This window comes from Uloborus diversus, chromosome 5, assembly GCF_026930045.1.
Source record: "Uloborus diversus isolate 005 chromosome 5, Udiv.v.3.1, whole genome shotgun sequence".
NCBI classification, from domain to species: domain Eukaryota; kingdom Metazoa; phylum Arthropoda; class Arachnida; order Araneae; family Uloboridae; genus Uloborus; species Uloborus diversus.
The window spans coordinates 114219729-114508086 of record NC_072735.1 but is presented as its reverse complement, the minus strand read 5'-3'; the positions used below and the strand labels follow the sequence as shown (position 1 = coordinate 114508086).

At 33.4% G+C, this 288358-nt stretch overlaps 3 protein-coding genes across 6 annotated transcripts in view; 1 reads left to right on the top strand and 2 right to left on the bottom strand.

Annotated features, from left to right (window-relative positions):
* LOC129221994 (eukaryotic translation initiation factor 3 subunit F-1-like) overlaps nucleotides 1-23499 on the bottom strand; it is a 49955-nt gene extending 26456 nt beyond the window's left edge. The window contains exons 1-8 of one of the 2 annotated variants that reach the window (XM_054856405.1): nucleotides 23268-23499; nucleotides 17728-17798; nucleotides 17566-17645; nucleotides 9689-9826; nucleotides 6356-6447; nucleotides 6107-6243; nucleotides 4606-4719; nucleotides 1336-1448 (exon numbers count right to left, since the gene is read on the bottom strand). In XM_054856405.1, the coding sequence (XP_054712380.1) occupies nucleotides 1371-1448; nucleotides 4606-4719; nucleotides 6107-6243; nucleotides 6356-6447; nucleotides 9689-9826; nucleotides 17566-17645; nucleotides 17728-17798; nucleotides 23268-23388 (831 nt within the window). In that variant the 5' untranslated portion in view covers nucleotides 23389-23499 and the 3' untranslated portion in view covers nucleotides 1336-1370. Of the gene's footprint in view, nucleotides 1-1335; nucleotides 1449-4605; nucleotides 4720-6106; nucleotides 6244-6355; nucleotides 6448-9688; nucleotides 9827-17565; nucleotides 17646-17727; nucleotides 17799-23267 lie in introns of those variants that run through there. The other variant, XM_054856406.1, reaches the window with a different exon arrangement.
* A 256-nt stretch (nucleotides 23500-23755) lies between these two features.
* LOC129222166 (3'-5' ssDNA/RNA exonuclease TatD-like) lies at nucleotides 23756-59092 on the top strand. Of its 2 annotated transcripts, none has more exons than XM_054856624.1 (6): nucleotides 23756-23921; nucleotides 33904-34115; nucleotides 35598-35696; nucleotides 37666-37826; nucleotides 47234-47417; nucleotides 58748-59092. In XM_054856624.1, the coding sequence occupies exons 2-6, from the start codon at nucleotides 33923-33925 to the stop codon at nucleotides 59068-59070; spliced, it is 960 nt and encodes a 319-aa protein (XP_054712599.1). In that variant the 5' UTR covers nucleotides 23756-23921; nucleotides 33904-33922; the 3' UTR covers nucleotides 59071-59092. The 2 variants fall into 2 exon arrangements, with proteins under 2 accessions (XP_054712599.1, XP_054712600.1); XM_054856625.1 differs by lacking the exon at nucleotides 58748-59092 and adding an exon at nucleotides 52618-52733.
* A 10951-nt stretch (nucleotides 59093-70043) lies between these two features.
* On the bottom strand, nucleotides 70044-250733 carry LOC129222730 (roundabout homolog 2-like). 2 transcript variants are annotated; one of them, XM_054857260.1, is made up of 9 exons: nucleotides 250558-250733; nucleotides 180369-180528; nucleotides 130607-130743; nucleotides 85766-85900; nucleotides 84873-85019; nucleotides 81469-81656; nucleotides 80352-80448; nucleotides 73894-74073; nucleotides 70044-73358 (listed from the first exon to the last, which is right to left on the bottom strand). In XM_054857260.1, exons 1-9 carry the CDS (start codon nucleotides 250613-250615, stop codon nucleotides 73147-73149), a joined length of 1314 nt encoding a protein of 437 aa, XP_054713235.1. In that variant the 5' UTR covers nucleotides 250616-250733; the 3' UTR covers nucleotides 70044-73146. The 2 variants fall into 2 exon arrangements, with proteins under 2 accessions (XP_054713235.1, XP_054713236.1); XM_054857261.1 differs by lacking the exon at nucleotides 250558-250733 and adding an exon at nucleotides 229525-229676.
* Nucleotides 250734-288358: the final 37625 nt, after the last annotated feature.

Here is a 288358-nt window from a genome sequence, read left to right as displayed (position 1 = left end):
GTAGTATATTCCAGTGAAGAAAAAATTACCTCTGAAAATAAAGGAATATAATACGAGCAATTTTCAAAAAATAACACTCATATTGTATTATTTTGATGTTAGTAATTTTTATTATTATTAAATGATAAAGTTCTTGTTAATAATATTTTAAATATTAATTGAGACCTACTAATAATCCGTGCAGTAAATATCATATTTTTCACTTTGCCCATGAAAATAAGTGAAAAAATTCCACCTTTTTTTAGAGGTACAAATTTAGTGCCAAAAATAAAAATAATGTTTCAATGCAAGTTTTATTGTTAAATATAGTGTTCTGTACCGTAATATTCAGGCCAAATTTCTAATTTGTTCATTTTGAAAAAAGTAAGTTATCTTAAAAAATTTCACTTTGCCCTACATTCCCCTACTGCTCTTTGCTACAAGCTAAAAATTAAACTGCTTGCCGGAAATTACCAACCTCTATCAATAATTTGATTTCTAAGGGAAAATGGTAATTTACATGACAAGGGTAGAAAGCGTGCCCCACTGGATTTCCTTTTGTGGCTTTCCAATTCTCATGTAAAGACCAAAACCGTTAACAGCTTGCATTTAAGAAAGTGACCATTCTGTTACCTTGATATTGACCTACTTGAACTTAATGGGAGTTTTAGTTAGCTTTTTAAATAAAATAAATGTTTCTCCTTTAAGATCTATGCTGTTCTTGCCTTGGATTTAGAATTTCTGTTTAGCAATTTCAGAGGAGAGACATTGATATATCTGCAGGGCCGGATTTAGGGGAGGGCAGGCGGGGCTACTGCCCCTGGGCCTCCACAACAAAGGGGCCCCCAAAGTAAAATTTTTACAAAATATCCTAACTTTCACAGGTCAAAAAAAAATCGAAAATATCGGATATATATATATATAAAAATATTCGGATATATATATCAAAGTATCGGATATTTTTGAAAATATGATAATCTTTTTGAACCCTGATTAGGGGCCTCCACTCCTTCGTTGCCCCGGGCCCTCCACACTTCCAAATCCGGCCCTGTGTACCTGATATTTTAAATTATTTAAAAAAAAAAAAAAGACTGAAAAATTTATGTAAGATTAAAATGAAAGTGTAGTTCAGTCCAGGTAATTCAAATCTTGATAATCCGAGGTAGCTTAAATCCTGGAAGCAAGGGCTTCTCTTGAATATGTATAATATATTTTCTGAAAAATTGTCAAGTCCAAGATTTAACAGAGGTCACAAAGTTGATAGTTTTTTAGTTTTAAAAATATAAAATTGTTGCATTTTACATATTCAACATGCAAAGAAATTCTCAGTGAAAAATATCTTTAAAAACTTACACAAACATTGATAAAATTATTTATTCAAATTAATAAAGTTACAAAAAACTTATTTTTTCATGTAGAGCAAGCTGACTTTTAGTAAGCTGAGCTAAATAAATAACCATAAGTAGATCCTGAAAAATAAATATTTAAGTTTAAAAATTGTAAACAAGCATATGTGAAAACAGATCATGAATTTCAAGCAATCCACATTTAGCAACAATAAAAATTCAAAATCATAGTTACTCAACAAGTGTTTGTAAAGCAGTTATTGTTCAAACTATCTGCTGTGAAGCATTTTTTAAAATTTGTTTTCAAAAGAACCTTGAATTTGTTGTGAAAGATCATGAAAAAAAATTTGAAAACTCACTTATGAAAGAGTATAGAAAATATTGTTTTAAACTTTTTACTAACAGTTGTCAAATTGCCAGCATTTAAGTAAAAGACATTAAGACCCAATTAATGGACTATTGCAGTGAATTAGAATTTTTTAACTAGTTATATTACATAATACTCCAATCATATTAATTAAAAATTACATCAGTAAACCTGCTGTTGAAGTTAAATGTCTTAGTCCTATTTATTCCCCTTTCCCTGCTGTAGAAAATAGAACGTAAGAAAAGAGTTAATAATTAGATCACAATACCGCCCCCACCTGAAGACAAAAAAAAAAACTTGATCGAAATATGCACAACTGAGGTTTGAAAAAAAAAAGAGATTATTGAGAAAAATTAGGAAAAAAAAAGACTAGACCGACTGGTTGGTCCATATTCCCTAAGGAGTTGTTTGCTTTTCGCAAACATCCGAGCAAGTTAGTTTCATTCAAAGGATGGTCAGAAGGTTTTAGTGTTTTATGGTCAACCCTTCCACATCATTTTCTAACAACAAAACAGTTTAGATCAGAAAGGAATTTCAAAGCAAGCTTTTATGCTTATATGCCGGAACATGTCTTCAGAAGAAAAAAAAGGAAATCTTGCTCAAAATCGAGTCGGGTTTTTTTATCTTTTTTTTAAACATACTTGGATAAATTTTTTTTAGTTTCATAGGATTATTTACTAATTATGGCAATTTGATTATTGAAAAGAAACCAAATATTTTATTTTTATTTTTAAAACCTCATAAACGAAGGTGCAATTAAAACATTGGAGTGAATAAAAAACGGTACAGTAAAAATGTTTTGTATTTTTACCAAACAGAACTTAACATCAATAAAGAACAAGTGTATGTACAATGAATAACACGAAATAATAAATAAGCAAATAAATAAATGAAACAAAACAACCAAGTTTAAATTTACAATTTTTTGACCAAAAAAAAAAACAGCCTGTTTCCTTTTTGCTAAGAAAATACATGTTCCTGATGGTTAAATGACTGGCAGATAATCAGGAGTTTACTGTATACAGTACGAAAATACATGTTCCTGATTGTTAAATGACTCGCGGATAATCAGGAGTTTACTGTATACAGTCAAACCTGCTTATAGAATATTGGTTGAAAGAATATCCCGCTTAATGTAATACATTTTCCAAGTACCAAACATTGTAATGTGTCATTTTGACCCCAGATATTGGAACATCCCGCCCCCCAAAGCAGAATATTACTAAAATTGCGACGTACGTCGCAGAACAGATGCCTGAGCTGCAGAACAATTCCGTTCAAATGTGAGAGTAAAACTCCAATTTTCTGCAGAAAATGCAGGTTTCTTTAAATTAGAAAAATAAACGATAATTTGGCGGAAAGCTCGTGAAAAATGTTGAATTCGATAAGTCATATGCAATGCAAGAACTGTAGATATACTTTGAACTGAAAGAAATATGTAGAATTTGTGCAAAGTTCTATCTTGAGCTGGAAGATATTTGTCGAAAACTCCTTCATGCCATGTAAAATTAACCAAAAAAAAATGTGGTTTGAAACCTAGGTTTGGATTTTTATAAAAATTTTGTATCTTTGCTCTTTCTATGCATTTTAAAAAGCATCTAAAAATTTTTTTGGAAAATCTCAATCAGTTTAGGTTACACAGAAATGCATAGTAACATAGTAACAGTGAAGTTTAAAAAAAACCTCCTGTATGAAACGATTTTGATTTAGGGATCCCGATTTGTGGAAAAGGTCATGTTGGTTGCTTGTATATACAATGCTTGAAGAACCACTTGCAGAACAATTTTAGTCAAATGATTTTGCATTGCAGAACATGGTCAAATATTCTGCTTTGGGGATCCTGCCTATTAGAATAATTTTTTGTGGAAAATTAGTTAAATTCTATTAAGCATGCTTGACTCTGTACAGAGATAAAATATTCAAAATGAAAAAAACTTCACAAGGTTTTTTTTATAATGCGGGCAAACACAATTTTTAAGTTGCTAGGAACCATAGTAAAATAACTGATTATGGGCCTGTCTTGATGCAAACTGCTTAATGTTTTGAAAATGCCGTTTTCGGTATCATTAAAAAAATTCATTCATATTACCTCATATTTAATACATGTTGGAATTTTCATTTTTGATAAAATACTTTTTTTGAGCAATCACGATTGCTGATTATTTCGACTTGACCAGCCTTGATGTTTGGTTCCTTTTTCAATGCCACCGTCCTTTGCAGGCGTGACTCCTTCGGTCCTGAGCAATCCGCTTCTCCTGGTCGGTGGCGTCCTTGTCCTACACACATGCACACTCATACACTCACACATACATACTCACACACATACACACACGCTAATGTGCATACACACAGGTCTGCGCACACACACAAGCCTACACATACGTAACCGCCCAAGAGGAGGGGCACGCTTGTAGGAGGGACAGGAGCTATTTCTAGAAACAATAACTCCAATGAGTAGGATCCTGTCGCAACTCGTGATTGCAAAAAACATAATTTGAATTCAAAATTTCAGAATTCAAATTAATTTTTTGTAACAATGGGTTTTATGTTTACATTTAACCCAGCTTTCTTTACTGCTGCTTGTGGTTTTAAGTTGTTTAATGTTGGGTGCATGCTTATGGAAGATGCGGCGCTTATTCCCGAAAATATGGTATATATAGATACATAAGTATGCATATTATCATGAACTATTTTGTTACATTTGCAATAATTTTCAGACAAAAACAGACAGTACAAATAAAATAAATTTTGCACATAAATAAAATCACATTGCAGGAATATAGCAAACATCACATACATCACTTTTGAATTTTTACCAATCAATAAAATTGCAGCAAAATAATGATGAAGTGAATTCAACTTATTCAATGACACTTTTTACTTAAAATAAAAACAGAATCAAAGAAAATTTACCTTCATATTTGAATTTAACATATCTTGAAATTCTTCAGGTGTCATCTGAGGTACACTCTGGACAATGTCCATCAATGTGCGCCCAACTGTATTATCAGCAGGTTTTCTATTTGCCTAATAAAGTATTGAAAAAAAAAATCATTAAATTCATCTTAGTCATAAAGAGAAGATGATCACATGAGGCTTAGTTTCGCAATTTTCATATTTAAAGAAAATTTTCAAGAATTAACAATTTTAGATTAAAAACAACAAATAAAACATAATTGCAGGGCTATGAGTGTTTTGAACTTTTAGGGGGGGGGAACAAAATATCCCAGCCATCATGACAATAAATATACATATATAAATTCAACTTTACAAAATTATATAATTCAACTTTATGTTTCAAATACAAATGCTATGTTAAAATATTATGAGCTCAATTGTTCAAATTTAATATTTTTCCAAAAAAAAAAAAAAAACATTATCAACCAAAATAAGCTAATAAAAGTAAAAATTAATACAAAACTAAATAAGTTTTCAAACAAAATAAAAATTATGAGGAGATAACATTTCCGGGCTTATTGGCCGTGATCTAATTGGAGTAGAAATTCCAAACGTTTCGGCTTGCTTTGCTGCAGCCATCATTAGTGGTTTGAGTTTGGTGAGACTGATTCCTGGCTTTGGTGGCTCCGTGGCTATTACCACGGCCAATAAGCCCGGAAATGTTATCTCCTCATATTGACTCCGACCGTGAAAGCCTTAAACAGTATTTAAAATAAAAAATTTTATTTTTCAAATTATTAAATAAAAAATGAAACAAGCTAATCTGATGTAGCTCTTCCAATTGTCAAAATAACTTTCAATTGCAAAAAATATAAAAATATTCCAAGATGCAAAACGATTGAAAACTGAAAGAAGGGAAGCAAATCTTCATGAATCAAGTTCAATGTTGGGATGCTTTCCAAAACATAAATACAGTATAACCCTGATTTAACGGTTGCCAAGGGACTGGAAAAAGTAATCATTAAATCAAGGACATTGTTAAATGGAGAAGCACAGATATTCGATGCAGTCGAGTCCCAACCAGTAAAATGTATCATTAAATTGAGGAAATTGTTAAATTGGGTATTGTTAAATTGAAGCCATACTGTATATTTATATTTTACTAAATTAAACATAAAAATGCTAAGGTGGCATATGTAAAAATACCCCCCCCCCCTATCCGATAAAAATATTTGAATATTTATGAGATGCAAAAAGACTGAAATTTCAAACACAAGAATTTTCTGTGAAATTCTATTACTTTCATTGTTGATATGGTTCCAAAAAAAATTTTTTTTAATCCTTTATTATTTATCGAATTTAAACACAAAATAAGCTTATCTAAGATAGTATACGTCAAAATATGGTTGGAGCTTTTTATCCCTGGTCTAAAGGAAAATATAAAATTGGGGTTCCACAGTACTTTATTGAAGTATACAAGAGGATATTTTAAAGATGCAAACACACTGATACTCACTAAAACATCATCAACATAAGCAATCACTACGTCAGACATTTCTAACATTTCATGAACAGCATTGCTGATGAGATCCAAATCTGGTAATATTTCCACACTTCTTTGCTTGTTGTGCTTAGTTTGTTGTGCAATTTTCACTGTAAAAATTTTGGTAAAAAGGTTTTTTTAACAATTGAAAAAAAAAGCTGTACAAAGCTTGGATATAAATCAGATTGAATATATATTATTTTTAAACACAATAAAACATACTTCCAACGAGTTCAGGCTCATAGCCTACAACCTCTACTTTGCAAGGAGTAAACATAGTACCACTATTTTTTCCTGGGACTCCAAAATTAATACTGAAAATAACATTCAAATAGTGTTACAATATAGGCATTATTATACATATACATTAATTTTAAACAAGAGTAAGTACTGAACATAAAATGATTTAGAGCATATTTTAATTTATTATAAGCAAACGATGACAAATTAGCATCTGTTTCAAAAACTCAATGAATGTAATGTCATTCTTTGACTACTGAGATGGAGTTGATCTGAGATGGATCTGAGTAGAAAAATATCAACAGAATACAATGTCAAGCTTTTGCTATTTAAAAAATGAGAGCATTTCAAACTCAGAAGTTTAAACATTTTTGTCAATGTTATTTGAGGCAGTTAAAAGCAAAGGGATGTAAGTTGACTTTTTAAAGTTTAGAGTAAAACACAATTCAAGTTAAAATCCTAGGTAGGCTATTGAATTTTTTTTTCAAAATCATGCTGTATATCAGCAGTCACTAGAGCTACTAGTACCATTTTTGCCAAAAAATAGAAGAGAGATTCTCCTACAAATTTGTATTGATTATCTCTCAATGTTCAATGTTGGTACTTACATCTCTTTGCTTCTCACTGCCTCATTTGTGGTAATAAGCAGCGTTGGAATTAAAATTTAAACTTATGACATCTTGATGACCTATGGTTATAGACAGGGTTCGTACTCCATTTGGATAAAAAATTCCATGACTTTTCCAAGACTTTTTCATGACTTCAATAAAAATTTTCATGATCTCGTTACACACTATTTAATCTCAAACTTGCTAATTTTTGGAAATGAGTATTAGCAAAACTTCTGCATAATGCCACAGACTCATTGAAGCACTTACTCGTAATGGACAAAATGTAAATGTACACTTAAAAAACTAAAGTATTCTTATTTGTCTTCATCATATAAATTTAAGTAAAGTAAAAATGCAGTGAAACGAATATGATGATGCTTAAGTGTCTGATATTTGTTTTATAAACAGGCAGAATGATATTGAATGGGACAAAGGTTGAACGCGAGTCATCACAACGTTTCAATAAATTTGCTTCAAAAGTTGCCTTTTAGTGTCAACAGTGCATTTAATCATCCACGTAACTTGACAGTATTTTGGTTCTTTAAAGTAAAGCCACATAGTTTAGTTTTTTATGTTTCTAAACCAGATCTTTTTTGATAGAACCATTCAGTAATGAATCAATCTTCCAATTCAAAAGTATACTTGTTTACTTATTTGCACATTTTCAAATGCATATAAATTGATAGGTTCAGAAATTCCAAAATGTTTGATTCTTGACATGGAACGTATAGCAGTGGGTTGCATGACTTAGTTGTGCGGGTCGTATGTTGGGCTCTAATGTTTTACAGTATAAGAATTCCTCTTTTTCTGTATTCTTTCATCTGACTAAAGATCTTTATTTTCTAAAACCTTCAACAAATTAAGATAAACTCTGATACATTTAATAATCAAGTTCTTACGAGTGATGGAATCAAACTCGGATGCAATTGAGCTGCTTTTTAAGTGATGTCCAAGCAATAAAATCACCTCGCAAAAAAAGGCAAGTGGCTGCGAAAAAAGTGGATGCAATGAGATTTAACAATTCAGATTTAATTTTGGGATCCTTCAATTTTCCACTTTTAATGGCTTTCATGTGCTATCAAAATCACTCAAGATTTCTAAGGCTCCTTTAGCTACTGTTCCTTTCTCTTTGTCCAGGACATTTTTCCATGACTTGAAATAAATTTCCATGACTTTCAATGAAAATTTCAATTTTCCATGACTTTTCCAGGTCTGAAATTCGCTTATTTTTTTCCATGACTTTCCAGGATTTCCATGACCTGTACGAACCCTGTATAGATAAGTTTATAGACTTTCCAATAAAAACTCCAAGTGTCAATTTCAATAAATAAATAAAATATATGAAAGGCAATAAAATAATTACATTAAATATAAATAGTAGACATCTGAATTGCAGCAGCATCTTATTCAACCTAGATTACCATAGAAATTCTAGTAAATCTGGGTTCTTTAACAAAAAATGGGGTCCCAAAAATTTACAAAATTGAATGAAATGCTTTGAATGTGATAAAAAGATGTATCACACTTAAGTATATGATAAAATCCTTTTTCAAATTAATTAAATATAAAATGTTCACATCTCGTTAATTTACTACTTCTGTTGCTGTTGTCATACTAAGCAAGCAATTTGTGATGCACTGCTTCACTTTTCCAACTACTTATAGAATCTTATTAAAAAGATAAAGTGTGTTAATATTTCAACAGATATTTTTGAATAATAAAAGTACTTTGGAATATAAAAAAAAAACACTACTTTAAAAGCACTTCGCTGAAATTCCACCTTTGCCATCACGTGAGTTTTCATCTTTGGCTTCACAACAAAGCTCACAAGTTATGTCTTCAATTTTACATGTAAAAGACTTAAAATTTGCTCCACTATTTGTCACCAAAGGATTTTTTTTTCTAATGCCACATCAAGATCAGAAAAAGGATAAATAGCAGTTTTAGAAACATTAGCTATTTCACATCTCATCTCCAATACCACTGAGCTAAGCACAAAGTAGCATCTGCACTTTTTATCAAAATTGAGTTGTGGTCACCAAGTGGCTCATTGCCACATATTTCACCTGAATACATTGTTTTATGGTCATTTGTTAAAAGGAAATATTTTTAAAAAAATTCTGAAAAAGCTGCATCTGAATCAAATACATGGAGGCGTGCAAAACTTGAACGAAAATTTCTCATTTTAAACTCGGCTGCAGATACGACTTCTGCACTTAGCATAGCAGAATATAACCTTGGTTGTATTATGATCAGAGCTGAACTCCTACAAAAAAAAGAAAAAAAAAAGCAGGATCCCTATGGACTTCAATACTTATCTTTGCAAGTAAATAGCCAAACTTCTATGCAATATGAAAATTTTCATAAGTGCAAGAGCTGTGTGAACTCTTGTGTGAATTAAGTCTTGATTGTGAAGACTAATCAGTCACCTCCTTTACACTTCATTCTCTAGCCCTTTTGAAATGTTGTTATTCATAATTTAAAATATTGCTCGTGAGTAAAAAAGCAATGACCAATTGATGCAGAGTCTAATTAGAATTAGAAAAGAGCACAGTTTCATTCCTAAAATTCAACCCTCTGAAATTTTAAATATCTTTTTCTTTGAAAAACTTTTATAATAACTGTTTTGACACAAGCCATTCAAAATAATTAATTTTCAAGAATTTCTTCCAAAAGATATACAATAAGTGTCCACTAATCTTACCTCATAAATGCTTTCCATGTAACACTACCCTCAGATAAAGATGTGTCTACTGTAAGATGAACTGGATTAGTAGTCTCTCGACTGTAATAGTCATGAATAAGAACAGAATGTCCAGTAACATCTGCTCCAGTAGCATACCTAAACCATAATAATTTAGAATTAAATCTTTTCATTGTGCTTTTTGGGTATGAAAGTCAAAAGATGAGTTGCATTAATACAAAAAGTGCAAAAATGGGTCAAAATTTAAATTTTTAAAATTAAGTTTTTTCATGCTAATTGATAATACTTTCACTTTACTACAAAGCAATGACACAGTCATTTGTTAGGTGTATGATAGACCCAAGATTAGTATTATGCCCACTTTTTTGTAAAAAGTTCAGGACCAGGGTTTGCCGATATACCAGTTGATATATATCATGATATATATCCAATATTAATTTTGGAAATATCATGATATTTCGATATTTTTGATATTTATTTTTTCAACAATGGTATTTTCAATAAAAATTATATTAATCATAGAAATATTGTTCATTTATTATTAAAAATAACCAAAAAGTTATGTAACTACATTTTTATGATATATTAATGCATTATTAATATAACAAAGTGATATAATATTCCTTTTTATTTAATTCCATAACATTATTAGCAATATTCCTTTTTCCATAACATTATTAGCAATGTAAGAATTTTAATTCGTATTGAAAGTGCCTCATTAAACATCAAAAAGGAAAAGGGCCAGAAAAGAAAGTGTCTTATGACCATGCATCAATTGATGCATATTTTTTATTTCTGAATTATATAACCGTGTAAAAGTAGCTAACAGAAGAATAATGAGTATAAAAACTAATTCTAAATTAACTCCATTAAAACTGATAAAAATGTGAAATGAAATATTAGCAGATCTGGCTCTTGGGGTAGGTAACCAATGCAGCCGCCCAGGGCGGCAGATTTCGAAATTGAAATTTTTTTAAGAGTATGAATATCTGTATCAGCGCCAGAGGATTCACAGCTTCAATGCTAGAAAAAAAATATTAATGATAATAATAATTAAGACAGTGTACCGCTGCTTGTATATGCAAAACATAGTTCAAAATTAAACTAGAAATTCAATTTACTTTTAGAGGTGGCAAATTGTGCAATTTAAGAATCATTTAAAATACAGTAGACCCTCGTTTTACGCGGTTTCCGATTATACGCAGTTCAAGATTTGACACCTTTATTTTATTTTACGCGGATGCAGCAATACAAACAGACAAAATTTTCCCCTCTAAAGATAGACGATTACTTAATAAACTGCATTTTGGCGTGCTAATGATCAAGCTTGGGGCACTGGAGACATTTTATGCAGTTGGTTCCAAAGTTCTTTCCAGAAGTAAGTTATTTAACTCACAGTTCAGAACTCAATGGAAGAAGAGCTTTTAGAAGTGACAAAGGAGTGCAAAACCAACGAGGAAACAGACATCAGTGACACACAACCAAAAATATTCACATTGAAAATTTTGAGCCATTCCTGGACAATAGAAATGATCTTTCTGATCTGTTAGTGAAGGAAGATTCTATCATGGAAATGACGCAAGTGATCATGGATACGTTAATGCTCTGCAAAGAATTACAGAGAAAAATTCTTAAAGACTGACAAAAGACTATCACTGCCAGCTCCTCTTTATAGCCCCCCCCCCCCCCCCGAACACGAAATTAGTTTATGTTTTCTTTATACATGTTGGGCATAAAAATCAATATAAGTACACATTAAACTTATTATACAATTAGTCATCATTAAAATGAAGCAGCTTTTATCTACGGAACCTAACCCCTATATTAATACTACAATTAGGTCTCAATTTATGAAGTTTCAACTTAAGCGGCACTTCCGTGGAATGTAACTCCCGCGTAAAACAAGGGTCGGAACAAATCTGATATACCCCCCTCTTGGCGACTTTTTCCTGTTGGCGCCAAAAAAGCGTCGCCAAGAAAACTATGTATGACGTCATATGTCATACATCATTCTTAGCGATGCTTTTTTAGCGCCAACAGGAAAAATTCAAATTATGTCATTAATTATTTAATGAAATTAATGCATTAATTTTTTTCCGTTGTTTCTCCGGGATACGAGCCCTCGGTCTCATAGTACTTTCGTAATGAGACCTCGGCTCGCCGGCCCTGCCTCGGTCTCATTACGAAAGTACTATGAGACCTCGGGCTCGCCAGGACCTCGCTGCCGCTCGGTCCGTTATCCCTCCGACTTTTAATATACATCACAGTCGGATATAAGTCACAGATCTCCTCCGTTCAGTATACAATAAAGTCACAGATTTTATGTGAAATTAACACCATTTTTGTGCTACAAAAATGCCAACCAGACCAAAATACAAACTACCAGAAACACACTAAAAACACAATAATTCAAAATATGTTCACTTACCTTTTTTACTTTTCTTTTACTTCCTCACGTGAGGCAGTGCACATATGTTCCACTCTTAGGGAAATTATCCCATTTTTTATTATCATTACTTTACAAAAATATTTAAATTATGTTTGTTTTGACAAAAAAAATTCCAAAAAAACAACCTTATTTTACTTGTATTTTGTACTCCACCCAATTAATTTCGTGAAATATTTCCAAAAACTTTACAAACATATCCTCATTTTTGTATTCACAATTTTTCATTCAAAAATTTCAATTGATACATTTGGACAACATCACAAACCGAACTCATAATTAAAATAGAAAATTCAACTAAATTAACATTAAAAAACAACAAGAAAAAGAATACTCTAAAATAAAGTTTGAATTGAAACTTTATTTTAGAGTATTCAACTTAAAATCTCCCTAAGAGCGGAACATATGAGCACCTACCTCCTACCACAGAGACACGTGCAAAAAGAGACTTCGAGAAACTACTTTCCAGCGTTCAAGTTGCAAAACCAGGGTTGCCAAGTTATCGCCTTATTGGCGATTTTCGTATCGAGCGAAAAATTAAAATCTCGCCAAGAGGGGGGCATATCAGAGGAGAGCCCAAGGGTCTATAGTACCTATTTCTACACCATAAGATGCACTATTTTAAAGATGCACTTGCAACTGTTTTGTTAATAAAAATATAATTTAAAGTTTGTACCAGTGCTTGGATGTGCAAAACCCAGTTTGGAATGTAACTAGAAACTCCCTTTAATTGTAAACGCTTTACTATTATTTCTATTTTATTAAAATATTCTTTTATATTATTCAATTGGGGAGAGCACTTGTTAATATCGCCTAGGGAGGCCGAACTACTAGAGCTGGCACTGAATATTCGATATATAAATAATGAAAGAAAATCTAATTTTAAGTCTACATATTGTAATAATATAAGAAAATGAAGAGTGATTTGAGAATGCATTTACTATTTCAAAGACTTTAGTTTGTGCTGATTGAAAATATCGAACATACATCTAAAATATCATGATATTTTCGAACCCTGTGCTGGACAAAGTTGGACAAAAGGAACGAAACTGGACAAAATGAAAACCCAGATATTCTTTATGCTTTACACATGACAATGGTTTTATAATGCAATAGAAATATAATTGAATGATTACATGGTTCAATTAAATTAGAATTTTATTGTAATATTTATCATTAGTAAAATATTTTTTAATTATTCATATAGTTAAATTAAAATGGTTGTTTCAATCATAATCTAATAAATATACCAAGAAAATGTTAATAACAAATTTTCTACTGTAGAAGTAATCAAATTGGAACAAAATGAAGGAGCTGAACAAAGTTGCATTACAATATTATTGCATATTTCTAGAAAAAGAAAGGATTTATTTCTTGTGGTATAAATATTTGAGAATAAATAACATTCATAAATTTATTGATTAAAAACAAAGTCTCAGTTTTTACGAATCATAATGCAATTTAATGTAAAAATAGTGAATGTCTGTATCATTGCATTTTTTTGTTAAAACATTTGTCCGATTTAAAAAAACATAGATTTATTATTTTGCTTTAAATCTTTATTTACGTTGAAATAGCCTTGGATACCACAAGAAAGTTCACTTAGGTACTAAACCAAAAGTGAAAGTATATATATATATATATATATATATATATATATATATATATATATATATATATATATATATATATATATATATATATATATATATAAATTAAAACTTGAACCAAAACAAAAGAGCTCAGCTTAAAATTTTCATAAATGTCATAACAAGTTCAGGTTTCATCTCAATGTATAATGTTACTCTCATAAGCTGAAGCTTGACTTTGATAATGTTCATTCTTTTTTGGATTAATAGGGAAAGGTGATTCACACCAAGTTCATTTAGGTTGTTTTTGTAGAAGTTTTGCAAAAGTATTCCAACTCCAATCCGCGCAGTAACAACACGTTTCTCTTTCACTGAACTATCCAAAAATACGTAATCAATGTCAAGGTCAAGCTTCAACTTATCAGAGTCACACTATAACATTTTCTTTCTCAACACTAACTTTTTAATTCATTTTATGACTTTTGATAAAAAACTCAAAAACTTTATGCTTTTTTTAGGGGCATTCCAAGGTATTTTTGACATTTATGTAGAGTCCGTAACGTGACCTTTTTTGCCATAACTTTTTAATTTACTGTGTGATTAGCATATTATTTTCTTTTGATCTTTTCCTACCAACACACCAGCTCAAAATAAAATAATTTGCAAATCAAACGGTAAATTAAAAAGTTATGGCAAAAAAGGGTCACGTTACGGACTCTACATAACGTCAAAAATACCGTGGAATGCCCCTTTAATAAATACATTAATTAGAAATGGAACTGCTATATGAGCGACAGATTGAAGATGATAATATTTACAGCAAATGCATGTGTTTTATAAATAGTTTTTAATGCATTTTAACTTAATATTGAAAATTCATTTAAAAAAAAGAAAGATCTTAGCATAAAAAAAGCTCCTTTTTGTTTCTCTCATCAGGGGTCGATCCAGGTTTTATTTTTTGGGTCCCCATTTTGTGAAAAGGCAAAATATTTTTGTGAAATTTCGTTATTTTTGTGAAAAAGCAAATTATTTTTGTGAATTTTCTTTGTTTTTGTAAAAAAGACCTTCTCGTGATTTTTTTCTTGGAAAAGATTATATTAAAGCATTTTTAGCTGTCGTATCCTTATAGAAAAGCCCTAGACAGGTTTCAGGGGTGATTGCAAGTTCTTGAAGAATACATGAAAGCAGTCAAGAGAAAATGCGCTGGGGGAGGGGGGAAGTAAGACCCTTAACATTTTATTCGTAATTTGACACATACATTACATTTATTGCTTTTTACAAATATACATATGCAAGGCACACTTTCTTAAGGTGAAAGTCTCACAACAGATTTCCTGTTTGCCCCTCTCAAATACTTTAAGAGCAATGAAAATTGCACATGCTGCTGAACGTAATGATAACTCCTAATAAATACAATATGAACAGACTCAAAGATATCACATATTTCTTAACACAGAAGTGAAATACTCATTAAAGATTCCATGTATGTGTTTGAAAAACTTAAAAGTAATTAAAACCCAAAATAATACTGCACCAGCATTCAGCGTTTAATTTTTTGACTTTTGACGTTCTTACAGAGTAGGTATTTCGTTTAAAACTTTGCAATTTAATGATGTTAATAAATATATAAGAAATTTTATTTGTTTGCCTCTTAACAAGGTACAGTAAACATCAAAAATGCGAAAAATTCGTTTACCATGGCCGATGTAAGGAAATTAAGATCTTCAAAACAAATAAAAATATAAAAACAGCATGTAAAATAATTTTATTTTAAGCAAAGTTATTTTAGAATTGGATTTTGAAACTCAACACAAATTAATACTAAATATATATTGCGTAATCAAAGTAAAATTTCCTGAAAACAAGCTACCAATCACAAGTGTCCCTCTCCCGTCCCCCCTCTGACGCTCTCAAGCAAAAACACCTCACGCAGCAAGCAAAAAGATAAGATGGGGGAAGGTGGAAGAGGCTCCCGCGTAGATGCGTGCACATTTGCGGTTAAAAAATATTGTGAAAAGGTTGCCTTTTTATAAATTTTTGTGAAGGGGCTGCTTTTACGACGCGGAATATTGTGAATGGGGCCGCTTTTGCGATGGGGAATTTTGTGAATGGGGCCGCTTCTGCGGCGCGGAATTTTGTGAATGGGGCCGCTTTTGCCATGCGGAATTTTGTGAAGGGGCCGCAAAGCGGCCCCAATTTGGCGCTGGATCGACCCCTGCTCATTTTTCTTAAAGTTTCACATATAATTGTGCATACACTAACCAGGGCAGGGTTTAAGGAAGGGCAGGCGGTGCTACTGCCCCGGGGCCTCCACAACGAAGGGACCCCCACAGTAAAATTTTTACAAAATATCCTAACTTTCACACAGGTCAGCAAATTTTACGTTTTTTCACCCAGACTTTTTTTTGTGTGTGTGTGTGTATTTTTACAAAGAATGCTTGCACAAAAGTAATACTGTTACCGATATATCAGAAGGGGGGTGGGCCTCCACTCCTTCGTTGCCCCGGGGCCTCCACACTTCCAAATCCAGCCCTGACACTAACATATGTGTGCTATTTAGATTCCAAAAATGCTCCGGAAATGAAAAAAATCAACATATTTATTTAGCATTGTTAAGTTCAGCATTTTTAAGTTAAAAATTTAAATATACCTACTGAAAAAAAAGATAATTTTGTCCAGTGTAAATTATTCACAGTGGAAAAAACCAGACAGCCCTGGATAGACCATCTCAGACTTATAACTACACATGCAATCTCTTATGAAACAAAATTCTGGGTAATATTTGCAGTGATGTTTTTTTTTTGAGATCTGAATTGTTGGTTGTTAATTTAGTTTATCATTAAGAAAAGATCTAGTGTACAGAAACGACAACTTTATAACAATATTTTGCCACTTATTACTCAATTTATTAAATACAATGAATTTTTAAACATAAAAAAAAGGTGATATAATTTATAACTGCAAAAAAAAAAAAAAAGAAAGAAGAAATTCTTAACAAATTAACGTTTTATGCTTCATATTTATCTTTAATGTTTGCTTTGACTGTACAATGCACATGAGAATTTTCGCAATACCATTAAACTTATCAATGTTTTATAAATTCTTCTCACACGCATTGGCTGTTTTTTTTTTTTTTAATTCATTTACTTTTTATTTATTTATTTTTTTTAATTAAAACTTGAAGATACATTATAAGGATTTTAGTTTGAAATCTATGTCCGGTCTCCGAAAAAATGAAAGATCCGGCACTGCCACTAGGTGTACCCGACTGCGTATTTAATGTCTTTAAGAGCACTTCAAAACTTAAGAAAAGGACAATTGTAATTAGCCACTTTCTATGGCTTGCACCTGCTAATTCGAGCAATTGTGGATACCTTGATAATCTTCAAAAACTTATGCCAAAACTAATGTTCATGGTCCTATGTAATGTTTTTTTCTTGCGCACCAGATCTAACATACTTTTCTCTGACATTTTTCTCCAAAATAACTGGTCACAGAGATGCAGTTTGCTGATTTTTTTTTTATTGTACTCTCAAATGAGGAATCTAGTATACCCGGATTTAATCCTTTCTTGATAAGATAATCCTGAAAATATAGATGCCAAAACAAAAGGGTGCAATCATTAGCAAAGTTTAGAAAAAGGTGTCAAATATCACACTAAACGATATTCCCCCCCCCCCTTTTTTGTGAGTCAGAATCTAAAATTTGGAAGGTTCCAAAACAGGGAACAGACACAGTCTGGTTCCTATAAGGGGCCAGTTCCCAGTCCCCATATGTTCCGGATATGGGGTTTCATACTGTATCTGAAAATAAAAACATTTTTAAATAAATAAATATCTCACCATCCAACTATAACTTCACTAGGATTAACCTTTTTATGAAGTTCATACATAGCTTTTGCAAATTCCATATCAACAGCAACCTGCAACAAAAACTCAATTGATTTCCTCAAATAACGGAGAAAAAAAATCAAAAAGATTGGAAACATTTAATGAAATACTTACCTCATCTTCAGATTCATTGTGAGGAATGCATAAGCAATTAGTAATTTCAACAGCACCTTTTTCATGCACACCTGCCAAAATACACATAATTTATAAAATAATACATATATATGTATATTAAACATACTGCACAAGAAATAACACTCCAAAACCTACTATTTACATATACAACTAGTAAAAATTTAGACACTAATAAAATCTTCAATATTAGATACAAGATTCATTTTGCAACAGGGCAGTCCTGATCTTCAATTTCTTCCAAAGTAGGGTAAGATTTAAAACTGAAACCCTTGCCCATCTTACTTCAATTTTTTATATTGTTTTATTCTTTAAAAAAATAATAAATAATTAAAACACACACACGCACACATACAAATAAGGCAAATTTATGAAATGTAAGATAAGTGCAATTTACTGTTCTGAAGGAAAGTCGCATCCTAAAATCTTAATTTTAGGCTGTCTTTTGTATTTTGTGACATCAAAGGAAGGAGACATAATAGGGATCTGTGGTGATATTAAGGAAAAAAGGAAAGGTTAGGAGCTCTCTCTCTCTAAAAAAATTGACTTCTTAAAAACCCGGCTTCAGGCTTTATTAGATAAAGATAGGGGAAAGAAGTGACAGCACGTTTGGGATTCAAACTAAAGTGCTTCCCCCCTCCCCCGATATTGGCAAGAGGGTGCTGTCATATACTGAATGAAATTTTACGGATTAGGAGTAAAATGTACACATTTTAGCTGTTTTTTTGCATGTCAGATCTGATTTTTCACGCATATCAAAATCTGATTGCATCTGCTTATATAAAACTTGCCAGTTTTTGTTCACTGTGAGGTGTGTAGTTCTGTTACTTGGATACTAATAACACCATAGGTAGCTTGTATGGGATGGGGGGGGGGGGACAACTGCCCTTTCACATTCAAAAATAAAGGGTCCTTGATTCCTTACTTTTCAGAGTTGGAAATTAATAATCGATTGAAACATTATTTTTACAAGGTGGATTGATTTTTTCCACCAAGTTACCAACTAAAAATCCAAATAAATGAACTTTTCTCATCTTATTTCATAAAAATGGAACTTTGAATTGGAAGGGGAAAGTCTGCGGTTAGCATTGGTCCTGATTTTTCAGGCCATATTCCATTTTCTGATGGTCATAGAATCATCTACGTTAAAAGCCTTCAACACAATCCATTTCTAGAGGGGGGAAAAAGCCTCAGGGACCACGCCCCCTAACCCCACTTACTTTTTTTATGCCTACCAGCCGCCTATCAATAATACCCTTCTTATCGTGCAATTGAAAGGTAGTAAGTATACTTCATCATTTTGCCGCCCTTCACTCATAAATTTACTCTATTTGAATCCGAATCGAAAGAAGCCAGTATTGAAAATTGAAAAGTGATAGCTTTGTGCAAGGTAAATTAGATAAAAATGGAACAACGTTAAAAGCACAAAAAAGATAAAAAGTTTAAAAACGCAGACAGTTTCGGAGGCAATAGCCTCCTTCCTCAATGCGAAATGAACAAATGGATGAATCAAGGTCAGGTGAGAGTTTAAATGAGTAACCGGAAAAACATTGACCAATCAGATTTCAGCGAGTGCCGAGGCAAGATATGACGTATTCGAACATGTAAAATTGAAAAAGATTAGAGAAAAATGCAGAACAGCAAAAGACTCATTGCAAAGATTATTTAAGTCTTTATGAATGTAAAAGGATTCCAGAAAATCTAATTCACCTACTGTTGTAGGTCTGCAAATGATCTTGGCCTCCGAAAAGATGAAATTGTGCCCTGTGTCCCACCAATGTTTTGCAATTGAAGATTTGTTCAGTTCCTGCTTTTTAACGTTGTTTTTATGTTCTTTCAAACGAAATTTAAGTAAACGCTTTGTCTGTCCCATGTAACCAATATTACATTGACAAGGAATGTGATATATGCCCCACTGATCAAGGGATTGGATCGGGTCCTTCAGTTTGGAAAAAGAAAGTTTATTTATGGGTCTGTAAATTACATGAAAGTCAAATTTACTGAGAATTCTAGAAATACGAAAAGAAAGTGTGGATAATCACCGTTTTATATTGGTTACGTGGGTCAGACAAGGCGTTCAATCTTACATGTTCGAATACGTCATATCTTGCCTCAGCACTCGCTGATATCCGATTGGTCAATGTTTTTCCGGTTACGCAGTTAAACTCTCCCCTGACCTTGATTCATCCATTTGTTCATTTCGCACTGAGGAAGGAGGCTATTGCCTCCGAAACATGTCTGCGTTTTTAAACTTTTTATCTTTTTTGTGCTTTTAAGGTTGTTCCATTTTTATCTATTAGAAGCCAGTATTACTTCAAAATTATTATTATGTTTTACCGGTGCTAATCTTACATTTATATAAATTTTTGGAAACAAACTTATTCTAAAAAGGAAGTTAAGGACATTTAGGATGGCGATAAGATATGAAAATCATCGATTTTACTTATTTTTTTAAGTCAAGAAGCGTTGTGAATAGGAAAATTTGAGATTTTCTTCAGCCTTTATGTAGCTTTTCCTAAAATTTTGATGATCATATCCAGGGGCGCACACAGGGAGGGGGAAGGAGAAGAAACACTTGTTGGCCCGAGCCTGAAGGGGACCCGAAAATTTTAAAATAAGGGGTGAAATATATGTAAGGAAGAGCCTCGTAAAAGTCATTTGTGATAGGCCCCAAAATTGCTGCGGAGGCCCGTGATCATATCAAGTAAGAATAACTAACCTTAGAAATGATATCACAATAAAACAACAAAAGGCAACTTTTCAAATGACTGTTGTTTGAGATTTCAATCTTTTTACATCTTGCTAATATTTCAATCATTTGATGCAATTATTTTGATATATACAGGCTTAGGATGCCTAATTTTGTTATTTATTCTGAAAATATATTCATTTCCTTAATTTATTTACTGTTAATTTAATTTTAGCAAGATAAATTTATTGGTAGTTGCATATTTTTTTTTTTTTTTTTGCAAAACTGCTTGCTTTTAGTTTATTAAACACTTAATTCTTTTTTGTTTTTTTTTAACACAAAAATGTCTTTGTTAAAAAAGTGCTTTTACATAAAATTAGACAACTAAAAATCTTTTTTGAAAAAAAAATTTCACGAAAAAAAAAGGGATGAAAATTTTTTTTTCACAAAATGGGGACCAAAAAAATAAAACCAGGATTGACTCCTGACAGGTGTATCTAAAGCAAACATACACAGTAGTGTAATCAAAGGATGTCTCCCTAATTTTGGATGGATGGTACACCAAAAAAAGGAGGGGGCCAAAAGAAGTGTAGAGAATTGGAGGAGGGGCCTAAAGCTAATTTTTTTTTCGAAAACTGAGCTATATCTGGCTTTTAGTATTACTGATTGAATCTATATATGTAAAGCAGACGGTGCTTCTTTCTTTCTTTGTACCCGATGGCCAGAAGCCACCACAGCACTTACAGCTCTGAAACTTGGCACAAAATTCAAACATACTCCGGGAATCTGCACCTCAAAGCCGAAATTCTAAATTTCTAATTAGATTTTTCTTAATTAAATGTCTTATGTGGTTTTTAGCCCTTTTTTGTGTTTATTTCGTCACAGACCCCAACCAATCACGCCAGGAAAATATTTTTGAACTATTTAATAGTACTATAGTCTGTAGTGTAGGGAATTTAATTTCAAACATGACTGAAAAAGTTTTGAAAATTGACCTATTTTTGAATTTTTAAAAAAACTTTTATTTTGCGTTTTTTTCTGGGTTTAGCTTTTTTCTAAACCCATCTCACCAAAAGTATGAGAGATTTCTTTCTGAAAATTTAGTATGTAGTTGTCAAAACATTTCTCCATCTCCAGAAAAGAAAAAAAAGTTTTCAAAAGTATGCAAGAGCTCTTTTTTTTTTTAAATTTTGGAAAAAAAAAACATCATTTTTCGCTTTTTCATGGGTTTAATTCTTTCTAAACCCATCCTACAAAAAGTATGAGGGATTTCTTTCAGAAAATTTAATATGTAGTAGTCAAAATATTTCACCTCCTTCAGATTTTTTTTTTTTTTTCAAAAATACACACCGTATTTCTTGCATTGGCCCACAGGGGAAAAGATTTCTTTGTTATCAAGCTGTGACATTATGCCTGGATTTCAACTTGCTTCTTTTTTTTTTGCCATTGCTAACGGTAGCACTTGCTTTTTTCCTAACTTTTATTTTAAAGGAATTCTCTCTTTTTTTTATCCCTACCGCCCCGCTGGATCTTTTGCTGTATATCTATTTTACATTACATATTTGCGTGCTTAATTTAAATAAAATAGCGAGTCTTTTTTTTTTCTTCAAATGGTACTTTTTACACACTACAGGGAACAGGGAGAGAGCTTATTTTGGGCTATTTAATTAAATGAATAAAGCAAGTTTTTTTAATGATCTTTAACTTAGGGAATGGGCGGAGAAGTTAAAATAAATCGAGATGGATTTTAAAAAATTAGAGATTGATTGTATAGAAAGGTAGTTGCCAATTTTAGAGTAAAAAGGTGAATGACACAAAATGCAACTGGAAATAGGTATGGAAAATCTGAAAAAGACAGATACAGATTGATCCCATTGCCAAATTAATTTAAACAGCCAGCGTAGACGGCATAAAACCAGGGGGATAGGGAGCATTTTTTTTTATTCAATGGACTTCCCTTAAATTCTTAGCATGGGCATCGCCGTGCGGATAATGCTAATAACTTCTAAAAGCATGGAATATAGCTTCAAAAATCGGGTTGAATGATCACAGTAGATTCTCCTCTTTTATTTTAAAGTTCAATTTTTATGAAAAAATGAGAGAAAAGTTCATTTATTTGGAACTTTAGTTTTTGCTTTCATATAATAAAATAATCCACCCAATAAAAAATCATTTTTCAATCAATTACGAATTATTAACTCTGAAAAGTGAGGGAGCAAGATCCCTTTACTTTCGGAAATGAGGGGCCTGTTGCCCCCTCCTCCCTCCCTCTGTACAAGTCGCCTATGCCACTAAAAAATACAAAATTTTCTTATCGGAACATGAAAAGGACTACACCTCCCCCCCCCTCAAAAAAAAACGGACCATATCCCCTCCAGAATTTGATTTTATCCCTCCACGAAATTCTTTCTGATTACACCATCGAACATACACCACTGAATGAATAGATGCAGAACTTTTTAAATGCCAGGCATGGTGGAAGACTTGAGTAATCGAGTCCCCTTGAATCTCTAAATGACAGGCCTGGTTCCATGAATAACATTCATGTAAGTTTTCATTTGACTCATAAGATATTGAAATTAATAGAAACATATGATACAAATAGCACACAAATAATCTAAGCGGATTTATAGTGGGCCTTGTAGGCAGTCCGGCAGTATTCCTCCCCCCCCCCCTCCCTCCCCAGGTCATATTGTACTGACTTGATAATAATGGAAATTAAAATGTTTAAAAAGTTTTGAAATGCCTTCAAAGGCCTGTCTTGAATTCACCCATTCACTTTTTTAAAAAATCAAGGCAGCATGAACAGCAAAAAGTAAAAACTGCAATATACCTAGTAAAGTCCCAATAACTCGATGCTGGGAATCATTTCGCCTTTCATATGAATCGCAAATCGCAAATAATACAACAGGATGAATTTTTACAGTTAAATTTGTAGACATTCCGGAATTCATTATAATTTCGGTAAAGACTTTTACAACAAACAGAAATGACTTTAAAGATTTCAAAAAATTAAAATATGCTTTCAGCTAGCACTTGTCACGAAAATGTGATGAACTTGTGTACTTATTTACACAGTTAAAGTTACAACGATCAAAAGTTGTACACTTGTATTAAAACATTGCATAAAGGTATTAATGCAATATATTTATCACTCATATCATTTTTTGAAATATTTAAAGCGTACAAGATTACCGTATTAAGTAATTTTTAGGACAGTGGCAAAAAAAAAAGAAACGAAACAGTTAATGGCGCATAGCTGCTATAACCGTGGAATTTTATTTACATTTTTAATAAAATTGCATACCACTTAAAATTTTTGCTCTCCGAAAGATTTCGGTATTTGGTTTTTAGATTTTATTGCGAGTGCGATCGAATTGAAGCACATCACACAAACAACTTCGGTGAACTTCAAATAATTGTGTGCCTATATATTTGAATTATAATTCGAGCGAAAGTGGTTACGTAGTTTTATCATCATACATAAGTGAGTTAGAATATTCTACTTTCGTTCAATTTTTATGGTGGCTTTTGTCTGTTTTCATTCTCAGAGCTTTCTAGTGATCATTCAAATTATTTAATCAGATACTTAAAAAGTATATGAAAACTCGGTAGGTTTCGGGAATGTAGATGCGACGTTACTTACGAGTTAGTTTTTATTAACTACTATCTTCTTTGTTTGTTGATTTATTCTATTTATTCAATTCAATTTATTCAAGACTTAAATTTTAAACCAAATAAATCAGTTGCATTTTTTCCACAAAACTGGCGCGTGGTGGCCTGGAAATGATATATTGGACCTAAAAGTAAAATTTTATAATTAAAAATAATTCACGGCAAGATGGGTCTGAAAGCCAAATAGAGGAAGACTTTTATAAGTAACTAAATGGGGAACCTATAATCTTATTAGCACAAGGGAAATGCAAACAGAAGAATATATTGTATTACATTCAGTATACAATACAGACAGCCCTGTCATCACAGACAGCCCGGTATTTAGCAGTAAGTTACCGGTAACTTACTGCAGTTTTGTCCTTGTTTGATGTCATCAGTTTGAAATAAGGAATAACGAAGCTTTTGGCAGATGTCATTAGGACTCGACCGATGCATCGGCGCTGATGGTTCAACAATTTAGCCATCGGCATTGCCGGCCGATGTTAATTCGAAGGAAACATCGGCCCATTGGCCTTAAAAAACATCGAAAAGCCGATGGAATTGGCCGATGTTTTCGAAAAAAAAAGACCTTTGCTGTTTTACTTTTTAATACGAAGTAAAGTGAGTAATTGTTTTCATATAAAATTATTTACTTAAATTTCTCAGTATGAATTTCTATTTTAGTCACCCCTGAAAGAGATTTTAATACTACATTCAGGTACCAAACAAGTTAATATTGCCTTGTTTCTTGCAGTTGAATGTACGTATGTATCTCTCATAAGTCATAACTCAAAAATAGTAAGATGTAGAAGGTTAAATTATTCCATTTGAGGTGTGCGTACGTTCCAGTTGTGCACTTCCCTTTTTGTTTTAGATCGGATTTTTTCTAAAAAGTCCCCCAAAAGGCAATGAAATGGGCCCCAAACCTGTAAATCAACAATGCATTCCACTACAGAGCTTCAGGGGGCTTCCAGATTATTGTGAGCCTATGGCCTCAATTTCAGTTAGTCGGGCCTTGCTCCTCCTCACAAAGGATGGGAAAATCAAACGATGGTGCAGCTAGTAACCTTTAAATTCAAACACAATTGATTGGAATTTTCTAATAGATTGATCATTCGGAGAAAATATCGAACTGAGAATGGAAGCAGAAATTGTACTCATCTTATTCACTAGTTTAACTGGAGTTCAAACTAAAGAACGAGAGATAGTATTCTGCAAGAGGCAGGTGGGCCATTCCGTGTCAGATCATCACACGGTTTAGGACGGACCGTCACAGAACTGGATGAAACTTGGTACATGAAGAGATTTAGCCCAGTTATGAATGAAAATGCTAAAAAAAAAAAATTCTTTCACCTCCTTCAAAAGTTATTAAATATTAATTATTCAAATTTTCATCAAAAAATGCTACACTTTGAGACGGTTAAATCTCATTTTCTCAGAAACTATAACAGATACAAGCTTGAAATTGGTCTTGTTTTGAAGCTCTTTTAATGTGCTTTGATTTGATGTGCAACTTGATAAAATTAAAAAATAATAATTTTAAAATTAAATTAAATTAAATTTTAAGATTTTAATTTCTTAAAAATGGACAATTTTAAAATTCTGAAAAAATTCACAAAATTACTTTGTGTTATCCTCTAACATATTACCAAGTTTCATAATGGGATCTTAATGGGATCAGATGATACAGGGAGGACAAGTTTTACATATATCAAAGTTTCTGCATTTTGGACAAAATACCTTTCTGATGGATTACTCAAATGTTATTCTAAGTTATTAAATTAGCACAGGAAACTATAAATGAACTGCTAATAGTAATGTAAAACCTTCTAATGTCTTACACCTACTTTAAAATTGAATGAAATTAAAATAATGGAAAAAAATAAATAAAACTCACACTAACTCTTTAAAAAAAAAAAAAGAGAACGTCAGCATTGTCCTACATTTGTCGGAGTTTTTTACTCTCTAAGCTGCAAAATATTTACAATATTGTTCTTTTCTTCAGCTGGTAGAGTATATGTCCTCCCTGTTGGCGTGATGGACTCTCTTTCTCACTATCGGAATCAGCATTTGGAAGGAGTTTTCTTTTCACTGCAGAGCTAATTTTTTTTTTGCTTTTATATGAGAATATTTCTTATATCTTCTTTTTTTCTTGTTGACCGGGGATTCACCTAACTGAACAATAGAGTCATTTAATGATCTGAATGAGTCTTTAAGTAATGATCTGTCCGAGTAATTGTCACTCTCACTTTCCCTATCTAAGTTCTCACCTGGTGATTAGTGGAGGCACAATTATCTACAGTTGACTCAGCGGTTTTCTTCAACCGCAAAAGCTCCTTTCTGCATCTGTCACATATTTTAGACTTTTCAGGCATTTCTGGTACAAATGAATACATCCATGGCATTGCAGATCTCAATTCTTTTCTTATGTGTGAGTGAGAATACTTTTTGAACGGATTGAAACAATTTAAATGATTCATTATAAAATTAAATACTTAGCAAATAATATAAATACGCTGAGTGTCAAAATTAGTTTAAAAATAGACTGTTTCAGTTCTGATATAAACCAACTGAAACAAAATAACTGAAAGTTAAAGAAATGAAGTTTGCACAGCAGAAGACAAGGCTTGAATGCTGACTGAAGATAGTTTCAACAGGAATTGTGTATTACAGAACAAGAAGGTATTATAAACACCAGAAAGAATCCCTCTATCCCCCCCCCCCCTTTTTTGTGGAAGGATGATTTTGCAATCCCAAATGTACCCTCCCCCGCCCCTCTCCTAAAAATTTTCAGATCATCTTCATCCCTTCACCCCCCCCCCAAATAAATAAATAAAAATGAACATTTTATGCTCTATTTGGCAAGCATTTCTAGAGGTTTAATTTCCCTCTTCATGTGCTGGTTTTCTTTTCTTAAAAAAGACAACAAGAAGAAAAGAAAACACTATGACTTAAACAAAAAAAAAAAAAAAAGGATCTTGCAAAAAAAAAAGTTTCAGTTTTATTCCTTCCAAAAGTCTAGACGCCTTTTGATGCAAGGGCACTTTTCTTTTTGTTCAGTTCATATGTGTTACAAAAGAAGTTCATGTGAGTGTACTGCTTTTGATTATTTTTGGAAGGGGTTTTGGTAACTTGAGGTGCAAAATCCTTTCTTTCAAAAAAATATTGTCGCTCCCATGCCATAAAATTATGACAGGCTTTTATCAATTCATTTCTCGCTTTTCTTTAATATTAATAGTAACTATTATTTACTTATTTATTTTGTGTACTCTAAAATTAATATTGCTACAAACAATTATTTTGGCAAATTTTAGAAAAACAAAATTTGATTATAACCTCCCCCCCCCCTTTTTTTTGGAATTAGTAAGTTATCTTTTAAAACTAGGGGGGGGGGGTGCTTTTGAGATTTTATGGTACTGCTGACTGAACTCCACAAGCAAAAACATGAAACATGTTGAAAAATTGGTCAATCCCAAACCAGTGACAGGTGGAGAAAAAAGCAGTGAGGCAGAACGAACCATTGGATCTCATTCTCAATAGCCACCCCCAGTCTGTTTCATTTTGTTAGCAAAGGGGGTGAAAAGGGTAGCTTACTGTTCCAGATCTAAATTTGTAGTGGATTATTTTAAGTTCACATCCCCAGAGAAAATATTTTCTTTTTTTTCCTTTCTTCCTTTCCTTTTTTAAAATTTTATTTCTTTTTAATTTATTTTTCTCAATAAAATGAGATTTAGACGATTAATATTTTTATTAATGAGTTATTTTTCAGGAACAAATCGTACTAAGAAAAACTTCATTTCTAGTTGACAGTTCTGCATAAAAAAGTGAACATGTATGAAGCATATTTATTTATTTATTTATTTATTTACTTTTTTGCACATAAAATAATAACTATTCAGCACAATAACCCATATTTTGGCAGATATGTGAAACTTGTCCTCCCTGTATCAACTGATCCCATTAAGATCCCAATGTGAAACTTGGTGAGATGTGAGAGGATAACACAAAGTAATTTTGTGATTTTTTTCAAAATTTTAAAATTGTCCACTTTTGAAAAATTTAAATTTTAAAATTTATTTAAATTTAATTTTAAATTAAAAAATTTTGAATTTCATTAAATTGCACATCAAATTGAAGCAGATTAAAAGAGCTTTAAAACAAGACCAATATCAGGCTTGTATCTTTTATAGTTTCTGAGAAAACAAGGATTAACAGTCTCAAAGTGTAGCATTTTTTAACAAAAATTTGAATAATCAATAATTAATAACTGCTAAATGAGGAGAAAGAAAAATTTTTTTTTTAGCGTTTTCATTCATAACTAGGTTAAATCTCTTGATGTACCAAGTTTCATCCAGATCTGTGACGGTGCGTCCTAAAATTGCTCCGAATTGTGTTGATTTGACGTGGAATGACTCAGGGTATAATTAGGATAATTTGTTATTATTATAGCCGAAACTCATTGCAATTGCTTCAAACTTGAAAGAAATGTTGATGAGCCAAGTAAAATTTATCAATGCCCATGTTTACAGTCAGTTTGAATCTTACTCAGTCGCAATTTTTTACGTTACGTGTTTTTGTAGTCACTGTTACGAAAGGGTAGCTTTTTTGCAAGTAAACCGTTTGATTTGACGCCTAGATTTCCAACCCTAGGAGCCAAATTTTAGCCTAAAATGTCATTTCAAATTGAAACACTTCTTCCTCGACTCATGCGCTTAAGACCTATAATGGATCCTTAGTACAAATTTGTACAAATAATTTTAAAATGCAATCATTTCTTTTGAACTTCAAGAAATCTTTTTCGCGCTTTGCAGATCCTTTTAAGTATGCTATCAACGGTATATTTCTATTGAGTTTTTTTTTTTTTTTTTTTCGGATATGTATGTGTGAGTGTGTAATTCATTAAAAACGACATTTATGTTGTTTGTTTTAATGCCTAGAAACTTATGATAGGCGCCATTATGACGCCTAGATTTAAATTCTTATTTCTAACCCTGTCTGTAGTTAGTTTTCATATAAAAACCATTCTGCAATCTATACTCGATAGAGATAAATCAAACCCCAGACATCTCTACATAGTATAAAATGAAGTCTCTAAAAACCGTCTGTGTGTTTAAACTCGCAAAGCTCAAGAATTAAACGGCCAATTTCGCTGAAATTTTCAGTTTGTTAATTTAAATCCTGAAAAGGTTTGCAGACCGGTTCAAAAAAATCGGTTCTTGTGTCATTTTGTTAGATAAATATACAATGAAATCTTAGTTACATGTTCAATTAAAAAAAATAATAAATCAATTGGTTATTAAACAGTGTCTTTGTTTTTCTTCCTTTTTTCTTTCTTTCTTTTTTTTTTTTTTTGGCTGTTGTTCTTTATCATCATACAACAGTCAAAAAAAGAGAAGCATATTTACACCCTATACAGATTGTACGTAGTGATCCAAAGGTTCGGGGACAAGCTCTATAAAACCTTACCCAGAATAGTTTGCATTACAGAGCACATCCACTTTCAAAGGATCACCTTGAGGGACTATGTACTTCTGCCAGTGTTCATATAACTTTTGAAAACACTCCTGGAAACCATTTTTCGCAACCTTCTATGATGCAGCTTTATCTTCTCCTGACGGAAGAAAGCGACATCCATGCAAATGTTTTTTTTTTTTGCTGGGAGCAGGTAAAAGTCCCACGAAGCTAAATCCGACGAAACGTTATGTTATTTGTATATATCAGAGCATTGACCAATCGAACCGTGCATCCTCAATATGAAAGTCACCTTCTTCCCCACGATTAAGTTAAAGCAGCAGCGTAAGAGACCCTTCAGGAGGTTGCGAAAAATGGCTGCCAGGAGTGTTTCAAAAACTATACGAACGTTGGCAGAAGTAAGTGCATAGTCGTTCAAGGTAGTAACTATTTTGTAGATAGATGTTCTTCGGTAATGTGAACTATTCAGGGTAAGGTTTTATACAACTATTTTTTTCAACTTACTATTTCATAACGTTTTTGAGTGATGCAAGTTCACGCGCATGAAGACATCTCAAGAGAACTTGCGATAATTAACTGAGGAGGTGTTCAAAATGGATATTTCGGTCATTGATATGTTCTTAGGTACATATGCATGTACAGATGTGCCGAAAAAACTTGTGAAGTTTAAATTGGGTGATTGTAAAATAGAAATTTAGGTCTAAATCTTATTATTATTATTATTATTTGTGATTTCAATTCCTTATTCGTAGAAAGGAAGTAAAGTGAAATGAATAAATGATCCTTTAAGTTCCTGACAATCTTATCAATTTATTTCCGTTAGTTTTTTTTTTTTTTTTTTTTTTTTTTTTTTTTTTTTGCCAACCGCATCGGCAATCGGCCATTTGGAGAAAAACAATCAGCCATCGGCCATCTTTGAACAATCGGCCCATCGGCCAAAAAATGCCATCGGTCGAGCCCTAGATGTCATATTATTGAAGCTGAGAGTGCCAACAAATTGATACACAAAGTAAATTTATCTCCCTATTCTCGACTTGAAAAGTTCAAACTAGGGCCGAACTGCTGGTTCTGGTTGAGATAACCAGGCTGTTGGTATGTTGCACGTGATTCTGCCTTAGCTATGGCTTATGGACGGCAACTTACTGCTTAATACCCAATCTTTGCCTTCAATTCACAATCTGAACTGCACTATGCTGCAAACACTAGCTGTAGCTGGTGAGGTAAATTTACTTTACCTACCAGTTTGTTGGCACTCTCAGCTTCAATGGGTGGACATCTGCCTCCAGCTCGGTTATCCACCAATTCTAGACTGATGAGTTCTAATAAGGATGAAACTGCAGTCTCTAAATGTGATGACCAGGCTGTCTGCAATATTGCGTGTAGTTCTGCCTTAGCCCTGTCTTAAAGGCGCTAAATTACACGTTCTTAGTTCTTTTTTGCATCTGCCCATGTTCATCACACACTTTTCCTGCCATAAGCTGGTATTGAAGCACATTCTGCGTGTTCACATACAATTAAGAAAATATGAAGCAAAATGGAGAGCCCACACCTTGTTTTTTATAATATGGCCTGCAAATCTTAATCAGCATTAAATTCAAGAATAAGTTCTCTAATATACTATACGTATGTCACAATGCATTTTTATCATATTGATGAGTTTTCATTTTTTATCAATCGAGAACAGTTTGACTACTCCTCATATGGGGCCCTTTACTTTCGCTGGAGTGGCATTCTTCTGCCACCAAACCCGTTAATGGGGTGCTTGATTCTCCTAAGCTGCATTATAAACAAAACTGCAACATGTTCCATTTTATTATTTTATTCATTTTATTATTTTATTCATGTTTGATCAAAGTTACATAAAATCTACTTGTTTGACGGTACTATGTGTTGTTTTGTCCTTTTTATGAACTTTTAAACAAGATAAGCTGTTTAAAGACTAAAAGTTCCATTAGAATGTTAAACAGACAGAGTTATCGTAACATGGTCATATGGCGAGTTTTCAAAACTATATCTGCCAAATAAATATACTAAGGCTATGTCACTAGATAGAATCAGCTGCATAAATAGGATGTATATTTACTTAAATGTTCACATTGAATAAATATTCAATACAAAACATTACTTTCACACATTTTATTCTGCTTTTGATATTTTCTGTCAAAATACATTTTCTTTAAAAAAAGTCGTTTTGGACAGGATGGTAAAAACCAGTGTTTACCATGGTTTTTTACCGTAGCCTGATAAACTTTGCCAACCCTGCTTATAACGTCTTAAGATTTACAAGTGCATCTTTGCATTACTTCTCTATTTCATGGTGTTTTTTTTTGTAGCCTCCTATACATTTTCATCCTGCGATTAAATTCCCAGGTCTAATACTGGGTCTACTCGAGGGGGGGGGGGACATTATTCTTGTGGTCTTCTAATTTGAAACACTCTCCCGCTTTTTCAGTTTAAACAACTCATTCCACACCTGTGAGCATCTTCCAACCTTTTTATCCAGGATTCCACCACTGGTGAAGATTTTTAGTTCTAATGAAAGGATTAGTCAAGATTGTAGGAGTATTAAACTTATCAGAATAAGAAACTGGGTGTGAGAGAGCAAGAACACTGAATGCTAGGTGAAAAAATGCTGAAATTAATTTAGGGGAGAGGGGGGGGCACCTTTGAACACTGTAAATATTATCTTTAAAAAAAATGTTATGTTTTTGATGTGTATGGCAGCACATTACTATTGTTTCACTGCAGCAAAGTAAGCCAAGTTTGATCATTTTGCATGCATACTATTGTCTGAGCAAGGTATGTGTTTTTTTCTCTCTGAAATCTAAAGTTTTCAAAATAAAGTTGTAAGGTTTTTGTTAAAAAACCTGTAATTCTATAATTCTAAACGATTTTACAATATTTAAAGATAAGTTTTAGCTTTAACTTTTAGGTTTTGTTTTGTTATTATTCTTAAGCCTACTTGAGTAAATTGTTCTAATTCCTAATTCCATATGATGGGGTACCTTTGAACAGAAAAGTTGGGGCACCTTTGAACAAATGAAACTTAGAAGAAAAGAGTTATAAATGCATTTAAATATTACTATTTTATTTTGGATTTAAAAGAAAATTATGAAAATGAAGACATACAAATTACTGAATAGTCTGTTTTTTTAATATTAAAGTTCTACTGATATATAAACACTACTTTTAATTACTACTCTTGTTTTTTATTTTGCATATTGTCATTATTCCTATTAGAGAAAAATGTCTTTTATAAAAAAAATCCAATTTTGAAGATATTATTTTGGATACAGATGAAGAGGAAAAAGCTCTTGTTCTAGAAGATTTACATGTCAACGATTTCATTATAGTTCAATTCCAAACTAAACAAACCGTTCTTCATTATGTTGGTCAAATTGAACAGCAATTGCAAGACGAAACTGAATTTAATGTCAGGTTTCATAGCAAAAAAGAAAGCAATAAATTTTACTTTCCCGAAGCATCAGACACCAGCATAGTAGATTTCCAAGATATAATAAAAAAAACTGCCACAACCACAGATTTCTGGAGGGACCTTACGTGCTGTTACAACATTTTGCTTTGATGTCAATTTTGATTCATATAAAATTAATTAAATAGTCATAAATTTTTAATTTCAGTTAAATAAAATGCTCTAATTTTATTCTTATTATTTTGTAATTCTTAAAGGTATGTGATTTTTGATAAAATCACTCTATTATTACAATTTGATTCTGTTTGTTCAAAGGTGCCCCATGCTTGTTCAAAGGTGCCCCTACATGGGGAACGTTTGAACAGAAATACTTACAAATTTTAAAGCTTTGTATCATATTTAATTTATCAGTAAAAATTTTGATATTGATTTATATGATAAAGAAATGCATTCTTTTTTATCATAAAATATTTAAACATTAATAATAATCTGATTAAGAAATATGTTAATTTTTCAAAAAATTGTTCAAAGGTGCCCCCCCCTCTCCCCTATCTGAGATTTAAAAAAATAAAATTGAAATTCTGTGCAGAAAACCAGAGGTTGTAAATGTAGATCTATGCAAATTTCTGTATTTTTGCATAATATATGGGGCCCTAGCAATTTAGTATCGGGTAACGAATTTGTTATCAGTATCTTTAAAAAGATATTTTTTATCTAACTTTTGAACTTGAGAAAAGAAAGGTCTTAGAAAGCCAGAAGCATCTTAATTGTACTTGACGACAAATTAAAAAAAATTTCTTTAAGAAGCCATCTAATTTTAAATCATTTGGCTGATTGAAATTTGTTGTTATTTTTTTTTTTTTTTCCATTTTTTGTAAAGCCTTGAATGTTTTTTTTTTTTTTTAAGCAGAATTAAGTTGAAGGTGGTTATGAACAATTTGTGTAATCAAACTTTGAAGGATGATGTGAAAAGAAGTGCATATGACACCTCAGCAGATTTTTCTGGTGCTATTTTAGAAAGTTTGGATGGTCAGTACTTCATTACTGATGTGTGTGCAAATTTAACGAATAAAAAATTTGCCCGAGATGTTGACTGTGTTATTCAAAGAGCCCAAAATGCTGGTAAGATTTTTATTATTTATTTTGTTTACTTTTCTCTTGGAAGAGTAAAATGTATTTTTAGCAATCTATTGAATTTTATTGTTTAAGAAACAAACTTTTCATTAATTTTCCATGTATGTATTTTTTTATTGCTATTATTTTGCCTTATATCCAGTAAAACAACCCGAACCATATTCCACACCCGAAATATACACAATTCACAGCCAAATTTTGAATTACAAAAAAATTGTAACGTTCATTTTTCAAGTGTGCTTGCATCTGATTCTATTCTGAACAATGACTTTTAATTTTCACTATCACGGATGTTTCCATTTCCTGTAAATCTTTAAGCCTAACAGAAGAAAGATTTTTTTTCCATAAAGAAAACTTCAAAAAAATAATAACACTCCACCCTGTTATTATTGATAGCCATTTGGCTTCTAATAATTCTATAATTTTAGATTTAAGTTCCAGTTTATCTGCCCACTGTTTAGCAGTTGGTGCATTTGCCCAATGCAATTCTGAAAGGATCTTACTCAGAACTTAAACATATTTCATTTACATGCAATATATCGACAACCCATTTATCCCATACAGAGGTTGCAGTTTTGTCCTTGTTTGCAGTCATCAGCCTGAAATAGGAAACAACAACCCAGATTTGGCAGATGTGATCTCATTGAAGCTGAGAGTGCCAACAAACTGATTCCAGACTTGAAAAGTTCAAGTAAAGCAAAAATGCAGGTTCTGGATGTGATAACCAGGCTGTTGGTATATTGCACATAGTTCTGCCTTAGCACTGGCTTATGGACAGCAACTTACTGCTTAATACCCAAGCTCTGCTTCACTTTATGATTTGAACCGTATCATGTCTGCAGACTCTCGCTGGTGAAATAAATTCATTTTATCTCCCAATTTGTTGGCACTCTCTGCTTCAACGAGACGACATCTGCCTCCGGCCCTGTTATTCACTATTCCTGACTGAACAGTTCTGCTAAGAGCGAAACTGCGGTCCTCGGGATGTGATAACTGAGCAGTCTGGTAAATTGTATGTAGTTCTACCTTAGCCCTGGCTTGGTAAATTGCATGTAGTTCTGCCTTAGCCCTGGCTTAGAGGCCGTAACTCACTGCTAAATACCCAAGCTTTGATTTCAATTCCCAAGTCGAACCGCACCATGCTGCGGACACTCGCTGGTGAGTATAAATTTACTTTATCTACCATTTTGTTGGCTTCAATGAGATGACATCTGATCCAGCTGGGTTATTCCCTATTCTAGACTGATAAGTCCAAACAACCGGCTGTCTGTAGTGCATGTAGTTCTGCCTTAGCACTGGCTTATGGGCGGTAACTTGCTGCTTAACATTTCGTTTAGTCTGTAGTTTTAGCTTTTAGATTTTTTCAACCTTAGAATGGAGGTTCCACTGAGTGTGTGTGTGTATATATACATGTGTATATGTATAATGTAGATTTGAAGTGCAACTTTTTTTCTATTCATTATGTTTTAGGTGTCAAGAAAATCATTGTGTCAGGAACTAATATACAAACTAGCAAAGAAGCTCTTCGCTTGACCAGGTTGTTCCCAGATTATATTTATTGTGCAGCAGGTAAATCTTTCTGAAAATTTGAAGCTCAACAAAACTTACTTGACATAACTATACTGCAATTTAATAAGCTACAAGTAGCGACAATATTATAGTAGCTACATTTTTTAGTAGTTTGTAGTGTAGTGCACTACTTTTAAAGAAAAAGTAGAGTAGTGAGTAGCAGGGTTTGCCGATATTTATCAGTCAATGTCATTAGTCAATGTCATCATGATATATATCACAATATATGTCCCATATTTATTTTTAAAGTTTTATGATATTTTGATATTTGCTACTCCTGACCACTGCTCTGTGTAATATAAAGTGATTAAATGGTTAGCAAGTTAGTAGCTAAATGTTTTCTAGCCATCTAGTCGAAAGTCGACCCATGAAACATTGTGCTGCTACCTCACTTTTCTTTCCTTGCCGCCAATTATAATGATTGTGTCCGGATTTGGCTGATGCAAAATATGGCAACTTAAAGGATAGTGAATCTTAAATTCTCAATTTTATTGTCTTCATATAAAAATTAAGATTGTCTACAAAAGAGCAGTGCGTAATAAGATTTTTTTTGAGCAATCACGATTACGTATTGTTCTCATTTGACCGTCTTTGATATCCGTGCCTTTTTCAACCCCCACTGTCACCTGCAGGTTCGACTCCGTCCCCTGGTAGCTGCTCCTAGTCGGTGGCGTCCATGTCCTACTCACATGCACGCTCATACACATACACACACACCAACGTGCATATGCACAGGTCTATGCACAGACAAAAGCCTACACATCTGCATACGCAACTAATACACACATCTCCCTTCAAGAGGAGAGGTAAGGTTGAAGGGACAGGAGCCATGTCTAGAAACAAGTGAGTAGGGTAGTAACCAATGAGTAGGGTCCTGTCGCAACTTGTGATTGCAAAAAACCTAATTTGAATTCAAAATTTGGGAATTCAATTTTTTTATTTTTATCTTAGTTCATTTCACACTTTAAAAATAGCAGTTCTGAAGCTCACATAAAAGGTGCAACAATTTAAAAAAATGGCTTCTTTCTTGAACTACGTTTTCAATATTTATTTTTCAAACTGCGATGCAAGTTACATAAAAATGTATTAAATGAATGTTATTCATTTATTATTAAAAATACCCAAAAAAGGAATGTGCTATATTTATATTATATATTGATACTCTATCAATATGCTATCATAATATGATACTTTTTTAAATTTTATATTCACAAAATTGTTAGTAACATTGCAATGTTAGTAACATAATTAATTTAAATTTAAAATGTCTAGTTGAAAATTAAAAGTTGGTCTGAAAAAAGGGAAATGTCTTGTAGCTATGCACAGATTCTTGAGAATTTTTATTTCTTGATTATATACGTTTGTAAAATAAGCTAACAAAAATTTAATAATGCTAACAAAAAATGAAAGGGACTAATGCTTAAGTAACTCAATAACAATTTTAAGTTAAAATAATAATTCTAAAATACATATAAATGTTAAATTATGCATTTTACAATAAACAGTTAGACTGATATAATATATGGTTTTAAGTTTGTTTTTATTTATTTAATTTTACATAATACTTTATATTTATGTATATGATGCAGTGATGTTTTGTGACACTATGTAATGCAAAGGACAAATAAAATTGATTGAAGAAGATAGACTTAATGACTGAGTCTGAGCAAAAACTGAATCTTTCATTTAAAATCAAATACCATCAAAAATTCATGACTTAATTAGGTGTGCCACACCTCCCAACTAATAAATCAGGTGAAAAAATACCAAAAAAATGTGGTTAGATTGCATAAGTTATAATTATTTTTACACTTCATACTTCAAAATTTTAAAATTAGTGCCTATAATAAAAATGAGGTTTTAAAAAAGTGTCATGTTGTATGTATAATATCGTATTTAAGTTTGATCATTGACTTTATTATTTATCACCAATTGTGAGACTTTTGTTTGTGTTTTTCAAATTCCCTAGGAGTTCATCCAAATGATGCAAAAACGTGGGATGATGATGTTGAAGTTGCTTTACGAGAAATTATTTCAAATCCAGAATGCAAAGCTATTGGTCAATGCGGATTAGACTTTGCAAAAAGTATATCAGAGCCACATGAACAAAAAGATGTACTAAAGAAACAGGTATTTTTTTAATTTGAATAACAAGATTATAGAAAGTATTCAAATCCAAGCTTCTTCAAAATCAATGATAATTAAATTTATTTCAAAAAAAAAGCATTCAAGTGGCAAAAATACTTTTATTTCGTGTATTTTCTCAAATTGCATTTTATTGCAAATTATTCCAGCAATAATAAATTTGTTACTTTTGAATTAGTTTACTTCATAGGCTTCTGTTGTAAATTATTTTTTATATTGAGTAACTAGAGGACCCGACAGACTTTGTTCTGTTCAAACTTTGTCAATTGAAAAGTTGAAAAATTTCAGTAAACTATCAAGTGTTCCAACCATTTTGTTGAAAAAAAATAAGTAAATAGAAAATGTTTTAAGCTGCTTGGTGTCAGAAGACGTATATTTATTACAATTTGATTTATCTAGTGCCCACAGAGCAGTTGTTTTATCAACTTTTTTCTGGCGCACTTCAAAGATCTTCAGAGATTGTATGGTTTGTTCTTTTAGGCATACTCAAAGGATAAAAATCATCCTCAGATATTAAGTATAAAAAAATAACTTTCCCATCTAGTAAAAACGGGAAATCGCGCTGCAACATCCCCCATATGAAAATGAATAAAACAATCGAATGGATATTGTTTAAAAAATGATAAATGTAAAAACAGTTCCCTGAATAAGCGAAAATCACTCCTCTCCCCCTACCGATATAAAATAAATCCTTTCTTCAATTAAATAGACTAAACACTCTTTAAAAACCAAAAACAATTCTTTGCAATTTAAAATATTTTACCAAATAAACAAAAGATGCTATAAATTACATTAACAGTAGTAAACAAATAATCATGCAACTGTATTGTTATGGCCAAGGTCGCCAAGCCACCAAGTTCCTGTAATCCAGCCGATCAGTGAGCGAAGAGAACTCCGACTGATTATATAGCGGTCCCATCTTTTGAACGAAAACTTCATATATTAGTCTAAATTGTTCTTTCCACCAAAGGTTAAAAATCTTCTAATGCACTGATCTTGTGTGTACAGAACTATCCTGTTGCAATTTATCTCGGCGAAAATAAAATATATTTCGTCTTCAAATTCCGCCCTCTTTTTCTTTAGTAATGTACTGATTAGTTTGATAATCCTTAAAGTATTTTTGCCATTGGTGCCAAAACTCAGATGGATTTGAACCGAGAAACAAATGTTTCTATCTACGGTACTATCCGATCATTTGGTTTTGAGCACCGCATAAAGCACCGACCCGGTCACATAATTTAACTACGACGAAAAATACGCGTTTTGGGTGAACCTAGTGAAAGAAATCCGATTTCTTCCAGTATTTTACTTTTACCGTATTTTCGGGATTAAGCGCCGCGGCGCATACAAGAAAAAAAGTTTCAAAAATGTGGATGCGGCGCATATAATGGGAGCGGCGGGTATAGTGTTTTTTTTTTTTTTTTCCCCGATCAAGTTTTAAAAAAAATCCGAGTTTGCAAAAAAGTTGAACATTTTACCAATAGATGGCGCCACACTTTTCCCTTTCGTTTTGCGAAATGAGCGACAAGCAAAGCAAAGAGGGGTAGCCATGAGGGGAGGTGAGTCAGCGATTGCTGGTGTTGCACCATAGAGAGAAACGCTAAACCACGTGAGCGCTGAATGACGTGAGCGGCGAGGAAGCCTCATCGAAGCGAAGGGGGACGGAGGGTCAAGGAAAGGAGCTTGTTAGCAAGACTAGCAGGGGAGGGGGGTGGAACTTCCAGTTTTCTAAAGGGGAATCACCCCTTTCAACAAAGTGGGTTGCTCGGGGTGGTCAAGTGACCTACTAATTGAAAACTTGTTTCTCCGTCTCCCATCCCCAATTTTATTCACTCACATCGTCGCTTTTGCTGTCGTTCGTGCGTTCTTTTCTTTCTTAAAGTTTTTACATCGAGTTTCATCTGAAATGGCTCCTACTAAACGACTTAAGAGTTACACTGCAGCTTTCAAGTTGGAAGTTATCGCTAAGGCTGAAGCGATCGGAAATCGTCCTGCTGCCCGGGAATTCGGAATTGATGAAAGATGTGTTCGGCGTTGGAGGTCCGAAAAATCAACGATCGAAGCGATGCCGAAGACAAAACGTGCCCGACGAGGAAGATCAGCTCACTGGCCGGATTTAGAACGGGACCTGAAGAAGTGGGTAGTGGAGCAGAGAGCTAAAGGAATTTCCGTTTCGACTGTCCGGATTCGAATAGAAGCCAGGTGCATCGCTGCTAATTTGAATATTTCCAACTTCAAAGGCAACGCGAATTGGTGCTTCAGATTCATGAAGCGGAATCATTTGTCCGTCAGGCAGCGAACAACTGTGGGGCAGAGTCTTCCAGCTGATTGGATGGAGCAGAAAAAAAAGTTTTTAGACTACGTCGAGAAGCTGAAGAAAGAAAACAACTTTCAGCCTCATCAGCTTATCAACATGGACGAAGTCCCTTTGACTTTCGACTGCCCTCCCAACAGGACTGTCACATCTACCGGTGAGAAGAGCGTCGCCATTACAACCACGGGGCATGAAAAAACATCATTCACGTGTGTTTTGGCTTGCACGGCTAGCGGAGAGAAGCTGAAGCCTATGCTGATTTTTAAGCGGAAAACGGTCCCGAAGGAGTCTTTCCCGTCCACCGTTGTCATCCGCTGCAACGAGAAGGGGTGGATGAATGAGGCCCTGATGTCAGACTGGTTTAACGAAGTTTGGAGAAAAAGGAAAGGCGCTTTTTTCCAACCAAGTGGAATGTTGATTATGGACTCCATGGCGGCGCACAAGACCGACCCTGTGAAGGAAGCGGCGCGGCAATGTTTGGCGTCCCTGGCCATCATACCAGGTGGGCTTACAAAAAAGTTGCAGCCCTTGGATTTGGCCCCCAATCACAGTTTTAAGAGCCACATGCGTCAACAATGGGAGTCCTGGATGGTGAACGGACTGCACGAATACACGAAAGGCGGCAACCTGAAGAAAGCGTCGTTCGCGGAAGTGGCGAAGTGGGTAGCTGCAGCTTGGAATGCGGTAAAGCCGAGCACCATAATTTCCGGCTTCACCGAGGCGGAGATCATTCCCCGAGTCCCGGATGTTGCTGCGGAGGACGATGGCTCCGATGACGAGGAAAACAGCCCGGAGCTCGATGCAGACTTTCTAGGACTATTTGCGTCCGACAGCGAGGACAGCGATTTCGAAGGATTTTGAATCGCCGATCCATAGTGGATGCGACCCACTGAAAAAAGCGTGCTTATAGTGGCGCCGACCACTTAAAAAAACGTGGAGCGCCATGAGGAGAGGGGTCCGCGTCCCGCGCTCTGGATAACCAACCAATGTCTCCTCCCAAAGTACGAAAATTTTAATTATAGTAATAATAATATAGTTATGTTAATTATATTCTTTTAAATTTTATTTTCATTTTATTGCAAGTTTCTGAACGTCTAAATTGCGCTTTTAAGTTGCGTTAAGTTGGATGCGGCGCTTATAGCGGGCGCGGCGCTTATAATGGGTGCGGCGCGTACATTAATTTTTTTTTCCGGCGACGATAATTTTCGATGCGGCGCTTATACTGGGTGCGGCGCTTAATCCCGAAAATACGGTAAATAGATCACTGGACCTAAAATCGTTGTTTTCAAGAAATGAAAAGACTTCACTCTCTCTCTCTCTCTACATTTTATCCATTTTCAATTGACGTGTCACAGTAGGAAATTTCATTACGAAAAGCAGAGCTGGCTCAGGGTGGCGACAGATCAGGGAAAAGTCAGGGAACTTTATTAATCAGGGAAATATCAGGGAATTTTGAAAAAATAACAAAAAATCAAGGAAAATTGATTTTATGAAGATTTTTTTTTTTTTTTTGCTTTACGAAATTAAGTACTGTAAATTCCCTACGTATTTTCCGGCAATTAATTGCTCAAAAAAAAGTAAAATTAATGAGGTGCGATTATATACACTGCCGCATATTTGTGCATCTTTTTTCCTCAACGTCAAAGTATTGAATCTTACTTATTAACCACAGGATGAACTTCCTAAGATTGCTTCTGTGTCTGTTAGGTTGTTTATTTTACCTAGCTTCAAATTTCCTTTTACACTTTCAATGCTACGTAAAACAAACAACCATACAGGCACAGAGGAAGCCTTCATTAATGCCTTAGCTCCTTTGCCTTTATTCCATTGTCTCGAAGTAATTAAGTACTATAATCACGATTTCAAGAAGAAATCTTTGGTTTTTGAATTAATACTATAAAAGATTAAAAGTTATTACTTCTTCGCGTTTTTAATTTAATTGCTAAAATTGAACTTTCAATTAAAAAAAACTTATGTTTTTTTTCCGTTATACTATTTGTTGTTACCGCAGATTATAAAGGTTTTCTTTTCTTCAGACTTAAGTGATTCTTTAATTTTATAACCAAGTTGTTCTTCTTTTATATATTTTGGAATTAACTAATTGCTTTTTTTTTCTTTTTTTTTCTTGTATTTCAAAGTTTTTTGTTACAAAAGCAATCTAAGATTTTTTTTTCGTTACATACTGAAACCATTTGAAATAGAGTTAACTTGTGTACTTAAGTAAAAATCTTTATTTTTTTATTGTTAAAATGCTGTATTCATTCATTAAAACCTATGTTCTTGATTAGAGAAAAGCTCCCTATGAATGGACGTCAAATGGTTTCATCTGTTTTGCATAAATATGTCAATTAGTTATATAATAATAACTACATTACTTCTATTTTTTCACTATTACTTGTTATTCTTGCAACACTTATTATACTGTTTGAAAACTTAGTTCAAAATAATTTCAATTACTTTTTAGTTCTATCATAAATACACGTGTGTTTTTAAGAGTAATTTTAATAGTTTCTTAAAATTCCTGTGCTAAGTGGTTTCTGGAAGTAAAATACTTTATTTTTTAAATTTTTTATAATCTTTCCATAGTATAAAAATTTAATATACTGTTTTGTAGGTCCCCTCCCCCCCCCCCCAAAAAAAATTGTCTCTTTTTTTTTTGCCATTTTATTAAAAAAGTAGCATTTTTTCAAAATATATCTTTAGTTCAACAACTTTACACAACTTAAAACGTTCAAAATACTGCATTTTATACAAACATACAATGAATTTCAAGTAGAGCAAAGAAAGAAAACCATTATCATTGGTAACGTAAATCAGGGAAATTTGGTGAACTTAATCAGGGAAATCAGGGAAAAGTCAGGGAACTTTTTTTCACAGTTCCTGTCGCCACCCTGTGGCTTTCTTATTGTCTTTTGGTAATGGGTTAAATATTTATTTCAATTCTCGCTCAACAATAGGTTAAAATGAATATTAATCATTTGGGAGATATAACCATATATGTTTAAATTAATTAATTAACAAAAACGTTTCCGATTCGATCCATTGTGCTTTGAAACCATGCTTGCCACAACTTAATTATACACAAAAAATTCAATCAAAATCGGTTCAGCCGTTTAAAAGCCTTATGGTGACAAACGTCCGCACAGAAGATTTTTATATATTATGATGTTATGGATTATGGCCTTCAATTTTATGAAATAAAACTTTAAATCAAAGCACCCCAGTTCACAACTTAAAAACTAATTAGTCTAAAATCCAGATGAAATTCTAATGAAAAAGGTAGATACAATTTTAAACTTTAGTAGCACTAAATAATGTAGTGGTTTATTGTAACAGAGTACTAAAATGTAATAAATCAATAAATTGAGTAGCTGATGTGGGTTGATAATTTAAACAAATACGACCTTACATAAATGTTCATGTAAAATTCAACTTTTTCTTTTTAAATGTTTATTGAAAATATAATATACTAAAAATGTAATGCATGTATAACATTCATATCTAATTCTTTTCTACAAAAAATGTACTTCATTCTACACCTAAAAATATTTTTGTTTAAGTATAGTCTGTTGTGCAAATTATCTTCACACTCAGTAAATAAATCTAGAAAATAAAATATTGTCAAATACAACTGATCATATAAAAATTCAAATTTTTCATGTATTATCTGCTATCAAAAGTAAATTTCATGCTAGGTTAAGGATCAATAGAAGACTAACATTATTATATGGTTTACACAATGCTAAATATCAGAAATTTAGAAGATAGTGAAACTTCTATTAGCGACCACCTCTAAATAACAACCACCTCCATTAACGACCACTTTTCTGAGGCACCGAATTTCCCCCCATATATGACTAATGTTAAAATACCTCTGAGCAAGGCCATTGAAACCTCTCACAACGACCGGCAAATCGTAAACCTCAGCATTAAAAAAATATAGGAATTTTTGTTAGAGAAAACTCAAAAAGAGAGAACAAAAGAAAAGCACTAGAACATAGAGTTTGTACACAGAATAGCTTTCTCATGTTAACGAAGGTGGAAAGAAATCAAAATAAAGGATTAAAGTCTATTCTCCTGTGGGTCCAAATGTGTTCCTTTCTTGCCCTCTCTGGTTTGGACCTCAAAAATGTCACAAAAAGTAGGGCATTGTTTTTCCAATATTTGGGAAGCTAAGGTGGCACATGCAAATCTCAAGGCAAGTCAAGTGTGCGCCTTTCATTGAGGGAGGTTGATAAGAATTGAACTTCGTTAAAAGGTTGTTTCCTGGAATTTCTTGGTTTCTTACAGGAGAGGGGGTTAGTATGGAGCATTCCTAGTTCATCAGAGTGGCCAAAATCTATTTTCAGTGCCTTTGAATAGCTCAAGAATTGGTTTCAGTAAAGTTGCATTCTGCATTTCATCACCATACCATACATCTCAGTCAAAATTTCGAAAAAGCTAGTTATCTCATGCTCGAGAAACATGTAGAAGTAATGAACTTGAATGAGAAAGGAAATGAAAGGAAATTTGCGGTTTAAAAAAAATGTTTTTGCCTTTCAGGCACTCAGATTTCGACGAGGAAAATGAAGGTAATGAAAATGCTGAGTTGGGGGATACTGTATGACCAAAGCTGTTTGCACAACAAACTCTTACAGAAATAGATAATCTTACCTTGCACTAATAATAAGAACATATTAGTAATTTATTTTTGCAGCTGAAAACTAAACTAGAAACTAAAGTTGTTTTAAGAAAAACAAAGAATCTAAAGCAGGCAAATCCCTTCATATATTTTAAAGCTATTAGTTTTTAAGTAGAAAAATCTTGTAAAAAGTATATTTTACATTGAAAATTTTAAAAAATATTTCTTTATTTAAATACATTCTTATGATAATGTTCTTGATTAATACACTGCAGGAAGAAGGTAAATAACAACTATGGTGCTGTATTTGCATGTTCGAAAATGACCTCTAAGAACGACCAACCTCCATTAACGACCACTTTTTTCAGGAGCGGAGAGTGGTCGCTCCAGAGAAGTTTCACTGTAGTATTTTTTAGAAGGCAGATTCTTTTAGATTTGTATTAAGAAAATAAAGCATTTAGTTAAAATATGTAAACATTGCAAAATAAGAATGCAACTATATTGCTTACTAAAGCTTTTTTGTTCATAGGCGATAATTGAAATTTAAATCCACAAAATATTTTGAATTTCTTAACTATTAGATTGCGTTTATTTTTTAATCACTAACTGAAATGAGTAAGAAATTGCTTAACTAAAATCGAGTGGACTCCAGCCTGCAAATTGGTCGTTTCACTATAGTGTGTAATTCTTCCAGAACTCCATAAAATGAAAAACAATAAGCAACTTGTGACATATTTGCAATTAATATTAAATTTACAACAGTAACTGTTGAAATTTAGGTGCTCAGTTCAAAAAAATCATTTAATGACGTACATATTCATCATGGTATTTCATTCACAATAGCAACAAACAAAAATTTGATCTTAATAATATCAAAGTAAACTTGCCTATGAAATGTTATAATCTTGGATTTTTTTTTTATGTATGTTAGTACAGTTGAAGGCTGCACTAGACGCCATCAAGTCGAAATACCTTCAAATTTTTATAAAATAAAATGACGAATTCAGTATCTTTCAACATTACCCGCAAAATTTCTTCGTACATATAAAATGGCGGCAAGGTTATGGTGATAGCTTCAAAAAATTCTCCCTGGGTTCCTATACTTTTATTCCTACATCCATGCATAAAATTTAGAAAGTTTTAGCATTATCAGTACAGCCTAGTTGTTCCCAAAGTGGTCCACAGGCGTCCTTCGTATCCTGCAAGGGGTCCATGCAAACGAAAGAGAAAGTTGGGGGTCCATTAGATGCAGATAGGGGTCTATGAACTTGAATTCTCTACAAGCAAATTTGCACTGAAATTTGGACATTTTATAACTCTAAAAATGCCATAGTGCACTAAACAGATTTTACTCCTTCGTACTTACATCAGGGATGCCCCCCCCCCCCACTCAAGATCAAGGGCGCATCCCACTAACGATCGTAAAGACCCCCTCCCAAAAAAAGAGCCTCCCCCCAAAATCAGAAAAATACCCCTCAAAACAACCTCCCTAAAATTTTCAATGCCGCAGTCTCCGCCATGATCCCCCCCCCCCAGGTGGGCACTCCTGCTTATATATTACTAATTTATATGAATTAATAATAATGCAAGATTGTCCAAGATAGAAAAACTATCTACGCCAGGGTACGATTGACACCACCATGTTGATTTCTTATTTTATAGATTTTCTCACTAATTTGCGTTTCGTGCCATCATTATTATAAAAAGTATGAATGAAAATGCAAAGCTTTTCTCTTCAGCTGCTCTACTTTATTTGAAATTTTAATTTTCTTGTCTGCACAATAAACCTGTCAAATTGAGCCGTTTATGATTGTTTAAAAATTCAGCATTAAAAGAGCCCTCTCACTGTTAGGCAAATTTCTTCATCATCTGGTTGTGGTAGAACGCCTTGGGTAAAATGTAACCATCTGATTCACTGTTCTGGCATGCTGGAATTTTATTGTCACAGTGCCTGAATAGTTTTGGAACACTCCCTAGAAAGGGAGTCCATGAGATATTGGCGAATTTGCCAAGGAGTTTACAGAAAGAACAAAACAGTTAGAGAATCCCTGTTATAGCCTGCAAAAAATGACATCAGAAGGGGAGAAAGTGTGAAACAGACTGTGTAAAATTGGGGTTCCACTGTATATAACTCCTGCAAGGCAATATTTTTTTGAATAAGTTATTAATAATTAGTAATGAGTTTCAAAGTATTTTGATACTGAGAAGTACATAATGACATAGGGATGAAAAAATGGTGTCACATCTTTAACACTTATAATGAAAATATAGTTCATTCAAAAGTAACCTTGTATATTTTATTCATTTGTTCATGCTGTGATTTTTTTTTTTTTTTTTTTAGATTTTTATTGAAGAAATAAATTGTTTAAATTGTCACCTTACAGTAATTATTTGATCTTTACACAATCTGTTCTTGAATTTAAAAATGAAAAAAAAAAATTTTTTTTTTTTCAATAGGTGCAATTGGCAGTTGAATTAAAGAAGCCAATCCTCATTTGTGAAAAAGATGCCCACAGTGATTTAGTTGAACTCCTGAAAAGTAATGTGCCTTGCCTGCCAGAAATTGTGATACATTCATTTAGCGGAAAAATTGAAGAGTTGCAAACATATCTTTCCTTAGGTTGTTACATAGGATTAAATGGTAAGAAAGAGTAATATTTTTTGTTGCTGAATGTACTGCAATTTCTGTTGCTGATTATACTTTGTTGCAGTGCCTCCGTATTGCTGTTGTTATTATTATTTAAAAGAAATAATAAGAACGTAAGAAAATATAATTTAAAAATTTGAGGAAACAGTCTGGTTTTCCAGATTTTTTAAATATAGTACTTTTTTTCCATTTTTAATGGTGCTTTACATTTTCACAACACTTAGCACTTTTTTTACACTTGTTGGGTATGAACATTAAGTCGAGAGATATTTATTCCGCATCAGCAATAAAAAATAAGATTGAATTAAATTTCTATATAAATATTCAATAAGTTTCGTGGAAGAAATGTATTCAACTGAGATTTTAGAGAGCAAAAGTGAAAACTATTTGGGTTGACATAACTCATTCTTATTACTACAGTAAAACCTCTCCTAAACGGACGCCCCTGAAATACGGACACCCCTCTTATGCTGACAATTTTTAATTTCCAGATTCCAAGGCAAACAACATTATTATTTCCCTGTCCTGCGGACACCTCTCCATTACGTACAAAAAAAAAAAAATTGTCCCATTAGTGCCCGTATTAGAGAGGTTTTACTGTATTATATGCTTTTGTGCAAGATAGTTTCCAACAATGTTTAGCAATAGATATGAGTAACATTTCAATTTTTTCAGATGCCTGAAAAATTTGGGAAATATTTAATTTCTAAAAATAGTCTGGACCCTTCTTCTAAGCTATACTGCCGTGTGCTGGTAAAAGACAGTAACTGCAATTGCACATTATCTTTATTGTACAAGCTCTCTTATTTGGTTTCCGCTGGAGGAAAGGAGCGAAAAAAACATCTAATTCCAACATTTTCGTATTGTTGGTATTGAATCCACCACACATTTCTTCAAATATCTCAAAAATTCATTTCTGCAGATACTGCCTTTTACCTGCACAAGGCAGTATATATATGATTAGTTTTTCGTTCACAAAAGTTAAATTACTAACTTTGGAAGCTTTTTATTAATAGCTTTCCTAAAGAAAACAAAGAAGTTCATTCTATTGGTTCAGAGTTGCACAACGGCTTCCTAACAGAAGAATTTTTTAGAATTGTTATTTCATCTGACATGGAATTCATTTTACCTAAATCCGACTCTTTTGTGGAATTTAAACGTGCCACTTTTTCTTTCTGGATCTCCTATTTAAATGTTATTCAGCTGTTACTTTTGTTTATTCATGCAACCAGAGATGTTCGCGACTGGATAAATCATTTATCTTGTGTGAGAAAAAGGTTGGCATTTTTCTTTGCATATGACAGAATGAATTATGCAAGATATTTCTCTTTGTATTTGCATGAAATGAACCGTTTGCCTATAACCCATCCTGATATACATGAAGAATTCATGAGAGGACAATTTGCACCCCAACAAACCTATTTTCACAAACACGAATTTGACCAAGTAATTGAGCAAACTTTCAACAGAGATACTAAAGCAAAGGGTGGATTAGTTTGGTTCACCTTATATAAAGGGCCAGTCAAAAGATGGGTTCTTGCACATCACTTTAAGGTAGCAATACACCATGAGCATAAGGAAACTGCAGCAACTCTGCAAAAAGGACGAATAAAAGAATTAGATTTGAATAAAATTCAAACTGATAGACCAATAGTTGAAACTGTCAAGGAAACCATAACAACAATATGCAATCCATTTGCTTTATCTTATAGTAGTTTAATACGTTTGAAAAATGGTAGAATTACAAATAATGAAGTAAAAGAAAATTTGTCAAATGCTGAAAATATTGGTGAAGAAGCACATAAAGATTTTTTAAAGAATCGTTTAGAATAAAAAAAAAAGGAAGTGTATTTAGCAAAATTAAAAAATTAAAGGTAGACTTTCTCTTCACAACCAATACAGTCACTGGCCAACATCAAAATAAAGAGGGGGGGATGTTAATATAGTGTCAAAATTGTCATTAATGAGTCGAGCTGAAGATTTAGATTTGAGACAAGTTTTCATACATTTATCACCCATACCACCTGCACTAGGAAACAGTGGTGGCAGTATGAATAGCTGTGTTTTTATATAATTGATGGCTTTTTCTCATTCGCCAAATTTAAAATGTTCAGAAACATTCAAAGAGTTGGCCATAGAAATTTTAAAAATAGTTTTATGCTTCGCAAATAAATTTAATTCATCAAGAGTTTATTTTGTCATAGACTGGTACTCAGATACAAGCGTTTTGAAAGAAAAAAAAAAGATCTAACTTTTCGGAATTTAAGAATTTCAAAATTATGAAAGAAAAACAGAAAAAACTTACTGAGTTTAATAAATTTCTCTCGAGTGGGAACAACAAAAATGAATTAGTGAATTTATTGTTCATGTTTTGGTCAAATTCTTCTGAAACTGCTCTCTTACTTGGCCAAAAACATCTGTATGTAATAAGATGTTTTTGGAACAATTAAGAATGCCATGTTATATCAGGCTCTGACACAAATATTCCAAAAATAGTTTCTGTTCCAGAATTTATACAGATCAGGCTTTTGTGTACTCAGCTGATACACAAAAGCTTTTGCATGCTAAACATGCTGCAGACTTCACTGATGTTCTAATTTATAGCTCTGATACAGATATACTTGTTCTGGCAGTTTCAAAGTTTTTACCCTTAAACAGAAATACAACTTTATACAGAGTGGAAGCTTCAATAATAGTATAATTAATATTGATACCTTTTCAACCATTATAACTAAAGCTAATTATAACTATAAAAAACACAACAATCGTTATAGCTATAAAAAAAATACATTTGACGCTTTGACAGGCTGTGATTCTGTGAGCTCTTTCAAAGAAAAGGGCAAAATCAAAGCATACAAAATACTTCAGTCAAGTTCTCAATATCTTGAAACATTTTAAGAATTAGGGAAGTATATGGCATGTTCAAAAATGAGACATGGTCCTTTTAGAAAATTTCATTTGTTATCTGTATGGTACCCAAATTGCTCCTCCATCAACGAAGTAAGATATGTTGCATTTACATTCAAGTTGGATTCCTGTATTCCACCAAACACAAATTCCTTGGAGCTGCATTTTAAAAGAGTCAACTATCCGGCTGCCATTTGGAAATGCTGTTTGGATCCTATTATATCTGCACCAAAACCTGATTAATATGGCTGGGAGACTAAGAATGGGAGTTTCAACATTAATTGTTCATCTCTTTCCCAGAAAACTTTTTGAACCCACTCATGCAGAAAACCCCAGTGCTCTTCAAATATTTGCTCATGTGAAAAATTACGAGTGCAGTGCAATAACATGTGCAACTGCTCTGTAAACTCAAAATTCATCTGCATCAATGTGATGTTGAAGAGCATTTGCAGCACTTCAGTGAAGACACGTTTGAAGATTTTTTTTCTGTCTATGAGACTTGCATTAGATGTAGCCGTGAGTCTTGATGACGGTCTGTGCAATGTTCTACCGATGAAGGCAATACTCCCATTCTCCTTTGGTTAGCACGAGGGTTGGCAAAAACCCGGGTTTTTTTTTAAAAAGCCCATGGACCCAGGGTTTTTTGGGTTTTTTAAATAAAACCCAAAAAACCCAAGCTGGATTTTTTAAAAGAAATGTGGGTTTTTTGTCTTTTTTTAGGAAAAATGTGGGGTACTTGTAGCATATTGCAGCGTAAGTATATGGACAAAGCACAAAAATTGTCTTGGGGTAAAAAAAGTTGGGAAATTCAGTGTTTTCTAAAGAAAAGTACATAAGACGACAAAACCCAAGAATGGGGAAGTTTCAGATTTTTTAGTTTCCATGATTGCCAACAGTTAAGGCAAAGTTACTTCTCGAGTGATAAAATCTATTGTTCGTTTTTAATTACTACATTTTTTTTTTTTTTTTTTTTTTGCATTTTACTTTATTGTATTTCGTTTTCTTATGCAAAACTACTGTAGAACCTCAAGTAGTTTAAATCCCTTTTTACTGAATTCCAGCTTAATCAAGACATTTCTTTGATTTTTATGTTGCCTGTTTTTCTATTTCTGTGTACGGAGTAATATTAAATTTTTTCGTAAGATAATGAAAATACTGTACATCCTATTCTGGTTTTTGTCCGACCGTTTGTAAAACCTGCTAATTTCTGAAAAATATATCTGGTTTATTCGAGATTTGTGACGTGTTGGTTGGCACAAAATAATTCACATGAAAGTCTTTTAGCTAGAGTAGTTTCCTCTGTACAATCTACAAATCAGGGGTGATTGTGTTCCGGTATTTTACCAAATTTCCGGTATTTTCGGACGTATTTCCGGTATTTTTATGTCCGAAAATACCGGAATTATGTTTTTTTTTTAATGCTTTTATCTCCCTACCTCCGCAATTTTTTCAAATTATATAATACTCATCAAATATACCTGTAAGAGTCTTAAGATGGACACCTAACCCTTAAGATGGACAAATAAATGTCAAGATAATTTGTATAACACCAGCTCAGAAGTAACTTTGTAACCCATTAAATATTTAATCACATGTACACACAATATTTTGACTCAGAACTATTTAATGCTATGGCAAAGGTGCACTTAAGTAATAAGGGTCAAAGATTACCCCCCCCCCCCCCCCCGGTCTCGCTTTGAAACTTTCAGGTATTTTTTGATGAACTCACAATCACCCCTGACAAATATCGAGAAAATCAGATGTAACAGAACTTAAACAAGATAATTTGAGTTATTTATTGACCAGTTTAAAAAAAAAGTAAAATATATTTATTTAAAATCTTTGAAGTATTTTTTTAATGCCGTTAAGAGTTAAGAAATACTATTAAAGTTCAAAATTCATTTTTTATGTCCATTGTTTGTTGTGAAGAACAAATAAAAAAGTTTAAATTGTGAAAGTATTTAAATTAATTAATTTCTTTATAAACTTCTCGGAAAATTAAAAAAAAAAAACCGAAAGTGGGCTAAATAATGGGTTTTTTTTAAATGGGTTTTTTCAAAAAAACCCATTGGGTCCAATCCGGCCAACCCTGGTTAGCACTTATAGCTGACAGGCTCAGTGTCAGCTGCATAAATTCGGTAGACTCTCCCTTCTTTCCTGTTGATCTTCACGTCTCTGTGATGTTTGATTCTTAACCTCACTAACAATGGTTTCTGTGATGATTCCTTTTGCATTTTTATTTTACAAAGCTGGTGTTTCGATGGAATTATTTTTTCTCTTTATTTAGATTTGGTTATTGCATTAGCATCTGCAAGAGTAATGGTGTAGTTCTCAAAATTTAGAATTCTGGTTTCTTTGGCTAATTTATCTGCATTTTATTGCCTGCAATATTAACATGTGTGCAGGGGTAGAAGTGACCAACTTGTCACATAAAGAACATTTTCCACAAAAAATATAGGACAAATATAGGACATATTATATGAATAATTTTGCTATGAAAAAAGAAATAATACATATCATATATTATTTAGTTATTCTTATCAATGATTTTGTTTTAATAAAAACTTCAAACAAAATTATAACTTACATCTGAAATGAATTTCCAGTAGTTGAAAGAATAATTTTTGAAAAAACAGTGTACTTTACTGACTAAATAACTAAACAAAATTTGAACAAAGATATTTTTTATTTTTTCTTCCTCACTCACGACCCAAGTACTAATTCCACTCTTCTTTGATTTTATATCTAAACTGAACCCTTTACCACTTGTATTAAGAACAAACAGAGCTTGAGAAGGATCCTTCTAACGTTTTTCAGAGTTTTCTTTATGCTTGAATGTTTTAGCATGCAGATTCAATTGCGAAAATCCACTATTGCTTATGAGCACTGAACAGTTGCAAAAATGGCAAAAAGCGGAAAGGTCTTTTCCTTTAGTGCACCATGCACCACAATTTGTACAATTAATGTCCTCCTGGTTCAACCACTCTACACGAAATTTTGTTAAGCAATGCAATTTCGCCATTATAATTCCACTTATTTTAACAAACTACATTTAAACATCATAAGGAACTAACATTCCACGATCAGAAAATGCACTGAACACAAAATATACAAAATATACCAATGAGAACCATGATGGAAAACAAAACGAACAGCTGTTGCCCCCCCCCCTCTGAAACACAAAATTCTAAAACCAACTACAGATTTAGTTCTTGAAACTCCACCCACTACAGAATGACGTCACATTGCTGTAGCCAATGAGAGAAAATGCCTGTCATAGGATTTAGTCAGTTGAGTTTTTTAATTTGAAATTCGTTTGTGCATGTACTTTCAGCGAAAAATCAGATGTCAGAGTTTATTTACTATTCCTTTTCAAAGATACATTGGTTAAAAGACAGGAATATAGGAAATATAGGACGTTTTCGAAAAATATAGGAAATATAGGACGATTTTGATGCTTTTTTTTTGAAAATATAGGAAATATAGGATATATAGGATTACTGTATATAGACTATAGGTATTCACCGAAGAGTACAGGTTTTGTTCATCATGAAGATTTCAGTAGATTACTTGGGTGATTGAAGAGTCTCCATTTAATAATTCTTGGAACATTTGAAAACTACAGGACTACTAAAATTTACTTTCTGACACAGAAAAGTTATTTTTTTCATTTAAATGCATTATGAAAAGTGGTTAGTATTTTTTAAAAATTCTGTTATTGTTTTATCTTATATTAACATTATGACTTATGTGTGAATATAGGAAATCAAAGCTGTTTATACTCTGAGAATGACTAAGATTTATAAATATTTTACAGCAGACCCTCGTTTTAAGCAGGGGTTATGTTCCACGGAAAGGCGGCATAAATCAAAACTGCGCTAATTAAGACTTAATAGTAATTTTAAAATAGGGGCTAGGTTCCATAGACAAAAAAAACTTCATTCTACTGATGACTAATTTTATTATATATATACAAAATTAAGCAAACAGAATTTCAAATATTAAACAAATTATAAATAATTAATGATGATAAAAAAGCAAACAGCTATTAAGTAGGAAAAGGTAAGAGAGGAAAAGATAAAGTGTGAATCCAGAGCTCATCAGTCTTGGAGGATTCATTAAATATGGTCAAAAGACCAAAATTTTAACTATGAGCTAAAAAAGAATGTTTAAGCTCCAGTACATGCAATATACAGTAACAATGGGCAAAAGCACCACTTGCTAAACTAAAAACAATAAACTAGAGCTCAAACCTAAAACTAAAAGCAGGGGGTTTCGCCTCGACTAATTAGGAAAACAAGTTCAGATAATTAGCCATCCACGGGACATCACCTGCCTATGACAAAATTGTCTTACCTTGAAATCCACGTAAACACAGCCAAGTCCATTATTCAACCTGATAAAGTTCATTCCAGTTGTCAACGAAACAATAAAATAAAGATAAAAACATATCCAGAAAAACAATCCATAGACATACCGAGTCTCCTGTTTCCCACGTGTAAAAATTCATCCACCCCGGTGATTCATAAAAAATGTTTTGTCACTATTGTATCATACATTTACACAGTTAAACAGTTTCAAAAGAAGAGCGAAATGCTTATCGAAGGCTATACTTAAGCAAATATTTTCAACTAGATTTTTAGGTTAAGTTATTTTTAAAAAGTAAGTTTTTTAGTACTGAAATTTCTTGCTTAAATGCAGAAATGGTATTGCAAATTCTTTTTATTCTGATAGCTTGCAAAACAATAATGCCAATAAAAACCTTTTTACTTAAGCAGGAGGAAAAATCTTGTAAGCTCTTAACTGTGAAATTGAATTCGCGTCTTTTATCATAGATGGTAGTTGAACAATTTGAGTCAATTTGTATGTTGATATCCTGGAAATTAAAGCTATTTTGATTAGAACTAGTCTTTTTGAGGGTTAATGAACTATGATAAATAGTTTTGCTAAGTTCAGAAAAATTAGGAAAATTTATACACAAAAGGTCATTGATGTATCTGCAACAAAGAGGTGTAGAGGAAGGATTGTCAATTAAATATTTTCTCTCATAATATAAAAGAAAAAGGTTGGCTAATGTAAAGCTAAAATTAGCTCCCATTGCAATGCCATTAATTTGTAGAAAACATGAATTACCATTTTTGAAAAAATTATTGAAAATACAAAATTTAAAAAGACCAAGAAAAAACAATTCATTAAAATCAAGGGAATCCTTGACCGAATTAAAAAGTTCTGACACAGAGGAAAAAAGTTCAATGAGTGGGATATTGGTGAAGAGGTTTTCAAAATCAAAAGTTTCTAAGCTATTTATATCAAGCATATTAAATAAATTGATCACTTCAACACTATTATTAACAATCCAAAACCAATTCATTTGTTGAAGTTTAAGTTGTTCTAGAATTTTTTTGTGAAACTGTTCGAGCTTTACACTCAGATTTTTTCCAATGGTGTTGGTGGCAGAGCATATAAAACGAAATCCAACAGGTGTTTTATGAAATTTTGGAATTGCATATAAGTAAGGTAAGTTAACAGAATCAGGACGTGGCAATTTAAAAAGTTTGTAAGCAGCAGCAAATTTTTTTGATAATGGAGGATTCATTAAGTTTGGAGGAAACATAAGTGGTGGTTTTTTCTAGTTCATTTTTCAAAATATTGGCATATAATTTTTTGAAGCAGATAGAGTAATTAGAACTGGCTTTATCAACAACTGTAAAGACAAAGGCCTTTTTAAACTCATTAATGGCATTATTTTCATCAGCAGAGAGATGGAAGTATGAAGATTCTGTGTTGACAATATCACGTAAACGTGATTTCAATTCAATTAAAAAGTGGTGTCTATATTCAAGAAATGCATTAAGTGGAACATTAAAACTATAGGAGATTTTTCTTAAAAAATATTCAAGTTCAAATGTAAGCTTATTATAAGCTTTCAGGAAATGAATACAAAAATTAGGCCGATATTTAGTACCCAAACTAAAAAGTTTAATGAGTTTTTTGTTTTGTAAAAAATTTAAATCACCGGTCAGAATATGACCATGATCAGAGTTGAAGAAGATGGAATTAGAGAAATTAGCACAATTGCAATCAAAGTTTAGCAAGTGGTGCTTTTGCCCATTGTTACTCTATATTGCATGTACTGGAGTGAAGCCGCCTGGCTTCAGGGGGAAAAACTAATTTTCCAGCAGTGGACTGTATATTGAGAATGTTGACTGCATTGATGAGTCGTGGTTAAAACAACAAACAATTAAATTTATTTACAATTAGAGTATGAGCATAATATTAAAGTAAGACTAGGATACGCATGTATCCTTGCAAGGGATTGGTAGCGAGAGCCCTATGGCTGCATCCGCTACAACGTTGGACGTGCATCTCCGAGGGGTGGTTTCCCACGCTCCTCTCACAATGGGGGCTTTAGGGTTGCTTGGCGATGAAAAGAGCCAAGACCCCAAGCGTTGCTCCTTATCGCTCGGGGGCCCGCGCAGAGGCGGTAACATGGAGCTTAAACATTCTCTTTTAGTTCATAGTTAAAATTTTGGTCTTTTGACCATATTTAATGAATCCTCCACGGCTGATGAGCTCTGGATTCACACTTTATCTTTTGCTCTCTTATCTTTTCCTGCTTAATAGCTGTTTGCTTTTTTATCATCATTAATTATTTATAATTTGTTTAATATTTGAAATTCTGTTTGCTTAATTTTATATTTACTTGGCTTTTTAGTTTTGCTGCGTTGTGCATCTATGGGCTCTTGGTGTGGTCTTTTCAATATTTTTCACTTTTATTATTATTATAATTATTATATATATATATATATATATATATATGAACAACATGCATTAAAAAACATAAATTAATTTAGCGTTTATAAAAAGAAGCTGGGCATGATAGTCTTTTGGCAGGCATTAAGAATTTTTCTCAGTAGTTCTTTGCAGGGCATTAACGCATCCATGAGCACTTGCGTTATTTCTATGACAGGATCTCCCTTCATTAACAAATCAGAAAGATCATTTGCTATTGTCAAGAAATGGCTCAAAATTTTCTATGTGAACGTTTTGGGATGTGTGTCATCGATGTCGGTATCCTCGTTGGTTTCGTCCTCCTCTGTCACTACTAAATGCTCTTCTTCCAGTGAGTTCTGAACTGTGTGAGTTTCATAACTTTACTTCTGGAAAGAGCTCTGGAACCAATCACATAAAATATCTCCAGTTGCCCAAGCTTGATTATTAGCATGCCAAAATCCCAGTTCATTACGTGTATTCTGCAATCTTTAGGAGTTCGGATTTCGAAAGAGGGGAAAATTTTATTTGTTTGCATTACCGTATCCGAGTAAAACCAAAACTCATCCGCGTAATTTGTGCTTTTTTTAAACGTGTTTTTCTTACTTTACTGTTCAGCACAAAGGTATTTATTTATCTAGTGTCTACTGTATTAACTAAATAGTAGTAACTATGTTTGCGCTTATAAAGTTTTTGTACAATATTGAACTGCACTGCCAAATTGCAAAATGCTCCTCAAAACCACCCTAAAGGGTTCTCAATTAGTTTGCATTCCTGCAGTCGATTTAAATTTTGCCTTTTTGCACATGGTATTCATTTATGCTATAGTCCTATATTTTAAATTTAATAATATTAAAATTTATATTTTTGTTTATCCCAATACTAATTTGTTGCTGAGATCTCCAGGAACCAGATATAAATCCTATAATGCATAAAATATCAAAATCTTATGATTTACAACAAACCCAAAGAAGATGCTGTAGTTGGAGAAAAAATAAGGTGCTTTAAAGTTAAGTGCTTCTTTTTGATTTTCGTTTGGAGTGAGATCTCACGAATGCTGTGTTTTTCTTATTATTAGTATTTCCCCTCACACCAAAAAGGGGGGAGGGTGCTTTCCGGTAAAAGGGCACTTTAATTCTACTAAAAAGGTACTATATGCAAACAAAATCCAATAGTTTCCAAATAGTTTTTTTTTTTTTTTTAGTTACTATTGTATTTTTCAAAAATATACCTTAATGGAATAGAACCTTTAATGTTTAGTTTAAAAGATTATGTTAAAAACACAGAAAATTCAAATTTCTATTAAAATCAAATTATAAGAAACATAAGGAAAATACATTTCAAGGCCAAAAAAAAAAAACTTGCCTTTGTGATGATGCTTTGTCAAAACTTCAGAGAAGCAAGAAGAGAGCATTGAGAAACGCAAAAAGAGGGCAACTTGCATGGAACATTAACATAGAAAGGGTTGGGCACAGCGCCCTCCTGAAAAGGCCTAAGGGAAACACTAATAATTATTGTTCTTTATCTGCCCATGATTTCAACATGTGACTTTTCTTAAAATGCTGCAAAAATATTGATTAGTTGAAAGCTATTACTTTATTATATTTAATAAAATAAGCATAGTAACCAAATAACATTCTTCATAGGTTCAATTTGGAAAGATAAATCAGAAGATGGGTTGAAAAAGATTTTAGAAGATCGGTTAATTCCCCTGGATCATTTACTTGTTGAAAGTGATGCTCCATTTATGTATCCAAATACAAGAGCAAGCCAAATACCTACTAATATCAAAGAAAAACTGACAGAAAAATCTCTCAGTTTTTTGCAAAGATACTGTACGTTTCAGAGAAACGAGCCTTGTTCTTTGCCAGTCTGCATCGAAATGATTGCAGAATATTACAAAATGAAACCAGAAGAGTTAGCCTTACAGACAACTTATAGTGCTTTAAAACTTTTTGGCTTGGATTAAATACTTGTCCTTTAAAAATCAAAAATTTCTGCCAAATGTTTTTGAGATCTATATTTTTAGATTATAGTACATATGAATTATTAATGAGATATTTAATATTTTATAATATTTATTACTTGTTGCTAGAATGTTTGTTACGTTTAGTATTTTAGTGCCTTATGATGAGCATTTTTTTAGTGCTGTCATTGTTATGCAACTACATTTTTACTGAGATAAATGCGACCTTATCCATGATTTACCTAATATTCAAAGTAGAGTAAAACCTCATTTATCTGGCCCCTGTTTATTCACATCAAATTTGTAGAGTTTTAACCCGGATCTAGTCGCATCTCTTTATATTACGTCAGTGCTTGCGTTTTGGTCTTTTCCACACCCTAGCGATCCATGAGAAGGAAAAGAATTTTGAATGATTTCTTTTCGTGCTTGCTTCAGTTAATAGAAAAGATACCATATAAAGGGTGTCCCAAAATTAACGCAAGATTTGAATTTGCCACAATTTTTGCTGTGAATTGTTGGCAGCCACGGAAAAAGAACAATTTGACAGCTGGGAGTTTAGGGTTAGTAAAAATGAAGTGTTATGCTATTATACAGCCAGCGAAACAATTCAATCACTGCATGAGGAATTTCCTGTTCGTGTACTCTCTCATTTCGGTGATATGAATTGTACCCTAGATCATGTGATTTTACATCATTAGACTTCTCCATATGGGGTTATTTGAAGTCAAACGTCTATGTCAGCAATCCCACAACCACCTGCGCATTACCTAATTGCGATATCGAGCGCCAATAACAGTAAATTGCTTGACCCGCCGAAACTTTCATTATTTTTCAAATAATTGTTCGATAATGAAAACGCATTATAGAATCGAAAACGCTCCATTTGTAATAACCCTAGACCCTTAGATGCCAAATTGTTCTTTTTTCAAGATTGCCCACAATTTATTGCAAAAATGGGGGCAAATTCAAATTTTGCGTTAATTTTGGGACACCCTTTACAATACAAAAGTATGCAACAAACAACAATGCTTACAGCATATGCTAAAAGTAACTGTCAGGGACCTGACTAGGTTATCTCACTACCGGTTTAAATGACCGACATACATTTCCGAAAGCTGTGCAACCTTGAAATACCAAAAGAAACTCTCAGAATTCTGTGTGAAGGTTGAGGAGTTACTGAAGGTCAGCTACACTGATGTGCCTCACTATCAATACTAGGTTGAGTCAAAAGTTTTTTCCTATTTTTGCGTACAAAAGTACTTCTCGACATCACCTATTTACGTGCCCCAGTTGGTGGAGATGTCGATGGATGGTACTTTGAGAAGGACCAAGTTCTGCTGATAATGCTCGGGTGCTAGAACTCGGCTGATGTTGGATTGCTTCCAGCAAAACTTCGCTATGGACAACAGATGGCCATCCAGATCTTGGTTTCTCTTCAAGGGTCGTATCACCTTCCTTAAAATGTTTAAACCAATTTTGAGCCGTGCACTCATTCACAGAACCTGGACCTTCAACATCACTCATTTCTTTTGCCGCCGCCCTTGCATTAAGACCTTTTTTTCAGAGGAAACGTAAGATAACATGAATTGCTAGCTTATCATCCACCATTTCAAGAGACTGCAACGTCTACACAAGTACGAGAAATTACAGCAACTGATAAGAATTATCAAGGTCAAACTCGGCTCTACCATTTTAGATCAACTGCTCAGGAACTGTAATTTGCATATGTTACATTCAGGCTGTCCAATACAGGACAGGGGAAAATAGGAAAAACTTTTTACTCAACCTGGTATAAGAGGTGGTGGGATAGAGCAAAATATATGACAATGGGCGGAGAATAGACGCAACTACCTAACAGGTTTTGAAAAATAATAATTTTGAATTATGATAGCAAGAACAGAACTATAAGTTCCCAAAATTCACTTTTTATTTTGATTAAATGTGCAACTCCTGCATAGATTGTTCTATAAAATAATAGTAATCTAACAAACAGCATGCCATACTTGTAGCCTCAATCTAACACCACTGCAGCTGAACTATAAATGATACTAAATTTGCAATGTACGTGGCAGAACAGATGCCTGAGCTGCAGAACAATGCCGTTCAAATGTGAGAGGAAAATTCAGACAAATTTTCTGAGGAAAATTCTACAGATTTCTTTGAAGCTTCTGCAGAAACTGCAGATTTTCTGCAAACATCTTGCAACTCAAGATAGAATTATGCACAAATTCTGCAAATTTCTTTAAATTAGAAAAAAATCTAAAATTCTCGGAAACGATACGTACCAACGGCGGAAAGTTTGCGAGAAATGTTGAATTCGATAAGTCATCTGCAGGAACATTAGATTTACTTTGAACTTAAAGAAATCTGCAGCAGAATTTGCAAAATTCTATCTTCTTCACCACTGCAATTTCCTCCATAAACGTATGTTTTGGAAACATGCCAACATTGAAACATGCCCTTCGCAGAAAATTGCGTGTCGCTTGAAATTTCAATCCTTTTGCATCCTGAAAATCTTTTATTGTTTAGAAAGTTTTGAAACGTTTTTTTTTGCATGCAACCCTAGCTCGATTCATTTTATTTATTTTAGCAATTTATTTATTTGGTTAACCTTTCTTTATTTGCTCCTTCGTGCCATGTAAAATTAACCGAAAAAAACGTAATGTGACACTTAGGTTCGGATTTTCATAAAATTTTGTATTTTTGCTCTTTCTATGCATTTTAGAAAGCACATAAAATATTTTTGGAGAATCTCAATCAGTTTAAGTTTCACAGAAATGCATATCAACAGTGAAGCTTTAAAAACTGGGGAAAAAAAAAACTACTGTATGAAACAATTTTGATTTAGGGTTCCTGATTTGTGGAAAAGGTCACGTTGGTTGCTTGTGTATGCAATGCTTGAAAAACTAGCAGAACAATTTTGGTCAAATGATTTTACGTTGCAGAACATCGTCAAGTATTCTGCTTTGGGGCTCATTACTCATATTACCCGGACTTTCCTTTTTCCGGATTGCCTTTGATCCCAGTTGATCCAGATAAACGAGGTTGTACTGTTTTGTATGAATGAGAATGTTGCATTTTTGTAATAACTTACTCCCGGTAAATGAAGTTATTTAAAATGTATATTTTTACTATCATGTTAGAGATTACAGTCAAAGGCAAAAATATTTACAATGAATATCATTCAGATTAACATTTATAAAATTATGTATGGGTATTTATTTTTAATGTAATGTTTTGTTCTTATTAAAGCTATTACTTTTGATTAAATATAAGCACCTATAACTTTTTAAAAGGTTTGTTTTAATGCATGTAAAAAATGTTTTATCTATTTTTTATCTGTGATAGTAATTGCAAAATTTAGCAGCTGATATATTAACATACTCCTTTAGCATAAAAAGATCTTTGTTTTGTATTGATTCTTTAATCAATCTCTGGTGGGAAAAATTCAATTTAATACATGCATTTATTTATTATGTTTAGAAAAAATGTTGGCACTCCGTATTTTTGTTATTACCAACTAGTTATTACACCATTATTTAAACCTTCTTCTTTTTTAATGACTTTTTCTCTCTAATAACAGTTTCAAAAATATATATCTTTCACAACTTATATTGTTTCATATAACTGGTGCTGTATGTCATGGGTGGGTTTTTAGGGTTCAAACCTTCTCCAAAGTTTTTCAATACTGTTTTAAAAAATGCTTTTCTTTAAAAAATTTTTATTACTGTAACTGTTTTTTCAATTGCCTTTGAAAAATGAAATTATTATTATAAAAAATTGTACCAACTCGGTGCTCTCTGTATCTAGTATTAATTATTGTTGTAGTTATTGCAAACATTTTTTTCCTCTCTAATGGGGCTGTGGTAGAGGCAGTGCCTTTTGCAGACCTAGTTTGATCCCCCAGCATAGCAATCCCCTACTAGATGGAGGCACCTGGGCTCGATTTGATGCGAAAAGAAACGGCACTAGGAATTCGATTCTGCCAAGAGATACTCCATGCCAAACAAGTGCACGAGCGATCTTTTACATGCCTCATAATCATACGACATGGACACTGTCAATTTTCTGCATCTTTAAAATCCACAGACACAAGCCAGGACCGAATCTGCGCTTTTGGGCGTAAGAGACCAGCATCTAACCACTACACCACTCTGTCGGCTTATTGAAAACATCATTCATTTCTTACAAAACAATAAGGATTCAAATTTTGAAAACCTGTCTATGACATTATCGAAACTTATAAGTATTTTATTTCTATAAATGCTCATTAAATCTAGACCATCCAGACAATAGCTTCCTATTGAATTCTTTAAGTATGTTAAATTTTTTAACAGTTAACAGTTGAAGTGCAATGGGGAAGGACAATCAAAGTCAATTTTTCTAAAAAAAACTCTGGTTAACCAATGGAAACACGTAGATTATTACAGACAGCATTTAAGAGAAATATTATTCAGGCAAGAATCATCACAGTGAGAGTGTTTTAACTGGGAAGAACTAAGCTAACTCAGAAAAGATTCGAGGTTTTAAGCTTAAAAATGCACTGAGGAAAATATGTGTATGGTGAATTACGATCATTCTTCCCCATGACCCTTCAGTTCATTTTCACCTTTCTTTCTAGTGTTGTAAATTATTGTTACACTGCTCTTATTAATGATATTACAACATTTGTTCATAGTACATGGTGAAACAGTTAATTTTTTATAATTGCTGCATTTTTTGTATAACATTATGGAACCTAGTTTTGGAACAAGCATGATTTTGTTCCTAATTTGAAAAATGATAATTTCGGTATTCCAGTCTGAAGAAAAAAAGTACTGAGAAACATAGTTGTATTTTTGGCCTAGTATTGTAATCACTAATAATCATATTAAAGATGCATCTGACATGAATGTTCATTTTAACAATGTTCAGTTAAACCAAATTTAAATTATTCTCATGAGAGCAATACTGCCACGCTAAGCACAAAATTCATGTCTAAACTTTTTACCAAAATCGAGCTACTGTCAGGAGGTGGTTCTTTATGACATGTTTTATGGTTATTTGTCAGTGATTTTTTTTTTTTTAAAGAATGAAAAAATGGAATCTGAATCAAATATATGAAGGAGTAAAACTTTAGAGAGCAATTTCTCATTTTGAGCTCAGCTGCAGATACGACTTTTGTGCTTAGCATGACAAAATAGAGGTCAGACCATATAATGCTATTTTGTGACAATATTTTTTTGTATTCATATTAAACGTATGTAAATTGTTCTGATGCCTGTATGTTTCAAAGACGGGAATTATATTTTCAAAAATAATTGAAGAAAATTTGTCTAACTGTCATAATTTGCATTTTGCTAACATAGATTAAATAATCTCAGTTTTAAAATGTATAATACATTTTTTTAAGCAAAAGAAAATAAAGTAATCTTTTTTAGAAACATCTTTTCTGTTTTTTAATGCATATTTTACTGCTTTTAAATGAAAAAGAAGCAGAGTAGAAATTCTTAGACCCAAAACGATTGCATCAAAATCTGTCAAGCACACTCTATCTCTCATTAATTTCAATACATCCCTTTAAAAAAAAAAAATTAATAAAATTCATCAAAAACATAAGTCTCAAGAAGTAGTCTGAAGTTAATGCAAAACTATAACTTTTAGAACATGGAGTAATCAATTAAATTAAATATTTCGAAACGGAAAAAAAGAATGAATAATAATAAATGGTTCAAAACAATGATCCTTGATTAGGAAAAAAATTGAATTTGTTTCTCGGCAATCAAAGCTATCTTTTGCTCCCCTCAGTTTTAATGGAAAAGTATTTTTTGTAAATACTAAAATGATAATGTAAACATTTAGTGCAATTGCTAGGTTTATTCTGAAATGTTGTTCAGAAAAGTGATTCTTTTTTTTTTTTTAATTTGAGCTTGATTTTTTTTATTTATTTATTCAACCATGCTTTTTCAGCCCCAAAGTAAGTACATATAATTTTGTGCACATAAGAATATTTTGAAAACTTCTTTTAAAATGAAAACGCACAGCACTAATAGTGCGACATCGATGGCAAAACATCAATGTTAGAAATTAAAACATCGATGGTATTGATATATCGACCAAAAAACATTGATCTTTTTATTAATATATAACATACATTTTTGAGTATACTACACTAATTTAAGCAATACAAAAGAATATGTACCCGACGAATATATTGAAAATACTGAATCTCAAACCATGAATATAATTTAATAAGAATCAATTCGCAACATCTTGGTATTATAGGACAAAAACTGATAATATAAGACAAGTGCTGATTAATACAAACTAGTTATAGTAATAGGGAAATATTTTCAAACTAAATGAAACTAAAAGTAAATTTACATCAAAAAAGAATCTAAGAAAAAATGTATCATAGCACTTACCGTCAGTTGAATGATGTGAAAACGTTATGTTAATTACAGTCGACTCTCGATATCTCGACTTCGCTGAACTCGAATTTCCGCTTATGTCGAAGTTTTTGGATGGTCCCAAACTTCTGCTAATGTTCTTAATGGGGTTTTTTTTCGTTAACTCGAAGTTCACTCCGCTTATCTCGAAGTTTGAGACAGACATCTCTTAACATTTATTGTCCTGATTATCAGTAGCGAAACCAACTTGACCGTAAAATGACGGAGAAAATTCTGCTATTTTCACCACCTGCTCCCTTTTGTTAGGGCTTTGAAGACGGGGGCGTAATTGACAGGTCGCCACCTCTTTTGACGAGAGAAAGAGCTAAAATGCACTCGTTCACGCGTTGCTTGTTCACGCTTCGATAAGTTCTTTTCAGTGGCTCTGTTAGAACGAGTACAAAAGGGAGATAGACCAGACGTTGATAAGGGATTAGCAAGAAAGAGAGCACGTGTAATACCCCCTGAGTGAGGGCTAAACCAGTTAGTGACCCACCAATTGAACTTGGAACTGCTCACTTGAAGCTTCGCTGATCTCAGCTTTTTAGCACTCATAGCATTTAGTAAATGATTGCATGCTCAGCGTTTTGAAAAATGAGTAAGAGAAAGCTAAAAATTTTAACTATTGAAGAAAAGGTCGATTTAATTAAAGATGTAGAGAATAATCCTACCGTTAAGAAAAAGGACTTGGCCCTGAAATATGGCATACCGCCGAATACATTATCGACAATAATGTCGAACAAAGAAAAAATATTAGAACATTACGAAACAAAGGGCGGTTCTGCAAATCTTAATCGTAAAAAAATCAAGGAGTGCACATACACCGACATTGAAACGGCACTCTTGAAATGGTTTAAGAATTATGAGCATAAGCGGACTGAAATCCCTGTGAGTGGAATTCTCCTTCGTGAAAAAGCACTTGATTTTGGCAAACTCCTTGGACACATGTAGCAAGCAGTGGATGGCTCGAGAGGTTTAAAGCTCGTGATAATATAGTTTTTCGGAATTTACATGGAGAAGCTAAAGACGTCCCGGAAAGTCTTTGTGAAGAATGGAGAATAAGACTTCCCACCCTACTGTTTGGTTACAAAGCATCAGACGTCTTTAATATTGATGAAACCGGATTATTCTACAAATGTGTTCCCCAAAAAACTTTAATGTTCAAAGGAGAGTCCTGCGCTGGAGGAAAAATGAGCAAAGATCGCTTAACTGTTCTTGTTGGTGCCAATGCTGATGGATCAGAAAAATTACCCCTCTTAGTTATTGGTAAATCGAAAAACCCACGTTGCTTTAAAAACGTCAAATCTTTGCCGGTAAATTACAAAAGCAATAAGAAATCCTGGATGACCAGCGAGCTGTTTGAAGAATACGTGAGAAAACTTGATTTGAGTTTTCATAAAAAATCTCGAGAAGTTTTGCTGTTTGTGGACAATTGTCCAGCACATCCAAAGTTAAAAAATTTAAAGTCAATTAAGCTTGAATTCTTCCCACCAAATACAACGGCAAAACTTCAGCCAGCTGATCAGGGAGTAATTCGTAATTTAAAAGTTCATTATAGGAAACGAGTAATTAGAAAGCTCATCAACGATATTGAAAATAATAAAGAGCATACAAGTTCCATATCGGTATTAGATGCTCTTCGAATGGTTTTTAGTGCCTGGCAAAATGATGTTTTTCAAGACACAATTGCTCATTGTTTTCAGAAATGCGGATTCTTTCCTTCAAGTGCTCCCAATATTGTTGATGAGGTTAACGAATGTTTGGACAACGAGTTCAGAGATGTGTTTCAAGAACAATCATTGGAACTTTCTGACTTCGTAAACGTTGACTCCGAGCTCATTACCTGCGGTGAACTTTGCGATGAAGATATTATTGCAGAAGTAACAGCTAAAGAAGATGGTACGGACAATGAAGAGAAAATTGAAATTTCTGAACATAATGATTTGCCAACAAATGCAGATGTTAGTAATGCACTATCGATTATTCATCGTTCTATTGAAAGTCGGGAAAATGTTCCACAGGATATATTCAATGCCATGAGTAAAATTAATGATTTCATACATAGCAGAAATATTAATTCAAAAAAACAAGCAAGTATAAAGCAATATTTATTAAATGGGAAGTAAGAAATACATTTTTTTATTAGTAATATTATTTTTGCTTATGTTCTTCAAGTTTTACACACTTTTGTTTTGTTTTTTTTTTTGGGGGGGGGGGAAACTAATACAAGTTTTCTCTCCTATCTGAGCATTTATGTGTGGTTTTGTTTAATTACTTTTACAATTGTTTCAAAAGGGAAATAATAGTTAGTTTTCGGTATCTCGAACTTCGGCTATGTCGAATCTTTTTCTTGGTCCCTCGTACTTCGAGATATCGAGAGTCGACTGTATTTTAAAAATATAAAATTAATTCTAACCAGGCCCGGCTCTTGGGGGTTGGCGACCTATTCCTCCACCTAGGGCGGTAGAGTTTAGGAGTGGCCAATTTCATAATGGCAAAATGTAAAGAGGCAAAAAAATAAGGGGAAAATGAAAAACTCAAATTAGTTCCTTTTTTTCTGTAGCTCAAAATCAGCAATATGTGAGAGTATGCTTGATGATTTAAGATAAAAAATACATATAGGCCAGGGGCGGTTCCTGTCAACATCGCCTTGGGCAGCGAATCGACTAGAGCCGGCCGTGATTCTAACAATTATTTTTAAGAGCAAGAAATACTGTTCAGCTCCGACAAGTTGAGCATTGGCCTTGAACAAGTCCATTTCTTTCAAGGGAGAGCAATCGGTATGAAGAGGCATTGTTAGGCGTGGTTGGGCAACCATTGCGACCCTTTTATTGGCGAGAAAATCCTGTACTGCTTGCTAATAGTTGGATATAGTAATATTGTTCGCCAAATGGGCAATACACTGCCAACTAAATCCACAAATTTATAAGCCGTTTTTTCTCACACCTATTTCAAGTAATGGAATCAATGAATCGGTTGGGCAGCTAAGCTTAACTTGCCAGAGGTAGACAGTATGTGTTGTACTGTTAGTTAATAATTAAACACAAATTGTCAGTAATAGAGGGACGACTTGTTGGAGGAAGTCGATAAGTAACCCCGAATATTGGTGCTGACGGTTTGGAGAAAAAAAAGTTTGTTTACTTTGTCCCCCCGAAGCGCATTTCTCTTTTTGCAGACTATCCCACCAATCAGAGAAACATCTCTTTCCAATGGAACAGAAGTTGCCATCACTATCAAATGCTTTAAAGCAACTTTTACCAGCTTTGAATTTTTAAAGGTACAATTTTCACCATAGTAACATATAGGATTTTCCTTTAGTTTAGGAACTGGAGCCTTGAAATAGACTGCAAGCTTTGGCACCAGACTACCAGTGTCAGGTTCTTTCAATAGCTTTGACCTCTACCTCTAGTTCATCTTCTACTATCTTGTAGTGATCTTCCCAAAAACCATCCTCTACACAGAAAAATTAATCTTATAAAGTGGGTGCAAAAAAAAAATTTTTTTTTTTGGCAACTCCATGAGTAAACCAGGGTTCGTACTCAATTTCAGAAATAAAGTGAAGGAGTAAAATGAGATTTTGAAGGAGTACTAATGGGTTGTCATTAAATGATGTCGTACTTTTTTTCAACATATTTGACCAACTTCCCCTTTGCTACAAAGTGTCACACACCAACCTACTCCGCTTGTCACATGTCATATTTTTATAAGCATATCGTTACAATAACTGTGATGTCACTTTTTGTCACAACTTTGTCCCCCTTGTCACAATTTGGTGAACCCGTGTCCCCCTCAAGACATGACATCACTTAATACAGTACATCTACTTAAGTATTTTTAAATATTTAAATAATAATTAGACAACCTGACTTTTGCTGCTGAGAGTGTGGTGGAGGGAAAAACAATAATCATAAAACTTGAAAAAATGACCAAGCACCATTTAAGCATCTTTTACTTCACTTATGAAATGTCTTAGTGTCATCTAATAATATCTTCACCTTCAACTTTTATGAATTCTATGATTAATTTGGAAATCACATCTTTATGAAAAGAATAAATATGAAATTACTACCCCTTAATACAATCTCCCTTGCGACAAAGTTGTCAACCAAAGTATTTAAAGTTACTGTCATAGAGGAAGATTATGTAGTCTTAAATTAAAAAAAGGAGTTTTGAAGGAGTTAAAACCAAAATGAAGGAGTTTGAAGGGCCCTTCAAAAAAATTTCCTAAATGAAGGAGTATTGGAGAAGTTTTGAAGGAGCGTACAAACCCTGTAAACTTAATTACCTAGCGAGAAAATTGGAGCAAATTTTATGATAATTTTCAATTAAAATGCAAAAACATCAACATCGAAACCAAAACATTGATGGTCCAAAAACATCGATGTTTCCAAAACATCGATGTCACACCCCTACTCAGCACTAACATACCAGTCCCACGATTTGATGCCACTGTAAGTGTATACAGTTAGAAAAGGCAGAGAAATTTATTCTAAAAGAGGTCAGGCTCATGTTAGTGTTACCATCGCTGAAAATAATAATTCAAACCAATAGAGATATTTAATTTTATTCATGGAAAATAAAGAAATAATTGTATCATTACATTTTTATGTACACCAAAAGCAATATTACAATAAATATTGTAGAACACGAAAAACAGACAAGTCAAAAGTTTGCAACATCAAAGAATGTTAAGTTTACATATATATATATAATGGATTGAAAAAAAAAATCTGTATTCACCTTCACTTAATATAGCATGACTAGATGCCATCAGTGCTTAATGTCTGCTAACTATTGAAACCAATGTTACAATTAAATGGATTGTAAAAACATCTACTGATATTTATTACATTGTTAACATACGATGACAATCGTTTTCCTATTCTACTATAAAAATATTCATACATGTGAATAGATTTATTTCATAGTCTGGAAACTATATAGCATGATATCAAAGTTTTATATGCAATTGGAAACTAGAGATAGGCATTTCATGAAATAAAATTTAGATTTGTATAACAACCCTATATTTTTAGGACAATATACAAAACTGCAAGACAGAATAACTGAATTGCTTTTTATGCAATGTTCCTGTTCTGTAGACGTATCTTTGATAAAAAAAAAAAAAGGAAGTGATGTTCAAATTGCTTGAAAGAAAGTTAAAAAACGAACTACTCACATAACATTTATAACAAAATAATTTTTTATCAATGCATGTATGTTTTTGAATTATTTAAAATAAATTACCAATACAACTTTCACGCTATAACATTTATGTGGAGATAGTAATTTGAATAAAGTAATACTATTTATAAAAAATGCTGCCATTTAAAACTATCATTTTATCTCTCCTATATATTTATGAAACAGGTTACCCCTTCAAAACACATTAAAGTCAAACAAACTAAACTACATAGAAATATTTATTACAATATTTTTGAGCCAAGTATACACAAAGGAGAAAAAAATGATTTCAGAACTATTAGATAGTCTGCAGAGAGATGTCAGGCATGAAGTTTCATCTTCACAAAAATTCAATCTGCACACAGTCTGAATAATTGGGATGAATAAGCTAGGAGTCGGTATCTTTGATAGTACAGCTGTCTCAATAAATAATCAGTCAAAAAAACCTATAGGATTTTCGACATTGGAGAACATCACAGATATAATAACATGTTATGGAGGAAAAAGCTGCCATGTTGTAGCAAATAGCATAATTTTATGCACTTCAAATTTAAAGCACTAATTTTGCACAAATTTCTGTACACTTTAATGTAAACATTTATTTACATTGAACAAAATCAAACGTTGAATTTTATTCATATTAGAATTTAATTACAATATAACCTTCATGCACTAACAGCTTTTTTCCTTGCTATACATATATTTCAAAATATTTTATTTTATTCAAAGATGCCTAAATTTGTATTGAAATTGTAATGCACTGCATTATGCAGAACCACTATTATATTACATAGTAGTCAATAAGTGCACAGATAATGCACACCTATTTTTTAAAAAATCTTAAACTTGCACTTCTCTGTTTCAACCAAATGATATAGATGCAGAAACACGATACAAATTTCAGCCAGTAACAATATGAGACTTGAACTAGCATACAAAGATAGACAAAATATATAAAAGAATTTATATTTTGTTCAGTCTTAAGAGCTGTTTAGCTAAATTAAAAAGAAGTGCTGTTGTTAAAATCCTCTCGAACCATTTCAAAAAAAATATAACAATTTACTTAAAGTAACATAAATGTAAGATCTCAAAGTTTATATAAAACAATATACATAAACAAATATTTAATATGCAAATGAATGAAATACAAAAGATATGAAAATATATTTACATACAGACAATCATACAAATAGCTAATTTTGAGGAAAATGTACAACACAACATCTATAGAACAAAAATATGAATATGAATTTGTAATACTGACAATGAAAGTATGTTACCAGCAAATAAAAGTTTTAGCAGCAAATAAAAACACTTGTACTACATTTTTGTGCAAAACATCAGTTAAAAAAGAAACACTTAAAAGAGGAAATTGAAATAAATGTTTCATACATTAAAATGTAACAAACTGCATAAAAATACAAAAATTCCTTTGTTGCACTATCTAACTCTTTTTAAACAAATGATTTTATTATTGAATGTTCAAAAATTATTTCAAAAAACTCGTTACAGACTTTTTTTTTAATTAGTTGAATATATATATTACACATGCTCAAAAATTCAGTTAAATTTGGGAACATAACAATATTAAAGTTAATAACTTGAATTCTTTTAGTTTATATAAAGTTTAAAAAATAGTGTTGTTTGGTCATTTATATTTCTATGCTGGCAGTGCTAAATGTTGCTTAATGCATTAGTTAAAAATGGCAAAAAAAAAAAAAACTGACAAACTTTTGAGCAATAAAATTAAACATTTACTAAGCATGAAACACACCCTGCAATACACAGAGCAGCAAAGACAACTTCAAAACATTTTTGTTCACTCTTTCAAAAAGGGAAAGTTTAGAAATTAATTTAGCAGTTACTATTTGCTTTATGTGATGATATTTTGCAATTTACAATGTAATGAAAAACGTAATGGCTTAAGAATGATAAGATCATATAGTAAAGTTTTGAACTTCAGCAGGTTGAAGATGAAGTTAACCCAAGTACCTCAAAAATAAAACACATGTGATTCAAAATATAAGATATGTAACTTGTAGTTTAAAAATGCTTTGTAATGTATAAAAAATCTGTCTTTAATTTTGCTACATATTTATATTTGAAGGCAATAGGCTTATAACTTTTTTTTCAGATTTGTACAATAAATATATTTCATTAGAAATAAAATATTTTGTTGTAAATAGGGCTTGATAAAAAGTACTTTGTAAAAATGGCATATCAGCTGATATGATCTTGAATTTTTATTATAACAACTTTTTTGCGATAGCAATTTTTGTTTCAATTTTACCGATGCAGTTTTCCATGCTTCAAAAAGTGTAATGATGCCACAAGACAAACTAAAATTTACATGCCAATGTATCAATCTATTACAAATGTTATGCATGATGAAAAAGTTCCACATTAGAGAAGTTCTTTCTTCAGAGTGAGAATGATTTTTCCTCCAATATTTATTTTTATTCCCAGGTTAAAATAAGCGTAAGAATGCTATTGAGAAAGCGAGTACTATTGATGAAGCAATCATACTAGAAGCACTAGCGATCACTGATGCAACCTCAAGTGAATGTGTCTTGTATTTTACTGTGTCTGAAAAATGGCCGTATCCAGCAAGATTTTTTACTGAAGCTCGAAGGAGGTATTCAGTATTAAAACTCAAGTTTTTCAGCATAAGTGGTTCATCTGAAAGGGAATTAAAACCATCTGTAAGTATATGAAAAATCCAAACATATTAAAAAGCACATTTTTATTAACTTTATTGTGCACTAGCGATACCCGGACGGCTTTGCCCGTGATGGGGTTCAGATTTAAAATTTTTTAATGAGCACTAAAATATTCTGCCATTTCTCTTCATTTGCCTTGAGGTATGCAATCATATATAGTTCTAAAAGATTCAAACTCATATAGTTCTAAAAGGTTTAAACTCAATTTTTCATGCATAAACTTTTTGTCCGGCTCTAGGCGGGGGGGGGGGGGGGACAAATGAATGACTCACCCTTCAAAGGGTTACAAAAGCAAATTATCATAAGCAAAACTATACAGGAACCTGGGGCTAAGATAAATAAGTAAAAAACTCTTCTCACAAACCACTTTTAATAGCCTTTTTAATTAATTATCAAACTTTTTATTCAATCAATTCACAAAGTATATAATAATTTGATTTAAAGAGTTTTATCAAATAATTTTTGATTTATACTATAAAATCCATCATACATACCAAGGTCAAAGTCTTGCATCATTGGATTTTCCCATGCGTCTGTTGCTAATATATATTCTACTCTATATCCATTAATGGGGAATTCAGGGTTTTTTGTGTCTTTCTCAGCAGGAACAATTTTTAATTTCACAACTCCTTGATCCTCACCAATCACAGAAAGCTCTGGAGGTAAAGGTGATTCTAAAGAAATAAAAACCAAATTTTCAATACTAAGCCCATTTAAAACATTTTTTAATAAGCTAAAAGCATGTTACTCACACATTTAAGGCTATGATAAGAATTGAAAGGTAAAAGTTCTGAATTCATTTAAAGCATGTTTCATACACAAAATTAGAAAAAAAGTTTCCAGGATAAAATTAGCTTTAAAAAGCGCTAGTTAGACTATTTGAAAAAGCGCTAACTTTTCTATAATAACAACACAATAAGTGTTGATTTGGTCCCAGTTGAAATAAAAGTTTCAGCATTCGACAAACAATTAAAGCTTGAAGTGTTATCACTCAATCTTTAATAGTACGGAATCAGGGGCGCCGACTTGCAAAAATTATTGGGGGGAGGGGGGCAAACATCACCGAGGTTTAGGGGGTTATGTAACACTACGGAGCTCCCCACCCCCCAAAAATAAATAAGGGTAAGATTTTATACATTTAAAAATGCCAATTTACATATTTTCTGGTGTGTATAATTTAAACAAACAAACGGTACGTGAAATCGCATTTTCAAAGTAAAAAAATCTAAAAATTATATACAAATTTTCTGGTTCAACTAAATCATGTCTCTTGTCTTAGTAAGAGACATTTTTTTTTGTTCTATGAGGAGCCATGCAGTGCCGTAGCTAGGCATTGGTATAAGGTAGGGCACTTGACTTGCATGGAAAGGCCCTCCCAGAGACGCCAACTTAAAAAAAAAATTGGGGGGATGGGGGGGTCTTGCCGTCGGGGGGAATCTTCTAAATTTGAGATGAATAGTGAGTTTTAATTTTTTTAAAGCATTTTAAAGTCATATAACCAACATTAGAACCCCGAAAACTCGACAAGCCTGACACATATTTTTTGGCTTTGAAAAAAGGAAAAAGTAAATACAAACACACACAGTGTTTTTGTAAAAAGGTAATTTAATTTACGCATGTTTTTTAAGACCTGTTGTTTTTGCATTAGTGATATCGGCTAACATATTCAAATGTAAACGCAGTCTCTCAATGTCTAGGTCTAGGAAAAATTCAGTTGATTTTTCAAAATTTGTTTCACGTCTGCTTAATAAAAGCAATCACTTTTGTTTAACTGCAATGACTTGTGTGACCAGTTGATGTAAATCGCCCAATGATGCAAGATTGCACCATTTCACAAACCTCAACGTATTGCCTTGTAGTACTCCTTTGGGATTTTGAAAGTGCGTGATGAGCTTGCTTCGTTATTTTCATACTTTTTTGGTATACATCCATTCCGAGGAAGCGAAGGATCATCATTTTGTGAAGGTTTTTCTTTTAAACACAATTCCCAAAAGTATTCAAAACTATCACGCCTCCCATTTAATATACAAATCGAAGGGGTTGGCTTTCTACCAGCAGAAACTGGCAAAAATTAAAAACATCTTTATTAGTTCAAGTAATTACAAAATATTTAAGTAAACTAAAAAATGTAATTCCATTTCATCATTGTAAAAAATAAAACTCATTGCCCTTGATTTAGTTTGATCAGAAAGAGAACTGTTTACCTGCAGATGCTCGTAACCATGGGTGCAAGACCTTCCGTCTCAGGACGGATTTCCGTCTTGGACAAAATTTCCGAGACGGAGGTCGGGACGGAAAGAAATTCGATGACTGTCCTTCAGTTTTTACTTTAAAAAAAAAATGAGTGTTTGAAAGATATGCTTTAATATAACTAGACCTTTCCATAACCACGAATTTACATCAACATTCTATCGATTTTCTGCCATGGGCTTGTTTTGTTTTCAACGAGCTTTTGGAGGAGTGACTTTTAGACTCGCGTCGGAGTTGCTCGCTATTCTCGCTAATTTTTCAAATTGATTGCCTTTTGTTTCTATTTTTCACTTGCTATTTTCGATCATCCTTTCGTTTTTTTTCTCATTTGCGTTTTTTTTTTTTTTTTTTTGCAAACTCGCATGAATGAAATTTATGTACGCTCTTAAATTGTCTTAGAGTTGAATCTGAATCACCGATTGAGAGTGATTGCTAACAGGATGAAATGTTTACGCCACATCGAAGGGGTGTCCACATACCAGATAAAAAAGGGAACTGTCAAGGATTTTGAAGATTTCAATGAGCATGCAAATTCTGGAAAGAATTGGAGGTAAATATCAAGCTGGTTTGAAACACCGATAGGCAACTGTTCCTGTATTTTTTGACATGTTTTAAAAGGAGTCTTAAAAGCGCAACTTTAGACAATCTTTAATGAACATAGAGGCAGAGGAAGGGGTTCGGGGTCCCCCTCCCCCTTCAAAGCTGAAGTATTCAGAACTCTGTTTTAGGTAATCTTTGGAAGACTTAAAAAGGAGGAATTCGAAGGCTTTCTCTCAATAAATGTTAGGAATTAAATTCTTCAAACTTCAGTGATGAAAAGGGGAGAAACCGTTAAATATAAGTCAAATTTAGTGAACTTAGGCGAAAGAGTTCGGGGAGAAGGGAGTCTCTCTCCTTCGAAAATTTCTCCGTGCTGAAGCATTGAAATACTATTTTGGCTATTTTTGAGTGCGTTAAGAGTTGGGGAGCTCGGGGGTCTTTCTCGAAACATTTTCGAAATTGAAGTCTTAAAATTTTGGGTTGTCTTTGGGGATGTGGGAAGGGGAGTTGCTCTTTCAATAGAAAAATAAATCTTAAACAAACTTATACTGCCTTTGGTGCACCTGCTTCACATAAGGATAAGGGGCTATTCCGCTGCTCAGCCCGAAAAAAATTTTCTTTCTGAAGTTTTAAGTCTGTTTTAGGCTATCATTGGATGACTTAAATGGGAAGGGAGTTTAAAGATTCTGTCAAGTTCCCGAAATTAAAGTATTAAAACTTTTAGGCGGTCATACGTCACGTATGTAGGTAAAGGGGAGTACTGTTCCTTGAAAAAAAAAATTTAGAAACTGAAGCTTTAAAAACTCAAATTAAGGCGTTTGTGGTGATCTTAGAGGAATGGGTTCGGGAGTTCTCTTCCGAAATTTTTTTGATGCTGAAATATTTAAAACGCTTCTTTAGGCTGTATTTGACTGCCTTTTGAGGGACATGATTCGGGGGGCCCTCCCTGGGGTGAGGATTCAGTTCCCCTATTGTTTTTTTTAATTCAATGAATATTGAATAGTGTTCCTCGTTTAAAAAAATTATCTACTTCACTGGGTGCCTCGGTAGCGCAGTAGGCAGCGCGGTCAGTCTCATCTACTTCACTGGAGCTGTTTTTTTTATTGCTAACTTTACCATCTGCTATCTTATAAAAGAATTCTTTTACAAATGAAGACTGTGTGGGGGAGTGGTGCCAGTTACCATAATCGCCCATACCTTCCCCCATCTTTCCTTCTTTTCTGGTTTGTTCGTGCTATCTTGGGTACACTTTCTGATCAGAACTGATTTTGTGGTAAAAGTGAAAATCTTATGTCCCAAGCTTGCTGCAATAAAAATGTTTACGATCGGCAAAAAAGTAATGACGGTGAGCCCCCAAGCGCTTTTTACCCTTAGCATCATCCAACATCGTCTAAAATTGCGTTTTTGGAACTTCAATTTTGAAATATTACCGAAGTAGAGTTCTTGGACTCCATCCCTTCAAATGTATTTAAAAAGCATGTATATGTTATGAAAGATGGAGTAAAATTTCGTTTTTAATGCTTCAATTTCAAAATCTTCAACGCTACAATTTCGGAACAGCCAGCTCCCCCCCCCCCACCACTCTTTCTCTAATATTTTTAAAGATCGCCCAATATTGTAATTTTGAGACTATCAGTTTGAAAAATTTCATGTAAGAGAGTCTCTGACCCCTTCCTTTCCCTGAACGTTACTAAAATGGCCTACCATTTGCTTTTTTTGGACTTCAATTTAAAAAAAAAATCTGGGGGAGAGCCCACAGACCCCCTCCCCTCATTATAGGCGGTTTTTACATTTTTTGGAACGACGATGTCAAAATGCTTAAATATTACAACTTAACTGGGTCCATGTTGTTAGAAAAGATAAGCTTAAAATTCATATTAAACAGATTCTAAAACTGCCAAGGTTAAAATCTACAACATTTATACTAATAAATTTTTCCTTAAGCACGCATGTGTGGGGGGGGGGGGAGTCACAAGATTTTCTGTCTTGAACACATCACCTAACTTGCACCCATGCTCGTAACATTTGTATTAATCTAAAGGATGATAATCTTAAGGGCACTTAAGAAAAAGAAGTGACACACAGATTTAAACAGGCAGTTACTGATTGTCATTTGCTAGCTTATATGCGTCATCTAAAATGCTTGGGAATAAAATTATCATGTGCTGAAGCAGAAAATGCCAGAATTTTACTTGCCGATAGTAACCTCGATTTTATACCTAATATGACAGCTTTACAAAACAAATTGACTCTATTTCCCAAAACTTATTTTTCCAGTCAAATTTTAAAACCACCCCAGTTACTACATAGTGGACCAGTTTAAAAAATATATACAATTGATGAAAGTTTCATGAATCTTTGCTGGATCTTTGATGGCATTGCCATCTAGTTCTTCTGTTGCGAGAGTATTCTGTTACTTCTCCTCTATTCATATTAAATTAAGAAATCATTTATATTTTCAATCCACCTTTTCTTAGAGACAGCTGCAGAGTGCAAAAAATATGATGTTTGATTTTTAATGATATTGTGCTTTGGCTAACATTTCATTATTTTCCCGTGCTAAATTCCTAGTGGGTATCAAAGATTTCTTTTATGTCATTTTTTGAGTTTTTGCCAGTTTCTGCCACAAATGTGGCAGAGAGGGGTTTTTGAAATGCCGGTTTTAACTGGTTTCTACCAGTGGTTTTAACCACCTTGGCAGAAACTTGCCAACCTTGAATCAAATCCTCTATGTTTCTTCCAGGTTAGCAACACTTCAGATGAGTGAGCCGCAGCGCTGCCCACTGTAAGTTCGCCCACTAGGACAAATTCTAAGCATGCTTGCAGCACCGTAATACTATCATTGTTCACATCACTCATTCTCAGTTGACCTGCTTACTACCGTAATAATTATTTCTTTTAACTCATTACTGAATGTATTTTACAAGGTAAACTATCTTCAAACAAGGACAATAAAAGATAAATTTATGAGTTTAGAAAGCTAACTAATGATTTTCTTCATTTATTGGGGGGGGGGGGAGGCAGGCTCTTGAGGAGGGGCTCATATTTCTGAGGGGGCGCGGTCCCCCTCAGGCCCTATGGAGTCGCCGCCACTGTGTGGCCTTAAGGATCAGAAACAACAAAAAGTAATATTTAAAAATTAAAATATAGTACAATCAGTGATTGAGAGACTTGCAAAAATAATTTCAAAATTTTGCTATAAATTGCCATGCAAATAAAATCGGAAAAACTCGAAGAAAACGGCAGCAAAAAAAATGACAGTTTTTTTTTAATGTATCATTTTAAAAATAATTCAAGAACAAAAGACACATTATAACGTTTTTCAAGCACTTGCAAATAAAACTTTTTATTTCAAACAGTTTTCAAGATTTTTTTAAGTGTATGAACTAACTCAAATATAGCAGTTTTTCCTATCTATTTTTATTACAGCACGTTCAAAATGAATCTTAGTTGTGGGGGAAGTCATTCAAAAATTGCTTTTAACTTTGTTCATATTCAGATATTTAAGATAGAGAAAAATTACTGCATTTATATTCTGATTTTTTAAAAGTTTCTATTGTCAGAAAACTTGCAAAATGCTACTTAGATTTTACTCAACCACTTCAAGTAAATTCAAACATAAAGGAAAAACTTCATACACTGAGCAGTTTGCTACCCGATACAATAGACACCACAGTAAAACAGTGGTATTTTATGTGCCAGTTTTCCATTCTTTTTTTAGAATTATGGATCCTTGGAAAAAATCGAAACACTTTTTTATTTTGCTGGCTCAAGTTTTAAAAACATTTTTTATAACAAGCATCACATTTCTTTTATGAATGCAATTTTAAAAAGTTTAATGTTATTATTCCACAAAATAAATACATAACACAAGTTGCTGCTGATATAAGTGATCTTATTTAATGATACATCATTAAATAAGAAAAACAAACTCTTTTCAACATTGAAAATAAGAAAAAAAACTAAAAAAGATTATTGATGCACTCTTGAAAAAACACTACAATCAATCTCTAGAAATAAACAGAAGCAAAGTTCAGGCCAATGTATGGACACACGATGGTACAAGACAGGACATGAAAAACCTAGACTTTAGTGTAAGAAATTTGAAAGAAATATATCAATGTTCTTAGTTTCAAAAATTCTATATTTTACTAATACATACCTCCTTCTCTGATTTCAAAAATCACTTCTTTGCTTCCAAGAGCATTACTTGCTCTGCAAATGTATTCACCAAGATCATCATCTGTTTTAACTGGTACCTTAAAAAGCAGTTTTAATGTTACTTTTCAAGATATTTTAAATTATATTCAAATGTAACTTCCATGTAACAAAAATATTAATTTTTTCAAATCAGGCTAAGATTAAGTTATTTTCACAAGTATTAAATGTTCTAAACAATCAGTGGTGTAGTCAAAGGAATGCCAGGGACGGCACAATTCAAAGTTTAAAAGGTTTAAGTTTTCAATAATGTAAACTGAGTGTTTGAATATATATCTTGATGTATATGAATATTATCAGCTCATAAATATCATGTTGATGTATGTCACAATACTTATTATGTTATACATCCATCAGTATAAACGTACACTAGCACAGCCAGAAAAACCTTCCAGAGGGGGTTTTTTGATCAACTAGTGGTACCCGCACGGCTTTGCCCGTAGTAGAAAATCAAGAGATCTTTTGGTTTGCTTGTATATTTACAAATAATGTATGGTGAATTTCTCGCCAATTGGCTTGCCCATGTTAAGGTTCCACGTTATGATAACTTGGTAATTTACTGGTCCATCTTATGATAGTTTTGCTCAGGAAAATATTCTTAAAATTGGAATAGAAAAAGAACAAAATCGAATTTTCAAAAAATCGCTTCAAGGTGCACACCCCCATGCTACAAACTAACTTTGTGCCTAAGTTCATAAAAATCAGCCGCAGGGTCTAGGCGCTGAGACATCCAGACAGAGAGACTTTCAGCTTTATCATTAGTAAAAGAAAATACCTTCTGAAGGAGATTTCTGGATCCAAACAGTCCTTTCATATGTTTAAACTACTGCATTAAAATGTGCATTTATGTTAAAACCAATGCCTCAGGAAGGAGGGGGGTCACCCCCAAAACACCCTTTTGCTGCACCACTGCAAGTATACTTCAAAAAGATACAATAATGCTTTACTGAGATTACAAATAAAAGAACGATAATGATACTTCCACCAATACAACTGTACTTCAAAAAGACACAATAATGCTTTACTGAAATTACAAATAAAAGATCGATAATGACACTTACTAAGAAAGTACTGTGATTTCCAGACCCATATATTAAAAAGCCATTGCTTCCATTATTAATGATCATGTCATCACGTAGCCATTGGAACAGGGGAAGAGGCTCAGATATTACTGAACATTGAAGATATTTGGTAGAACCCAATTCAGTATAAGTGACAACCCTTTGATCTCCAATCACTTCAGGGCTATCTATAATCAGAGTACAAAAAAATTCATTTTTAGTGATGTAAAAAGAAATCAATTTTTAAGAAAGATTTTTAACCATAGAGAAATTTTTCTAAAGTAAGAAATACAAGTGCACTGGTGGTGATATCAAGGGTGTAACCAGCTCAAAATGGAAGGAGGAGGAGGGGAAGGGGCACGCCTGTCATTTGAGCAATTAGATGAGTCAATATCCCCTCCCTGGATTTCGCCTAAAATAATAAAATTTGCAGGAGCTTGGCTCCTGTGCAAATTAAGCCCTGCCCCTGGAGGACATAAAATGGAACCTACAATACATGAGGGTCTTGGTACTTAAGGAAGGGGAGGCAGAGGAACAAAATTGGGCATTTATGTTTTGAAGCAAACTTCTTAAAACATTTTGCAATAAACCTTCCAAGCTATTAAGCCCAGCCATGGCGAAAGTAAATAGAATTTAATACAAAAAAAAAGAGAACTATATTTTCTTCATATTTTAGTTGTATTATACAAATACATATGTAACAATCAGCAACAGGCTCTGGGTGAGCTACGCTTGTCCCTAGTTGATTTATTAACCCCCAATGAAGATCCCCCAATGAACTGCCATCTTGAAGCTATCTTGCTCATTACAGCCTCTTCCAGTAAGCTCTTCCAAGAGCCCAGGACACCACTAAACCAGTAATTTTTCCTGATTTCCAGATTAAACTCAGATTTGAATAACTTAAAACAATAACCCCTTGTCCAGCTTTCCATGCAAAAATTAACCCACTAACATCCATTTTGATAAATTTAAACAACTGAATCATACATAAAATACACCGCCAGCTCAGTCAATTCCAGCCGAGGACTGCAGTTTCGCGCTTCTTAGCACTCATCAGCCCGGCATAGGAGTGACTGAGCTGGAGGTGGAAAACCTCTTAAGGAAGCCTAGAAAGCCAAACAATCAGGTAGCTAATACAGAATTAGCACTGACCAGATGTGAGTGACCGAAACAATGCAATATTCGATTTGAACCAAACCATTGTTTCGGTCACTCGTCTGGTCAGTGCAAATTCTGTATTAGCTACCAGATTGTGTGGCACTCTAGGCTTCCTTAAGAGGTTTTCTACCTCCAGCTCAGTCACTCCTATGCCAGGCTGATGAGTGCTAACAAGCACGAAATTGCAGTCCTCAGCTGGAATTGACTGAGCTGGCGGTGTATTTCATGTATTTCTGCTTTAGTCCTGGCTTTAGGGCAGTAACTTACTGAATATACTTGCCTTGCCTGCAATATTCGAGTTGAATCGAACCATTATTTGGGTCACTCGTCTGGTCAGTGCTAATTCTGTATTAGCTACCAGATTGTGTGGCACTCTAGGCTTCCTTAAGAGGTTTTCTACCTCCAGCTCAGTCACTCCTATGCCGGGCTGATGAGTGCTAACAAGCACGAAACTGCAGTCCTCAGCTGGAATTGACTGAGCTGGCGGTGTATTTCATGTATTTCTGCTTTAGTCCTGGCTTTAGGGCAGTAACTTACTGAATATACCTGCCTTGCCTGCAATATTCGAGTTGAATCGAACCATTATTTCGGTCACTCGTCTGGTCAGTGCTAATTCTGTATTAGCTACCAGATTGTGTGGCACTCTAGGCTTCCTTAAGAGGTTTTCTACCTCCAGCTCAGTCACTCCTATGCCGGGCTGATGAGTGCTAACAAGCACGAAACTGCAGTCCTCGGCTGGAATTGAATGAGCTGGCAATGTATTTCATGTGCTTCTGCTTTAGCCCTGGCTTTAGGGCGGTAACTAACTGAACTGAACATGTCCCCTCCGACCCCTCCTATGCTCCAGGCGATACATATTAATTTAAAAATCAAGTAGCCCTTCTTTGAACCCTTTCTAACAACGAAATACCTTTTTTTGAAATAAGACCAAAACTGAACAGCATACTCCAAATGAGATCTTACGAAACTTTAATGTTTTCTCCCCACTCTCCCTCACCCATTTCAGTCCATATTCATAAATTAAATAGTAATATTTTTGCGAGAAAATCAAGACAATTTTGAAATATGATAAATTTGCTATTTCATATTCAATACTTCCTCCCCACTCTCGCTCTCCTATCCTAGTCTATATTCATAGTTCCAAAATTTTACCCGACTCAAAAGGAAAATTAAGATGATTTCAAATCGAAGTTTAAAAAAGAAAAACACATAGGAAACATTCATAAAATATAAAAGAAATGATAAATAAAATAACTTTTATGAGAATAACTTTATTATTTCGGTTTTATTTCAACTTGATCAACTACTTAGGAAAATAGCAACTATGGGAAAAAACATAGTAACTTGTGAAATAAAATTCACTACAAAATGTTATATATTTAAAAAGTAAATCAACCCCTTAAAAAAAATTTTTTTTTAATAATGTATCCCCAATCCGCAGCGCTCTGGAAGCAACCTTTCTGCATTTGGCAATTTTTCGGATTATAGATCCTTACTTAAAAAACAGCTACAATTATCGGGTACTGTGGCTATATGATATTAAAAACCTTTTTTTCCTAATTCTGACTATGTTCAAGACAAATTTCTTTTTTTTCTCTCTCTCTCTGTTCTTCATCAATCTCAATGAAAGCATACTTTGGTATGACAAAAACAAAGAAGGAAAAAAAGTCAGATAATTTGCCTGATCCGCAAATTATGTTTTTTTATTATTATGCATTATTGGATATGACGATCAATACAAAAAATAAATCATATTTATACTAAAAATGACTTTGTATTTTTGCTCAATATGCTTTGTATTGTATACCAATGGGAAAATAAAAAGCAATATCGTGAACCTAAAGCGGATGATAAAAGATTGCTGCACAATTACAGCAAGACGCTAACATTACGAATGATACGTTGCATCGATGAAACGAAAAAAAAAGGCTTTAAATATTATTTTCAACAAGTAATAGCCGATTGTTAACAAGTTTAAACTTTAAAAAAGAAAAAAAAAGAAAGTTTTTTGTTTTGGAGATAATTAAATGGATAAATAAATAAGAAATAAGTTACGAATTTTCTGGATTTCGAAATTGAGGTCTTTATTCCGTACTTTATTCATTTTAGTAAACTGAAAAAATAATTGATGAGAAAAAAATCAGTGGTGAAAGTATCGGAGAGAAACGAAGTTCATAGATAGAGATAGGAATAAGTGTACACAAACTTAATTTAGCATTTCTGCAATAAATTTATCTTAAACTTACATTGTACTTTCAAAGTAATGTCCAAATCTTTGACTTGTGTCGCTAAAGGTGTTATAACAAATGCTTTACACTTGTAATCACCAGCATCACTTCGAGTGAGGTTGTGGATTAACAGGCTGTGATTCTCTTGACGTTTAAACTTAGGACCTAAAACATTTAACACTCATTACATGAATTACAAATACAATGCAGAAAAAAAGCGAACTTAATATGATTTTTAGATGTTACAACAAATTTTTAGCAGTTACAAAATACATAAATTCAGAATATATTTATACCACACTACCACACATACAAGAACGTTATTTCCACGGCTGTAGCGTAAAGTGGGGCAAGTCTTCAAAATTGTTAGATAAAAAGATTGTATCATATGATGCAAATCATATGTATTTTTAGATACTTAAACCCAAATTAATCCATGGCAGTAAAAGTTTATTGTTGCGAATACATTTTACATTAATCATCATAACGTGTGTAAAAATAATTAAGATTTAAAAAAAAAAAAAAGAAATGCTGATGCTGGCAACAAATTACACTTTTTAATTCGTTTTAATGTAATCTTATAGGCAATATTTTGTTCGTTGCTGCAAGTTTTATCTATATATTCGATAATCTCCGTTCCCCCCCCCCCTCCCCCCAAAACGGACTTGCCCCAGTTTCAAGTGTAATGACTCATATGTTTTTGATTCCTTTTAAAGTAATAGTAGATGTGAAAATAAAACATGCTGATATTTTCCTGGTCAGTTTACACATTATTTAGGAAATTAATTTATAGTTATAAACTTAAGTTTAGTTCTATTCATGTGCTCCTCTGAGTTGAAGAAGTATGAGATTAAATAGTAAACATAATGCAGATCGGAAAGCATGTTAAAGCAGAATATCTTTTAACTTACCATTGTCAATTTTGCTACCTCTAAAATACCAATTCACTACTGGTTTTGGGTCAGCTCTTACGTTGCAAACAAGCATTGCTGTGTCACCTTCTGGTGCGTGTTGTTCTTTAGGAGTATCACTAAAACTAATGGAACCTATAAGATTAAAAAAGAGAGAATAAATAAGTTTAAAAAAAGCAGATGTCTTTAAGTTAAAAAACAGCTCATTTAACATAAAATTCTGGTTTATTACATGAAATTCATTTTTGTATTTAGTTTTAATTCAATAGCATAATTTTTCATCATTTTTCGCAGGTTATGGCAAGTGCTTTGGCAGTGCATAACTGATTTACAAATTTGGAGTAAAAAAGTATCTATTGATGCTAAACAACAGTTGAAAAGAAATTTTGAATGTTTCATTGAACACATCTAACTACAGTTTTAATTGAACAAAAGTCATTCTAACATTGGGTCATAAACTAAACGTTTCAACAATTTCCTTCACCCCCCCCCCCTCCTCTTACTTCCTTTTATAAAAAAGGAATTATTGTATTCGCGAAAAAATTGTCACTCAAAAATCAGCCTTAACTTCCATTTTGCTCACCCGCAAAAGAATGTTAAGTTTTTTTTTTCAACTTTACCTCACGTGGATAAGTGCCGCCTAAGAACGTATAGACAAAGAATATAGTATAGACACCTAAAATATCCATTTTGACGATCCCCGAGTTAATTACAATGAGTTTTCTCGTGACATCCATATGTACATATGTATGTATGTGCGTATGTATGTTGCATAACTGAAGAACGGTATGTCCTAGAAAGTTGAAATGGGGTCTTTTACAACTTTTTGGGGGGAAATCATTGCTAATTTCAATGCAAACTCAAGTGGTGTTATAATTTGGCAAACACTTGGAGATATATCGCCAAAATTTTGGTCGCCAAGTTCTGTCGCCAATTTGGCCTTGAACTTAAACTGATGATACAACATTGTTGTTTTTATTGAAGCATCGATATTTTTAACATCGATGTTAATAACTGAACCAAAAGGTTGTTCAACACCCATCAAAGAAGCAAATATCCTTTCCGACGTGTAAATAGGGAAGTTTTCAATTTTTCAATTTTATTTTTATATGATAGAGTAACATGTATGAACATCATAGGCGAAAAAATTTTTGCAATATGATAAGTAGTTTCTTTTTAAATTAATTTTTAAAGTTCAAGCGCTTGTGACGTCAAATGGCATAGGAAGTGACGTCATGCGCTCTTCTGATGCGGGAGAAGCCGAAGGACGTGCATTTGACTTCGAAGACGAAACGTAAAAGGCTTATCTCCTCGCATTTAACTCCTCGCGTTTCTGGAACATTAAACCTCTCATCATCTCGGAAATATTCGAATATCATCATTGATGTTACTTGAGGAAAATTTTTTAGATTGTGCTTTATCGAATCCGGCCTCCATAGTGTGTTCAAAAGGATTATTGAATTTCTAAAAAATAAAAATATCAGCGCGCTCAAAATGTCCCTAACGAAAACAAGGGATCTTCGGCGGAAGGCTGCCCATTAGTGCCCTGTGACGTAAGCTCGTGACGTTTCAGAAAAGCGCACTTTTGCGCGTGGATTTTTAAAAATCCATCAAAAATCAATCACGGTGTTTTAAAATTCGGCGATGGTGAATTTTTTAGTTTTGAGGGTCAATTAACAATATCCAATAGTCAAAATATGAAACTTTAATAGGTTGCAATTTCCCTATTGTAATATAATAATAATAATAATTAAAAAAAACTGAGCAATTGCTAATTGAACATTTTAATTCATAATGTGTTAGAAATACAAGAGCAAGAATGACAGAAATTTTAGGGTACAACTAAATATGCTTCCGAATATTTCAGAAACATTTTAAGGGAAAAAAACCACGCCTTGTTCCAGATTTGCCCCTCCTCCCCCCCCCCCCTGATTTTTATTTGTTGCTTTTTTTACTCGAATAAGAAAACAGCAATTTATCATTCACTAAAATGTAGGAATTTTAAAATGAATACCAATACTGTGGTATATTACATCGCGGCAATATTATTTTGTTGAAAGATTGTAAAGTCAAAATATTTTACAATTTAGTCAAAATTAGATATGCAACAAAATAATGCAATTTTCCTTTTCATTGTCTTCACATGAAAAAAAACGAGCTGATGTGTGCATCACATGACTTCCTTTTACTCCAATTTAATGTCATTTCCCCATTACTGGTAATTTTAATGTGATTCAATAGTCTACTCTCTAAATATCACCAACAGTGGCCAAATCAAAACAGATTTAAAATTAAAAAAAAAAAAAAAATCGCCAAATTTGTCACCAAGTTGTCGCCATCGCCGTCAAAACTTGGCGATGAAAAGACTTGCGATATATCGCCAAGTGTCCGCCAAATTATAACACCACTTGAGTTTACATCAAAATTAACAATGATTTCCCCCCAAAAAGGAGCAAAAGACCCCTTTAGAAACACCCAAATGCAACCAAAAGGGGAGGTGCACAACTAGAACCCACTAGGAGTCTACGTACCAAATTTCAACTTCTTGAGTTATGCGATATACATACGCATATCCGCACATACATACATACGTACATACATACAGACGTCACGAGAAAATTTGTTCTAATTAACTCGGGAATCGTCATTATGGATATTCGCGTGTCTATACGTTCTTAGTGGTCGGGTCGAAAAAAAACTCAATATTCATTCGGGGGTGAGTAACATGGAAATTAAGGACGAATTTTGAGTGAAAATTTTTTCGCGAATATAATACTTCCTTTTTTGTAAAAGGAAGTAAAAAAGATGCGATTTAAAATAAAAAAGGGGAGGAGAAAGAAAACGAGAGAGAAGGGGGAAGGTATTAAAAACATTCTCTTTTGCAGACATCCTTCCATTACGAATATTTCCATCCCTTGAGTGTTCATTAACGACGTTTTACTGCATTTTGAGATCTGAAAAATAAATACATAAAAGGAGTACTTTTTTTCCGTACTTTTTTGAAATAATGAATCATGGAGAGCGCCAGTAAGACTGGAAAGCAACAGAGTGACTCTTGTGCGTGTGGTATTGATTATTTCCCTCGTAGGAAAATTTTCGGCACCGTTTGTTCCCATAGAAACGAAAACTGGGACCCTGTACACCCCGAAAATTGAAAAGATAGATTCAATTATTTTTCAAGCCGGAAAAATTAGCACAATAAAATATGTGTTGTGCTATACTACCGAGTGAGAATTTTCTCCAGAGGTCGGAAGGAGTTGATTCATAAAAAGATTCAGAGCAGTACCTGCAAAATTTTCAGTTTTTTTTTTTTTTTTTTAATTTTTTTTTAATTTTTTTTTTATCATCTATTGTATGAAAGTTTTATTGAACAAACTTCTTACATGTTTTTCGCTGAAAAAAAAAATAAAGTCAAAATTCCAGCATTTCCTATTGGATCCCAAAACTCGTTTCTTCAAATATCTCGCCAACTCATTTCTGCAGATACTGCCTTTAACCTGCCCACGGCAGTATATATATAACGTCAAATGAGTACTACAGCTACAGTTGGGGCAAATCTCAACCTGGCATGGCAGCATTGTGAAGATTAAGTAGATCCTAATCACAGCAATACGACGACGCTGCAAGGTTAAGTTGGCTCCGACAATCTACTCTTCACATTCCTCAAAGATCGTGAAAATAATTCATTTATACAGTTTTCCTCGAAACAGTAGTAGTCCAGTCAATAGATACATTTTACCTTGCAAAAAATGGGGTCAAAGATTTTATTTTTTTAATTTGTGCATATTGGTGCCGACATGGAAAAACCAAGTTATCCAACACGAAAGACCCCGAGAAAACTTTTGGGGGCCGAAAAACCACAAAAATTTATGACTTTTTTTTGTTTTTTCCAAAATATCTCCGAAATGGTTCAACTTAGAAAAAAGTTTTAAATGTAAAGTTTAAAGAACATAAAATTTCCTACAACTTTTGTATTTACAACTTTTTTGTAGCAGAAATAACAAGCTTGCTATAGCTCTTTGAAAATAAGCAGTTTTCCTCCACTCCGAAAAAAAAAAAGCTTTCATACTGAAAGCAAGGCGTCATAATTATTAGAACTTGAATAGAAACTGTAGTTTCAGAGAGTTTATCGACAACCTGAGTAGTTTGAGTTTCTTGCTCCCCCCCCCCCCCCACTGGACACAGTAGCAGTTCTGGCTGACAGATTAGTTCCCCCTAGACTCCAAAAACAAACGATGTATTATGAAACTGAAATACATATATACGCATTCATTTAAAGCACATACGACGATGCGATAATAATTTTTTAAAAAAACCTTCCCCACTGCTCACGAACTAACTTTTCTGATCTGACAGAGGTAGTCTTCATCAGACTCCAATAATAGATGATATATTGTTGTTTGTAACTGGATTACACAATATATACATTCATTTGAGGGATATAATTCGTACATTCTAGTCTAATTATTGCAAACAAAGATGCGATTTTTAAATATTAATGTGAAGGAATGAATATTAGGCAGCTAATAAGCAAACAATCAACACAGTCATGCAACCTATGCTCTGATACGAATAATAATAATAAACCCTCCCCCCACCGCTCACGAACTAATATTTCTAGTCTGACAGAGGTAATCTTCAGTCATACTCCAATAACATATGATTTATATTGCAGTTTGTAATTGAATTACATATACTTCTCATTCATTTAAAGCACATAATTCGTACCATCTATTCTATTACAAGCGAAAATGCATTCGAATATAAATATGAATGAATAAATATTAGGGTGATAATAAGCAAACAATAGACATAATAATGAATAAATAAAGGTACAATAGTACCTTATAGTTTAGAAACTGACTTTTTGAGGCATGAAAAACCCAAAAGAATTACCTTACAAAATGAAAATCCAACTGTAGAAGATTAATACATACATCTAAATTACAGAGAGATTCATTCGACCTTAAAGCAAATAGAGAAATGACAAAAAAATGCGCTGTTTATCTTCTTCGAAGCCGTTTTGAAGGTCCAGGTTCTTCCGGTTCAGAATCTGTAGGGGGTAGAAAGAAGCTATGGTCCTTTAATTGTTCATCTCCTTGTTGCGGTAATTCCAAAAGCTCCTGGAACAAATCATCTTCTTCGGCAGTCTCATCCAAAGATGAAATTTCTGCAACATTTTCACAATTTGTGCCACTGCAGTGTTTGCACGTGCTGGAGCATTTTAAACCTGCCTTGTGACAAGAACAGGCTCCAGTACAATTTTTCTTGCAGGTACAAGGTACAATCTTCAAAAGATTCTGAGTAACTGAATCTCTTTTCGTGTCAACATGCATTAGACCTTGCGTCTTGCGTTCCCAACTCCATTTCTCTGGATCAATTATGTTGCCCAACCAACTTTAAATTTGGTGGTAGAACCGATATGAGTGATAACGTCCAGCAGGTAGCCCTGCAAGATTTATCTTAGCCCTGTATACTAGTTTTATAAAAAGATTAAATTGCAAAGTATCCAAAGATAGGTTCAAATACTTTACGTCACCTGTGTATAATATTTGCAAAATGTTTTCTCCAGCTGCAGTTAATTAAGGCATCATGATGACAGATTGGGTCCATAAATACTTCAACAGCTTCCTTAATTTCATGATTTTTTTTTTTTTTTTTTTTTGACTATTTTGTACCACTTAATTTTGCCTTGGCCAAAGATTGCCGAAGTCGTATCACACCCACTAAACGCATGGATGAAAAGAATATTGCTGGGGTCAAACTTAAAAGATTTAGTGGGGAAAAAAACAAATTACAAGCATTCCCTCTTCCAGGTTTTAAAAAGAACAAGTTGCTGGAAGGCTGTCCTAAAGCTGTCATCAATCCTCTCGCCTACTATAACAACCTTTTCAGTTTCTTTTGCCTTTGAAAGAGCAGAAAGTAAGTCGACATCATCTTGAGTCTGCCTGACTTCAATGCCACACTCTTCGAAATATGTTTCAAGAAGTAGAATAAGACAATTATTTTTGTTACAATTTGCCAGAAACCTTTCTTGTGGAATTTAGTTAACATGTTAGGTTCAACCATTACTTCAAGGGAAGAGATTGATTGCTCATTGATATAGCATTTGTGACAGGCAGTGTGAGTTGTCACTTCTTTTAAGAACTTCAAAAAACGCTGATGTTTTTCATTTTTCCGTTTTGCGCTGCATCTTTGAAGATTTTCTGTTCCCTTCTCCTTCACAATCTTTATTTCGCATTCATGAAAACTGATTTTGCAAATAATAATGATAATAATAAAAAACACCTTGGTCAGGCGTAATCATTTCTAGGAAAAAAAATTATAATTCAGAACATACAAATTGATAAAACACTCTCGCTCAAACCCTGAAGTGATCAACATGAGTAGCTATTGAGTCGATTCATCTCATTTGAAGAAAAAAAAAGGGGGGGGGATGGAATGGGGGTGTTTTGTTTAACTTAAAGGGAACGGAGGCATTTACCCTCAGCTGTGAAAGACAAATGATTTCCAAGGTCAGACTGCCGGCTTTTCTCCTTTTTTCCTCCGTTATCCGATGCGCTTTCACGCACTTCGCTGAAGGGGTTCAGAAAAAGTGTGACTTTCAAGAGGCTGTAACTCGCTTGCTTTTCATGCTACAAAAATGTTGTAATGACAAAAGTTGAAGGAAATTTAATCCTCTTTATCATTTGCACTGGAATTTTTTTTGTAATTGTAACCATTTTTGAGATATTTTGAAAATACCACAAAAAGTCACAAATTTTTGGGGGTTTTCGGCCCCCAAAAGTTCTCCCGAGGTCTTTCGTGTTGGATAACTTGGTTTTTTCATATTGGCACTAGTGTACACAAATTTAAAAAATAAAATCTTTGACCCCATTTTTTGTAAGGCAAGCCCGTTTTTTTCTACCTATTGACTGGACTATAGGGGAAAAAAACAATTGCAGTAACTTAGCATTCACCACACCATTTTCGAAAATATCCGATATTTTGATATAAATGGGATATTTTGGTGCCTATCCCATATTTTCAATCAGCACAAACTTAAGTCTTCAAAATAGAAAATGAATCCTCAAATCACTCTTAATTTTCTAGCATTGTTATTACAATATGTAGACTTAAAATTAACACTTTCTTTATTCATATCCAATATTTCTTTTTAAATTTTTATCAATTTTAATGGAGTTAATTTAGTATTAGCTGTTGTACTCATTTTTCTTCTGTCAGCTGCTTTTGCACAGTTATGACTCGAAAATAAAAAATATGCATTAGTCAGTGAACAGTCAAAAGATATTTTCTTTTTTTCTGACCAACATTTAATAATTAATGAGGCACTTACAATATTAATTAAAATTGTTACATAACTAATAATTTTATGAATATAAAATAAAAAAGGAATATTATATTACTTTGTTACATCAATGATGTATAAATACATCGTAAAAATATAGTACATAACTTTTTGGTTGTTTTTAATAATAAATGAACAATATTACAATGATTAATATATTTTTTGTATTGAAAATACCGTAATTGAAAGAATAAACTCGAAAATATCAAAATATCATGATATTTTCAAAATAAATATCGGATATATATCGCGATATATATCGTGATATATATAATGATTTATATCGACCGATATATATCGGCGAACCCTGCTGAGAGGTATATTTTGTTCAGAGCCGGTTATAGTAGTTCTGCCGCCCTAGGCGATATTGACAAGTGCCGCCCCCCCCCCTCCATTGAATAATAATAATACTAATACAAAATAATGATATTTTTAACAAAATAAAAATAAAAGAAAAGTGTTTACGATTAAACCGAGTTTCTAGTTAAATTCCAAACTGGGTTTTGCATATTCAAGCACTGGCACACAGTTTAAATTATATTTTTAATTAACATCAAAGTAGTGCATCTTATGGCGCTGAAACAGATATTAACATTTTCAAATGATTTTTAAATCGCTCAATTTGCCGCTTCCAAAAGTAAATTGAATTTCTAGTTTAATTCCAAACTGGGTTATGAATATCCAAGCACTGGTACACACTCTAAATCAGCGGTTCCCAAGCTTTTCCCCCTTGCGAACCCCTTCCAAACCCCGAAAGAAGTTGGCGAACCCCTTGGGTACTAAGTAATAAGCAACAAGCAAAAAAAAAAAAAAAAAAAAATTGCGCGGGCACACAACTACACATAGACAATAAAATTTGTGAGATTTAGTTTGATGCTGCTGCATAGTTTATAACAAGAACGAAAACATAATTGTAAAATATTGAATTGCAAATATTACTACGAACTAAAATGATCGCTAAAAAATGAATGAACAACAAATTCAACAAAAAAATAAACACAGTGATTATTTTATGTTGAGCTTCAATCAACTTCAAAATTATGAAAATAGGATATTTGGAACAAAGAGGCTCTAAAAGTTTGGCTGAAATTTTTCTGACCCTAGGGTACATTTATCTCTATTATCACTAAATCAGAAGTGAATTAAATATTCATCTTTAAAATACCTTTCAGAGAACTCTCAGATTAACTAAATGAAATTTTTTTCTTACTGTAAAATGAGAAAGATCTCTCTAAGTCTTCTTGAAAAAGACTACGAGCCTAGCTGTTTGATAAAGATTTACTGCTTACATCAATTGTTTGATTGCCGAAAAATTTTCTTGTAATTATGCTATAAATGCGGTGTAAACTGCGTATATTGAAAAATAATAGAAGCGTATATTTTCAATATACGCATTTACACTAATTTTTACTCAAAAGGTAATTTTAACAAAACAAATATTGTTAAGCTCACTCACTACAAGAAAAAATTTCTGCACAAATCTCATAAATTCCTTATTTACATACAGCGCAAACTAAGTTGCATGGTTAAATTCCGTTGATTTTTTTTTTACTGCGTAAACCTAACACTGCCAAACTTTCACCCTCGAAAATTTTCTATAGTAATGAATTTTTCATACTTCCTGTGGTATTTTTGGTTGCTAACCGTTCTTTCCCTTTTCCAACAATAAAGCTCGAAGTAAATTATAGTGTATGTAGGGTGAAAATTATAACAACAAGCAAGCGCGTGATCACACTTCTATGCATTTTTGACTCAATACAAGAAAAGAGCGATAGACCTTCGTCAGACTCAAATGGTAAAGAAACTAAGCATGAAAATATTTTAGACGCTCGTATCTTATACATATAAAATCTGAGTATCTATCTATCTATCTATCTATCTATGTCCAAGCTTCTTCTCCCGAACGACAGTGAACTGACCATCGAACCAGGTATCGATGGATTCGTAATCCTCCCGTCTTCATGTTTAGCTATTTAACATAATCCTCCGATAATAATTAGCGGAGATATCAATTAAAAACTATTAATTATGACTCTTAGATTTCAAAATCAAATCCCTATTTTTCGAAGGCTTTCCTCTATTTAAATTATTATTCAGTGCTTCATCTCAACTTTCCGCAACAATGCTTTTATTAAAATGTATGTGAGCGTGAAGAAAATAGCATATTGACCGATCCCAAGCGGTAATTCTGAAATCCACGCTATGGCTTGGTTTCTTCCATGCTCGATAGATGGCGCCACTACTTTTTCATGTTTTTTTTTTGCTTTCTTTTTAAAAATGTCTTGTGTCTTTTGAAGTTTTAACCATGGATAGCTTACCATCCGGCTTTACTTATTCAAATATTAATATTACAAACGATCAAAACGAAAATTTAACTTACAGAGTAAAAGAAATCACTGATAAAAATGCTGCAAATGTAAGTTTTAAAATTTTTTTTCTTAATTTAATTGCGGATAATCCCGAAAAAAAAATGTTATTAAAGGGACAGAACAGCCGATTTAAATTATTGGAAATTAAAAAAAAATGTGAAAATTCATGTGCCTAAAGGTTTAACGTTGTAATTAATTATTTAATCAACGGTCTAATTGATACAACTATATCAATTAGATAACTTTATATGCAGTATTCGGGGGGGGGGGAGTACATATATATAGTGTGAAATGTAAGTCAGAACAGCTATTTTACAAAAGTACTCCAATAGGCTTTCTAGTTTTTTTATTTATTTATTTATTTTTTTTTTGAAAAACACAAAGACACATATATATATATATATATATATATGGCAATGTTTTTTTTTTTTTTGGTGGTGGGGGTGTGATCGCTTCCTTTTTTTTGGGGGGGGGGGACACATTCACCCTTAGCTTTATTTACCCATGTTTTGTAGCATTTTTTAAAATTAATTTTCTGTTTAGTTTGCTCTTTAACTTTTGTTGTTTTTTCCACCAGTACTTACATGTTCTTTACTTAATTGCTATGTTGGGCCTTTTTTGGTTAAAGATTTTTTAGATTGTATTTGTGTTTCAATAAAAATTGAATTAACTTCTCTTTTGATTCGCTTATACAGATTTAACTTAAATATGCTTGTTAATTTTATACACAGAACTGGTTACAGCAACACAGTGAAGATACAAAAAGTACTTGGCGTGTTGCAACAACATATCCGAAATCAGGGAGATTTAATAAATACAAAATCAGCTATCGCTGTGTGCATAAGACAGACAGAAGAGTTTCTGGGGATGGTCCTTCAAAGCATACAGGACGCACTGCTAAATTGACAATTACAATACAAAGGCAAGTTACTTTCAATTAAATGCATATATAACAGGGTTTGAAATAGGGTTCAATTTCTAGGGGGAATTGTCCCCTGTTACTTCAGATTCCAGGGGGGATTTTTTGAATTTCGGGGAGAATTTTTATAAGTTCTGAAAATTTGTTTACAATTTTTTTTATAATTCATTTTTATTTCATTTTTCTATTTATTCATTTTTAAATTATAATTTTTTTTGGTGCAATATCAGTCCCATTTTCAAATAATTATTCCTTAGTTTTGCAATTTTACTTTATTATTTCATTTTCAATAAAATATTTTAGAACTAAGTAACATCTTATACACTCATTTATTTTTTTAAATAGAAAATTTTCTGGTTCTAATTATCCGAATGGGGTTCGGTCCCGATTGTTTAGAAAAATATTTCTACTGAACGAAGACTTTTTTTTTTTCTGGCGATCAAAAAGTTAAAGTAAAAAATTGCCTATAATTTTCCAAAACGGACTGTCGTTTCCAGCAGTTTTCGGATCGCATTTCGACCGGCGGATCGGAATTAGTTGATATTGGCGAATCGGAATCGGTTGATGTAACCAGTTCTGTGTATAAAATTAACAAGCATATTTAAGTTAAATCTGTATAAGCCATTCAAAAGAGAAATTAATTCAATTTTTATTGAAACACAAATACAATTTAAAAAATCTTTAACCAAAAAAGGCCCAACATAGCAATTAAGTAAAGAACATGTAAGTACTGGTGGAAAAGTTAAAGAACAAACTAAACAGAAAATTAATTTCAAAAAATGCTACAAAACATGGGTAAATAAAACTAAGGGTGAATGTGTCCCCCCCCAAAAGGAAGCGATCACCCCCCCCCACCACCAAAAAAAAAATCATTGGCATATATATATATATATATATATATATATATATATATATATATATATATATATATATATATATATATATATATATATATATATATATATATATATATATATATATATATATATATATATATATATATATATATATATATATATATATGTGTGTGTGTGTGTGTGTGTGTGTGTGTGTGTGTGTTTGTGTGTGTGTCTTTGTGTTTTTCAAAAAAAAAAAATAATAATAATAATAAATAAAAAACTAGAAAGCCTATTGGAGTACTTTTGTAAAAGAGCTGTTCTGACTTACATTTCACACTATATATATGTACTCCCCCCCCCCCCCCGAATACTGCATATAAAGTTATCTAATTGATATAGTTGTATCAATTAGACCGTTGATTAAATAATTAATTACAACGTTAAACCTTTAGGCACATGAATTTTCACATTTTTTTTTTAAATTCCAATAATTTAAATCGGCTGTTCTGTCCCTTTAATAACATCTTTTTTTTTTCGGGATTATCCGCAATTAAATTAAGAAAAAAAATTTTAAAACTTAGATTTGCAGCATTTTCATCAGTGATTTCTTTTACTCTGTAAGTTAAATTTTCGTTTTGATGGTTTGTAATATTAATATTTGAATAAGTAAAGCCGGATGGTAAGCTATCCATGGTTAAAACTTCAAAAGACACAAGACATTTTTAAAAAGAAAGCAAAAAAAAATCATGAAAAAGTAGTGGCGCCATCTATCGAGCATAGAAGAAACCAAGCCATAGCGTGGATTACAGAATTACCGCTTGGGATCGGTCGATATGCGTGAGCGTGAAGAAAATCATTGAGATGAAAGATCTGTTGCCATTTTTTTTCTCGAATATGCTCAGGTAAAATTCTTGTTTTTGTTTTGAGGCTCTTCCTGTAATCAGGGGATTTAAAATGTTTACTTTATGGGGGTTTTCCGCAATCTGCCACAAAATTTCACTGACCTTTTTTTTTTTTTTTGGTTCAAGCCTGAGTGTTGAACTCGCGTCACTTGACATAACTTTTATTTTCGAGGTGGACCGTGCACGTCGTAAAGTAAATGAGTGATTTACAAGTTATTTGAGTTCTTTGAGGGTTTGTACCTGGAAAACGGATTGATGTAATTCTTGTACGACCATGTGGATATAATCCATCCAAATATTTATCTGAGTGGTATGTTGCATTAATAAACACCCGGGCAACGCCGGTTAGTAGACTATTTTATGTAAAAAGCGGATTGTTATTGTGCATAAATATTTCCGATATAGTCTATCAGATGTAATTCAGTTTAACGTGAGTAAAGATTATAGTTGATAATGCATATATTTTCCCCTTTTGTGCTGACTGAAAATGTACTCATAACTTGTATCATTGATAACGATTATTAACGTTGATGAGGTGTTTTGGCAAAAATATGTTTTACTGGTGTTTTGCAAACCTTGCTTTACGCGCATTTATTTATTCCTTAACGCGTTAGAAACTAGTGTCAGTGTACTACAAAAGCATCAACTGGACTGCTCTTACATTTTTTAGGTAGCCCGTGCAACGCCGGGCACGCAGCTAGTATGCTCCATACTCCATGTAATGTTTCCATCAAGTTTAATCAATCCTTCCGATCAAAAGCTTCTGAGGAAACGAACGCTTCCAAATTCTTTCATCTGAAGACATTGCATTCATAAGTAAAGGACGTTAAATATGCTCGTAGTCCCAAAGTCCTCAGGGTGAAACGATACCACTGGGGTGCGGAACCAGGGATTGCTCAGTTTCTGGTCTGGTTCAAAAAATCAGAGCTGTCTTTAGGGTCCCATCCAAATGGTTAAGCCACAAAAAGTGGTAGGTACGGGGGATTCTGGAGTGAAGAGTAGAGCTTTTTTAGCATGTCTTCAGGGCTACCACCTATAATTGTCAATCGAAGCACTAAAACCGGCACTTCGCAATGACGGACTAAATCATTTAAATGTAAAATATGTCAGGAAGTAGCCAAATATTTTCAAGCTGAGAGTATCAAATGTGCGTGAGACAAATGAATAGAAAAGGAGCAAAATTTGGTTGAAACCGCTTGAGCATTAAACTTCATCAGAAACAGGCATGTTAAAACTCCGCCATTACAATATTTTTTTGTGAACCCACTGAAAACCTCTCGCGAACCACCGGTTGGGAAACGCTGCTCTAAATCATTATTATTATTATTTTAATATTGAAGCAGTGAATCTTATGAGATTGAAACAAATATTCATACTTTAAAAAAAAATTTCAATTTCGAAATTGGCCGCCCCTAAAATCTGCCGCCTTAGACGGTCGCCTAGGTCGCCTGCTTCAATAGCTGGGCCGGTTTTGTTTTAGGGCTTCTCAAAATGTGTTATAAGTTTCTAAAAAGAATACCTGATTCTTAATTTAAGGCTTAATTTCTAACAAAAGAAATGCGAGATCCCCATAATCTACAAAAATTTTTTTCATACATCAAAAAAGAAGAAGAAAAGCTCTCGGAAAGTGAACTATCTTCCAGTTATAGGTTTCTAGTAACGAACGATACAGCTCCTTCTCAATTAACACAGTCGATGTTACTTAAGAAGAATCTGTATCGGTACTAGAAAAGTTTATGGAATCCCAAATTTTAAAAGTTTTTATTGTAACACTGTAGTGTCCCCCCCCCCCCCAAAGTTGCGCATTTATAACTTGGTTCAAGAAACTTTTACTTAATATTGTTTTGAAAGGTCAACATAAAAACTGCTAGAAGAATGAAAACTGTCAATTGCTAAGTAATAAAAGTTCTTAAAACAATAATAATAATAATAATAATTGAGCTTTTTTCGAGCTGAGCGTAATTTTGCTAACTTCAATATAAATATAACACAATATTTTTTTGCAGCTCGGTAAAATAGTGTATCGCTAGTTAGGAAGAAAGACACATAAAAGTTAAATTGATAGATAGTCCCCTATCCACAACGTTGAAACCACACCGGCAGAATGATACGCACATTCACCGATTCAGGATATGAATCTTTGGCAGCAAAGAGTTAAAGTTTGCAGAGAGGAAACGATGAATTGATACAGATTGATGAGGAAGCAGCTCTGATTTAAAGGATAACTTTTTCTGGTAGACAAAAAATTTCGATTTAAAATAAATTATAACGCTGAGTGAGTGGTTGTTTCAAATATTAAAAAATAAAATAAAAAATAAAATAAATAAATAAATAAAAAAACGCTACTATAGTCTCAAGAACAGTCTAATTCAATTCAACAAGGATTAATTCTCTGAAACTGATGTTTCTAAAAAACAGATTTAAGGATTTTTTATTTTTTTTTTAAACAAAGTAAGAAAAATGTATTGGATTGATGATTTTATTTTTTCTTCCAACCTGCCTCTTGTAAGTTTAAAAATTAATGTTCAGTTTTACGATTGTATTTCCAAAAATGGAATCTTTACGGGCTTATGAAAAATCATATCCATGTGAAACACTATTCAGCAATAAGCAGTGGCACAGCCATGTGATGCAATTCAATACTTAAAATAGCAAATAATACAGCTGTTTTCGTTAAAAGCAAGGGTGTCCAACCTTTTTTCATCCGAGGGCCGCATCTCCTATGAAGATGGATCTCGCGGGCAAAAGCACATAAAAAAATTATATGTACTTCAACTTTTTTTATAGATAACATGGGAAAACACGGAAAAAGAGAGGAAAATATAAACCAAGAAGTGATGTTATCATTCATACTAGTACATGTGTATTTTATTGATAAGAAGTTTCTATTTGTTTTTTAGAAACAGAAAACCATCCATTTAGAAACCCATTTAAGGCCAACTATTAGGCCCCAAATTTGCAACAACCGTTTCTAGTACCAAATTATCTGATGTCTTGGAAAGTTTCAGATTTTTGATTCATAACACTATACATAACAACGGGCAACATGGATCGACTTCGCAGGCTATATCTGGCTCGCGGGCCGTAAGCAGGGTTGCCAACCTTGGAAAAACAATTTGAGGAGCATCTGTGGTGATTTTGAGGAGCAATTTGAAATTTTGCTGAGCAGTTAGGGATTTTGTATAAAAATCACTAAATCCTATAACTAAAACCACTTATCTAAAACTGTTTTAGAGCTTTTATAATCATTTTAAGCACTGGTACAAAAATAATTATTTTTAAAATGATAAAACAGCTTTAAACACTATTCCAATCTTTGAGTATAAACATCTTTAATTTCCCATATTTCATGTTTGTTATGATTTAAAAAAAAAAAAAAAAAAAAGCGCTTGAAAACGTTCGGCCGGGAAATGCGGAGCAAAAGAACTTTTTGCGGAGCAACTCTGCAAAATGCTGAGCAGTTGGCAACCCTGCGAAAGTTTCGCACCACTGACTTAAGAGTAGGCTTGCCAGACGTCCCGGTTTGACTGGGACAGTCCCGGATTTCAGGCAAAATCCCGGTGTCCCGGCCGGTTTACTTCACGTCCCGGAAAAAGATAAATTTGATTACAAATAACCAAAAAGGTCTAAAAATAACTAACTGTGAAGAATTATTAGGGTAATTACTTTATCATTTTCAACATTGACTTGTAAAATTAATACCAGATTAGTTTTAGGATTTGTACAATAAAATTAAAACTAAAATAAACTTGAAAAAAAAATCCTCTATGAAAAATATATCTTAATAGTGTTCAATTCGTTTTATTCCTCAAAGTGTTTTTTCTAACTAAAATAAATTGCAAATATTTATATCTAAGAAGTGAAAAGTTAAATTCATGCTTATGTCATTTTTTATCACCCCTGTTTTAGGTATATAGTTAATAGTCTACACTTCAAAAATCAGCCACTGGTGTGTACCCTTTTGAATACTAGCGACGCTGGGGGAGGAGGGGGCATTCTAGTGTCCCGGTTGAACATTTCAGAAATCTGGCAAGCCTACTTAAGAGTATTATAAATCGATAGTAGCTTTTAGGAAGAAAGCATCATAATAACGCAATTAATAATTTTCGAACATGCGTTCTAGAATTCTAGGCGATCTAAAAGCAACTTATCAGAGGAAAGGGGAGAGGGAGACTTCGCGGGCTATATCTGGCTCGCGGGCCGTAGGTTTGGCACCACTGACTTCAGAGTACAGTAGACCCTTGTTTTGCGCGGGGGTTACGTTCCACGGAAATGCCGCGTAAATCAAAACCGCGTAAATTAAGGCTTAATACTAGTGTCAAAATAGGGGTTATGTTCCATAGATTAAAAAAAATACTTCATTCTAGTGGCACTAATTTTATAAGTTTAATATGTACTTATATCGATATACATGCTGCTATCCAAAAGTAATGAGCCTCACGTTATACTGACGCATGCACACCCTGCAGCTTGCTCTGTTTGACGGCAGAGGCGGTGGGGGGTTGTTGGCTTTACAGGGCAACGCAGGTCAGTTGCCTCCCAGCTTTCGGAGCGGTACCATCAGCTTTAACAGTAATCCCTATACGGCGGTGCGTGACACGGCGATATGGAAAGTTCGTCAGAGCAAAGCAAAGAGATCAAATTTTGCTTCCGATTTCCTTCCTAAACGTTCGCAATAATTCAACAGGTGTTTGAAACAGAGTGTCCGTCCTATTCGCAAGTAGAAAAGTTGCACGAAGCCTTTCGTAAGGCAGGGGAATGTTGACTGACGAACCCTAGTCTGGACGCGAGCCCTCGGCCCGTACTGACAAAAATGTGCAACGAGTATGTGAATTTTTGAACACGGACCGGTGTGTGAGTCTCTACCAAGTAGCAAAAGCCCTAGATTTATCGGAAACAACGGTCAATGCATTGTTACGGAGCGGAGAAGGCCCGAGTCAACGCTCCTCTGGTGCTCTAGCCTCCCTACAGTCTGGGCTTGTGGCCTCCTAACTGCGTTTTGTTTTCACTGTTAAAATCAGGGCTGAAAAAGAAACGTTCCGACTCCATCGAGGACATCTAAGCCAATGTAGGCAGCTCTTTCAGATATCTCGAAGGAGGACTTTAGGGATGCCTTTGAATCATGGAAATGCTGCTTACAGAAGTACATTGTTGCAGCAGGTGCCTATTTTTAAGACTATTAGGCAGTTGTACCGATTAGCTCAATAAACCTGTTTTTTTTTTTTTTTTTTTTTTTTTTTTTTTTTTTTTTTAAATGAAGGCTCTTACTTTTGGATCGTACCATGTATATTGTATATGCCCAAAATGCATAAAGAAAACTTAAATTAATTTAGTGTTCCTAAAAAGGAGCTCGCTATGATAGTCTTTTGGCAGTCATTAAGAATTTTTCTCAATAGCTCTTTGCAGACTATTAACGCATCCATGATCACTTGCGTCATTTCCATGATAGAATCTTCAATCTCTAACCAATCAGAAAGATCATTTTTCTATTGTCAAGGAATGGCTTAAGATTTTCAATGTGAACAATTTTTCCTCGTTGGTTTTGTCCTCCTTTGTCACTCCTAAAAGCTCGTCTTTCAGTGAGTTCTGAACTGTGTGAGTTTAATAACTTTGCATCTGGAAAGAGCTCTGGAACCAATCATATAAAATGTCTCCAAGCTCGACTATTAGCACGCCAAAATGCAGTTTATTTCGTGTAATCTGCAATCTCAGGAGTTAGGATTTTGAAAGAGGAGAAAATTTTATTTGTTTGCATTGCCGCATCCGCGTAAAACCAAAACTCATCTGCTTAAAATAAAATAAAGGTCTCAAATCTTAAACCGTGTAAAATCAAAAGCGAGTAAAATAAACCCGCGTAAAAAGAAGGTCTACTGTATTCTAAATCGACAGGTAGTTTTTAGAAAGAAAGCAACACAATAAAGTAACTAGTAATTTTTGCACATGCGTTCGGGAAATCTAGACAATTCAAAAGCAACTTATCAGAGGAATGGGGGGGGGGTCAGAAAATTACTTAAGAAAGTCACGCCATGCGTTTAAACATCGTAAGCAAATTTACCACATAACTGCTCGGAAGGGAAAAGGGAAAAAACTCATTATTTTTTCTTCGCACAATCTATTCCAAAACGGAAATAAGATTTCGTACTTGAACCCTCGCTTGTAATATTTGTAAACGATTTTCGTGGAGTTGTAATAGATTTCCTAGTAAGATTTCGGATTGAATTTCATATAAATGTATTGGTTTTCCATACATTAATTCAGTCAAAGTACAGTCGCGTAAATTGTTTACAGTGAAATTTCTACTAGTTTGAAGATGTAGACAATGAACTGAATTTGAAATATTAAAAGAGCGAAATAAAGAAAATGACTAAGTACTATATTAAGGGGGGGGGGAATCTTCAATTTCTTCAAGGCGTAATGTGGGAGCACGGGTTGGTGGGTGGCATGGACTGTGGATAATACTAACTTCTGTTAAGTATATGTACTGTCATGTCGTTCAAAACTCAAACTTCTCATAGTGTCTGCAAAAACAAACCGAGACTTTGGATAGGAAACTTTAGTCGTGATTAAATCATAAGCGTTTTTTCTTTTTTTCCTTTTCCATTTTGGTAGCACATTTTTTCTTTCTCTTAATGATGCCCGTTTGAGTTCAAAATGTTTGGACTCATCAGAAATCAATTAATCACAATGTTATTTCGGCTTCTTTCCAGCACTTTTCTTCTTTTGATACCTTTGAAATTTCTCGTAAATGTGGTTTTTTCCGTTTTCTGAAAACTCTTGTTAGTGTTGTCGAATCCATAAAGGAAAATAGCACTATCCATGGAAAAAGAGGGTGTCGTTGCCAAGAAAGTTCAATTTGATCATAAGTGGCTTACCCACCGATAGCAAGCGCCACTAGTCATTTCCATTTCCACGATTAAGACAGGGACTGAAGGGAGAAGGAAATATTCTCAACTCTTCCGCACTCAATCGTAGTATATGCTTAACGTAGACTTTTTACATAGTTAGGCTTTCCTTTAATTTAATGTTTGATATCTTTTTCTACTCTGATTCTTAAAGATTCCTTCGTTGCTTTGTTCTGCTCCATGTGATTACGAAAGAACAGATTAAGTGCCATGAAAGTTGAAAGAGTAATTTACTACCAGCCAGATCAGAAATGTTGGAAGTAGAATGTCGAACTCAATGTTTTTGATTTTCCTTTATCGCGTCACAGCTGTATTCTATTTAATAGCATCTTACTATTAATTTTAAATGTTTTTAATTTAAACTTACTGAAAAAATAACAACTCAATCGAAGCATTTTTTTCCCTCTTGTTTCAGTTTAGAAAGCATAACTAAATGCAAAAACAATGCAGATATGGTTAGGAGTTCAATTGACAAAATTATTGTAAAAAAAAAGAGAGAGAGAAAGATTTTTTTTTCTTCTTTTAGGCAATTAATTACAATAACAACATTTGCACTCAGTTTGCTTCGTCGAAGCCCCCATGCTCATTAAGAGCTCACTCCCTTGCCCAACAACGCATAACATTTCTTATAAATATTCTAGCATCAACAGGTAGAAAACATAATCAAACGTCACTTTTTCTTTACGTTACGGTCAATAAATCCATTCTTACTTTAATTAACGCTAAAGAAGACTGAACGAATGTTCCGAGTAATTTAAATTAAATTATGAAACTGTATAGGGAGGACGGAAAGCATGAGAGAGAAAAAAAGTCCTTCTCTTGTCTTTAATCAATTTGATTCCCCGAAGGGAAGAGGCGACCTTTTGAGAAGAGATACTGGATGAGAGGAGAGATGCACATATTCTAAAAACGAAGATAAGATCTCTAGAGGCTACGCTTTCAAGACTCTTGTTTCCCCCCAGTGATAACTACTTAGGAAAAAGTAGCTCACGGGGTCCCCCCCCCCCCCCTAGTTTTTATTTTGAGCAACTCTTTTCTTTTCTTTTTTAGCTTTCATTTTATTCAATTCAAAAAGAAAAAAAGAACTATTCTGGGACCGAATAAAAATTTCGTTTATGCATAACTTGAAACGCAGCTCCAATCGTTAATCTCCTCTCTTTTACTCTTTTTCAGTAAAATGAAGTGAAGAATGAAAAAAAAGGGGGGGGGGGAGAAACGAAAAAAACTTCCACTGTTTTGAAAAATTATACATTAAATGTTCTATATTTTAATTAGTTTGAGCCATTTGTAATTTTTCGAAACAATTTCAGGGATGAATGGAGAGAAAGTAGAGAGATTGGTATTGGATAGTAGATGAGATTTTGGTCAAATTCTCTCCTGTGAACTCCATAAAAATATTCAGGGTTAAAGAAGACTACTTGAAGTAGTTAAAAAAACTTCTTCAAGTAGCTTCATAAGTACCGAGAAGGAAATCTTCAGGTATTTTTTCGTATAGTTACTTATTCTTATTACGGGTTCTCAAACTCATTCAGACATTAACACTGGCCACTTGTACAGATGAAAAAAGATATCTCTTGATGCCTTGAATCTTGATCTTGTTGTTTTCATTTCAAAAATATTTATTTAATTTACTTTGTCTTATTTTACTTTTCTTTATCGTGAAAAAAAAAGTTTAAGTTTGAATTTGAGTTCATAAACATTGGCTTTATATGTCCTTTAACAGGTGAAGAAAGATCCCTCTTGATGCCTTGAATCTTTCTCTTGTTGTTTTCAGTTTTCATTCCAGAAATATTAATGAATTTGACTTTTTATCCTTTTTTTTCCCTTTCTTTTTCGTAAAAAAAAAAAGCTTAAGTTTGAATTTTTCAAAAAAAAAAACGCATGACTGCATTTTACTATACCTAAAATAATGGAAAGATAATTCAGTTAAAAAAGAAAGTACGGATATCATTCAATAAAAAATAAAAATTTTCAGAAAGAAAATTTAAAACATCCAATTATTCAAAATGCCATTCCACATTGAATCCGATATTTATTCTAGTGAACAGAAGACATATGGCGATGGCAAATTAAATACCCATTAATAACATATTGAGAGAAAAAAAAAATTTAATTCACAAAAACGAGATATTTCAGGCGTACTAATCGTCTACATTAACCGCCCCATAAATCAAAAAACTTCGCAACTTCCCCATGCATTTAGCAATCGATTCAATGCCTTGCTGACGACAGACGAGTGAGCGCTGGGCAACTATCGATCGCTGCGACCGTGTCCTACATTAAAACGTGATGATGACAGAGAGACAAAAGAAGATGACGAACTACATGCGGCACTTTCTCGCTGCTTTAAATCTCTTTGATGTTGGTATAAATAATTCAAAGCCGCTGGGATCAAATATATTCGCATCATGAGACGAGACCAACGGGATGATCCCGGCCTCGCTAATTAAATGACGGAACTTCATCAACCAACGCCTGTGATAGACGGATGCAAATATATTGCGATGAAATGCTATCCTGTTAATGGTCGCGAAGAGGTAATTGAGCTCGGCCCCAAAGTGAAATTGCAATCGGTAAACAAGGTGGAAAGGGCATTTCACTGAAAAATTGGACGCTGCTGCAGGATAGAAAAATAACAATCTTAAAATTTAAGAAAGCCTCAATCACTACGAAATAAGGGGGAGGGGGCTTGAATTTGGGGTCCGACACTTCGAATTTTTCCAGAGGAGCAAAAGATGTATACTGAATGCAAATTTTACCAAAAAGCAACAAAAACCACGCCCATATGAAGCAGTGAGAAGCAAAGGGATGTGAATGGACGTTTGCAAGTTTTGAGTAAGACACATTTTCCTAGGTGGGCTTTCGTTGGTTTTTTTTATGTTGTAAAACAGCACCTACCAGGGCTACTAGTACCATCTCTCACCCCCAGACAAAGGAGAGGTTCATCTACCATGTGTACTGGTTATTTCCAAATATTTAATTTTGCCACTTACATCCCTTTGCTTCTCACTGCCTCATATGTAAAAACATTAATTTTCAAACATGGGGGTGGGTTCAATTGAGAATGTGTACACATAATGTTAAATCACTTCAACTATTGTACTTGAATTATAAGTGACCTTGCTTGCTTTAGCTCTAAAGACAACTACTGGTTGTTGAAAAAACGAGGATTATGGGATTCAGGGAACTAAATTACCATAAGTCAATTCTAAAGCGCTGCATCATATGGGTTGTCCTTACACGGCAAACTTTTCTACTTCTTGGAAAGATTTCTATCAGAAATTTCATCTGCTGAAAATCTGACATTGGCTGCTTTCGCACCAAGGTACAGACGGTGGCGGATTTAAATTTAAGCAAACCGGGACTCTTAACTTCTGGGTGGGGGGGGGCAGTACAGTCACCCTATTTCTGCGGGGGGAGGGGGTTGTTGAAACTCTGAAAAAACACTTGAAGGAAGTTGGGTAAGAGTGGCAACTTCAAGATTTACCGCGGCTCAGAAAATTCGAAGATCCAGAACAGAAATATAATCATAATAGTTTTACAACGCATATATTTCTGCAACATTGAAAGTCCCCTTTCATTCGTTTACTATAAATGAAATCGAGAGACCAACTCAAAACTGGGAACGTGCCAAATTAGAAAAAATAGTTTATCGGGTAACCGCCACTTCACAATTCTTTCACATTATTAGTTCTAACACATGATTCTGTGACAAGGAAGCCCAATTTAACGCATTCATGAAATAAACACTGTAAGAACAAAAGTGACCTTCCACGCCATTTAGACAGCACTTCCACGTTCACAAAACAATTACGCTCCATGAAAAAAGGAAAAAACGAGGCGATCCGTGCTTCCGCAAAAGAAGGGATGATGATTAGCTAATCCATAACAAAAACGCAAGAAAGACCAAGATTTGTGGGGAATGAATGATTTGATGTGTGTGGAAGACGATGACTGTTATGCTGATGCATAACATAAAACTTGAGTAATGATCTTTTGTGTACAATATAGATTGGTTTTGCAGTCCATTTGTGTGGATACAATCCTTTAACTAAAACACAATGTTTTGGGTATCATACAGGGCTTGGATTTTTCTAGAAGATCTAGGGTCCTAGGGATTCTTTTCAAAATTCTTGGGATTTGAGTTTATTTATGAAAAAGATAACTTTTTGAAACATTGTAACGATGAAACTAAGTATTTTCACTGAAATATAGTTTTCCAGCTAAGTTATTTGAAATGCACATTTTTTTTTATTATTATTATTTTTTTAAGTTGGTAGTCATACAAAAAAAAATATATATATCCGCTCTTGCCCTGTATGTTATTTCTCTTATTGTGTCGTATAATTTCCCTGCCGATCTTGTACCATCTGTATTCTGTACAGTTGCATCAAATCAAGTCAAGAAATTAACTTTTTTTTCCGCACTTTTTTAAGGAATTGTTTCGAAGATATAATCACTAAGAGGTAAATTTTAGTGTTCATTCTCAAAAAAAAATCCTTTTACCATTTTTAAGCTTAATAGTCGGCCAACTACAACAGAGGCAACTACAAAAAAAAGTGAATAGGAATTGTTATTTACATGATCTTGGGTTTTCTTACTCGATCTTGGGAATTTTAAGAGCTCAATATTGGGTTTTTTTGAAAAATCCCAATTTCATACATGGTAACAAATAACTGGAAAGGTCAAGGACTTTTAAGAGTGCAATGTTATTTTCGTAGGACTATATAGTAAGTCTTGATTTTTGTTAAATCCAAATACAAACAGGATACGCAATCGCGTACATTTAGCAAAAGATTTCTTTCTTTCTTTTCCTTTGCAGAGGAATTTTAAATGTAAATAAGTCGGTAAAGAATGCAGTTAGGTTCATTTCCGAGAAACAAAATTGTGTTTTAGGTATTTCTTTCATTGTTAAGTAATGAAACGTAAACAGAATATACTTTTTCTTCTAGCAAACCAAAAAGAGTTCTTCGACTAAACACTCGAAATAGTAAACATAAATAAACTTCAACCAGATAATAAAATAGGAACGTGTACCGATACAATATTTATCAGAATTAAAATTGTTTCCTGCTCCCCCCCCTCTCCTTCCGACTAATGCAGTTTTAATAAACTAATAAAGAAGCAGAACTATGTGCAGTAAATATGCTTTTCCTACTAAACTGCGAATTAATCCTATGAGTGATGACAGTTGTGGTAAATAAATGATGAAAAATACCAAACTCGTTGTTTAAAAGAAGCTATAAAGCAGTAATATCAATTATGATTGCAATAAGTTTTGAATTAAACTTCGGTAAAACTGCGGCTTTCTTAAACAGAACTTTAAAAAAACAAGAAATTATTTCATTTTGTATTAACTGTGCGTATGGATTTGTTTCTTTTATCTCCAGATGATCAATTTAGCCTATTTTATTTTTTACGTTTTTTTAATTGCTTGGATAGAATCAGTGAAGGTTTCATGTCATACCGCCTGCTCGTACTATACTTGCTTCATTGTTTCATTTTTTAACTAATAAACTTTTTAAAAATATTAAATTTAAATTAAAAAATATTGCTTTAAAAAATAATCGATTTTAAAACAGAGGAAGGGGTTCAATATACCATTCATATGTTCGTGAACTGCACTAAAAAATTTAAAAAAAAAATAGATTCCTTCTCTGCTACAAACAATAACGATGCCACTTTAAACATGCTTGATATCGGCATAAAAGTTGCGCATAAAACCATTGTTTGCACCTTCAGTTATGTAATATTCACCTACACTGTTGACAACAAGTGGTGTGTCGACAGAAAAACATTTCGGGGAGGCTATGGTTAAACTTAGCTCTTTTCTATGGGCGAGAAAATGAAAATTTTTGAGTTTTACCGGTCACCCATCCCTGGAGCTACGCCGCTGCTGACAAAATATTAATGGAACCGTAATTTTTGAGGATCGACAACTTTTATCATGTTTAGAAGAAGTTATTAATGTTGTTCAGAGAATTCATCTATTACGTTTTATCTCAATTTACAGTTACTATATGAAGAGTATTTTTTCATCAATTATGTTGACACTTATGACTTATTGTTATCATTATTATTAAGCCCTTCAGACCTGGCCTCCCGTATGCCGGCCAGAAACTTTAAACAGCAGTTATTAGTTTAATAATTGATATTGATTGGCTCACTTTTCCAATCATAGATTCCAGCCGCATAGGAGAGGTTTTCTTTCCGATTTTTGTTTATATATGAATAATCTTTTATTGATCATTAAAAATGCTTACGTTATGTTTTATTATTATTTGGAGAACATTTTACAGTGAAGTATTTCACGTATGTTTAATTTTTCATCGATTTTTTTTAATCTTAAATATGTATTTCAAAAATGTATGTCCAGATTGTGGGACATGACATTGCTCTTTAAATTTTTCACCTAGAAACTTGAAATTTTGTCTTTTAAATACTGTTTACCGCAGTACACTGTCTACCAAAATAAAAACATTTTTGGTTAAGCATTTCATATTCCGACTGAACGGGTTTATTCATTTACTAGAAAGTCACCCGTCAAAGTATGACGGGTGAAAATTGCTGCTACATTTGAACGAAGCCATTGCCTGTTTGAGGATATTTTCATAGTTGAAATTTTAAACCTAACTCCAGCGGATTAACCCTAAACTCCAGTAGGTAGCGTTCATTGTTGACCATTTTTTCGTTTCTTCATTCCCCTGAAATGCAGTCTTACCAGTGAAGCAGTTAAGTTACCTGGGTCGAGTTTAGCCTTGTCACAATCAAGTCTTTCCCTGCACGTTAAACATTACCAAAACATGTTATAAAATTATCATGCCGTGGAGCGAGTTTAATTGTTGAAACACGCAGGTTAGCAGGTTACTCGAGCATCGGCTATTATATATATGAGGATTGCATTTATTTGTTTATCTTTTAATAGACTTGCTTCAATCTTCGCGCCCAAAAAGTGCTAAGCATTTTGCATTGTAAGCTTTGTACTAAAGAGCTGAATACTCTACTGGAGTGCAAATTTCAGATGACATTTCTGACGTTTAGCTCGAAATAATGATCACAGACGAGAAATTTAGCGACAATTTTCCTGCACTTCCTCCTGTGCACAAGAAACTGGAACGAAGGAGAATATCGATTTTCTCCCTTAGAACGATAACAGGCGTTCGTGGTGTATTTTGCCGGCATTTTTCCTGCCCAAGTGTTCCAGGAATGTGTCGGAAAATCCGGTGCCAGCTGCAGCAAATGATCCGTCAGCTCGTCTCCGTCTATTTATTCCCGATGAAAAATATCCACGGATCTTTCATCGGCCGAGCTTCTTCCGGCCACGAAGGGGAGAGAATCGGCTGCAAATATAACTGGATACAAATGCCTGACGGAAACTCATATTTTGAACTGTGCTGATCATAAGAAACCGAAATGACTGGCCTTAAAATTAACGATTTGGGCTCAACGCTAATGCTCAGCAGTAAAAGTAAAACCGAATTGCTCGATTAACTGCGTATGAAAGGAACGGTTAGTATCGCTTCTCTTCCTCTGATGATGGGCAACACAGCGGCATCCGAGTAAAATTATCTAATATGGAGCGAAATCATCTTTTTAAAACTGGATGGGGTTCCGGTTGGATTGTGTGAAAGTGGGAGGAACAGATGAGACGGAAGAAAATTTCACTGCCGTGAGGAATTTAGGATAGAGAAAACTATGAAGCAATTATACAGTAAAGCGTGAAGATTATATTGCTACTCGTCTTTGAAGAGTATCAAATCCGAACTACGCATCCAAAATATACTCATGCAAAGGTGATACTCAAGTATTTCTAATGCTTTTCAATTCTTTTGCATTAAAAAAAGTAATAGAATCAGAGGGTACCCATAAGGGGCAGGGTGAAGGTCTTGACGCAGACTGCGCCATTGAAGTTTTTGTGGGGTAATTTTTGCGGGATCTCATTTAAATGGTATCTCCCCAGTTTCGACGACACGAAATTTCCTTCCCCCTGTTTTTTTAGTTTCAATCATACCTTTTGAACATTAAAGGGGAAAGTAAATTTTGAATGCCGATAAAATTGAGGATAAACCATTGGAATAAGTCTCATACTTAGAGGGATAGGCGCCCCTGATATAAGAGTTAGTTTAAAACACACACCATCCTCTGATATAAGAGTTAATTTAAAACACACATCACTTACGTTGACGTCAAACGACTATTGCTAAAGCTAAACGATTTGCTAAAGTGGGGTGGGGTATATAGCTAGGGGGAATTGTTAGCTAACAACTTTTTCCTTCAATTACAGGAAAAGTGACCCGTATTAATGCTAATATTTAAGCTAATATTTAAGCTATATTAAGCTAAAATTTAAGCTATATTCAAATCGCGGAGAAGAGGGGAGAAAAAATATTTTGTCAAAAAACTTTCCCATTAATAGAAAATGAAAATAGATCGCTTTGTTGGACGAAAAAGAGGTAATTGTGGTTACAATTTTCAATGACCGCATCAGCGAGTCCATGAACGCAATGGAATGAAACTACAAAGGATGCAACGATTAAGCGCAGAAATCGGTAAGCGGCCAAATTTTACAGATTAATCGGCGGCGAAAATATTTTCGAAATACTACTTCTTTAAGAGTTACTTGAATGAGAAACAAAGATGAATAAATTTATTAGCAACAAATACATGTAATTTTCTGCAATATAAGTATAACATATAGCATGAAAGTAGAAAGTGTACTTCCTAAAATAAAACAAACAATAGAAAAACTGCACAAAACTGAATGAAATATTGATATTAATCCTCAAAGCTGACGTACACATAACATTATTATGAGGAATTAAATCCGAGTATTTTTTAATTATAATGCAAAAACATCATGAATATCTCAGCACGATCAGGACATAACCAATTTCTTGCAAGTTCATGTATTTCAACCTACACTAAATAATCCTTTCCTTTATTTTATTTTTTTACTTATCTTTTGGGTTTTAAAAATTTCATGCACATGCTTCATTTTTTTTTCTTCTTTTAATACAAAAATTGATGGGTGAAGTAATATTTTTTTTCCCAATTCAATTTTTCTGTTCTGAATAAATATGCACATTTTCAATATTACAACATACTTCATGTGCCAATACTTTTCTCTACGCTCTGTCTTTAGCATGATACTTCATTTTCATTATGAATAAAAGTCTAGGATTAAGTGGCTACTAATAGTAAAAAAATAGTTCCTAAATTTAAAAAGTCTGTTGAACACACACTCCTACTAAATATTTTAATTTTCATGTCTAATTAACGTAATGAAACTGTATTAATAACAACATAAAAAAATTTCTCACAGAAATGAATAAAAATTTTGGAACATTATTTGAGGGGGGGGGGGGAGGACGTAATGGAGAAATTGCGGTATTAAAATTCTTCATGATCATTATTCTACCCCGACGATTAATCGGTAATCGGCCAATTTTCTTACCGATGCATACTTGGAAACAAAAGTTATTTAGAAACTCTGTAAAACACACTTAAATAAAGATGTTCAAGCAACTTGTATGTTGCAAACTTTACCTTTACGATTTGAATTACATTTTCAAAAAACTTTTATGCAATAACACTATTAACAGAAATTGAAAATTAAAGTTACTCAAAATGTCAGTAGTTATTTCATGATATAAATCCTTATATTGGGCATTTTATAAGTTACATCAGAAACTTTAAGAGTTAGTAAAGCTCTAGACTAGGAATTTTAAATAGTAGCCTCTGGCTAGCACAGTCTAAAAAAATGGTAACCACTTTTGACTTTTATAACCATTCTTTTTAAATATATTTAACACAAAAAAAGAAATAATAATAATAATAATAATAATAATAATAACCTTTAGGGGGAGTTAAGTTGCCAAGGTGGAATCGACTGATGCTCTGAACGTTTCAGGATTGGAAGCGTGTTGTCGTAGAAAAACGATATAAGATATGATTTAAAAACAAATAAAGAAACATATATACGGTCGCCAATTTTGGCGACTAAGACATGATTTTTTCGTAGCCAATAAAGTGGTCACCCGTTGACGACTGGCGACTGCTAATCTAGAGCTTTAAGAGTTAGGCTCCTGAGAGATAATTGAGCCGCTCAGAAGCCAATGCGGTTAAGTCCATTTTTTGATATTTTCTGATTTTTGGAAATTTTGATGAAATAAATAATAATCTTCTTAGTTATTAAAGGATTTACTCGTTGGTTACTTTTTTCTAGGTCAGACAGCCCGTTTTTTTAATAGCTTCTGAATATATTGTAGATTAATTTCAGAAGCCACTGTAAATAAGTCCGCCTTTTCTCAACATTTTTTTACATAAACTTTGAAATAAAAATTAAATTCTTCTTCTTCTTTCGATATTTGTTAGCAACACTGAAAAACAAGAAATTCTTAGTAACTGTAACCGTTACCTTCTAATTAGAACTGTTTGAGTTTTATGCATGTGCGTCAGAACACAAAAATATTACGTTGAAGTGTTTGCGAAAATTTTCTTTAATAACTGTAAAAACTCTGACTTTTTAAAATAAAAAATATTTATTGTAAGGGTATGAAAACTAAAAATGTCAATGGAAATAGAACATAGCGAAAGTGATACGATATTTCATTCTAATTCAAGGAGAGTTAATTGTATGGATTCTAAAACATCGTCAGATAACGAAGATATAGAAAATAATCAAAGCAACGGAAATGTTGGTAGAAAAGGCAGCAGGAATCCTGGGAAATGGTCAAGAAATGTTGAGAAACAAAACAGGATACAAGTTAAACAATATCAAAATTTTGATGAGGATGATACTTTTCATGTAATTAATATTAAAAAAAAGGTAGGCCAGTAAATTTTAAAAATATAACTCAACCTATATTATATCATAATGGCAGCACAATTTCAAGAGAAACAAAAAAAGACATCATGTGTTTATTAAAGTATGTACCTCCAATTAAACAGGACTTTTACAGAACATTAAGAACAACACGTGGAGATCAAGGTTTACATTTAAATAACTCGGAAGAAGATGATGTTTTGTTATGATGAATAAGCATAAAACTTATGACAATAAATGTTATTTTATTATTTTAACATAAATTTCTTATTTTTTTCAGCTGCCAAAAGGTATAAGTCCTGAAATTTTTAAGATGCTGTCATTATTTCAATAAATACTTACGTTTTTATTAATACATCCTGTATAGATCTTGCTTTTTTGCAGAGCTTATACCTTGAAAAAAAGACTTTATACACTTTTTTAATTAAATTAATAAACTAAGAATTTTAAAAACTAATGCATCAAAAAACATTAATTTTCTTAATTTTTGTGTTTTGGACTTAAGGCTGCTCTTCAGTGAGGGAAAACTTTGAAGTTAGGGTGTAAATGACTTTCTTCCTTGAACGATGGGCGTGAACCTGAATCAAGTGATTGACACTTCAACAGCCAATGGAGTGGACGGTAATCGATGTAAGGCAGGAACACGTGACCTGTCACAGCTGTCATTGTTCTGGAGGGAAAGAAACCCCTAAATGACCCCCGTCGTGAAGAGCAATCAAGGAAATTAGCTGGCGGCCGAAACCCCACTTGAACAGTACCGATGCGAAGGTTGAACAGAACAGAAAATAAAGTCAGTACCAAAGGGTCTGCCGTAATTTTTGAAACAAAGTTTTTTTTTTTTTTGGATATGCGTTCCCAGATTTTATATTCATGAAAAATTTATGAATGAAAAGAAAATTTATCATAAATTGAACAGGAAAAACGATTGTCTTATTTTTTTTTTTTTTTTAAACGATGTTTTCAATTGCCACGTCCGAATCTTATTTCGTTCATAAAGCTAATTAGTTTCTTGTCTGATGTTTAATTAAAGAATGCAATTTTTTGCGTTAGGATATGATTATATATATATATATATATATATATATATATATATATATATATATAACAAGAGGTATAAGCTTAGTGTAAACCTGTGGTGTAGTCCCGGAAAAAAAGGGTGAGGGGTGAGGAGGGAAGATTACATATCGGTTATCGGATATTTACAGTCAAGAGGTGGAACGATGCTGATTTTATTTTTAATTATTGTGAGAACGGCAGAAATGTCGTAATCAGAAAACAATTTCATATTAGGATATGGTTACATTTCAAAGAGGGGGGGGGGGATCCCGCTATTTTTAGTATATATGTATATATATATATGGTCGAAAAAGGAATACTTCTGCAATTCGATGGAGGATATGCAACGCTGAACTGACATTTTTGTTAATTAATCAATTACTGTTTTAGATATTTATTTATATTTTTCTGGTGATTCATCATGCGCAGGGCTGCATTTGTTTACTATCAGTAAACAAATCATCCCGCAAAAACATAGATAATCAGCATGGTGACTAGAGCAGCATACACAAGACTAAATGATTAATATACTTCTTAAAATTGAAATTCTTTTTCAAAAATAATAATAATAATAATAATAATAATAATATTTTACGCATTAGACGAAAAGTGCAACAGGCTATAATAATAAGTAGTTGGTAAGTCTTTTATTGAAGTGTATTTTCGAAGCAGCAGTTATATGATGTTTGAGAACATTTGAAAATACATTTCGTGGGTGGAATTACACGAGCAACAGGGAATTACTTGCAATAATGTACTTAAATTAAAAATACAAGCTGCAGTTTACTTGCAGTACACTTGGAACAATGTACTTCGACTTATTCAAATGCAAAATGTTAGGAGGAATAGAATAACTTTTTAAAACTTTTGATTTTTTTTTTCTTCTCAGGTCTTTTTTTTTTCCTAACGGTTTTCAATTTTTGGTTACATTAGTTATGCATTGCTTTCTGCGATTCAAAATAGTAATAATAACAATAAACATAATCAGAAATGCTTTCCTTTCTGCGGATACTATGGTGAGAAAAGCAACGGCTAAAAGCATAATTTTCAGAAAATTCATTCATGCTCGCATTTCGAAATTAAATGAAACCTCTTTATTACCACACAATGTTGACAGCTTCGTGCAAACGAAGTCCTAAACTTGATAGCTGCACTCAATCAAGCTTTCATTGATGCAAACTATTGCAATCAATCAAACAATCGTAACAATTACGTGGAATATTCCCTATTTACGTCAATTGTTTGCTTGTAAGAATGTGAACAATGTCTTACATACGTAATTTATATTCAGAAAAAAATATCAGAATTGAAAATATAATTCCACATTTGCAAATCACACACATTAGTATACTATCCTTTAAATTTTAAAAATATTTCAATTTAATTTTTCTCTTTTTGTATAAAAGTATTCATGAAGCATAATTTATAAATTGTTGAGTGTACTAACATTTATTGCTCTAATTTTTCTAATTTTTCTTTTTTTTTCTTTTTTTTTTTTTGATCTCTTCTCGACTTCCCGGAGAAATTTTAAACTGTTAGCAAAATTAGGGTAACTCAAATAACTCCAGAACGTGGAAGAGAAATCTGTCAGGCCCAATAAAAACTTTTTGAATGATGTAAAAGGCAGAAACACATGTATCTATCTCTATTGATAAAGATGTTCTTAATAACCCCGAAACAAGTGTAATTTAATTTGCACGTTTTTACATTAAAATAGTGTAATTTCTATGTCAATAAATGTTAACATTTAAAATCAACAAAAGTTGAGAGATGTGCGCAAAGTTGCGTGAGACTAATACCAATCATTCGCCCTCGAATACCTTATTGCTTGACCAAGACCAAATATATTCTTTTTTTGAGCGACCACAGTTGGTTATTGTTTTCACTTGTCCGTAGTTGATGTTCTTTCGACTTTAATTTTCTATTCTTTTAATGCAAACTCGTCTGTTCCACGTGTCTTCGCGAGCATGTCCCTCCTCCTGGGCGGTGAAGTTCATGTCCCCGCCATCAATTTTACTTATTCCCGACCCTCTCGATTTTACACAATACTTTTCAGACAAAAACAGCATTCAGTCAACAACGTCCAGCATCCAGCCCCTGGAATTCATTTGAATGTAGACGTCTTGTATTCAAATCATGACTTTTACAAATATAATTCTGATAGGAACCATTTGTAGAAATAAGAAACCCAACGAGTAGGGTTCTACCACAATTCGTGATTGTGAAAAACATAATTTAAATTCAAGACATCAAAATTCAAATGAAAGCTATGAGCTGGATGCTAAATGTTTCTTTCTTTTCTGTTTGGTATTAATTTTTTTTTTTTTGAATTTTTTCCCCCCATTTATGAATAATATTAAATAATGATAATGTTTCAATGAAGCTTTAACACCATTTTAAATCGGGTGTTCCAAAATAGCTTCAATTTTTAAATGTGTAAATTGTAAATAAAATATGCACTTCAAAAAGCATGAGCTTTGTGCAAGAAATAGATAAAAGTCAAAAACAACGTCTTAAAAGCACAAGTAAAAGATGTAAATTATAAGTGTAGAAAATGCATTGCTTGATTGAAAACTTGTGGCTATGTATTTGTTTTTTTATCCAGGATATTAAAAAACTTTGACTTTTGACACTTTGAATTAAAATTCAACTAGAAATTTGGTTTTTCGTACTAATATTCAAGCCGTATATATCGTATTTATGGTTCAGTTCCCTTCTTGTTGTTTACCTTTTTATAGCGAAATTGAGGCTATATACGAAATTGTTATTCGGTTCCTTAGACTTCACTATGAACAGACGCGACTGCACAGTGCATACACACAAATATATATTGATAAAGATCGGCTAAAATTGAAAAACCTTAGGTTTCGGGGAAATGTTTTAGACGTCAGACAAATTATTTGTCTGAGCTTATGAAAATTTCAGTGTAACACGACTACCGAAAGATTCTTAGAACATGGTGTATTCATCCAGTTAAAAACAAAATGGTCAGTGTTCTCCCCCTTCCCCCATCAGTTCTCTAATTATCTGTAAATTTAAACCAGTGGTTCCCAATCTTTTGCACGTTGCGACCCTTTTTTGACTAAGTAAAGGACCTGTGATCACGTAGCCTACATGTCAGTAAAGTATCGCAAGGTGTGGACCTAACCTGGCAACATTGTGAAAGCTACGTTAGATCCTACATTACAAAACTGCTATGTTAGATTCGATCCACCCCCAACTATACTGTGGTAGGAATAATGTTTCGACCGAAGAAGAAACGCTACACGACCCCATTTGGGGTCACGACCCTGGGAACCCAACCCTGCTTTAAAACAATTTTTTTATACTCATTCATGCTTTAAAGAAATGCAGGTATGTATCATTTTTCTCCTTAGAAAGTCTTCAAAAGAAAAATTCAGTGAAATCCTGTTACAACGTATATCAGTATAACGAAGTACCCGTTTCAACCAAATAAGTTTTCAGTCCCGATTTTGAAGTTCATTGTTACTGGATTTCACTGTATTATGAATTACATGATCAATGTGTACATACCTTGTAAAGAATTTTTTACGAGTTTGTCTCGAGAAATTATTTTCAAAAATGTTTGTTGAGCTGTGGAAAGCATTTTATGCGTTTACATTTGTAGTAACATAGTATAATATAGACAAAAATAGAATCCAAATATCTAGTAAGTATCTAGAATACGGTTTTGGACTCGGTTTTTTTTTTTTTAAGAAATGGTCGCTTTATTTCGAACAAAGTCTCAAAAGAGTGCTGGAAATATTTTGCCAGATTTTTTATGGAGCAAAATATCAAACAGTACCTACCACCTCTTTCAACGAAATTCATTTTTTCTCGAATTTTAAACAATCAAAGAATGGATATTTCAAAAAAGGAAAAAGTACACGACACAGATAGAGGCTTGAAAAATACTCGGAAAAAAATTTACATGAAAACTTCAAAGGAATTTGTAAAATCTTCATCCAACTTTCCCCGCAGGTTAACATTGGATCCGTAGGCTTTCAGACTCTCAGTGAAAAGCATCCTTAAATTTGCTTATAAAATAGCATTAATATACATATTTATCTTTCTTTGGATGCACCAGCTCCATTGTTTATGCCTTCTTGATGTTGTGAAAAGTAATGGGGGTAGTGCATCCCCAGAAATAGAAATATTCATTAATGCTATATTATAAGCATACTTAAGATAATTTTAATCTTAATTATATCCGTGAATGAATTTGAATAACACGAAAAGGTTCTTCACTGAAGGTCTGCGATGCAACTTTACGCAAAATGCGATACTTCCTTTTTTTTAAATTTACAACGTGAAATTTTTTTTTTTCGGATATAGGGTTTATAGGTGTGAGTCCTATACTCTGGTTTCATGCCAAAAAATAAGGGAAAAAATTGTAAAACAAACCCCTAGAAAAAAGGATGGATTTTGATGATTTTAAAAATATAATAAGTGGTAATACCCCCCATGAGTTAACCAATTTCCTTCATATGTTCTTGCGTACAAACGTAGCACCTCTCTAGCCCCTCAGAAAAGTATTAATGTATAATATAACGATAACTTCCCCTCCAAATAAAAATAATGGCTATGAAACTCAAAAACTGAAAAAAATTGCGGGCGACATTTCCAAAAAAGCGGGACGTGTGAATGGGAAAAGGTGGTCATATTTGGATTCAGGAGGTCATTTAGCACAAGAATTCACAAGAATTATCTCAGAAGCACTCTTTAAAAACTATATCCTTTCTAAACACAAATCAAATCGTGAAGATGTTTCCAAGCATGTGGATTCACTTTCAAAAGCACTCATTCATTCCTTCATTGAAAAATGCCTCCGGAAAAGAGGGGAGTAGTAAATGGAAACGGTCGTTTGCGCTAATGATCGTAAATCTTATACACCTCACCCGGTTTTTCCCCTCAAGAAAGGAGGGACCAGTGAAGGGCGTGGCTTAGTAGAGAAATTGAGCTTTTTCGAAAATATTTCAGATGGTTGGAACTCCGATATTTTTTTAGAAATGGTCGCATCATTTCAAACTTAGTCTCAAAAGAGAGCTGGAAATATTTTGCGTGTTGGGGCGTTCTTAAAATTTCGATAGCACGATTTGCAGCTTTTTTACAGAGCGAAAGGTCCAACAGTACCTCGTTTTCGAAGAAATTCATTTTTTCTCGAATTTTAAAAAATCGAAGAATGGACGTATCAAAAAAGTAAAAACTAATATACACAGACATAGGCTTGAAAAATACTCAGAAAAAAAATTGACCCGAAAACTTCAAAGGAATATTGTAAAATAACCTTTAACTTTCCCCGTAGGTTAGCATTGGATCCGAAGCTTTCAGACTCTCAGTGAAGAGCACCCTTAACCGCATTGGCTTCTGAGCGGCTCAATTGTTACTATTTTCATAACGATTCAGAAGTTTGAAGTGACGAATTAACTTTTGTTTGAAAGTTGAGGATATGTGCAGTTCTGGGAAATTTAAGAAGCAATTTTTTTTCTTCTTCAAAACATGTTAACTTTCAAAAGATTGTCCAAATATTAGTAGTTTTTTTTTTTTTTTTTTTTTTGGCAACTCCCTCGAGAAAAATGAGGGTGTAAAAAATGCATAAAAACAAACCTTGTTCGATTTCCATACTTAAAAATTCCCCTTCTGCTTCCGGTTATAAAAACAAAATTGAAAATGTATGAATAACCAAACAAAGCGGAAATCCTGAAACATGTAAAGCAATTAATTGAGCTCATCTTTGAGAGCGATTCATCCATTAAATATGCTAATGGTAAACATTAGCAAGGTAAATATTCTGAGAAAAAGTTACAAGGAAAAGGTCACAAATATTTTAATTCATCTAAAATTGATCGCATCCTGGATAAAATTCTACTCATTACATTGAACACAAATGAATAAATGTAAAATGTGTGCCGAAAGTATGGTAAATTCGCAGTGTTAAAAACAGCCGTGGAATTTGGTTCCTGCAGGCTGAGAGAAAGTTTAATGCGGCCATTAATATTAATGAATCGGGAAGGAAAAGTTGAATAAATTTATGAGAAGATGAGTCAGGTTAAAATTTAGATGGATCAATACTAAGATATTTATGAACAGAGTCAAGTTTTTCGATGCATCTTGTTGGTGAAAAAAATTTTAATGTTGCACCTTGTGGCCAGGAGAGTTTCTGCGTGAAAATGGATATTACAGATTTATCAACGCTGGTTCGAAAAATGTTACATTCGCTTTCTTGAAATGTTGGTTTTTCTCTGAAAACAAAATTTTGAGAATTTTATTGTGCTAATTTATTTACCCCTAATTCGTCAGTTTTATCATTCATTAATGGTTTTCAAGGTTATTGTACGTATTTACATTTACTGTATGTTTTTAACTAGAAGTTAATTTAAATTAGACGTTAATTTGCATGAAAAATATGTGTTAGTGCAAAAAAGTAAATATCTGGTTCACTAAAATAACCAAAGTATGCCAAGAGAGGGTCTAAAAATTCAAAACAAGTATTTAGGATTATAAAATGATCAATAAATGAGGGTATTTATGCAAGTTCATAGTTTTGAGAATGTCGAAAAAAAAGTGATAGATTCTTTTCTATTCATCCATTTCGTCACTTTTCTAATATTCCTTTTCTTTCTTTTTTTTCTCTACGTGAGTGCCTTTGGTCATACATTAACACACTACATATAGCAGTTAGGCTTAATGAGAATATCATTCTATTTCGTCACAATTTGGAGCGATTTCCGCCAATCAGCGCTAACTTCCATCGGGTCCCATTTAAAAAATGTCGCATACAAATGTACTGCGCTCACACAAAACATGACCAGGCCCTTTTCCTCTGAAATATATCAGCATGAATATGATATGCATCATATTTATCATAACATTAAGTCCGCCAACGCCGTCTTATAAGAGCAAAAACAGAAGAACTTGCACTCAATACCAATACAGTCGACTCCCGCTACAACGCGATTCGATTTACGCGAAATGGCTATAACGCGAATTTTTTTCCCCCAAGTTACAAATTTTAGAGCTAACGCGACTTTTTCGTCCACAACACGAATTTTTTAGAAGGAAGTATCGGTTTCGTTATTGGCTACTAAATATTCATTTCGTGAATGTTATTACATTCCTTCAAGCATCACTGAGAGCGAAAATTCACACATCAAATTAGTCTACACATCGAGTTGTTAGTTCATCAAATAACCCCTCAGCATCTTTCATTTATTTATTTTTTTTCATTCTAAATATTAAAGTTGATGAAATATATTGGTTTCTTAGTGGCACTTTTATCTAAACTTTGTGAAGATGGGAAGAAAAAGAAAGTTTCTGATTAAAAAAAAAGAAAGAAAAGGCTAAGATTCTCGAAGTGCTCGAACAACTACAAAATGCCGATGGTAGCGTAACATTAAATATGAGTGAATCTTCCATGCGTACAATTAAAAGTCAAAACAAAACGATATCCGTAAAAGTTCAGAACTTAGTTTTAATATTTAAGCTTGCAGATCAGTCTAGCAAAGTAAATAAAATAAAAATGGAAGCTACTCTTGTATTGTGGATTAAAGAGATCAGGAAGCTGTTGTCACAAATTGAGCCACAAATGATCATAGAGCATAAATTATCATTACCTTCCTTTTTAACTCATAAATGTGTTACTGTTTTATTTTATGTCTTTCCCTCCCACTGATCATTTATTTTTTGCATCTTAAAGTATTTCATGTTGAATAAAAACCTTTTTATTTTTTAAATACAGTAAAAGTTCTGTTCTTTATGTAAGAAGCTGTAATGTATAGTTGAGAAATGCTTTAAAGCAGTTTGAGGGGTGTTTATAAGTGTCTAAAGGAATTCGGTACGGTTCGAAAAAATTTATGTACATATATTTTTTTCACAACGCGAAATTTCGAATTACGCGAGGAGTCTTGGAACGCATCCCTCGCTTAAGTCAGGACCCGACTGTACGGTTGATATACGTGGATTTTCTCAACTATAATTAAAAATAAATTGCTGAGCACGTTTAGCGTTTCTCACTAGAAAAAAAAAAGTATTGCAAATTATTCAATGCAAACCTTGTGATAAAAAGCTTTTTGAAGAGACTTTTAGAATGGGAAATATTTAAAAAAAAAAAGATATTGAGCAACAAAAATAGAACAAGTCAGTTCTTTTAGAACAGAGTTACGTCGAAATCCAATTTCCATGCATGATACCAGTTACATTTTCCCCTTTCCTCTCCAAAGGATTCTTTTATGAGGTTTGGGAAAGAATAGAGAATGGGAGCAAAAAGGACAGATCATCTCATAGGCAACGAGTGAAAGAAACCTTCAAACGAAGAGCAAAACAACCCGTGACAAGCAGCAAATGAAACATATAAAAGCGCCTTTGGTGGCGGAAAGGAGGACCAAGAGACCACAATATAGTATCGCTCACAACATCGTGAGCGGATTCCGCAAATGTCCATTACATTTGTATCTACTGGGAATCATAATGGTTAGCCAGAGGGGGCAAGATTCGGGGTGATCGATTTGAAGAACTGGCCGGAGAATACATAAACTATTGGAGTTCCAAGAAAAGGGCTGCAGATATTATTGAGCTTCAAAATGTTTATGAAAGAAAAATATGGGAGGGAATAAGTGAGAAACAGAAGACAGAAGATAGTATGGATGAACCGATAAGTAAATTGACTGATCACTGCGTAATCGACAGCTGATTATTTATAATGATTAAGATTTTAAAAACAGTGAAATCCCGTTACAAAGAACTTCAGGTGTTCGTTGTAGCGGGAGTTTCGTTGTAATGGAATTTAAGCAATGTAATAGAAATTAAATCGGGACTGGAAAATTATTTCGTTGAAACGGATATTTCGTTGTGTCGGTATTTGTTGTAACGGGATTTCACTGTACAACAATTTCTTCAGCCATACTTTTCCTATATAGTATTAAATTTTCAATCGAAAATAAAATACCTTTTATTCATCCACTCAAGTTCAAATATATATATTTTTTTCGGTTGGTGTGTATGAAACTTGATGTTAATAGTTTTATCAAATATTAATTCATTAATTTAATTAAATTAATTTATTTTTGCTTTATAAGGAAAAAAAAGTTCTCTTACACAAGATATTTAACACGATATAAATTTAGGAATAAATACCGTCAGAGGCGACTTTCTATTTTTCCATTAGATATTATGATTCTACCATATGTATATAAATATTAATGTTAATTGTAATTATTAAAAAGTAACTATAATTTTTTAAAAATGCTGACCTGAGTAGGAATTTACTTCTTTTTTTTTTTTTTTTTTTTTTTTTTTTTTTTTTTTTTTTTACGTGTTTTGAATTGCAATTTCGACTTTTTTTCAGAATTAGTTGATTGTTTATTTCTGTGAGTGATAATTTACTTTTCTCCATTTTCATTTTAATTTTTCTTTGAAAAAATGTTTCAAAATTTTTATTCTAATTCCGCAAACCGGATTCCGTAAGCGTTTATTACATTCCTCAGAATCATAATGGTTAGCCAGAAGGGGTAGGATTCAGGGTGATCGATGAGAAAAACTAGCCGCAGAATACACAAACTATTGAGACAGGAGCTGCAGATATTCCTGAGCTTCAAAATGTTTATGAAAGCAAAAGATGGAAGGGAAAAAGTTAGAAAATTAAGTAGATAGATGTATTGATAATTGAAGATTGAATATAACAAAATGATGTCCGAATAGATGACAAATAATGTACAAGAAAATGAGGCGATAAAATTCATAAAAATAGACCAGTCAGGATAAAAATTTAAATCTTTTTAGAAAAATAGAAAGTAAATCAAGATTCAAAAAAATATATAAATAAACGCGAGACGTTGCTGGGAACACTGACGCAAGAGGGGTGTCAAGGTTAAGAATAGCAATCTCTGATACTTGCAAATGTAAATAGCCAAATATAAATAGTTTGATTTTTAACTACATGACAGTTTGACAGTCATATGTAAAATTGATTAGATGATGAAAAAAATATTTTAAAAGAGCACAATAATAGCAAACGCTGTCCCCATATCCAATTAACGCCTGAACATTTTTTTTTTTTTTCAAATATCAAGCCATCCTAGCTACATGTATTAGACTTGGCTCGCTACCAGAGGGCATTCTAGAGTTTTTAAACACCAGAAGTCGCAAAATCTATCCTCCAAATTTTTGGAAATATTCAGACCTTATTGCAGTTCCATAGACAAGACCACCACAACAACAACAAACTTTCCCTGTGAGAATCTATTTTCAACATTGAGGGGTGGGGGTCTGGAACCGGGGACCACTCTCTTATCTACGCCACTGGTTAAGAATATCAATCACCTTCAATGATTCGTTTGCCTATCAGATAATGTTAAATTTTCTTATTTTTGTCGCACTCAACTCAAATTTTGATTCCCATCCCCCCTCACCACCCTTTTTTCATTTCAACAGTTTTTTTTTTTTTTTATTTGTTTATGTATTTATTGAATCACCTATACCTTTTTCTTATCGCAATCTTGTTATCTTGTTTAACGCTCAAAACATAGTATTCTTCAAAAAAAAAAAAATTGTTTATTTTTAATTTTGGTTAAGACAATAAGACACTATCCTTTCGATTTTCAGACACAACAGCTTAATTTTTTACTACCTACTTAGCCAAGCACATGCTCCAGAAGCATGCTCGAGAAGAGCATCTTTTGGCATGAACCAATGAGCAACGTCTTGGAGAGCGAAATTCAATCATACAAACGTTTTTAAGAATATTATCTTGCTATTTTTACTTTCCCATCTATAGGAATCAATCATACATCAGGCAAAAATCTCTTTGCATAAAAATATATATGTTCACGTTTCGAGTAAAACACCATGAAATCTCTTTCCAGCAAATAATAACTCTGATTTTCAATATTGGTATTTCAACAGGATTGACTACTTTAAATTTCTCGCAAAATGATTCCCACTACAAGGCCATGAACAAACAAAAACATTCCATTTCGAACTCTGCTGATGTTCAACCTCTGAAATTAAAAACGCTGCTTCTCCACGATATCATTACGATATTACGAATATGCAAATCCAAAACATGAACAGCTTTAAAACAAATTAAAAGAAAACAACTTCAAAAGCAATAACTGAGCTAGAAAAGCACCAGCTAATCCCAGGGCACAAGAGGAGAGTGGTAATTACAGTGATCCATCAGCAAACACACGAACTTCCGGTACCAAGTTTAGCCTCCTCCCCTCCCGTCAGCGACATAAACAATTATTCCACTGGCCATTTATTAGAAGCCTTGCGTCACTTTGTTAAGTTACCTAGAATAACATTAGCACATTTTCCTGAATGGAAATAAAAGAAAGCACAGAATGGAACAATGTCTCGTTAAACCTGAGGAAGCATTTATTAGGCTTATCTACAATTTATAAAGTTGCATTTTAATTAAGCTTAGCTGCTTCATTATGCATTCACACTGAGCAATGAAACATAAACAATAGAATTACTTTGCAAGCACTGTAGCCATGACGAAATTAAAACTCACAGGCTCCTGCGCGCAATATTAAATTGTAGTCAAAAAAGGAATGTGGTGAGAAGATTGCTAAAGTTTTAAAATTAAAACTGAATTCATATTTCACAGCATATATTAAGCAGAAATACTGGAGGTGAGACAATGGGAAAACTTTAAAAACGACGGTGCAATAACTGCATAACTAATGAAGTTATTTTTACTGATTGGTTTGAGAATATCACTATCGAAAATGTTTTGTGTTGACAAAAACGTAATTTTACTAGATAGGCATGTCCTTCATGATGGCAAACCAGATTTACTAGCTGGTCAGCCGAAAAAGTACGGTAAGTTTCGATTCAAAGCTCATTAGTAAAACACACAAACATACACAAAATAGGCCAAAGAAGAAAGAGAAAGAACAGGTTTCGGAGTGGTGATTTCAAAAATTTTAGAACACAATTTTGATAAAATTTTCGGACATTTTTAGGACAACAAATATCAAGTTTCGATAACGTAAATGTAATTTGTAAGCTTGATTTTTGTAGTGGGTGATCAAACGTTTCAAATTCAATCTTGAAAACTGCAATAGAATGCATTCAATCTTTTATTCTTTAACACAGTGACACATTATGAAGTGGAAATATTTTATCTTACGATTTGAATCTGAGTTAATCTAAACAGGCAATTTAAAGGAAAATCTTCTAATGAATTTGACTTTATAATAAGTATTCAAATAAGCATTTTATTACAGAAATATACTTTTTTTTCTTCCACTACTTTAGATTTCATGAACTTTAAAAATATACTTTTAATAAGTTTGTTCAATTTTAGGTACAAAAACTGAACTAAGCTTTCTTTCTGTAATAGTAGATATTTTTTATGTAGGTCAAAGGGAAATGAGACGAAATGTAAGTGTACAAGTGAAAATGGTTTTTCTAATGAACTTGCAGTTTTGTTATATCTATCTACATTGCAACTTTCATACTGAATAGATATATATTTTAAGAAATAATGTTCAATAACTAAATTCTGCTCAATCAGTTTATCACATACAGGCCCAAGAGTTAAAAGTTGTTGAACAAAAGTTTTTCAACTCCCTTGTGCATAGCATTATGCACAATATGCAAACAATAAGTTTCTATGTTAACCAGATTCGAGAGCGACATCTCAGCTAACATGGTTTACATATTTTTCATTTAATTTAAAGGGGGAAAATCTGCTGCGAAGCTGTTTTTAATTTCCTTATTATTTTATTTTTATATATTTTTTTCAGTAGAGGAATAACTGCAAGAGTCATAAAGGATAGATAAAACGAATAGCTTCATTTTGAGTATATGTTATGATTAAATGCATTACCCCCCCCCCCTTCTACAGAAAAAAAGGCAGCAGCAGCATGGGTTTCTCTTTCTTTTTTGGAGAACATTTCGTAGGGTCTAGCAATAGCAAGGTCATTTTATCCTAAAATATAGGCATATCATCATAAAAAGTTCACTTTTTAGGTTGAATTTTCTTTTCTGCGCAAATATGAAGTAAAATAATAAAAATTTTAGGACAAAATTCGAAATTTTAGGAATATTAGGATAACTCCTACCCCTGAGAGAACATCTACTGAAATTAAAGACTGGAAAATGAACGATATTTTACTTCAATAAGGATTTTAAATCGTGATTCCGTTCGAGAACTTAAAAAAATCATTAAATCAAAAAAAAAAAAAAAAGTCTCAACTTGAATAAAAAGAATGTCCGACAACAAGAAACTCCCAAACGTTCACATCTTTACTAATATTAAGACTAGTTTTAACAAAATTAATTGTACCTAATGAAATTAATAGCAACCCATAAATTGTTAAAGAAAAACGAAGTTGGTTTAAAGTTAAACCATTCATTTTATTTCCTCATTCCAGTAAAAAATCTTGGGGTATCATTTATTTATATTCTTCCGGGTTTCTACTAAATAATTTTGTTACAAAATATGGCTTTTTGTCGTAATGAGCGGTTAATCTACTTATTTTAGGATTTGTATTGCTTATTACCCGTTCAACACGGATTATCCGGATTTTCTACTACCCAGATTGTCTTTAGTCCCAGTTAGCCCGGATAAATGAGGTCTTCCAGTTGCAAAATCAAATCCTCGATTGCTGGGAAAAAACATTTACAAAAAGAAAACTGGAAAAAGCGAATGAATGTTTTTAAAGATACTTACGGTACACGATGAGTTCAAAACTGATACTAGACTCAACGTCACTACAAGTATACTGGCCCGCATCATTCTTTTCAACGTTCGTAAATACAAGTCTTAATCCCTTTTGAGAACCACCATCAGACTCTTGAATGTGAACTCTATATGAAAGAAGAAAAAATATTGTTTAGTTTTTAATTAACTAGATAAATTTATTAATTAAATCAGTGAAATAAAAGGGCAGTTCAGGTCCGGAGAGTTGTGAATCTTAAAACAACAAACTCTCCACTTCCAATTTTAATTTAGAAGAGGCTTAGATACACAATGCCAGTTTATTTATGTATAGTACGTGTTCATATGGGCGTGATTCGCAGCTTACCTTATTGTAGTAGTTCCCAACCTGGGGGTAATTATTCCTATAAGGGATAAAGTGGGATTTTCCAAGGGGTAAAAGCAGCGCTCGGCCGCAAAACAAAATTATCAAAAATCATGTATATCAAATCTACCTAATCGAAAATCATTAGTGATTGATAAAAAAAGATAATAAACTTGGAGAGCCTGACTTATGATGTGCACTGGCCGAAACAACTATTATTAAACAAATTGTTATAACTTAACAATTTTATAACATCAACCGTCTCATTGACTATTACTTGATTTTATAACAAATTGCTAAGAAACAGGAGCTTTTATATGTTCCAAGAAACACAGAGCTATTAAGAAACCCTATTTTTATTCATAAAAAAATCAATTTTTCATTTTTTTCCAATTTTCCCCGAAAAAAACCGGTAAAAAAAACGTTTTTCTTTGCACCACTTAAAAATTTACGGTAATTTTACATCTCTAATTACGATATATATCCTATATTTATTTTGAAAATATCATGATACAGGGTGGCGACAGGAACTGTGAAAAAAAGTCAGTTGCCTAATTGCTACGGATAATTTAGTAATTGTTAATGACTTAAAATTGTACATTTTTGCAAATAAATTTCCTGTGTCTTCATAAGAACAGTGTCATCATTTAAAGAATTTCTAGAAGTGTGCTGGACTCGTAACAATATGTATGAAATAGTGTACCCGAGAGATACGTGCGACAGGGTGGCGACAGGAACTGTGAAAAAAAGGTTCCCTGACTTTTCCCTGATTTCCCTGATTAAGTTCACCAAATTTCCCTGATTTACGTTACCAATGATAATGGTTTTCTTTCTTTGCTCTACTTGAAATCCATTGTATGTTTGTATAAAATGAAGTATTTTAAACGTTAATTAAAAAATGCACAAATATGTGGCAGTGCAGAATCGCACCTCATTAATTTTATTTTTTTTTTTTGAACAGATAATTGGCGAGAAATGCGTAGCGAATTAGAGTACTTCATTTTGTAAAGCAAAAGAAATTTTTTTTCTTCATAAAATCAATTTTCCCTAATTTTTTGTTATTTTTTCAAAATTCCCTGATATTTCCCGGACTTTTCCCTGATTAATAAAGTTCCCTGACTTTTCCCTGATCTCCCTGATCTGTCGCCACCCTGTGATATTTTGGATATTTATTTTTTCAACTAGGGTATTTTCAATACCAAAATTTATTAATCATAGTAAAATTGTTCATTTGTTATTAAACGTAACCAGAAAGTTATGTACTAAACTTCTCTGATGTATTAATACATCATTAATATAACAACATAATATAATATTCCTTTTTTACTTGTATTTTATATTCATAATATTATTAGTAATGTAATAATTTTAATTCATATTAAAAGTGCCTAATTGAATGTATTAAACGTTGGTCACTGGCCAGAAAGTTATGGTTATGACTGTACACCGACTAATGCCTTTTTTTATTTCTGAATCATATAATTATGTAAAAGTAGCTAACATGAGAAAAACAGCTAATGCTAAATTAACTCAATTAAATTTGATAAAAAATGTAAAATGAAATATTAGATATAAATAAGGAAAGAAACATTAAATTTAAATCTACATATTGTAAGATATAAGAATGTAAACAGTGATTTGAGGATACATTTACTATTTTGAAGACTTTAGCTTGTGAGGATTGAAAATATTGGATATATATCAAAATATCCGATATATATATCAAAATATCGGATATAAAATATCATGATGTTTTCTAACCCTGGATGCAAGTGCCTAAACTAAAAATTTCGAGATAGCCTGTACAAACGGTAGGAGAACCTCTTCTCTGTTTCGGGGCAAAAAATAGAACTAGCATCCCAGGTAGGTACTGCTGTATAGCAGGATATAGAGAAGAAACTAAATGAAACTCTACATGAAACCTAAACTTCAAATGCGTTTTTCGCGAGATAAAAAGTTCACTTAGATCCAATTGCTTCTCACTGCCTCAATTGTTATTTTTTTATTGAATAGTACCAGGGGAAGAAATTTAAAAAGAGCTCCCCTCCTTCAGTGATTTTCCCATTCAACTCCATCAAGCAATGAAAAAACTTCTTTTTCTTACGTAAAATTTTCACAAAGTCAAATCTTTTCACTAGCAGGTTCATCCGAATGGTTCTCAATCATAAATATGTACGCGAATGCAAATTCCACAAACGTCAAGTGTTGAAGATGGGTGTTAGTTTCCGCTAAGAGGGTACCAAAGTAAATTTAACCACAGACCATGCATCAAAACGAGTGAGAAAATGTTGGCAGTAATCGTCTCAATAAGCACTAATTCATCTTCCCCAATGTGGTAAATTTATCTTCACCCTCATATTTTTAGCGCATCAAACCTTCATAAATTCCAAGCATCAACAGTGTTAGTTACAAAATCAATAAGGCTTAGGAGCAAAATCACCCACTTACGGGGAGACAGCGTAGGCTTAAAGAAGCAAGATGTGTGTGTGTGTGTGCGCGCGTGTACTTCAGATATGTATTACGGAGAAATATTGATTCTGAGGGAAGTTCTTGCGAAGATTTATGCAACAAGATTGTCTCCACCCTTCTTGAGAACCGCGAAAGTCAGCTCGTTGGCAGTACTAAAGATTAGAATTTGTGGGCAGAAGTAATTGTTGAACAATTCAGTTTACTCCAGCAGTAATTAATAGAAAAATCTGAATTAACAAAATTCACCAGGAAACTAAAATCGCATTTTTAAAAATAGATGACTAATGTCCTCAAAATAGAATTGACTTAGACGTTCATTGGTTTAGGTACGAGAAAATAATGGGAGAATTCCTTTTTCCTTTGCCGGTTGCTGCGACTTTTCTTAACGTAAATAAATGAAAGATGGATATAGGCTTGTGAGACGTCTCGGTTTTTGGACAAAATCTCTGTGTCCCGGCTGGTTTACTTCACGTCCCGAAAAAAGATCAATTTGATTACAGATGACTAAAAAAGTCTAACAATAATTAACTATGAAGGATTATTAGGGATAATTAATTTGTCATTTGTAACATTGAGTTGCAAAATTTAAATCGGATTAGCGCGTGGGAATTTTTACAACATGGGTAAGACCAAAAAGACTTTCTAAAAAACTTAATAGCCAAAGAAATGTACTTGTAAATATTGTTCATGTTTTTATTATTCCTTTATTACCATAAAGGAAATAAAAGGTTTAGATTTATCTGCTTGTGTCATTTTTTATTACTCCTGGTTTAAGGTTCGTAATAAGTAACCATTATTCATCGCATTGTGAATAAACTACTCTCTATAAAACACTCTAAAGGCCAACCAGGGTTGTGTAACCTTATGAATACGCGGGGGGAGGGGGGATTCCGGTGTCCCGATTGAACATTTCAAAAATCTGGCAAGCCTAATAAATAAAACAGATTTTGGTTTTGGATTGGGTCACCATCGGAAGGGGATCATTAATGTCATAATTCTGTCACAAATTGAGTTGAAGAGAGGAAAAAAGATTATTAACCCCATGACCCACCCAATGGATCCGCGCTCGCTCTTTCGCCCCATAACCTAATAAAATCAGCATTTTTTCGTGTAGTCAAACCTTGATATCTCGAAACATTTGATGTCTAGAAACAAAAATTTTCCTCAGCATTTTCTATAGAAACCCCTATGTATTTTCCATAGTTATCTCGAAATTTATTTTTCGAAGCCCTTGATATGTCGAAATTTTTGCACAGAAGCAAGTTTCAATCGTCCTTTTGCTTTGGCAATTTTTGTAGCAAAACCAGTTTTAAGGACAATTGCTTAACGTTTATCATCTCTTTTCTTGGAAATTTTGTGAATAGGGGAGTGTTGGTATGAAGGGGGGTGTTGTGTTTTCCCCAGAGTTTAGAATTTTTGTGCATTTCTCTCGGACATGTTGCCCACTTTGAGGAAAGGGGGGTTCGATTTTTCGTCTGACAGTTTTCAAGCGAAAACGGAAAATGGATTCCTTATTTTTATCATTCAGCTTTTTTAACTCCTACAAAATGACTGCTGAGAACTTTTTGAATGTGAGGTTACTGGTTAAAGATAAAACAAGAATTTTTAAATTTTTAGGTGAAAAAACCAAGTTGAAATTGTTGTTCATTTCAAAATCTTATCCTGTGCACTTTCGACAATTAGAAAATTTCAAATCTAGTGAAATATTGAAGATTACTTTATCGATCGTAATTCTAAATGGTCCCATAGTACATATATAAATGCATATAGCGTACGTGTGTGTAAATGTGAGAGTTACTAGTGTAATTTTTTAAAAACCTTGATAACTCAAAAACTCGATATCTCGAAAAAATTTCCCGTCCCAAAAGATTTGAGATATCGAAATCGTACTATATCAATTACTAAAACACGGAAAACAAACAGAACACCCAGCAAACTCCTTCACCTAAAAAACACAGCACGAAATTAAAAAACGAAGAAAACCGAGCAAAAAAAAAAACTGGAGATTAATCACACAGATGATTAGCTCATCTGCCTCAGTGTAGTAAAACAACACACAAACAATAAATAATTCACTAGACAGACAACGAAATTAGCCACCAGTCGCGAGTTCATCGCGCGTGATGCATCGGCTGTTCAGAAGGAATCATCACCTGCTGGTTATCACAAACAATCGTACTCCAGAGCCAACGGCCAGGGTTGACGACTCACAGCAGGGAGCCTTTTGTTCAACCGTGGGTGACAAAACAGCGGAGTCGCGACGATCTATTGATCACGGCTATATGAATCATCGACGCAGGAAGCGAACCTCTGGGTTCTCAATACCAGAGGATTCTATATAAAAAGAATCGAACGAATAATATGGGAGCAAAAACAAAACGGACGGCGGTGTGACCCCTGCCGAAACGTGTGTGTGTGTGTGATGGTTGAAATGACATGAAGAATAGCAGAGAGTCAACGATGCCTGAATTGCAAGAAAATACGCATCACATGCTTTTGCCTTGCAATGTGGGGTAAGTAAACTTGGCAACACAGGATATCAAAGAAAGAAAATCGTTATCCACCTTACCTTTTAACTAGCGTTATTTCCGTTCGGACACGCCCAAGGAAATGTGCAAAGAATGAACATGAAGGTACGCAAACACACATAAATGGATGGATAGAGTGCGACATGTAGCAGTTGCTAACTATGTAAGTGAATGTATGTTGAAAATGAATAAAATAGGTGCATTAGGGCCATTCCACGGAAAACGGTCATTTTGTCCCGCCCGTGACGCCTCATACATTTCATTAAAAGTAATACTTTAAAATATTAACTTTTTTTTTTGGTGTGATTTCTTAAGCAAAAAATTTCGTCGTTATCCTTTAAAATTATTAATTTTTAATGAAATATATGAACCTTCACTTGGAAACAAAGGGTTGACTTTTTCTTCAAATGGCCCATTAAATAAAATGATTTTAAACCAAATGTCAATCAAATGATTTTTCCCATTATTAGCTATTATGTTTGTAAAAGAACGACGTTCAATGAACTAACTAGACAGAAATCATTATTCAACTAATTTTTGGAATACAACTAGCCTGTGATATTTACTTCAAATTCAAAGCAGCTTAGAATTTCATTCTGATTGCTGAAATCGATTTGGACAACGAGTAAGAAGAGCACGAAAAACCAGTAGAAAGAATAACTTAAGAAAAATTTATTACATTTTACTTTTGGAAATACATACTGTCAGAACAGGGGTGCCTTGCTTCGGCGAATTAGGAGTCTATTTCTCTTTTAATGCCATATGTTTCTTCTCATTAAGTTCATAAGTCTTCATGCTCATATTTTATCAGTCTTCGGTAAATCGGAGTTTTATACGGTAAATTAAGCAATTCCCTTGCCCAAAAAAATTGTGTTCCGGGAGCCTCTGGGTCAAAAATAATTCATGCGCTTGTTCCTACAGATTTTGACTCCATATATTTACTGTTTTAAACTTTTAATTTCCACATAATCTTGCGCTTTGTAGCCTTCCGTTGACTTTTCTTTTTGTAGCTATGCGTCTGTCAACGCATTGCTAGAACTATAGTGCAGCTACAACTATATGTGTCAACCTGTAAACATTTTTCACGTATGTCCTTGATGTGTGATTTTCGCGACATTTTTTGGTGGTTCGACGACGGTTGTGATTGCTGACGTGGGTCCTAAACACAATGGTATTTTTGTAAAATAAACGAACTATTTCATCTTTCTTTTAAGATCCCTGCGAATTTTTTTAAACTAGAATTTTTTAGTAATTTACTGCATCAACATACATTTAAGTTGTTTTGTATCTCTTTTATTTGTCTTTAAAAAACACATTAACAGTAAAATTAGGAACTGATTACATCCGAACAGAAAAGGAAGGAAGGACTAAGTAATGTCCCTTTGGCTTGGCTTTAAAAAAAAAAAATGCCAAGTAGCGTACATAAACTTAATGATTACATATGTAAACTGCATATGAATCTTTTATGAAAATGATATATCTCAGCAGACGGAAAGAAAAAAAAAAAACATTACAAGTCTAAGGAGAGAAAAAAAGAAACGGCGTGAAGATAAAAATAAAAGAATGTGTTTGGTAACAGAGACATCAATAAATAATTCACTTGTAGAAAAAGAAGGAGTAAGAACAATGAAGCCACGTGATGAGGAAAGAAATATGGGATTAATGCACTATACACGCTAACTTTTCATTCACAACGCTTTACCTGCATCGAAATTGATAAATTAATGCATAATTAAGCGTAAATTATTCTTTTTAGGTCGTTCAACGAACTATTAATCGCTAACTTTTTTTTTCTTGAACAATGCGTTTTCATGTTTTATTGTCTCAAAACAAACAAATAATTAAATGAAGTTTCATAACTTGGCACAGTTTTTACTTGTCATTACCGATTTCGATGGAATTCGTAAATTGAATAGAAAAATTGCAAAAGGCAAGCAAAGAATAAAATTTTGAATTCTGACTGTTTATCTGATATTCTTCAAAATCTATTTATTTTTAAGAATGCGAAATATCTTCTGAAGAAAGAACTGAATTTTGGGATATTTGACTTTTTAACTTTATTTTTGATACTGAAAAAAAAAATTTAGTACTTTCTCTACTCTCTTCTCTACTCTCAACTAATAATAAAGCTGAAAGTCTATCGTCTGGATTTCTGTCCGCATCTCTGTGACGAGCATAGCGCCTAGCGACTGTGACGAGCATAGCGCCTAGACCGTTTGGCCGATTTTCATGAAACTTGGCACAAAATTAGTTTGTAGCATGAGGATGTGCACGACGAAGCGATTTTTTGAAAATTCGATTTTGTTCTTTTTCTACTCCAATTTTAAGAACATTTTCCCGAGCAAAATTAACATAAGATGGACGAGTAAATTACCAAGTTATCATAACGCGGAACCGTAACATGTGCAAGCCAATTGGCGAGAAGTTCATCATACATTATTTGTAAATATACAGGTGAACCAGGGTTGGCCAAACTGACCCAATTGGGTTGGACCCAATGGGTTTTTTTGAAAAAACCCATTTAAAAAAACCCATTATTTAGTCCATTTTTGGGTTTTTTAAAATTTTCTGAGAAGTTTTAAAAAAATTAATTAATTTAAATACCTTCACATTTTAAACTTCTTTTTTATTTGTTCTTCACCACAGACTAATAATATATAAAAAAAAATTAATTTTGAACTTTAATAGTATTTTTTAACTCTCAACGGCATTAAAAAAATACGTCAAAGATTTTAAATAAATGTATTTAAATTTTTTCTTTAACTGGTCAATAAATAACTCAAATTATCTTGACCAAGTTCTGTCACATCTGATTTTCTCAATATTTGTAGATTGTACAGAGGAAACTAATCTAGTTAAAAGGCTTTCATGTGAATTATTTTCTGCTAACCAACACGTCACAAATCTCAAATAAACACAAGGTATATTTTTTTAGAAATAAACAGAATTTTCAAACGGTCGACAGAAAACAGAACAGGTGCAGTATTTTCATTATCTTACGAAAAAGTTTAATATTTCTTACTCTGTACACAGAAATAAAAAAACAGGCAAAATAAAATTCAAAGAAATGTCTTGATTAAGCTAGAATTCAGTAAAAAGGGATTTAAACTACTTGAGGTTCTACAGTAGTTTTGCATAACGAAATGAAATACAATAAAGCAAAATGCAAAAAAGAAAAAAAAATGTAGTAATTAAAAACGAACAATAGATTTTATCACTCGAGAAGTACCTTGCCTTAACTGTTGGTAATAATGAAAGTTAAACAATCTGAAATTTCACCGTTCTTGGGTTTTTTCGTCTTTTATACTTTTCTTCAGAAAACGCTAATTTTAACTAGTTTTCCAGCTTTTTTTACCCGAAGACAATTTTTGCACTTTGTCCATATACTTACGCTACAATATGCTACAAGTACCCCACATTTTCCCTTAAAAAAGACAAAAAAAAAAATCCACATTTATTTTAAAAAACCCAACTTTAGTAGGGTTTTTTTGGGTTTTATTCAAAAAACTCAAAAAACCCTGGATCCATGGGCTTTTTTTAAAAAAACCCGGGTTTTTGCCAACCCTGAGGCGAATCAAAAGACCTTTTAATTTTCTACTATGGGCAAGCAGGGGTGATTGTGAGTTCATCAAAAAATACCTGAAAGTTTCAAAGCGAGAACGGGAGGGGGGGGGGTAATCTTTGGCTCCTATCACTTAAGTGCACCTATGTCATAGCATTAAATAGTTCAATAGTCAGAGTCAAAATAGTGTGTGTACATTTGATTCAAATTTTAATGGGTTACAAAGTTACTTTTGAGCTGGTGTTATACAAAATTATCTTGACATTTGTCCCTCTTAAGGGATAGGTGTCCATCTTAAGGCTCTTGCAGGTATATTTGATAAGTATTATATAATTTTTAAAAAGTTGCGGAGGTAGGGAGATAAAAGCATAACAAAAAAAACCATAATTCCGGTATTTCCGGAAATAAAAATACCGGAAATTCGGTAAAATAACGGAACACAATCACCCCTGGCAAAGCCGTGCGGGTGCCACTAGTTACTAATAATAATGCTGGAAGTCTGGATATCTGGATGTCTGTAACGCGCATAGCGCCAAGGTCGTTCGGCCGAATTTTATAAAATTTGGCACAAAATTAGTTGGTAGCATAGGGATGTGCGCCTCGAAACGATTTTTCGAAAATTCGCTTTTGTTCTTTTTCTATTCCAATTTAAAGCCCACTTTTCACATAAATTTGATAATATAGAGGAGAAATATTTCATTCACATTTTTAAGTTTTAGGTCATTCGAAAGCTTGGAATTTTCTGCGTAATTCTGTTCGAAGTTTCTACGAGTATTAGGAGAGCTGTAAGAATCGTTCAAAGGAAACCAAAGTCCAAGGCTTACTTTCTGCAAGCCAAACGATTCAGAATGATTAAGCTCGAGAATATATTCAAAAATTAAAGATAAATGGAAATTATTTTCGAAAGGGAAATAAAATTTGTATGTTAAACGTTTTTTACTCCCTTAGATTGTTTCGTTGCTTTTCTTTTTTTTTAACATTTTTAAAAACGTGCTTACTTTAATGATCAATCCTTTTCTTTTTAACCCCCGACACACAAAGAAAGGGGGTTATAAGTTTGACGTGTCTGTGTATCTGCGTGTTTGTGCATCTGTCTGTGGCACTCTAGCGCCTAAACGGATGGACCGATTTTGAAAAAAAAATTGTTCGAAAGGAGAGTTGATCGAGTGTTCTTAGCTAGGTTGCGTCTTTGGATGACAGTAATTAACGAAGACATTAATTAAAAACCTCTAAAAGGTTTTTCGTGATTTTTGCAGTGAAAACATGTTTAAAAAATTTTAAATTTACTACCAAAATAAAGAGAATTTTTTTCCGCGTCTGATAGAATGTGTTTGGAACTTCCATGTTACATAGAATTCGGCTTACAAAGTTTTTCAAAGCAGATTTTAATAACGGCTGAGCTTTCATTCACGCGATTGATCATCGAATTCATTGTTGGCCGACAAGGAAATTAAACACAATGATTTTAAAAAAATTTATCTGTGCCAGTTTCTATTTGTTAGCAAATAAAACAATTGAAATTGTTTTTTAATAGTATAAGGCTTTTAAAAGGATTTTCAATTTTCCCTCTTGATTCTACAGTTGCGACTCAGTCGGGGAGGGGGGGGGGGTAAATTAAAATATTTGAACTGTTGAGAAGAAGTCGTCCGATTTTACTTTCTTAGTTTTTATGGAATTATGTTCAACAAATTGTTAAAATATTGCTATTACAACGTTTTTTCTATAGTGTTAATTTTGGATAAATGTGTTATTTTGCGTTTTAAGCAAGGAAGGGAAACTTCTTTCTTTTTTTAAAATGTCTTCTGCTGGTTTCTGTTAAGCTTCATGCTAAGTTTTTAAATTTCAAACCAGCCAAAAATATGAGGAGATAATGAAAAAAAAAAAAAAAAGAACGAAAGAAAGAAATTAGGAAAGAAAATAGACGATAACTGCAAGTATACAGGCGAACCAAATGACCTTTTAATATTCTACTACGGACAAAGTCGTGCAGGTACTAGTTATATAAATAAAATTAATCATGATTATCAGCTTTTAGAACAGCAACGCATAAATGTACTTCGCCACAATTTTGGTTATTATGGATTCTAATGTCGCAGTGGTTTGCTAATATTGTCAACCAATTAATCCTCCAATGAAAGGCTTTTCGCGGTTAATTGTTAAACTTTCATGACACATTAATCCGAATTGTCTCGTCTTTAAGTAAAATTTTTTTTAAAAAAAAAGGTTCCTCGCACGCGAATATACCGAATATATTTTACCAACAAGACTATTATAAAACGTCCACAATGAAAGAAATAACAGTAGTAATCAAAATTTGAAATAGTAAAACCTCGTTTTACGAGCATAATTCATTCCAGTCTTAGGCGTAGACCTTGAACTTGGCGCCTTCATTTACGTATAATAAACCATCCGAAAAAAAAAGGTGTTTCAAGAATTCACATAACCATAAGTTATTAGCCCAAAAATATCAATTTTCCCACTATTGTTATTTGTGATCTTTCAGATCAAAATGCTAAGAGTATTACACGTTTCCTTTGCACAGTGAAATCCTAAATTCAGTTTCTAAACGTACAATAGAATATTTCTAAAAGTACTAGAATATTTCTTAATGGAAAATGTTAGAAGTTCATTCAACGCTGAAAAACAGCTTCAATGGCAGTCAGTTGCCTAATTGCTACGGATAATTTAGTAATTGTTAATGACTTAAAATTGTACATTTTTGCAAATAAATTTCCTGTGTCTTCATAAGAACAGTGTCATTATTTAGAGAATTTCTAGAAGTGTGCTGGACTCGTAACAATATGTATGAAATAGTGTACCCGAGAGATACGTGCGACAGGGTGGCGACAGGAACTGTGAAAAAAAGTTCCCTGACTTTTCCCTGATTTCCCTGATTAAGTTCACCAAATTTCCCTGATTTACGTTACCAATGATAATGGTTTTCTTTCTTTGCTCTACTTGAAATCCATTGTATGTTTGTATAAAATGCAGTATTTTGAACGTTTTAAGTTGTGTAAAGTTGTTGAACTAAAGATATATTTTAAAAAGATGCTACTTTTTTAATAAAATGGTTAAAATAAAAAGCGTATCAAGTCAACTTTTTATTGGGAAAAAAACTTACAAAACAGTATATTAATTTTTTCTACAATGGAAAGATTATAGAAAATTAAAAAAAAACTTGACTTCCAGAAACACCACTTAGCATAAGAATTTTAAGAAATTATTAAAATTACTCTTAAAAACATATGTGTATTTATGATAGAATTAAAAAGTAATAGAAATTATTTTGAACTAAATTTTCAAACAGTATAATAATTGTTGCAAGAATAACAAGTAATAGTGAAAGAAGAGAAGCAATGTAGTTATTCTTATATAACCAACTTTGCATAAATATTGACATATTTATGCAAAACAGATGAAACCATTTGACATCCATTCATGGGGAGCTTTTCTCTAATCAAGAACATAGAGTTTAATGAATGAACACAGCATTTTAACAATGAAAAAATCAAGATATTTGCTTAAGTACACAAGTTAACTCTATTTCAAATGATTTCAGTATGTAACGAAAAAAAATCTTAGATTGCTTTTGTAACAAAAAACTTTGAAATGCAAGGAAAAGAAAAAAAGCAATTAGTTAATTTCAAAATATATAAAAGAAGAATACAACTTGGTTATAAAATTAAAGAATCAATTAAGTCTGAAGAAAAGAAAACTTTTATAATCTGCGGAGACAACAAATAGTATAATGGCAACAAAGGTTTTTTTTATTGAAAGTTCAATTTTAGCAATTTAATTAAAAACGCGAAGAAGTAATAACTTTTAAGCTTTTATAGTATTAATTCAAAAGCCAAAGACTTCTTCTTGAAATCGTGATTAGAGTACGCTAATTACTTCGAGACAATGGAATAAAGGCAAAGGAGCTAAGGCATTAATGAAGGCTTCCTCTTTGCCTGTATGGTTGCTTATTTTACATAGCACTGAAAGCGTAGAAGGAAATTTCAAGCTAGGTAAAATAAACAACCTAACAGACACAGAAGCAATCTTAGGAAGTTCATCCTGTGGTTAATAAGTAAGATTCAATACTTTGACGTTGAGGAAAAAAGATGCACAAATATGCGGCAGTGTATAATCGCACCTCATTAATTTTACTTTTTTTTCTGAACAGATAGTTGGCGGAAAATGCGTAGGGAATTAAGGTACTTAATTTTGTAAAGCAAAAAAAAAAAAAAAAATTTTCTTCATAAAATCAATTTTCCCTGATTTTTTGTTATTTTTTCAAAATTCCCTGATATTTCCCTGATTAATAAAGTTCCCTGACTTTTCCCTGATCTCCCTGATTTCCCTGATCTGTCGCCACCCTGTGCGACTTTTCATGTTGGTATAGATAGGCTGCGACCGAGGAAGGTTAAAAAAAGAATGTCAAACATTATGTGTTAAAAATAAAAATAATATGCTTCTCTTTCCCTGCCATCTTCCATTTCATCCTTAAAAAGTTAGTTAAGCGAGGGTTTACAGCACTTAAAATACACTGTTAAAAATTCAGGAAGATTTTCTGGTAATTGTTACTGTAAAATTGCATCGCCGACGCATCGCTGATTTTTACGGTAATTTATACCGGAGAAATAAGCGATCCCAGCGCCAACTGGTTGCTGTGGCCTACCGAGGAAACCGTAAAATTTTACAGTAACATTTGATTTTTACGGTAATAGTTACTGGCAACATGGATGCCAGTATATGATGTTTAATATATATATATATATATATATATATATATATATATATATATATATATATATATATATATATATTAAACATCAAAACACATCCAAATTATAAACTTACAGAGCAATGTAAGGGGTCTGATGAAACGTAAACAAGAAAAATCAGCGCAGTTCCTTCCACAAAAGTCACTAAACGTTGAAAATAATGAAGCTGTATTATCAAAATAAATAAACAAGTAAAGCTGGCTTACATAATGGTTAAAAAAGCAATCCCCTTACCAAACGAAAACTTTTTCAGAACACTCAAAATAAACGAGGCTCAAATAGTAACTTCGGTCTTTTCAGACACACATTTCAGCATTTTTGGAAAGCCATTAGAAAAGAAAAACTACAACCAACCTGCTCGGCGAAAATACTTAAAAGTGCCACTTAAAATGAACGAGGAAGCGAAATTTAATAGAAATAAAAGGCCATTTCTTTTCTGTAACGATCCCAGATATGCAAAATAAGGAATTATGGGAAAAAGACAGACCAGCTGTAACTAGTATTCGGAATACATATTCCAACGTAATCAGTTTTAATCAAAAGTTCTTAACATGTTTTTGAGTTTCGTTTGATATTTGTTCTAACACGGAGGCGTTTAATAAAAGGCTTATTTCATTGTGGAAGTCTTAAGAGAAGAAAACGTGGAAAAAACATTTAATGAAACAACAGCACGCCGCTGCTTAATTAAAAACATTTTTTTGTAATTTTTTGGTGAAAGTATAATTTATATGTGGGTTAAAATTTTTGTTTCTTTTTAGATAAAAAGTGAAAAATAAAAATAAAACGGACTGTCAACAGTTTTTATTTTATGGAGAGAGAGAACTAACTACCCGTGTTCCCCTGAAAAGAAGACCAGGTCTAATATTAATTTTCACTGCAAAAGATACGCTAGGGCTTAGTTTCGGGGGATGTTTTTTTTTATCCTCCATTTTAGATTTTTGCTCTTTGCTTAAAGGAGTTGAATATAAGAATTGTACATAGAAATTGTACATACATGTTTGAACTAATTCATATCTAATAGAGACGTACCGAGTACTTGGTAACTACTCGGTACTCGGCCAATTTGCCGAGTACTCGGTACTCGGCCAAATTCTGATCAGATACTCGGCCAATACCGAGTAGTTGCAAAAAATTGAATATTGTCCAAGACAGATACTAAAATTTATATAAAAAAAAAGAGCAAGCATTATATTCTGCAACCATCTACAATTAAAATTTATAAGTCAAATTTAAATTTTTGGGAAAAATGAAGTTTGTAATGCTTCAATGAAATAAATATTTTGATGTCCTCAAAGTTAATAAAGCTTATTTATTAACTAGTATGTTGTGGCCATCACGAAACTTTCTTCTATATTTGTCTTTTTTTTTTTTTTTTTTTTTTTCTGATCCCTCCCCACGCTTGACGAGGAAGCAATTCGCTACTCCAGCGCTCGAATACGCTACCTTGCGGTGATTTACAAAACTGCCGGAAAAACTAAAACATTGCCACATTGCGTTCCACGTAAGTCTGTTGACTTAAACATAGGCAGTTTGTTCAGAGTATTTATTAACGCAATCGATGTATCTTGGATTGCTTTCAGCAACAGGAAAGTGTTCGAGCTCCTCAAAATAATGTTAGTTTTCATTATTTCCCTCTAAAAAGTGATTTGATTGAGAAATGGTGAAAGCACGTTAACACCGGGAAACTCTGAATTAACAAACTTGGATAACGTTATACCAGGTAAAAATTTTATTGTTTTGTGTGAATTTGTAAGAATATGGGTTTTTTTTAATCTTAAATTAATTTAACAAACCATATTTTACAGCAGCATTTAGTTGGAATAGACAGTATGCAAAAAATTTTCGTGAATATATTATCGTAGAACGAAATGAAAAATGTTTAACCGAGAAAGAATTTATTTTGTTGCTTTTATTCTCAGCTGAAAGATTTCGCCAAATTTGTTTAGGGTTATAGTTTTAGTATTGTGCGAGCTAAGTATCCTTGGCGAGATTTCGAGTTTTTAGTTAAACCATTGCCTTGTATAACGTTATCCAAGTTTGTTAATCCAGAATTTTCGCTTTCACCTATTATTAAGGAAATAATGAAAACTAACATTATTTTGAGGAGCTCGAGAATACTACTAAGGGACGAATTAATTTCTGAAGCTGAAAGCAAACTAAGACACATCGATTGCGTTAATAAATACTCAGAACAAACTGCTTGTGTTTACGTCAACAGACACACATGGAACGCAACGTGGCAAAGTTTTAGTTGCATTCGCAGTTTTATAAATCACCGCAAGGTAGCGTATTCGAGCGCTGGAGTTCCGAATTAAAATCACGAGAAATAAGCAGACGATAATCTATTACGATTTATCTTTCTTATTGTTACATTAATAAAGCTATTTTTATTCGCTAAAAAATAATGATAATAAAAATAAATCAGCACCTCTTGGCGCGATTGGCGCCAAAATTGAACCAAAGCCTGTTTACATATGGATTCACATATATTCCAAATTTCAACCAGAACGTAGCATTACTTCTTGAGATAGGGTACTCAACAATGGAAAAAAAGAACGGGCGATTGCGCTACCCCCTTTTTAGCTGTTGACACCAAAATAAAATCAGCTTTTATACCCACTAAGGGCCACTTGCCGATAAATTTTTCTTTCATTCCGTTCATTATTTCTTGAGATACAGCAGTCACAATTGACGACAAAAAACGTTCTATAGCTCAACCCAGTTGAGTTCAGTTTGAGTTATTGACACTAAAATTGAGTCAGCACCTGTTCCTGTTACTGGCAACATATGGACCAAATTTTGTTTGATTCCGCAAGTTACTTCCTGAGGAATAGCAATCACGCGTAACTCAAAAAACGTCTTATTGCTCCACCCCCCTTGGAGGAATTCGCGCCAAAAACCAATGGGCACAAGTTCACATAGGGGCACATATGTGTACCAAATTTCGTTCGATTTCATGCGGTAGTTTTTGCTGTAGAGCGGCCACAAAAAACTGGTCACACACAGACATGACACACACACACAGACAGACATTTTCCAAAAATAGTCGAAATGGATTCAGCACACCTCAAAACGTTCGAATCCGTCAAAATTCGAAATTCGAAAATTTGCACGAATCCAATACTTTCTTCTATATATATTAGATATAGAAGAAAGTAAAAATTATGCAAAAAAAGGTAAGTATAGAAAATATGGAATTTTTATATTAAAAATGGACTTTTGCTACAAACAAAAATTAGTTATAAAAAATATAAAAATACCTTTGCTTAAAAAATAAAAGGAAATAAAACAAAGTTAAAAGCACAGTGCAGGAACACTGCAGACACGTGTTTTGGCGTTACAAGGAATTTCTTTTTCAATGCACAAAATGTTAGCTCGTGGATTTAAAGGCATCCGACAAAAGTCGGATTTTTTTTGTCGTATGTCTTTACATTCTTTAGCTCACATGTTATGCACTGAAAAAGACGTTCCTTGTAACGGGGGGTCAGAAACACGTGTCTGCAGTGTTCCTGCACATTTGCTTGACTGCTTTTAAAAATTATTTATGTTTGGCGGACTAGAACTATAATTGATTGGCATGCAGCGAAACCCCTACTAACGGACACCCCTCTTATGCGGACAATTTTTAATTCCCCAGTTCCAATGCAAATAACATTATTAAACCCCTGTCTTGCAAACACCTCTCTATTGCGGACAAAAAAAAATTGTCCTGTTAGTGTCCGCATTAGAGGGATTTCACTGTAATTTGTTTTAATTCCAACTTGATTAATCATACCTTTTATTTATTTATTTTTAATTTTAAAAATAATTTTTTTGTAAAATTTTTGACACAAGCAAAATTGTTTATATAATGCGTAATTAAATTTCAGCAGGAATTTAGTTTTTAAAACTATTATATGGACAAGGAGGTCTATACTACTATTCCAATAAGTTAAAATTCATCACATGTGTATCGGTGGTTCTTCTTAAAACATAATTGGTACTTGGTAACTCGGCCGAGTAGTGAAAGGCCGAGTACTCGGTACTCGGCTACTCGGCCAAAGTGCTACTCGGTACGTCTCTAATATCTAATCAAGAGTTCCATTTTCAGAAAGGGAGGGATAGAGTGTAAAAAATAGCAGGTCTCTCCGTGGTGCACAATGGTAATGCTAAATCTGTTAGGCGTAAATTTGCGATTTTTACTTTCTTCTATATCTAATATGTAGAAGAAAGTATTGGATTCGTGCAAATTTTCGAATTTCGAATTTTGACGGATTCGAACGTTTTGAGGTGTGCTGAGTCCATTTGGACTATTTTTGGAAAATGTCTGTCTGTCTCTGTGTGTGTATGTGTGTGTGTGTGTGTCACGTCTGTGTGTGACCAGTTTTTTGTGGCCGCTCTACAGCAAAAACTACCGCATGAAATCGAACGAAATTTGGTACACATATGTGCCCCTATGTGAACTTGTGCCCATTGGTTTTTGGCGCGAATTCCTCCAAGGGGGGTGGAGCAATGGGACGTTTTTTGAGTTACGCGTGCTTGCTATTCCTCAGGAAGTAACTGGCGGAATCAAACAAAATTTGGTCCATATGTTGCCCCTAACAGGAGCTGGTGCTGATTCAATTTTGGTGTCAATAGCTCAAACGGGGATTGAGTTATAGAACATTTTTTGTCTTCAATTGTGACTGCTGTATCTAAAGAAATAACAAACGGAATCAAAACAAAAATTTTTCGACAAGTAGCCTTTAGAGGGTATAAGTGCTGACTCTATTTTGGTGTCAATAGCTGAAAAGGGGGTGGCGCAATCGAACGTTTTTTTTTTTTTTTTGATTGTGAGTTCCGTATCTCAAGAAGCAATGCTACCTTCTGGATGAAATTTGGAATAAATGACAATCCATATGTAAAAACTAGTATGTTGTGGCCATCACGAAACTTTCTTCTATATTTTTCTTTTTTTTTTCTGATCCCTCCCCATGCTTGACGAGGAAGCAATATTCCCAACAAAAACAAAATTACATGCAAAAACTTGACGACCATCCCAATGTCTGAATTATTGCAAAAGCAAAGCAAAGAGCGAAAATTGAAAGTTATTTTAAAAGCCTTGCTTGAATTAATTACAAATATTTTATTTGTTAACAAACATAAGATGGCAACAGTTAAAAATTTTAAATCATTGAGATAATATTTCCTATCATTTCCATACAATTAAAATCACGAGAAATACGCAGACGACAATCTATTACGATTTATCTTTCTTATTGTTGCATTAATAAAAATGTTTTTATTCGCAAAAAAAAAAAAAAAATCAACACCTCTTGGAGTGATCGGCGTCAAAATTGAACCAAAGCCTGTTTACAAATGGATTCACATATATTCCAAATTTCAACCAGAACGTAGCATTACTTCTTGAGATAGGGCACTCAAAATGGAAAAAAAGAACGGGTGATTGCGCTACCCCCTTTTTAGCTGTTGACACAAAAATAAAATCAGTTCTTATACCCACTAAGGGCTACTTGCCGATAAATTTTTCTTTCATTCCGTTCATTATTTCTTGAGATACAGCAGTCACAATTGACGACAAAAAACGTTCTATAGCTCAACCCCCGTTTGAGTTATTGACACCAAAATTGAATCAGCACCTGTTCCTGTTAATACCAACATATGGACCAAATTTTGTTTGATTCCGCCAGTTACTTCCTGAGGAATAGTAAGCACGCGTAACTCGAAAAACGTCCCATTGCTCCACCCCCTTGGAGGGATTCGCGCCAAAAACCAATGGGCACAAGTTCACATTGCGGCACATATGTGTACCGAATTTCGTTCGATTTCATGCGGTAGTTTTTGCTGTAGAGTGGCCACAAAAAACTGGTCACACACAGACGTGACACACACACATACACACATACATACACACACACATACACACACACAGACAGACAGACATTTTCCAAAAATAGTCGAAATGGACTCAGCACACCTCAAAACGTTCGAATTCGTCAAAATTCGAAATTCGAAAATTTGCACGAATCCAATACTTTCTTCTATATATTAGAAATAGAAGAAAGTAAAAAGGTGTTGGTTCAATTTTACCGCCAATTGCTCCATGGGGGGCTTTTTTTTGTGTATGAATAAAAATAGCTTTATAAATGCAGCAATTCGCAACTCCAACGAACTATAGGGGGCACTGAAGTCACTGTCTAATGGCGGAATTGAAAACTAAAACAAACGCACATGGTAACGAAGAAAATGCTAAAAGTGTTGTGATTTTTGTTCGTACGTATGATTTTTTCGCTTTATTCTTTTTAAATTAATTTTCAAAGTCTTGTGGATATTCTGGCCCACGTAGAAAGAAATGAGAATTCAAGAAGCATTACTAAACGTCAAACATTAATGCAAAGTACGTAGTTCATAGTTCTAAGCAGCCATTTTCACGATGTTGAATTCGATATTTATCAATTCTTGATAAAACTAAATAATAATTGTGGCCTGACAAGAATAGCAATTAATGCTAGAAAATTTAATATGACATTACAAATTATTACCAAAAGAAGATGATACTTCTTTGCTTTGCTTTGGCTAGCACTTGTTTTCCATTTGTAGCTGAGTTATTTCTCTTGAATTCCCGAATCGGTTAATTTAAAAATTTTCTGTTTCGATTTTTCTAATTTCTGAGTTACGATTTAATTGCGTCATGTTATGCAAATCATCAACAAAATTCTCACGGATATATGGTGGTAGTTTTCTTTTCAGTTGATTGACAATTATTTCTTTTTACTTATCGAATTCTGTAATCTTACTACCATTTTATTCCACTCATGATAAAAATTAAAAATGGTTTAACTAAAAACGCGAAATCTCGCCAAGGCTACTTTGCTCGCACAATACCAAAACTATATAACCCTAAACAAATTTGGCGATACCTTTCAGCTGAGAATAAAAGGAATAAAGTAAATTCTTTCTCGGTTATTCATTTTGTTCTACGATAATATATTCAAGAAAATATTTTGCATACTGTCCATTCCAACTAAATGCTGCTGTAAAATATGGTAAGTTTAATTAATTTAAGATTTAAAAAAAAAACCCATATTCTTACGAATTCATACAAAACAATAAAATTTTTTACCTTGTATAACGTTATCCAAGTTTGTTAATCCAGTATTTTCGCTTTTACCAATTATTAAGGAAATAATGAAAACTAACATTATTTTGAGAAGCTCGAGAATACTACTAAGTGACGAATTAATTTCTGTAGCTGAAAGCAAACTAAGACACATCGATTGCGTTAATAAATACTCAGAACAAACTGCCTGTGTTTACGTCAACAGACACACGTGGAACGCTTCATTTGCAGTTTTGTAAATCACCGCAAGGTAGCGTATTCGAGCACTGGAGTTCCAAATAAGAAAGATAAATTGTAATAGACTGTCGTCTGCGTATTTCGCGTGATTTTAACTGTTGGAAAATAACCAGAAAATCGCGATGATTTAAAATTTTTAACTGTTGCCATCTTGTGTTTGTTAACAAATAAAATATTTGTAATTATTGGTCACTACCGCACCTGAAACTTTTGAATTTTCGCATTTTTAGTTTAAAAAAAAACAGTATTTATTAAACATTGCTTATACACATGTACAGTTGAGTTCCGACTTACGCGAGGGATGCGTTCCAAGACCCCTCGCGTAAGTCGGAATTTCGCGTTGTGGAGAAAGATATGCGTAAAAACTTTTATAAATATACCCAATTATTTAACACACTTGTAAACACCACCTTAACCCTCGTGGGTCCCTGGGGTCATATATGACCCCAATGCAATTTCTGTTCGCTATATCTTGTTAATCAACCATTTCTTTTTAATGGCATTTTGTGACTTTTATTCTTTTAGTGTTTTATACAAAATAATGCTATTGTTTTGTTTTTATTTTATTTTATTTTTCCCGATTTTGCATTTTTTACACACAAGACCCTTGGGGTCACTGGCGACCCCACACCAAAAATTTGGTTTGGTTACCTATTCCTCTGTTCTTACCAAGCCCTTGTTTTCAACAATTGGTCAGTGGACACACTAAATATCAAATATCATTTCTATTTCATATTTTCACTACTGGGGGGCAGTACATTGTCTACTTTTGCTCTGAAGTGCAGCCTTATTTTGTTTGCGCCATTTCACTTTGGGTTAGACCATTCTGTTGTTGCTTGTGATATAATTTTGATAAACGTTTGTTTTCATATAATTTTTTGTTCTTTATTGTTAATGCATATTGATTATGAGGAGAACAGTGTGGAAAAAACACCCCCTAAGTGAAAAAGAACAGCTCGCTCTATTAGAAGATTCTGATAGTGATGAAGTCACTTCTGAGGGAAGTGATGCTGATTTTTTTCCATCGGACTCATCATTGAATAGTGAATCATCATCAGACTCTGATTCAAGTGATGGCAATAACCAGTTATTTACATCGAACAGTGGTTCGCCTAAATATATGCTTTCAAAAAATAAAAAAAATTGAGTGGCGTGATACTCCATACGCAGGACATGGACGAACTTCGTCGGCAAATATAATAAAACTAAAACCGGGACCAACATCATATGCAACATCAAGAGCAACAGATGTAAAATCTTCTTTTCTGTTGTACTTTTCACCTACCATTGAAAAAAATTATTATAAATATGACGAATGTTGAAGGTGCTAAGATATTCGGTGATAAGTGGCAAAAAATCGATTATAATGAGTTGCATTGCTATTTGGGACTTCTAATCCTAGCTGGGGTTTTCAAATCACATGGCGAAGTTCTGACAAGTTTGTGGAGTGAAGAGTTTGGACGACCTATTTTTCGAGCTGCAATGTCTCTAAAGAGGTTCTAAGTGATATCTAGAGTCCTTCGTTTTGACAACAAAGATACTAGAGCAGAAAGGCGACTGAGTGATAAAATGGCTGCTATTCGAGAATTGTGGGACACTTGGGTTGAAATTTTACCTAAATTATACAATTACGGAAATCATGCCACAATCGACGAAGAAATTGTAGGTTTTAGAGGCCGCTGTCTGTTCCGGCAGTACATGCTAAAAAAAAACCGTCTAAGTATGGGATAAAAATATGGATTGCTTGTAACTCTAAAAGTGCATATGCATGGAATATGCTAGTATACACTGGAAAGCCAAAGGATGGTCCACCAGAGAAAAACCAAGCTTCACGTGTTGTTTTGGATATGACCTATGGTCTCAGCGGGCATAATGTTACTTTCGATAACTGGTTTTCCTCTTATAAACTTGGCCAATTACTACTAAAAAGAAAGATAACTATGTTAGGGACAATAAGAAAAAAAAAGCCGGAACTTCCCATCGAATTTAGTCATTCGAAGGGAAAGGAGGTGCATACCACAATATTTGGATTTACAACTGACACTACATTAGTAGCATATACACCGAAGAAAAATAAATGTGTCACTCTAATTAGTACCATGCATAACAAAGGCGATATAAGTAATAGATCTGATAAAAAAAAAACCAACAATGATATTGGATTATAATTCGACAAAAGGGGCTGTTGATACTTTAGATCAAATAGTAGCAACTGACACTTGCAAAAGAGGAACTGCTCGGTGGCCAGTAGTTCTTTTTTACAACATAATTGATGTATCTGCTTATAATGCATTTGTGGTTTGGCGTGAAATTAATCCTTCATACCATGAAAACAAAAATAATAGAAGAAGGTATTTTCTAGAAGAATTAGGTTATGAACTAATAAAACCTTCACTACATAATAGAAAATTTCTCCCAAGAACTGAAGCAGCCGCAGCAATTGTTAAGAAATCACAAAAAGATCCTACGGAAGATTCAAATATGAGTAGATGCAAGACTAATGCAAAAATAAAAGAGGACGTTACAACTTTTGTCCAAGAGAATTGGATAGAAAATACAGTGATAAATGTCATAAGTGTTTGAAATTCACTTGAAAAAATCATTTGTATCAGGTCTGTAACAGCTGTAAATAAATCTACAGCTATTGTAAGTTTTGCTCTGAAATTATTATTTTTAAATCAAAATTTAAATTTTACTTTGATTGCATTCTTTATATATATATTTTTTTATCATTAAAAAGTGTGTAAACTTAAAAGTTGCATGTTACATTCAATAATCATAATAAATTTATTAAAGGAAACATTGGGGTCGTATATGACCCCAAGGGTCTTGAGTGTAACCGAAATGGGAGGGACCCACGAGGGTTAAACTGTTTTAAACGATTCCTTAACTATTCATTACCATTTCTTACATCAAGAACGGAACTTTTATTTGTATTTTTTTTAAAGCTGTTTTATTCGACATAAAATACTGTTACGATGCAAAATCAATGATCAATGGGAAAGAGGAACATAAAATAAACTAGTATGGCACGTACTAATAAAATAATGCACTATATTGTACTGTACAGTAGATCCAGTAATGATATTTGTAACTTAAAAAAATGAAGATGATGATGATTTAGGCTGCGTGATCAAACCGTTATTATTCGAATATATATCTTTTAAATACAGATGCATCGCTAATTCTTTTATAACGTGTCCATCTATGGAAACACCTTTCTTCCAGATTTCTTTAATTTAGAATACAAGAGCAGCTTCTGTTTTCATCATTTTCGCGTTTTTCTTAGACACTACTTGACGAACTTTTACGGATTTCATTTTCTTGACTTTTAATTGTGTGTATGAAAGAGACACTCATACCCAATTACCTTACTTTAGATAAAATAGAGGTCTTAGGTGTACATTTTATCAACTTTCGCATTTAGAATGAAAAAAATAAATGGAAAATGAGGAGTAGCTATTTGTATGCACTAACAAAGCAATGTTTAGACTAGTCAATGATGCTAAAGGAATGAAGGTTCATTTGCGAAAAAAATATTTTTAGTACCCAATAACAAAGTCGATACTTAACTTACGCACCACGATTCCCTTCCGAAAATTTTCCTGTTGCTAGCGAGAAATTAGCGTTAGGTCAAAAAAAATTTTTATTGGGGAAAAAATCGTGTTATAGCCATTTCGCGTAAGTCGAATCGCGTTGTAGCGGTAATCGACTGTATTAAGATTTTAAAATACTCTTTCAATTAATATAAATGAAAAACAAAATCACAGCATATTGCCTTTAAAGACAATAAGGTGGGTTTTTTTAGAGGACGGATATTCGCTTCTGAACTGCTTCACTAACGGCAACAAGTACCATTTTGTTCTTCATCTTTTGTAAGAAGTTTATTCTATTCTTCCATTAGTGCAACTCCGCATCCCGATACATTATATATATTTACAAATTAATGAACTAACAATTTTTTTACTTTGCTTTTAGAATTCGTCTTTCCATTCTATCACATCTTTTTGTTGAAATTCTGATTAAAAAAACCTCATTGTTTTGCATGATGCAAATTCATTCAAACCCTTTTTAAGCACTGCATCTGGATCTATTCGGGCTCTCTTTAAGGGTTTATCATCTCCTTTTCTTTTTAAAGCGTTCACCATCATCCATTTCATTTTTTGTGGAACAACCGTCAAAAAACACAACAGTGATGAGCTCCTCTGATAGACATCACAAATGGCGAACAAACCTATTCATTACTCATTTTGAAGTCTCTTAATTCTTCCATACTTTTTTAGGTTTTTTAAGAGTTGCAAATTATTTTTTGGGGCAAAACAAGCTGTTGCTGCTTGAAACCAGCTCTTTACATAGAACTTTACTACAAACGAGCATATGTAGCAAATGCCAGCTTTTTCTTGTTCAGAAAGCTCAAATAGATGTCTAAATAAATAAATTTTAACAGCGTAAATTGCCTTTTGCCATCCATCGAGCACGATGTAACCCCTCTGGAGCTCTTAAGCTTATTCCCCTTTTGAAAGTTCCTCCGATAAATATGATGGTCAAATCTAAAAGTTCTTTGTAGTCATCTCGTGGTCGGAACTGGTCAAGTTGATTCTTGGCAAACTCGACGATATCTGGTGCATATAGGATTAATTTCTCGTGGATAAAAACATCAGATATGGAAGTTTGAAAACTAATGTGATCGATATTGCTCCAAAAATGTTCAAATCGTTTGAATATCAGTATTTTAGGCCCTGTTAATGATCCAATAGATTTAACCATAACAGCCTCAAGCATAATTTCAAGATTATGACAGCGACAAGCCATCCAGCGTAATTCTCTGTTCATTTTTTTCTCAGTGAGGAAACGTGCTCCTTTTTGTGGTCCTGTGTTTGTCGAAGTAGTATCAAAACACAGGCATTTGACTTGGTCCCTGATTTCCCAGGATTCTTGTGTCTCGCAAACAACCGAAGTAATTGCTTCTGTTCTCGATTGGAGTTTCGGTACCGAAAGTAATTGCTCAATAGCTTTTTCTGAAACAATGATTGGTATGTGGTCAACAGTTTCACTTCCTGCAATGTCTTCTAAAAGTTTTCTATCAATGTGGATTAAAGGAACATCAAGTGAGAATTTGCTTTTCATATATTGGGCAGCGTTCCTTCTGCTTTTCATTCTAAAACGCCGAATAAGGGATTTGTTTAAGTTGTATTCCGATGGATTACAACCTACGCTTTTAAGCATTGTTGTCAAGACAACAGCTGCTTTTGTCACTCAACTTTGCTGCAGCAAGACTCACAGCAATATCCTCAATTAGAATGTTCTTCCTACCTCTTTTTCTTTTGCAAGGGGTTAAGTTGCACGATAAACTTCGGTTTGCATTTAAAGAACAGCTGTAGCTTTCAAACAAATCACATTTACCTTCATTTTCCTCTAAAGGAGTTGGTACCCATTCAAACAGCAGTCTCGTATTTTCTTCCTCACGTTTCTTCATTTCTTCGAAACTAATCCAATTTTAATGAGCATTGCTTCTTTCTTCATCTATTGTGCGTCTACTTTACCCATTTTACCAAAAAAGCGGCGCCATTATTAGTATTATTCCCCCGATGAAAGAAAAGAAAATTCACCACTCTTACTCTCTGAACATATGGTTGTAAAATCTCATTTCAAGCATTTAAAAAAAAAAAAAATCATGCCAGGGCTTTTTTTTTTTTTTTTTGCTTAGGTCGTATTTTTGGGGAAACACAGTATTTGCAAGCGTGTTTAAACTTTAATTTCCTTCAGAAATTAAGAGTGAAAAAGAAAAAAAAATCGGAGCTTGTACTGTCTGCAGCTTTTATTTTTCTTCTCATACAATTGACTCACTTAATTACCCCTTGATGAGAACCTGTACTTTTTTCCGTTTTTGGAAAATATTGTTTACAAAAATGGCCGAAACAATAGGATACTACAGGGGGAGGAGAGCCCCTCCCCGACCCTCCTTGGGCAAACAGGTTTTCTCTCTCTCTCATTCGCTCATAACCATGGTAAATATGGCGCCAAACTTGATCATTATGAGTGAAAACACTTATTTTCAAAATAAGATGGCAAGACATTTGAATCAGAGCAATTACTAGCGAATCTTCGCGATGCAAATGAATGGACTCAAAAGAAAAGAGTTGACTTCCATAGAATACATATAGTTAATGAGCTATAATACCATGCAATCAACGTAAATAATCGTAGAAGCAGAAATAAGAATAAAACCATTCTAAAAAGGAACGAAAAAGAAAAGGAAAAAAGAGTTAGAACTACCAAGTAAAAATTCTTCAGCAAAAAAGCATTTATGAGCAAAACAAAAAAGGCTATAAAAACAGCAGAAGTTGAAAATTTAAACTAGAAAAGCTATTTTTTGAGATTTAAAAATAACAAGCGAGGAAAAAACTCAATTTTTAATGAGAAGAAATGTCTTTCTTTAATGAACAAATAATTAACGCTGAAAAAACTAATCCGGCAGCAGCAAATAAAGCCAACTTAGATAGCAAACGGATAATGTAAGAAAAGTATTTCCTTTTTAAGAACAAAGACAGTTTGTTCTCGTTAATCTCGGGGATGGGGGAGGGGAATGATCAAATTACATTTGTAGCCATTGTGTATCGGGATGCTTATGAAAAAAGCAGAACATTTGCAACCAAAGATAATGTGGATGCCTGGATAATGAATTACAATGGCGACTGCGTTAGCTACTGAATTTAGCCGTTCAGTACAAGTAAGGATAGTATGAACCTAAACCTTCCCTCCTCGCGTTCTTCCAAAGGAAGAAACCTCGAAAAATTTAATAATTTGTAAAATTAGAAAAGTTTCAAACTTTGCATAATTCACAATTATATTTGAAAGTACTTTTTTTAACAATTAATTTTTTGAAATGAAATATTGATTTTTGCTTTTGGAAGCATTATAAAATTAGCCCCCCCCCCCCTCCGATTAAGACAGACTAAGTTCCAAAAAGACAGTTTAAAAAAGAATTTTGGGCTACTCCAAAAAATAAATAAATGGATGACGTAAGAGTAACAAATTTATGGCTCTTCACACCAGATTTATTCAATTGTACACACGGAGCTAATTGCTAATTTAATTGATTTTTTCTCGTTGAAAAAACAATTTATCAATCAAATTTTAAGACTTTTTATGCCGTTTGAAAAAAAAAACCACGCTATTCTTTTAAAAGAAGGAAAGAATGGAATTAAAAAAATAAAAGTAAAAAATAAAAAAAACAACAACTTTTAAAAACAGTCAAACTCTAAACACGCCAATGACATTAAAAAACGTTTGAACTACATTGCTAAAGAACCCTCACCAAAATAAAGCACGTTTTCCCAGCACAGATCCACTTCTCAGATCGAAACAATCACTCCGAAGCTGAAGATCCAAGAGGAAGGAATTTATGCAAGACACTTGGCTTTCATCACTTGATTATCAAATCAAAGACGAAAGTCATTCAGGCGAACAGCCGCCGGGAGCACTTAAAAGAGATGAGGAATTAGGACAATGTCAAACGCAGACGGTTGTTTGATGGCTGCTTTAAAAGTTTGAATAGGGATTCCTACGAACTGCATTTGACTGCTGCCAAAATTAAATCGCTTTTGTTATCATAAAATTCTTAAAGACGGTTTGGAAAATTTTTGGAAAAAGATCCGAATTATAATAGATGCACATTAGCAAAACTATTTCATCTCTTTTGAATAAATAACGTTAAAGAATAGGCGCACAAGAATTGAATATGCTTATTGAGTTTTATGTAAAGAAATTAGGATGAATTATGAAAAGAGAATTATATTTAAAGAAAGTTTTAAATATAAAAATTTTGCAAAACATTTTTTCTTCATAACAAGCAAAAGTGGACAGGATTTTACCTCCGTTATCTAATAAAACCTTTGGGCATTTTTACGTAACATTAAATAAAATTTCTACGTAATAATACAGTGAAACATGATTCTTAAATGTTTAGCATACAGCATATTGTTTCTAACAAAGTTTGGTATGTTTGAAAACTGCTTTTTTTTTTTTTTTAGTTGAATCGTTTCTATTACTTCAGTTGTGAGTATTCCGTTTTCAAAGAAAAAAAAAAGATTTAGTTCTACTTTTGGGACGCACTGTCGAACGCAAATATTATTTCATCGAAGCAGAAAATTTAATCAGCGCCGAAATTTGTTTTATACAAATCGATTGAAAGTCTTAAAACAGATGAGTTTAAAGCTGCAAAACGCCCATCTAAATTACAAACAAAAACAAAAACAAAGAAAGAAAGAAAGAAAAATAAATAGAAAGAAAGAGAAGAAGAGATTTCCTTTCTATACTGCATAAAATTTGATCATTTCACCGATAGAATAGAGACAGTTGACATTCACCATATTTTTTATGCACCTATTGATTTCAAAGTAGTAGATAGATATAGAAGCTATAAATATTGTATACAAATTGAGCAAAAATATTTTTGCTAAAGATGTATATTGAATGTATATATTTCTCATAATCTATAAATTTGTATTTAACCCTGAAAAATTAAGTACCTTTTTTTAATTAGCTGCAGATAATAAAATTAATAACCTAGTAGTTAATTTATCAAATTGTATTAATAATTATACAGAAAATTTATGTTAATTGCTCTAAATATTTGAATGACAAATAATTACCCCATGAGTAGGAAATATCGCAGTCCAGGGGTAAATCCCGGTCACTAATTAACTATAATTATTCAAATTACTTGAGATTATTGACAAAATAGATATTTTATTAGATGGACACCACAGTGTGCTTACTCCAAGCTAAAATTAGTAACTCTAGCTTTGATAGATTCTGCAATAATTGAATGTTGATGCTTTTTGGCCAGGAATTACCCAAGCTGACTCTATTCACAAAACAAATGTTTGTTTAAGCTTTTTTAGATTTAATAAAAATTAAGAATGTGTATGAAAAAATATAATAGATAGCAATTCCAGTTCTTAAAAAAATATTTTACATCCAAAAACGTTTTCTTATTTCCCCCCCCCCCCCCCAACTTTGAATGGAGGTTCCCTTTTACTCACATGCTGTGTTATTTTAAAAGATTGCGTTGGGAAGAAAAAAAAACGAAAGAAAAAAAAGAAGAAGAAAAATCTTCCGCACTCTAGCCCTGGACGCAATTTCTCTCTTACATCGCAAAATCTTTCTAGCCTATCAGTATTCGTGTTTCAAGACATTAATAAAGCGGAGATTTTTTTTTTTTTTTTTCCCAGCAAGTGAGGTTTGCACTATTTGTTTAAAAGAAATTGTTCGAAAGAGATAATTTTCAAAGAATCAATTTCAGTATTTTTTTTTTTTTTTACTTTATCATTTTTAAGATTAATCATCGATCAAATACTATAGCAGCAGTATCAAAAAAAAAAGGCAAGTAAATTTTTAAAATTATCAGTTGTTACATAACCTTGAGTTTTCTTTCTCTTGCTCAGATCTGTTTGATTGGATGATCCCTACCTTGTGTTTAGCGAACAAATCTATTGGCAGCCTTGGTGCAAGCATGTGCACTGTTTTAGATGCTGTATGAGAGCAGTCAACTCCCACACGAGGAACCACGTATTCTACCAAAGGAAAGCAGGGAGTTCAAGTACGGAAGCACTAAAGGAGTGAAGGAAATAACCTTTTGTGTACACAAGAAATCGAATTTCCCACGCGTTCAAAAGATCCCAGAAGAAAACCTTTACCCCCACAGACAAAAAGGAACACAAAGCAAAGGGCTCAACCAGGGAAAGCGAGATGAAACCCATGAGTGAAAAATCGCAGAAAGCCAAGTTATAAATAAATACTTCTTCCTGCGAGGGAATTTCACAGAATAAAATCAGAAAAAAAAAAAAAAAAAACCAGGGCGAAGAAAAGATCGTTCATTCAATGAATCCCATTAGAAGATGGGAAGATTTAAAAAGGAATTTGCTTCTAATGGCATAAGTGAGCCAATTTAAGGCAGGGAGAAGAATGGCACATAAAAACTGAATCACGCCTAAGTCTTCTTGAATCATCTGATTTAATGAATCGCTACCGGAAAATGTAGTCGTTTACAGCGAACTGTCATCGATTGTCCAGGATGTTGTCATCGTAATCTGTTCTTGGGGAATTTGCTTAACGTTTATAACTGCATAAAAGGATGAAACAAATAAGATCAGAAAACGAATTGTTTTGAATTCAAAGAAGAAATCAGCAGTAAAAAAAAAAAGAAAATTATTAGCATTCAACTATCATGTTAATGATCAACTATCATTGACATGATAGTTGACTTCATTGGGCTCATTTAAATCAAATTCATGTCCGCCGATTCCTATGCAAAGCGTGCCTTTCCGTTAAAAACTAGAGCACACGTTTTTCCAAGCGCATATTTTGATTACGCGTAGATATGTGTAACACCATATTCTGGCCTGTTCTAAGCTCATAAAATTATCATATTTATTTTAAAACAATTGAGCAATTTTCTAAGGTAATTGTGCTGAAGTTACAACAATATTTGAAATTTTTCATGAATGAACCACTTTGTCAGGTGGTCCATTCGTGAAAACATCTAGCGGTCCAACGATAGCAACTGCGTCATTTTGAATATTCTTATAGGTGTCTGCAAAAACTCTGGTAGTACGGGAAATATCTTCGCGGTCTAGTCATGGAACTGGTTCATTGACGGCAACCTTCCCCTACTTCCTTTTAAGGGACAATAGGGAGGGGGCGAATAAGTTTGGTTTAGGTGAGAAGATAAGCAATAACATATAGTCAAAGCATGATTGGAATATACAGGGTGTTCCGTTTTAACATGCAAGACCTTTATTTTCGCAACCGTTAGTCCTAGATGCATACTTCTAATTGCAAAAATGTTCAAAATCAGACGTACAGTTAAGATGTTGAAAGTTTGAACTAAAAATAAAAATGAGCCAAAAAATACAAAATTTAACTTCTTATACGGACCCCAGGTCCCCTAACTTATATTTAGGGAAATATTCTCCATTGAAAAATAATTCCAACAAAAAAAGTTTGAAATTAGTACGAATAATATTCACCGAGATATGAAACGCAGCGTTTTGTGACTTACACCACTTTACACTCGCCGTCAATAACACTTTTTGGGGGAAAATATAGCGGTTAACAAGTGTTTAAAATTACATATGTGTACAGAGTGTGGTTTTTCAAATTGTTCGATGATTTGCAGTATATTTTTGCGTATCACGGCATAACATTTGCATTTATTTTTGAAAAGCAATGAAAAGTATAAATACTTTGTTTTTTTTACTTAGACAACCTGTCATTCTTCTGAAATGGCGATAAGTTCCAATCTCATCTTCTGTATGATCCCTTAAAACTTTAAACTGGAATATCTCCTTGAATTTTGGTCGCACAAATGTCAAGTTTTTTGTGTCAGTGATAGTTTTCAATGGAGATTATTTCTCTAAACATAAGTTAGGGGACCTAAAGCCCGTATGACTCATTTTAATTTTTGACTCATTTTTATTTTTGTTTCAAATTTCCAGTATCTGAACTCCGCATCTGATTTTGAACAGTTTTGCAATTTTAAGTATGCATCTAGGACTAACGGTTGCGAAGATAAAGGTCTTGCAGATTAAAACGAAACACCCTGTATACTTGTCCAAAAGCTTTCCTTCTTATCTGCAATTTTCACATTGGTATGCATTAACATATTTTGTATCCTATACTAATCTGAATGTTAAAACCACCAGCAACAACAACAACAAAATCACCATAACATTTATCAACTCTTCCCGTTTGAAAACTTTAAGAATTTTTGCTTTGTGAACGATTTGTCGAAGGCAAAACCTTTCCCATCGAAAAACTTTTTTACTCAGTTTATTCGATAGCTGTTAATTTTTATGTCATACATTTATTTTATAATTTTTATTTTATTTTATTATTTTTTATTTCATTTATTTTTTTAATCATTTTGAATTACACTAGTGAGTGATTTTCGGTGAACTCCCCATTTATCCATACATACCGCTACAAATCTTTCTAACAATCAATGCACAAATTTACTTATACCGTCTACAAATAGCCACCGATTATAAAAAAAAATCGCCAATTCTGCATAAACCACTTTCTCTGAATGTATTCGAATGCTATACCTACAATGTACACAAATCAGTAACTATTTGCGGAAAATGAATATAGCTCACATCCAAACTCCTTTCTGAATTAAATCCATAAGCGAGGGCCTCTGGTCATTTCCGATGGTAAATTTTCAATTACACACCTTCTCGAGCAATTTAATTCCTAACCTTCCCTAATTGCCATAGGCAACGCTTACGTCTTCATAACGACTACTAGTTACTTATTAAGCTCGCCAAGAACGCGAGTAATGGTCGACACTAGCTCGCTCTCCTTCGCTTGAAGCCAATGACAGTTTATTACTCTGCTCTTTCTAAGGGCCAGAAACTGTAACCATAGCAACCGCAAGATCACTCCAAGGAAGAAAGGGGAGAAAGGAGGTGCAGGAAGATGAAACGGTATTTTCTCCTTTGGTGATGAAACAAGATGCGAGGATTGTATCCTTGAATATCGTTATGGGATTTTCTCGGAGTATGGATGAATTGATAACAGGGTTGGCAAAAACCCGGGTCTTTTTTAAAAAAAAGCCCATGGATCCAGGTTTTTTTGGGATTTTTTTAAATAAAACCCAAAAAAAATCAACTGAAGCTGGGTTTTTTAAAAGAAATGTGGGTTTTTTGTCTTTTTTTAGGGAAAATGTGGGGTATTTGTAGCATATTGTAGCGTAAGTATATGGACAAAGCACAAAAATTGTCTTGGGGGAAAAAAGAAGCTGGAAAATTCAGCGTTTTCTGAAGAAAAGTATAAAAGATGACGAAACCCACGAATGGTGAAGTTTCAGGTTTTTTAGTTTCCATAATTACCAACAGTTAAGGCGAATTTACTTCTCGAGTGATAAAATCTATTGTTTGTTTGTTTGTTTGTTTTTAATTGCTACCTACATTTTTTTTTCATTTTACTTTATTGTATTTCATTTTGTTATGCAAAACTACTGTAGAATCTCAAGTAGTTTAAATCCCCTTTTTACTGAATTCGAGCTTAATCAAGACATTTCTTTGAATTTTATGTTGCCTGTTTTTCTATTTCTGTGTACGGAGTAAGAAATATTAAACTTTTTCGTAAGATAATGAAAAAAATAGTCGAAATGGACTCAGCACACCTCAAAACGTTCGAATCCTTCGAAATTCGAAAATTTGCACGAATCCAATACTTTCTTCTATATCTAATATATAGAAGAAAGCAAAAATGCTGTACATCCTATTCTGTTTTCTATCCGACTGTTTGTAAAATCTGTTAATTTCTAAAAAAAAAAAAAAATACCTTGTTTATTTGAGATTTGTGACGTATTGGTTTGCAGAAAATAATTCACATGAAAGCCTTTTAGCTAGAGTAGTTTCCTCTGTACATTCTACAAATATTGAGAAAATCAGACGTGACAGGACTTAATCAAGATAATTTGAGTTATTTATTGAGACCAGTGAAAGAAAAATGTTAAATATATTTATTTAAAATATTTGAAGTATTTTTTTAATGCTTTTAAGAGTTAAGAAATACTATTAAAGTTCGAAATTCATTTTTTATGTTCACTGTGTGTGGTGAAGAACAACTAAAAAAGAAGTTTAAATTGTGAAAGTATTGAAATTAATTAATTTTTTTGAAAACAACTTAGAAAATTTTAAAAAACCCAAAAGTGGGCTAAATAATGGGTTTTTTTAAATGGGTTTTTTCAAAAAAACCCATTGGGTCCAACCCAATTGGGTCCAATCTGGCCAACCCTGATTGATAAGTTATATTATCTGGTCAAATTTCGTCAACCAAATCAACAAGCTAACTTTATTGGAACTTCAGCAATTAAGTCAACGCAGCTTTTACATCTGCAACTAATATTTACAATTTTCACTAATTATACGTCAAGGTCCGACATAGTTTTGAGAGTACATTTCCCTCACTGATCACAAGGTTTCCGTGATAGTTTGAAACCAGTTTTCTATACTATTCACTATAGTAAAAAATAAACTCAAATAAATCACAAGGAAACACTAATGCATTGACATTTTACACATTTATGTTTTAAGCAATGGCGCAGCGAGAAGGTTTGGGAGTTACCCCCCAAGAATGTTATATGCCACCTGATGTGAATTTTTTAGTAGGCTAATTTCCGACTTATAGAAAATATTTGTAGAATTTTTCAAAGGTATTATACATTCTATATTCTGCAATACTAAATCAGATATGTTTTTCTTCAAATGACGTAATCCATCGTCATGTTTATTTCAATTTTAGTAATGAGAAACAAAAATTTTGATCGAAAAGTCACTTCTTGAGGCTTGTCACATTTCTGCCCTTCATATATTGCCAATCCTAATACGATAGTTTTATATAGGGTTGGTTGGGGTAAGTGGGAATCCTTTTGAGGATGAAGTACGAAAAAAGGCGTTCTCTGTAACGCCGAAACACGTGTCTGCTGCAATCGGCAATTTGTGCTTTTTTAACGTTGTTTTTTCTTACTTTACTGTTCAGCACAAAGGTATTTATTTATCTTACCCTTTTGAGAATAGCTCGTTTTTGAAATCTTATACAAAAGTTTTGAAACAAAAAAATTGAAACCGATTGTCTTATTTTATCTTGGGCATCATTAATAAACAAAAGTTCATCATTATTTTATAAAATAATGCTTTTATTATTCTTAACGAATATATTTTGCAAAAAATCGGACTGATGTCCCACTTACCCCATAGTGAGGGGTAAGTGGGTCACCACCCTTTCATTTAAATTTAAATGAAGCATATCTAAAAAAGGGGTTAGGGGGTCTTACATGATAAAATATGTAAATTTTTAGAGTGAATAATTTTTTTGCAAGTGCATCCATTTATGAAATATTTACTTTCTTTTAAATCTGTATCACGGAAAATTTTAAAACGAAAAACAAAACCATTTCATTTATGAAATTTATTGAAAGCCTACAGGTATATATTTTACTTTTATATACTATAAAGGTGTGTTTAATGAACGTAATGCAGTTGAATAACATCAATCTGAGGAAAATTGCCAAAACTATAAGGTGAAAAAGATACTGGAAACACTAAATGTGTGACTGCGTCTATGTAAAGTTGGTTAAGAAAGAACCATTATTACTTCATCCTTTTTTCTTTTTTTTGACTGAGTGCTATAACCTAGAAAAAAATTCCACGAAGTCAAAATGTGTGCAAAACCAATCACTGTAATGAAATTTAACATGATCAGTGCAAAAAAGTTTGAAAACTTCATCCATATTTCACTTTTAGGGAGGTGACCCATTTACCCCCAACCAACCCTATGTTCAATCCATTTGCACCAGCGAGACATTTTTACGCATGCATTTGCACTTTAGTACATGGAAAAACACGGGGTTGCAGGTGTGACCGTACGGCCGCACGCCCCAACGAATGTCTTTCTCTACTTTTAGCACTTAACAAAATCCAAAAGGTTAATACGAAATCTACTTGTACAGGTCGTACTTTTAAATCGCGTACTGGTAAAATGGGTAGTCTATGGTTCCATTTGAGAGAATTATATATCACAAAATATATTTTTTCAATAGATTATTTTTTAGTGAGTGGCAACACTTTAAATTGAAGTCGATAAATTCAAGCCGCATGTTGTCTGCTTAAACTTCTATCTCCAGCTCCTGATTTTTGAGGAATTTTTATTACTGTGTCATAATATCTTTAGTTAGACATTTTTATTGCTGCTTCAACTTACAGGGAAGAAAAAAAATAATTTTTCTATTTTTAATCTCATATTTTGAAAATGGGGTAAAATGGGTATATATGGTTAGGCTTACAATTCCAGCAAGTTGTTTTAAAAGGTACAGCATATTTTCCTTTAAATGAATATTAATTCATTTGCGGTTGATTCAAAATGATTGAAACATAAAAATATGCACAATGCCATGATTTTATAAAATAAACTTTACTCCATCATAATAAATAAAAATAAGCCACAGGTATACTTATTCTAGTGTTTGTGTGCACTTGCGTATAAAATAACAATTTCCTCAGAATATGCTGGCCCAGCCTGCTGCTCGTCACATTTTTATTTGATTGCAATCAGATTCTATCAATTTCTCTGATGTACTCTAATGTACCTTTAATTTCTCGGAACACATCCTCGTTTCAATCCGAAAAGGATGCGTCACAAAGCACAATTTCCTCACCTTATAAAGATTTGAAAAGTGCAATATTGTCAGCAATTTTAACAAGTGTTTCAGATTTGACAACTACCTGCATGATTTATTTAAAACAACTTAAACAGGTGCTGGCAAATACAGGAAATAAATGACAAAGATGTTTTAGAAAGGCTAAGAGTTGAAAGTGAAAAACGTAAGGAATTTAAAAACAAGAAAATAAAAAATAGATGAAAAAGAAAGTCTCCATTCAGAGGAAGTATCTGGAATAGAAACTGCTGAAAATATGCTTATGAAGCAAAGTTTAACCACAGGTGCAAAGGTATAAGTATTATACTTTGAGGAAACAAGCAAGAAAGAATTTATTGGCAAATATATGGCTGTTGAGGAAAATTTTATGAGGTGAAATACTTTTCAAAAATCCAAGATGGGGGATTTTTTTTTCATTTTTCCTGATGTAGACGACATGGATTTCATTGAAGAACATCAAATAATAAAAAATTTTAATGCGCCACAAAGTAACAATAGGCCATTACTTTCTTAAAAGAAAGACAAGTATGGATATCATGTGTTCAAAGAAACCTTATTAATATTTTGTCAAATTTACTCTTTGCACTATTTTTTTAAATTAAATAGTTAAATTTTGATAACTGACTCTTATGCCTTTACTATCACACTTCATTGAACAAATAGTATGCTTTTTTATCACTTCTTAGACTTTAATACCCATTTTACCCCATAGGCTACCCATTTTCACCTGCGTGGGGTAAAATGGGTATACAAAACATATAGTCATAAACACTCCTCTCAAAAATAAATTTGTATCAAATTATGTGTGAAAATCATTTAATTCTACTCTCAACATATGTAATGTATACATAAAACAAAAAAATATTAGAAACGAAATATTTTGACAAAAATACTTGAGTGAAAATCCAAAAGTAGGCTATTTTATACCCATTTTACCTCACCACCCTAATCTGCTCGGACTTGGTTTCATGAGAGGTTAAAAGCTTCATTTTGAAGATGTGATTTTCCAGTTGCTTTTACTTGCAAATGAAAATTTAAAAACAAACGTGAAAAATAAAACTAATATAAACAAATATTGGGACAACAACGCTTTGTTATGTATTAATAGTATACACTCATGTACTATAATAAACCTTTTTCTTTTTTTCTTTGCGGTTTTTCTTAAAACGTCTGCAAATATGACTAAACAAATTGCATAGTCTTGACATTAAACATTTCCTTCATAACGATTTTTGTGCTATGAAATTGCTATCTCACAATTAAAAAACGAATTAATTAAAATGCATTAAATTGTGTAAAAAATTTTAGAAACCTCTGAAATTTCAAGCAGCTTGCCGGAACAGAATTCAATGTATAGCTGCCATCAAATTTTTCATACAAAACTATGCGTAGATATGCAACTTTTCCTTAATGGTACTACTGAAAGCGTTGTGAATTTTTCGAGAAAGAAAAAAAGAATAAATTTACATTTTAACACTTTTTGCTCCTACAATGGATATTATATCACTAACTCGCAAGTTTCTGCAAGGAAATTTTTGGCTGTTGGTAAAATACGTCCACATTACCGCTTAAGGACACACAAATGTTCGTTGTTTTCGATCCCTTTACTGAGCAATTTGTTTAAAATTGGGCCTGCCATGGTGCCAAATGTGTTTAAAAAAAACAAGTAAAATAGCTATTCAATGCTTTTATTGTGTCATCATAAACTTGCTTTCATCGGGATTTTTCATTTATCCATTATCTTTTTTAAGAATAGCCAATTTTAATTAATGTTTTTAAACCAAGTTGTTTAAATAATGGTTTTTATCGTGATTTTAACTAAGATGATTTAAATCACAACCCTGGCCTTTTTATGTATATCAACTTCCCTTCCCCCCCCCCCAACTTGCCTCAAAGCAACTACCTATCTATAACGTGCAACTTACACACACTTGATTCCTCCCCCCCCCCCTCCACGGTCAAGTGTTCCAGACCCGGCATTTCAAAGTTTTCCGGGGGAAGGAAGATGGAAAGGGGCAATACTCGATGAATTTTATAGGAAAAACGCCACAAAATGAAAATACACTGCTCGACATTGAAAATGCAACACCAAGAAGGAGTGGTCAGAAAGTGATGAAATTTGGAAAAAAAAGACAGAGACAGCAAGGAATAATAAATGATCTTAATTTCAAAATGATAGGCGGAATACAGAGCGAGAACGGCGTCGGTTCAGTAGGATGTAGGACCACCGAGGACAGCGATACACGAAAAAACACGTCTAGGCATAGAGTCAATAAGGGTGCGGATGGTGTCCAGAGGGATGGCTCTCCATTCTCTTTCAACCATTTGCCATAGTTCGTCTTCTGAACGAGGCAGGGACAGAGTTTGCAAACGGTGTCCAATCAGATCCCACACATGTTCGATTGGTGACAGGTCAGGAGAACACATGTTCGATATGGTGGCCAGGGATCTGTGTGCCTTGGAGAGCATGTTTGCAGATGCGAGCACTGTGTGGTCGGGCGTTATCCTGCTGCAAAATTGCATTAGGTAGCCCTTGAATGTACGGGATTGCCACCGACCGCAGCACATTATCCAAGTATCGTTGGGCCGTCATAGTGCCCTGAATACGAACTAGAGGTGATATGGAATTGTACGCAATTGCGCTCCAAACCATTATGCCACGTCTCGTGCGGTGGGACGTTCCACAGTTACTGCCGGATCAGATCTGTCTCCACGTAGACGCCACACACGTATGCGACGACTATCACTGGATAAACAGAAGCGGCATCTGAGAATACGACGCAGAATCGAGGAACAAGTGAATTGTGGGTCTGCTAAAGCTTGTCGGTGGATGCGTCGATCCACGCGTTCTGACGTCACTCTGGCTGCTCCTGCACCCCTCAATCTTGCCACATTTCGGTGTTCCAACCATATTCGGCGCAGCCGATGCACCGTGCTCGCATCCATGTGGGTATCAGCTGCGATTTGACGTACGGACCAACCTCCCCTTCTCAGTCCGATCACCATACCCTTCGTAAAATCGTCTGTCTGCTGGAAGTGCCTTCGTTGACGTCGGCCTGACATTCTGTCGTGTTACACGTATCCTCCAAGACAAAAACAAAATTTCTTCGATAATTCTCCAGTCAGAAAAAACGACACGAATGTTGCCCATTCTGCAAGTTCTTTCCCTTATATCTTACTTCACGTGCGTCGGAGAGCTGCGCATTTCACATCATTTACATAACTCAGTGATGTACGTCTACTCTAAAATTTGCATAAATTTCTGAACACTCCTTCTTGGTGTCGATTTTCAATGTCGAGCCAGTGTACATGCAAAATTACATTACATTTTTAAAGTCCGGCCCTTGAACACCTAACGATGACGGGCCTGATGTGTTCCAAAAATGTTACATAGTTATTGTCAAATATGTAAGAATACTTACAATAAGCGAAATAAAACTCCAGAAACTAAAATGCATTCTTTAGGAAATGGCTGGTTTAGTAAGAGAAAGTAAATATTTCTATGTATAACAAATGTTTAAAAAATTTTTTAAAGGGGGTAAAACGGATTTGTTGAAACATTAATTACTCTCAGCAACTTCCCAATTAATCTCAGCGAGAAAATTTAAGTTACATCTCCCAAAACTGAAAGCTACCGAATCTACCGCAGCTTGACCGCCAACTCAAACCTTTGGAATTAAAAAGGTAATCTTTTGGAGAAGTTTAATTTAAACACGAGATAACATCGTTAACAAAGTGCGTCATGCAGAAATTTAATTAATTTCAAAATGCTGTAATTTTCGCTAATTAGCCTTTAAAATTGTTATAGAAGACGAGTTTTAATCTTCTTTTTCAGTTAAGCTTTATTTAAGTATTTTCAACTCCAGCCTCAGAAAAGTAATTAAGATTGAATTATAAGTAAATATAAGAATAAATTAGTAAATAAATAGATATAGATAGATAGTTAAATAAATAGAGAGGCGCAGTCTCACGTGTAAAGAAGAAAACGTTTGAAGGAATTTGGGCGAAAAACTGATTCGCACCAATTTACATCCTCATCTATATAACAGTCAATGATCCAGTAACGCTCCTGACCTCATTAACAATGAAACCAGGGCATGATAATTTGAAAATATGTTTTGGTAAATGTGTTTAACGTGCAGGGAAAGGCTTTATTGTGACAAGGCTAAACTGGATCCGGTAACTTAACTGTTTTACTCATGTGTCATTTCAGAGGAATGAAGAAACGAAAAGGGGGCAGTGTTGCCAGATGGTCAAATCCAGATTTCCCCAATTCCCTTCCAACTTTTCCCCAAAAAGCGATGTTTTCTATCAAAATTCCCCAAATTGAAAAATTATTTTTCCACTAATATTTTCATAAAATGAATCGACTTCCTCTAATATTTTTGTCTCTTGAAAAAAAAATTTTTTCCCCAAACAGCCAGATTTTCTTACAAAATTCCCCAACTTTTTTTCTTAACATTTTCGCTTTTTTTTTTTTTTTTTTTTTTTGTCTTCTTTATCTTTATCTTTCTTTACAAATAATAAAGCTGAAAGTCTCTCTGTCTGGATCTCTCTCTGTCTGTCAAAATCTCTGTGACGCGCATAGCGCCTAGACCGTTCGGCCGATTTTCATGAAATATGGCAAAGAATTAGTTTGTAGCATGGGGGTGTGCACCTTTAAGCGATTTTTCGAAAATTCGATTTTGTTCCTTTTCTATTCCAATTTTAAGAACATTTTTCCCAGCAAAATTATGATAAAATGGACGAGTAAATTACCAAGTTATCATAATGTGGAACCGTGACGTCCGCAAACCAATTGGCGAGATATTCATTATGCATTATTTGTAAGTATACAGGGGAACCAAAAGATCTTTTAATTTTTTACTACGGGCAAATCCGTGCAGGTGCCACTAGTCATAAATACAAGCGTCTGACTGAAAGATAAGAAATAACCAAATACTTTTTTTTACTCGCATTTACTACGCTGCTTCTACATGTACATTTAAACTATGATTTTTGTATACATTTATCCAAGAACGTTCTTCATTACTTATTTTTACCTAATTCACGTATCAAAACTAGTTACTCACGCAGAACATTAATGCGAATTCCGTAGTATAATATTCCACATAATGCGAAATGGGAATTCCATTAAGTTGAGCAAAGCTAAACCAACGCTGTTTGATACAAACAACTTCTTGACGCGAATTTAAATACGAAAAAAATTATTTTTTCCCCGAGGTTTTTTTCCCCCAGCTTTTCCCCAAGAAAAAAATGTTTCCCCCAAAGAATTCCCCTCGAAACCCATTTCCCCAAAATTTCCCCAGAGAGCACCAGATTTCCCCAAAATGGGGAAATTTCCCCCAATCTGGCGACACTGAAAGGGGGTCAACAATGAACGCTATCTACTGGAGTTTAGGGTTCATCCACTGGAATTAAGGTTAAAATTTCAACTATCAAAATATTACCAAACAGCCAATTGCTTCGTTCAAATGTAGAAGCAATTTTCACCCGTCATATCTTGACGGGCGATTTTGTAGTTCGGGTATATATTTGTACACAAATTTCGATCGATTTCATGCAGTAAGTAGTTGTTGAGCTAAAGATGGATTCAGCATACTCAAAACATGTAAATTCGTCAAAGTTTGAAAAAGTTCACGATTCCAATACTTTCTTCCACATTAATTATGAATGAAAGAAAGTAAACTTGCTTTGATGGATTTAGAATCGGTGCATTCTTTTTTAAATTCAGTAAAAATAATTCATAACATACATGAAATATTGAATCAGAAATGTATTCAAAAAAATAAGAATTGATGACTTAATGCAGTGGTGCACAACTTACAGCCCTTAAATACACACGGTGCGAAGCAGACCCATGTAGCCCGTTGCTTTTTATGTTACAAATCGAAAACCATTATTAGTCCTAATGTCAGAAATTCGTAGCCAAATAGTCAGAAATGTGTGTCTGGAAAACATACAATTAATAAAAAGAGCATCAGGTAATGATAACAAAATTTCTTGGTTTGCGTTTTCCGTGCATTTCCCGTGTTTTCCTGTTATTTATAAAAATATGAATATATTTTGAAATTTTATGTGTCATCATTTTTACAGGAAATGCAGCCCTCGGGGGAAAAAAAGGTTGGGCACCACTGACTTAAAAGGATGTGCAAAGGCTGCTCCATTTCACTTAGCAGGAACACTGACGATCTAAATATTTTTGTACACTAAAACTATTCTGACGAGCTCAAAACGGTTGCAACAAGTTGCAATTTTGAAAAAAGCTGAAAACAGGTATAACTTCAGCAGCTTACGTGTGTTTTATTTTTTGCTGGGAGCGAGGAATGAATTTGAACGCTACATTACACAACTATGCTCCATAAACGTCATGCATTTAGTTTCGATTTTGCGAACTTTTTCTGAGAAAAAAGACAATTATCCGCATGACAGTCCCACGACCGTTAATTTTATCAAGAAATTAATATGGGGGGAGGGCAGAGCTGAAAATGCATTTCTTGTCATTCATAACTTGAAAAAAGCAACAATTCATTTCCACTAATTCTCAGAAATAAAAAAACCTGCAGCTACGTACCTTCTAAACAACGTTTTATAGAAATAAACTTATCAATTTTTGACATCCTGACATACCAGAAATAACGGGCACATACCGAACATAGCTTTTTCACGGTAGAAGGGATGAAAAATTCCGAAAGGGGAACACAAAGAGGAAATTAATTTATGAGAGCACACTTACCCATGAAGCTTAAAAAAAGAGAAGAACAACGATTATTCGGCAAATGATTTATGGAAAGGAAATCCTTTACGTATGAGCTTTAAAACTAAAATATGAAGGAAATAAAATCCGAGAAGGAACAACTCCGTTTCAATTACATTTTTAGAGCATTTCGGCATTAGGTAATTTAAACTAAAAAAGTTTTATAATAGTACATTTCGAAACCTTTCTCCACTAGATCTGCGATTACTTTTGAATATTCAATAACCTCACTCTAACTGCCCATCGTAGATGCATAACCAAAAAAAAAAAAGATTTATTTGCATTTATTTGCAATATTGCTTTAAAAATCACATAAAAACCTTCCCTTCATTGAACTCGTATTTGCGGCTCAAAGGCAGGGGTGCGTGTGGACTCAATTAAAATTTTCTGAAGATGGTGTGAAATTTTCGGAAGCTCGACCTCCCTCCCCCTCTCCTGTAAAAAAAAAACTTCAAATATGCATGCAAAGATCATTGAAATCATTAAAGAAAAACTTTAGAATGTTGCCAGACCGAAATTTTCGGAAACGGCAACCCAAATGTCGCATCACAAACATCCCTGACTAAGGGGAGAGTGATATTACAATTTTCCTCTTATTTTGAGAGAGGCAGTTCGATTTTTAAAAAAATGAAGGGATTCACCAAAAGAAAAGGTGGTTGGAAACCAATTTACATAACATTTGCATCATTTTTACAAATTTTATCCATTCCAGAAACGGATTAGTAAAAATATGAGTATTAGTCAGAGAAAATATTTTAAACCAGATCTAAAACCTTTTACAAAGTTATTTCCGCTATGCTACTTCTTACCGAAAAGCTTTAAAAACTACGAATTTCCTGAGCAAAACTAAAAATTTACAAATAATTTATTTTAAAAGATAACTTTACGAAGTTTTCTCAAAAAGATTTTTGCGGACTTAAAATCCTTTTCCAGAGAATAAAAAACAAGCCAAGACCGCATGCAACTTGGTAGACAGCATTAAAATATGTGACATCGTTTTTGAAATTGTGGCCAAAAAGTTGAGTTTGTACGCATAAGTGTGAGACATTCTGCATTTTTCACGGTGTAACAGAATGAATCAGCCTAGGCTGAGTAAGAATTTTTGTGTAATGATGCGTTACAGTTGTATTGGCACTTGCGACTTGACGATGTGTTTATTTTAAATGCCTCGAAGGCGCTTGGCATAGTTACAAAAACGAAAGACAATGTGGAGAAACGAAAATCCTTATTCATGTTGAGTTAAGTTGCTGTTTTGTCGAACACTGAATATTTTTACTAGTGACATAAAGAATTACTTAGCAGATGGAGCTGTCCACAAGTGATGTCATGGTTTGAGGGGAGGTCCTGAAATTGGGACAGTTGGTGGGTTACTATATATATAGTGGATATGGGCAGTTTTCAAAAGGTGGGAACAAAAAAGTTAACTTTGAGCAATTTCAAAAATTTTCGAATTTGATATCAATTTTGCTTTTATTCTATAGTATGCATACCTAGAACACAATATATGAACATGAAAAGACAGCAGGTATTTGTAAAAATTGTTAATTAGCAAATTAAATTAGCAGTCTGTAGGTAACAGATTTTGGACATTGTTGTCCTGTAGGTAACAGATTTTGGGCATTGTTGTCCTGTAGGTAACGGATTTTGGACATCATCATAATGTAAGTTTCACCATTTTTGACAACTGTTAATCTGATTTTTAACTTTTCCAATGAAAATTTTATTTACTACTTTTTGAATTTTGCAATTTAATGATAAAGAGGATAGTAATGAAGTACTTGAATGGCTATACATACTGCTCTTTACATATAATAAAGTTTTGGAATGATTTTGAAGAAGTTGATGAAAGGTAGAAAAAAGCTTCATGGAAATAATTATACAAACTTGTAGTTTGATTTTTTGGGACAAATAAGGAATAAAAATAGAGACAAATAAATACGACATATATATTTTTAAAGGAAAAATAAACAAAATATGCTTTAAGAAATAATGTAAAAAGTGACATCAGTTTTAATAATGAATATATTTTCTAATGTCATAAGAATTAAAATGATGTCTAAAAAAAATTATTGAAAAAAGAAATTCGTATTTCTATTTGGAGATCGTTAAATTATGTTTCCAAAAGAAAGAAGAGAAAAAAAAATTCTAAAATAATAAAAGCGGCGGGGAAAAAAAAATTTGCTAGTGCAGGTGATAAAGTCGCCAAAACTGGTGTAGCTGACGATTAACTGCATTTGTCAAACTGGAATCCCCCTCTGGTAACCTTTTGTGTTGTCGCCAACGGAGGTTTGCTTGGCGATTTTCGCGCAAAATGGCTTTCGTTCGATCATAAACAGCCATGTTTCTACTGTAATTTATGTATTGTTCAATGTGTAACGTATTAATTATGCAAAATACCTATGGATTAAAGAAGATAACATCATAATAATCTTTTTTATTGATGTTAGAAGACAGTGGATTATAAAAAAAAATTATAAATAAACGGACAGAATTATCGGTGTCAAGATCGTAACGCCATTTGGACATCTCACATGTATGTTTAAGAAAAATTATTTTTCTTCTAAGATACTGCATAAAAGCTTATGAAAACACTTTTAAACAATTAAAAACTGATTCTGAGGATCGATAAATACCTTTAAAACGAAAACATCATATACTTAGTTCTCAAATAGTAGCATTGTAAAGATCGTAACTTTTGGACATGCATCAAATTTCAAACTTACTTTTCTCTAAAATCGTTTACAAAGTAAATAATCTGTCTTTACTTTTGTTATTTGTGTAAAATATTAACAAAAAATTATTCAGTGTAAGATTCATGCCTTTAATTTTTTTTTTTTTGAAACGTATGGAAATAATTAAAAAAAAAATTTTTTTTAATGGTACATTTGCTCAGTTAACGTTTTGGTATGTCCAAAATTGTGCCATTTAGCAAAGAAAATATTTTTTTAAGGGCATTTAAAGAGCTTTTTTTCCATAATTTATGTCAATTCTTGTCTTATACAGCATTATAATTTACCTCAAAAATTTTAGAGTTAATTAAAATGAAAGTTATTTGGTGTTGAAGCTTCAAAGTTGAAGTCTGTGTTTGCTCCCACCTTTTGAGAACTACCCATATATTTACTTAAATAAATTAAAAACTTAAATTCGCAAAAGTATTGCAGTTCTAAAAATCTCTGAAATTTCGATTTTATCTAGTGAAAGTTCAAACCCCATGGTGGGGGCGGGGAGCTATACAGCTCCCTTAAACCCCCACCCCCATGGATCCGCTGCTGTGGTGACAAGGGACAGGAAGAGTAGCAAGAAGTGTGACATCACATTTTTATGAGAATATGTCAATGAAAAATAGCACGACATATGACAAGGGGGAGGTGAAGTGTGACAGTTAGGCAAAGTAGGGATGGGGGTAAAAAATGATGAAAAAAGTGTGACATCATTCATAATGAACAGCGCCTTAGAAGATATTATCCCAGTGAAAAACAAATAGGAATTACGTCAGATACATACAATACGAGCTATAGTACTAACGTAAGGTTGGTAACTATTGTTTCTTTTTGCTTGAATCAATTGAAAAACACAATCTCTCGGAATCAATGTGATGTACGCAGAGGCGTGCACAGAAATTTTGGGGCCCGTCATAAATGACTTCTACGGGTCTCCCTCCATATTGTTTACCCCTATATTTCACGCATAGTTTCAAAAATGTTGGGCCTCCTTCAGGCTCGGGCCCGGGCCAACGGGTGTCCCCCCCCCCCCCCGTGCAGGCTCCTGGATGTACGCATACATAGATATTTAGAAAAATCCCATTTAAACCCGGGAATAAGTAAGGTTGGTTGGGATTTTGCCAAGTCTCTCGCTCTTGAAGTAACAACCAATTTCTCAGTTATCATCAAGCTACAAGATGTTGGAGATGCAGTGAAATTATCTTCTTTGTACCAACCGAACCGCAGTTTCGTTTTAAATAACTGAGAGTGAATAATGAACTCTTCCTGTTCGAATAGTTCCAAAAGCTGAAGTAAACAAATTAGTTTGCACGAAATCGAAGAAAAGCAACAAGTTTAAACAGAAAATGGAGCGATCAAAACCGTCACTTTTAAAGATAATTTTCTAGCATAGTTTGAAGATTGTCACGCGAACCATGGCGGAGAAAAAATCTCGCTATTTGGCTCCTTGACAGAGTTTTTCCATTATTAACGTTAAGATACAAATTTAAACGAAAGCAATTCAACAAGTTTTCATCATAAAATTACAGAATGCTAATTCACATCATTAGAGATGTAAAATTTTCGGAAATTTTGAGGCAGAGAAAAAAAGTTTTTTTCGGGGGGGTTTCTGGAAAAATTTATTTTTTACAAAAAAAATTGCAGTTTTTTTAATAGTTGTTTTTATTTATTTTTTTAATTTTATTTATTTATTTATTTATTTATTTATTTTTGGAAAGCATGAAGTGTTAACTATTTAAAATAGACATATGCATTTAACTACATTAAACATTTGCTGTTAAAAAAAATCCTGTCTTTCATAAATGTCAATAGTTTTCCTCGTTCAAAATACCAAAAATTATCCAAATTAGTCAAATCATCATTTAACTATTAATTTAGGATATGATGTGATTTTTGCAATTGTTAAATTAATCTTTTATTAAAAGTGCTGTGTGATTGCAAAGACATTAAAATCTTACTGCTTCCTGCATTTATCAAAGTTAGCGGTTTCATGTAAGAAACTGAATATAAAAAATATTTGAAGGAAAAAAGAGCGTTCTAATGTGAATATTATAACTACCTGAGTACAATATTTCATGCTAAAAAAGTTCCGAGCTTTTTCAATTTTCCAGATGAAAATAAACCCCTTTGGGAAAAAAAATAGAAAAAACTTTTTTTTTTGACTATTCCCATTATTAAATATTATTATGAAATGAGCATAGATTTTTTTTTATTTATTTATTTCTTCACCAAAACAACATCAAGTGATGCACTGGGCAAATATCTTTGGGAACGTTTGTAATGCAAAATAGGGTCCATACCCCATAGAAAATGAAAAGGGTTGCGCTTCCCGGAGCGGGTAAAGAAATTACAGCAAAGCTGTTTTATGTGGAACTGAACCGAAAACAGAAAAAAAAAGTTATTTTGGTCGGAACGAAAACCGGAACTGAACCGAAAAAACATTGATTAATTTCGGCTCGATATATCTTCCGATATTTTGTTGCGGTAACCAAGTTATTAATATTTTCTAATTAATCGTCAACCATATTGTTCTCATCATTGAATGTATACAATGTTTCCTGTTTTGATGTTCACTAGTATTTTTCTGTTTTAGCTTCACATGACTACTAATAGATGGGAGATTTCATTCAACTGAATTCACTAGAAGCTTTTAACATGAACTGGAGTGAACTAAAAGTATATTTTGGTACAATTAACATGTTTTGTTCATTACAGAATTATATTTTTAGTACAAATAAGAGTATAAAATAAAATTATTCATTTGGAACTGAGCCGAAGATCGTCATTTTTGGCGGAACTGAACCCCCAATACATACATATACAATACACATATAAGTTGAATCGGAACGAAAACTGGAACGAAAAAATTACGGTTCGAAGCTCTGGTTTTATGCTTCGTTTTCCTGACAGAGGTGGGCCATGCCAAAGCTGCGGTACAAATCGTGTAGGCAATAATCATGTTTTCGTTAAACATTGAATTTGGCATGAAAATGTCAACGGATACAAGGATGCTGTAAAATCAAAAACTAAATATCACATACCTTCCTTCAGTTGCAGTTACGGGCCTATTATCCATATCCATCCACACCATGCTTTGCATAGCCTCCCCCGTGGTAAAGCAAGTAATGAAAAAACTATCACCCGTAAAATATCCATGCTCTTCCTTAGTGGGTTGCAAGTATAATTGACTAGAGACAATACCTGTTAAAGAAAGAAAAAAAAATGATTAATCAGCTTTAAGTAAGTGGTTAGTCATTTTTAGTTTATTTACGTACTTATTTCAAGAAAAAGAAATAACTTTTTTAATTATAATAGGTAAAAACCACACATTTTCGACAGGGACGTAAGCAGACTTATGTTTCGGGGAGGGTTTTATCCAAGGACGGATCCAGAAATGTTTCAAGGAGGGAGCGATTGATTTTTTAACTTACTCTTTAAAACATATCTGGTTTCTTTCATGCTGGGGGGGAGGGGGGACTGCCACAGCATTTCATCCAAGGAGACCCCCGGTTTTTCCGTTTAAAGAGGTATTAAAAATTTTTAATTTTAAAACTTCAATTTCGTAATATTTCTGGGGAATTTTAGAAACCCTCTCCCCATATCGAAGTTTGCCTAAAACAAGACTTCAATTCGGGAAAATTACCGGTGCAGGATCCCTCAAGGTAGGGGCTATCACCCCCATTGCCCTTCCCTTGTATCCATCCTTGGTTTTACCAAACACATTTCTCGTGAAATCTGTATGATCAATAAAATTTGATTTCATTTGAACAGTCTACTGATTTTTGTTACAATAGGATATTTAAATGAGGGTATGCTGCTTTAAGGACACCAACATGAGCAAAATTAAAAAATGACGTAACCATTAAATGAAGAAAAAGACCTGAAAAGCAAACACTACATAACTTCACCCCTTTAAATATTCGATGTCCTTTCAACAACTCAAAAGAATAGATTCTTGTACTCTTATAGGCGTATTCGAAGTGATACTTCTTAATTTCATATTTTTTGACAGGTAGAAAGAAATGATAAACATAGAGTTTGGAACTTTCTAGTTTGAAGAATTTTCATGTTTTTTTTTAGCGTAAAGTTTTCAAAATTTGAAGAAAAAAAACAAAAAACATTGCACTGTTTTGTAAGAATGAATGTTTGCAATAACTACATACAATAAAAATAAATACTGCAGATAAAGCACGGAGTTTTTTGTACGATTCTTCAATAACAATATTTTTATTCTTCAAGTGAAATTGGAACATAAATAAATAAAATAAAATTGTAATAATGTTTTTTTGAGAACGCATATTTTTGGAACAGTATTGAAAATTTTGGGAGGGTATTTGAACCCTAAAACCAACCCCTTATATAGGGCCCTGATTTCCGGTCGTAAACATGTTTATTACATCATTTAAATAAATCTTTGGACATTAGATCTACATGCGAGCTGGGGCGTTTCTCTCACAATCTCTTTATCCGAAAAGTAATTTTTTTTCATAATAAAACAGTAAGTGGTAAAAAGCATTGATAACTGACATTGTAACACAATACGTTAATGTAACTTAACTACATTCAAACATTATTTGACAAAATATTGTAAATAAATATCACGTTTGTAATATTATACTTTACAACTGAATTTGCATTTCTGTCAATGTTTAGCATCTGCTGTTTCAATATTATTATTATTATGCTGCAAAAATCGGAAGGTACGACATTTCTTTGACAAGATATTCCTAAATTTATAATTTTGCGATATTATTTCGAAGATATATCCAAATTTATAATTATTGTTTAAAATTGAAATAAAAAAGAACTAATTCGGATTTTGGCAGGGTTGGCAAAAACTCGAGTTTTTTTTTAAAAAGCCCATAGACCCAGGGTTTTTTGGGATTTTTTAAATAAAACCCAAAAAAACCAACTAAAGCTGGGTTTTTTAAAAGAAATGTGGGTTTTTTTAATCTTTTTTAGGGGAAAGGTGGGGTACTCGTAGCATATTGTAGCATAAGTATATAGACAAAGCACAAAAATTGTCTTGATAAAAAAAGCTGGAAAATTCAGCGTTTTCTGAAGAAAGGTATAAAAGACGACAAAATTCAAGAATGGTGAAGTTTCAGATTTTTTTAGTTTCCATGATTACCAACAGTTAAGGCAAAGTTACTTCTTGAGTGATAAAATCTATTGTTTATTTGTTCGTTTTTAATTTCGACATTTTTTTTTTTTTTTTGTATTTTACTTTATTATATTTCATTTTGTTATGCAAAACTACTGTAGAACCTCAAGTAGTTTAAATCCCTTTTTACTGAATTTCAGCTTAATCAAGACATTTCTTTGAATTTTATGTTGCCTGTTTTTCTATTTCTGTGTACAGAGTAAGAAATATTAAACTTTTTCGTAAGATAATGAAAATACTGTACATCCTATTCCGTTTTCTGTCCGACCATTTGTAAAACCTGTTTATCTCTAAAAAATATACCTTGTTTATTCGAGTTATGTGACGTGTTCGTTTGCAGAAAATAATTCACATGAGAGCCTTTTAGCTAAAGTAGTATCCTTTGTACAATCTGCAAATATTGAGAAAATCTGACGTGACAGGACTTAGTCAAGATAATTTGAGTTTATTATTGACCAGTTGAAGGAAAAAAGTTAAATATATTTATTTAAAATCTTTGAAGCATTTTTTAATGCCCTTAAGAGTTAAGAAATACTATTAAAGTTAAAAATTCATTTTTTATGTCCATTGCCTATTGTGAAGAAGAAATAAAAAAGAAGTTTAAATTGTAAAAGTATTTAAATTAATTATTTTTTAAAAAAAAGTTCTCAGAAAATTTTAAAAAACCCAAAAGTGGGCTAAATAATGGGGTTTTTTTAAATGGGTTTTTTCAACAAAAAAAAACCATTGGGTCCTACCCAATTGGGTCCAATCCGGCCAACCCTGGATTTTGGAAGAAACGCTTCGAGATGCACCAAGACCTCTGACTCAAGTTACCTGCAACATTAATTTCGTATTTCTGGACCTATTCATCTCATCAGAGGCTATACCGACAAACACATTCACACGTTGACATACCTTTAGTTTCATTCATAAGGATTAACAACAGAAAATAATTGATGATTAGATTAAAACAGCTTTTATTGCCTTTTGTGTTATGATTAATTTCTCCTAACAGTTAAATGAGTAGTTTGTATAATTCTCAAGACGCATCTAGTCGCTTCATTCACGGATTTGCCTAATTAAACAACTTTCTGACGAATACTCAATTTTTGGCACCGAAACCGAAGTAAAGCAGCGAGTCAGAATGAAACAATGTATCATTATATCTTGGCGACATCAATCACACAGCTGTGAACGCATCGTTATCGTGGAACAAAAGAATCGGTAACAGAGCTCAACATGGACATTTGCCCGCAGTACACGATTCAATTAAAGCTAAATCACAATATAACAATCTCGAAGCGGATATACATTTGAAATCTTCACGCACGATTACAATCAATGGTAAATTGTTATTTGCTTTATATTTTTAAAGATTAAAGAAGACCAGGAAAGTCGGAGTCACGTTAGTGTTCTTGAACTGGCCCACGCACAGGTAGAAAGCTGCATTTAAGTGTCTTCGGCTCTTTTGTTTCTGAAGACCTAGTTGTACGATCAAATATGAACTCAAAACTCAATTCATCTACATCTGGAGCGTAATACACAATTGTTTTAGAAACAACAGTTGGGCTACTTATTTTTTACTTTAAAACGATTTAATGAGATAATAATCATAACTAAACTAGATATACAGATTTCAAACACATGCTTTCGAAAGTTTTGAAAAATGGGAATGCTTACAATTAACAATACAAAACTTTACAATAACACTTGTCACAATATATATTTTTATGTGAATTTTAACTGTTATAAACCACTCAAGATAAAGAATTCCGAAGTGAAAATGAATATAATTTTGACAGACGATAAACCTGTTAATTTATCTCCCAGACGTATTTCTTTCGCGGAACAAAAAATTGTTGATGATCAGATTGAGGAATGGTTACGAAAATGGAGTAATAAAGCATAGTTCTTCAAACTATAGCGCGCCGTTGGTATTATGTCGTAAAAAAGACTTATCATACAGACTATGCATTGATTACCGACAATTAAACAAAAAAATTATAAAGGATAAATTTCCATTGCCTTTGATTGAAGATGTCTTGGATTATCTAGAAAAAGCTAAAGTATTTACAACGTTAGATTTAAAGAATGGGTTTTTCCATGTTGACATTGACCAGAAAAGTACCAAATACACTGCCTTCGTGACAACAAAGGGTCAAAATGAATTTTTGAAAGCTCCATTTGGTCTTTCTGTATCGCCGAACGTGTTCCAAAGATATATTTTCGATATATTCAGAGATTTAATGTGTGACAACACAGTCATTATTTATATGGATGATTTAATTATTCCATCAGAAAATGAAATAGAGGGACTTATTAAATTGAAACGAGTTCTTAAAGTAGCTTCCGAGTATGGAGTAGAGTTCGATTTCCGAAAATCTCAGATTTTGAAGAAAAGAATTGAATTTCTGGGCTACATAATAGAAAACAACACAATTCAACCATCTCCGACGAAAATACATGCAGTTCAAAAATTTCCTCGACCAAAAACATTGCAGTAAGTTCAAAGTTTTTTTATAGGCCTTACAGGATACTTTAGGAAATTTATTCCGCATTACGCGCAGATAGTCAAGCCCCTAAGCGATCTTCTGCGAGGTAACAAACCCTTCGAATTTAATTGTGAACAAGAAGAATCATTTGTTAAACTTAAGGAAATGTTGATACAGAAGCCAGTTTTACATATTTTTACCCAAGGAGCCCCTATAGAGTTACACACGGACGCTAGTTGTCATGGGTTTGGAGCAATTTTATTACAACAATCGGAACAAGGAAAATTTCACCCAATTTATTACTTCAGTAAGAAAACATCACCCGCACAAGAAAAGTATTGCAGTTATGAATTGGAGGCCCTCGCAGTGATAGAAGCTCTTAAAAAGTTTAAACACTATCTACTGGGATCAAGATTCAAAATAATTACAGATTGTAGCGCTTTTCAAAAGACATTGGACAAGAAGGATCTTACTCCAAAAATAGCACGATGGGTAATGTTCTTACAAGAATTTGATTTCGAAATTAAATATAGGGAGGGTGAACGAATGAAGCATGTTGATGCTTTAAGCCGTAATGTTGCTTGCGTAGTAACGCGTTCGCAAGATGCAATTACAACACAAATTGCAGCTGCTCAGGAACTTTATGACTACGTTAAAACACTTAAAACACTAATTGAACAAAACGGAGAACAAAACGGTCATTTCCTTAAAAATAGTGTAGTGTATAAATACGAAAACGGTAGAGAATTGTTAGTTATACCTGAAGCTATGAAATCGCAAATTATACAAAACATACACAATCAAGGACACTTTTCCGCATCGAAAACTGAGGAGGTACTTAAACAAGACTTTTATGTTCCTAATGCACGAAAATTAGTAGAGACTGTACTAGCTAATTGTGTAAGCTGCATCTTATGCAATAAGAAGCGAGGAAAAGGGGAAGGAATGCTAAACCCAATCCCTAAGAATAAAGTCCCCTTAGACACTTATCACTGTGATTTTATAGGGCCTCTTCCGTCTACAAACAAACGGTACCAAGATATTTTTACAGTGGTAGATGCGTTCACAAAATTTGTATGGTTTTATCCAGTAAAATCCACATCATCTCAAGATGCTATTGAAAAACTGCAGTTACAGAACAATGTATTCGGTAGTCCATCGCGGATAATATCCGATAAAGGTCCAGCTTTTACATCTCAGATGTTTGAAGATTATTGTACTGATGAAGGTATAGAGCATGTTAAAATAACGACAGGAATTCCTCGTGGGAACGGACAAATTGAAAGAATTCACGCAATATTAATTCCAGTTCTTTCAAAACTTTCTCTCGATAACCCGCAGCACTGGTACAAACACGTAGCTACAGTTCAGAGAATCGTTAACAGTAGCACAACCAAGAGTACTAAGTTTACACCATTCGAACTTTTAACTGGAATAAAGATGAAAAATAAAGAAGATGTGAGAATTCAGAAGTTGTTAGAAGATGAAATTGTTAAATGTGTTATGGCAGACAGAAAAACTACGAGAAGAAGCTAAGAACAATAATAAATACAGCAAGAAAACTGCCGTCAATTTAATCGAAAGAGGAAAGAACCTCGCGAGTATAGAACAGATGACCTTAGCCATCCAGCGCACTCAATTCGGTCCGGGATTGAAACTGAAATTTTTTGGACCGTATCGTGTGACAGCAGTGAAGCCTCATGATCGTTATGATGTCGTGAAGATTGGACACCACGACGGACCAAACAAAACTAGTACAGCAGCTGACCACATGAAACCCTGGTCTACAAATATCCTTTATTGTCATGTTTAATTTGTTTTTTCTTATCTTTTCAGTTTTCCTTTTAAGTAGATGTTCGGTAGATGTGATGCTGACGAGGACGCCAGTATTGCAGGATGCCCGATGCTGTGAACTTTCGTTTTGCAGTGTTGTTTTTTTATTTCTGTAAAGAACTGTTGTACAAAGCGCCCTCTTGTGAGAGAAACTTTCCACAGTGAGAAAACGCGTGAGAGAGACGAGAGTCGGATGCTTGAGCGGAAACAAGCAAGTGTTCCAGACGGGAACTCTGTAGAAAATTATGTTGTAGTTCCAGATGGGAACGTTCAGTGTCAACTTTTGTGTTTAAGTGTGCACTTGTGTTAGTGTGAAATTAAATGTGAGTGTTGTTGAAGAGAAGGACTTGTCTTATTTGTGTAAGCAACGAGAGTTGGAAGATCTATATTTACAATTTATATATATACGTTCTTACTCATATAAATTTCTCGGGTTTTAAAAAATTATTAAGAAGAGGATTAAAATTATAAGCTAGCTAGCCTAATATATCTGGATTGGAAAAACCCCGCCATCTGCTTTTTCTGGATTTTTAGTGGTTTTCTACATTAAAATGGTATTTAATATCCATGGTTGGTTGGTTATATATATATATATATATATATATATATATATATATGCATAAATAGAAAAAAAACCTAAGAACAAGTTTGATCCATATTCACACAAATGCTGGAAATTTGCCCACATTCTGCAATTTTTATTTCCTTTTCTTTTTCCCTTTTCTTTTTCTTTTCTTTTTTCTCTTTTTGAGAACAATAGCTGTCATTTATAGACATTTATTCACATTGAAGTTGTGTTGAACATCCAAAGAAGTTTTTCTTCTTTTTTCACGTAGCTTTATAATCAAAACGCCACAATAGGTTAATTAGTAAAAATATTAAGTAATATATTTCCTTTAAATAAAAGGTTTCTATTTTAGCAACAAAAAATACTAACGAACTAAAAACTGGCTAATATACGCCTTCATCGAAAAAATATTTTTTAAACTCGCTAAAATAGCTTCTAAATTGTTTTCTTAGGATGGCACCACATTATTTTTGACACCTTCTAAATTATATTAGGCAACCAAAGATGATTCGTCAGAACGATTTTCGTGCTTACAAAATGAAAGAGGAATCCGACATCATATTATTTCTACCACGTCTATTACAAAAGTTTGACGATAAAATGTCAGATTTTTCTCTAATTCATCACCTTGATGTGTACTCGGCATCACCTTTGGCATTCATTTCTCATCTCCGAAGCAGGGGCGGCATTTCAGTATTTCATTTGGGGGGTCAAGTTTCTTAAATATGTACTACCACAGTGCGGTACCAAGCACACATTAGCTAACAGGAAGTGGTCATAAAATCGGTTTAATATGAATAAAAATTGGTGATTAGAAATAATTAAAATTTAGATTCATTTTCTAATCTTAGTATATAAAAATCTTTTGTGCGGACGTTTGTCACCATAAGGCTTTTAAACGGCTGGACCGATTTTGATCAAATTTTCTGTGTATAATTAAGTTGTGGCAAGCATGGTTTCGAAGCGCGATGGATCGAATCGGAAACGTTTTTGTTAATTAACTAATTTAAACTTTGGATGGTTATATCTCCCAAATGATTAATATTTATTTTAACCTATTGTTGAGCGAGAACTGAAATAAATATTCAACCCGTTGCCAAACAACAATAAGAAAGCCATCTCGGCTTTCATAATGAAATTCCCTTCTGTGATATGTCAATTGAGAATAGATAAAACGTGAAGAGAGAGTGAAGCCTTCATTTCTTGAAGGCAACGATTTTAGGTTCCGTGTTATATTTTAAAGTAAAGTACTGGAAGATTCACGCAAAACGTGTGATCTGTCATCGTAGTTGAACCATGTGACTGGATCGGTGATTTAGGTTTTCCTAACCAAATTATCAGAAAGTACCGTACCTAGCAACATTTGTTTCTCAGCTGAAATCCATGTGAGTTTTGGCACTAATGTCAAGAATACTTTAGGGATACTAATCAGTACATTATTAAAGAAAAAGATGATAGAATTTAAAGACGAAACAAATTTTATTTTCGTCCAGATAAATTACAACAGTGTAGTTCTGTACACAAAAGATCAGTGCAGTGGAAGATCTTTATCTTTGGTGGAAAGAACAAATTAGGCAATATATGAAGTTTAAAAAGTTTTCGTTCAAAAGATCGGACTGCTAATCGGTTGGAGTTGGCTTCGCGCACTGATCGGCTGGATTACAGTAACGTGGTAGCTTGGTGACTTTGGCTATAAACAATAGAGTTGCGTGATCATTTGTTTACACTTTAAAGCTACTGTTAAAGTAATTTATTGTATTATTTGTTTATTTGGTGAAATATTTCAAATTGCAAAGAATTATTTTTTGTTTTTAAAGTGTTTTTAGTCATTTTAGTTGAAGAATGTGTTTATTTTACATCAGAAGGGGGGATAAGTGATTTTCGATTATTCAGAGAACTGTTTTTACCTTTATCTTTTTTGTAAACAATATCCTTTCGATTGTTTTATTTTTTTTCATATGGGGGATGTTACAGCGGTATTTTCCGTTTGTTCTAGATGGGTAGTTAATTTTTTACACTTAATATCTGAGGACGCTTTTAATCCTTTGAGTATGACTGAAAGAACAAACCATCAAGTACGGGAGAAAAAATTGTTGATAAAACAACTGCTCAGTGGGCATTAGATAAATTAAGTAGTAATAAATATACACATTCTGACACACAGCAGCTTTAAAACATTTTCTTTTTACTTATTTTTTTCCAAAAAAAAAAAAAAAAAAACGGTTCAAACACCTGATAGTTTAATGAAATTTTTTAACTTTTCAATTTACAAAGTTTGAACAGAACAACGTCTGTTGGGTCCTCTAGTAAGTTATATCAAACATCTCGATACTCAAGTTTTTATACCTTTTGGAAATGTTTCAATGCATGATTTTTGGAATTCGGAAGAGCAGGGAATCATATTACTAATCTATCAGTGCCCAGTGTCGTGCTTTTTGCCAGTACAGCTAAATATAGCTCATGCCCTTTAGCATGTATGACTTCGTTTGAATATTTTGCCCACTATGCTTCGAAAATAATTCTCTAAACTCCTGAGACATAAAAAAATCTTTCTCTACTAGCTAAGATAATTGGAGTAAAAAAGGGATGTATAAAAACTTTTTTTTATTTTGCTCTTCAAAATTACCCAGGCAACTTCAAAAATTGTGAGGGGCCTTATTTTTCATCATTGAATAATCTAGTCTCGTCAGCGCTCTCAGCTTCAATGAGATGTCGTCTGCCTCCAGCTCTGTTGTTCACTATTCCAGACTGATGAGTCCATAACAATGACGAAACTGCAGTCTCTGGGTGTGATAACTGCTCTGTCGGTATATTGCTTGTAATTTTCTTGCCTCGTGCTAAAAAGTTTACTCATAATTGAAACATTTTATTTTTCGTTTCAAAAATCCAATCCAGATAATATAGAGCCAACCATAAAGAAAAATAATTATCATCAAATCTTGTGTTAATTTCATTCGAAACTGAATCTATTACTTCATACAAAATTTGAAAAATCAATGCTTGACTTCACACCATCATGTGAATTTTTGTCTTTTTTTTTCAAAAGTTTTACGCTTGATTGAAACATACATCTATATAAAATCTATTTTCAGTTTCAATTGTAGATTGAACTATGGTAGTATGGTGCACAGATCAGTTGTAGATTGAACTGTGGCTTGAATAGTCGGAAAATTAAGGGTAGCGGATTGAAGATGTTTTGATAGAGTAAAATATTTTTCATAAAAGCTTTCCTCAGTACAAACAAATTGAATAAAAGTTCAAACGAAGTCAAATATGTTAAAAGGCATGAGCTTTTTCACCATTTAAAAAATCGTTTTGTAATAATTCTTCCAGTCGTCAAACCACTGCTTTGAAGTTATAGAGAAATGTTTTTATGGTTTTAACTCTTGAAAACCATTTTGTGTCACTGTCACTCCGAGATTGCATAATTACACCCATAACAAGTATTCGTTGATATGTTTTTTTTAATTCAATAATCACATGCATTTTTAAGAAGTTTCTTTGAAAGCGTATAGTGCATTGAGTAGCTGAAACGTTTTTCTAGCAGAAGAAAGCGATGAACACTCATCAAATAAATATACACTTAAAACATGAGCATACAGTGAATGAAAAACATCAAGGAATTTTCTTGTGAAAATCATGCAGCCACACCACTTTGTACGAGCCTCTCATATTGAACATACCATCATTACACTGGGCACACACAAGTATGAAATATCTAGCCTATATGAGAAAATGTCTTCTTTAGTTAAAATTAACCATGGTTCTCTATCAGTTTTCGATGTTCTGAAAAGGCCGGAAAATACTTCATGAATTCCTAAGTCATAATCTAAATAACGAAAAACACTTTTTATACTCCGGTTATGTGTCGAGTTTCATCAAATAATTACTGAGAACCAGCAAGATTTTTTTTAATGAACATTGATTTCCGACTTACATAAATTGAATTCACCCATTTTCTAACATTCTGCGCAAAAAATTTGGGGGTGCGATCGCCCCCTCTTGACCCCCCTATTTGCCGCCCCTGCTCCGAAGAAAAATTACTTTTCTAGCTCACAACCCCCCTTCCCTCCCCCGACATTTCACAATTTGAGTAAAAGGTCACTCTAATAATCCTGCAACTATCAAATCACATCTGCTACCTTATAAGATACCATTAAAGTGATTGCTTCTTTAATTAATTCCTTTCTAAAAAAATAATCAATCGTGATACTTTTTACTTCCCTCTAATTTTCTCTTTTATGTAATTCATAAGCTTTAATTTCATTCTCATAGCTTTTAGCCAGTATCAAGTATCTTTGCCAGCGTACCGTAAACGAGATACAATTTCAAGAGCGGGGAAAAGAACTCATTAGCAGGAAACAAGGTCGAGATTAAAAGAACTGTGAAAACAAAAGGTAGAAAGAAAAGCGGAACTTTCCGAAAGGGTCGTTAAAAAATCCTGCTACCATATTAACAGACCAAGTTCAATAAAGTGGATAACAAGAACACCTTTTCCTCAAAGAAAAGATGGTAGCTCAATTTCTGCTATCTACTTAACGTTCAAAATAGTTCTCGAACTTCTTTTCAAGAAGAAAACTACTAAGGATTTGATTCAATTACGGAAGACAGCAAAGAAACGGGTTTATCCCCTCCTTTTTTGCTAATTGAATTAGACATTGTATTATATCATTTAAAATATCTACTGAAGATATATTTTCACTGATTGACTTGGTTTTGGCTCACGTGTTTAAATCATTAATGGGGAACTTGAAAATCATAAATGTGCACAAAAAGCAAAAAAAAAAAAAAAAAAAAGCCAATATCTTTAAAAGAAAAATGTAATGGTTCAATTGAGTGTATTAAAAACATGTTTCCGTTGATACGCATCCTACTTTCTGCTAACGAATGATGTCAATTTATTAAGCCTAAACACTTTGCCTTTGAGTTACGAACCAAGAACTTCCCAGTTTTCAGGGTTAGATTTAAGTTTTCACGTTTCTCACACGATTTTTCTTTTACGTTTTAAATATAAAACCAGGAACTTTTCTGTTTTTATCATCAAATGACTTTTTTGTACGAACTTGCAAGAGTTGACTCGTGCAAGCTGTCTGACTGGAAACTACTCATTTTCTAAGAAATTGTCAATTACAATTTTATCAATTTGTTATAGCAAGAAACTGCAAAAGACGATATCTTACATAAAAAAATTAACAATAAAGAAGAGATAACTGAGCATTGTTACAATAACATTGTTTGACAATTTAATTGATTACAAAAAGGAGAGACCAGCTAAATTTTTATGTTTCTCTATTACTGGGTCCTAGAGGTACATCAAATCCTACAATAAAATTCATCCTACGGTGGTCTTGGCTCTTGGGCTGCCCCCTCCTCGTTCCAGAAAATTGCATTTCAGCACTGTTGATTTTTTTTTTTTTTAAATATGCATTTTTTTTCTACTAATAATATTAACATTGATAGCAGTGAATTGAATGCCTGTCATGAAGTGAGTTGTTTTAATTATCACCTGTTTATTTTCTTCGGTAAAAATCATCTTCTTTATTTTATGAATAATTCCTTTTTTACTTATATATTCATTTGCAATAGAAGATTCTTTTTTGAATGCGAATAGTTTAATTGGTTCCATTAAATACAAAAATGTGTTTTCCATTAAAAATACAGAAGAAGAAAAATTAGTTGTTGCTATATTGGATTGTTTTTATTTTACCACCAACATAATAACAGCAGTTTTTAATTTTATGAAGCAGTAAATAGCGCCCCATGAGTGGAAAAAGGTACCCCACACTTGGTACACACCACCAAAGGCACCTTGGTCCACTTTTGAAGATTCCGTTAGAAAATAAATAAAAAATATTTTGAACAGAAAACTGTTTATTTTATTATTATTATTATTAGAAGAGCAAAGCTTACAATGAAAAATATCGAATTTATCTTGCTGATAAAAAGCAACATTATCGTTGGTTTTCTGACGAGATCCAAAATTGAAAACTAGAGGGGCAGATCGACACGCCTCAACTCACCCTACCTAGATTATAAAACATTATACATAATTCAATATCCCTGCTTCGCTCATGTTAACATTTCTTTCTTTTATTAAATTCAACAGAAACATTTCTTGCTTGTGGCATAAAGAAACCTTAGTGTATTCAAGTGTTATTTTTGCTTTCATAATCTCGTTTAGGAGAAGGAATCCAAAGCCCGCAGCTATACAAGATTAAAGACTCTCCCTGCACAGCCAACATTATTGTCAACACGATACAGAGTGAAAAAAGAAGCAAAACGAATGAAGATAAACATCTGGCAGGCAGATCAAGCCAACAGCATGGAGAGAAAATGTTTACGAAAAGCAATGACCCTGCGACATTCATCACGCTTCGAATATCTATGAAAGAAATTAGTGTCGCGTTTATTTAAATTACCTTCAGAGAGAAATCGCAGATCACTTGCTTTAACAGGAAGCGCAATCTTTATTATTCCTCAAGGCTTCGCACCAAATTTATTACTAAGTAAAAGTTAAAGTTGCAAAGCAGGAAAGCAAAAATACCATTTTGAAGTGAAACAGATGTAGCCCGTGCCATCATACTCCAATATATAATTAGAAAGAAGATTAGCAATAATTAAGAAAAAGGGAATACATTAGCAATAATTAAGAAAAATGGAATACATTAGATACGCTCGCTGAACCAGACTTGGAGTGCGAACCACTTTTATATGCTGTCCTGAACAGGCAATATCTTAAAAACCTTTGCTTTCTCCCCCCCCCCCCTTTTTTTCCTTCCTATTTTGCTTCGGTTTAAATTAATTGCACAACCATACTTATCTGGTTTTCCGCTGAAAACAAAGTTTTTTTTTTTTTTTTTTTTTTTTTAATAACATTACGAGTGGTCGATGATGAGTAAACGTTCAAGACAGGATCCGTGTTAAGCATTCGTCACCTCGTCAAATGCGATAAAATCGTCAATTCAGCGATACTACCTCTCCTTTAAGCGAATGTATTTCGGCGAACAGAAAATTCTACGAAATTTCCACACATACAGAAAAAAAAAACATATCTCGTTCCTCAAAATTATTTCAAAAGAATGTTTAAAACTTTGCAAGAGAAAAAAACCATCCAAAAGAATGTCTTACCCAAGTGAACGTTAATTTTTTTAAATAAGTAATTGATTGCATTTATTTTATTTTATAAAACAGTACTTCATTATCTGAAAGAAGCCCGGTAGACAAGCTTGATTTAAAAAAAAAAATTTAATCTTTGGCTCAGACTTTTAAAATTTGGCTAATTTACCGTGAAACGATTTGAAATCTCTAACACAGGCCGTGCCAGAGGCATCCTTAATTTAATCAACAGTTACAAAACTTGACTCAATTCCTCGAATAGTAAAAACTCATATTTATGATATGAAGAGAAAATTGTAACACATTGGGGACAATTTGAAGAGAAAGTTTATAATTTTTAGGGCACACAATGATTCAAGAGTAAATCACAGAACTCATCTTTATTGATTGATCACCTAGTTAAAGTTACAGCTATCGTATGCTCAATCATTATTTACATTTATTCAAAAGGAAGGGTTCATGAAAGTATGAGTTTGTGGCAACGGGAAGGAGGGGCAACAAAAAGTGTAGTCTCCTATATTTTGGTTGAAATACAAACATTCTCTAGTAATAAATTACAGAGTGACATGTGACAAGAGGAGAAAACGGGACGGGAGGGGTGTGAGGTGAAGTGTGACACTTTGTGACAGAAGGGAGGGGGTAAAATCAGGGGCGGCATTTCAGCATTTCATTTGGGGGGTCGAGTTTCTTAAATATGTATTACCACATTGCGGTCCCAAACACACATTAGCTAACGGGAAGTGGTCATAAAATTGGTTTAATATGAATAAAAATTAGTGTTTTATTCACATTAAACCTTTTATTGTGTTAGAAAAATGTGTTTAGAAACAATTAAAATTTTGATTCATTTTCTAATAAGTTATCATACAAAAGATCTCGATACTTAAGTTTTTATACCTTTTGGAAAAGTTTTATTGTATGAATTTTGGAATTCGAAAGTGCAAGGAATTGTGTTACTAATGTATCAGTGCCCAGTGTCGTGCTGTTTTGCCTGTAGAGCTAAATAGAAAAGATGGTGAAAATGCTCATGCCCTTTAGCATATATGACTTCGTTTGAATTTTTTGCCCATTGTGCTTCAAAACTAATTTTCTACTCTCCTGAGATATAAAAAAATCTTTCTCTACTAATCAAGGGCACCCATATAGGGGGGCAAGTGGGGGCTCACCTCCCCCCTTAGAAAATAGAACTTTCTTGCTTTGCATTTACTTTTTTCATTTTAAAAATGTAACGACATTTCTTCTCCAGTCATTAATGAATAAGTTATTAAAAATTTCAAATTTTAATGACTCTAATCCGTCCTGAAATCGGTCTCCATGGGGAAAATATCCAGCTAAACCATGGGGAAAGTATCTGAGCCCCCCCCCCCCTATTAATTTTGCATATGGGCGCCCTTGCTACTAGCTGAGCTTATTGGAATAGTTAAAAAATAATTGAAGTAACAAAGTTATGTATGAAAACACTTTTTATATCTTGCTCTTCAAAATCACCCAGGCAACTTCAAAAATTGTGAGGTGCTTAATTTTTCATCATTGAATAATCTAGTATCATCTGCCTCCAGCTCTGTTATTCACTATTCCAGACTGATGAGTCCATAGCAAGGACGAAACTGCAGTCTCTGGATGTCAGAACCGGCCTTCTCGGTATATTGCTTGTAATTTGCCTTGCCTCATGCTAAAAATTTTACTCATAATTGAAATATTTTATTTTTCTTTTTAAATCCAATCCAAATAATATAGAGCCAACCATACAGAAAATTAATTATCATCAAATCTTGTGTTAATTTCATTCGAAACTGAATCTATTACTTCATACAAAATATTAAAAAAATAATGTTTGACTTCACATTATCATGCAGATTTTTGTCACTTTTTTTATTTATTTATTTATTTATTTATTTATTTATTTTTTTTGCGCCTTTTTAAAATTGGCCCGGAGAAAGAATTTTTTTGAAAAGTTTCATGCTTGATTGAAATATACATCTATGTAAATTTTCAGTTTCAATTGTAGATTGAACTATGGTAGTATGGTGCACAGATCAATTGTAGATTGAACTGTGGCTTGAATAGTCCGAAAATTAAGGGTAGTGGGCTGAAGATATTTTGATAGAGTAAAGTATTTTTCAAAAACTTTCCTCAATACAAATTGAATAAAAATTCAAACGAAGTCATACATGCATGCTAAATAATGACATGGAGCTTTTTCACCAATGAAAGAATCGTTTTAAAATAATTCTTCTAGTCGTCAAATCACTGCTTTGAAGTTATCGAGGAATGTTTTTGTGGTTTTAAATCTTGAAGACCATCTTGTGTCACTTCGATATTGCATTATTATAGAGCCCCATAAAAGGTATTTGTTAATATGGTTTTTTTTAATTCAATAATCACATACATTTTTAAGAAGTTTCTATGAAAGTATATAATGCATTGAGCAGCTGAAACGTGTTTCTAGCAGACAAAAAGATGAACACTCATTAAATATACACTTAAAAAATGAGTGTAAGAGTGAATCTAAAATATCAAGGAATTTTCTTGTGAAAACATTTGCAGCCACACCACTTTGCACGAGCCTCTCATATTGGACATACCATCATTATACTCGGCACACAAGTATGAAATGAATGTATATGAGGAATTGTCTTCTTTTCTTAAAATTAACCATGGTTCTCTATCATGGTATATTTTAAGTCATCAACCAAGTAACAAAAAACACTTTTTCTAGTTTGGGAATGTGTTGAGAGTTTCATCAAATAGTTACTGAGAATCAGCGAGATTTTTTTTAATGAACATTGATTTCTAACTTACATAAATTGAATTCACCCATTTTCTATCATTTTATTCAAAAAATTTGGGGGTGCGACCGCCCCCTCTTGAACCCCCTATTTGCCGCCCATGGGTAAAATATATGTTAAAAAAGATGTGGCATCATTTATGGACAGCCACGTACATCAACTGTATGTAGATTTTCTATTTCTATTACGGGTATTTGCTGAGTTGAAACATAATATGAAAACCAAACGGGGGGAAAAAAGTGAGAAAATATTTTCCTTTAATGTTTATCGTAAAAACTCTGAAAAAGGCTAAAGAATACATGGAACAACTGGAAATGTTTATCTTGCTCGTTTCGTTGATAATGACGAATAGTTCTTTCAGCGTTTATGCAGCGAGTGGAAATTCTATTTCCAGCCAAAGAAAAAGAACTTTTAAAATAGCAACAATTTAAAGGTAGAAAAGATTTCAAGCAAAGTTAAGAGACTCCCTATTTCTTCATTAATCATTCCTTTTAAACGTTTATGAAACCTATGCAACAGAAAGATCGATGATGAAAGTAATTACTCTATACTTAGTCTTAAAGATAAAAACAGTTTTTTAACTTATCTTAATAGGAAATTAACTTTCCTTTTTTTTTTTTCGTTTATCGGTCCTTTTCTTAGTAATTATATACAAGCACAACTTAATGAGACATCTTTAAAGCAAAAAATAAATAAGTAAATAAATAAATAATATTGCAAATGTTATTGCTTAATTTTAAATACCTAATTAGATAGAAAGTTCAGTATTTTGGACAGAGCTGCGGAGTCGGAGTCGAACTGATTTTGGGGGGAAAAGAGTCGGAGTCGCAGAGTCCACAACTTTGCCACTGCTTGTAGAGTTGGAGGTCCTTAAATTACTGAAGTCGGTCATTTTCCCTCAGACTCCGCAGCCCTGATTTGAGACGTTAATTCGAACTACAAAATCGTTTATGTTTCAATGAGCACTGCAACTGAAGAAATGCAATAAAAAACTGCAAACAGGTGGTCCCTCTAAGCTCATTTAAACAGTAAATTATTTAAAATGTTAAAAGATCAACTGTATCAGAAATTCATTTTCCAAAAAAAAAAAAAAAAAAGGCGGGGGGGGGGCGGTTTTCATAGGGGAAAAGAATCTAAAAAATTTTGTTAAAATTGTAAAATAGTTGTTCTTTAGATTTCTTTGAAACATTTCACGAAAATATCTTGGACATTTCTTTTATCTAACAAACACGTTTCTTAGAAAACATTTTACTGCAAAATTCCATAACTCGGCATGCTACATTCTGCTAATTAATATTTAATTTTAAATGACTTCTATTTCACAAAGTACAAATGATATCAAATTTATGAAACGCTCCTTGAAAACAAATTCTTTGCTATAGTTAATCACTTTCAACCAGTCAAGATTTTTTTTTGGGGGGGGGGGGGGATTTTTCGGTTTGCCCTCTAAAAGATCTAAATAAATGAATGAATAAATTAATAATGATCACAAGAGAGGGGGAGGGGGAGAGAGAGGGAGAGAGAACCTTGATAACTATGGAACAAATTAATACGGAAGCAAAATTAAAATTATAGCAATGGATAAGGTGAGTATTTCATATCATCAATTCGTATGCTCACAAGGAAACCACACAATAGTGTAATAATAATGAAAATAAACAAAGTGACACATGTCTCCTCATTTAAAAATTAATACTTTAAACTTTCAACGCATACCACAGAAATTTTGGTTTGTATTCAAAATTTAGTATCGCTGCTTGTACGAACAGCAGTATTATTTAAAATGAAGAGAGTGCTCCCCCCCCCCCCCCCAGCTTGAAAGAAACATTTTGTCAACTTAAAAATAACTAAAACACTCAATGCAAAGATACCTGAAACAAATATAATAAAATTCTTCTATGTTAGCTATTTAGAAAGAAGAGAGCTATTGAATGAATACATTAGAAGACAATTGTAACGAATTTGAACCAAACGGAAGGGAAAATATCAACTGTCGGGTCGGTTCAATGTGTGCTTATGAATAATATTCGTCTACTAACCAAAAGACACGCTAGTTTGCGTGAAGCGACAGACACGCTTCGCATATTTCATTGTTTTTTACGGTTGACACATGAAGAATCATGGATCAATTTAAAGGTAATAGAAATACAATAAAACCTCTCTACAGCGGTCACCAAATGGTTTTAGCGAGAGAAAAAGTTAACCTTTTGCAGGTGGCAGCGAAGGTGGATATTTCATGTTATCAATTCGTATGCTCACAAGGAAACCACACGATAGTGTAATAATAATGAAAAAAAGTCGAACTGCAAACGAAAGAGCATAGTAAGACATGCTTTTGGAGATATAAATTATTTGCTCTTGTCTCCCCTGTTATCGAAAAACAGGAGATTTCATGGAGGCGCTTTAAGTCTGCAGAAATGCTAAGAAAAAATCGCCAAACTTAGCAAGTTAGTACAATGAGAAATGGAAGACATCTTTGGCATGCATTGTCGCCAAGTCTGTAAATTTCGCGACTTCTCTTAAAATTTCAGCACACTCAAAAACCTAATAATCTTGATAACGGGAAGATAAGAGCAAATAATCTATGTGTAAAAAATGTTTCACTGAGTCACATGTCTTTCAATCGTTACCTATTTATTCAGATTTTTTTCCCCCATATTTGCAAAATTTATATGGTTTCCTAGACAAGATCATTTTAAATTTAAAACTGAGATGCATAAAATATTCATTTATTTATTTATTTATTTTTTTCAAAATAAGATGAAAAAGCCATTATTTAGCAAACGTTTAATGCTAACATTAACCAAATTTTGTGTTGTCTACTTGTTCATTAATTTTCAAGATCATTTCTACAAATATTTAAGAGGTTTTAATTGCAAATAAAAATATCAATCGAAATTATAACGATTATAGTCACGTTATTTTTCTTCACTGCCCAGAAAAAACGAGTATCTATCTATACTTTGGAGCAAGAACAATCGATGTCAAAAACACCAATTTTGAGAAAAATTGCGTTAAGTTTTCTGGTGATAGATGGGTGCAAAATATTGCAATTAAATGTTATCCCGTTAAAGGTCGCAAAGACGCGAAGAGGTATAGTACAGTAAAATTAGGCCAAAAAATGGCCAAACCCAAACATCCAAAAAAAAAAGTGAAACCTGTTGCAAATTACTTCTTACCCTTCCAGCAGAGAAGGGTAAAAAGTCCCAGCAATTTGCGCGTCGGGTTTTGGGGGGAAGGGGGGGGGGACAAAATAATCCTCTATTTAAATAAAAATAGTTTCTATTACTTAAAAAAAAATTCTCAAACCTCGCAGAAACCACTCTATAATAGTAAAATAATAAACTCTAACAGAAAAAAATTCCAATTAACAGGGGTGTACAGGCGGGGGGGGGGGGGGAATGGGGGAATGGGGGGAGGGTCATGGAGCAGCTTTGCGTCATTGGAATTTTCAAGGCAGTTTTTTCAAGGGGTATTTCTTTGTTTTTTGAGGGCTTTTGTTCTTGATGGATACTCCGTCACACTTAAGGGGTGCACCTTCCCTTTTTTTTTTGGGGGGGGACCCTGAATTTACATTCTAAAATCAACTATTGCAGTGAAGTTCACGAAAAAATTTCCCTGATTTAAACTTTTCCGAAGTAAGAAATGCCACACAATGATATAGTAATGTCAGAATGATAATTCTAAAAGATCTAAGCGAGCTCATTAACCAAATTATTTGTGACTGGAGTTATTAAACTGTTTAGCGCGCTGGAAAACAAAATTCGTGTGCAGCATAAAAAGTCCAAATTGACCAAAGTTTCCCTACTTCTTCTTGATTAACAAACTTCAACTATTCTACAATCTTTTGCCATCACCGTAAGGGGGGACAAACCGAAATTGCCAATAGTGAGATGGGCAATGCTGCAATTCTGCACCCTCTAAGTCGGTGGGGGTTCTCATTTGCAAACACCTAGCCGCCTCTCTTTTACGCAGCTGGTTATGTGAATTATGCTAAATATGCGGACATATACTTTCAACACTATCTCAAACTTTTGAGTACATTATGCAATAAAAAAAAATTTTGATCACATCAAACATCAGCTATACAACGATCTAACTCAGTGACAAATTCAGTTGGTCTAGAACCTAGTGATTCAACGATAGAACAAGTCTTGATGAGAGCAATGAGCAATACAACAATAGAATGCTAAATATTTACACCTTTTTGTCTCTCAGTTTGGAAATCACAATCCGTTTCTAAAGCCCCCAGAAGTTCATCCCTCTCAAGTTGGTAGTGGTATCGCTCGCTGATGATAAGGTGAGTTGCGATGAGACCTTTAACGTTCGGGTAGTAACATCAAAGGATATTGAAAGGCAAACAATTTTGTGGCATTTCTTTGTAAAGGAGGTAAACAGTTATGTTTTAGCTTCTGTTAGGAGAGTAGTTACTATTGGTAAAGATGTGTAAGTCCAAACCATCTTTTACACCGAATGGTATGAACAGTAAAGATGGAATAACAAATTGTTAAAAACTTTTGGTACGAGTTATGCGCTGATCCTCCATCAGTATTCGACGAATCTGGTTTCAGAAGGAAAGAAATCCTGTACCGTTAAAGTGCTATTATCTGAAGCAAAAGGTTCATCCACCATCAGAGAACGAACAGCTGGTGTCATATATGAGGCAGTGAGAAGCAAAGGGATGTAAGTGGACACTTTCAAGTTTTGAATAAAAGGCGTTTAAAGATAAGATCCTAGGTAGGTTTTCATTGATTTTCTTTTCTAAATTATGCTGTATAGAAGCAACTACCAGGTCTACTAGTACCATCTCTTGCCTCAGCATAGAGGAAAGGTTCACCAACCATTTGTACTTGTTATCTCCAAATTTTTAATTTTCCCACTTGCATCCCTTTGCTTTTCACTGCCTCATATGTAATAGATGGAAGATACCTGCTTGATCATATTTTTGGTAATGATCTGTAAACTTCAAGGAAATATGCCAGCAATGCAGTGTATAGGTAATTTGTAAGTATGGGAAAGCTAGTGTCATTTTTGATGGGTGCAAAGAAAGCAACACAGAAATATAATCTGCGTCCTGTTACAACTGTCAAGCCTTCTGCTCTAGAAGACTTTCTGCGTCTCAAACCTTGTGCTTGCTCTGAGGAGTTCACTAGATATAGTGAATGTTTGAAAAGTCTGAAAGTGGACTGAAGTGCTGAATTATATGCACAAACTGTGTTAGACATAGCTGCAACAATAACGAGTTTGCTGAGGATCTAGATTCCAAAAAACATCTTGATAACGAAAACTTTTTGTTAGAAACTTAGAAGAAATCATTTGAAAGCAAAAAAACAGTTCAGCGTAATTTTTCTGGCCATTTAATCAAATGTGCACCATTAGAGGGTGTGGGGGGAAGGATTATATTTTAGTATATAATTTCGTTTTGGGAGGTGAGCTACTGTTCTTATGGAGAGGACAGTCCTGATCTAATGCATTTTTGATTTGCATGAAATAATACTTCTACTTGAAATAAAAGGGAAGGGGGGGTGTGAGGATTTATTTTATTTGGTGGAGTGGGGGGGGGGGTGCTGTAGCTTTGAGAGGAGGTGCATCATCGATCTTGGAAAATGGACACACTCTATTTCTAACTTTAACTTGGCATCATAAAATAATGTTTCCATATGAAACGTATGGAGAGGGGTTCGGGGGTACTGCTTCGTTTTACGGGGATAGGGGGGATCTGTAGCATTGGTGGGTTACGTCATCCCTCTTGGGGGTCAAACACCTTTAATTTAATGCTTTTAAATTTAGTAAAACATAATATTATCACTTTAAATTTACTCTAAAATTTCAGGGAAAATACCCAAAACAGCAATTTTTAGATGCCCCCCATTCCAAAAACCCGACGCACAATGGGGTGGGACTTTTTACCTGTTCTTATTTGGGAGGGTAATAAACAATTTTGCACCCAGGTTTAGCTTTTTTTTTTGGATGTTTGGGTCCGACCCCTATTTTTACTGTACTATAATTGAGCTCAGCCCCCAAAGTGAAATTGTAATCCGGAAAACAAGAAAGAAACTTGCATTTTACCAAAATATTGGACGTTGTTGCAGGACAGAAAAATCATATATTTTAAATTTAAGAACTCTTCAATCACTCAGAGATGGGTGGGGTGATAGTTGAATTCAGTCCTGGGATTCCGAATTCTCCCATACAAATTTTACCAGATCCCAACAAAAACTACGGCCATTTAGATGTAAAAACATCAATTTTTCAAAGCCGAGAAAGGAGGGGTATTGATCCCCCTAAATTACGGGTCTGCTTAAACTGCAAATGGAATGGAAAATAACAAATAAAAAAATAACAAAAATCGGAGTCTAAGGAATGAAATGAAATATTTAATATGATTTTAGAATCAAAATAAATTCAAAATTAATTATAAATGAAATAATTAATTTAAAAATGAATCTATGTTTGGAACCACAACAATAACGAAAGTCGAAAATATCAGTTTTGCAAAATGTGGTAAAAAAAGCTTCGTAACTTTTTTTTTCCGGCTCAATATAACTTTTACACCCGAATGCAGTGCGAAGACATTCAATGAAAATGAATTAACTTTTGGAGAAAAAAAAATTCAAAGGAAAAACAAGAACTTGATGAATAATTATTGAATATTTTCAGTCAATAGGATTTAAACTATTTTAAAACTAAAAATCGAGCACTGTTCTGTCTTCGAGCAATTTAATGCAAAAAGATGAGACATCAGAGATTTTTTTGATGGAACTCAAATTTGAAGAAAAAAAAGGGAAGAACAGATCTCATTCGACACTCTTCGCAGAGCGTGAAAATTTCTTAAAAGGGGAACATTACTGGTGGAGCGTGCGAAAAGCACAACTTGTACTCGAGAACAAAAGAAAAAGGTTGCAATTGAAGGACAGAAATGTCAAAAACAAAAGCATGAAAAATCCAAAACTGAAGCGGAACGAGTTGTGTCGAACTTTTTTAGAAAAAAAAAAAAAGAACTAAACGAAATGCCGCAGAAAACTAGTCATCTAACTCTGAAATAAATATGGCGAAGTCATGTAAGATGTTATGACTTGAAAGGTTACTGAATTTTTGCTTAGGAGTAAAAATAAAAGATGGAAGATGCATTAACATAAAGATGGCGCATGGCGGTTAAAGCGAATTGCTTCTTGGGAATTGAAGAATATTTCCAGCTGTTGAGTAACTTTTCTTTCTTCCTCATTAAAATTCCGTGGCATTTAGTATATTTTAAAAGAATGCGCATTTTTCTTGAAATTTGGACAAGAAAAATTTGAAGAAAACAAACATGCTGAACAAGACATTTCATACTTTTCTGTTGACCTATTTTTGGCAAGGCTGTTGTTACATTAAAAAGATTCCGACAATAGCCATTTTTTGAGGCCGAAAGGGCAACAGCTTTTTGAAGGCTAACTACCAGAGCTGTATGAGTTTTGGTCAGTGATGGGTTTAACCATGGATAAAACCGGTTTGAACTGACCAGGATAGAATCAGTTCTGTCCAGTCTTTGCCAATGTATGCGGGATGTAAGCAACAATCAAGCTTAAATTTTAAAATAAATGACAAAACTATTAAAAGCAGTATGAAATAATAACTTCAGAATCAATTACTAAATAATCTACAGTTATGTGATTACATTTACCCAAGTAAAAGAATAAATCAGAACAACGCAATAAAGCACGTAGTACTGAGAATAGTATTGAGTACATCGATGTCAGAAAAGAAATTTTTCGCTACTATCAAAAAAGAGAGAGAGAAAGAGATGAAATCAAATCAAAAGTGTCTTTTATGCTCATTTTGCCAGAGTTTTGAGCCTAATCCACCTGCTTGATCAAGAGCGGTATCAGGTTAATGTTTGAACTTCTTTGAACCGTTCAAAACTGAACAAAATTTCGCTCAATCAAAAAATGAAATATAAGAATAACATGTCCTGAGAAGATCTCTTCAACTATTTTAATTGGATGACTCCCTCAGGAACTTTTCTTTTTTTTTTTTTTTTTTTTTGGAAAACTGATGACTTATGTTTCCCAGTTCAGACTCTGAAACAAATTCTAGAATGCATCTTCTGACTTTTTAGATGTTTTTACTTTAAATTTTAAATAGTTCGTTTTCTCCTCTCATATTCCACTGAATTTTACATTTTTTAATTTTCCCGTTTCTGTCATCATTGCATGTAATTATTTATTTCACGAACTGTTCCTCCGCAACTGTCGAACAATTTATTAAAACTTCATCAGAGAGCGTTCGGATTCACCAAGACAGAGGTCTTCCACCTGGATTCCACGGAACCTTAAGCTTCTCTAGCACTTTAACCGGTGTTCTACCACATTGATCACCACTAATAGGTTATTAGTATTTATCAAATGGCTTAATCAAAGGACCACATTTAACAGTTAAACTTTTATGAAAAATCGCATTCTTAAAAGGTGGTTTGCTTGCAAAAATAAGGCAAGTGCTTCAAAGGCATTAATCAAGAAACATTAAGTCGCATATTTAATATAAGAGGTCCTGTGGGGGGGGGGGGGGCGGTAAGCTCAAAGGATTCCCCAAAATGTAAAAGGTGACTAGGCCTAGGGCACTAAGATATCCATTACAAGTTGTCAAAATTCATTTCACAGGGATCGTTCGAGTAATATTACTCTATATGATGTTACATTATATTAAAGAGAATAAACACAATCTCTTGAAATAAGATACAGAATATACAATTAAGCAAAGTAACAAATAAACCTAACACAGTAAATACATAAATAATTTTCCCAAAAAAGGTGAGTCATCATTTAATGACCGTGCATTCCCTACGGGAAAAGACGTCCTCGAAACTCTTCTGTTATTCTACTGACCTATTTCTTCTATGATTTACCAAACAAGTTTTCCAAATGAGGTGATTACTTCAACACGTCAGAACCTTAAAATGCCACTTTTATAAGATATTTATTCTTGGAGATCAGAGATAAAGTAACACAATGTGTACAATACATTGAACCAGAAGAATGCATATATACAGCAAGAATTCGTTATACTGTGCCTCGGTACACAGCGGAATTAGTAATACCACAGATGCTAGAATTATAATGACTTCGTTATTTTAAAAATAACTTTTAAAAGTTTCTTTTATATAGTACACCCAAACCTGTTTTTATGCGGTGGATAGGGGCCGCAAAAAAAAAAAAAAAAAAAAAAAAAAATTGTTCGAAACTTCATGAGTAGCTTTAAAAAGTTGTTTTCGCAACAGAGTTAAAAAACATTTATTTTATGCGGTGGATAGGAACCGCATAAAAAAAAAGTATCACGTAGAAAGTAACCCAAAATGTTATATTTAAATGAAATCAAAATAAACCAAGTGATGATAATTTTGCCTACTCAACTCTTGAAAAATTTCCCGAATAGAGAAATATTTGGGGGGTCACAGTGACTTCTCATCGCGATGCCCCTGTCGTCACTTGAAGACACTACCGCGTTCGTTTTATAAACTCGATTATAAATAACCCACTCGTATTAATAATTTCCGCTCGTTTTGTAAATAATTTTCATATACCGCAAAAAAAAAAAAAAAAAAAAAAAAAAAAAAAAAAATCGCACAAAAACAGGTTTGGGTGTATGTAATCTGGAACTTTTTTATAGATGATCCGCACTTTTGCATTCCAAGTTTTTTTGTTAGGAAAATTAAATTAACTGATTTCGATTCGAGATTCATTTGTAGTCTATTGTGTTGATAATGCTATATCTACTCTTCAGTGAATATTTTTTAAATTTAAATGCTGTTTATTAAGTTCTTCTATGTTCAGTAATACGTGATGTAATTTCGATAACATTTATAATCACGTTTATGGCAACCTCTATTAGCGTGGGTAATCTTTACTAATAATAAAGCTGAATGTCTCTCTGTCCGGAGGATGTCTGGATGTCTGTAGGATATCTGTAGAATGTCTGTAGGATGTCTGTGACGCGCATAGCGCCTAAACCGTTCGGCCGATTTTCATGAAATTTGGCACGAAGTTAGTATGTAGCATGGGGGTGTGCACCTCGAAGCGATTTTTCGAAAATTCGATGTGGTTCTTTTTCTATTTCAATTTTAAGAAAAAAACTATCATAAATTACGAAGTTACCATAACGTGTAACCGTAACATGGGCACAAGCCAATTGGCGAGATACGAAATTATCATAACGTGTAACCGTAACATGAGTACAAGCCAATTGACGAGAAAATTCACAATACATTATTTGTAAATACAGGCGAACCAAAAGACCTTTTAATTTTTCTGTTACGGGCGAAGCCGTGCGGGTACCACTAGTGTGTATATAAAATAAACAAATCATCACATGAGCTCCGACTTAGAAATTTTAAGACAGTCGGCATATGCAGGAGTCCCCTTTGAGCAGTACAATTGACGAAAAAGCTATGGAGTTGCAACCACAGACCCTTTTTTTATTCGTCATTGCAAAGGTTACACCACTGAAGGTTACATTGAAGGTGTCAACTACCTCAGCGAAGTACTAAGCAAAAATGGTTGCTTTGATGTTAAGAACCTCTCGCAATGGATTTATTACATACATTAAAGCAATACATGTAATGTATAGCTTTCGATTTTATTAAGTAAGTGTAAACTGTAAACGTAAGTTTTGTAACGACTATCTTTCTTGGTTGGGTGGATAGAAAGGGCAGAATGAAGCACGAAGTGCAGACACCCCCACATTGTGGCGAGTTCTCGGTTGTTAATACAATAACATTTGCATTTCCAACAAAGAGATGCATAGCGTATATTTATTGCGAAAAATTATTACTATAATAGGAAACTATAACATGAAAAGAAAAATATTGCAATGTACAAAAATGGTTAAAAAATCAATTTTTGGTTCATTTTACGGAAATGTAAGGTTTATTCGCGAACTAAAAATGTAAAAGAATGTAGTTTCTCATAAAGACGTGTGAAAAGTGTTAAAAAAAGGGAACATTTCAATGGAATCAGAACAAGAATTTAAAATATTTGCATTTTCATAAAATTTTTTGGAAATAGACTATTTTTTACGTACTTTGTTCCCCCCTCCCCCAACTTTGAAGCTCGTTTCCCGGCAACTAAACCGTAATATTTTTCAAGAATAATACCAGAATTAAATTTTTCCTGTGCAAATACATTTTTTCCAAATGTGCAAGTTAGCCAGTAAGTGTACTTCATGTATTTCTGCTTTAAGCCCTGGCTAATGGGCGGTAATTTACTGAACATACCATGCCTTGCCATAAATTTTCGAGTTGAACCGAACCATTGCTTCGGTCCCTCGGCTGGTGTGTGCTAATTCTACATTTGCTACCAGTTTGTTTGGCCCTCTTGGCTTCCATAAGAGATTTTCCATCTCCAACTCAGTCACTTTCCTATGACGGGCTGATGAGTGCTAATAAGCACGAAACTGCAGTCCTCGGCTGGAAATGACTGAGCTGGCAGTGTATTTCATGTATTTCTGCTTTTTCTGCTAAAAAAAAAACTTATTAATGAATCAGTAAACTATGCGCTTACGGCTGACAGAAAAAAAAATGTGCCAAAACATTTCAGGCAGAAGGTAAAAAATTAAAATCGAAGATTGTTCAAATCTCTACGAGAATTAGCATAGCTCTGGCGAAACGTCTTCCGTGGAAGGTCGCAGTCACGTGGTCTCCTCGGCGAAGATTCCGGCTTCAACAACCACTCCCACTTGCCGTATCTATGTCTCAATGAGCTAAGAGTGGGGAGGCCCTAGGCTGCGCCTCACGGTCAAAAGGGAAGCCGTGCCCCAAATGTATGTGTGTGTTAATGTGAAAGATTGAAATTGGAGAATGTCACCGGTGATTCCCAGGAAATATTCAGTCAGTCGCCGATGTCTTTGCCATGTAACTGTTGACATTCACTGGCGATAGTCGACATTTACCATATTTTGGGATCATGCCCGGATTTTTAAATTTTGGGACCTCCTGCAACAAAAATCTGTCTGTTGGTCTCTTACGGTGACACATACATTATACATATTTAAGGGGGCTATTGGCTGTACATATTTTACGGAGAGGTATATTTTACGGATTGCGACCCTGGTTAATTGATCCATCCAATACACAAAGAAAAAAAGCAAAGACAAATCACTGCATTTGTCACAGTAAAATTATATCACTTCACTGATTCACTCCATCAAGCAATTCATTCGGTTGCGCGGAGCAACACCTGGGGATGAAAGGGAATACCACGTGGCTGTCTGATTCAATGTTTGCGTCACGAGCTTAAACAAAGAAAAGACTTCCGCATTGAATTCTGCAGAGAACCAGAATGAACGTCGTTTTTGCCATTACGACGAGTTTCACGCCCAACTCGGTGCAAGGTTATTTTGTGACACACAAGGCCATTCCGATTTATGAAATACTGCATCTGGTGGGAGAATGTTCACACAGAGATGACTGAGCTGACCACAGATCGAGAGAGAATCATGCAACACAAGTCATGCTGGTTTTCCCTCGGCTTTTCCCACTAAACAGGAAATCACTAAGAAAATGTAATAAGCTGGTGCAATTAATGAAGTGTGAGTAATACTTGAATTGATTAAAAATGTTAATTTTCCATCGGGACTTTTTTCTATTTTAAAAAATATGCAGGAATGGGAAGAAATAAAACGTGGGTGCAACTCTATAATATCCAAAATGCTTCTTCAGACAATTTGAAGCTCCTTGAAGCAAAGGGGTGCAAATTCCAACATCAAATATTTGGAGATATAGTACAAATGGTAATAGTATCTATATAATTTGGGGCCAGAGAGCGCCTATGGAGTGGATTGTTTAATGTAATGGATAAAAGAAATAAAATCTTAGTAAACACAAGCACATAACTGTAGCACTGGAAAACACCTAGTGGAAAGTTTGAAGACTACGTTTTCAATCTGACAAATTAGTAGAGGACTTAACGAAAAAAATCACAAAGAACCAAAAGAATTATAGTAATACTACAGTACCTACCTACAGGAATATTGCAGTCATAGTTTGCAATTTAATCGCCCCCCCCCCCTCCACAGAACAGTCCAAGCTCGCACTTTCCCTTACTTTCGCCAGAAAAGTCAGACTCCCCTACAGAGATTTCCACAGCGGAGGTTAGACTACTCTGACATTAAACTCCCTTTTGTTCTGAAAAAATGTTATAATGACGCCCATGCTTGTACCCGTTTATGAATTCACCTCAGATAGTATGGTCTTAAAAAAGTCTTGTGAAACTTCTTATGCGAGTACATACTTTGGAATTCCAATCCGCAACCTTTGTGTGTGACGAAAAGTCGGACATGCGCTCTGCTCACTTTCTTTCTTTCTCGTTGTCGTGGTTGCGTGTACTGCGTTCAGGTTGGCGTGGCGATCACGGAGTACAGCTAATGGTTATCAACAGAGCATCTGTTGAGACGCTTGATATAACCAAGGCATTTCGACTACTGTTAAAAGTAATCGCTGTTTATACTCTACTTTCTTCATTAAAATACACAATTTTGTTGTAAATATGCCTAAGTCATGTGCAGAAAGAACAAGCGCGTGGCGTGAGAGAAACGTGAGAGTGAAGTGGCAGCTCAGAATGTAAAGAACCGCACGTCATGGAACAACAACTTATGCAGTTTTCTTACGGTTAATAGAAATTTTAGAATCGAGTTTTCATTACTTATTTTAGCTACCATAAACATTATTTCTGTTAAGAACGAAGAAGATGATGCATAGTGACACGTGTATAACTTTATGGTAAATAAACACAATCTATGCTATTCAAAAGAGATTGCTGAAAATAAAGTGATACCCTGTAACATACAAATTTCACTTCTACCGTGCCTTTACGACACGCCGGTTTTTTTTTTTTTTTTTTTTTTTAATGAAATGTTGCTTTTAGTGAATATGAAAGAATAAAAGTAATTCAATACTAGCATGAGCACCCCAGTGACCACCGTACCTTCCAATTTTCTTGAATTAACCGGTTAATAATTCAGTATGTGTCAGTGGCTTAACAACAAAAAATTCCTGCAGCATACCGTCTGGTAATACGCGTGTCATTGGTTAGCCATTTCGGGGGTTAGTCCACGGTGCTCCTAGGGCAGTAACTTTTTTTTTTTTTTGTCATCTATTGTACTTTATCTTTATTGTAAAAAGGTTGCTGCGCAAGAAAAAAAAAAAAAAAAAGCTCGAACTCCAACATTTTGCTATTGTTAGTGTTGAATCCAAAACGAGTTTCTTCAAATACAGTGAAACCTGTGTAAGTTGACCACTTGCGGTGCACTATTTTAGTGGTCAACTTAAACAGGTGGTCAACTGATAGAGGTTGCATTATATGATATAGATCTAATTCTGTGCCTGAAAATAGAGGTCAACTCAAGACAGGTGGTCAACTTACAAGGGTGGTCAACTTTACAGGTACCTCGAAAACTCATTTCTGCAGATACTATCGTTTGCCTACCCACGGCAGAGAACAACATGGAATTACCACCGCAGGAACATTTCTACCCTCTTTCGAACCTTTAAGGAATTCAAGTGACAGCTGGTAAGTAGGTCAGAAAATGTATGGGGAAAATGATGCTTTTCTCATTTACAGGGAAACTGCACGTGATGTCATTGCCAAGGACATCAGAGTTATAACGTCATTGAGACCTGTTTTCAGAATAAACAAGAGGTATTAATAGCTACCTGATTATTAACTTTTTTTAGGAGCCTTGAATGATTCAGACAACATTTGACGCAAGCATCCTATTTATTCATGGACACATCTTTTTAAGGAAAACGAAAATTTTAGCGCTCTAAAGAAACTTTCGACAAAAATATACCAAACCAAGATTTAAAATAAAAAAAAAATGGGAAAAACTACACTTTCACGTTTGTTTTCATCTCTCCCCCCCTTATGAAAAAAGAAATATTTCGTTGACGTTAGCTACCAAATGAATTTTAAGCATATCAACTTTTGTCATAATGTTGCATGTGAATAATGCCATTATTTTCCTCTGAAAACGTGCAGTCAAATAAACACCGTGCAACTTATATAATTTTCAATGCACACGTAAAATTAAAAGCAAACCTTTTCATAAGTATGTATGTCGTCAGGACGTCACAGATCTAAAATTTTCCATGATAAACAACAAAACACCGAAAAATAATGAAAATACAAGTTTAACGGGGGACAACCGCTTTAAATCATAACCAAGACATTAAATTATTCGCCAAGAAGTCGTTGATTAGTCGAAGATTAATTATGTATCATGCCGATTAAATGGGGAAAAAAAAGGCACACAGAACGAATAAACTACCCGCAGTAAGAAAAAAAAAGAAGCTTTTTAATTGCTCACTAAACGAAAATATACAGCGAAAAATAAAACGCATGGAATTTTTAAAATTAATTTCAAACTCATAATTAAAAAGAAAGTGATAAGATAAAATACGATTTATTAACAAAAATACACACATACATAACAAACAGTAAGCAAAACAAAATAAAGTTACAGCTACAACGTAAATTACAAAAGACAATCACAAACATTAAGAAATTCAAGCTTATAGTTCAACATGAGTTCGTAGTAAGTCAACATTAAAGAGCGCCAAAGGCACTGTCCGCAGTGTTATTAAATCAATTAGAAAAACATCAAGTGGAATAATATCAGTGGAAATACATTGGCGAGAAAATGTAGAGGGTAATGTCTTGATAAGTGACAGGGTTCAAAATTACAATGTCAATATTATTTATTGGCTACTAGTTGGTCCCTATTCTGAAATTTTGAAAAGTGTCCGTGCCTACCAATACACATCAGTTGTAACTTTTAATAAAATCAACTAGTGTGGCAAACCAAACCTGGCAGCGTACATATGGTGTGACAAGGCTCTTCATAGTCTAAGAATGCTGCCAAGTTAACTTTGCCACAACTGTACTCAGGTTGTTAAAATAATTGCTTTACTTAAAATGTAGGCAAATTAGCTGAAACATCAATTTAAATTCTAAAAATGTCGGATAATCTAATGATTTCAACATAACAAATATTCAATAAAATCTACTCGAACCGATTTGCTGAACTTCACTACCCCAGTTTTTAACAGCTTACACACAATCAATTTTCTGCCGATAAACAACAAGCGACAACTAGCTTTAACCGATAACCAACATCAACAACTATCCTGGAGGAAAAACTTCTCCGCTAACTATCGCATAACATTTTAATCTCAAGCTAAATTTGTCCCCGAAATATGGCACGAGCATCGGTCACTATAGATACCGTTAATGTGACCTAGCCAATGTACGTCAGGAGCACCTTATTACAGCCGAGATCCCCTAATTTACCTCATGTCAGAAATTATTAACAAGATCTCGTTTTGCTCGGCCGACTCTTTCGGTTATGGATGGAGTAAAATGAATGGGTCTTAGGTAATGGACGGAGAAGAGAACTTCTGGACTGGTTCTTTCAATGCCACGCTGTGATTCACGCGGTGAATGCTGGGAGTTACAAATGCAGTTACGGGCAACGGTTTCCATTTCAAAAATTGGCCATCAATGTTCCACTACACCACTGCAGGAAAGGATTGGAAAGGAAGTTCCACTAATTTCGAAATGGGCCGTGACTACTTGAACAATGCTTTCCGAGTCAAGATTGGTTTTTTTCCCATCCTAAAGAGTAAGAAGTTAGAGGCTCGTTTTTATTTTTCAGCACCCTGGGATTGAAGATATTCTTATTAGAATGAAAGCACAGACAAAAAGACGTCGCGAATATACATACACATTATTAGCATTTGTGTTGAACGGAAGTTCAACTACCATGTAAATGGAAGCTCTTCCGCAGTGCTTCAAGCGTGACGAACCGCTTGAATAACCTCCTTTTTAAAAAGCTAGAAAATTATACAAATGAAAGCAACTGAAATCGAGTGAATTAGGTAATGACTTAAATTGAAAACTTATCAAAATGGATTTAAACTATCTATTTTAAACAAGGACTGTCATACTGATCTAATAAGAATTTCTTTTTTTCGTAGTCGAGAAAAAAATGGCTACAGATCTTTCTTCTCGATGATTTTTTTTCCGCTAATTCAAACTGAGCGGCAGACGATAAATTTTCGATTTAATACTGATGTTCCTTTACTAAAACATGCTTATAACTTTTTCCTGGTGATTTTACAGCCTTGGTGGTTTTGAAATCTGAAGGAATTAAATCTACATCTCAGGATTATTTTTCGCAGGTTTTCGAATGAGACTGAAATCAGGACAATAGGATAATTACTTCGGGAAGAAAATTCCATTTAATGCCCTTTTCAGATCCTACTTAAAATTAAAATTCGAACGGTTTGGTACTTTTTTTGGCGTTCGTGACCCCCTATCTCCTTTACGTTCCTTTCAAGGGTGCCCAAGTACCTCCCTGCCAAATTTTGTCGAGAGCCGACGTAAACTGTGGATTTGTATTGGGAACATACACACATACATATATAGATACATATGTATTCTCTTTTTTATTTACATAGATTAAAATTTTTCATGTAGTTTTGTTAAAAAAAGAGAGTAAATCTTATAATTAAATAACCATTCCGAAACATTGATTTTAATTAATGCATATGGGTCTATTAATTAATGAATATTTGGTGTACAAAAACTTTTGGGAGCCAAAAACCAATAGAATATGCGAATAAAATCAATTCTTATGGATCATATAAATCTGACGAGAAATGTGTTGGTAAATTCCTCCCCGAAACAAAAAATCTAGCCCTGGGTTGGATCTTTCTGTAACTCTCGATTTCTTTTATTTTTAAAAGCTAAGCATATGAGTCAATTTTTATCTCTGTACGCACAGTGTTCCGTTATTACATGGGTTACTGAATTTTTACATAACGGAAGCATTCTGTTACTTATGCATCTCATTAAATTTCCATCTATAAACTATAAAAATAAAGGAGAAATCAAAAATTCAGAAGTTATAATTTTGAATAAAACGTATAGTATGCAATATTAAAATAAAAATTTTAAAAAAATGGAGACACTTTGAAAAGAAAAGAGAAATAGCTTTTCATTCTTGTAGGCAAAAGACAAAACAAACAGAGAACAAGAGATCTTTATTGTGTTCTTAACAATGAAAGGGTCTCATTTCCCCTCATAATGAGGTTCCTGCCCTATGTTCTACTATTTCTTCGTAAAAGTACTTCTTTTGGCAAGGCTTTAATTTTCGCGAACCCGTCGAGAAAACGAAAATTATAGCCTCACGAAATGTTTTCTCAACTTTCGTCCTGTTCATATAAAATTCGTGAAATTTTCAGCGCCCGCGAAATCGCCGATATCTTCGTTTTCACGAAAATTACGGCCCGCATAAATTAGTGCTTTTTCAGTACAGTAAACTTCCGATTGTCTGCGGAATTGGCTGGCACAAGTGCCGCGGATAATAAAAATTGCAGATAAACCGAAAAAAGGCTAAAATGTGGGACAAATAAGGTAAAATTTGTCCTACCTTAAAAACTTAGCTGTATTGATGGATTGATGCATAATACTTTCTTCTTCTCCAAACAGTGAAAATATATATACAGGACATACAGTAAAACTGTTTTGTATTTTTGCACAATAGAACTTAACATCAATAAAGAACAAGAGTGATGAAGAAAGCACGATAAATAAATAGAACAAAAACAACTGTCAACTGCGTTTATTTAGAATTTTTCGACAAAAAACAGCCATTGGTATTTCTTTTTTACTGCGAAAATACATGTTCCTGATTATTAAATGACTCGCGGATAATCGCGGGAGTGTACTTGTATGTAATATTTTTTCTGCCGACTTCCCTTCAAAACTGCCATGTTCCCTTGTGATAACCCAATGTAAATATATATATCTCTACGTACGTATGCAAAGGAAAACATTTCTTACGCTGGCATTGGTACCAAAAAAAAATGACGCCAATGGATAAAGATCACCAATTTCCCAATTATCGAAATCTTCCCGAATGAAATGATACCACAAAACTCAGTTTATACGTAAAACTTCTGTATAAAAAAACGTCTTATAAAAAGTCAACTATCATTGATTATATTACCTTGATCTTTGGCATTAGAGGTATAAAATTTCAAACGGACAAATGAACCAACCCTACTTGCTGCCTTGAGAATTTGGATGTTCCCCGTAACGTTTCAGATAAGCTTCAAGCCGAAAAGCAACCGATATGAGTGCTTTGAACATTTGCATGTTCGTGAATGCCATATTGTCATTCAACAGCGTCTGCTGTCATTCCAGCATGATCCATTTTTGGAAAATTCTGATTCAACAAGTCGAACATAATAATTTTGAAATAACATTTCCTTTAAATAACAATAACAGTGAGAGCATTACAAAAGTGGATCAACTTTTCAAATTGTGAAGTGGCTGAGTTTTACACAGAGTGAGAACTAGATGAACATGTACGTGACTATTTTCTGAATCCGAAGTTTTTCGGTGAGGTTTCAACTGGCTCAAACTGTCAAACACATCAAGATAAGCTTGTCACGTGACGAACATCTCCCTCCTAATAAAGAGATCTGAAAGTCTGAGCCACTGCATCGCCATCTTTGCCCACTGTCTAAAATAAACTGTTTTGACGATCCCTAAATATCGATAAATGCCAATACATGGTGGAAGAATTGCTTGTCATGGAGGTAGGAATACAAAAGGGAACATACTGTGTTATCTACTCCTATTGTCGAGGGGTGGTGAGAAAGGGGGAAAAGACTCGTGGTACTATGGCGAAAATTTCGCGTGTTTTACTTTTCTCACTCAAACTGATAATGAAAGTATTTATTGCCTACATAGGAAACAAAAAAAAAAATAATGCACAACACAATTATATTTTAAGCTTAAAATTTCCAAACTATAAACTAATTACATAATTAATGTCTTAAGTGAATTAAAATTATTTTAGTGACAAATGTGAATGATCAACTGATTATAAATGCTTTTTTTTTTTTTTTTCAATAAAACACAATGATTTTCCCATAAAGTTTACAAAATTATCGAAATTATCAAAACTTTGCAGTCTATGCCCAGATTATAAAATTAGATTACAGCACAATGAAAAAAAGCAGCTAGAAATCAATAAGGACAAATAAAGGAAAAACATAAATGAAAAACTTATTTTGATAAAGTTACCAGAATGAGGATAAAAATAAAATAAAACTAACAAACTTTAGATTAGTTTTTAAAAAAGCAATCCCGTGTAAATAAATTTTAAATAGCATAAAATTCTAAACAACTTCTTGAAAACCTATCCATCCAGTTCTTTGAATTTTGATGATTCATTCCTTCTTTCTTTATTATTATTATTATTATTATTATTTTAGAGATGCACGGAATTCTTGGTATTCGGTATACTGTATATCGGCAGACAAACCGATTATTTGTTTTGACAGAGTAGGGGAATGTGGGGCAAATTGAAATGGTTAAGCTGACTGAGCTTTTTCAAAATGAACAAATTGGAAATTTGTTTTGAAAATTACAGTACATGAAAGAACATTGTATTTTATAATAAAACGTGCATTGAAATAGTATTTTTCATTTTCGCTTTCAAAAAAAAAGTGGAAAAATTTCGCTTTATTTTTTCATGGGACAAAGTGAAAAATGAAATACGTTTGAAATAAAATATTTTCTATTCGATTATAAAAAAATATTTTTGGTCAATGGAATCAGTAAATAAAAGATTGAATGAATAAATGAAAAGATGCTGAAAGAAATAAACGAATAATTAATTAAATTAATTAATGTAGGGGGACAAGTAAACAAGTGAGTAAAACAGTGAATGAATAAGAAAATAAGAGTATGAATGAATACATAATTGAATTACTAAATTAAGGTATGTTAATAAAGTAATCAATAAAATGCGTAAACGATTTAATGAATGATTGAATAATTAAAAGAAATTAATTTTTCACTCTTCCCACATGTACTTGCCTGACTGTGCAAAATAATTAAAATATTAATAGGCTTAATATTAACTAAATAAATGTTGCATCGAATATTAGGTCTCAATGAATATTTCAAATATTAATTACAAGAAATTTATCATTTAATAATACCTAGAATAATTTTCGACTAACAGTAAAATAATACAATATGGGAATCATTTTTCGAAAATTGCTTGTGTTATCACATTCTATAATTGTTAGAGTTATTTTTTTCTTAGCTAGAATAGGCTACATTTTTTACTACATAATTAAAATATTACTAGATAGGTAGCGCTAACAGCAAAGTAAATATTTCACCATTTCACTTCGCCCCGCTTATTCACTTTATCGCATATTCCCCTACTTCAACAATTAGCAACCGCATAGTGAACAAATTGAAAACTTCGAAAATTCCCTAAGAAACATTTTTTATGCAATGAATGAAAGTATCAGTATAATACCATGTCACAAAATTAATTAAAATTCTTACTTATAATTTTTTTCTCATTTAAATTAATTTAAATGTTTAAAAAAATACTTAGACCTTAAATTTACATCTTTTTGCTTTTCAATGTTTATTAAATCTTCTGACACATTACATTAGTTTTACTATTCTAAACAAATATGACACTATAAATAGAAAAAAAATCCATAATGTTAATTAGTAATAAATGTAAAAAAATATTAATTTATTGCTAGTTTACACTAACTGCTACTTTTTTTACTTAAAATCATGGATGTAATGTAAAATGTCCAGCTATTTTTTTTTAAGCACTTGCATTTTAAATTTTGCAGCATTTTAATTTCTAATTTTTACACCTTATGAAATATTAAATATTGATTAAAACACAACCTATTAAGAATTATTCTTTGTAATCAAAGTTTAATTTGAACTTAATAACAAAAAATGAAAGCATGTGACAATGTTTCAAACTTCATTTCACAATTTTATCGATGGAATTGTTTATAAAAGTTATCGATGAGTAGCAGCAAATCACCTCAATAAATTCTAATTTGTAATGATATTTTAAGCAACTTGGGTTTGTATTTGTGAGTAAGATAAATGCAGAATTATATGACACACTATGTTTCCTTCACATTTTGTGTACGACTTTCTCCAGACGTACATGTACCCTGCCTCTCTCCACAATATAGTGCCCTATTTTCGTTGAAATTTTATACATGAAGTATAATTTAAGATTTATGGGGGAAATTTTCCAGGAAAAAAGTATTTATGGTTTTTATAAACTCTGAAATTAACTTAGGCAGTCACCCACTAGATGGATGTCATCCGGGGCTGACCACCCCTTCTCAAGAAAGGTTTTTTGATTTAGAAATAAAGTTTTTTTTTTTCTCTCAAGTACAGTTTCAAAAATTGAAAGTAAACGATTTGATCAACATCTATATGTTATACATTAAAGGAGAGCAAATTAATTCTTTTCAGTTATTTTAAAGCATGGGATTTTAAAGTATTCTTACTTATAAAATCCAAACTAATGGAAAACTTGATATTCAAGTTAACGTTGTATGCATCTTAGGTTAGCAATGAAATACAACGCAAAATTTTCATAAAAAGGAATTAGTATTTCAATCAATGTTTAGAGATTTTCTTACTTTCCATTAGTTGGAGTGGATTGAAAAAAGAAAAAATAAATAAATAAATAAATAAAATCTAGGAGTCGGAGTCAGCCATTTTCCCCCCGACTATGCAGCCCTGGTTCAAACGAACCTTTTGAAAGCGATTTGTCAAAAACCGCTTTTGAAAAATGCGATTAATAACAGATTTTTTTTTAAATACTAAGCACTTTTCATAATGCACTCAAAAGGAAAAAATAACTTTTCCGGGTCAGAAAAGACGGTTTAAGTATCCGTGTAGTTTTCAATTATTCCAAGAAAAAGGCTTCACAAACGAAGAAAAGTACGGCTCAAGTCATGTAGAGTGTTTTATCATTTTCTAGCTTTCAATCATAAATTTGAGAGTTGAAACATGCATATTTTTCTTAATGGGAAAGTTTGATTTGAAATGACTTGAGTTCACTTATCTTCGTTAGTGAAGTCTTTTTCTTGAAATAATTGAAAACTACAGGAATACTTTGTCCTGTCTAATATAATTGCCTTTCTGAACTAAAAAAAGTTTTTTTGTCCTTTTGATTGCATCATGTGAAGTGCTTAGTATTTTTCAAAAAAATCCGTTATTTTGAAGATTTTCGTTTTTAAACAAAATTTTTATTTAGCGTTAAGTTGTACCTTAAGATTAAACAAATCATTTAGTGAAATTCCGAAGCCTCGAAGTTAGCTGAGATATAAGCAAAAGAATGGTTCACAACATATGTTTTGTGATAAAGAATCTAATATGTCTTTTTACTTAGCCCTGTTATCGATTATTGGCATGGATGAGGATAAAAACCCTAAAAAAGCAACGACAGTGAATAAATTTCATTCTTGCTCCATTGAAGACTTGATTCAAAATAGTCATTATGATTACGATTAACAATACTGTTGCAAGGCACCAAAATTTGTAAGAATGGGTTTTATATTCAAACATTTAATGTGGAAATTGCATGAAGTTTGCTGTTTGCCATCCAAACCGAAAAAATAATTTTATTTTAGAATTTTAATTTTTCAGCGTTTAGCTGTACCATTAAATTAAGCAAATCATTAAAAGAAATCCCGAAATCCGTAAGTGGTTTAATTGCTGAGATATAAGCGAAAGCAGGCCTCAGATTTTTCCGTGACAACCAGACCAAGTAATAAATGTGCTTAATAAAAATGGGGGTTATTTTTCCAATTTTCAATTTAAATACGCTGGAATTGGTTACTTGAAATTTGATGGATGTTGCTCAAAAAATATGTTTTAACATACTTTTTTGTGTATTTCCTGAAAATAATTGAACACAGCGATCATGACCAGTTTTAGTTTTTAGTATGGCCTTGGCCTATAGCTCAGGGGCGTGCACAGGGTGGAGGGGACTCGAGATTTTTAAAGGGGGGGTTCAAATATATTTAGCACCGTAGGAGTTAACAATGTGGAAGGGCGACCGTGAAAGTCATGTGCGACGGACCCAAAAATTTCTGTGTATGCCTCAACCATTACTAAGCTAGAGTGACCGTAACTGGTCAAACCAGTGCATTTCAATTTATGTCAGAAAAGTGTATGAATCTTTGTTGAAAATTAATGAAAATTTCATAGCTATAAGAGTGCAAAGTTCTAACATCATGAGAATTTGTTTTTACCAAGATCCAGAACTGTAACAACACAGCTCAAAAACAATCTAAAAAAAAAAAAAAACCCTAAACCATGCCCATAGTTAGTCATGTTTAATGTAACGCAATTCTCCTGATTTTTTTCATTTTTATTTTGTCTATTATATGCTACTAATGACATCTCCGAAAGTGGAAGCTGAAGCTGCTTTGATGTGTGGGAGAGAGAGAGAGTGTTTTGTTTGAAAAAAGTTACTATATGTTTGGGGAAAAAAAGGCATTTGAACCCATGCACTCCACCAATTTTTGTTCTTGTGCTTAAATAAAAATTATGGAGATTCATACAGTGTAAGTGCGGCTTACTAAACGCCTGTGTTTATAAATTAATACGAGTTGTAAACTTCTGTCTGCACATTCTACAAAAAGTACAGTGCAATTTTTTTATGATCATTTTTTTCTTTTTACTGAATTTTTAAAAAAAGTCAAACGCAAATGAGAGACTTTTGCAGGAGTGTCCATCTTTAAACGCACAAGTATTCTTTACTACATTCAAAAGTGAATATTTTGATCCGATCGGCTAATAATACTGAACTTTATTTGGAACTTAGAAGCATGTGAGATGAGAAACGCGGTTTTGGGGATGAAAATATATTGTTGGTTAGTTATTGTAAGTTAGTTGGCAAAGTCGTCAAATGCGACCCCCCCTTCTCCCCCGCTGAATTTTACTTAAATGCACAACTGATTATGTGCAAAATACTAATTATCAATTGTTACAAACTAATTATAAATTATTACAACTGTTATTCAAAAAAATTTAGAGAAAATAGCTTCCAAGTTTCTGATCAATCATTCAATGAACGCTAAAATTAGCTATTTCAAAAAGCGATTATTTGCTTTTTTTAATAAAATATTATTAATCGGTTTTAATAAAGTAGATTATTATTTAAATTAGCATTTGATTTTTTAGTTTGAACAAATAATTAATCAAGTCATTGTACTTAATTTTTCAGTTGAAAATAATGTATAAATGTTTATTATTTTCCTTAGAATTAATTAATATTTTACTACTAGGGTGTTTTTTAAATTAATTGGAGACGCCGGTTTACCCTGGAAGTGGATGCCTGAGGCGAATGTTATATCCTGTCTGCTACCCTGACGATTGCTCTCAATGAACTTTCCCATTTTGCATAGGCACGTGCAACCAGTTTCACCACGTGGAACTTTTCAAAAGCACCCCCCCCCCCCCCCCCCCCCCCCCCACTGTCCACCGGAATGGTTCTAGCCCAGTTGCTCTCTTCTCTACCACTTGGAACTTTTCAATGGCAACCCACGCTCTGAACCCCGAATGGTGCTAAAAATTGCGCCAAGCTAAGGCGCCAAATTTTTAAGCTTAGAAATTTATTCTATATAACAGCCTTGAATGTCCGAGCACCTAAGCCCCTCCCTTCAAACCCTACGTAGAGTTGGAAGACACCCGATTGGTCAATCGTGTTTCCGGTCAGTTGGGCGGAGCCCCCCGTGGAGAAATTTTTGAACCAAATGGGAAAACACCAGTTTTTCGACTGGGTTTTTGGTCAGTATTTTACTCCTCCTAAAGCAAGTCACTTGTACATAATCTCCTCTGAGTTTCATACAATGCACGATTCGAAGCAAGTAGGTCAATTTTGCGACGTAAAGCACGGTCGCTTCTTGCATGTTAGAACGTTAAATTTTAGACGTCACAATTTTAAATTCCTGTCAAGGATAAGTGAAAGTACTATATATTCCAAGTACTATTCTATCAGTGGAAAGAATTATCATTTGTGGTAACGTGCACATGTATAATCATCAAGTTTATGAATCATAAGCTACATCGCTGCCTATAAAAATTTGATTTAAAGAAATTAAGAAGAATTGACATAAAAAATAAATACTATTTCATGAACGTATCGTTATTATTATTGAACCAGCCTAATATATATTTTTGTTTTATGTTTCGGATTGTAAAAAAAATTTAAAAAATCGCGTATTTATGTTGATTTTATCTAACAATAAATAACGAATTCTAATACTGCCCCGTTTGCATAAAGCACTAAAAAAACAAAACTTTACGAACAAGAACTTAACTACATATTTAAAAGTATATGGGTCATTCTCACAGAAACAATCATTTTCATGTCCTTGTGATAATGTGCGACTGTTTTATGACTCATATATATTTTTGGGTGCATAAATACTTTTCAGAATAGAGTTTAACAAGATACTTAAAGAAAAATTTCAATATTTTATTTTAAATATCTTTAATGTGAGTCTAAAATATTGTCATTCCCTCACTTGTCCCACTGCCAGTAAAAAATAAACAAAAATTATTTCTAGGTTCAATCAATAAGTTCACATTTTCGTGTCTTTTATTTCGTGACATCAAATTTAAGTAAACAAAATCATTTGAAATTAAATTTTTATCAAAACTTAGTCCACGGAGTTGTTTTTAAGTTTGTCCCCAGTGGGTAGTGTCATTCCCTCAAAACATTCGGTTTCCTTCCCAAAATTGCGAAGATTTTTTTTTTTAAACAAAATGTCTAGTAATATACAGGTGGCAACCCAGAAAAATATTGCATCATATTTACTTCTCTAAGTTGTTGGAAACTCGTTCTTAAAATCAATATGAAAGCATAAAACCAGGCAAGGTTTTTTGCATCTGTCATTCCCTCATATCTGTTTTCACAGTTAAATAAAATAAAATAATGCATGAAAACTGAATAATCAAAAATTACTTCTTTATATATATATATATATATATATATATATATATATATATATATATATATATATATATATATATATATATATATATATATATATATATATATATATATATATATATATATATATATATATATATATTACATTTTATTCATGTATGATTTTACAAATAAATTTTCATTTCCCTTTTTGAAGATTTTTCATCATAAATAATATTTTTATTCAAAAAATCATATTGCGCTACTCAAGTAAATAGTCTATTTGAAACAAATTCTAAATATTTTCTTGCAGAATTAGATGCTGAGGTGTAAAAACTCTAATTGACCGATGGCTGTTTCAAACGCCAGAATTGTAAAACAAAAATGCAAAAAAAAAAAAAAAAAAAAAAGTCACAAAAAGAGAGGTGTAAAATATTTTTACACAATCAATCAAAATGATCAGCATGTCAATAATGCAGTCATACATCGAGCTGTATTCATTTATTGAAAATGTGAATCTTACAGATTATACGGAAAATATGACACAACAAGTAGAAACAATTCTGAAAGCTTACATATTAAATTGCGTGTGTTCACAATGGGATCCCACTGCGATAATAACCACGTTTATTCAAGTTCCGACTCAAATGTAGTGCCTACTTTTGAGCTTCACCGCAGACCGTCACAAGCTGCAGCGAAGCCATTGCACTTGCAGGAAAGAGCTCCAAGGAAAATCGATACCAGATATAAACCGGTTTGATGTTCATTACGGCATAGCGGTTATCGCTGAAGAATAGTTGTGGCATAAAAATCGAAACTGCTTTTCAATGATCTGAGCACACGTGTTTCAAATTTATTGCTAAAATCGGAAGCGATTACGTAATAGGCTATGTGTTTTGCTTCCTTTCTTTCTTCTCTTCATAAGTAAACGTATTACTAACGTCATTGACTAACGTAACGTTTATTTCCACTGAAAAGTTTTTAACCCTCCAGAACTCGCCCCGTGAGAGCAAAATACTCACCACAAGAAGGAAAATTTTGCCTCATTAAATATTTTTTTTTTTTTTTGGTATTATTTTGTACAACATGTGGAGTTTTTAAAATAAATAGTAAAGCAATATTTTCAACTAAAAAACATTTAAAACCTTTTTTGAGGGAACTAGGTGGCGTGAGAAAAGTTCTTAAACGGACTTAAATATTCAAAAGAAGGGACAAAATGATTTTGTTAAGTAATATATGGATTAGTTTTGACCAGTTAATGACTCTGGTGAAATCGTATTTAATTTTACTAAATTTTTATTGAAAAATATTGAACATCCACATTTAAGATAATTTTTGTTTTAAATATTCGAATTGATTCAACAAAACATAAAACTGGCGGCATTTATTGCAAGGACTTGAAATTTACGATGTTAGAAATCCAAACTAGATCAAGATTTCTTCAAATTACAGCAGTTAAAAACAAGCAGCCGTTATGCGTATTTTGCGGCCAAATATTTCATGTCGACGCCTAAAATTTTCGATCGTATCGAACCAATTCTTTCTATACTCACTGCGATTGCGCAGGATAACAGGTACGGTGAACAGAAAGAAGTGTTTATTTGATCCCGACGTTTTCAAAATATATACAGTAAAACCTGTCTACAACGATACCGTTGGGACCTAAAAAATATCGTAATAGACAGGTTATCGTTATAGACAGTTCGATTATTCATGCTGACATTTTGCTGGGGCCAAAAAAAAGAAAAAGTTATAGACAGATTATCGTTATAGACAGTATCGTTATACACAGGTTTCACTGTATAGTCGTTTGCTGTATGTGTGTGTGTCCTGCATGTGTATTATTCCTAAGAATATTTTTTACAATCTTATACATAACTTATTAAAAACGACACCTCGAATTTCACTCGAGAACTTAATCATGCTTCAATCATATTTCAAGTGTTAATTCTAACACTGCATTGTGGTCAACTTTAACACAAATAATAACGAAACGTAATTACTAAAAGTGTTCATCTGTCACGCAATAATCGTATACGCTTAAAATTTATTAAATTCCTGCAGCAGAAATAGCTCATGTCAAACGTCGTAGTACAATTAATTGTAGTAATTGTTTCCGGGGAAAACCTCATGTAAAAATCTGCAAATGTTTAGGTTCAATAAAATTTGAAACTGAAGTAAGAAATCGTTTCTTAAAAGAAATAATGTTTTGATTAATAATATACGTAAAGTACAAATAAATACAAATGAAATACAATAATTGAATGACGCTTTAAAAACTTCGAAGATTTGAATTTTGATCGAAGAAGATTTGAATTTTGATTTTGAAAATAGTTACAGTAAAACCTGTAAAGTTGACCACCCTTGTAAGTTGACCACCTGTCTATGTTGACCGCTTTTGTCAGGAACGGAATTAGCCCTATCTCATATAATGAATGAAAACCTCTGTAACTTGACCACCTCTCTATTTTGACCACCTGTCTATCTTGACCAGTAATGTACGCCAAATTTGGTCTGGAGTATTATAAAAACCCCTTTGTAAGTTGACCACTTGGTTTATTTTTTTAAACTTTCTTCACCATATTATTTTATTTTATTATTTATTTATTTATAATAATAATAAAATAATATATATATATATACATTTTTTGATAGCTTTCAAAGAATGTTTTTAATGCTTTGATGACATACTAGCATTTTACTAACTAAACAGCAGCATAAAGCTTATTCTTCTCTTTATTCTCCAAACTTGTTTTTCATTTGTTGTTCTATTCGAGATAGCTTTTTGTACTCTGTTCAATGAAAATAGGTGTCAGTAGAAAAGTTTAAAGTCTTTTCTTTCAGTTGCAATACGTTGCGGCAACACAGGAATTCTGCTAAAAAGAGCAGGCCTGGATCTATACATTTTGGGCCCCCTGGCAACAAAATATGTAGGGCCCCTCCCTAGTGGCCAGCAGTGTCTATTTATAAAGCAAACAAGCCTTAGTGCTAGTTTTTTTTTTCTATTTTTCTTCAATTTCTAGGGCCGTTAGCTCCTTTAAGGACACGGGCTCCTTACACTGCGGGTAAGCAGACCTGGGCCTTGTTATGAGTAAAGTTACATGTTTCTGGCGCAAGGGATTAAGAGATAGGACATTTTAATTTTGCCTTTGTGAACTGGGAGAGTCGAGCTTGTTGCTTTTTGTGCTATAAGTTTTATATAAAAAGGCTTCAAAACGAAAGTTAGTGGAACTTGAGATTAATAAAAAGTATGAAATATTAAAAATAATTGAATATGGATAAAGTCAGGGAAAATAATGGAATTTCTAAAACTACAGTGTCTAATATAGTTAAAAACAAGGGAAAAATAACAAAAGTATTTGAATAGTATTTTTAATTATTGTTTCACTTTTAATAATGTTAAACAATGAAAGTGGAGTTGAACAGAAAGAGTAAGGGTGAACTCCTCAAAAAAAAATTAATACATGGTGCAAGAAATGACAAAAAAAAAAAAAATACTTCCCTTTATAAGTTGACCACCTGTCTAAGTTGACCGCCAAAGTACTGCACCGCGAGTGGTCAGCTTACACAGGTTTCACTGTATTTTGATTTTTTTAAATGAACAACCAATGGCTTTACCCAAGGATGTACACAACGATGTTAGAAACAATAACTTAGGCGCCACGAAGACACCTGGGATAAGTTTTCTAGGCATCAAAATGAAAATATTTTACATAAACCGAAGGTGTTTTGTTTTACTCTGGAAGTAGAAAACTAACTTATGCAAATTAGTAAACATCAACTTTCTAGAAATTACTAATGACCATGAGAATAAAATTTAAATTGAATAATAAAATTTGACCAATAATTCCACAGCAAGTAAAAGTTGGATTTTTGTCGAATTGAATTTCACAAATACAACATTCGTTTCCGTGGAAAAACAGATTCAAACTAAAGAATTTACAATAACCATTTTTCAAACGTTATGTGCAATTCGATATATTTTTTTTTCTCATTACAGCCGAATCGCGTTTTAGCGAAAATTCTGTTATAACGAATATTTCTAAGATCACCAACTAATATTAACATAGGGCCATTGAAATTTCGACATAATTATTCGATGAAAATGTGAAAAACGGCAATATGTTCACTGCATAAGTGCCATAAAAGGCTGAAAAGATTTCAACACGCATTCGGATACGATTTCTGTTATTGTTTTTCCGATAATGCGTTTCATGACTAAACTCCGGAAAATATGAAAAACCCATAGAAGAATAATGATCGATTTCTACTGCAGTTTACGTGAAATTGAATTTCACCCTATTTTATCTAAATTCATTTTGGTGCTGTTCTGGAGAAAACAATCGATATTCTATCCAGCTATTTCGCACCTGCTTTTCATTCTATTCATATGTAAAAAGTGAGCCAAAAGGAAAGCAGATAAATGAGAAATTGGGAACTTTGAAATTTTAACAATTAACAGCAGTATCGAATTTTACATGTAAATGCTCTTCAGCATCGAAAACATAAATTTCATTTTTGAATAAACCAATTCATTATTTAAGTAAGCAATATTAATTTAAATAGTAATTAGTACTGCAGCATTTAGTTATTACAGGCAAGGCCGTCCGAGGAGGAACCTGGCGGTAGTCAGACTTGATAGGTGCGGTCAGTTTTTACTGCATATTGGGACTATCATTTATTTTTTTAAATATCATGTCTTTTTTTTCCAAAAAATTTCTAAATGCTAAAACTTAATAAATAATAGCAGGTTTATTACTTAATTTCACTTCCTTTTTTATAATGAAAGAAGAATTGTAATAATCGCGAAAAAAATTTCACTCAAATATCGACCTAAATTCCCATTTACATATATTAGGCAATTTTTTTTTCCCCATCACCCATTAGAGAATTTTGCTCAAAATGGTAACATTTTGGGCCCATGAGGAATCAGACGGTATTATTTGATTTTTCTCAATTTTTTCCAGACGTTTCCTTATCATCACACATTTTCCACTCAAGGGCATATTGAAAATCGAAAAAAAAATGTTTTGCTCCGCCCTAATGCAGATGTTTATTATTATTATTATTATTTTTTTAATGCACATGAGACTTCAAAACAAAACAAAACAAAAAAAAAAAGCATCAGAGCTTCATATAAATATTACGGAAGCCTTTCTGCACAATAATATCAGTCATAATTTAAAACGCATAGCAATACTTAATCAAAATTTTATTTTTATTGGAATCTTGAGAAATAAATTAAAATACGTATGAGAAATCAAGAATTAACTTTCGAGAACAAACTACGGAACATAAAACACAGAATCACCTTTTCTAGTCTTCAAGTTAACTTCAAACGTTTTACAACAAAAGCATATTAGCAAAATCACTGCAACAGGTGGGTTACTTTTTTCCCCCCTGTTGTCTACCTACCTAGAACCTGGAAGGAACTTTTTTTTTCTTTCTCTTCTTTTCTTTCCCCTCAAAAGACCCCGATTTTCTGCCGGGGGACGCTCTGGGCTGGGGCAGCTGCCCTGCAAAAGGCCCCTCAACAAAGGTGCTAGGCGTTTCCCTCGTAAAATTCCCTCTCCATCTCCAACGGATTTACTCGCAGTCACGGGAGCTCGCTATTCTGTCGTCACAGTTCAGCAGTTGGGTTTTGCGTGCGTGAGGAAGCAGCTGGGCCCGTAGAGGGAAGATCGTTCCCGCCATTTTAATGCGTAAACTGTATAAATCTCAGCAAACGAAGCAGTTATAAAAATATTCTGATTTTAATATCCTACTGAGCTGGAAAAGATGCTCTTATAAATTCCTCACAGAAGTAAGCCTCTCACTCATAGACGGCTGATGCACCTAAACAGTGTGTGTTTGGGGGGGAGGTCAAATAAAGTGTAGGGGTTAGGAGTCGCGACCCTAAAGATGATTCTTTTTGTAAAATTGGGCAAAATTACTGGCTATTAATATTACTGATTTAATAACTTCTAAAAGTGTGAAATATGGTATCCAAAATTGGGACGGATGGGATGGCCACCGCACACGTTCCCCTTCAATTTTAAAGTTCCATTCTTATGAAATAAGATGAAAAAAGTTGATTTGTTTGGAATTAATAAGTCTTTACTTTCGTGAAATAATTCAATTTACCCTATCAAAAATCAATTTTCGATCAATCATTAATTTTTAACTCTAAAAAGTGAGGGCAAAAGTCCCTTTTTACTCTTAGAAGACAGAGGACACTAGTTTCCCTTGCACGAGCCGCCAATGTTCTCACTAGTTTTGGATAAGAAAAACCATATAGCAGTAAAGCGGTGGTAGCAGAATCTTCCCTTTGAAAGCATACATTTTAACGGTTTTGAGTTGTTTCGTAGACAGGTTACTGGAAAATTATTACGTCAAACGATACGTTTGGTCGCTAGATCGATCGATCACATGCCAGATGATAGAAACCATTTTGTGATTTTCTTAAAGAAGGAGATTTGTTTCGGGGATATTTTTGGTTAATATTCCTCAAAACCAGCAATAATTAATATTACATTTTAAACTTTATTTATTTTTTTAGGGATTGTTTTTGTGCACAGATAGTTCCACAAATACGAACGTGAACTATTTTACATAATCAAGTTCAACAAACTACCTAATTTGATGTCTATAATAACTTAACTTAAATTTGAAGCTGGCAAATTCGCGGATGTTGTTCGGTGAATTGACCTGTCCTGTCCACCAAATGAACCTCCCAACTTGTCAACGAAGTGAACACAAAAAGAAAAAATATATATATTATTACAAACCAGGGGCCGTAAGTAATTTTAATTGAAATCCGGTCATTTTTTAAAAAAATTATCGAGATCTTGGAAAAAAAAAACCTCATATTCTAACCCCCCCCCCCCCATCAACCATTATAAACTTAAACCAGTATAGAAATTACTTCTAAAATACTAGTAAAAGTAATAAAAGTTGCGTCTCGAGATATTATTGCCAACATTAAACTATTATAAAATAACCTATTTGTGTAATTTAGACTTTCAAAACTTTTTTGGCGATTCAGTTTTTGATTTTCTACGGTTCGAACCTGGACCACGGTCCAGTACCGCCGAGAGCCCTCCTCCAGCCTCCACCCATAAAACTTAAAAGATTTGCACTGCTCTGATTCCGAGCCGGGTCCCTAGTTTCCGACAAGGCTGATATGGCCTCGCGTCGGCCCTGCGGTCCGCCAGTTGCCGATAGCTGTTAACAGACGAAGTTTTCCGTTGCCAACGCCATTATAAGGCGCAGTGCAAAAAGTTAATTTTCTTGCGTCAAAGTTTGGGAGATTTTTAATTTTTCAATATCCTTAAGAGAAGTTCTCAACAATTTAAAATTTTTTGTTAAAAAAGAAAAAGATAAAAAGAACTGAACTCTGCAAGTTTTCTTTGAGCTTGCAAATTATATTAAAACTTCACTGTCAGTTGGGGGGGGGGGGGGATGATCTTCACGCGACATTCTCTATTGAAAATTAAATCTACTAATCTCATCAAAAACAACCCTGTTGTAAAAATTTCTCCGTGAAGAAAACCTTTAACTTTTCCGCACAAAAAAGAAAACCTGCATCCTAAACTCAAAAACCCTCAGCCATAAAAAGTTATGATATCTAGTTCGTAGGACTCGACCGATGCATCGGCCTGGCCGATGCATCGGCGCCGATGGTTCAACAATTTAGCCATCGGCATCGGCATCGGCGGCCGATGCTAAATTGCAAGAAACATCGGCCCATCGGCCTTAAAAACTTCGAAAAGCCGATGGAATTGGCCGATGTTTTTGAAAAAAAAAAGACCTTTGATGTTTTACCTTTTAATACAAAGTAAAGGTTGTTTTCATATAAAATTGTTTACTAAATTTCAGTATGAATTTTTATTTGAGTCACCCCTGAAAGAGTTTTTAATACTGCATTCAGGTACCAAACAAGTTAATTATTGCGTTGTTTCTTGCTGCTGGATGTACGTAGTATCTCTCATAAGTCATAACTCCAAAATGGTAAACTGTAGAAGGATAAGTTTTCGCGTGTGGGGTGTGCGTACGTTCCAGTTGTGCACTTCCCTTTTTGTTTTCGATCGGGTGTTCTGAAAAGCCTGTATACTCATTTTTTGTGGCTATTAATTACTTATTTCAATGCAAAACTAAGATAGCGTCTCAGACTGACGGTCATTTGGTGACATATTGCCGAATTGGAGACCATGGAAACAAATATGAGATGACAAAACCCCGCTATTCATTTTAAAACACTCTGTATTTTAAATCCGCCACTGCAAGTCAATACAAACTCGGGTGCAAGTTTCGGAAGGTTTTTTTGCTCAATGTTTATGATTATTTTGAACTTTATTTTTTACGACTATTTTGAATTTCCGAGAATTTGTGTGTCCCTCCTCCCACTCCCTCAATTTCTGAAATTAAACTCTATTTATACTCCTGAGTTGTTTAAAACTGACACCATTCATAAAATTAGAGATTTTTTTTTCAAACTTTATCTATTGTTTAGAAAGAATTTAGAGCATTAATTTAAGAAATTGATTAAAGAAAGACGTTTTGAATGGTGACACAATTCGGAAATCGAAGGGACGTTTGAATTTTTTCTTCGAAAGTGCTGAAATAGATTCAGAAACTCTTCCGAGGTGTTGGTTTTAGCGGTTCTGTACTATAAATATTAGGCCGAGGTTGGGGCCGAAGTGTGAGTTACTGCAAAATCAGAGGGTGACCCCCCCTCCATTTCGTAATGCGCCATCTTTTTTGTATCATTAATAGCGATCGATTTTTTTTTCTGTTGTAAGTAACTATTTTTATGTATTTATATAAAATCAATGAATAAGTTATTTTCGTTTTTTATAGAAAAGTTTCAAGGATTTTCTATTATGCAATTTTTTAAATTTCTGAAAATTACTGTTAAATTGAACAATTTAATTTGAACTTGTTTGTAAAACTTTATAAGAGATTAAACAATCTAATTGTTCAATATTATGTATGCAAACATCAGATCAAGTAGTATATGTATTCAGTTATTAACTTTGTGTAAATATTGATTTTGTTTATAGCTGCGTTTTAAGAACCTCGCTCTTTTCATGGCAATTTTTTTTCCAGCAAAATTTATGTCACTGTTTTAGTTTTTTGAAAAATGCAAAATTTTCTATTCATAAATTTTAAATAAGAAAAAAATATCTTATTTATGATTTAGTATTGTAATTTATCTGTTATCTTTTTTTTTAATTTGATGACTAAAAAATGTCTACGTGCAATCTTTCCAATTTAATTGCGTAATTTGTTGACGGTTTCATTGTTTTATTCTTATGTTTTTTTGAATGATTTAACAACATAATTTAATGTTTTTTAACTATAATTAGTGAACTTAAATCCATACATCATTACAATATTACTGAAATCTTAGTTATATGTTCAATTAAAAAAAACGAGCTGATGTGTGCATCACATGACTTCCTTTTACTCCAATTTAATGTCATTTCCCCATTATTCGCTATTTTAATGTGATTCAATATTTATTCTCTAAATATCACCAACAATGGCCAAATTGAAACCAAAAAAAAAAAAAAAACTCCGCCAAATTTGTCGCCAAGTTGGCGACAAAACTTGGCGACCAAAAGACTGGCGATATATCGCCAAGTGTCCGACAAATTATAACGCCACTTGAGTTTACATCGAAATTAACAATGATTTCCCCCCAAAAAGGTGCAAAAGACCCCCTTAGGAACATCCGAAAGCAACCAAAAGGGGAGGTGCACAACTAGACCCCACTACGAGTCTATGTACCAAATTTCAACTTTCTAGGACATACCATTTTTGAGTTATGCGAGATACATACGCACATACGCACATACGCACATACACACATACGCACATACATACAGACGTCACGAGAAAAGTCGTTGTAATTACCTCGGTGATGGTCAAAATGGATATTTCGCGTGTCTATACATTCTTAGGCACTTTTCCGCATGTGGTCGAATCGAAAAAAAAACTCAACATTCATTTGGGGGTGAGCAAAATGGAAATTAAGGGCGATTTTTGAGTGAAAATTTTTTCGCGAATACAATACTTCCTTTTTTGTAAAAGGAAGTAAAAACAATTGTTTATTAAACAGTCTTTTTGTTTTTCTTCCTTTTTTCTTTCTTTCTTTCATTTTTTTTTTCTGGCTGTTGTTCTTTATCTTTCATTGTACAGCAGTCAAAAAAGGAGAAGCATAACTACACCCTATATAGATTGTACGTAGTACGATCCAAAAGTTCGAGACAAGCTGTATAAAACCTTACCCAGAATAGTTCACATTACAGAAGCACATCCACCTTCAAAAGGTTACCTTGAGGGACTATGTACTTCTGCCAGTGTTCATATAACTTTTGGAAACACTTCTGAAAGCCATTTTTCGCTACCTTCTATGATGCAGCTTTATCTTCTCCTGACGGAGGAAAGCATCGTCCATGCAAATGTTTTTTTTTTGCTGGGAACAGGTAAAAGTCACACGGAGCTAAGTCCGACGAAACGTTATGCTATTTGTTTGTCATATCAGAGTATTGACAAATCGAACCGTGCATCCTCAACATGAAAGTCGCCTTCTTCCCTACGATGAAGTTAAAGCAGCAGCGCAAGAGGCCTTACAGGAGGTTGCGAAAATGTCTTCCAGGAGCGCTTCTAAAAGCTATACGAACATTGGGAAGAAGTGCATAGTCGTTCAAGGTGACTATTTTGTAGATAGATTTGCTTCGGTAATGTGAACTATTCAGGGTAAGGTTTTATACAACTTGTCCTCTAACCTTTAGATCATACTACGTACGTATGAGTTTTCAACTTACTATTTCATAACGTTTTTGAGTGACGTAAGTTTACGCGCATGAAGACATCACAAGAGAATTTGCGATAATTAACTGAGGAAGCGTTCAAAATGGATATTTCGGTCATCTACATGTTCTTAGGTACATATGCATGTACAGATGTGCCGAAAAAACTTGTGAAGTTTAAATTGGGTGATCGTAAAATAAAAATTTAGGTCGAAATCTGTTTTTTTTTCTTTTTTTGTGATTACAATTCGTTATTCGTAGAAAGGAAGTAAATTGAAATGAATCAATCATCCTTTAAATCTCTGACAATTTTATCAATTTATTTCTTTTTTTTTTTTTTTTGCCATCGGCCAACGGCATCGGCCATCGGCCATCGGCAATCGGCCATTTGGAGGAAAACAATCGGCCATCGGCCATCGGCCATCTTTGAACAATCGGCCAACAATCGGCATCGGCCCATCGGCCAAAAAATGCCATCGGTCGAGCCCTACTAGTTCGCCCGCCAAGTATCTGCCAAACTATTATCCTCCTTCTTCTCCTTTTTCATCGCAGCTACTTCCATTAGAACCTCCTCCCACCTTCAACTACTCAGAAATATGGATAGCTCTTTTAAATTGTTTATCTTGCTTGGCGGGAGGCTTTTCAAAGTGAAGTGGTTGCTTGGTGAGCAAAAGCCTCCCGCCAAACAAGATAAACAATTTAAAAGATCTATCCATATTTCTGAGTAGTTGAAGGTGGGAGGAGGTTCTAATGGAAGTAGCTGCGATGAAAAAGGAGAAGGAGGATAATAGTTTGGCAGATACTTGGCGGGCGAACTAGATATCATAACTTTTTATGGCTGAGGGTTTTTGGGTTTAGGATGCAGGTTTTCTTTTTTGTGCGGAAAAGTTAAAGGTTTTCTTGGCGGGGAAATTTTTACAACAGGGTTGTTTTTGATGAGATATCACATCTTTTTGCATTGATATTATTACTTTGTCTGTATTTTTAGAATTGAGAACATCAAGTCAAAAAATTTTCAATTGAAACAATGCTGTTTTGTGTTTTTAAGGAACAATAATGGGTAGCCTAATTTTACGTCAAGTTATTTTCTTACTATTAAGATTCTATGTTCAATTTGCGAGAATTGGGAGGTTTAAATTTTATTACAATTCTTGTATCCTCTCTCTGTTGCAAAGAAAATTTCTTGGATAATAAAATACTACATTTTAAATTATATTGCTTTCGAGTATTTTACAACTTCGTAATAAATTCTATTATCAGTTTCTTTATTTGACAGATTATTCAATATTTTCATGAAGGTTTCTTTAAATGTTTTACAGCCTGAGTGCTATTTTAATCTAGCTTTTCACTTTTCGTTTAGTTACATTTTTTCTTAAATCGTGGATTATTTTACGTTTTATGGGATAATTTGAATTGTTTGGTGATTTACCTTTTTCTCGATAGAAGTCTTTGTCTTGTTTAATACCTAGTTTTGTTTAAAAGTTCATTTAAAAAACAAAATGACGCATGTTATCAACAAGCAAAAAAAAAAAAAAACTAAGCAATTAAATATTTTAAATTTGAATGTGTCAGAAGATCTATACAACTTTACTCGATGTCAAATCGCGGATATCCCAAATTTGCCATAGCGAATGCGCATGTTGCGCGCGGACTAAGTCTTGCTTAAATTAATTGAAAAAATTTTCAGCTAACAAATTATTGCAAAGCACGGATATCCACACACGTATCTTACTACTATTATATATGCGAAAGTTTGTCTGTATGGATGTATGGATGTTTGTTACTTTCACGCAAAAACTACTGAACGGATTTCGATGAAACTTTACAATAATATAGCTTATGCATCAGAATAACACATAGGGTAGTTCTTGTATTATATATGCGAAAGTTTGTCTGCATGGATGTATGGATGTTTGTTACTCTTTCACGCAAAAACTACTGAACGGATTTTGATGAAACTTTACAATAATATAGCTTATGCATCAGAATAACACATAGGGTAGTTTTCGTCCCGTTATGGGGGGCAAAACCCCCTTAGGGGGGCAATAAAACACAATTTTTGTATAAATTCTCTAATATTGGGATGAAAAAATACTTGCACATATTTACATTATATGTCCATCGAAAGCTCTGATTTTTCTGCTGAAGATGGCACCTGTTCGAAATTTCTAAGTAGAATAAAAAACGAGTTATGAGCTTTTTAGATCCATGTTCGAAGGCTTTCCTCAACTCAATACAGTATTTAGTGTATCATCTCAACTCCCTGTCGATAGCGACAATTGTTGTATTGTTGACTTTCTTTGCTTTTCGTGATTGTTCAAGGCTTTTCTCAAGTCAAATCTTGAAGTAAGATTTTTGCACAAAATTGGCAAATAATACATGATTTGGCTGATGATTTTCCATTTAAACGGAACTTTAATGTAATTAATGGTTTTTATTATTATTTATGCTGATTGAACACTTACTCATTATCCAAACAACCAGCAGATCGCCAAAATTTTTGCAGAAAGATTTCCGTAGCTGATGCATTTGGCAGTTTTTTCAACGTTGCTGTTTTTGAAGCCGAAGACTACGTCATAATGTTTCTCAGCTTTCACCATGTAAACAAAATATCGCCAATCAAAGAATTTTCAAAAGACTTTTTTTACTGTGTTAAATAATCCAGCAACTAAATTAGGCAAATCCATAAACAGCACAAAAACTTCCATTAATTTTCCTTTTTGCACAATTTCAAACAATCACCAAATTTTATTACTTATTTTGGTAACATTTCGGATGAAACTGTTTAGCGCCATTTTATGGTGACCAAAAATATCTCAGCATCTGGCGACGATATCTCTGTAACGAAAATTAATATCATATCGTTTTACAAAGTAAGGAAAGAATGGGGGAGCATCATCGAAGGTACCCCGAAACGACTTTCGCAAATTCGGTAAAATCGCACCAAGAGTCACAATGATTGAAATTTCCCGAAATAACTAAAGCAAGTATAAGGGGATTACGAGCGCAGCTACTTTTTTTTAATCACTTCGTACTTCATTAGCCTTACAGAGAAGGTTTTAGACTCCATGTTTAAAAAAAAGTATCAACAGATTAATCTTTTTAAACATGAAAAGATTAATTTCATGTTTTTTAAATTTGTATATGCTTAAATATAGTGCTTTCGTTTCTAAATCAATACTACTTTGTTCTTTATACTTATTGCTATTTTAGTTTTATGGGTAAGGAAGAAACTCGATTTTTAATCACGTCAAAAAAATGTGTTTTAAATTCTTTCACTTAAAGCAGAAAACAAAAGCAAGTAACGATTTTTTCTAATAATTATTACTGACCCAGGCAACGCCGGGTATTTTTGCTAGTTTCATATATTTTCAATTCATTATGTATTGTTTGTGGAAAATCCATTAATTTAAAAAATAAGCAAAATTATAAAAAAGTGGTATTTTTCGCTTTCAATTATAAAGTTATATGTGCCGTATTCATATGCGTACAGTTTCATATAATTTGTCACGTAAAATATTGCAATGGTTTAACCCCAGTTTCGCACCGACATTTAAAATTTCTTTCCTCCGTAAATATATCAAAACTGAAAAACACTAAGAAAAGAAATTTTGTATCGGCGAAACTGGGGGGGGGGGGGGGGACAGAATTCTAATCTCATTCATTAATTTGTTTCTCTGCTTAAGTATTAACAAACAACATAGAATCTGAAAACAGAAAGCCCAATGAGCTAAGTCTGCGCGCATGCGCAGTCGCTGTGGCAAATTTGTGATCTGCGATTAACGTCTAGTTGCAACAGTTGAATATGTTTTAGTCTTGATTGAATTTCATTTCCTAAGACAACTTTGGAATAACTGTTAGATCTGTTCTAACCTTGCAATTGCATTCCGAGATAAACAAACCCTATGAGCTGAGAGTAAGTACATAAGAATTTAGGGAAAATTAGTGATTTTCAAACTTTAATTACTCCGGCCCATGATGTCCCTGGGGGTTGAATTTTTGTATATGTACTCAATGGCCCCCCAAGAATATGTATACAAAAAATCATTACCGTAGCCCCCCGGGGGGCTGTGATAGAACCCCGGGAAGGTACAATTTGGGGGGTAAAAACGAGGGGGGAAGGGAAGGGGGGTCAAATGGCACAAAAGGCACATCAGTAGGGCACAAGGAATGTGTGTGCGAAATTTCAGCTTGATTCCTTTTTTCGTCTGGGCTGTAGCCCTGTCAAAGAAAGCGAAAACGTTTGGAACAGTGATTTTATAACTTTAATACCTCCTCCCCCTGATGGTCTAGGAGATTGTATTTTGGTTTACGGCGTCAGGGGCCACTAGAAATTGAGTGTACCAAAAATCAACTCCGGGGGTCTTCATGGGGCTGAGATACAGAGAGGTGAAAAACCCCAAAAAACCCCAATTCGTTCTGTCGCGTAATCTTGTTCTTGGTCGCTTTATTTTCTTTCGTCTTTGGCGGTGGATTTGCTTCTGTTGGCTGCTGACGTTTGGTTTCCTTGGCGGGGCGGGACGCGATTTCAAAGATTAAAAAAGAAACATTCAAAAAAGACATACAACCATACTAAAAAAAAAAGAAAAAAGAAACATGAATATTCTCACACAGGAATGAAAATGAATTCAAATTCTGTATGAAATATTTCGATAAGTCTAATAAGCTGCAATTGTGAAACTGTTGAATTGTATTAAGCATTTTCTAACGATGATTTATAATGGCAAATACTCATTTGAAAAAGTCATTCACTTTCGAGCTCATTTACTGTTTCTGTCTCGCATAACGCCTCATTTATATCATTTGTGTTATTAGATAATGTGTTTCATTTTCATTCTTTTTCGCAGCTTTTGCTAGCAAAGGTGAAAGAAAAAATCACTCAGTTCATTCTACTGCGGCATCAATCATAATTTCGATGTAAATTCGTTTAGGAAATTCCATCAACTAATCGTCAGTGGATTTTTTTTTCTTTTCTTTTCTTTTCACTATATACTTGTTAGAAATTGTTTTTGAATTCGAGCGTACAAACTTGCAACAATTGGGGCGGCAGATTAGTGGAAATGTAAGATATTCTCTTTTAATGCGCAATACATTTATATTTACAAGGAAAGTGAATAATCATTTTTTCTTTTCCTTTCTTTTTTTCCCTCCGGAAAAAAGAATAGGTAACAGGTAAATCCTACAAATTCAAAAAAGTTTCCCTCCAAATGAATTTGAAAACAAAAGTACTTTAAATTAAAAATTATTTTTTTACTAAGTAAGCGGTATACAGATTTATACAAATAGCAGGTATCAGAATAATGGAAGCACTCTGTGAGAAGTGTGTTGGGAATCGCTACTCTGCTATAAATGTTCTGTTGATAAAGGTGCCTTCTGACTGTAATCACTCACACTGGTGAATCCAGATGGCGATTGAGTTCTCTGGTTATTTTTTGCTGATATTGTTCGCTTTTTAGACATTACAATCCTCTTCAATACCGTCGGTGTCTTTCACTACCAAGCTTCTCTTTCCGTCCACTATTTTGCTTTGCCGAGCTTGTCTTACTGCACTGAGTGGATGCTGTAATGACTTTAGATACTGTATCTCTAATAAAAACACCAAAAAGTTGAGATGTTTCAGTTACACTTTCTTCGGCTAGACGCGCTTGAAAAAAACCAAAGATATCCAGAACTTCAGTTAATCCACCATCTACTCCCAGAATATGTACATTGCTATTTATAAAAAAAAATTTAAATAAAAAAAAATTTAAAAAAAAAACAGATATCTAGTTTTATTCTTTATTACGTACGAAGTCCATTCTAAAATGTCACTTTTATTCACACGTGTTTCCATTATTTTGATAACTACCTGCAGGGGTCTGGCCAGAGGATATTTGGGTCCGTTAACGGACCCTTCACAAAAATCCGATCAACCAAAACGGACCTTTCACAAAATCCCGATCAAACAAAATGGACCTTTCACAAAATCCCGATCAAACAAAACAGACCCTTCACAAAATTCTGATAAACAAGATCGGATCTGTCACAAATTGTTTATTGAAAGAGCAAATCTGAAAGCAAAATAATGCATATTTCTGTGTATAAACCGATAATTTTTGGAACCTTTTTTTAAGTCAAATTAGAGGAATCAGCCTATACAAAATCGGCTAATTTTGGGAAAAAAAAAAATCGGCACTCTTGCGATGCTCCTGCAAGCGATAAATAATTGCTACTGCCAAATAAATATAATGGTTGTTTTATCACAGCTAATTAGCGGCTGTGTTGTAAACTTTTCTGAAAAGGCATTGGTAAGCACTTTTCTCCGCTCATGATTTAATGAACAATAATAATATATATCTGCGAAATGAACTTAGAACTGCAAAGGAATAGTAAGGATGAGGAAAAAATATGATCGCTTCAGATAGGGTTATCAACTTCAAAATTATCACCACTTAGCGTCTGGCGTTGAACCTTTATAATGACTTGATTAGAAAATATTCTCATCATTTTGCCAGCTTGTCAATATTTGCGTTTTTACGGTGCGGTGCGATGTTTAATTGTTATTTTGGGAGAAAATTATATGGGTTTTGATTTTTCGATGCTAACAAGGATGATTAACTTTAAATAAACTCTTTTAATTACCGTTTTTTTTTTTCTTTAGATGTCTACATTTTGAAAAATGCAATCTTTTAACATCCGATATGAAAATCATATTTTGTTCTTTTTTCAAGCTAACTTCGCTTCATTAGGATTCAAATAAATGAAAAGTCTCTTTATTTCTGTTAGAACTCTCATTTCAAGTTTTTAAAGCAAAATTCCATTTTCTGTTATGAGTCAAAAATTAAAATGCTGAATAGATGGTTTATTTTATTTTATTTTTTGGGTCAACTGTGTCCACAGATATTAATGATATGTTTATCATAGGACTCTAAAATGCAATTTTAAAATAATTTTATCAAAAACATTTCTTTTACAAGCCGTTTTTATACTTTTGATGCCTTCACTTTGAGAATTGCGATCTCTTTGCATCCGCTATGGGAATCCGATTTTACGAAATTTTGATGATTATTACGCTTTGTTAAGAGGTAAACAATTGAAATATCTTTTTATTTTTGTTAAAATCACGGAATTTATAAGTTTTAAACGAAATTCTGTGCTTTTTAAGAGTGTCTTGGGTCAAAAAGTTGAATGCTGAACCCTATTCTGAATTTTATTTTATTTATTCATATTTTTGTTACAATTATTTTAAGTACTGTACAGAAATATATCTAGTATAATTTAACATAATGTAGAATGGTAGATAAATATTGATACTTGAAAGAGCGATGCCCCCCCCCCCCCCGCCAAATATCAGAAAAAAAATCCAGAATGATTTTCTCGACGTAGAAGAGGAAAACACTCAACTTTAAGTTTAATTGATGCCGTTTGTGCCATCTCTAAATTCTAAAATTTTGTTTTGACAAAAAAATTTTTGCGAAATTTTTTGATTTTTCACAAAATTAATTCATTTTTCACAAAATTATTTGATTTTTCACAAAAAACGGACCCTGTGAAAAATCCTGGACAGACCTCTGACCTGTATACCACTTATATTTATTTTTACCCAACTAGAAAGGTATGAAGATAAATTGCAATTTCTGAGGGTTGTAATCAAGAAACCATTATATTATTTTTTTCATGCTTAGCACGAACCAAGCTTGACAAATTGTCGTCAGATTTTTAAAAAAAAAGGGGGGGGGTTGGGGGTAATATTCCATTTCATTATTAGTATTGCGATTGCGCCTCCCTCCCCACCCCCTTCCTCAATTGCATTTGCACTTCTGACTGACCATCCCTGCTGACGAATTAAATCTGAAGATTCAAATGCAAACATGCAAAGGGACAGAATTCTGAAACTAGACAATACATATATGTATTACATTTAATAACAAGAAATATTTTTTGCTCTCCGGCCGCCTCGCAGAAAAAAAAAGAAAAAGAAACATGCGCATATGAGTCAGACCTTTCTGGATATTCTTCGTAAGTGAGAAAAAGCCACATTCTTTGGAAGAATCACAGTAAAAGCAGATTCATGAGTATTTAAATAAACAAATCAAGAATCTTGAAAACTAAAATAATAGTGAGTGCCAGAATTGAATCAGTCGCTTGAATGAATCGAATCTTCACAAAACAGAACAAAATATAGGTTTAACAAACATTGAACAACTGCCGGATATTTGAATCAACCACGCCGCTGAGATGAATCACGCGTGTGTTACTACTTACTAACCATTTCCCCCAAACACTTGGTGCATCAGTGCAATCTTTTTATTTCTAGAGAGAGAGAGAGAGATGGTGTCGACAGGACTAAAGTCCTCGATCGGAAGAGAAGGATCCAGGGCTTTAGACAGGACTTCTGTCCTCTGGGCTTTGGAGCGTTAACATTGAAGCAATGAGTTGCGAATTCTGAGGATTACGGGTAGTTTTATGTCCAAAATCTTCAAATTTTAATCTAATATTTTTAGGTTCATGTACTTCGATAAGAGAATAAGAGAAAGTGAAATATTAGGGCTTTGGTGAAATTGGAATTTTTAACATTCAGGGTTTTTTTTTTTGCACACAAACATTTCTTATTCTGGGCCATGATTTGCTGTGCTTTTGTGTTCAATTCTGTACCCAGAAGTTGGTAAAACTATTTTGCTCTTACCCTAATTCGTTTTACTCACCTCCCTGAACATTTTTGGAAAATGTATACGTTCCCTTTTGATAAATTAGTCCTCAATTTGAGTTTTGTAATTGCTTTTTATACCGTTTTCAGATAAATTATCAAAGAATTAATATTTTGAGTGAACAGCATGTTTTTAATGATACATTATATTGTTAGACTAAAAATTAAACCTGGTTCTCTTAAATTGTATGTAGAATTTTAAGCTTAAAAAATATTTACACATTTTTGTTTTATTGAATCAAAACTGTTTAAGACAAACATGATTCAAACAAGGGGCGGTCACAAAAACAATAACAAAAGAAGAAATAGTGTTTTTTTCCTCCCATTATAAAAAAAGAAGTCTAAGGCATGCGAGTCAAAAGTTTTTCGGATCGCCTGTATAAAAGTGATAAAGAGACATTCTGTAACAGAAAAACAATAAAAGTGGTTCCACAGGTACTTCAATAAACTAAGTGCAAATGTTTTTTTTACAAATGCGCAGCTTCTCAGGTATAGTGTCTCAGGTGACGGATGGACTGGAATTCGGATCGAGAAAAAAGCAAGGATGCATGAATTAATAAACAAGAGCAATAAAATATTCCTACTATACCTGAAGTAAAGAAAAGAAAACAAAAACTGGTTCAATTATCGAACAATTTTCACTGTCGGAATGGACATAAAGTTCTTCCAGATCTAAAAGAGACTAATTTTCTGTATTGAGACGTCTAAGGGGCTCGGCTGTGTCCACAAATAATGTCACACTTTTTTGATTCCCCTCACTCCCCTTATTTGCCACAAAGAGACAAATTTCACCTTATCCCCCCCCCCCACACACACAACCACACCCTCTTGTACTGTTATAAAAAGATATTTAAACGGAAATATGTGATGTCACAATTTCTGTTACCCCTCCCCTGTCACTAACTGTCACAATTTCACGAACCTCATCCCCCTCAAAGAGTGCCATCATTTGGGATGACCCCCAAAATCAATAATCTTAAATTTGGCTTATGTTTTAAATATACCTTCCTTAGAAACATTTAAAAGATTTCTGAAAGAAGTATTATAAGTAAAGATATTTATGTAAAAACAACATTTACGTTTATTAAACATTAAAATGATAACAAATTAGTTCTCCAAATAAGCGTTCTATTTCAGTAAATCACAGCTAATAATGAATTTTTTATTAAAAATATTTTTTTCCAAGCAATCATTTAAACGTATTTTTACGAGCTTAAATAACGTACGTAACCACCATTTGCACGTATATTAAAGTAAGACAGTAAGAGAAATAAACTGGTGATCAAAAAGAACGTAAAAACTTCTCAAGATTAAAATTTTGAATGAGAATAGAAAAAAAAATAAGGAAATAAATAAAATAAGAACAACTTTTTTTGGCCTCCTCCACAAAAGCAGCTAAAGGTAAGTTTTTCCATGAGAAATTCAACTATTGCCAGCGAGAAAAAAAAATATATAAGAAAAAAATATAAATTCAGAATTTGAAAAAAATCCACTTCAATTTAAGTCATCCGCATCTAGGGTTGTTGTATGCGCTAAGAGGTCGTCCACAAATGATGTAACGCTCTGTGGGGGAGAGGGGTTCGCGAAATTGCGAGTTTGTGATAAGGGAGAGGGAAATTTAATAAGAAGTGTGAGCATCAAATTTTTTAATTTTTTTATTTTTTTTTACATACAAAATGAAAAATTTATCTGAAAGAGAATCCCCGTTGTGCATGATAAGTGACAAGGGGAGGGGATGAGAGAGGTAAGGTGAAGTGTGACACTTTGTGACAAAAGGGGGGAGGGATCAAATGTATCATCATATCATATCATTACGGACAACTCCTAATGTTAAAATTCCTTTGTTATTCATGAAGAAATCTTAAAATGAAGCAGCGTTAGCAGCAATGGGGTGTAGTGCCTGAGTCAAGATAACTAGTGCAAGTGGAAGGAATAACTCTCAGGTGTTTAATGGCAAGCGGGGTGTGCACAGCAATTTCGGGGCCCGTCACAAAGGACTTTTTCGGGCCCCTCCATATTGTTTACCCTTGTATTTCACGCCTAGTTTTAAAAATATTGGGTCCCCTTCAGTCTTGGGCCCGGGCCAACAGATGTCCCCCCCCCCCCCCCGTGCACGACCCTGGTGGCAAGAGATGGTGACAACAGCCCTTGGCACACACAGGTTCTGATATACGAGAAAACTTCTCAATGAAAGTCTACCTGCGATTTCCTCAACCGCGTTTTACTCAAAACTTTTCATGCTTTTTACGGACAAAAGTGTGAAAACATTAACCTGCGAAATTTGGGAAGTGTTACGCTTCCTAACTTTTGATAACTGTCCCTTGTTTATTTTTAGGGATGATTCAGAAATTGCCCTATATTTTTTCGAATCTAGTCAAGATAGTTTGAAAATCGCAAGTTTTAAATTTAGAAAGAAAAGATAAAAGAAAAATTATGACTTAAAAAAAAAAGAAAGGACAACTTGAGGCGTGCCTTCTCGGATAACAAGAAACATTTTTTGTTTTTTGTTTTTCATTATCAGCGCAGACAAACAATGATAAATCGCACCCTTATTCATGAGCATAAATTGGTAGGTCGATGATGGTATGTATGCAAAAATAAATTTATCCGAATCAACACGCAGACGCTCATATAAAATTACAATATAATAAATTCAAGCTGGCGGTGTATTTCATGAATATAATAAATGTTTGAACGTTGGGAGTGTATGTCAAGCGCTGTGTGGAGTACACAGCACCTGTTTAAATTTAGAATGATATTAAAAGAAAGCGGAAAGAGAAATGTGTAAATAAATGCATCCATAAAAGGAGATGCCATTTTTCTTTCCTAAAAGAATAATGTGCCAGAAGGCATGAGAATTTGTTGTTCGCGGCATATATTCCCCACAATAAATTTGTGCTACAAATATAACTCTTTGAGCAAAAAATCAAGGTGGTGAAATTAAGACAAACGTGCTTTTCAAACTGGAAGTGTGCCCAACATTTAATTTTCCATTCGGTATATTGTTATGAAATTTAATTATTCAACCAATTTCAATCAAACGGCAACCCTCGCCCCACTAAATTATTGTTCAAACCGGTGATTGCATTAAATCGTGTATTGATCTTTTATTTATTTATTTTTGCTTATTTTAATTCTCTTTCTTTGAAACGCATTTTTTTGTTACTTTTTTAAAATCTCGTTACTCAAAATTCCTGGTACGAATGCAGTAGACTATTTTCTGGCGACAATTTCAAAATTGTAAAGTACTGTCCAACCACGGATTGCATGGAATTTTCACACGTCCAGATAAGAAGAATCTATTTGAATAAAGGGGGAAAGTAAAAATTTGATGCACGTATTCCGTTTATTTCAATGAGACTCTGCTTCTGCAAAAGGTGACATCGGTAAAAAAAATAATATATTCGTTCATTTCCGGCTGTAAAACGAAGGTTTGTCTTTCCATACAATCCGTGGTTAGACAGTAATGTGATCATTTTTCAGAAGGATTTTTCTTTTTTGAATGTATTTAATCCGCTGTAACATTAAAGCGTTGTATTGATGAAAGACAATAAAAACTGACACAATGAAATCATTCATTAAGCGTTGCTAAATTTTGAACTAAAGTAGAATAAAATGCTCTGGTATGAAACATTCAGTTGTCAAGTTTTAACTCGTCTTAAAAAATGGTTATCATACTGTTCCTCTCTAAAATTAGAATCATATAAAAATTGTGCGGGAAAAATTATTGAAGTTTCACAAATCGAAAAAAGATATGTTTTTTAAGAATAGATAATTCCATACATTATTTATCTTCGTACGGTCACAATTATTATTCGCTATTCAAACAAACCATAGGAGGCGCTGCAGGGCCATTCCACGAAAAAGTCAATGCTTAAGCAATCACACATATGTTTGTAATCTGCTAAGTAGAAAAAATTTGTTCATTAGTATTTTAAAGAACTAGAAAATCGCCCGTCATGGTATGACGGGTGAAAATAGCTTCTACATTCGAACGAAGTCATTGTTTGGTGATATTTTGATCGTTGACACTTTAATCCTAACTCCAGTGGATAGGGTTAATTTTCAACCACTTTTTTGATTCTTCATTCCCCTAAACTGACTGTTTTACCAGTTAAACAGTTAAGTTGCCGGATCGAGTACAGCCTAGACACAATAAAGCCTTTCCCTGCATAAAACATATTAACAAATTATCATGCCGTGGCGCGAGTTTCATTGTTGAAATTCGCGGGTTACTTGATCATTGGCTGTTTTATTTATATATATATATATATATATATATATATATATATATATATATATATATATATATAATGATTATTTTTAATGAAAATACATGAGACGTCACGTGCAGGACAAAGTGACCGTTTTCCGTGGAATGGCCCAGCAGCGTTCAGAAGCGCTATTCTGGCTAATGGCTGCCGAAAGAGGTAAAACAAACAAACTTGCTTTGAAGTTTAGGAATAACAGTACTTTTTCATATTAGGTTCCTTTTTTATTCCTTTGAAATTACATTAATGTCACAACTGTCTGAAGCCTTTGTTTTATCCCAAACGAAGAGTGGGATATTTAACCTTTTTGGTTGATTTCTTAAATCACCGCTAAGCAAGGGCGCCCATTGCTTAAAACTTCTTTGCTTTTAGTACATTTTTCTTTGCAAACATGTAAAAACATTTCTTCTCCAGCCATCAATGAATAAGTTATTAAAAATGTCAAATTCTAATGACTCTAATCTGTCCTGAAATCAGTTTCCACGGGGAAAATATCCAGCTAAACCACGGGGGAAATATTTGAGCCCTCCCCCCTCCCCCTGCAACTTTGCATATGGGCGCCCATGCCGCTAAGTAGCGTATTTAAACTCAGAATTGCGAAAACCATAATCAGTAGCTAGCTTCTTTCACCTATCCCTCATCATACTTATTGGTGGGAATAATAATAATACTTATTTTACGATTAGTTAACTCAGTTATTGCTCGATCGACAACAGTCTGCAAATTTGGGCATTTTGCAGTCTCCATACAAGATTTCAAATGTATTTGTACTAGTGAAAAGTTTTTTTTTTTTTTCTCATTTTTGAATACGTTTTATATCAATTATTTCGGACAACCGGCGATCAGAGGGAGGGGAAGGGGAGGGCTTGGTTTTAACCTGGCCAGTTATTTCGAATTTTTCCAAGCGGGGAAGGGGGGAGACAAAAGGTGCGCACGCAACGCAAACTTCAACAAAAAATAACAAAACAACGTCAACTTATATGTAACATGATTTTTTCACCCCCCCCCCCCCCGCCTTAAAAAACGAGCCCAAAGCGTAAATCTTAACACATTTTTATACAGCAACTACAAGGAAATAATATACAACTTTTCAATAAAGCTTTCTATAATATCTTATACATATACAAGGTCTCTAATGACCTACTTCCAACTTCCTACCCCGGAAGGTAAATTATAGCTACGCTAGTAGAGAACAAGAAAAAATTTATATTTTTAGAATTATTTCCCATTTAAAAAGAAAAAAAAAAACATTTTATTCCTCATCCTCAAAAATGTTTTTAATGATTATGTTAGGTCCAAAAATAAGCTGTACAGTGCAAGAAATTATGTATACAAAAAAAATATATTAATGATATACAAAACTGATTCTGTGTTATAGGTAAATTATATTTTAATAATGAAGAATCACAAATGATGTGTTTTAAATTTTAAATTTTTAATACTTAAAAAAGCATTTTTGATTATTCTTTACCTTAAAATACTAAACGATCGCTAATTATATTTGCGTAAGAAAAATATGTTATAACGTAAAAAAAAATAAATTAATAAATCTCCAAGCGTTCCTCCTCCTCCTTTAGAAATGTCATTTTGTTTGAACAGAATTTTCGAAAAAAAAAAAAAGTTCCGACACAATCCCTTTTATTTTGGTGTGAATGAATGTTTGTTTTGACAGGTGGAATTCTTTTATTATTTTAAGAAATAGTTTTCAGTGCAAGTTTTTGTTATCACATTGAGCTTTCTCTGTTTTACAGGCATTTAAACGAAAATTTATTGCAATCATAAACTTTATTTATTTTTACGCTCATTGTCCTGTTCAGTTTCATTTTCGAGCGGTTTGTTACGTAAACAGTTTTAGAGCACACAAAAATTGTTACTGCAATTTCTTTGTCATCACAGTTGCTAGCAATAAAATTTCTTTTATTATTTTACAGTAAAATATTCATATTTTCCACGCAACAGGAACTATTTTATAAACGTAAATTGGAGGGGGAGGAGGACACTTTTCACTATTTTACGTTAATTTTATTATTTATTTTAATTATAGCTCAAGTTTCTGCTGTTACTCTATTTCTGGCCAATAAAATAGAACGAATGAAAATTTTTTAGTTTACTAGAAATGGTTTAATCTTGCAAATTCGAAAGTTAGGATCTGCCCTCTTCCCACCCTATTTTAAGAGTAAAAACGTTTCCTGAAATTAAATAGTTCGATTTCCCATTAATTTCATTTATTTTTTATGCAAACATTGATAAATCCAAACGATTTCCGCAACCCTTTTATTCAGCTCTGATGTTAAAAAATTCAAAATATAATATACGATGATTCACCTTTAATGCATCTCTCATAACGCACGTCTATACAATGTGAACTCATTTTATTACAAATCACGTCCAACAAAATAAAACCAGTAAAATTTGAAAAAATGAACACTTTTTCTCAGCAATCCTTTTAAAAAATCCTTTCATGCAGATTTTTAAAATTAGACAATCTTCATTTGTCTAACCGTACACCCCAATCTATTATGATGAAGTTTACAAAAGCAAGATTTAAATGCTTCAGACAGATTTAATCGTTGTAAATTCGGAATACACGTTCTATTAAATCGATACATTTGACACAACACAATGTGACAGACCGGCTTCTCTACGTTCTACGATCAAGGGAAAAAAAAGAAGCTTATGACAAAAACAAACTTACCTGAGAACAAAGACAACACTAACAAAAAAGGAACACTTATTCCGAATGTTAAATCCATTTCGAAGATCGAAATTTCTATTTTCGTTGATTCCTCACTCTTCTCCACTAGCGAAAAACAAACGTTTCTTTCGAACTCGCGTATACCTCATTCAAACACAAACGCGGCCAACCTACGCGAACGAATACACAACAGATCCTCCGACTGGAACCGCGAGTAGCTATAGCAACCCTTACGTCGCCAAGCATATCGCGCCAACTCATTCGATATCGATACGTAGTCGCCACACCAAAGACATAGGGGCGCCCGAACTTAAATCTTTGGATGCAGGGCCGACGAGAGACCGTGTCAGACTCGTCGAAAACTAGGGGCCTGGACCTTGCGGGGCCCGGTAAAAGGGCATAGCATTACAAGTTTAATAACTTTTATGGATGGAGGGGGGCCCGAAGAGGTAACTGACTAGGGGCCGGTTTTGGATCTCGGCGGCCCTGTTTGGAAGGGAAGCAGAATTTTCAATTTGCCGAATGAAAAGAAAAAGTATGAACATTTTCAGGAAACTGCCTCTATTGAGAAGAGACATAGCATTTTATGTTTTTATTATGATGAAAAAATTTAAAAATTGTGATTTTGCAATATCGTCTCCAAGTTTGCCGAATCGTCAGACAAGATTTGCTGAATAAGGAAATTTTTTGGGAGGTCGCAGTGACCTCCCATTGTGTCACTACTGCAAGGACCTACAGTGACTGTTCAAGTTTTTAAACAGGGTTATAGAGTATACTTTCGATTCATCACAAATTTCTATGAGAAAGAACTATTTTGTCGTGTGTGCAAGTACTAAATGGCAGTATCTACAGAAAGGAGTTTTCGAGATATTTGAAGAAACGCGTTTTGGATTCAATACTAACAACACAGAAAAGTTGAAATTACACGTTTATTTTTCACTTTTCCCCAACGGAAATCAAATACGTAAGCTTGCACAATAAATAACGCACAACAAATGGCAAAAATGAAAAAAAAAAGGAAAGAATGTAAAAAATTTGCAATTACTGCCTTTTTCCTGACCAAGGCAGCTCAAGTATACTTAATCAAAATTACTTATCGTAAATATCAAGGACGGCAATTCCAAGAGTGCTTTATCCCCCCCCCCTTTCCCAAAAAATAATGGTCCTACAAATAGCAGGAGAAAAATGAGTAAAAAAAGCAGATGTGTAGTAATTTGTTAATTTTCCCTGCAACTTCTTAAATGTTGGAATGCACCTCCCCCCCCCCATTTAGAAATTTTGTCAGTATGAAAAATACGTGAAATCAATTGTGACAAAACATGTCGTTATTAATTGTGCATGCAAATACTAATTTGATTTGAAGAAATAATTCAAGATACACAACATAGATATACCTGAAAATTTATATTTAATTGATTGAAAGTTACATTTGATTTTGCGTGTCACTTTTGTGGTAACTTTAAAAATCGTGTTGAAAAGTGGTATCATGTCATGCTTATATTTAAAGAAAGTATGGCCAATCAGTTATACATATCGTTTACACTCAACTTTAAACAATGAGGTTCATGTTCAGTTATTTGTTTAACCACAAGTTATTTAATAGGGTGGTTCGAAAACAATCGATTTTTTTCCGGAATTGCGTTACCTCTAAAAAGTTGCAGTTCAGTATCCTCAATTGGAGAAAAATTTAAAAAAAAAAAATTCTAAATTGATATCTCCAGTTCGCGCATAAGGCTGAAAGTTTGTGCTAAAAATTGAATTTTTCAAAAAATAACAAAATTAGGTTTCTTTTTTAATATTTTTGTAAGGCAACAGCCATAAATTGTCAGTATATAGCATAATATGAACCTAAAAAGTATTTTATGGATTTTGCATAAGATCTTTCGTTTGCGCATATGCTGCAAATTGGGTTAAAATCTCCTGAAATTTGAAACTCAATCTAAGACTCATGCGCGAACTAAAGATCTTATGTAAAAATTATAAAATATTTTTTTTAGATTCGAACTACGCTATATACTGACAATTTAAGCTGTTGCATTAATGAAAAAATACAAAAAGCTAATTTTATTATTTTCTGAAAATTTCAATTTTTAACATATTTTTTTCAAACTTTCAGCCTTATGCGTGAATTGAAGATGTTTTGAGTTTCTCATGGCAAACCCATAAATTCATCAGATCAGTTCATGAAAAAGGAGAAATACCAATTGCGCAATTGTAGAAACTCTAATTGCGCAACCACTTGAATTCCCACAAGGCTAACTGAGAATCTGCATTGGCAGTCAGAGGAAGATTGTCACTGGATGAGTGAACATGTAATTTAATGTATTAAACTGATTCAAGAATAACCGAGTTATGTTGCCAATATCCCACCTCATGTTGCCAATATCCCACCTCTTCTAACATCACTACTATGTCAATCTAGAATTTCTTTTTATTTTTCCCCTATTGAAGATACTAAACTACAACTTTTGAAAGGTTTCGCGATTCCGAAATAAAAAAATCGATTTTTTCGAATCACCCCATTGTTTAATCAGTGAAAGGTTTGGATAAAATTGCCACCGTGTTACAGCATTAACAGCTTATTTTATTTTCAAATAATGTATATATCAAATTTGTTGAAACGATTGTACTCAGGAACATTGAAAATAGCGCCCCAAGAAGGATACATGGGATTAAAGTGAAATTTAATATGCAAAATAATATAGGTGAGAGATACACTTGATCCCAAAATCTAGACAATTAAACAAATATAGGCTAAGAAATGAGATAAATACAGTGCTGCTTCAATGGAGCGTTGGATCCGCTTTTGCTGCAATACAAGCCGCAATACGGTCCGGCATTGAGCTGCTTAAACGTCTAATGTTGTCCTGAGGCAGATGGACCCCCAAATTTTGAACGGCCACATCTAAATCTTGCACAGAGTACCACGGCGGCATCTGGCGTTTCAGCTGATCACATACATGCTCTATTGGGGACAAGTCGGGGGAGCGGGTTGACCATGGAAGAGTCTTAAAAGGACCTAAGAAGTCTTAAGCAACACTAGCTGTATTCGGCCGAGCATTATTAATGCTCGGCCGAATTATTAATTATCTTGCTGGAAAATTGCCCCTGGGAGACCATTTAGGAACGGTCCTACATGTGGTTGCAGAATTTCATTAACATAACGCTGACCCTTTAAAGTTCTACGAACCAAAACTAGAGTGGACCGGCTATCATAAGCCCCCCAAACCATTATACCCACGGTGCGGGTAGTGTGTCGTACGATAGAATAGGTGAAATGGTACCTTTCTCCTGGGCGCCTCCACACCCGTGCATGGTCATCATCTGACCCCAAAATGAACCGGGATTCATCACTGAACACCACCTTTTGCCAGTCAATGACATCCCACATCGCTCTGGCTTTGCACCATTGTAGACGGAGTTGCCTATATTTTGGTGTTAAAAAAAGTACACGAAAAGGACACTTGGACTGCAAATTCATTTCCGCTAGACGTCTAGAAATGGTTCGGGGAACAACTGCTACCCCTAAGTCAGCTTGTATGGTGGACCGAGTCACTGTGGGATCCATGAGCCCTTGCCAGACGATCCTTCGGTCCTCTCTTCTCGTCGTCTTCCTGGTCGCTCCATACCCGATTTTTCTCACGTAACTGCCATTTCGTGTCCACTGCCTCCAACAGTTTCCAACGGAACACTCCAAACGATCCACCTGGGCAGCAACACGGTTCATCGAAAAACCCGCAATTTTCGTACTTTTCTCCGCACACACCCCACCTCTTAGCCGTAGGCCTTAGGTTCCATCTCACGGGGGGTCCGCGTAGCGGGCCCCCCGCGGGACTGAGTGCGGTGGTCGATAGTCGTCTGTGCTACGGACGGGCTTGGTGCTTATTGCGCCGGGGAAGGTCACCATACTGAGCTTCCGCTCAGCTGGGTGTTTACCCCTTAATGTGTGGGTCTTGCTCACCGTGAGATACGGTATATCTCCCCGTACCTCGTTACGCAATTTTCGTACTGATGGTCAAACCGCTCTCTAACTCGCTTAACTTTGAGAAACGTTTTCTAAAACTCGTCTAACTGCCATCCTGCACGCATAAAGGTTCTCCAACAATCGGGATGTAATCGTAGCATTTATAAATCATAAATTACGCATTGGTTTATATAGCACCTTTTTCTCAATTGCATCGATACTGTGGGGTAAACGGTCATGCGCATTGACACCAAACTTGGATCATTTGCATACAGATGTCACTCTTCTTATATGCAAAGTTTCGCGATTGTACCTCTCTTCTTTCTTGGGACGTTATTTTCAATGTTCCTGAGTGTATATACTAAACTATACATGATCTGATGAAATATAATGATTAGAATCCGGATATTATGAAAAATCATCAAATTATGCTTGCAAATACGCACTAAAAATACCTAAAAAAATGCACTAAAAATTAAAAAAAAATATTCATCAATAACATTTTTATGCACGGAGTTTTCTCATCCGAAGAAGAACACGAATCACACAAAAAATTGGGCAACCTGTGGAAAACCCACTGGTCCCCGATTTTTTGTTTTTTATGAAGGACAAAATAATTGTTTATAATATTAGTTCTTTTATGAAAAAAAAATAAATGTAAAAGGAAGTCAAAAACGCAGTAATATACATTTATTTCGAAAATTTGTCAGTTTTACGCAGTTACGTGCATTTACATCAAAAGAAGCAAAGATATGCAGTATACACAATGCACATATGCATTTGCATATGATCCGGGCTCAAATAATGATTCTCTCTGCTTCGCCTGTAGAACTGGCTTTTTGCCAATGATACTGAACGCAGAGAAAATAACTTCAATCGTTCTAATGTCATCGCCACTGAATTACGACTCCGGGAATTCTTTATTCCAAAGACTGAAGAAATAGAAATGATCTTGAAAAGGTTCAGAGTTGTCACCACGTTAGAAATAGATACGTGTTGCTACTTTCGCAATCATTGCAAATGTTGAAACAAGAGAACATTAGCAAGTGAAGTAGTTGAACTGTCAGCCGATTATTTTAAGCTGATACAGTCGGACCCCGATTTAACAAACCTCTAGTTAACGAATTTCGCGATTTAGCGAATTTTTCTTTTTTCCCGACTAAAATGACGGCAAAAACCCCTACTTACCGAATAATAAATCCTGAATTAACGAATTACCCTTTCTGCCTAAAGAAAATTGTTTTGTTAATTTGAGTTAGGAATTATTGGATTATTTTCCAAATGTTGTACCCATATTGTCCGAAGCAGAAAAAAAACTTTTCTTGGAATCAGCAGTTTAGACGGCTGACGGAGCAACCAACGAATATTGATTCTGATGCAAAAAGCGCAATGAAACTCCCATTAAAATTTCTTTCAATTCATTTTTTCTTTGGAAGAAAATTTTTGAAAAATAAAGAAACACACACGTACATAAAAAAAAATCTTTCAAAGATATATTACATTCTGCCTATTTTGACTCGAAATCCTCAGTAGCAGAACTTCATACCACAGTCTGCAACGAAGATTAAAAACTCAAAATAGTCTGCAAATAACCAAGAAATGCGTGCAAATAAAATGCAAATTTAAAAATTAGGAGATAGAAATAGGGTAAAAACTTGAAAACAAAACGTGCAACTGAGACTCTGTCAGTTGCCAGATCGGGTGCGTTTGAGTTCTCTGCCTAAAGGTCTCTTTTATACAGTTTAGGCGTGTTTTTACTTTTTCTTTGTTTTATTCTGTTTCGAGAAGCAAAAAAAAGTTGTTTTCCAATGGGGTCATTTCCAATATTTTAAAAGTATTTTTTTCTGAAAGAACATGCTTAGAAACATAGGATCTAACCATTTTTTAAATAATTTGTTTAAGTTTAATATTCTTAAAAAATTACTTAAATCGGTGATTTTTCATTGTTTACATTTCTTGCCGATGACATCACAAATGATGAAATGCCATTCTGCGTTGCCATTCACAGAGCAAAATATTTAATTCGCATTTTTACTCATGCATATTGGCAACGATATGGTTGATAGCAAGCGTAGAGCGCAATTTTAATTCGCTTCTTGATTATCATAACGTGGAAATGCGATACAAAGATGGGCCAAAAAGCATCATTTGTGACGTCATCTAGACCACGCTTTGTTTGAAAAATTCGACATTTTAAAAAATTAATTAAAAAATAACTGTTGGGAAAATGAAAGAATTTTCTGGGTCCATATTATTATTACTATTATTATTATTTTGCTTATTCTATTAATTTCAGTGACTAAAAGTACTACTTTTGACTGAAGGAAACAACCCCATTCTGAAATAGTCTGCAGGCGCTTCGAACATGCAACGGGAGTAGCAGCGTCGCGCTGTTTCTGCTACCGGGATCAAAATGATTGTCACTTGAAGAGCAATTCATCAAAAATTATTTTTCACAAGAAGAAAAAAAATAGGATTCAGCGATCAGAGGGAGAAAAAATACATTGGTCAGTATAAGTACTTATGCCGCAATGCGGTTAGGTTGAGCGAAAATTTTTGTCATTAACATCGCAGCTAAACCCATATTTGGATGTCTTTGCATCCAAAAGCTCACTTTTTAGGAGTATGTACCTTGAAACCGCGAAATACGTGTATACAGTAATCTGCAAATTTTATGCGATTTAACGTTGATTGATTTTTTTTAAATTAATTAATTTATATATTTATTTATTAGTCCTTATTTTATTTCACTGCGTTGCATTGACGAAGTTGTAAATCTATCAGTTCATCTTTCCGTAAAACAAGAAGCAGATTCATGTTTCAAAAAGGAGAAGAAAGAAAGAATAAAAAGAGAAAAATATATGTATCACGTTTGAGATTCAGGATTTACACACGAGATGAATTAATTAACTGTATTTGCAATAGGTCTTTGTTTGCAAAGGAGACACTCGATTTTTGGCTGTGAAAGTTAGAAATGGTTCGTTAGCTATCATATGTTCGTTAGAAGTTCAAAATGTCAGGAATATGATCACATTTTGCAAATCACGAAGTGTGTCAGAAGCATGCAAAGGATACTGATAGCATAGGAATTTAAATTTACGTAAGAACAAGACATTGAACATCTATTTCTGCGGGGGAGGGGGGACCCTTATTAATGTAAGGAATTAAACTAAAGGATAATTTATGAAATTCAATAACTCAAAACTAAATTACAAAACTCTGAAGATAAGAACATTTTAAACGGTCAAAAACAAACTCATAAAATGCCGTTGCTTACTTTGCAATGAAACAAATAAAAATATATTTACAAAACAACGAAGATTAGAACATTACTAAACGACCCCCCTTCCCCCTCTACCGAAAAAAAACCTTTAAGGAAACATATGAATAACCGTTACTTGCTTTTATTCACAACAACGCATTGAAATACAGGGTGATACAATTTTTAATGAAGTAAATAGTCAAATTGAATTAGAAAACAATGAGGATAAAAACTTTAATAAATGACAAAAAAAAAAGTTGTCTAGGGAAAAGAAATAAATAAATATATATATATATATATATATATATATATATATATATATATATATATATATATAGTGAAAATATTGAAAAGACCACACCAAGAGCCCATAGATGCGCAACGCAGCAAAACTAAAAAGCCAAGTAAATATAAAATTAAGCAAACAGAATTACAAATATTAAACAAATTATAAATAACAAAAGATGATAAAAAGGAAAAATGCAAACAGCTATTAAGTAGGAATAGATAAAGAGTGAATCCAGAGCTCATCAGCCGTGGAGGATTCATTAATTATGGTCAAAAGACCAAAATTTTAACTATGAACTAGAAGAGAATGTTTAAGCTCCAGTACATGTAATATAGAGTAACAATGGGCAAACGCACCACTTGCTAAGCTAAAAACAATAAACTAGAGCTCAAACCTAAAACTAAAAGCAGGGGGTTTCGCCTCGACTAATTAGGAAAACAAGTTCCGATAATTAGCCTTCCACGGGACAGTACCTGCCTATAACAAAATTGTCTTACCTTGAAATCCACGTAAACAAAACCAAATCCATTGTTCAACCTGATAAAAAAACATTCCATTTGTCAACAAAACATTAAAAACATAAAAACAAATCCAGAAATCAGTCCATAGACATACCGAGTCGCCTGTTTCGCACGTGTAAAAAATTCATCCACCCCGGTGATTCATAAAAAATGGTTTGTCACGGTTGTATCATACATTTACACAGTTAAACAGTTTCAAAAGAAGCGAAATGCTCATCGAAGGCTATACTTAAGCAAATGTTTTCAACTAGATTTTTAGGGAAGTTATTATTAAAAAGTAAGTTTTTGAGTACTGAAATTTCTTGCTTAAATGCAGAAATGGTATTGCAAATTCTTTTAATTCTGATAGCTTGCGAAACAATAATGCCAATAAAAACCTTTTTACTTAGGCAGGAGGAAAAATCTTGTAAGCTGTTAACTGTGAAATTGAATTCGCGTCTTTTATCATAGATTGTAGTGGAACAATTTGAGTCAATTTGTATGTTGATATCCAAGAAATTAAAGCTATTTTGATTAGAACTGGTCTTTTTGAGCGTTAAAGAACTGTGATAAATATTTTTGCTAAGTTCAGAAAAATTAGGAAAATTTATACACAAAAGGTCATCAATGTATCTGCAACAAAGAGGTGTAGAGGAAGGATTATCAATTAAATATTTTCTCTCATAAGATAAAAGAAAAAGGTTGGCTAATGTAGAGCTAAAATTAGCTCCTATTGCTATGCCATTAATTTGTAGAAAACATGAATTACCATTTTTGAAAAAATTATTGAAAATACAAAATTTAAAAAGACCAAGAAAAAACAATTCATTAAAATCAAGGGAATCCTTGACTGAATTAAAAAGTTCTGAAACAGAGGGAAAAAGTTCAATGAGTGGGATATTGGTGAAGAGGTTTTCAAAATCAAAAGTTTCTAAGTAATTTATATCAAGCATATTAAGTAAATTGATGACTTCAACACTATTATTAACAATCCAGAACCAATTCATTTGTTGAAGTTTAAGTTGTTCAAGAATTTTTTTGAGAAACTGTTCAAGCTTTACACTCAGATTTTTTTTAATGGTGTTGGTGGCAGAGCAAATAAAGCGAAATCCAACAGGTGTTTTATGAAATTTTGGAATTGCATATAAGTAAGGTAAGTTAACAGAATCAGGACGTGGCAATTTAAAAAGTTTGTAAGCAGCAGCAAATTTTTTGATGATGGAGGATTCATTAAGTTTGGAGGAAACATAAGTGGTGGTTTTTTCTAGTTCATTTTTCAAAATATTAGCATATAATTTTTTGCAGCAGATAGAGTAATTAGAACTGGCTTTATCAACAACTGTAAAGACAAATGCTTTTTTAAAATCATTGATGGCATTATTTTCATCAGCAGAGAGATGGAAGTATGAAGATTCTGTGTTAACAATATCACGTAAACGTGATTTCAGTTCAATTAAAAAGTGGTGTCTATATTCAAGAAATGCATTAAGTGGAACATTAAAACAATAGGAGATTTTTCTTTAAAAATATTCAAGTTCAAATGTAAGCTTATTAAAAGCTTTTAGGAAATTAATACGAAAATTAGGCCGATATTTAGTACCCAAACTAAAAAGTTTAATGAGTTTTTTGTTTTGTAAAAAATTCAAATCACCGGTCAGAATATGACCAAGATCAGAGTTGAAGAAGATGGAATTAGAGAAATTAGCACAATTACAATCAAAATTCAAATATTTATCAAAATTTTTTGCAACTTCTTGATAGTTTAGAATTTTTTTCGAGAAAGGAGGATTGAATTTGTAGCTGAAGACAATTTGTAGATCCTTGATGGGAAAAAAATCCAAAAGTTTACTGTGTAGTTTTGAAAAGTTTAAATAGTCGAAGGATTTTTGCAAAAAACTAAAGGTGCAGTAGTAAGTTTGATGTTGTTGAGTAGAACCAACTTTGTAGATCAGAAGATCATAACAAAGAAATTCAAAGTGTGAATTTTTAAAAAGGTAGTTTGGAAGGAAATTTTTTAGTTTTTTTAGAAATTTATGTTTTAGACCAAAAAGAAATTTCCTAACATATTCAGTGTCATAAGAATGACAAAAAGAATTTTCAAGCTTATCAAGAATTTCAAAGGGCGAAAAAATGCAGAAACGAGGAGGGGATTTTCCTGATCCTCTATTAAAACGAGAAGTACTTGTATTATTTCCAAATCTAAACAATGAATAAATACAAAGATTTTTAGATGAGTTATGGTATGCTGTATATAATTTATTATCAAGGGAGGAATTTAACCCATAAGGGAAAATAGATTTGAATTGCAGAATAAAATGAGATTCTAGTGAAAGTCTCTTTTCCATGCTGAAGTTCTTTGTCTTCTTTGTTTTTGAACGAAAGTATATCATGTCTGTGATTGTTGATACGAATATTTAGTGAATTCCTAGTTTGTCCAATATAACATAGATTTCAGGAAAGACATTTAATAAGATAAACAAGATGATGTTGCTTTCAAAAGTTACCCTCAAAATGAACACTAGCTTCAGTGTCAGCCAAAGATCAAATTTTACAACGATTATTTGTACATAAGCCCATAATAAAGAAAGAAGGTGCGGTAAGACAATTTATAGCAACAGGACAAGTACATCGTGGAATCGACGAAACCCGAAAATTAAAAGAACAACATAGAAACAAAGCAAACACCTAGTATGCAAATTAGAAGGCGCAAAGTAGCACACAATTAATTACATACAAGATAACTATATATATATATATATATATATATATATATATATATATATATATATATATGTATATTAGGGTGGTCCTTATTTTTGAAGTTGTAGATATTTTACACGACGCCCCCTCAATTTGTTCCATTATACAAATAAATGATCCATGCAAAATTTTAAGTCAATCCATGAATATTAACACGTGCCCCTAGGGCCCCCTTTTTTGAGTTTTGAAGAAAAAATTGCGGATTTTCTCATTTTTATGTAAAAATATTCCTAGGTTTCATATTTAAAGTAATTTTGAACCTTCTATAGATGTTGCTACTGCCAGACCAACCATTCATTCTGTAAAATTTTACATATTACATAGGGTACATGTACACCAATGGCCTTGGGACAGGCATACCGCTGCTATTCGCGCTCGTTCGATGCTATAAATATTAGTAATGACAATTATATTTTAATTCAATGTTCTTTAGTTATTTTCTTAAATATTTATGCATCTTATAATTTAAATTTTGAAAAATCCTCGATTACCCTATCATAAAAATAAACTCTATTTTCCATATTTTAAATATAAATTTTTAAAAATTCCAGATCGGAATAATGTAAAAATCTATTCTTTAAACTGCCTTTTATTTCAGTACATAGTCCTTTATTATCATCAAATTCCTCTTGCAATTTACAAGATTTAGGAACCGAAATGGGTATCTATTCTAACCTGTTGAACCTTTTTTTCTATATCTGGTCTACCACAATGCAAAAAAACTTGACAACTATTGAGATTTGCTCGAATTTCATCAATGTTAGACAAAAGCTGTAGTGTTTTTATACAGCGGCTTACAATACCGGCCGTATAAATTGTGCATGTAATTTTTTAGAGCAAAAACTGAACGGTTATATATTGCATTTGTATTGCTATCATCATGCACTTGAAATCGTACTGCAGAGTGTCTTTAAAGAAGTTCTTGCCTTTCTTAGTTCTAGACTCGATATTCCATTATTTAAGAGCTTCAAAATTCAAAAATTACACATACGACTTAAATTCTAAAAGAAAAATTTGATGACATATTATTGTTCATAGAAAGCAGTAAGAAATATTAGAGAATTTTCATAACGTGTAATAATATTTCGTGGTGAAGGCCTCCCTCCTACAGGGATATGTTTTCGCCAACCTGGAGCTTATCTGTGAGCCAGATGGGTGGCAAAAGGAATTTATTGTTTGAATATTTATATATTTAGGAAACAATTTAAATTGACCTTACATGAAGAAAATGCCCGTAAATACTGTTTTACAGTTAAATGTTTTATGAAGATATAGTTTTTCGCAGCAACCCATTCTAGGCCTTTTAAATTAATATAAAGTCTAGTGTCTAAAAAACCTGCAGCGTACAAAATGAAGACAAACATGCAGCAGAAGCAGCAGAGGCGTAGGAACTTTGTAGAAGTAGGGGGTGCTGGGACACAGTATAAGAAGTGTCTTGAATCTAAGGGGCAGAAGCAGAGGCGCAACCAGAAAATATTTTTTTGGGGGGGGGGGGGGGCTTTTAAACGTTTTTCCCCATAAAAAATTGACTTCGAAGCTTCCATCTCTTATTGAATATTGTATATATACAATTGTTTATGGAGAGAATGAGGTGATTAAACTTCTGGTTTTGAAAAGGAGTCGGTTAGTACTCGAAGATGAGCACGTAGAAATAGAGGTGTTTTGGGGTCTCTCCCGGAAAATTTTCAAAATTCTTGTTCTAAAGTCGAACTTATAGGTGATCTTTGATAATGTTAAGGGGAGAAAAGGTTCGAATACCCTCCCTGAAAATTTTTCGAAATTAATGTCTTAAAACGCGATTATATACCATATTTGTTGCCTTTAGTGAAAATATGACCCGAAGGATTGTCCTCGATCGATTTTTCGAACTATTTACATCTCCGTCCCAATATTTCGAATTGGAAGTCCTAAAAACGTAATTGTATTCAACCTTCAATGATGGCACGGGAAAAGGCTGTATTAGGGCTCTACTCTGGAAATTTTTTAAAATTGAAGTCCTAATAGAGAGCGTTTTTCATTGATGTAATCAGAAAAGGTTCAGAGGTTTCTTCTTAATTTTTTCGAAATTGTAGTCGCTGAAAAACGCGACTGTGGATCATATTGTTGGCGTTAGGGGTCCAGTAATTTTTTTGAAATTGAAGTCCCAAAAACGGAATATTACATAATCTCCCATGTTGTTGGAGGGCAAGGCATTTAAGGACTCTCTTCCGGAAATTTATGCTATGCGCATAAACCAAAAACACAATTCGAAATTTGATGTTTTTTCTCTCTCAATAGCCGTAAATTGGTTCGAAATGTCTCTAAATTAGTTAATTTATACCATTCTATAGTGAAGTGCTTGATAAAATGCTTTAAAGACAAGAATCGGATCGAAAACAAGGTATAAGAAAATGTCAAATGCAAAATTAACAAAGCGTGATCGGAGATTTACAGTTAAAAAAATTATGAAAAATACACCTTTGAGTGATGAAAAATTTTCTGCAGAATTGAATGAAACATTTTCGTTTAATTTCCCCCTAAAATTATTCGCCAAGTTCTCTGATTACCTGGATTAAATGGGATCTCTTCCTGCAGAAATTTTCTTGTTCGTGCGAAAAACAGAAAGCTTACGTTTTCCGCCGTAAAATCAATGATAAATAAGCTTAAAACATTTTGGAACAACGTCTTACTTAAAGATAAAAATTAATTCAACATTTTGGGTTAAATTGTTGCATAATTGTAAATAGAAAAAAAAAAGAGAAATTAAATCTAAAGAACTTAGTTGGGATCAGTTAATCAGGACGGTGAAGGTATTCTTGTGTGAGGGTGCAGGACTTGGAAGTTTGAAAATTTTCGATGAATCATGCTGTTCAGTGAAATATTTTTAAAAACAATTTCAAATTATTAGCCCAAAAATTTGGCAATCGGAAACAACTTCGTTTTTTTAAACCAAGATAACGACAAGAAGCACACGTTTGCGTTTGGTGCCTCAAATATTGTCATTAAGCTTAGAAATATCTCCTCAATCGCCAGATTTAAACTTAATAGAACATATTTGGAGATATCTGGTGGATATATTACGAAAATACACTATTGAAACGGAAAACGAATTACAAACAGTAAGACTCGAAGTGCGGCCGAACACTTACTCAGAAATTGTTCAAAAAAAAAAAAAAAAACAATGAAATCTATTCCCAGGCGTTTAAAAGCTGTTGCTGATACTGCATGATATTCTACTAAATAATAACTTAGTAAAAAGTTAGATTATTCACTAGTTTTTTGACATTTTTTCAAAGTGTACGAAGACTTTTGTGAGATTAAGTTTCTGGCACTTTTTGATTATTGATTTCTTAAAAATCAAGTTTTATTATGTTACGAACAATTTTCATGTAGTTTTGTTAAAAAATAAACCATAGATCTTATAATTAAATACTCGTTCCAAAATATTAATTTTAACGAATCGATAATGGCGTATTTCATCAAAAATCGTGAGTGTACGAATACTTTTGGGAGCCACTGTAAGTATTTGGAAAGTTGAAATTATTTGAACAAGTTCAACATTATTTTAACAAGTACAAACAACCTTAATAACCTTTTTTCAGTCATGTCTGGAGCACCTTCCATGTTATTCATATTTAAATGCCAAACTGGCTCATTATCTCTTTTTGTGATCATTGGACTAATGGCGAATCCGGGGGGGGGGGGGCGGCTATGAGGCTGCAGCCACCCCCATACCAGGAATAAATTCTTTCATACTCTGTCTATGCATCTTAATGTTAAAAAAATATATATATATAATTTCCTACATCCATTCTATCTTTATCAATTATTTTTTTTTCCCTCTTCTTAAGGTTGATACACAAATTTGCGATAATAACAGGAGTGTTAGTTTTCCGAAATTTCCCTTCAAATTTCTGAACTTTTTCCCTACCTGTTCCAAATATTTATACATTTACTCACTGAAAGAAGGAAAGGAGAAAAAAGTGTAGATATAATATAGCTACTTGTTTTTCTTTCTTTCTCTCTTTAATTTTCGTGTTTAATATCAATTCTTAAAATTTTGTCTTCTTTCTGACTGTTTTTCACTATTTGTTTAACATCTTTCAGCTTTTTTTTCTTCTGTTTCATTTACATCACCTTGTCAACGTAATTGTTTTGCATCCTTAACAAGAATTGAAAATTTTTGCCTTCAAATTGCGTAACAAATGTGTCTAAACGAATGAAAAAACTTTGAATATACATTTAAAATTTAGAGTTTTAACACTGAATACCAAATTTTAGATAATTTCAAATGTAACTCAGAAAGATTCATTAGTCATTAACACCCCTAGATAGCAGATAATGATACAGAACACTTTCGTTTACATCGATAAACTTTGGTAATGACGAGGAGACCTCAGCAAGAATTTTAACTACCTCAGCCGCCCCCCAGAACAAAATTCTGGATTCGCCACCGCATTGGACAAAAAAACCGCATGCAAAACTAATAAGAATATGAACTGAACTGCAATGCCGCTCTCGAAAGCCGAAACACGAGCTCAAGGTGGGGAGCAAATCCATATTGGTACTGATACTGATTTTCGCAGGCCGCGGGGTTGAGCCCACTTTTCCGCATTTGTGGAATCAAGAGATGTTTTAACAGTAAAAAATGGGTGAAGGTGAATTCAAGTGCACTGACCACTCCGTCGTCTGCCCCCTACTTTTGTTGCTTATTGGGTGGAAATTCCGAAATTCCTAGAAAAGGCAGATCACATTTTTGAAATCAGGTTTGAGGAAATCAATGTACGGCAATAAGCTGCAGTGCTAGAATTTTCCGGGGGAGCTGAGCCGGTTTGATATATTCCAGGGGGAGCTCAAGCTCCCCCAGCTCCCCCGGTTCCGACGCCTATGAGAAGCAGTGATTGAAAAATGTATAAATCACTTATGGTACTTAGGGGATTAACTAGTAGCTTCGTCCGTATTGAATGAAGGAATTAATTTTAAAGATAGGAAAAGACTACTTCAAAAAAATGCTTGCTGAACAAGAAGACGTGTCTAATGACGGTATAAAAAATTTCAGATAACAGTAGATGATTTGGAATACTTTCTTAGTAAAGATCTTCCTCTTTATAGAATCAATTACAAGTCAATAAAACTGTTTGATAAGTTACAAACACCAAAAGATGTTTTCCTATTTGATCCTGATTCATGGCAAAATGAATTAAGCTATTTAAAGGGAAGAGATATCATTAAAATGTTGAAAGTTGTGAATGATACAACTGAAAGAGGAGCACAATTAATCGAAGAATTTCACAATCAATTTACCAAATATGAGTCACAAAAGCATTTTAGTATTTTACAGGCACTCCAAGACTATCGGAAAAAAATGACTCGATTGAGATACATTGAGAAAAGCGTACGATTAAGGTAAAGTTTCTAAAGCAATATTTCATTCCTATTCAATGTAAAATCTTCAGACGATATGAAGTAATTAAAAAGATTAATTTTTGTGCTACCTCGCTGTAAAAATATTTTGCAAACATAGGAGAAACGATTTACGGGGTCTGAAGTAAAAACTCGAAGATTTGTGCGAAAATTATCAAAAGTGTTAAAGTTCAACGTCCTAGGGGCACGTGTTATTGTTGACCAATCGAGTTCAAATTTTGCACTGATTACTTTTTATTATAGTGTCACAAAACTAGGGGGCGTCACTTGTTGAATTCCGAAATTTTTTTTCCCCATATAAATAAGGACCACCCTAATAATATATATATATATATATATATATATATATAATATATATATATATATATATATATATATATATATATATATATATATATATATACAGTGGCGGATCTAGAACTTGGACAAGGGGGGGGGGGCTAACTTAGGTCTGTTAAAAAAAAAAAAAAAAAAAAAGTCCAGTATAATATCGTTCAGCATCCTTTTCACGAGAATGTTACGACATTTGTTATTTAAAATAAGCATATGTTTATTTTTAACTTGTAAAACATGAAATACACTAAAAAATTGTCAAAAGAGTTTATTTTTTAAAATGATTATGAAACAATTTTTCAAAAACACAGTCGGCACATTAGTTGTAAGAAAATAAAATGATTTAATTTGTTACTCTAGTTTAAAACAAAAAAAAAATACTTTAAACATTATTTGACATGTTCCCAGTTTTCCAAGCACATTCTCCTCTTCTTACTTTTGCAGAAGAGTTCAATTATTTTGTCGACAGATACATCTCTATCTCTTGCCACATTTGCTAGAGCAAGTCCATTTAACCGTACTTCTCCCATTGTGCTTCTTAAATAGGTTTTTATCCTTTTTAAGGTAGAAAAACTACGTTCAGCTGTTGAAGTCGTTACTGGGATTGTTGCGAAAATTTGGAGAAGAACAGCAATAGATGGGAAAAACGAAGGGTCTAGCTCTTTCAGTGCCCCGATAGCTGTTGTAGGAGGACCGCATATCGGCAGCCATTTATTCCTCCACATCTTGATTTCTGCTAATAGCAAGCTCAAACTTCCTAGTTCATCTGTAAAATTCCTGTATTTTTCTGCAGCAGTTATAATATTTTTGTCAGTATACCTCGACAAGTTCGATGGAATTAGACCTTCGAGGGGAAGCACTCCAAGAAAATCTCTGCTAAATCTGCAATCAATCTCGGAAATGAAGTGATCTATCAGAGGAAGAAAGACTGTTCGTCTGAAATAAACTTCTGGATTTTCTGGAGGTGTACAGTCTCGAGCACTTTTACGCTTTCCTGATCTGGGTATTTCTAACTCCAGATCCAATTCTTCAGCAATTTCAAGGCAGTTTTTGTAAATAGTTTGAAATTCGAGTTCTGCGTTTTGTCTTACACTCCGAAAAGTGTCCAAAACTTGAGACACATTAGCTAATGCAGAAGACAAATCCTGCTTCGGGCTTTGCAACTGCTGACTTAGCCTCAGTGTCAAACTGAGACAGTACACTGATATTTCGACGCCAACAATAAATTCACTCCTTTTTATTGAAGCATTTAACATATATGCTTTTGTTGACGCTTCGGAAGAGGCAGTTGTATGTAAACTTTCCAGCACAGTCACAACAGGAACAAGTAGTTCCTTAAATGTTATTAGGCTGTCATGCCTTTCTACCCACCGTGTAGGGCAAAGTGCTTTCAATCTCTTTTTTTTAGTTTCCGAAAAGTCTTGCTTTTCTACAACATCGATTAATGCATTTGTTCTGTGCGCAGAAGCCGAGAGAAACACAGAGACAGTCTCAACTGTTCCCATTACGTTTCTTATAACAGGAATTTGGCAGCTTTTTGTGATGCACAAATTCAGGGAATGGCTGAAACAATGAGTATAAATGGCGAGGGGTTGCTCCTCGGAAATTAGAGCTTGAACGCCCTTAAATGGCCCAGACATGTTGCTTGCTCCATCGTAGCCTTGTCCACAGAGGTATTTGTAAGACAAATTCAGTTTTGTCAGTTCTTCGTCTATTGCGGATTTAATCGATAAACCAGTTGTCGCTTTGAGTTCCACGAATCCAAGGAAATCTTCCCTGGTTGTGAAACTGTCTATGTCGACATATCGCACACAAAACGTAAGCTGCTCCTTCTTACTTTCATCTGTGGTTTCATCACATATTATTGAGAAGTATTTGGCTTTTTGTATACTACTCGTAATCTCCGAACGGATATAATCGCCAATGCATTCGATTATGTCGTTTTGGATTGTTTTGCTGATATGTGTACTGTTTTTTCTGCAAGTGGTAAGGTGCGTTTTCAAATCTTCATCACCAGCATCAATTCTAAAAGCCAATAGACTTTTGAAAACACCCTGGTTTCCTCTTAATGCATTTTCTTGCTCTTCCCTGCTGTTCAAATTGCCGTCATCCCTATGACCTCTCAAAGGCAGATTGTTATGGGCACAAAACAGTACGGTTTTTACTATAGGCTTCAAGCGTTTTAAATTTTGCTCTATTATAGAGGCTTTTCTAGCGTCTATCAGGAGGCCAACATGACTTACTGAACTTCCAGGAATAGGCTCCATGGATTGTTTAAAATGCAGGTAATCAACGGCTCCTTAACGAATGTTTTAAGCACCTGAAAATAAATAAACATCTTATTAAACTGCAATATAAAAAAAAATTTGACGCTCAATTAATATCCCAATTTAGTTGTTAAGAACCGGGTGGAACATTAGAAGCAAAAGTCTTTCGAAATAATTCAAACTAATTTATGTTGATATTCGAGGTTTTATCTTTTAACAGTATGCATGAGTTGCTTATTCCTTTGTATTACTTGATTTCGAATTGAGGTAATTTCAATAATTCATTAAAATTACCATTCTTCCTATTTTTATGGACTTTGCTTAGACAATTAAAAAAATAAATTTGTTATGAATAAATACAGCTTATGAATTTACTTGTCTAATATGATAACTTTTAGTTTACAAGCCTTAAACATATGTAAAAAATATGATGTATTGATGCCATCGACGTTAAAACTGTTAACATAGATATTTTGTCATTGATGTTTCAAAAATAATTAAAAATTAATTTAAATGAACTGTTTTAATAATAATTTTTCTATCTACGAGGTTGTTTTGGTCTATTTCTTCCTTTGGCTTGTGAATGATGGAAGCTTGATCGATATTGACATCGTGAAATGTATTCAGTGGGTCATGAGATTTGCGTAAAACCTAAAGCTGAGTTCGCACTAAGGCGCGGGGTTGCGCGATTCCCGTTTTTTAAAAGATCGCGGTCTTTCTTATCTTGAATTTTTCTATTTTTCAAATGTACTTAATAACGACAGTCAGTATAAATGAAATAGCCGAAAAGAACTTTTGACCACCACTTAATGGAAGAATCTAAGAAATAAACCAAAAAAAAAAAAACAGAAAAAAAATATCGAGAAGAGCGCTTAAACTATTATTTTGCCTATAAAGAATATTGACACTATTAAAAAAAAATTCAATTCAATTCTGAAAAATGCCACTTATGAACTGATGGAATTTCTCACCTGATTTCCAATTCCAGCTCCAGTTGGTGCAAACAGAACGCACATTTTACAAAATCCACCAGACGAAAGCTCACTGTAAGCAAGCCAATTGTACTGCTCCAACCATTCTCGTCTAAATTTACGGTTCTGCTTTCCTTCAGCTCTTGTTGGAAAGCTATAACTCACCGGAGGCTTCCATGTTTCATTTAAATATTTCAGCTTTTTATCGTCATCTAAAATCTTTCCAACAGCTAATCCAATATCATATAATTGATAATTTGTTAAAGATGTTATATCAGTAGGATTCTAAAAAAAAAATACATTTATAAGTTAAGTAATTTAATATATTCCCTACAAATTATAATACATATTCCTATCTTAAAAATACATTCAAATAGAAATAATTTACCTGATACAAAAAATCTTGAATGTTCAAAACGGTTTAAATGCATTTAAAATGCAGTTGACACTCAATTTTACGAAACTCTATTTACGAACACTCACGATTTTAAGAATTATTCTCTAGAAAAAAAATTTAAAAATCTTAAATTTAAGCACTGTAATTTTTCATTATTTTTTATGGTTAAACCAATTTTCTGAAAACGAAACTATCTTTCTCATGCAAAAAGATAGTTATTTAATAATATATGAACAAATAAGATTCCTTTTCAAAGTTTTAGTAAATTTCAAAAAATTTGTCTAATTCATTAGCAAACATTCTAAATTCACACCTTTATTTTTTCAACTTATGAGAGTACCAATGTAGAAGAGAGAAAAAACTATAGTAGTATTGCAAAAAAAAAAAAAAAAACCCTCAGTATAAAATGCTGAAACTTAACATGTGAAAAATAAATAAATGAATTAAAAATTGAACAAAGGCACCTGATTTTTATCAGATTGCTTTGAAATCACCTCATCTTTTGCCCATGTTTTGGGGTAAAAAAAAAAAAAAAAAGATTTTTCAATGCAAAAAAAAAAGTGCAAGCTTATGGATGCAGAAATTCGTTAAACGTCTTAGACTCCATAATCTCACACTTTTTTTTACATTGAAAAAGGGGGTTCCTGCTAACATGACCCCCCCCCCCCCCCCCATGTACCAGCAATCATGATTACTATTTTACTTATTTATGCTTTAAACGATAATTTTAATTTTATTTTTGTATATCAATATACAGTTGGTATGTTATAACATATTTAAAATATAGCTGAATTTTAAAGAAAATATATTTACTTGTTCTTTAGAAGTCTCACATCCAGCTGTACAGTTGTTCACATTCTCAACGTTAGATGTAGTCGGCATGCGTTGTAGTAGTCCATTATTAGAACACGGCTGTTTGGAATCTGATGGTATTTTATCGATACTAACTCCATCGTGTCCTTGGAAATCATCAGTTATATGCGTATTGCTTTTACTAAAATAATCTGTAAGTCGACGCTTCATATTCACTCGACAATACTTATATTTAAAATATCAAAACAATTGCGAAATAAATCAAGTCAAACACCAATTTTGCGCCCGCCCTTTAAAGCGCCAGTCCAACAAAATCGCCACATTTGTTTCTTAACAAAACTTCCAAGTGTGAAAAAACCAAGAATCCAAGTATGAATTTTAATACAAGCAATTCGTTAAAACAACAGTTCAATACTGCGACAACCGATGCCGCGTCCCAGAAAAACTTTTCCACAATTTTCCACCTTTTATTATTTTAACTAAATTTTCGCTCTTGGTGTTTCCTTATCAGTAACCTTAGCATATTATGAGCATTATTACTTCGTTGTGCTATTGCTGGTTGTTCAAAAGAGGAGTACTCAATGTTGTCTCTGGGCAGAAACAGCCTATTAAGAGTTCATTTACAATAAACATAAGTCCTAACGAGACGCATGGTCAGCAATTCAACATTACAGAAAGGAACTATTGCTTTTTTTCTAGTCCGACTGCATATTCCTAATTCAGTGGGAGGGACTCTATTATCGGTTTCCGCGGAAATAGGGATGCACCATACCTGCTCCTGATGATACCTGTCAGTAGCCATTATGTATCGTCCTCTCCGGCTTGCTTAGTACACTTGCTTAATTTACTGCCTAAACGTTTTGAAAAGGATTAGTGAACGACAGGTTTTCATTCTGGATGTCGCGGGCTTCAAAGAAAGAACAGTGGTGTCCGTTGACAGGAAGAGAATTTAGTAAACATAATCCTAGCTTAAGTTTACAAAAGTGGTGCAGTAATGAAAATCGCTGAAATTTCATTTTCTATGAATGTAATTTTTAACCAAATGGTAAGGGTTGCTATAGTATCCTTAGCACCTCCCCCTCCTCCCCACTGCTCTACAGATCCACCATTGAAGCTGTATAAATTTTATGAAATATTACAAACTTAGTAAAAATATTAAAGTATTAAAAATATCTAAAACTGAAATTTTATCGAGTGTAAGTTCTGACCTCAAGGGGATACTATAGACCCCCTTAGCCCCCCCCCCCGCATAGATCTGCCAGTGAAATGTATAAATTTAATTTAATATAATACAAACATAAAATATCCATAAGTAGTGCAGTATTAAAAAATATAAAATTTCAGTTTTATCTAGTATAAGTTTTGACCTCATGGAGGTAGGGGGGGGGCTATACTCCCTTGCCCCCCCCCTCATAGATTCGCCACTGACGGCGTTAATTGGAAAGTAATAACTTCAGATTAAAAACCTCGATAGCAGAACAAAGTTATTGTCTCGAAGACTTTCCATGAAATTACAAATCGCATTGTAATCTGTTGTAAGTTTTAGCCAAATGGGAGAAGGGGTCACAGTCCCCTTACTACCCCCCCCCCCCCCACCCCAAACTCGCCATTAATAAACCACCGTATATAGTGTGCATATTTAATAAAATATAATGCATGTTTGTAATTCGCAGAAGTATTGACGTATTTAAAATCTTCGAAATTTCGGTTTTATCTAGTGTAAATTTTGACCTTATGGGAGAGGAGGGGGGGGGGGCTATAGCTCCCTTAGCCTTGGAATGATGTAAAATATATTACGGCTAACTTTCAGATTAAAAAATACCTCGATCGCAGAATGAAATTATTCCCTCTGAGCCGTTCCGTGCCATTGCAGATCACAATTTAATCTGTCGTAAGTTTTGACGAAAGGAGAGAAGAAGCTACAGTCCCTTATGCCCTCTCCCATCCCCCATGTATACGCCGCTCTACATAGTGCTTCTATATTTATTTAAATATAATACAAACTTAAACATGTTACAATATCGCAGTATTAAAAATCTCTGAAATTTCGATTTTATCTAGTGTAAGTTCAGACCTCATGGGGGGGGGACTATAGCCCCTTTAGCCCCCCCCCCCCGTGGATCCGCCACTGATAGTGCTTCTATATTTATTTAAATATAATACAAACTTAAACATGTAACAATATTGCAGTATTAAAAATCTCTGAAATTTCGATTTTATCTAGTGTAAGTTCAGACCTCATGGGGGGGCTATAGCCCCCTTAGCCCCCCCCGTGGATCCGCCACTGTATATATATATATATATATATATATATATATATATATATATATATATATATATATATATATATATATATATATATTATAGCAGTTACATACTTTTCTCTTGAACAACACCCTACGTTTTAGTGTGAGGTGTTAGGATTGCCTTATGGCGCGGGAGAAATGGTGGGGCCTTACAAATAATTATTTATTTATTAGACATACAACAATTACTTTATAATAACAACTATTTTATTTACTTATTTAATAATGTTTTTTTTTTTTTTATTAATATCAATTACATCTGCTTCTTACAGATTAAAATTGCAACATATGCACCCGCTAATATTGGACAGGACAGGATTGCGATCAAAGCTAAATTATTTCTAACGGAGAAAAAAGTAGTCCTATAACATGAAGTCTAGATTTGGATTCATATTTAAAATTATAAATTTAACGACCGACCACTCCATGAGCTGTCTTATTTTCTAAAATAGAGGCTCTCAATAAGTGCATCACGCCCCTAGGGCAGAGTGACAGCCGAGAAAGGGGGAGGGGGGCATAATGAAAAAAAAAGGGTGTCGAAAATTTGATCTATTTACAGAAAGAAAAGTAAGGCAGAATATATTTTGGCGTTATCAGATGCAAAACACATACAGTAGACCCTCGTTTTACGCGGGTGTATTTTATGCGGTTTCGATTATACACGGTTTAAGACTTTACACCTTTATTTTATTTTACGCGGATGAGTTTCGGTTTTACGCTGTTGTGGCAATGCGAACAGATAAAATGTTTCCCTCTTTCAAAATCCAAACTCCTAAAGATTGCAGATTACGCGTAATCAACTGCATTACGGCGTGCTAATAATCGAGCTAGGGCAACTGGAGATATTTTATGCGATTGGTTCCGGAGCTTTTTCCAGAAGTAAAGTTATTAAACTCACACAGTTCAGAACTCACTGGAAGAAGAGCTTTTGGGAGTGACAAAGGAGGCCAAAACCAACGAGAATACCGACGTCGGTGACGCACCATCAAAACCGTTCACGTTGAAAATTTTGAGTCATTCCTTGACAATAGAAATGATCTTTCTGATTTGTTAGTGAAGGAAGATTCTATCATGGAAACGACGCAAGTGATCATGGATGCGTTGATGCTCGGAAAAGAATTACAAGAGAAAAATTCTTAATGACTTGCCAAAAGACTATCATAGCCAGCTCTTCTTTATAAACAGAACACGAAATTAATTTATATTTTCGTTAGAAGAGTCGATATAAGTATACGTTAAACTTATTATACAATTAGTCATCACTAGAATGAAGTATTTTGTTATCTACGGAACCAAACCCCTATTTTAACATTAGTATCACGTCTCAATTTACGCGGTTTCGATTTACGCAGCATTTCAGTGGAACGTAACCACCGCGTAAAACGAGGGTCTACTGTATTACTTAGACGGCTCGAACATCGAAAAAAGTGGGGGTCAAAAGAGATTCGGGGGCAGGGGAGTGGTTAGGTGGCGAAGCCCCAAAAGTTGACTTTTTTTGAAAATTTGAGCTTCTTTATTGCATTTTAATGGCATTTTTGATTCAATGACCTTTTCTAACAAAATAATAATAATAAAAAATAAATAAAATAAACACACGGTCTGAAAAATCACAGTAGACTACCTCCTGCCAATTTAAAGTTTCATTTCAATTGTTATGAACTAATAACATGAGAAAAATATAAAAAAAACACTTATTAAGTCAACTTTTCTTTCTTTAGATACGTGAATCAATCAACACTATCATTCCGCCAACGATCAATAGTTTAAAAGTGGAGGGGTAAGGCCCCTTTACTTTTGGAAATGAGGGGGACAGTTATCCTCATTGCCCCTCCGTAGGAATTGCCTATGAGATCTCAGAAATCCGAATTCTAGAGATTCGAAATTCTGGATAATCCGAACAGCTTGTGAAATGAAGGTCCAAAATTAGATTTGCAAAAAAGAAAAATCATAAATACGATTCCAAAGCAAAGTTAGTTTTTCAGTGACAGCTACTTTTAGCAATCGTTTGATTACAATGTACAATACAGCGCTTTACCTTGTTTTGTAGTTCTGAATTCGGTAATCTTTCATTGACGTAACGCGAACTGAATCAGCTTCATCAGGAGCAAAATTGCTTTATTATATACTGTAAACAAAAACTTTCAAATCACTATTGAGCTAATAGTATCAAGAGTTTCAAGAGCAACAACATGTTTACAATCTTGATCAACTCTTAAATTCACTTTGGATGTCGCAGAAGGGGGAACGCTAACCCCCCCCCCCTCTCCTCAAGCAGTAGTAGTACTGATACTACAGTTTAAAATATCATTTAATGAAAGAAATTAGAATTTATTATTTAGGATGAAATCCAAATTTCCAAAAATTCTATAGTTTAAGTGCAGATTTTTGGCTAAGATCGCAGTGCAGCTTTCACATCAATATACTCAAAGTAAATAAGTAAATAAATATTTATGGTCTTTTATGAGGAGGGCTTTGGTGGGAGGAGAAGGGGCGATGAAAATTATGATTGAAAACTAGCTTGCGAGTGCCAAAGCTTGAAAATCTCTGACTTAAGACGTCTATGATGATTCATTAAGGTGGATTTTCGTGAAAGCGATATTATGAATATGAGTGCATTTGTGCATTGCACTAATTACAGAATATTCAACGTTCAGGTTGACTAGTTCCACTTGTTGCATAGGGTAGAAAAGAAAATATGTTTCCTGACCATATTTATTCAATATTCCTCCAAGCTTTCTTTAGCTAACTACTTAGAGTACATTAGACTATTCAAACAAATGAGGGGAATGGACTTAACAGTATTCGATTTTAATTACTTGAAAATGCATTAATCTGCAATTTAGGTAAGAATTTCCAATACAAAAGTAAAAGCATTAACATTTTTTTAAAATGTTTCCGTAAATTTACAAGCTTTTACGTTAATAAATGAAAAAGGAGACAACAAAAAAAAAAAAAAAAGAAAAAAAAAGAAAGAGAGAGAAAAGAAAGGAAAAAGATAAGAAAACGCAAAGAGAGAAAATGTTTTTCTTAAAAAAACATTCATAACGCCAATTCAGCGATAGTGGCCGAACCTGGATCAAATCTACCTGACTAGAGATGTCGGGGGGAATAAATGGAGAAACTCGTTCTGAGGGTAAAAAGTTCTCCGAAAAATCGAAGCTCAGTAAGTGTGTAAAGACAACTTACGATCTGAATTTTAATGAATGCTTCTTTACAATAAAATGCAACATTTAGCATTCAAATTCACAAAAATTTAATCTAAAACAGATTTTTATCTCAAATCGTTGAAAATCGCAACCAACCTGAGTCACATGATCATCCGCAGTAGCCTAGAGTGAAGACGCAAATTTATTGCTACTTCCGCCATCTGTTGCTGAATGACACAACTAAATTGCCGAATTGCTACGCAATTCAATCGCCGTCCTTCGCAAGCAAAACAACCAGATTCCCGCCGTTTCGAAGTGAGTGACAATGACGTTAAAATTCGACTTGTAGGTAGGAGGAAGTTCGGGAGAGTTTTTTAATGGAATTTCCTTATTGATTGCATTGAGTCAGGAGTGACTGACAGTCTAATGCAGTACGAATGTGAATTTTAAAACGAGAAACGTTTAAACACTTTTTTTTTCTAAGTTGTTCATCGAGCAGAAATAGTTTTTGAATAAATAAATAAAATATAAATTACTACATAAATGAATAAAATGTACTTGAATTCGTTTCTGACAATTTTAAGTTTTTGCAATCAATCAGGTGATTACTCCGTGTTTCTTCATGTTGTAGTTTGTTTTTTTTTATATATAAATTTCAGTTACCCTTTTGATATTTTTTTTTTCCACAAAAAAAAAAAAAAAAAAAAAAAGCGCAGAAAAATAACTAAAATTACAATGAATCGCAATGTTTTAAAATTTGGCAAAGTAACGCTAATCAGGTTGTGACATGTTTTCAAAAATCTTGGCACGCCATCCATGGGTGCCGGCAGAGGGGTACTTGCTTGCACCCCCTAGCGCTTGAAGAGTAATAATAATAACATAAAATATTAATTTGATTAATTTTTAAAAATAATTAGTTTTTAAATAATTTAAATTGAATTCATTTCAGACAAATACAATGAAATGTATACATGTGGGGATTATATCGAGAAAATAACATTTATAGTTAATTTTAATCAAGAATAAATTAAGATTAAATTATATCAATATGCATTCGTTTTACTTATAAATTAACAGGGGTGAACACCAGGTGGAAGCCATAGCTGAAACTGCGGCGTTGAAATCTTTCTAGAGGCTGTTACTAGAGATTTTTTCTCACTTTTTTGAGGGGTCTCGTTTTTAGTGTGGGAGGGGGGGTGACATTACTCTTTGCGATGGACATCCCTATAACTAATCCATTCTTTAATATTTTTTAATTGGAGCCCCGCAAAAAGTCTTCGCACAGTGCCCCGCAAAACCTAGGGCCGCCACTGATGGAGGGAAATCTTGAACTGGATTTTGATTCTTTTCTCGTGTTCACTTTGCGACCCACAGTTGATATTCAACTTGCAGCGATGATGCATTAACTGGCAAAAGTCCTTTATAAAAATCCCCCACTTTATGTAAAACTTCGTTATTAGTACCTGCTAGCAGAGTTTGCGGCAAAAATGCTTTAAGATTGAAAACTAACCATATTTCACCAAAATTGGCGAAGAGTGTCCGTTTTAATGAGAGTAAAAATCCTTTTTACAAGAAAAGTTGTATCCGTGACCGAGTTTGAGAGTCTCCACTTTAATAAAGGGAAATTTAATGTTTTAATCCTAGAAAATGGAGGAAATTAAAAAAAAAAAACTGTCCGAAATGAGGTGTGTACGTTAAGCGAGGTTTCACTGTTTTACGCACACTTAAATAATTTTTTTTCTGCAAAGCAACTCTTTTGCGAATATTAATCGTTTATGTGCAAATATAGATGTAACCGTAATAGAGGTTTAGCAATGATCTGTTCAAACAATATATTCCTCTTTAAAAAAAAATAATTAAAAAAAATCTAAGAAGTAATTCCAGGTTTTTAAGGGAAAACCTATTTGCCAGAATTTGTTTATAAATATCCAACAAAAATTACTTTAACCCCTGCCAAACCCCCCTCTTTACTTTTTTTTTTTTTTTTTGAAGCAAAGCCTCTACATTGTTTCGTTTTTTAGAGGTACCAGGTATTTTGTGTTTGAGATATGTATTGCAGTCTATATATAACTGCAATATGCTGCTTCAAACTGCTTAAAGCCAGAGCTCTCAGCACGAAAATCTTTCTAATTTAAATACAAAAATGCTTCCCCACCCCCTATTTTCGCACTTTTATATAATTTAAATTTGTACAAATTTGGTGATCCTCAATTTTTCCTTCGAAAACAATCTGTAACTGGAAGATTAAAAAGGACCTGGTGGGTAATGTTTGGTTTGGTTAAGGGGGTGGGGTCATGACCCTCATGATCCCCCCCCTCTTGGACCCACGCTTTTCCCCTCCGTAAATTTTGCGCTTGGATATAATTAAATTTTTTATACAAACTGGGTGATCCTCAATTTCTCCTTCGAAAAAATCTGTAACTGGAAGAATAAAAAGGATCTGAAGGGTAATGTTTGGACTGGTTAAGGGGAGTAGGCTCATGATCCTCATGACCCCGCCCCCTCGGATCCACACTAGCCCCCCCCCCCTTAATTTTGCACTTGGATATAAATTAAATTTGTTCATAAAGTGGGTGATCCTCAATTTCTCTTTCGAAAAAATCTGTAACTGGAAGATTAAAAAGGCTCTGTTGGGTTATGTTTGGTATAGCTAGGGGGGGGGGGTCATGACCCCATGACCTTCCCCTTGACCCACACTTGCCCCCCCCCCCATAATTTTGTGCTTGGATATAATTTAAATTTGTTCACAAACTGGGTGGTCCTCAATTTCTCCTTCGAAAAATTCAGTAACAGGAAGATTAAAAAGGCCCTGTTGTGTAATGTTTGGTCTGGCTAAGAGGGAGGGGGTCATAACCCCCATGACCCCCACTATTGGATCCGCGCTTGATGTATCCATTGGTAATGTTTTGTGCAACTTGTTTGGGCTACTAACAAAATAATTGGACTTAGTACTTTCTGTTCCATACACCTACTGAAATCGGTGTCACGCTTTCTGTGCCAAAAATATTTCTAAAAATACCTTTTATCACTTTTTTGGCTATCCTTTTGTCTTCTCTCTTTTACATCCCTTCTATCAATTATCATCTATAACCAAAAGTTGCGAGAGAACTGGGTTCTCTCGCAACTTTTGGTTGTGTTGGTGAGCTTTTTGCATTGATGAAGAGGCTCCATTGTAGCCTTGAAATAGCTATATGCTGTATTTTCTCGAATATTTGTGCTTTATTTACGTTGTTTTTTCACCTTAATCATATTGTAGCACAAAGCTTATATGATAATTTTTCATTTATACTGATTTGGCTTTATTTTTCGGAAATTAGGGGCCCACATCGGAATCGCAGTCGTATAAGTTTAATAAGTTATACTGAGAATAGGGGGCTAGAAAATCAACAGAGAGGGAGCCCCAGCCTTGGCTCTCTGCAACCCTGAGTACACTCAAAAAATAACTCATAGGCACTCCTGACATTAAACCAATATCCAGTCAGTGCCTGATTGCCTCCCAACCCTCTATTAAACATAGGTCTGGCGCAGGCGACAATGATGAGCAATGTCATATAAAAGATTACCTAAGTCTACTAATCTGCCTGTTGATTTAACTCCAGGTAAATCACTCTGTCCCAAAAGTGCCACAAAATTATTTGTTCAAAAACTGAAGAAGAAAACATTAACAATGATGGTGATGATGACACTGAATTTAACACTAATTAAACACTGACAGTATCGGTGACAGTGTGGGAAATGCCAGACTCGCTAGTGCTTCGTGCAATTAATCATGCGGAAATTAGAGCTTGTTGAAAAAGAATAACCACAATAAGGCTATGAAAAATTTAAAAGCAAAATTTTATTGATATTAACGCACAGTAAAATTTGTAAATAAATGAATTTAAATATCATGCATTAAGTGTAAAAAGATAGTTTATACCATAAACATAAATGAATGAATGATGACTTCTAGGCGTGAAAATAAATGTGATCTAAAAGTCAACTTTGAGGCTCAAAATTTCGAAAACTATTAACGGATCAAATATAAAAATTTTATCACATATTTAGTACTATATGAAAGTTAGACAGTTAAATTTTCATAGATTTTCGTTCAATCCCTTTTCAGATATAAAAATCTTAAAATTAGCATTTTTTCTCTCAGATGGTAAGTTTGACTACCTATGTAAAAACAGACGTTCTTCAGACTTTTCATACTGCTTCTGAGAATAGGTCTATAGGATATCTACTCGTATTCAAGGGAAAATAAAAAAATTTTGAAAAAAAAAAATAGAACCGACTTCAAAATTGCTCTAAAAAGTGAAAAATAATTTTATTCTTTAAACACCATCCCTAATGTTTTTAAACATAATTTTTGAAGTTGGCGCAAAAACAAAACGTAAAATCCAGTGTAACCATGCTTCGTTCATATTTTTTTCAGAAAAGCATCCAAAGTTACGAAAGAAATATTTATATATTATTAAAATATGCTGTCATCAATGCATAATGTATGTGATAGTGAAGAAACTGGGCCTGGTTAAATTTATAGTTGTTGTTGAGTTATGGCTGTGAATGATTTCATCTATCGTTTTTGCGCCAACTTCAAAAATTATGTTTATAAGCACCCCAGCAGCACAGCAGTATCGGCCAATGTCATAACCACGGTGTTTGGTAGATTGGCCAATATCGGGTAAAGTTGGGTCGGCCAGCGTAAAACGGCTAACTTTTTTACAGTATTGGGCAATACTCGTTGCCAGTATTGGCCAATACTGGCAAATCAATATTGGCTAATGTTGGCCGGTAATTTTCCCCCAGTATTGGCAGATACTCGGAGCGAGTTTTGGCCAATATCGGTTCAAGTTGGGTTGGCCAGCGTCGAACGGTTGACTTTTTAACAATATTGGGCAATACTTGATGCCAGCATTGGCCAGTACCGGCCGAACTAAATTGGCCAATACCGGGTAGCAATCTCTATTGCAGCATTGGCCGATACTCGAGCCAGTACTGGCCAATGGGGCCAGGTGACACTGGCCGATCATATATGTAGCTATTAGCCAGTGTTGGGCAATACTGCTAAAACAGAATTCAGTCTTTAAAAAAAAATCGGCATACAGACTTCCATCCTTCCAGTTTTAGGGTTTTGTTTTACCTCTTTTAATTGAAGGATGGAAATCTATGTGACGATTTTTTTTTTTTTTTTCAAAAAACGGAATTCGTCTTGACTGAGAAGTGGTACTCATAGCTATGAAACTTTGACACTGCACTAGAGGTATAAAACCCAGAACTGTGCGTTTGTGCTTTATTCCTAGCGCACTGGTCAAAGGTCCCTCGACCTTTCTGTCTTAAAACGATATAATTTACGGCTACAATAACTAGACTAGAGGAAAATTGACGGTTTATCATTTATTTTATCATTAGATTACTGACAGTAATATCTTTCATTTTTTATGATTTTTAATGAGCAGCAAATTACTTTTTTTACGCCAAATGTTAAGATTGTGGGAAATTAAGATTCATTATTGTTAAGAGTAAGGATCAGATTTAAGCATGGTAGTTCTTCTCACTGACAGTATTTCCATCATAAATATTTTTGTTCCCTCATTCGTTCACATAAATGATATAATCAAAATCCTTATTTTTTTCTTAAATTAATATTTTGGAACAATTTATATATTTACAAGTTCATTGGGAAAAAATTTTTTATTCATTTTTTTTTACATATTATCAGCTAGGTAACATGTAAAAAACATACATATTATTTATAACATAAATATGTTTCATTAAAACATACATATATATTGTGTTTACATATTATCAGCTTTTTTGTCTTCGTTTCGATCATTCAGTGTCCTTTATTTGATACTGTGAGACCGATGATCCCAATCTACAGCTCCAGCAAGTATCTGCTAATTCTGCAGCTGATAGCATTTGTATTCGCAGCATCCTACTTAATTTTACACTTGCTAAAGAGAGAGAGAGAGAGAAAAAAAGCAGTCACTTAAAATATAATTACACTTTTTTTTAAACTCTGCAATGTGCAAAGCAAACACATAGTAAGGATTACTACTTATAACCAACATGTAAATTGTAAACTACATACAATGGACTCTCGTTTTTTGCAGGGGTTACATTCCACAGAAACGTAAATGAAGACTTTACAGTAATGTTAAAATAGGTTAGGTTATGTTCCATTGATAAAAAATATGTACTAATTCCAATACAAATACACAATGGATATGAAGAAAATATGAATTAACTTAGGGAATATGAATAAAAGCTGTTTATGATATTCCTTTGGCAGTCATTTTTCTATGCAGGGCTTTTCCTTTGTGGGGCATGAGCACATCCATGGTCACTTGCATCATTTCCATGATGGGATCTTCCTTTATAAACACAAATCAGAAAGATCTACTGTCAAAATATGGCTCAAAATTTAAATGTGGAAGCTTTCGGTCGAGTATCATCAATGTTGGTATTGTTGTTGGTTTTGTTCTTATTTGTCACTTCTAAAAGCTTTTTTTCAAGTGAGCTATGAATTGTGTGAGTTTAATAACATTACCTCTGAAAAGAGCTCTAAAAATGTCTCCAGTGGCTCAAGCTCCCTTATTATATAAGGGAGCATGAGCCACTGGAGACATTTTTAGCATGCCAAATATATATAAGCATGCCAAAATGCAGTTTTCATTTGTTATCTACAATCTTAGAAGTTTGAAATATGAAAATTTTGAAAAACTTTATGCATTTTAATGTTGCATCAGCATAAATCAAAATTCATCCATATATAATGAAATAACGGTGTCAAATCTTAAACTGTGTGTAATGAAATCCATGTAAAATGAGGGTATTGCTAATTAATTGGTAGTTAATCTGACATAAGTAGTGGTGCAACAAGAATGGTTTGAAGGTCAAACTCTCCCCAGAGTTCTTAGCTTCAACATATACTGCTAATTCTATTACTGTAGAAACGGTAGAGTTAGCAATTTGCTACCAATTAGATAAAATTAAACACATTAAGACTATAGACCTTCCCTCCCATTCAGGTAAAAATTCTTGCTGCTCCAGTGGAGATGATTAAAGACTATAAAATTATTTCACTGCTGATTATAACAGTAACGAAACATTTTCCAAATCATGTCTTACTCTTTAATAAGACTCTTTACTTTGGCAAATTTATATTTTCAAAAAATTTCTCGCAGATTCCTACATTTTTTTTTCTTTCTTTTCGGCTTGGGGGGAGGGAAAAGTTCTCAACTTATACCCTTTCCCCAAAGGGTACAAGTTGAAACGGAGATATTTTTTTTACAACAATTATGTGTGATGAAATCATATGATTCCAAAAGTTTTCTTTGATAAATTTAATTTCAGCTACAAAAATGATGCTGTTCACCATCAACTAAAACGTTTGCAGATCACATGAAGATTGCTCGTGAACCACTGTGGGCTTTTAGTGGTAGCCCCCATTTACCCTTGCAATTATTAGACACTGTAAAATAACTTATACAAATACATTATCCCTCATATTATTTTAGCAAGTATTTTTAAATTACAAAATGAAAAAATTACGCATAACTTGATTTGCGGATATAAATGATTTTCTTTGAATGGTTGTGTACTTCTGTTGTTGTAAACAGAAAGAGTGAAGACTTATAGGTTCAATATCAAACAAATTTATGTAGTACTAGCAAAAATACCCGGCGTTGCCTGGGTCAGTAATAATTATTAGAAAAAATCGTTACTTGCTTTTGTTTTCTGTTTTAAGTGAAAGAATTTAAAACACATCTTTTTGACGTGATTAAAAATCGAGTTTCTTCCTTGCCCATAAAACTAAAATAGCAATAAGTATAAAGAACAAAGTAGTATTGATTTAGAAACGAAAGCACTATATTTAAGCATATACAAATTTAAAAAACATGAAATTAATCTTCTCATGTTTAAAAAGATTAATCTGTTGATACTTTTTTTTAACATGGAGTCTAAAACCTTCTCTGTATGGCTAATGAAGTACGAAGTGATTAAAAAAAAGTAGCTGTGCTCGTAATCCCCTTATACTTGCTTTAGTTATTTCGGGAAATTTCAATCATTGTGGCTCTTGGTGCGATTTTACCGAATTTGCGAAAGTCGTTTCGGGGTACCTTCGATGATGCTCCCCCATGATTTCCTTACTTTGTAAAACGATATATTAATTTTCGTTACAGAGATATCGTCGCCAGATGCTGAGATATTTTTGGTCACCATAAAATGGCACTAAACAGTTTCATCCGAAATGTTACTAAAATAAGTAATAAAATTAGGTGATTGTTTGAAATTGTGCAAAAAGGAAAATTAATGGAAGTTTTTGTGTTGTTTATGGATTTGCCTAATTTAGTTGCTAGATTATTTAACACAGTAAAAAAAGTCTTTTGAAAATTCTTTGATTGGCGATATTTTGTTTACATGGTGAAAGCTGAGAAACATTATGACGTAGTCTTCGGCTTCAAAAACCAGCAACGTTGAAAAAACTGCCATCAGCTACGGAAATCTTTCTGCAAAAATTTTGGCGATCTGCTGGTTGTTTGGATAATGAGTAAGTGTTCAATCAGCATAAATAATAATAAAAACCATTAATTACATTAAAGTTCCGTTTAAATGGAAAATCATCAGCCAAATCATGTATTATTTGCCAATCTTGTGCAAAAATCTTACTTCAAGATTTGACTTGAGAAAAGCCTTGAACAATCACGAAAAGCAAAGAAAGTCAACAATACAACAATTGTCGCTATCGACAGGGAGTTGAGATGATACACTAAATACTGTATTGAGTTGAGGAAAGCCTTGGAACATGGATCTAAAAAGCTCATAACTCGTTTTTTATTCTACTTAGAAATTTCGAACAGGTGCCATCTTCAGCAGAAAAATCAGAGCTTTCGATGGACATATAATGTATATATGTGCAAGTATTTTTTCATCCCAATATTTTATTCTTTTTAGTGTAAATGTAGGTATTTCAGAAATAGTAAGCAGTTACCATCACGAAACTTCACCTTATTTTTTTCATAAAAATGCTCCATACTAAAAAAAAAAAAAACAAACAAACTATAAACACGCGTTAGACTTTAAGCGATTGGCACTAAAAACTTATCTTTGTTCCTCTCTGGAATTCATGTGCAGTTAATTTAATTATAACCATTTAAGTATAATGTTTTCCCTAACTAATTTACGTTTCACAGTATCTAGGTTGCTCATGATGCAATCCTGTATTTTCTTACTTAGCCCCGATCATCTGTTACTGGCATAGATGATAACGATAAAAATACTACTGTAGTTGAGGCAAATCTAATGGTAGCATTGTGAAGGCTAAGCAGATCCTAATCACTGCATCACCTCGCTTCCAGGTTAGGTTTACCCCCACTATGGTAGCAATTCGTAACTCCAACGAACTATAGGGGGCACTGAAGTCACTGTCTAATGGCGGACTTAAAAACTAAAACAAACGCACATGGTAACGAAGAAAATGCTAAAAGTGTTGTGATTTTTGTTTGTACGTATGATTTTTTCGCTTTATTCTTTTTAAATTAATTTTCAAAGTCTTGTGGATATTCTGGCCTACGTAGAAAGAAATGAGAATTCAAGAAGCATTACTAAACGTCAAAGATTAATGCAAGCTACGTAGTTCGTAGTTCTAAGCAGCTATTTCCACGATGTTGAATTCGATATTTATCAATTCTTGATAAAACTAAATAATAATTGTGGCCTGACAAGAATAACAATTAATGCTAGAAAATTCAATATGACATTACAAATTGTTATCGAAAGAAGATGATACTTTTTTGCCTTGCTTGGCTAGCGCTTATTGTTTTCCATTTGTAGCTGAGTTATTTCTCTCGAATTCCCGAATCGGTTAATTTAAAAATTTTCTGTTTCGATTTTTCTGATTTCTGAGTTACGATTTAATTGTGTCATGTTATGCAAATCATCAACAAATTTCTCACGGATATATGGTGGTAGTTTTCTTTTCAGTTGATTGACCATTATTTCTTTTCACTTATCGAATTCTGTAATCTTACTACCATTTTATTCCACTCATGATAAAAATTAAAAATGGTTTAACTAAAACGCGAAATCTCGCCAAGGCTACTTTACTCGCACTATACTAAAACTATAACCCTAAACAAATTTGGCGAAACCTTTCATCTGAGAATAAAAGGAATAAAGTAAATTCTTTCTCGAAAATGTTCTTCGATAATATATTCAAGAAAATATGTTGCACACTGTCCATTCCAACTAAATGCTGCTGTAAAATATGGTAAGTTTAATTAATTTAAGATTAAAAAAAGCCCCATATTCTTACAAATTCATACAAAACAATAAAATTTTTTACCTTGTATAACGTTATCCAAGTTGTTAATCCAGAATTTTCACTTTCAACAATTATTAAGGAAATAATGAAAACTAACATTATTTTGAGAAGTTCGAGAATACTACTAAGGGACGAATTAATTTCTGTAGCTGAAAGCAAACTAAGACACATCGATTGCGTTAATAAATACTCAGAACAAACTGCCTGTGTTTACGTCAACATACGTCAACAGACACACGTAGAACGCAACGTGGCAATGTTTTAGTTTCATTTGCAGTTTTGTAAATCACCGCAAGGTAGCGTATTCGAGCGCTGGAGTTCCGAATAGCACTGAAGAAGGGAAGATTTCGATAATTCACATACTGTTACTATAAATTAGCAGGGTTACCAAAATAAAATTATTTACGCCAAAAATGAGACAACAGCGCAAGATTCCCGATTATCGAAATATCCCCCTGAAGAAACTTGATGCTTGCTTCAGAGAAGCCTTCATTCAAAATTATCATTACAATTACTATTAATGTTACTGTCGTATGGCACCAAACTTTCATAACAATAAGTTTTAAATGTAATCATTTAATAGGGAAATTGCATGAAATTTATTGTTTTTTGCCCATAACTTTTTTTCTAAAGGACAAATATACGGTCAAACAAAGTAATGGGACCTAAGTTGAGCCATCCACTATCCATTAAAAAAAGAATCATCAAAATCGGTTCACTAGGCGAGACGCTGTGAGTGTGACAAACAAACAAACAAACAAAAAAAAATATATATACATACGGTATGAGCTGATAACCTCCTCCTTTTTGAAGTCGGTTCAAAAGTAAGAGTGATTCTTACTTCCTTCTAGTAATATTTTTATGCTAAAAATGTGAAATTTCACACACAAAATCTTATTTTTAAGTCAATGTTACACAATTAATTTGTTAAAACTTATCAGAAAAATAACTATTATAGCAATTTAAGTCACGTTCTGCTCAATCTAATGGTTTTTAAATTATTTTGATACATTTATAAATAAAAAAGTCTAAGAGTTTTTGTAAAGTACTATTTTCATGAAAAGTCGACTCCGCAGGT

Excerpts from the sequence above, each read along its gene's own strand:
- LOC129222166 (XM_054856624.1), top strand. The coding sequence starts at position 33,923 with ATGAACAATTTGTGTAATCAAACTTTGAAGGATGATGTGAAAAGAAGT. Across the intron at positions 34,116-35,597 it reads TCAAAGAGCCCAAAATGCTG|GTGTCAAGAAAATCATTGTG; the intron begins GTAAGATTTTTA and ends ATTATGTTTTAG. Across the intron at positions 47,418-58,747 it reads TTGTTACATAGGATTAAATG|GTTCAATTTGGAAAGATAAA; the intron begins GTAAGAAAGAGT and ends CATTCTTCATAG.
- LOC129222730 (XM_054857260.1), bottom strand. The coding sequence starts at position 250,615 with ATGGATTTAACATTCGGAATAAGTGTTCCTTTTTTGTTAGTGTTGTCT. Across the intron at positions 80,449-81,468 it reads GAAATCACAGTACTTTCTTA|GTACCAGTTAAAACAGATGA; the intron begins GTAAGTGTCATT and ends CTGCTTTTTAAG. Across the intron at positions 73,359-73,893 it reads GATGCAAGACTTTGACCTTG|ATGAACCACTTATGCTGAAA; the intron begins GTATGTATGATG and ends ATTCCCTTTCAG.